The 217,577-nt window shown below is 41.4% G+C and overlaps 10 protein-coding genes across 13 annotated transcripts; 7 read left to right on the top strand and 3 right to left on the bottom strand.

Moving 5' to 3' along the window:
* Positions 1-620: 620 nt before the first annotated feature.
* Positions 621-14,920, top strand: lrrc74b (leucine rich repeat containing 74B; the record flags this gene model as incomplete). The annotated part of the gene is made up of 8 exons (XM_083979185.1): positions 621-743; positions 6,801-6,933; positions 9,020-9,226; positions 11,763-11,872; positions 13,009-13,124; positions 13,436-13,514; positions 14,570-14,665; positions 14,804-14,920. Exons 1-8 carry the CDS (start codon positions 642-644, stop codon positions 14,918-14,920), a joined length of 960 nt encoding a protein of 319 aa, XP_083835311.1. The 5' UTR covers positions 621-641.
* Positions 14,921-16,457: 1,537 nt separating this feature from the next.
* nipsnap1 (nipsnap homolog 1 (C. elegans)) lies at positions 16,458-25,535 on the top strand. The gene is made up of 10 exons (XM_083978194.1): positions 16,458-16,570; positions 20,076-20,203; positions 20,859-20,904; positions 21,363-21,457; positions 21,846-21,916; positions 22,102-22,242; positions 23,590-23,621; positions 23,763-23,857; positions 24,235-24,318; positions 24,931-25,535. The coding sequence occupies exons 1-10, from the start codon at positions 16,482-16,484 to the stop codon at positions 24,993-24,995; spliced, it is 846 nt and encodes a 281-aa protein (XP_083834320.1). The 5' UTR covers positions 16,458-16,481; the 3' UTR covers positions 24,996-25,535.
* Positions 25,536-25,978: 443 nt separating this feature from the next.
* On the top strand, positions 25,979-52,666 carry castor1 (cytosolic arginine sensor for mTORC1 subunit 1). Of its 2 annotated transcripts, none has more exons than XM_083979176.1 (9): positions 25,979-26,097; positions 34,366-34,436; positions 39,781-39,974; positions 41,350-41,485; positions 43,998-44,121; positions 44,662-44,778; positions 44,939-45,021; positions 45,778-45,872; positions 51,685-52,666. In XM_083979176.1, the coding sequence occupies exons 1-9, from the start codon at positions 26,087-26,089 to the stop codon at positions 51,754-51,756; spliced, it is 903 nt and encodes a 300-aa protein (XP_083835302.1). In that variant the 5' UTR covers positions 25,979-26,086; the 3' UTR covers positions 51,757-52,666. The 2 variants fall into 2 exon arrangements, with proteins under 2 accessions (XP_083835302.1, XP_083835301.1); XM_083979175.1 differs by lacking the exon at positions 25,979-26,097 and adding an exon at positions 26,834-27,205.
* Positions 52,667-61,218: 8,552 nt separating this feature from the next.
* spring1 (SREBF pathway regulator in golgi 1) lies at positions 61,219-66,360 on the bottom strand. The gene is made up of 5 exons (XM_083978523.1): positions 65,661-66,360; positions 63,310-63,466; positions 63,025-63,176; positions 62,668-62,781; positions 61,219-61,780 (listed from the first exon to the last, which is right to left on the bottom strand). The coding sequence occupies exons 1-5, from the start codon at positions 65,757-65,759 to the stop codon at positions 61,697-61,699; spliced, it is 606 nt and encodes a 201-aa protein (XP_083834649.1). The 5' UTR covers positions 65,760-66,360; the 3' UTR covers positions 61,219-61,696.
* Positions 66,361-66,997: 637 nt separating this feature from the next.
* Positions 66,998-80,293, top strand: rnft2 (ring finger protein, transmembrane 2). Its single transcript, XM_083979186.1, has 9 exons — positions 66,998-67,197; positions 68,117-68,640; positions 69,827-69,903; positions 70,308-70,408; positions 70,768-70,921; positions 75,219-75,368; positions 78,465-78,530; positions 78,670-78,771; positions 79,303-80,293. Exons 1-9 carry the CDS (start codon positions 67,151-67,153, stop codon positions 79,435-79,437), a joined length of 1,356 nt encoding a protein of 451 aa, XP_083835312.1. The 5' UTR covers positions 66,998-67,150; the 3' UTR covers positions 79,438-80,293.
* A 2,691-nt stretch (positions 80,294-82,984) lies between these two features.
* On the top strand, positions 82,985-107,997 carry fbxw8 (F-box and WD repeat domain containing 8). Its single transcript, XM_083979163.1, has 11 exons — positions 82,985-83,580; positions 83,694-83,798; positions 85,014-85,178; positions 85,658-85,746; positions 89,282-89,439; positions 89,533-89,729; positions 90,165-90,383; positions 100,050-100,177; positions 105,031-105,204; positions 105,511-105,627; positions 107,119-107,997. Exons 1-11 carry the CDS (start codon positions 83,089-83,091, stop codon positions 107,282-107,284), a joined length of 2,010 nt encoding a protein of 669 aa, XP_083835289.1. The 5' UTR covers positions 82,985-83,088; the 3' UTR covers positions 107,285-107,997.
* Positions 107,692-114,819, bottom strand: tesca (tescalcin a). The gene is made up of 8 exons (XM_083979182.1): positions 114,690-114,819; positions 113,224-113,293; positions 112,597-112,677; positions 111,169-111,308; positions 109,789-109,850; positions 108,770-108,877; positions 108,637-108,684; positions 107,692-108,519 (listed from the first exon to the last, which is right to left on the bottom strand). Exons 1-8 carry the CDS (start codon positions 114,748-114,750, stop codon positions 108,427-108,429), a joined length of 663 nt encoding a protein of 220 aa, XP_083835308.1. The 5' UTR covers positions 114,751-114,819; the 3' UTR covers positions 107,692-108,426.
* A 255-nt stretch (positions 114,820-115,074) lies between these two features.
* On the bottom strand, positions 115,075-124,692 carry fbxo21 (F-box protein 21). 3 transcript variants are annotated; one of them, XM_083978752.1, is made up of 12 exons: positions 124,459-124,692; positions 123,705-123,840; positions 123,375-123,499; positions 123,067-123,188; positions 122,650-122,796; positions 122,304-122,440; positions 122,070-122,206; positions 118,753-118,932; positions 118,287-118,419; positions 117,461-117,651; positions 117,203-117,360; positions 115,075-116,092 (listed from the first exon to the last, which is right to left on the bottom strand). In XM_083978752.1, the coding sequence occupies exons 1-12, from the start codon at positions 124,680-124,682 to the stop codon at positions 115,851-115,853; spliced, it is 1,932 nt and encodes a 643-aa protein (XP_083834878.1). In that variant the 5' UTR covers positions 124,683-124,692; the 3' UTR covers positions 115,075-115,850. The 3 variants fall into 3 exon arrangements, with proteins under 3 accessions (XP_083834878.1, XP_083834879.1, XP_083834880.1); XM_083978753.1 differs by having other exon boundaries at positions 123,375-123,484; XM_083978754.1 differs by having other exon boundaries at positions 123,375-123,469.
* Positions 124,693-125,423: 731 nt separating this feature from the next.
* nf2a (NF2, moesin-ezrin-radixin like (MERLIN) tumor suppressor a) lies at positions 125,424-161,166 on the top strand. Its single transcript, XM_083979243.1, has 16 exons — positions 125,424-126,133; positions 128,396-128,521; positions 128,696-128,818; positions 131,773-131,856; positions 141,900-141,968; positions 142,143-142,225; positions 145,138-145,213; positions 145,791-145,925; positions 146,029-146,103; positions 146,211-146,324; positions 146,428-146,550; positions 147,565-147,782; positions 149,238-149,343; positions 151,913-152,031; positions 153,256-153,415; positions 159,444-161,166. Exons 1-16 carry the CDS (start codon positions 126,020-126,022, stop codon positions 159,492-159,494), a joined length of 1,776 nt encoding a protein of 591 aa, XP_083835369.1. The 5' UTR covers positions 125,424-126,019; the 3' UTR covers positions 159,495-161,166.
* A 2,327-nt stretch (positions 161,167-163,493) lies between these two features.
* On the top strand, positions 163,494-166,892 carry LOC310991928 (GTPase IMAP family member 7-like; the record flags this gene model as incomplete). Its single annotated transcript, XM_083979856.1, has 2 exons — positions 163,494-163,512; positions 166,003-166,892. 2 exons carry the CDS (start codon positions 163,494-163,496, stop codon positions 166,890-166,892), a joined length of 909 nt encoding a protein of 302 aa, XP_083835982.1.
* Between the last annotated feature and the right edge of the window lie 50,685 nt (positions 166,893-217,577).

Raw genomic sequence — 217,577 nt, 5'->3', positions numbered from 1 at the left:
AAAAAACATCCAAATACCTCCATACTGCTCGTCTGTAATGTCCCTCTTGTATTGAAGCCCCAACATGAATGAATGAAATTGTTCCGCCAGTCAGCAGGAAGAGCAGTGAACTGAGACACAGGGAGCTTCCGCTACAAACAAGCTTAAAATATAGACTTATTTCATTTTTTTTTGGAACAATTTCTCATGTTGGGGCTTCAATACAAGAGGGACATTACAGACAAGCACAAAGGAGGTATTTGGATGTTTTTTGGTGTGTCTTTTTGGACGGAGAAAAGTGAGCACCATTCACAACCATTATATGGACAAATACTGCTGTGCGGACCCCCCGCTGTAACTCTGAGAAGGCACGGAGGACTCTGAAACTTCTCCCAGCCCTTAGTCGACATGAGGGTGAGTAGATACTGTATAATGAGTGAAATTTGAATTTTGGGTGAACTATCCCTTTAATGATTTCATCTCAAGTCCTTGTGTCAGGCTTCCTCTCTCACCACAAGTGAAAACCATCTGGTACGAACGAGACGAGCTTCAGCCCCATCACCCCCTCCTCAGCCTTCATCACATCATCCGACCTTCCAGTGTCTTTGTCTGGTGCTGCAGGTCCAGAGAAGACCTACGACCCGACGGGCCGGGCGCGCTACATGGAGGCGTGTGAGGCGTTGCAGGTGGTGCCTGCCTCGTCCTTCCTGCGCCGCATGAGGGATAGCGAGCTGTCCATGGTGCATTATGGGCTGGGGCCTCAGGTATCTATAAAGTCATCAGTTAGTTATGGGCTGTATGGTATGAAGGAGTATTAGAGCCAGGCAAAAAAAAAAAAAAAAAAAAAAAACCAAGCCAGGCAAAAGAAGAAAAAAAAATCCGGCACAAGAAAAAAAGAAAAGAAAAGAAAAAGTCGGGCAAAAAAAAAAAAAAGGTTAGGTAAAAAAAACAACTGCAGAGGCTTGACCATTAGGGCCAGCAAAAAAAAAAAAAAGTCGGGCAAAAAATAAATAAATCTGGCAAAAAAAGGGCCAGGTATAAAAATACATTTTTTTCGGAGAAAATATCAAAGTGCTAAAAAAAATTTGGCAAAAAAAAAAGAAAAAGGGGGCCAGGTATAAAAATAAATAAATTGAGAAAATATCAAAGTACTGTCAGTTGCTATGGCCATCTGGCAAAAAAAAAAAATTGGCAAAAAAAAAAATCGTAAAAAAAGTTTTAAAAATTCTGGCAAATGAAAAAGAAAATCAATCAAGATTCAAGATTCAAGAGCTTTCTTGTCATTGTACAGTCACCTGGACAATGACAGTTTAGAAAGCATGAACTGCTATAAGGTGCACTCAAAGGGAATTAAATAGATTAAAAGGAAAACAGCAGAATATAAAGCTTTATTGCAGACACAGGTCCATATAACACATCATACAGTAAAAATAATTAAAAAGAAAGAAAAATACACAGATACAAAAAAAAAGGTGAATTTTAAAAGATATACAACCAATGCCACCTAGAAGTGAATCTGTAGCAGCTTTTCAAGGGGCTGACTCGGGCTTCAGTTATGTGGTTCTCTGGTTTGTCCAGGCGACACATGAATCAGCTGTCTTCAGAGTGCCTCACAGGTTGGCACACTATAGGACACAAACAATTGACTGGCACTATTCAACCATAGGGATACAAAGCTCATTGCATCGTTACACATATCGAATCGTTACACAACATATATACACAAACACAATAAATACGAAATTCCAATATTTAAATATTAAGTGTAGGAATGAATGTATGAAAAGAAAACAACAAACCTTGATTGCACACCACGAGGTAGAGAGATGTTGAAGATATTGTTCATGTGGTGACAATAACACCTGATTATTACTGAGTGGTGTTTGACATTGTTGCAGCAGCCTCCTGATGATGATGATGATGATGAAGATGATGATGATAGGTTCATGTTGTGTTCACGGTTTGTTTCCGCTGCCCTCAAGTGGCTAAAGAAAAACCAGAGAAGCCAGATAAAAATCTTAAAGGGATAGTTCGCCCAAAATTCAAATTTCACTCATTATCTACTCACCCTCATGTCGACTAAGGGCTGGGAGAATTTTCAGAGTCCTTGTAACGCCGCATTATGTAATAATGACACATTATGTAATAATGTAATAAATCTTCACGTCATTATGTAATAACGCCGCATTTTGTAATAATCTGCCGCATTTTGTAATAAAAATCTTGAACGCAATATGTAATAAACTTTGCCGCATTTTGTAATAAGTTGTTACATTTTACATCACTTATTACATATTGCGGGTGTTACACTTTTTTATGAAAAAATGTAATAATTTGGTGCATTATGTAATAAACCACCAAAATGGATGTCTTAATTAGAAAAAAAAGACATTAGGACCATCAGAATAACACTGACTTTAAGCATACCAGTATGCATGAATCATAAATATGAATTAATTTCTAAAACCAGTAGGACGGTCAAATCTAACTATCTATCTATCTATCTATCTATCCCACTGACCAGGTTGAGCACCCAGGGTGCTCAACCTGGGTGCTCCCTGAGGGGCACGCCACCAGATGCGCTTTTCTCCGTGCCGCTCGGCAGGCGCCTCGGCCCCTCAGATGTGTGTGTGTGTGTGTGGGTATGTGTATCATGTGTAGCCCGTATGTGTGTGTCGCCTGTGTGAATGTGTGTGTTAAATCTCGCTCGCGCTCTGTTAAGATGAATAAACAAATCGCTGCAGAGCACGAGCCTGGCACAGAGGTGCGCGCTCTGGCACAATCTGTTAAAGGAAACTGGCTCCGCTCCGCGGCTATTTCGCGTCCGACGTCTATGTTAAGCACATGTTTTTATTGATATTGTAGCGTCCGACCCAACGTAACTACAAACTTTATCAGACAGCTCTCACTTCTTCCTCTGCTCCACCTCACTCACTCACTCACCTACACATGCACACAGGACCCTCAAACTCACCTTTCAGTTGTGCAGTATTATTAATAATACTGTGACCTTATGTCTCCCGATATTTCAGTGCACCGGTAATGTTTGTGCCAATAACACTCATTAAGCAGTTTTTCAAACACACTCTCTTGACCAGTGACACATCCTACTAGTTTAAGAAATTAATTTATGATTCATGCTGGTATGCTTAACCCTCAGATCCTTAAAAATGACTAACATCCTTACAGGGACATTTTTGTGCCCTAGTAAAAATAGGTATTACAATTATTATTTTTTTCGTGCATAGGGTTAGTTGTCTTCTAATGAATGATGTGTAAATTTCATCAATATTTTTTTATAATGTATCCCTTTCATGGCCTGTTTTGGCGAGGGACCGCTAATATCCTTAATAAAAATGTTGAAAAACTGCAATAAAATAAAAATAATAATAATAATTATTATTTCCTCCAACTATTATGAGAACAGTCACATGTCTGCCTTTGAACAGGGCCAACATTGATTGATTTGTTTACTTATAGTTTGCTGGAGCATTTTTCTTTCTTTTTTTCATTTTATATGACCATGTCCTACCATACAGTTTTTTGTGACAAAAACTCTTACACTCTGTGTAAAAACATGACATCATAATACACACATGGCTAGAGGAGAGTTAAAAGACCATCATACTTTTTACTGGACCTCAATCGACCAAGGGAAAGTGGTATAATCTGATATTTTAGATCGGAGTTTTGAAAAAAGCGTCAAATCATCCAGCCCTCTCCCTCACGTATTTTACCCGGGCGGCGATGCACCATTCCTGGGGAGCGCTCTGGCAGGGCCCCCTCTCTGGTTCTCCGGGCCTGGAGCTTCTGGGACTGGTTCTCGTTTTACAGCTGCTGCTTGCAGATGATGATAATTTTTCAGTAATTTAAATGGATCAGCTGGGCAAATTTTGATAAAATGTTAAATCTGGTGAAAATCAGAGGCAAAATCACTTCCAGCATCATCAGCCCGATGAAATCCCACAGCTCGATCCCCCCCAGCCAGCTCGCCCCAGCTGCGGCTCCGGGGGCGGTGATCCCAGCCGCCCCTGCCGCTGCTGGAGCAGAGCTGGACCCGGCCTGGAGCTCCAGTCGGACCGTGGTCCATGTCATCCCTCCACAGACGAACATGACCCGGGCGTATTATTGTCGGTGGGCAAGGGGGGAGGGAGAGACGCGGAGCGGTTACCATCCGCGTGGGACCCGCTGTCGGAGGAGACCGCTCTGCTCAGCGGGGAGGAGGAGCAGCGTGTATTATTGTTAATGTTTTTTCTATTAAGACATCCATTTTGGTGGTTTATTACATAATGCACCAAATTATTAATTTTTTTTCATAAAAAAGTGTAACACCCGCAATATGTAATAAGTGATGCAAAATGTAACAACTTATTACAAAATGCGGCGAAGTTTATTACATATTGCGTTCAAGATTTTTATTACAAAATGCGGCAGATTATTACAAAATGCGGCGTTATTACATAATGACGTGAAGATTTATTACATTATTACATAATGCGTCATTATTACATAATGCGGCGTTACAGTCCTCCGTGCCTTCTCTGAGTTACCATATAATGGTTGTGAATGGATACCACTTTTCATCGTCCAAAAAGACACACCAAAAAACATCCAAATACCTCCATACTGCTCGTCCGTAATGTCCCTCTTGTATTGAAGCCCCGACATGAGAAATTGTTCCGAAAAAAATTAATTAAGTCTATATTTTAAGCTTGTTTGTAGCGGAAGCTCCCAGTGTCTCAGTTCACTGCTCTTCCTGTGTCACCGGCGGAACAATTTCTCATGTCGGGGCTTCAATACAAGAGGGACATTACAGACGAGCAGCATGGAGGTATTTGGATGTTTTTTGGTGTGTCTTTTTGGACAAAGAAAAGTGGTATCCATTCACAACCATTATATAGACAAATACTGCTGCGCGGACCCCCCCTGTAACTCAGAGAAGGCACGGAGGACTCTGAAACTTCTCCCAGCCCTTAGTTGACATGAGGGTGAGTAGATAATGAGTGAAATTTGAATTTTGGGTGAACTATCCCTTTAATAATAACACAGAGAGATGCTTTATTTAAATAAAAAAAAAGAGAATTAAATGTAAGGTTCAACCCGGCCAGATCATTTCCATATTCACTCCCTCATGAGAAGAACGTGTCTCTTCTTTCTTCACCTGTTCCCCTCATCAGATCAGACTCACCTGGGAGTGGAGGAATGTTTGAACCTCCGCTCGGAGCCGTGCTCTGATACCACATGTGATTAATAGGGTCCATGTGAGTCTGAAGGTGGTGGTGGTGGTGGTGGTGGGGGGATGAACGTTAGACATGTTCAATAAGATTAGACTCCAGCGCCCGTTTCACATCAGCCCGAGACCTTTTGTTCAGCGGAGTGACTCATTAATTCAAAGTCACATTCTCCTCCAGGGGACGGCACTGATCATGAGAAGGTCTGGGGGAGCACCGTGGTTAAGTGCAGCGAGCGGCGGCAGCAGCAGCAGCTGAGCTTCAAGGAGTTTTCAATCCTTCAATTCCTAGGAAATAGATCATATCATCATATATTTATTTAACACGACTAAGATAAAACAGTGACATTTACACAGAGTTGGAGGTGAACAAAGGTTTGCTCTCATTTAGGAGCTGAAACAAGTAAATGTAAATGAGACTTTAGATCTGCATAATGAGCTCCCTCTCTCTCTGTGAGTATAAATCAATACAGGCAGCACACCGCTCTCTTTGAAGAGGTGAAGGACTCTCCACTTGAATGTGTTGCTGGCGAGAAGATCTATATAACATGGCTGAACTTATGCAATGAATATATATAGGCTACATAACACTGAGACATATACACTTTGATGAGCAAAGATGCATATATGTCCAATGCATTTCCACCATAATTGGTAGAAATATGTTTTGATAGCTAGTAAAACATTCCTCTGCAGTTTGCATATCTCTGTGCAAATGAGGAAAATTGCCTGGAGCTTTTTTAGCAACACACTTTGACATTTTTTACACACTCTCACTGGTCCATGACGCTGTAAATTAAAGTTGTAAAAAGTAAATCTAGTCCTTAACAAACCACTTCCCAGGGTTTTTAGGCTTCAGTGGCATTACTCAGGCAGATAACATGTTTTTTTTTTTAAATAAATCTTCATCTGTCAGTCATAGAAAGAAAAAGTAAAAATGCAGCTGCTAAAAGGTTATTTAATAAATGTTTTTGTAGATTGACAGGCTTCTCCGATCAGAGAGAAACACACTCTCTATGTGCATTTGATTTAAAACACACTTTTATTCTGACGGGGGTTGTTTCTGCTCTGCTTTTTCTTTTCTTTTCTTTTTTATAAAAAAGATCAAGTTAGCATAAGGCTTCACGCACTCAACTTTCTCATTAGTCGTGCTGGAAACTATAATTTTCATGTTCTGTGAGCTTCATTTCTGACCCACGCCTCCGCAGGGCTCCCCTTCTGCTTCATTTGTCTCACACAGGTTTAATATTCCTCTCTGCCTGTGTGTGTGTGTGTGTGTGTGTGTGTGTGTGTGTGTGTGTGTGTGTGTGTGTGTGTGTGTGTGTGTGTGTGTGTGTGTGTGTGTGTGTGTGTGTGTGTGTGTGTGTGTGTGTGTGTGTGTGTGTGTGTGTGTGTGTGTGTGTGTGTGTGTGTGTGTGTACGTCTCTCTCTGCCCACCTGCATCAGCATCCACTCTTTTAACAGAAGCACAGAAAAGAAAACATGCTGCAGTAAAAAAAAAAAACACAAGAACTTTGAGGGAACGGGCTCAGCTGATGTGTGTGTGTGTGTGTGTGTGTGTGTGTGTGTGTGTGTGTGTGTGTGTTTGCAGGGCACCAAAGCACTGGCGGTTCCCCTGGTAACAAACACTTCAATACTGAGGCTGAACCTGCGAGATAATTGGATGGAAGGAATGGGCGGAGCTGCCATCGCCAAGATGTTAAAGGAAAATTGTTACATTACAGGTGGTTTCACACACACACAGGTGGAGGCACACATGCCACACATTTTATCCTCCCTCTCCCGGCTTCTCACCTTTCTCTTTTTGCAAAAAAAAAAAAAAAAAAAGCGCCACCCGCCCGTTCTCCCACTCGTGTGGCCACTCTCACCTCAATTATACTGCCACAGCACACGATTTAACATCCAGGGTCTCCTGTCTAATATTTTTTCAAATGTCAGTCATATGTGCACTTCAGGAGCCTATAGGGGTAATGTATAGAGAGAGTGAGTCATGCAGCCTCTCTGGGCTGACATTAGCCTATTTCTAATGTCCCCCCATCATGCACCTCTGCTCATCTTTCAGGGGTTCTCTAGTCCCATTAATAACATATTAGTTACCAATGTAAGTTATATTCTTTAAATATATGTGGTGTCGTAACTAATAATAATTTGTTTATTATTTACATATTAAACAGTTACAGTTAGTAGTACCAGACGTATTGAGACTGTTACACAGAGGTCAAGGTCTGTGTTAAAGGCATAGTTCAACATTTTGGCAAATTGGCAAGCTATTTTTAGAACGACGGAGCAGAGCCGTGAGCTGCTCAGAGCTACGCTACGGAGGCTAATGGGATTTCTTGGTTTCCCTCATCAAACTCATCAAATACAGAATCCAACAACTCCAAAACGCTCTGGTGGACGGAGTTGTTTTCAAGGTAAAGTCATACAAAACCGCTGATGCACTTTCCCGTCGGGGGCAGTTTTTCAGCAAGCAGTTTCTGCATTTGTCTAGTAACGTTCTGTTATTATCTCATAGCGTGGTGAATGTGCAGGTCACAACTTGTCCACCAGAGCGTTTTGGAGTTGTTGGATTGTGTATTTGATGAGTTTGATGAGGAAAACCAAGAAATCCCATTAGCCTCCATAGCGTAGCTCTGAACAGCTCGCGGCTCTGCTCCGTCGTTCTAAAAATAGCTTTCACCGACAATTAAAGGTAACAAACCTACTGCTATGAGTATAGGGATTATGGCAATGGGCCAATTTGCCAAAATGTTGAACTATCCCTTTAAGTACCTAGAAGAAATTACATATACTGGAAGTTATGTATAAAGTGCAAGTGGTTCTGTAAACAATTCAAACGCATTCATACAGTGTGAATGTGGTATGAATGAATAATGGTTTCTGTAACGCGCTCTGGGTATTGGGTATCGTTAAAAAAGCACCATATAAAATGTAAGAAATTATCATTATTATTGCAGTGTGAACACTGATTTTTTTTTTTTTCAAGATGCTTCAATACATATTTTTATTTAACATGCATTGGCTACATAGCTTATCCACACACATAGCATCACCAGTTTAGAGTTGCAACCTGACCTAATGTGCATGTGTTTGGACTGTGGATATCCTGATATTTAAATGTAACAATTAATATTTATTTTTAAATGAATGAATGAATAAATGATGAGGTTTCAGATGAGATTATTTCAGACCCTTTATAACAAAAGTTGTTATGCGGCCGGGCATTTCCACATGAAATACAATACTATGTTTACCGACCTTTGTGCTGAGGCCCCCTGGTGGACGGTATGTGTCCTATGTAGAATATTTATGACAGTTTTTTGTAATGTTATAACTACGTTTTGAAACTCCTTTCATAAATGTGTTTGTGGTGTTTTAAGGCCCATAACAGTGACAAGCCAGTGGGATCTTTGTGTCTATTTGTTAGCTAGCTGGTTAGCAGCAGGAAGGATCAAAACAGAAGGCAGAGTCAAGAGGCAAATCGGGGTCAACAAACTGAGTTAGAGTCGTCCTCCATACATAAATGTATAAATCATCCAGCAGCTTTAAAGGTGGAGGAGCGACACTACAGAGCTACGCTACCAGCATGCACGGCTCAAAATGGCAGGTGTGAGTTTACAGAGTCATTGAAGGGTAAAACAAATGAACTTTTAGACATTTCTTCCCCTAGGGAATTTCCTCAAACAGGAAGTGATGAGTGAAAGGGCTGATTTGATACTGAAGACAGGCATCATGTTTCCTTTTCGACTGGTCTCTCTCTCCACCTCACCTTTGACCTTTGACCTGTGTATTTGTGTGTCAATTCCCCAGAGGTGGACCTGTCCGACAACAACCTCGGGGATTATGGGGCAGGAGCCGTAGCTGACATGTTGAAGGAGAACAGCACCCTGCTGAGCCTGAACCTGTCAGGAAACCGTTTCACAGACCAGAGTGCTGAACGTCTCGGCCCGGCGCTGATCACCAACACCAAGCTGCAGCACCTCGACATCAGCCACAACGCCCTGGGAGAGCGAGCAGGTAGCACAGCAATTATTTAGTCAGACGGTCTTGTATTCACTGTGAGGTCCTGCCCTTCTTAAAGGGATAGTTCACCCAAAATTCAAATTGCACTCATTATCTACTCACCCTCATGTCGACTAAGGGCTGGGAGAAGTTTCAGAGTCCTCCGTGGCTTCTCTGAGTTACAGCAGGGTCTTGGCGTAGCAGTGCATGTCCATATAACGGTTGCAAATGGATACCACTTTTCTTCATAACAAAAAGACACACCAAAAAACATCCAAATACCTCCATGCGGCTCGTATGTAATGTCCGTCTTGTATTGAAGCCCCGAAATGCGAAATTGTTCCGAAATTTTTTTTAAAAGTCTATATTTCAAGCTTGTTTGTAGCGGAGCTCCTCTTCCTGGTTCGTCCAAATTGGACGCCATGGATAACTCTGAAACTCCCAGCCCTTAGTCGACATGAGGGTGAGTAGATAATGAGTGCAATTTGAATTTTGGGTGAACTATCCCTTTAAATAATGAAATATTACCCATGGTTCCCTTTTTTATTGGCTTGATATTTAAGATTAACACTACTGATGCATATCTTTAAATATTTCCCACAAGCAACTCCTGCAGAGATAACTCAACTCCAGGACCCACAGGTTTCACAGGACATCAATGATAGAGTATATAATCAATACTAGGTTGCATACAGTTTATCCTAAGGGGGGTAGGAAGTTTATTTGTTATAGTTTTGTAAGATCAGTCACGTCATTGGAAATTTATTTGGTGCTTTTATTGTGAAAGCTCAGCCAAAAAGTTGTCTGCTCTCCAGTCTAGTGAGTAAGAGTTACTGATAAAATCAGCAAGTAGCAAACACATAGTCGACATTTGAAATCAGCCACTGAGAGTTGATGGTGGTTACAACAGACTTTAATGAGAAATAAATGTATGTTCTCTGACTTGAAGTCACAAACTTGCAAGAAAGAAAGCAGAAAAGTTTAAGGAAGGAAACATTTTGCGAGTTTGGACAGATGTTGCTTGTTTTTCTTATCATACTTTTCTTTTCACTTGGATTTAGCACGATAAGGAAATACTTCAATCATCAGATCATTATGGTTCCTGTGCTCTTCCAACTTTGTGTAGAGACGTGTTTCCTTCTTCGATAAAACAAAGCAATTTTTTAGGTTTTCTTCTCACAGATTTGTGACTTTATTATGTCAGAGAATAATGTTTTTGTTTTTGTTTTGCATAAGTATTTTTTTTTTTTTTACATTTATACTTAAATCCATCAAACTAACTTTATTTGTAGAGCACTTTTCATACAGGAAAGCAGCTCAAAGTGCTTTACATGATAAAAAATAATAAACAGGGAGGACTTTTATACACATAGACATACACACACATCCAGATACACACAAACCTTAAACATCCAGAAATTTAAACACTGAGGACATGCTACTTCCCTACTTCCCCTCCTACTACTTTTGCTCTCACAGACCGATTTTAAAACTAGTGGCATTAGTTTTCAAAAACAGCTGAATCCAAAGTCACGTTTTTCTGCCTTATTATACTTAATGATAATTAGTAAACCCCTTTAAACTGAGCAGTAATTGCGAAAAAGTGCAGATTCATTTAACATTATGATTATATGCAATTACTGGTATCCACTATTAAAGGATTTTTTTTTTTTGGGGGGGGGGGTCTATTCTCATAAAACCCAGAGAGAGTTCGGCGTAATGATGCAGCCTTATCACCGAGCAGTTGCGGGACAGCAGGCAGCCGCCGACTGTGGCATTCAAAGGTCAAGAACATTTCGCCTTCATTAAAAACCTCTTTCAATTATCATGCGGATGAGCTTTCTGACAGGGCGCCTTGTGGAAGAATGGCAGACCCAGGATGCACTGAGCATTTGATGTAGGTAATTGAAAATAAATCTGTCTGTCTGTAGGACAGAAAGAGGGGGGGGACAACAGCGTGTCTCATCGCACGCACACCACCGCCACCACCGCTATGATTCATCATCCCCACATATTCAATTCAGTTTTCTCCCCCTGCTGAGATATCAAAGGACATCCTCGTGTGATTTGAGAGCACTCTTCCATACAGCAGGTCCCTGAGAGGAAGCATACCACTCCAATACTCTGACATTCATGCTATGGCGTTATTGCTTTTCCAGCCAAGCACAGTGAGAGCGTCTTTTTTTTTTTTTTTTTTTTTTTTCTGATTATGAGCCACTGAGTGCCATGGACTGTCTTATCACCGTGATAAAGTGGGTGAGGTGATGATGGGGATCTTTCTCTCCGGGATCTCAGTCTCTATTGGTGCTCACACACGAAACACACAATCACACCATCTCTAAAGGGGAATCTACTGCAGATGTGATAAATGGCACCCAAAGAGCACAGAAGTGGGTATTACTATGATTGATTTGCAAAAGTACAGTAGGCCTACATCCTGTTGTGTTCTCTTTTTTTTATTTTAAAATATCAAAATGCAATGATTTGAGCTTTTCTTTTGTAAAACTGTAAGTAAGTTTTTCTTTTTTTTTACCCTCTCTTCACTCCAAAGGGCAAATCCTGGGAGACGCTGTGTCAGAGAACATGGGCCTGAGATCACTAAGTCTGGCCTGGAACGGCGTTCGAGGAAGAGGAGCTGTGATGTTAGCCAACGGCCTCGGAGTAATGCACCTAGAAATTAGTGTTTGAACAATATATTACTTTTTGAACTCTTGTAACACAAAGGAATATAGTGAAGGTCCAGGACCAAAGCCAATAATACTTATCTGTCGTTGTCCATGTCACTCGTCAAGCACTCATACACTCATACTGAAACTTATTACATTAACATGCTGCTAAAACGGATAAAAACAAAAATTTAAAGCTCCTCATCGAGGTCCAAAAGGTTGTTCCAGTTTAACCCAAAGGTGTTGGACTGAGTCCTTGTATGTACAAGAATCAGGAAACCATTTCTCTCTGGATATTTTTGCCACAGCATGATGATGCACAAGGGGGCATCGTCAAGGGAAACAGGAAATAAACTTCCCAAAACAGTTCCCCCCTAAAGTTAGACGTCTATTATTGTCTAAAATGATCCTCGCATTGCATTGGAACCAAAGGGGGTTTATGAAAACCAGCATCAGCCGATCTTTGTTCACACATTGTTTTTTCTATTGACAAGTAATTTTGGATTTCTCTTAGCAGGATTAAGAGCGTCATTAAGAGCGCCATTGTACCAAAACCATAATATATCCCTACAAGAATCTGGATCATATCTGGAGCATGTATGGAGAATTTTTTTTTCATGTGATCAGAGCAGGTCCAGCCCAGTTTCATATATTCATCATATAGAGTCATAGTTTTACATATCTGGGCGACTACAGCTCCAGATTCTGAAGTATTTTGTGCAGTGCATGACATATCCTGATGCTGTGTAAACCAAAGTTATATATGAAGTTTAATGATTCGATCCAGAAATGCAAGCTGCTAACTTACTTCATGAAACAGCCCCTGGTTGTGTTTTCATGAGCCTCCTCTCAGCAGGAAAGTGCAGCAGCTTTTTTTTTTCTTCTTTTTAATAACTTTTATATCTTAATAACTGAGGTGGTCAAGAGGAGCTGCACTGCACTGACAGGTTTGACTGATTCAAAGCTCATTATGCTGCTTTCAATTTAAATTAAAATGTGCCTTTAGGCCTCGGGTAGCCTTGTTAGAGAACCTGTCCAAGTTTGACTTGTTATTGTATTTGAAATGACCGTCCATCTTTCTCTAAATCTGCACCTTTACCAAACATGTTTTTTTCTTTTCTGTTTTTCAAGGGGAACATTTCGCTCAGATCAGTGGATCTGTCGTTTAACGGCCTCGGGAAAGAAGGAGCCGTTGCTTTAGGGCAGGCTTTGAGAGACAACAGTGTGTTGGAGGAGCTGAACGTGAGGTATGAGCCTTTGTCATCTCGGTATCTGATAATCAGATTAGTTTACAATAACTGAGTTACACGAGGCAGAGGCTGCAATTTCACTGCAGATAATTATATTCTAAGTCATGAATGAGAGCAAATGACATCTCACTTAACTTCTCCTGCAGAATAAAGCTTGCTGCTAAGATTTCTAGACATTTGTGCTCCTTGGATGAATTGTGCTATTTAAAAAAGAAAACGAAAAAAAAAAAACACTTTATGATTGCTTCTCTCACACTCCAACACACATTTTTTTTGTTTGTTTTTTATGCATTTGTATCTTGCCACAGTAACAACCGAATACCCCCTGAAGGAGCCATCCGCCTCGCCGCGGGCCTCAGAGTAAACAAGACAATCAAATCCCTGAATGTAAGCTGTTGAAAAGAGATTGGTTCTGGCCTCAAAAGCAAAGGGGGGCATCAGTGGATAAAATGGGATAAATAAATGGATCACTGTACTTTGTTTTAATGTCAACACCAAAGCTTCTCAGGGCCTCGTCTCAACTGGAGATGACACTAAATTAAGTTACAGCCCGAGAATTTGATATTGATTTCTCATGCTCACCTGAGTTGAGAAAATAGAGTAGCCTATAGGTGTTTGACTGCACACTAGAAGTCCAAAAAGCTTACAATGAGCAGGTAAATGTTTGAGACCTAAGAATATCAGCCTATAGTTACAGTAGCCTACAGTAGATGCTTCAAGGTTCAATGAAATGGGTCTAGATTTGAAATAGATTTTGTATCTGGATTAATGGTCTATGGGCCTATTTAAATTATTGCAACTGTTCTTTTTTCTTTTGCATCCTGTATTCATAAAACCAACGTTTTGGTTGATTAATAGTCTATGCGTCAAAAGAAGCCCACAGGTTCTGTGTTTTGGTATAAGAAGAAAGATTTCTGTCTGTACAATAAATAGATGCAACTGCTGCTAGCAGCCAGTTAGCATAGCCTACCACAACACCTAAGTAGCTTTTCCAATTTTATCTTCTTATTTAATCACAGGCTATTGGGCTACTAGCACATTTCAGTTCATCACATCTCCACAGTTTATTCTATACAAAAACTAATTATAAGGGTGCAACTGTGTGATGTCATATTGTATTAGGCCTATGTATTGATTTACCAAGAAACTGTTAGTCCTTCACACAACCCAGTACTGGGTATATTTTTTAAATTTTTTAACTAATTGAATAGTGCATATTTAAGAGGGGCTTTGAAAAAGGCTAGAAGTTTTCAGTCTCCATGATAACAAAGCTCATATGGGGAAAATGTTGCCGCCAACTAGTCTTTTAAAATGTTTCTGCCGATTAGAAAAAAATGTTTTGAGATTGTTCAAGGAATCTGTCTTTTGAATCAATTTATATTCATAAGGTCATAATTCAACCTGTGACATTAGTGCAATAGTCTTCTGTTTCTTTTGGTCAGGTTGGCAGGAACCCCATCCTGAGTCCTGGCTGCTACGGCATCCTCAAGTCTGTACAGGAAAACCCAGATTCAGCCATGGAGGCATTGGACTTTGCTGTGAGTCACACATAGCTACTTGTATCCCACCTCTGTCAGACCTTCTGAAAATCTTCAAATCTTTATTTTCTTTTATTTGCAATAGATAACCTTGCTCACTTGCCTCTCTCTGTGTTTGTTCACTCTCTCTTTCTGTAGGACATCCCGGTGAACCAGGATTTTGAAGACTTGTATACAAAAGTGAAAGAAACATTTCCTGCGCTGACAATAAACCACGGGGGCAGAATTGGCACATTTGGAAAAGCAAAAGCTTGAAAACATGTTACTGTAATTGCTGTACTTTTATGCCAGAAAAAAATGGTAGGAGTCTTGTCAAAGCCCTGTGGACGTTTTCATCAACAGAAGAACTGCATGATGCCTGCAAGGATATCACTTTTAAAAAAGATGTCATATCCTTGTGAATAAAATGTATTCAGAATAAAACTTGCTTAATATTAAATGAAAATAAAGATGTTTCCAAGGGAGTTTGTTCACATTTTCTAAAATAAATGATAGGCTACATAAGCAACAGTGTTTTTGTGCCACTGGCAATAACGTCACCGAACACTGGGATACAACACAGGTATTGAGTTTGAATCTTTTTAGGTATGATCTGATTTGATGTTATATAATGTCAGTGGGTAGAATGATGGAGAGGATCAGAGAGCACTGCATTGTGTATGAAAAGAACTGAAAGTGGGTTGCACAAAAAGGATTTAAGTACTGCATGACTAGTCTAATAGAGAAACCAGCTTTGAAAGAACGGGCCACTATTAGATAAGAGACCTGTTTACTGCAGCAGGACAACTCAAATAGTGTCAGATACAGGTAGCAGTCGTTGGGCGATGTGTCCCTCCCACACACACACCCAAAGATGATCTCCAATCCGGTCATTTTATTTCATAAAAACAGAAACATTTTATATCTGGTAATATCACTTCCATTAGGCAGCCCTATGTGTTATCTTTAATTCCATGGATGCAAAGTAGTAATGTTTTAAACTGTGTTTTGTGTTAAAACGATATTGAGGCACTTAATATAGGAGTATTTTACATTTTCTGTAACAACAGACTATAGCTTACCTATTATAAATAGACAAGTCAGCAGAATGAATTTGACAAGAGTTATGATGTTCCTGTCCTATCATACTCAAGATCCTGACAGCAACTTTTTCACCTGTCAGGACATGTTCCTGTTCCTGACAGCTGCTATAAGTCAGTCAGGAGTATGAGTAGCTTAATGCATGTGTATTATGTGGCATATGCATCTGTATGCAAACTGACAAACAAATGAATAAATATTTAGTAAAATGTTGAATAAAGGCATCATTGTATTCTTCATTGCTGCTGTTATGTGTTTGGCTACAGCCTATATAAAAAATATACTGCACAAAACACACAAAGGCTTCAGTTGTGTAGCCTATAGGAAATGTGTGATAGAATAAAAATAAATTTAAAAAAAAATGCTAGTCCACTGAAACAATACTTTATAAAGTTGGTGGATTTAGTGTCTTGCTGTCTTGAAATCATAGACTGTAATCTGTCATTATCTGTGGAAAGGAGGTTGGAGTTGGAGGGGAAAAAAACATGCTCAACTAATCATGTCTGATCGATTGTGCCTATCGATCACTGCGTACTGCGTCAGCAAGTAGTGACGCAATGTTTTTTAAATGTCCGCGCGGCGGGTAAACGATAACGTTATCTCACGTTGAACTGGATCAAACCAACCACGTGAAAAAAAACAAGTTATCATACAGACACTAAAGGTTAAATATTAACCAGAAGAGCGACTTTACGTGTCAAGACTAGTTTAGTTTTACACAACCAGGCAGATCAACATGGCGACGACTCCTTCACTGTGGTCGAAAGGACATTATAACATTTTGTTGTACAGATATTATTCTGTTCATCTTCACCGGCCGACCAGGTAATAAAGTTTTGTTCAAATGTTACTTTATTTAAACATATTGAAAACGTACCAGAGCTATATTATTATTAGTATGTTGACAAATGCCTTCAGTTCAGTTCAGAAGAAACTATCTGACATTTACTTCGATATCTTCCTGAAAAAAATCCTCTAAACTTGTTTTTTTTCATGTAGGCTAAATGACAAACTAACGTGAGTAGCGTCACGCTGAACTGGCTTTTTAACCGTCATCTATTTTGTCCGTCTTGTTTTGTTTTTTTAAATGAGTTTTACCATTTCACTTTAATATATTTTGTTTTTTAACACGTTATGCTAAAAAGTTAACGTGAAATACTTCATATTTATGTCACTTTGTGCGGTAACTTTATTTAAAAAAAAAACAAAAAAAAAACACACAAGGCATTTTAACCCATAAGAACCCAGACCCATTTATCCTTGAAGGAAAATTAAGTGGGGTGAAACACAGACCAAGTGGAATGCATGGAACACATTTTTGAAGTTTTTTTTGAAATAGCGCCACCTATTGTCAGAGATCTGGAATGTTGCATATATGTCACATCGGGCCTTTTTGGTTTCTTAAATTTTCACTTGAAAATAAATGGGCTTAACATTTTCTTTTGCTCTGTAACACAAATTTGACCTTTTATTTGCATTTCCATAACATATATCAAAATTACAAATTTGCTGGTTACTATTAACACCTTTTTAAGACAAGTTTCACAACAAAAAAGGGCAAACACTATAGAAATGCGAATATTGCCTCATATTGAAGGCTTTAACCAGTTACTGAAGCCTTAAAAGCTGTGCAACCACAATTTTCTTTCCAACTACAAATACCTTGGCATCTGGATGGACAGTTGTCTTAATTTTAAGCACCATATCACCACCCTCATTGCTAAACTAAGAACAATACTTGGCTTTCTATACAGAAATAAGCACCGTTTTCCTACTCACCACAGGAAAAAAAATGGAGACACTATTTTTTCTCTGTTTTAGACTATGGAGATGACATCTATGGAAGAACTGCTAGTTCCACTTTGATTCCACTGGATGCTGTTTACCACTCAACCTTACATTTCATTTCCAATGATTCATATAATACTCATCACGGCACTCTTTATCAAAATGTCGGCTGGTCATTTCTGACAGTACGGGGAAAACAGCATTGGTTTTTATCCATTTTTAAAGCCCTGTCACAGTTATTGTCTCCTTTTTTATCATCTCTGTTAACTATGAAATCACAAAACATTGGTACCCACTCACAGAACTGATTGTTGGGTCATATTCCATTCGTCAGAACTGAGCTGGGTAAAACGTCCTTCTCTCACAATGCACCACATGGGACCCTCTCTCCCATCAGTACAGCAGTCCAGAACCCTTGTCTCAAACCTGGTTCATGACTGTTTGACTGTGTTAACTTTTCTTATTTGTTTCCTAATATTTTCTTATGTAAACTCTCATTCTTCTTTGCTGTATTTGTTGTTCTGTATACAACATCTATTGCACGTCTGATGGTCGTCAGTACATCCTGAACACTGTATCCTATTTTGTTACAAAAAATACAGCAAAAAAGCATAATTACATTAATATGGGACCAGCATGGGATACTAAAATATTGTTCATTTACTGAGAAGAGTGTCTCTGCTAAATCTGTGGTTCAATTTCCGGACTGATATATCATTTTATTAAATATTGATTGAATTTGACATTATTTTTATGTTAACATTTTTAAATTATGTTTTAAATTGAACAACATAGAGTATATTAATTCAAAATACCTGAATCACCTAATTTAATTGAGCAGTTCTTTCCCATTTTTCTCATTGTGACATAGGCGTCACATGGTATTTTTCCTGACTTTTTTAAGGCTAAGGCCCGATGTGACGTATATGTCACAGCAATATTTTCTTAAGTTGTTTTATATGAGTTTCTTCAAAAAATGAGGTCAGAACAGGTCAAATACAACAAGGGACATGTTATAAAAGGATTTGCATTGTGAAATGGGTGGTGGCTTATTTTATTGACAGAAAGCAAGCTTTTTAAAAGTAGCTGCCTCTGTGAAATTTGCCAACTCTGCTGGCCACCATCTTGGAAATGTTGTCATGGATAGAGATATTCACAGAGGATGATGAGTAGATGTCACTTAGGGACTTCATGATTTAAAAGTTCAACATAAATATGTGTAAGGGGCTTTCCAGGACACTTGAAGGCAGTGTGACACCCGTGTCACCGTGGGTCCTTATGGGTTAATCAGATCAGCTTTAATCATTTGCAGGACCTAGCTGCACTTTGTCCTGTAAAACTATAAACCATAGATAGACTGTATGCACTACACACACAACTTCTCATTTTCACATTGTATGCATTTCCTCTGTGCTCAAAAATAAGTTCTTGGCTTTCTGTAGCTAATAATAATCATAATGTAACTTTTGTTATTTTTGGGAGGGTGTCATGGGGGAATTTCATTTCTAATTATAGTTCCCAATTAAAGCCATTGGCCCATGGTGTAATTAAAAAAAAAGAGAGACTCCCACTGACCTTGAAAAGTTTCTGGATTTTAGAATAACAAAATAAAGGCTTTGAAAGTGTTTGTGAGTTAACTGACGGCCTTGAAAGTCCTGTGTTTACAAAAACATACGCACAATATAGCTTTCCCTAATCCATAAGTGGGTGAATAGGCTACCAGCTGCTCTCCTTGGGCTGTTCTTGGGCTCAAATCCTGTGAAAAAAAAGAAAGAAGAAATCCTGAAATTGAGGTTATGTGACATGGGAATCATCAGTTGTGATAATAAGTCAGTAAAATGGCCTTGGATTAGATTAGCTCGCTGCATTTGGACATAGAATAGAGTTTATATCTTGTGTAGCCAGTGTAGCAGGTAACTTTACCTCAATAATAAATGTTAATCGTCAATAAATGCCTGCAGTGTTAAGTTTCTATGTCTTTGCTTCACTTTCACATCCTGAAAAGTTGAGCTTTTTGTCACAAACTTCTTTTCTTTTTGTGATTTATAACTATAGATGACTCACTTTTCCGTATAATGTAGTGGTATTACCAGTTAGAATAGTCCTCTTTGCTTAAATGCCACTATTATACAGCACGCTTTCCTTGAAATTGCTTCTGAAAGCACCGCCTGAACATATGACATAAGTCTCATCCTGTCTTCTTTCTGACTTGGAGAGAGAGTTATTCATGTTCAAGCTCTTAGATCGATAAAATAGTTCATTAAGTGGATGATATTCCCTTTTTTTTAATTCACTCCAGAGTGGGTGAAGAGAAGTTGTGTGCCAATGACACAAGTTACAGCATTCAGCCCACTCACTCATACAGTATGCATGTTTTTTTTTTTAATATCAAAGGATATTAGCATGACTATCTTTTAGCCCGTATGTCACGCACGTCTCCATGTTCCTTTTAAGTTTTTCTTTTTTATATCGACAACTTCTCTGTGCTATATTGTTGCTTTGAGCCTTTGTGAAACTTTTCTTTCATCTTGTTTCTGTGTAGGAGGTTTTCGGAGAGTGGTGACAAAGGCTGGTTTCGTTCCCTATTTGTGCACAAAGTGGATGCCAGGAAAGATGCCCACTCCAACCTGCTGTCAAAGAAAGAGACCAGCAACCTGTATAAAATTCAATGTAGGCATAACTCCTTTTACTTTCTTGCAAACAGGGGTTTTTTATTTTCCTCCAGCACAAGTGAATCTGATACAGTTACTCTAATCTTATCGTAATGAAATGGGGCACTGTTTTGTGTCTCAGCTGTTTATCGTCCATTTGTCTCTGCAGAAAAGAGCTAAATAAATCATGTTAATTCAATTCAATCCACAACGGCTGGCCCCGGCGACCTCAGAGAAAACTGAGCATAGGACTGCACTGCAACAAGTTATTTGTTTTACATGCACCTCATACAAACAGTGACATGTTATGCTGTAATAGTAGGCTGTATCGAGCCTTTTTTGAAAAGGACATGCAAACAATTTGTCTGGGTTTTTCCTCAGAGTCAGTGGTGGTAAGTGAGTCTGTCTCTTGTAGAGAAGTCTCTCATTCTCCCCAGGCTTTGATCTCTTTTGTGGCGTACATCACACCATGTAGGGATTTCAATTTGAACACTCTATCAGCCGTAGCCTATAACCTATTGGAAGCGAATCGTCTTTATACATAGAAGTCTTTGCTGAATTGGAGTGTGAAATTACTTTGTTGAAGAATTTGATTGTTGCTTGTATTTTAAAAAACACCCATTTCTGATAAGTCTGCTTCTCCCTTTTCTTTTTCTCTTTTTTTCACTCTCCAGTTCACAACGTCAAACCAGAATGCCTGGATGCTTACAACAGTCTAGAGTGAGTGTGTTTCACTGCTTCTGCATCACATCCACTTTAATTAAGTCACGTTTTCTTGTTGAGTTATTGGGTTTTGGTCAATAACACATACCGGTATAAAGTTCATCTAATCAGCTGGACAGATAAGGGTTACAGTAGATGTTTCTGAGCCAAAAACCAGCTAATTAGATTTTGTTGATGATGCAAGTTCATTAACAAGATGGTTTATATTTTATTAAATCTTAATGTCATTCTTGCAGAATCATAAGAATAATTAAGCATAAAAAAATCTGGCAACACTACAGGAATAATGTTCTGGGGTACAAACAGCAGTTTGGATAAATGTAGATGTTATGCCCTGAGTGCCCTCTAGTTTTCATCATGGTGAAGTGACAGAGTATCATAACTGTACGTACAGAGAGTTCATGTGTGAAGAAGTTTTTATTTATATTTTTTGTATATTTTTATGCCGACTATAGAGCCGAAGTGCAAAACAAGCTCCATCGGGACCAGGACTACCCATGTGAGGTGGTCGGCAGCTGGAACACCTGGTACGGAGAACAGGATCAAGCCGGTAAGCAGCAGCAGCAGCAGCAGCAGCAGCAGCAGCAGCAGCAGCAGCAGCAAAGCAGAGAAAATGACAACAACATCTATCTATCATGATACACTGAATATGAGTTGTATCAGTTTGGCTGTAAATAGTTTGGCAGAGCATCACAGAGAAACGCACAGACACCCAAACACAGAGACACTATCAAATGACTCACTGCCAGCCAGCACCTCTCTCTCTCTCTACATATAGTGGATCTATACATTGAAGTACATTCAGTGGCAGCAGCAGAGAAGATGATGTGAACACAGTGATGGAGATACTTTCAATCTGAGACCTGCCGGCTGTGTGTGTGGGCGGCGTCGGTCCTCACACAGAGCTACAGTGACATCTGCTGTTGTGTTCTGTGCAGTGCATCTGTGGCGGTACAGAGGAGGATACCCAGCCCTGACCGAGTGTTTGAAGAAGTTGAACAATAACAAGGTTTGCTTCCAGACATTGTTTCTTTTTTTTTTTTTTGTTAGGTAACAGGAAATTCAGCGCAGAGATGCTTAGAAAACTGTTTCATCTTGACTTTTACACAATTGTAGTTCCAAGACAGCACTCATCATCAACATCTTGGTCTTTGTTTCATTGAACACATACGTACATTTTGTATCTCACTTCAGGAGTATTTGGAGTTTCGGAAAGAGAGAGCGAAGATGTTGATTTCCAGGCGAAACCAGCTTCTTCTGGAGTTCAGTTTCTGGAACGAACCGCTGCCCAGAGAAGGACCAAACATCTATGAAATGCGCACATATAACCTCAAGGTACCTGCCATTGAATTGATTTTATGTACCTGAACATTACTCTATATATCCCTCTCTACATACCAGTGCTGGTCATCTCAATTTCTTTCTTTTTTTCTCCATGTTGGCTCATGTGGCACAGAGAATTGTCTGGTTTGTTTCCACTAGGGATGCACATGATGAACTGATGACAAGAATTTTAACCGAATAATACTATCGGTTATTTATTTGTTTTTATTAGCCCCCTATGTCGTCAACTCACGGGGGCGTGTCGACACGTGCCTTCAGTCATGTTTCGCAGCAAAAAGTTGCACAGGAGGACTGACACTATGAGCCAGTTAAGCAGCGCAGTCCCCGTGAAGGAAGGTCAGACAATAAATGTAGCCTACACAGACATAGGTCACCTGTAACAACGGCGCTGGAAGGAAAAAAAAAAAGGAGAATGGCGCTGCTCTCCAGCCGGTTCACCTGCAGCTCTACAGAGGAACTATCAGGCGAGCTGTGCTGTTCCTCTCTTCAGCCTGGTGTTTGGCTGCACACAAACAGTTCAACATTGGACGATCTAACCTCCATCTGAGCGCGATCAGTGGATGTGGCGCTGATCAGCTGTTGCAGTACATGTGTGTGAGTTTTTAACGGAAAAAGGAAAAAAAAGCACCGTTGATTGCCCCCACAAGCGTTTTAATCTTATCGGTTAACGCTTAATAATCGGTTAACGAGTGTCTGTTATCGGTCAGAAAAAAAATTCTAAATGTCTATCCCTAGTTTCCGCATATTGAAGCTAGAAAATGAGCTGTTATTTTGTCTTGGATTTAACTAAGTTAATAGGTAAGAGCCTCCCATTGGATTATTACTACATGGAGGATTATGTTTCAGCTGGCAGCAATTTATTTAACTCTACCAGGCTCATTTCTTATCTCGTTTCTTCTTACTTAAACAACCATGTTGTTTATAAGACGCATCCTGTGGTCGTGAAGATGTTAATCTGTTTCAGAAGGGTCAAATTATTGGCATCAAGCAAATAAAACATCAAAGGAGATTTCTGAGTCTATTATTGGGTTAAGAACTGTCCAACGTATTATTACAAACTGGAAGGATGGTGGGGAACCATCTTCATCTTCTTCAAGGGAGAAATGTGGTCCAATGTGACCACAGAGTTCGGACCTGAAGCCCATTGAGAATCTTTCAAAAATTAATGCAATTCTGGACGGAAATACATGTTGTGACATTGCAGAAGCTTATTGAAACGATGCCACAGCGAATGCATGCGGCAATCAAAGCTAAAGGCGGTCCAACGAAATATTAGAGTGTGTGACTTTTTTTTTTTTGGCACGGGCAGTGTATTTTAACTTCTCTCATGTGTTTCAGCCAGGAACCATGCTCGAATGGGGCAACCACTGGTAAGACTTATCAAGCTTTATATAAACACAGAATATAAATAATATTAGCTGTCTGGACCTTTCCCAGCCGAAGCATTACGAGTGATGGAGGTGCTGGGTTTGTCATTACACTCCTGAAAATAACCTGTCTTCTTGCTACAGGGCGAGGGCGATCAAAAACAGACAGGAGAACAGTGAGGCAGTGGGCGGCTTCTTCTCCCAGATCGGTGACCTGTATGTGGTTCATCACTTGTGGGGTGAGTGTGCACATAATGTATGTATTGATTTTGAAATGAAGTATAGGTTTACTATAGGCCATAAGGTTTAATCTTCTGATTCTGCCATGAAAACAATACAATTTTATTATTAGGAATGGCTAAAGGATGTGGATATTCATATAGTGTATACTAATAAATAAAAGGGGCCTACAGCAAATATGCAAATGACCTTTGTCCTGTGAGATAATGGTATAAAGAGAAGGTGTTTTGGTTGAATAACAGTTTCTTTGGCTCTGCTCACTGTGATTTACAAAACTTTAAATTAGATTTTGTTAAATGCAGATGTTTTATTGGACTCATGAGGATGTAACGGGATCCACTGCATGTGATTTAGTGTCTTTTTTTAATGTTTACAGCCTATGAAAGCCTGCACTCCCGGCAGGAGACGAGAAACTCTGCCTGGCTGAAGGAAGGATGGGGTGCAAATGTGTATTATACAGGTAGGAGAGATGCACTCCATTGACATAAATATTAGAAATAAAAGGAATAATTGGCACAAACCTGTTGCTTATCTTAATATTCCTACCAAAATATTTAGTTTATGAATGACATAAGTGTCACATTCTTAATGAAGTGAACTTTTACATGTATCATGTAGATTTTACTCAGGCTCAAAGGGAAACAGGTTAGCTAACGTTTCATTTTAAAATGCAAAGGCACATGCGTATAAAGTTAACTGACCTGATGTTCTTTGTGACGCATATTGAGCAACAGATAAGAGCACTGGTAAAAAGGTGCTTTATGAGTAGGCTATATGAAATGTATATCTGTCTAGTTGTTAACTTGATGAATAGTGCTGTTCTTTGTAGTTAGTGAAATCTTTCAGCAGCATTTTGTGCTTCGTGAAAACAGAAACCTACTCACTTACAATAACCAAAGTGCCCATAGAGAAGGTTTCACACACATAAATATAATATTTAAAGTTGTAACGTGTGAATTTTACAGTTTCTTTTGTGTGTGTGTTTTTTTAAGTGGTAATTTCCCATATGTCCATGTTGTTCTTAACAAAGAAGAGTTGACGGTCAACCTTTTCAACATGTCTCTCTTTGTAGTGCCTTTGATCCGAAGCATGGAGTCTAGAATAATGATTCCCACTAAGAGTTCGCCACTTCAGTGAGAAGACGAGTGAAACCACAAACAGCTGAATGACCAAAAAACTCATTCATCTCCTGCCAGAGAAACATGGAACGAATCTTTGGTCTTATACTGATTGCATTTCTTTTTCTTCTTTTTTTTTATCTGCTGAGTGATCTGTGCTACTACCAAGTATGTAAACAACAACAATGTTTTCTGATGTTTACACAGCAGCCAGCCAGTTGCTGGGAATTTATTCTGTGAATCCTGAAATACTTTGATAGATTGTTGTCAGACGTTTAGGTCAAATATGTGGAATAAGAAAAGACTAACTAAACTAATAGAGTACAAAATATGTGTTATATTGTCTAATGAAGTGCAATTTACATGTTCTTTTTGTATTTAGCGTGAATTGTTGAATCAAACAGAGCCTGCATTAGTTTTTCCACATTGAACAAATAGTCTCCACCCAGTCTTTTTATGCCTCCATTTTTATGACTGTATATGAATCACACTGGATGAAATCGCACTGAACTTCACAACTGTGATTGTGAAACACATGTTTGATGAAATAAAACTTGTCAGACTACCTCAGTCATGAAAACAGCTGACTGTTTTTTTTTGCTGATTATAATTCACATTTGGGATGTGTGAAGAGTCTGCCAGGAGCATTATGCATCTACCTCCTGGTATGAGCTGATCAGTCTTTTCAAAATAAAAGTTGACAAATGGAAAATGGATAACTGTGTACCATGTAGTAGAGACTAGTTTACGTTTGATTGAATTATGACAAGAAAATGTAATTAAGAAAATACTAAATTTCATAATTGGAATTATTGCACTAATTTGGTAGTGTTTGGGAAGCTTAAACTAAATCCATGGCTCCATTAATGAAATGGCGCTTGCTTTTAACAAAATACACAAAACAGCTGTTATATAAACTTAATCATTTTATCTTTTACATTCAGACTTTATAGTTCAAATGTGTAATACCTCATTTCACATCCATCTCTTGCAATCTTCTGCTTTAGCAGCAGGCCTTCCCCCCTGGATTGTGGAAAACCAGTCTGCAGGGATTTGCCCCCACCGACCCATAAGAGCACTGGATGAGAAGGCCTGAGAACTCAGTGTTGGATGGAGCTGAGGTATGGTCTGTTTATTTACCACACTCATTAATTTATGTCTTAAAGGGATAGTTCAACATTTTGGCAAATTGACCCATTGCCATAATCTCTATAGTTTTAGCAGTAGGTTTGTTACCTTTAATTGTCGGTGCATAGAGTTTTGAGGGTCAGAGGACCTGTACCGTTCACCTCCATTGTGTTCGCTGAGCATCTCGTGTCTTTTCCCAGCGGATCTCAAAACAACATTCACTGATAATTAAAGGTGATGAATTTAGTATGACTTTAGGGATTATGGGAATAGGCGAATTTGCCAAAATATCCCTTTAACTGTTCACATTAACAGAAATGTTGACCAGGGGCGCCCAAACTTTTGCATGCCACTGGTTGCACATGATTGCAAGTAAATAAAAAATGTACTTGCACATGCAGTCTCAAATCAAATTTTAGGGGTCTGGAGCCCTGAATAAAAAAAAAAAAAACCACAGCCACGTGCTTATTGCGCTACTTTTATTTTGAAGGATAATCTCGGAAGCACTCGGATGTCTGCTTGTTGTCCATTAACACAACACCCCCTGACTGTGTGTGTGCATGTGTTGGTTGGGCATTCATCACCTCAGTCAGACTCACTCAGCATCATAAACCTGTGGCTTTAAGAGGAGGGGGCGTGTCGTGTCGTGGGGCTGTCCCTCCCCCCTCCCCTCCCTTGTATTTGAATATACAGTAGTGGAGCGGTCTATGGGCTGGAGCTGGAGTCGGGTTGCCTCGGCTGTTTTTCGTCTTCAGGCTGAGAGAGAGACGAGCTCAGCGGGACGAGCTGCTGGTGGTGGTTGTTATTCGTCGGGTTAATGCTCCTCATCCGGGCCTCGCTCCGTGTTTAACATTTGAATGATATCGCTCGGCTTGTTGTAGGAAGGCGTTATCTCCGCCTGCACACCGCATGCACACACACACATTTAACACACAACAGGAAGGCTGCAGCGCTCGCAACCGAGAAGAACAAGCAGAAGCTGAAGAATATGGACTTGCACATACTGGACCACAGGCTACGGGTCACCAGCATATCCAAGAATGGGCTGGTGCATTTCACACACCCCCTGATCAAACTGATATTCCTCCGGAACAGGACACGGTAAGAGAAGAAGACCCGATCTGAGTTTTTGTGTGTCATCCTCCTCCTCATCATCATCATCGCTGTGAATCAGCCTCGTAATCCAACACGGATATATGAGATAACCCACAGCGCCTCTTCATTCATTGGGTGCCTGGCCCGAGCACATTATTATTTGTCTGTCTGTCTGTCTGCCTGTGTGTGCATGTGCATGCCTTCATGAATGATACAGCTAGTGCAATGCATGCAACTTTAGGGAATTGGTAGGAGGGGAGAGTAGATTTAAATGCATTTTAGCCTGTGTATGAAATATTCTTATATATTCTTCCAGTAGAGATAGCCAGCTGATATTTGCATAGACAAAAGACCCACAGTATTTTGATTATCTACACAGTATTCATGTGTTTATTTGCATTTATTTTGCGCTCCTTTGCATGCATGATGTCTCTACTGAGCACAGGGCCAAGAAAAAACAAACATGCAGCCTCTCTTCACTTTGTTCTGGTGGGGGGGATCCTGTTTCTCCATCACAGACTTGATCCTTGACCTCCTCCACCCAAAACCAACATCCAGTTTGCAAGTTGTCCAGCGGATCTCATGTTGGCATCAGTGCCAGTTTTTTTTTTATTTTTTAAAGTTAATCCCTGGATATCCTCTCATTGTTATGCAATGGTTTATTGCTCTGGCTGCCCCACATATGCATGGCTAGAAAAAGAGCTAAACATCTGTCCTCTCCCAAGTTGCCAGTGATACGGGCCGGGGCCGGGCCAGTGGCTCGGCTGCCGAGTCACAACGAGGGTGATGTAGTATTCAAACGTCAGGGAAGGTTTCACCTCCTCTAATCGCATTTGTGCTGTGTGATGTCTGAAGTCCGGTTATCACACTGTCCTCAAGGATTTACTTACCATAATCATCCTGTGTGGGAACAGAGCAGCCCTTTAATAACCAGTTACCAGTCAGGACTAGTGCGTGCCTGCATGAGAGGATCATGATCCTGGGAAACACGTCTTGTAAATATATTGTCATCGGATTTGAATCTAGTATCAAACACTTCACTTCTCTCCGTGCCTTGCCGCCTGCATCAGCGTTTATTGGTTTCATAGAGTTGGCCAACACAATGGGGCCTTGACATGTCCAGACTAGTAGACACACTGTGCCATGATGGCTGGCACCACCTGAAGCTCTTATCGAGTAAATTGTTAGTCATTGTGAATAATAATACACTGACACACTGTATGTGATGCATCAGTTTAACTAAAGCAAAGGCAAAGAGCTTCATAATGAAAGCTCTGATGAAAATTATCAAGAACTGTATCCAGAGTGTTACTCTGTTTTTTATTTTATTTTAAAAGCATGACTTCATTTCAATTTAAACTGGCAAAGTAACACAAAGTAGTGCAGGCTGCCCTTCCTTGGATTAGCAGGCTTCTGTTTTACAGTTTGTTGTTTTGAATGCTTTTGAGTTATGTCATCGCACTGTGGTGTGTGGATGTGTCTTGCTTTTGTTTTTCCTGTTATTTTTGTGAGGCAGGAGTTTTCTTTCTTTTTTTTTTTTTTCGTGGTTGTTTGTTTTCTTTGGTCAAACTGTAGGCACGGCTGGAACGGGGAGTGGTGGTGGAGAAGACGGGAGTTCACGGCAACTCAAAAACAATCGTGGAGCAGAAAATAAAAAACAAGCCTGATTGCCTCGGTCGCTCCCTCTTTCAGGCCCCCGCCATTCATTAGAGAGCAACTCCCCATGCAAAAGGAGGAGGTAATCGCTTCTAGGAAGTCAGAGTTGTCCTAAATTAAAACTACATTAAATCTTCCTCCAACATCATCAAACAAGGCTGAAGCATTAAAAGATGAAAGTAGTTTGAGGATCATCTCCACCTTTGCCCTGGAATAAGAACCTATAAGAAGCTGATGAGGCACAGCAGGCCTACTGACAGCTACACTGTTCATCTGTCAAGGTCAGCTCAGCTGTGTTGGTCATTGTTCAAACTTCGTGCAGCAGTGTCAAAATATTAGAAAACTTTTTTTATTTTATTTGAAGTTGTAATATTAAAGAGGCCCCAAGAAGTTTGCTTTTGGTTATAAAAGAGTCTCATATTAATGTGGATGAATACGTTACCCACATTTGTTAATGGGTCCATTTTCAATAAATATATCGTTTTGTCTTTATAGTTATTTTGATATTATTACTTAGTGTCACTGGTCGACTGGATCACTAGTTGGCATCGTTTATGGTCGGAACTACGACGGTAACTGATCGTCTTCGAACCTCCGACTTTCGTTCTTGATCAATGAAAACGTTCTTGGCAAATGTTTTCGCTTTCGTCCGTCTTGCGCAGGTCCAAGAATTTCACCGTGCGCACAGAGGCTCATGGGAAATGTAGTGTGAAAAAAACACTTTGCTTTCCGAAACTCCTCGTTGTCACTTAAAGTTTAGATCATGCAGGCGAAGTATTTGTTTAGTTGGGTTATATGCTAGAGGTTGCCTGTGGGGGTTTGTGTGCATGCTCTGCACTCTTGCAAACAAAGTGCATGGACTTCTGAATCAGCTATTTACTATTAGAGTCTCTGATGAGATCTGATACGATGTGAATGAGTCATTCCACAACTGGCCAAAAAAACAAAACCAAAAAAAACAGGGGCAATGAGCAAACAAGCAGTTAGTTTGTACTCTTACTGACTGTCTTTAGTTGCTGTTTGGAGTCCATGGGTGTGGTAATAATTAAGTATCAGCCCGATATGAGTTGAGCTGCACGGTGGATGGACGATGCAGCCCCACAGGCCTCGACACAGTCCTCCTTTCTTCTGCTCTTTGGCGGCTCACTAACGAGAGCATGGGGCTGGAACAATGCCCGAGCCGAGCCAGAAACCCAGTGGGGAGTTTTCCACTTGTCTGCTTCACTGATCTGTCAAGGTTGGGGCTCTCACTCCCCCTTATATACACAAGACTTACCCCCACCACCACCACCACCATCTCTCTCCCCGTCCACCCCACACTTTGTAATAACAAGCAAGGATTTCAAGACCAAAAAAAAAAAAGAAGGCCTCCCAATTGTTCTAAAAAAAGTGGAGTCCATGAGAACGGTGGAGATCAGCTGGTAGGAAGCTGTGAAGGTCCACTCGACGACGGGGCTGAGATAGCTCAAGGCTCACACAACACTTCAACAACATCGGTTTGCTGCGCTCTTATCATGTTTCCTCAGCTGGAGCATCAGTTGCAGACGCCCCACCACCACCACCGCCACCGCCGGCCCTCGCTCCCTCACCACCGCTGTCCGCTGGTTGTTTTGTGCCGCTGCAGGATCAAAGTCCAGACTCTCGCATGCTTGGTTTTCATCTTCCTCTCTTGGCCCGATCCCTGGCTACCTGTTGCTTTCCTCTGGTTATTTTCTGTCTCCTCCTCTTCGTGTTTACTTCATACTTCAATAGAAGGAGCTTGTTTTCTTAATAACTCGTTACACCGGTGATCACACATGCCGACTGCACAAATGTTTTCAATCATTGATATGGGCGGGGGTTGGACATGTCTCTAAATCAACCAACAGTCCAAAAAGATGCAAATATGAAGGCAACAAGTTCTCACGTTTGAAGAGCTTAACCCATCCTGATACTGTTTCCTCTGGGCTGCGTGTGTCCTTTGTCTCTGGTTTTACCTGTAGAGACAGGGGTGTATTGATGAGAGCAGAGGGCTCTGTTGTAGACAGATATCAGTCAAGTCAAGTAAATATTTATTGTCCTGAAATGGGCAAATAGTGCAGGGATCCAAACTGACCCTAAATGGGGGCACTTTGCCCCTAAAATTTGAGATGATGCATGTCAATTTTTCATCTACTTGCGCATGTGCAACCAGTAAATTTGGTATTTCTTTGGTAAAATGTGGGCAGGGCGGATCAAAGGATCTGCAATCTGGAATCTGTCATTACAGGTGGCAGCGGGCCAATGTTTGTGAGGATCGTGAATGAAAAGGAAATGTAAATATTTGCTTTGAAAGTCGGATTTACTGTGTGGGCCCCTAAATTTTCTGCTTGCGCTCCTAAAATTTTAAGTTAGGGGCCACTCCTAAAAAAAAAAAAAAGTTACAGTAGTCTGTGGCCCTGTAGTGTTGCAGCATAGTGCTGGAAATTTACACAAACCCAACAGCACTACTGCACAATGACAGGCAGAAGTACAAAGCCACAATAAAATCTATACAAAAGAAACACAACTTTTGTGTCAACAGTTTTGCCATCTCACAATGAATCAAATTAAAAATTACATGAACATAGTGAAGAAATAGATAAATAAATACATGAGTGCATGTGTGAGTGGGTTCCTGGACCTACATGCATTATTCTGCAATTCGATACATCACAAAATCTTACTCTAGTCTAGTTGATCAGATTTTGTGTTTTGGGTGGAAAAAGTTTTTTCATTTGTGCAACAAGGTGTAGGCTATGAGATTTCCTGTTGCTCTTGTTCTCATTAAGGAGCCCATGGGTTGGGCTGATTGTAGGTACATGTCTTCCTTAGAGCGAGGGACGAGTGACAATGAGGATTTAATAGCCAACATAAAAGCCAAATGAATTTTGTAGTCTGCTTATCAGCACTCACTCTGCAATGAAACCCGCTGTGTGTGTGTGTGTGTTATCTGTACTGTGAGAACAGGAAACCAAACAAGCACAAATAGATGCCTCGCAGCGTTACAACCATTACGTTGCCGTGGTTTGGCTGCCTCGCAGGTGTCACATATGTCAATATACAGTATATAAGAGCCTTCAGTGTGTTCTCTTTAAAAAAAAAAAAAAAAGAACAGTACAAGTCATAAAAAGCTCCACTTTCGAAGGGATGGATGCTTGGCATACGCTACCTGCAGGAAACTGGGAGCTGGGGGAAGGTGAAGGGTCAAACAGGAAATGAGTGGGGTATTATAACACAATGGGCTGGCTGAGCTTGCGAGCACAGCTGGTAGTTAGTATTACAGTGTTCCCTCTCTTTGTCTCTCTGTGGCGTGATTGTCCCATCTCATGCGAGGGGGATTAGTTTTTGCTGAGTCAGGAGTTTCGCGGTCTCACTCGGGCTTCTACTGTAATAGCCTCAGCTGACTGATAAGCAGAGGAAGGGGAAGGTGGATCTCCGATGAGACGTTTTGAGAAAACAGGAATATGTAGCACTTCCTTTCTAGGGATTCAATGAAAACAAAGAGTCCCAAAATTGAGCTCGTGGCAGCTTTTTTTTAAAGCAAAAGTTAAAATGCTTACTAAGATTTTTTTTTTTTTTTTTTTTAAAGGGCAAAGGTTTTGCTTTGGTTGGTCGGAGCCATATCACTGGTGATGTTTTGTATTTTCTGTCCGATTGTGACAAACGATAACCCATAAGCCAATGAAAAGTCTGAAGACATTTGGTATTGAAGCTACAATTAGCTTGATGTGTGTGTAACACTAACCTCATCTGCCTAAATTACAAAGTTGGCCTCAAACAGGAAGGAGCATAATGACACCCTTACAGTTTATAGAGTGGGATGAGCTTTTGGTTCCAGAAGTCATTTGAAGGTTTTCTGTAAAATGACAAAGATCTCAATGTTCCCCACCACAGAAATATCTCATAGTGTTGTTTGATCATTTTCAGCTTTTTAGGTTAGGTTTAGGTTAGGTTTTTAGGTTTGCTTGTGTGACCTGTTTTATAGAGAACAGCTGTCAAAATCTGAAATAACCATGATGAACCTGAGCCACTGCTGTGAAGAACAAGTTTGTCAGGTGTGAATCAGAGCCTAAATTGGCACCATTGTTGAAGAATCACATTAAAAAGCATCATAATCTGAAAGTGATTCTGTTTAAACCACTTAATTTTCTTCCATGTTCCCAAAAAGCAGTTCGTCTTTAGCTTTAATTCCTGTTTGCAACAAATGTAAAAGAATTCATTGAATGTTTCCAAAGTTGCAGTTCACTTTCCTATTTGTACACGCACATCGATGTCTGAGTCTTATCACAGAACCACCTATTCTCTCAAGCATTTATTCGTCTTTTATATTCAAGATTAAATTCTGGAGGACTTTATTTTATGTCCATTAAAGTCCTGGACATGGTGCGGTCACCTCATGTTGTCTGTGACTTCAAGAACAGTGGGTGCATGAAATGACTGACTTCTGAAAAAACAATGACAAGAATCACAACCATAGGTGCCCATATGTGTAAAGAGAGACAGGGCGATGTGAATACGCAGCCTTAAAAGGACTGAAAAGGTTGCAAAGATGAGTGAAGATTGTCCTTAAAGTCGCCATCAATGTCAAAGTTGAACAAGATGCCATAGGGACATGTGTTTCTGAACTTACATAGTATCCAGTTCTCTCTGCCTACATCTCCCCAAACATTTTCTATCCCCATCTCATTTTTCTGCTGTTTCAAAAAAAGACTCCTCTTCAGATGTAGTACAAGTACACACAGGAACTTGATGTGATATAAGCTCCAAAAACAGAAGTAATCCAAGAAAGTATGTGTTTCTCTGCCCATTTCTTTCCTCAACCAACTTCTTGCATTTTCCCCCCTCGCCCCCTTATGCCACCCCCCAGCTTTTTTTTCACCATTACACAAAGACAACATTGAAAGGAGCTGCTGAACAGTGTGGACAGACCCAGCAACACCCTTTGAAAGCAAATGCTTTTGGCCCCAAGCCCAAAGAAGAGACAAATACCAAACCTGAGGGAGAAAAGTATCGTAATTGTATCAAGAAATTTCACGATGCTGTTTTCTGAGAAGTTCCTAAAATCTTTAAAAAAAACAACAACAGCAAATGTATACCATCCCATCTATATTTGCCTTTCTTAGTAAATGTTTAACCCCAATGGGTCGTATCAGTCTGCAGAACCGCTGTGTCTTTTCAAATATTTAACCCAAGGAGCTTCTTTTTTTAGAACAAGGTGGAGGAGGCCTGCAAAAGTCACTCTCAGAGATTGTGTACAGGTGAATAAGCCTGTAAAATGGAGACGTCTGAAGCTCTGCAGCCAGAAATGGACCGGATTTTCATAGGACATCTGAATCATCACAGTTAAAACAGTGATGCTCCGTCTTTTCCTTGAGTGCAGCAGTTGAGCTCCATTTACTTTACGCTTGTTAAGTGTTATTACGAAGATCCGAAAAAGCTCCTTTTTGTTTTTGTTTCCTCAGCTCCCAGCGGTCTGACTCTGCTCATCTGTTCCTCCTCTTCTGTTTCAGATGCAAGTTTTTCAGTCTGACGGAGACACCGGAGAACTACACAGTCGTCCTTGATGAGGAGGGATTCAAAGGTAAAATACCACTGAGCAGGCACATCCTATGTCCTTCCACACTGACTACTCTAGTCCCATTGGTGCACATAATGCTGAAATATAAATCACCACATAAATTCTCTTTACTAATCTTTATAGTGTAGGGTCTAGAAGCTAGAAGACCAGCCATATATGCATTACAATGACATGCAAAGACGTGCTTTAATATAAGCCAAGGCCAAACCATATGCAAGTTTTCTCTGCCACCAAACATGTTTTCTTACTGAGAGCCAGAGGTGTCGATCGTCATTTATCAAGAGGTCACAGACATTACTAGAGGTTTATATTACAGTCTATGAGCGGTGCTACTTCTTCAGCTACAGGAATGAGACCAGGCAAACCAGGTTGGCATGTTAACTTCAGTATGAAGTAGAAATCGGAGAAAAACAAGAGTTAACTTTTCATTTTTCACCATTGGACAGACAGACAGCTCTGAGAAAGGTTATGTGTTGTCGAAATGAATGTAGGCTATATGTATGGCTCCCCGTTAGTGTATGTATGCATTTGAGTGCTGGTGCGAGTGGATATCTACATCGGTGTACTGTATGAGTGGGATTATCCAGTGTTGGTCTGTCAGTCCCGTAACCTGATGTATGTTTGTACTGTGTGTTGTTTTTACTGTATGTTTTTTTTTTTCTTATGTGTTGCAACTCGTTCCCTGTCTTCGAGCCAGATTTCTCCCTGGTGGAGACCAATAAAGTAACCTTAACCTTAAGAAATTCCATCTAGAAAGATAAATGAACAATGTTGGGTATGTAGCAAATAGCATAACTGCACATACAGTATAGCTTTACTTTACTCGTCACATCTAAAGGTGAAACCTCAGTGCTATCATCTGGGTCATCTCAGCGTGGGTCTGCTGACTTCATTACAAGAAGATGCAGATTACCAGACAGAGAAGATTTAGAGAAGCCTGTGTAGATTTACATCATGTGAACTGCAGGATCCAACACTTTTTTATAGGGATTAATGGGGACAAGAGGTGTTTTCAAACTGTGTTGAAGCACAATACAGAAGGTAAAGTGTTTTTTTTTTTCAAAGAGTCAGTACTTTTGTTTTGTTTTCTGGAGTCTTCATGTACAGTAGAGATGGGAAGAGGATTTGGCTGATGGAGCTGCTACATCAATGATACATCACAGTTTGTTCCAACATGTATGGGTTGTGAGGAGCTCCTCCAGGGTCCAACAGCACCACTTTGTACGAACACGCCACAAACTCAAAAAAAAAACACGGTCCGAAGCACAAGCATAATAGTTTTGAATGGGGCCACAACATTCTGTTGTTTTACCACTCGAATGTTACTTCCTTCCTTCCTTGTTCCCCTCACAGACCTTGTGCGGTAGGATGGGTGTAGACAACCATAAAATGTAGGAAAAAACTGTACAAGAAAAAAAAAAAAAGGCAAGCTGAAATGAAGCAGAGCCAGAGTAAACCAGAGTTTGACACTTTTGTTGTTTTTTAACTCCTACACAGAATGCGGATGTGCTTTAATTCCAGTATTTAGTGTTTTCACCGAAGGCCAACTCAAATATCTCTCTCTCTGATAATGTAAAGGAGAAAGGGCTGCAGGCTTGTTAGACCTGTTACCCTCCTCATTGGTATAAATCATCAAGCAGACAGAGAGAGTGTGGGAGGGTTGGTGAAGCTGCTTCTGATGAACAAAAGGTCAAGTGCAGCTGTATGGAAACAACAACATTTTTCTTTTTGAAAATAAAGTTCAAGCAGCACTAATGCACTAAAAAAAAAAAATCCAATTAAACAATTTGTAGGGACTTGGGTGCGTATTTACAGACACACAAGAACAAAAACAACAGTTGTTTTTGTGCAGGGTTAAGGTTAGGGACAACAACTTTCTTTGAGTATTCAGGAAATGGGCTTCATTGGTGATAAATACTTTTTTTTTTTTTTTAAAAACAGTTACTCATTGATAAATATTTAGTGAGCCATTGTTTCCAATTTTCCTTGACTTCTATTTTGACTTAGCTTTAGGCTTTTGCTATCTGCCTTTTATTTTGAAAACACTTTTGTTGGATAATAGTTGTACTGATCCAAAACAAAAAAGATAATGACTCTAGCGAGCTCTAGCAGTTATGAAAATGTATGTCAGGCAGGTCAGCCCTGTATCAGAGCTGTGTGTGTCGAGAACACACCGTCGGGACAGAGCGAACAATAGAAACTTTTTGTCTGTGTACATGTTCTGGTCCCATCCACTCATCGTCGTCCAGTCGTTTCTGTCTTTCTGTCCCTTTTTTTTTTTACACAGATGTAGCTGTTAAAGGCAGATATCGCCCGTGGGTGCTCTGCTTCTCTCTCTCTCTCTCTGTCCCCTTCGCTCTCCTTCTGACTGAGTGCCTATTTTAAGAGGTGAAAGCTGGTGTAGCGAAGCCACAAGGGGCTGCCTGTGATAAATGATGCCAACCAGAACAGTGGCCCTTTTGAAGGGGGAGTAAATAAAAAAGAAAAAAAAGAAAGTGGGGTATTCACCACCAGGAGGTATAGACACTGTTTGGTGATGTTTTTTTGTTTATTGAATGGTAATGAAACACAAACCAAAAAACAAAAATGCTCGATCTGTTGAAGAAACAACCCTTTTTTGTGTTGCTGTCAATCTACAGGTTCTTTTTCAATCACAGCATAAAGGGGGAAGAGTGAGCACTTTATAATAAAAAATAATAATAAAATAATGAACAATGATGATTATAATTTATTATTGTTCATTATTTTATTATTATTTTTTATATATTTGCTTATTTTATTTGTGCACGGCTCTCAGCCGAACCAGAATGAGCTCGAGCTAAATTTCATCTGTGGTCCCGAGGCAGGAAACAGTGAACATATCTGCTACGACAAACACAACAAATGACAACAACAACCAGATTTCACCACATTAAAAAACATTGCAACTACAGCAATGCAGTTTCACATGATTAAACAGAACAATGACAATACACTCATAATGATAAGACAACAAGATTACACCCAGTGTTTGAATTCATGATTAATGGGCACATGATTGGGTTGATTCTAGCCATGATTTCATCTTGGTTTTATTGCCAGTAGAGCTGTTAACTCTCTCTTGTGTTCCAGTCATAAATTTAGTCTCTACTGTAGTTGTAATGATCCTGGGTCGGAGTAGGGAGTAGGGTGGGGGGATAAAAAAGGAAATAAAGCTTCTAATGATCAATATATTATAAGATGAACAGATGAATCTCTTAAGAAGAAATGACAAATGAAGGTGGTTCTCACTCATGCAAAACAAAGTTTATCCCCCTAACGCAGTATTTCAGTATTATTTCGTTTATCTTTGGTTTAACTTGTTATTAGAAAGAAAGATCAAAGGTTTTGTGTTGTTTATTTCCTGGATAGACACCTGTTTCCCAGGTAGCTGCCTCGACATTGCAGCTGCCACTGAAGCGTGAGGAGTGAAACATCCTGCTCTTCCAGTTTGGCTCGGAGCACTCAGGAAGTCACAGTGAGGGGAGTCATCACCCCCCTCCCCCCCCCAATTTGACCTGTTGGCCCTTTCCTAGCCCCCAGGAGACCAGGAGCCCACACACTCCTGAGCACATTAACGCCCCGTCCGGTATCAGGTCACACTTTACGACGGAGCATCTTGCGGCGAGGCTGCAGGTGCTGCCGACCTCCCATGAGCATAATATTTACTTGTATAGCAAGGCGGTATAAATAGCAGGGGGGGCGTTTGAGGTCTCCGCGGTGAAGGAAGAGGAGAGAGGAGGAGGAGGAGGAGGTGGGGGTGGGGTGGGTTCGGCAAAGTGTGTGTGTGTGTGTGTGTGTGTGTGTGTGTGTGTGTGTGTGTGTACGTTGTACTGAACAGAAAACAACAGGAAGCCGCCTCGCAGTGTGCACCACGGATATACAGATACATCAACAACAATGTAAAGTTTGACAGGGCGCTCCGTTAAACAGGGGGCTTTTATTCTGAAGGTGCTAAATCACTCTGCTTGTAGAAACGTCAGCTGTGTGAAATCCTGTCATGGATGGTTTACATACAGAACATCTGTCACATCTCCAGTGGTTTGGTTTTTTAGATCGGTAGCCTACAGCTCGGCTCTGTTTAACATAGTATGTTATGTTGTCGTGCTTTTTTATTTTGGCGACATATGAATGAATATTTCTGGTTCAGTGTAGATGAAACTGCTGTTGCATGATGAATGAGTTGAGCCCTGTCTGCTGTCTGGAGTCTCTGCAGCGCCGATTTCAAAGACCTTTTTCATTCATTCTTGTTGAGCTGCACGCCGCCGTCGCAGCCGCCGTCCTCCTGTGTTTGAGTAATGGACTCAACATACTGGGGAAGTTTATAGTGCCTGCAAAACAAAGTCCTCCTTGTGGGAATATTTATTTGTTCATTTATGTTTGTGGCAGGTGCACCCTTTATTTCACACAATCGGTCTCTCGCTCTCTTTTTTTTTTAGGAAGTATATTAAACCCTGGGAGGATCGGCCTGTCAGAGCTTATACAGATGGATATCCTGACTTTTTTTTTCTGTCTCTACTCCCTATCATCAGTCAGATTCATCCTGCTTTTCCCATAATGCAACCCACTGGCATGTTTCATCAGGCCTTGTCTGCCAGGGAAATTTTCCTTATCTTTCAAATTCACAGCTATATAAGACATAACACAGCATTTTTTCAGATTGAGTCATTATCAGGGGAACTGATCTCTTTGTGGAAAGGATGAGACGTTGTGGGCCTTGAAAATGACCTATATATATATATACAGTATATATATATATGACCTACTGCACATACTCTTTCAAAAAACCAAATCCCTGCTAGTCATTCGTAACAATATATTATCATTACAGCTGACAGATTAATCTTGCTTTCATCATTGCAATCTAAACATGCACACTAAAGTCATCACAAGACGTTCACAAAAGTAAATTCTATTAACAGGCACGATGCTCTTCACTGGATACTGCATTCACAAAACGATTAGATGCCGTGTTTATGGAAAACGAACAAGAAAATGATGGGAAAGCTCCGTTCCCATGTTGACAGGTCCTTAGCCAATCAGATGACCCCCTCCCCCTCCAACAGCTCCCCTCATCTCCTGCAAGTTAATTTGTGTTCATTTAGTAGCAGGAGGAGCAAAGAGGATGGCTGAGGCAGGAAAGATCAATATGCACACTTTAATATTTGCTTATTTATCGCAAATCGTATCGTTGAACCGTGTCATCGCACATGTCGCTGATGTGATGCATACCTAATTAGCATAAATACATGCTGCATACTCTACATAATCCTCCAGACTCCCTGACCAACTTCTCCTTTCTTTCTTTCTTTCTTTCTCCTCCTCTCAGAGCTGCAGCCCTCAGAGCACCTCCAGGTAGAAAGCTCCATCTGGCTGCCGCTCAATGTGGTCTCCAACGGCAACGCCTCCAGCAGCTCACAGGCTGTCGGCGTGACCAAGATCGCCAAGTCGGTCATCGCCCCTCTGGCCCAGCAGCACGTCTCGGTCTTCATGCTCTCCACTTATCAGACCGACTTCATCCTGGTGAGGCCTGCTGGCTGATTTATACACTTTTTTTTTCTTCCCTCTTTACTTTTTTAGCTTCGGCTTCGCTCTGTTCCACTCCGGTCTAATCAGCGCTCACAAGGTTTCCTGTTGAAATGAAAGAGGCACTTTAAAGCCTCCCTGTTGTATAATTTACAGAGCAAATTTCCAAACTCTCTAAATGCACTCTTATCTTGTGAAGAAGCCTTTCACCTGCTGAGCTGTGTCAGACAAAAGAAGCCAAGCTGTCCGTGCTTTTTGCCCACTCTGCAAGTTTCGCAGTCGAGGAATTAATTCCAGACGGAGCTGAGGGCAACTAAAAAAATTTGGTTGATGTATTACATGTGAAAGTGTTAAGTGGGCAGAAATAGATAACACAGCAACGGACGTTTGTGTCAGCAAGTAAATTAATGGTGGACAAGCTGCTCGAGCTCCAGTGTTCACTTAGACTGAGACAGCACGTATAGAAATATATACACGTACAAACCTCCTGTGTTGATTTCATTTATTGGTTTATTTCATAGGGACAGTGCACCACTAATCAACAGAGTTAAAAGAAAAACTGTAAGTGGGCCAGAGTTAGCCAACAAGGCTAGTTTCCGTCCGATTGTCCCTGGCCAGATATTAAAGGCAACCTAAAAGCCAAAAAAGGGGCAACAATTGATCAGGGTGTTTATACAGTATATGCAGGTGCATTTGTGTCTTCATTATTCAATCAAAAAAAAAAAAGTTGATTTAAACAAAAAATATATTTTCAATTTTCAATCAAAATAAGGAAGAAAAAAAAATTCCATATTTATACATATTTCACATCTGTTAGTGTGGCTCCATCTATTTTCTGCAAATGCCTACTAAAGCTGTAGAGCCGGCGCATGTAGCTTCGAAATTCAATTCAATTCAACACAACTTAATTTGTCCCCGGGGGCAATTAAAAGCACACAGGGCAGTTACACATAATGACATATACAAATAAGTAAAATAAGACTAAGTTGAAGTGCAAATACAGAAAAAAAGAAACACGTACATGGAAGTGTGTGTGTGTGTGTGTGTGTGTGTGTGTGTGTGTGTGTGTGTGTGTGTGCAGTAAGATGCCAAAAACAATAATCCTGTGCAAGCATGTTCAAAAACTTGTGTAATCTCTCGGCTCCATACAGTAGCTTCACTTTATTAACCAAAACAAACATATACATCACGTTATACGTCTTAACCAATAGGAAAACTGCAGTCGTTATTGGTCTTAATTAAGCACTAAAGCAATAAACTACGGAACTGCTTGTTGTCTTAAAATACAAATCAAAGAAAATACCACAATCTAAATTATGTATCACTTTGTTTATAACGTAGAAATGTCTCTAACAGCATCTGTGTTGTGTAGGTGAGAGAGAAAGACCTGTCTGTAGTCGTCAGCACTCTGGAGGAGGAGTTCAACATCTACAGGGAGGTGGGAGGAGAGTCGGTCCCCGTGCACTGCCAGGATGTTTCCAGCGGCCTCCAAAAGAACGGCAAAGAAGGTCAGAGGTCACAGTCCTGTTTTAACACGAGTTCACTCACTGTTCAGGCTCAGCTCCGAGGACGCCGTCTCGATCCTCTAGCACCACCTGCAGGTGGTTCTGTGTGTGCAAAGTGTGTTACAGAGGGACAATCATCACAACACAAAGGAAGTTACTAGGTCGGAAAAAAAAAAACATTTCTGTGGCTCTGCAGAGCTCGGATTTGAGACGCAGCTTATGTGAGGTCGTGTTCAGTCTGACTTCAGAGCATTACATTATTTAATGCATACGTGATGCGGCCTTCATTTCACATTGCCTTTGCCTTTTATTTATGCATCAGGAGTGTTGAGGTTGTGAGAGCCACAACTCCGAGTCCCATTCTCAAGTTTAAAGGGATAGTTCACCCAAAATTCAAATTTCAAACTCATTATCTACTCACCCTCATGTCGACTAAGGGCTGGGAGAAGTTTCAGAGTCCTCCGTGCCTTCTCTGAGTTACAGGGGCTCCGGCGTAGCAGTGCATGTCCATGTAACGGTTGCAAATGGATACCAACTGTCTTCGTAACAAAAAGACACACCAAAAAACATCCAAATACCTCCATGCTGCTCCTATGTAATGTCCGTCTTGTATTGAAGCCCCGAAATGCGAAACTGTTCCGAAAAAAATTCAATAAGTCTATATTTCAAGCTTGTTTTGTAGCGGAAGCTTCTTGAAGCTCCTCTTCCCGGTTCGTCAAATTTGGATAAACTGGGAAGAGGAGCTTCGAGAAGCTTCGGCTACAAAACAAGCTTGAAATATAGACTTATTTAATTTTTTTCAGGACAATTTTTGGGTGAACTATCCCTTTAAGCTTGTTTGTAGCGGAAGCTCCCAGCACTGCTCTTCCTGGGCCGTCGACATTGACACCCAGTTCACGGCTCCGCAAATCGCGCGAGATTCCGGCAGAGCAACACTGGGAGCTTCCGCTACAAACAAGCTTAAAATATAGACTTATTTAATTTTTTTTCTGAACAATTTCTCATGTCGGGGCTTCAATACAAGACGGACATTACAGACGAGCACTATGGAGGTATCTGGATGTTTTTTGGTGTGTCTTTTTGGACGAAGAAAAGTGAGGCCCATTGACATTTGAATTTTGGGTGAACTATCCCTTTAATCATTTAGAAACTGCTGACAGGGTTAAATCGATCTGATAACACTGACTGCACATCAGCTGTGCAGCTTCATATGTTCATACAGCAGCAGCTCAGCTTCTTTAATCAAGCTGTGGACATCAGCAGTGGTTCAGCCTCGAAATCTACCAATACACCTCAATGATCCAGCTTGTGTGAACACTGTTTTCTCTCATCATCACCACTGTGTTTTATTAAATACTGTAAGGGTAAAAAAGTGCCCAGCAGGACTTCCTCATAGGGTTATATGAAGGTGACATAGTTGTATAATCTGTGTGAAAAGGCCTTCCATCCAATCCAATCCATTTTATTTATAGAGCACATTTAAAAACAACCAGGTTTACTAAAGTGCTTTACACAGATGTAGATAAGTAAGTAAATAAATAAATGAAATCAACATCAACAAGTAAATCAAGACCAATAGGTAAAATATAAAACGCACCAAATAAAGGCGATTAAACAACAATAAGAACATAAAAGCTGAAGTGTTTGGGTCTCAAACTGTTAAAAGCGTGTTTTAAGATGTGTTTTGTCTCACATGTGCATGTACATCCTCATCCTGATGCATAGATAAACCAAACTGATGTCCTCTCATTGGAAAAAAAAGAAAAACTATAGTTACAAAGTCTAAAACTCTACCGAAAACATGTTAAAGTCTCCAAAATCTTTGAATACTACAAATATATGATGTGCACAAAGGACTATGAAGTTTTTATATCTTGTGCTCCTTCGGCGTATCGCCCCTGTGTTGCAGAGTGAAGAGATAAGTGAACTAAGTGTGTTTGTAGTGAGAGGAACCTGTTGTTTCCCGACGCCCGTTGTGCTGAACAAAGCCGTGTTTGTCTGGAACAAACGTTACAGTTTATGGTTATTGTTATATCACAAAACAATGAATCACAGTGACCTTTACTGGAAGCTTTTCTTTTTATCACCATGAAGAAAGAAATGGGACCGATTGGGACCGCCCCTTCACAATCTCTCTGGTGATGATCAAAGAAAAACTCAACACAACAGAAACGTTTCACTCAACACAGATTAGTTTCTTGTTTTCAGAAAGTAAACTTTTACTTTATCAGATTAAAATAAAGCTGAGAAAACCTAAATGAGAAGGAGGCAGGTTATTGATGAATCTGAAGTTTAAGAATGAATTAAATTATGAAGCTTGCCAATGTAGTTCAAGGCTATGAGTATAAAATTGCAACTTCTTTAAAAATATTTTTGTTCTGCAACTCTTTTTGTTCTGACACTGTCTCTTTTGATTTGTTTAATTCAATAGAACATTTAAAGAAACATTTAGTTTTAGCTTTCGTTATGTTTTTATAAACTAACACTTCCTCCTTTTTTTTTTTCTCCTCCCCAGCCATCCATCCCACAGTTCACCCGGTGCTGATCCCCCCGAACCACTTCTGTGTCATGTCCCTGGACCCTGACACTCTGCCGTCCATCGCCACCACGCTCATCGACGTGCTCTTCTACTCCAGCAGGTGACATGTCTCACGCCGCTGCTGCAGCTGCTGCAGTACCGGTGTAAAAACACAAGGTGGCAGCACACGATGCAAATTAAGAGTCAGCTCACTGGTTGGACATTGAACATTTATCATGATAAATAACCTTTACAAGTAACTATTTAAATCGGTTTAATCTGCTCTGATGTGATTTAGTTTTTTAGTGCTTAGATATGAGACAGTGCTCATTTGTCACAGTGGAACAATGTTCAAAGTAAAATGAATTACAAAGATTTGGCTTTTTCTAATTTTTGCTACAATGGTTATTCAAATTTTATTTAATCCAGAAAATTGAAATTTAGAAGCTCAATGAGGTAGAAATCCGGTAGAAAAAGCTATTCTGCATTTTAACAGGGTTAAAAATAAGAAAAAAATGCATCATGTTTTTATTAAAACCATTTGTTCTGTCTGTCTCAGGCCTGTTATTGTCATATAAATGGCCCCAGTCTTAATTAAATGAATGTTGCTGACCAGCTGAATGTCTCTCCTCTTCCTCCTCCTCCTCTTCTTCCTCCTCAGTCCTAAAGAGGACACACAGTCGTCCCCCAGCGAGGACCTGGACTGCATCAAGTTCTTCTCCTTCTCCCTCATCGACGGCTACATCTCTCTGGTGATGGACACGGAGGCTCAGAGACAGTGAGGAGTTTTCATGTGTTGCCTTTTTCACTTAAAGAGCCAGTGTCTTTATATTTGTTATGTGAAGATAGTAGAAGAGGGTATTTCCCGTGGTCCCGTGGTCTTGTGAAGGGGTTTTGCACTCTGACTTCGACTTCAGCTCTTGATCTTTGTGCTGTAGGTTTCCTGCTGACCTCCTCTTCACCAGCTCCTCCGGGGAGCTGTGGAGGATGGTGCGCATCGGGGGACAACCACTGGGCTTTGGTAAGGTCACTTCCTCTCTCTATATCTCAATACCTCCATGGTGACCTGCTCTACACACAGTTTAGTTTAGTGTCTCTGTGGATGTAATAGGAGGAATATTTATTTTCATATTTTCAGCCGTAATTGATTCAGCTTTGATTTGTTAGATAATTCTTCAATGTTGATTTATTTATTTGTATAATGCTGCACTATTTTCATTTTGGCAGAACTTTTAAGCCAATTTATGTGAATGGGACTTTCTTTCCTGCACGTTTTTCAGATAATGCCCCAATTTCTCCCTGAAAAGGACAAATGGTTTGTTATTCAGAAGCGTATTTCTTTGGTTTGCAATGTGTCAACACAAAAAACAACAGAGGAAAAAAGTAAAAATCTGACATTTTACACGCAGAACTGGACAAAATTATTGGTTGGTGGTGTGATTCCTGTTTTAATTGTCTGTTAATTGTCAGAGGTGAGTTAAAATACAAATTAAAGGAACACCACATGCCTGAAATCCAATAATTTTCTCCAGTCCATTTTTAGAGTTCTGGGTGTATAATGTCAGATTTTACTTTTTTCCTCGTTTATTTGTGTTGTTTCATTGCAAACCAAAGAAAAACACATCTGAGTACCAAAACATTTATTGTTGCAATGATTTTCCAGATAGAAATTGGAGCATTATCTGAATAACAGTGCAGGGGTGCATTTGGCCATAACTGTAGTGATTGTGATACTAATTTCCTTTTTCTTTGCTATTGTGTGTTGTTTTTTTTCCAGATGAATGTGGGATCGTCGCCCAGATATCTCAGCCTCTCGCTGACAGCGACATCTCTGCCTATTACATAAGCACCTTCAGTTTTGACCATGCTCTGGTGAGTCCGACATCTTCACTTCACTGGCTGTTGAACTCAGCAGTGACTCAAAAGTGTATTGACAGTACACTCAGATATTTAAAGTCATAAGGCTGGGCTGTGGTTCTTTTAATGGGAGATGAGATCAAGATGAAATGAGGTTTACTCAGCAGCTTTAGCTAAGGCAGCTGACTACAGATTTAGAGGGTGTTTTACTGGTGTGTGTGTCTGTTTGTGTCATCATGACCAAATATGGTCTCTGTCTGTGGACTGACTGTGTCACTGTGAGAGAGTGCAGTCACTAAAGTTTAAGTGTGTTGAGGATGCTACGTGTTGCCCTTTACTATTAGTTAAAGTGATACGCCAACATTTTTTTTCCGTGTCTTGCCTCACTCCTGAGTCCATGGCAAGCAGATAGACACCATCCTTTCAACTGTGCGTGCAGTAACAAGGGAGATAGAGCCGTATCGCCCGTAATTAGCTTAGCTCAAACACTGGAAGTGTATAGGTAGTGTTAGCCTGCCTCCTACCCGAGCCGAAATCAGCAGTCAGAAACTGATTTAATTTTAGCTCTAAACTCTGTAAATATATCACTCTATCAACATTTCAAACATTTTTAGGTGAGAAAGTAGCCGTTTAGATCAGCAGTGTGTCGTTAATTTGTCTAAATACCAGCTGTTTACAATTTTGTTCGGACGAATTCGGAGCTACTCAAGTTAGCCGTTGTGACCAACACACGTCCGGTTACTTTCACAAAATAAAACACCCGTTGCCCTTTACATACAGAAGTGCTTTTACTTTGAAATAGGAAGCTAACCTACCCTCGATGTAGCTAGCTTGAACCAAAATAAACCGTCTTTGCTTGAACCCTCCGTTTTGACCGATCTTGTCCCGTTACCGGCATTTGACCGCTCAAGATGCCTTACCGGAGAGTTTTGTCAGCTCTGAGACGAAGATCGGCCCGTTTAGAGTTGCTGAAGAGTGTCTCTGATGACTTTAGGTGGAGGCAGGCTAACACTACCTATACACTTCCAGCGTTTGAGCTAAGCTAATTACAGGCGATACGGGCTCATCACCTCATTACTGCACGCACAGTTGGTGTCTATCTGCTTGTCATGGACTCGGGAGTGAGGCAAGACACGTAAAAAAAAAAATGTTGCCGTATCCCTTTAACTACTGAACATTACATTACATCAATTAATCGCAGAATAATCGATTAATAAACTAAACTATTTTAATAATGGAATAATCGGTTTGAGTAGTTTTTTAAGAAAAAAAGTCAAAATTCTCTGATTTCAGCTTCGTAAATGTGAATCTTTCTGGTTTATTTGTTCCTTTATGACAATAAACTGAGTATCTCTTTGGTTTGTGGACAAAACAAGACATTTGAGGACGTCATCTTGTGGTTTGGGAAACACTGATTGACATTTTCAACATTTTTTAACATTTTATCGACCAAACAACTAATCAATTAATTGTTTAAATAATCAACAGATTAATCGATAATGAAAATAATTGTTAGCTGCAGCCCTAGTTCACACACACACAGCAACACGATGTCGGTGTTGCTTTCAGACGATGGCATTGTGCATCGGACCAACCCTAACCTTATATTTAAAAAGCTGTGATGCAGATTGATCAATTCAACACCTCTTGAAATTGGTGTTTAAATGACATCTAAAGGAGTATTTCTCTCAAAATGATTCATATATGGTTGGTAGAGTGTCATTTTAAGCCATAAAACCCTAACATGTGGTATAACCATGTCAAAGTGTAGCGTATAGGCTACACATTTACGAACAAGCTTTCCACCACACCCCCCCCTCTCATGCATCTGTGTCAGTGTGTCGGCTTAGTCAGCAACTCTATGTCTCCTCCATTATCTCAGAAATTACCCAGAAGAGTTTATCTTGGTCATTTGTTTGCCGTTACCCAGAAACTTATCACAGAGTGTCACCGACTGAAACCGAGCATCCCAGTACCAGCAGATAAAGCCGGAGCCGATTATAATTATTTCAGAATGATCAGTAAATGAGGTGGGGTTCACCTGGTCTGTGGTTTGTGTGGCTTCGACTCACCTTGCTTCTGCCCTAGTTGTACTTTTACTGTCCAGTCACTTTTGTCTTATCTGTTTATGTTTCAGTCTGAAATGCTAAACAAATTGGGTTTTTTCCTCAAACTGCATGAATCAGAGTGACAAAAGTACGACTGAAAACTTGAAGATTGCAAGTGATTTCACTATGTAGTTACATTTTAGTAACTGGCCCACATTGTAATGTAATGTGCCACTACAGTATATACCATTGTAGCAAGACATATAGATTCAGTAACACATATACATTAGATTCAATTATTCTACTAATAAAAGTCTTTTTTCAAACACACGACACACCCCTCTCATTCTGAATTTCTTCTTCTGAAGAATAAAATGCACCATTATGTATTGTAAGCTGTCACAATCATGACATTTTACAATTAATTGCGATACAAATAATATATAAATGTAATTTCTGATCATTTTATGCCACTAAGCCTAAACATAATACACAATACACCGTATGAAGAAGAAGAAGAGCCATTTATTGGCATTAAAGGGACAACGAGGAGTTTTGGAAAAGCAAAGCGTTTTCACACTACATTTATGAGCCTCCGCGCGCACCGTAAAATTATTTTGACCGGCGCAAGACGGACTCATGTTTTCATTCATCAATAATTAAAGTCAGATGTTCAAAGAGGTTCACATACCGTTGTAGTTCCGACCATAAACGGCGATTCAGCTGCGTTATTCTCATGACTCCTTGCGAAACCGAAAGTAAAAAACGCTGGTCGGCTCGACCAGCATCTCCGCCACCACTAATAATAACAAAATAACGATAGAGACAGAACGATATATTTATCGAAAATGGGCCCATTAACAAGTGTGGGTAGCGGAGATTCATCCACATTAACGTGAGACTTTTTATAACCGAATAGAAACTCCTCGTTGTCCCTTTAACCATTGGAACATATAAACAAAAATTGCATTTCCGTTTGCCTTTAGGATTTGCAACTAAATCCATGGTAGATTGAATTCTCATCGAAATGCGGTCGTTGAATATTTGAAAGTAGGCTCCTTGAGATGAACAGTTTGCGGCTCCACTTATGTGTCATTAAACTATAGGAGAAGAAGAAGGGGGCGCAACGTGATAACGGTGGAAAATGACAAGGTAATAGTGACGGAAATATGATGACACCTCTGTTTGTTGTTTCATCCTGCTGTTTTTAGACAGATGAATGGAAAGGAAACAAATGTTAATGACTATGCAAAATAATTGTGTTCAACTCAAATGATTGCAATCAGGCGATTACGTGATAACTGTGACAGGCCTACAGCTCTGACACCTTTGTATAGACAGGTGTGTGTCTGAACACACACGTCCAGTCAGGTGGAATTACCACAGGTATGTAGACTCCAGTCAAGGTGTAGAAACAACTCAAAGAGGGTCAAGGGTGATGTGAGGTCGCAGCAGCAGGACTGAAAACTCCTGTCAATATGGTGTTTCTGTTTTTCCTTTTCAATAAATTCCCCCAAAATGTATAGAAATTCTGCTTTGAGTTGGAAATTTGCTGATAACTATGCAGATTTCAGCGTATGTCTGCAAAGTTAACTATGAGAAATCGCTGAAATGAGATGTCGCTTCAGATAAAAGCATCTGCCTGTGTTTTCTGAACGCCCCGACCTTTAACATCCGTGGATTTGTGTCAAACGTTAACTAAACTATGATTGCAATTACTGAATGCATGAAACCTGCAGTTTAGCATTATCTTTCTGCTTCCTCTGATCAAAACACAAAATATTCGTACCTTACTCTATACACCTTGCAGTCTGAGATAGTTAGCCTCTGTGTCACAGAAAGGAGGAGGAGGATGACTGCAGGTGTCGTTTATCATTGTCATCGTTGAATCCCTGGTTGTTTCCTGTGCACTCAGCTATTATCACCCTCTTAGCTTTTTTTAGGCCGCTGTTCAAATATTCTGGAAATGAGTGTCACTCACTTTTTTGTTGCTATAGTATATGCAGCTATACCTTACACAAGAATCCTTTAGTCATTGACATCGGTTCCCCTTTGTTGATGTCATGGAAAACAGTGGTCACCTAAAAACCTCATAAAGATGAGTGGGATTAATATTAAAACCACCACACGTTTAGCTCAACAATAGGAACTCCATAAAAGTAAACCAGCTTTGACATCATGGCAACTTCCTCTCTCACGCACTTCAGAGAAACACTTCTTATCAAAAATGCCTGGTAGATACCATCAGGAGAAACGGTGCCCACTCTGTCAGTACTTTCGGTATTGATTAACACCTTTTTAAGTTGTGCAATAAATTGGTTAAAGGGAAAGTTCAACATTTTGGCAAACTGGCCCATTGCCATAATCCCTATAGTTTTAGGGGTAGGTTCGTGCAAGCTATTTTTAGAACTGCATAGCAGAGCCGCGAGCTGCTCAGAGCTACGCTACAGAGGCTAATGGGGTTTCTTGGTTTCACTCATCAAACTCATCAAATACACAATCCAACAACTCCAAAACGCTCTGGTGGACAAGTTGAAAACAACTCGGTCTCGTATCGTTCTGTTATTATCTCATAGCGTGGTGAATGTGCACGTCACAACTTCACCAGAGCGTTTTAGAGTTGTTGGATTGTGGATTTGATGAGTTTGATGAGGGAATCCAAGAAATCCCATGAGCCTCCGTAGCGTAGCTCTGAGCAGCTCACGGCTCTGCTCCGCCCTTCTAAAAATAGCTTGCACCGAAAATTAAAGGTAACAAACCCACTCCTAAAACTCTAGGGATTATGGCAAAATTGCCAAAATGTTGAACCATCCCTTTAAAGTCTATTTTACCCTGTTGGGCGTGTTTTGTTTCAGGTGTTTGACGTGTTTTAAATGTCTAAAAGAAACTGTGCAGATTTATTTGTGTAAAGATGAATAAAAGGAAAATTATGAAAAATATTTGGGAAGATTCTGATCAAGGAGTCACAATAACAGAGCTGAGGACTGACTTCCCAGAATAGAGCAGATCAAAAGGTGTGGCATCGGGAGGGGTATGTGACATCAGTCGAGCTCATGTTTCTTGTGGATTAAATCATTTCATTTTCAAAAATATGTCAGGGAAATTCCTGCTGACATGCAGCGAACTTCAGGGAAACTACTGAATGTAGGAACGGGTTGTTGTTGTTGTTGCATCAATGAAATGTTATGTGTGACATTGGACAGATGGATGGTCCACTGTTTATCCTGCTGAGACTTAAAGGGATAGTTCAACATTATGGCAAATTGGCCCATTGCCATAATCCCTATAGTCATAGCAGTAGGTTTGTTACCTTTATTTGTCGGTGCAAGCTATTTTTAGAACGGCGGAGCAGAGCCGTGAGCTGCTCAGAGCTATGCTACGGAGGCTAATGGGATTTCTTAGTTTCCCTCATCAAACTCATCAAATACACAATCCAACAACTCCAAAACGCTCTGGTGGACAAGTTGTGACCTGCACATTCACCACGCTATGACATAATAATGTAACGTTACAAGACAGAGTTTTCAACTTGTCCACCAGAGCGTTTTGGAGTTGTTGGATTGTGTATTTGATGAGTTTGATGAGGGAAACCAAGAAATCCAATGCATTAGCCTCCGTAGCGTAGCTCTGAGCAGCTCGCGGCTCTGCTCCGCCGTTCTAAAAATAGCTTGCACCGACAATTAAAGGTAACGAACCTACTGCTAGGACTATAGGGATTATGGCAACGGGCTAATTTGCCAGGATGTTGAACTATCCCTTTAATACTTTTTCTGTCCCAGGTCCCTGAGGAGGACATCGTGAGTGTGACGGGCATGCTGCAGCACCAGAGGAAAGAACCAGCCACCAGCTGATCCCTGAAGCCCCGCCACCCTCCGACACGCCCCCACTCCAGCCCCCCGGGGGGTCGGCGGAGCAGCAGTGGAGGAGGCTGAAGACTCTGTGCCTAGACTAGCACTGCATCGCCAGCAGTATTAACTCGTTTGAACTTGCCATGAACACCAGAAGCACTTCTCTGTGGTGTGTGTGTGCACTCTACAGTTTTTTGTCTGTGGGGGCCTCCTGTCTTTACCCCCCCCCCACCCCCACCTCCACCTCCACCCCCCCTCAGGTAGGACGCACTGAGTCTCAGGAGGGGCCCACAGAGCCTGCACATGCACATCAAAATCCACAATCACTCCTGAACACACACACACACACACACACACATACACACACACACATGCACATTCAGACACACACACACAAATAAATCCACAAGCACAAAGGCAGATACATGAACGTGTATGACAGACTCTGTTTCAGACACAAGCCTTGAGATCCGTTGGTGTTCATACCGTTGTTTTTGCAGCAGTTCATGCATTTCACATACATACATTTCACCAGTGCTACAAACACACAAATTAGTCTTCCAGTAACATTTACTGTGTATCATAACGCCATGTGTCTAAACAACTTTTAATCAAAGGCCATTCATAAGAATTGCGTTCTTTATTTTTAACTTTATTTTTTTATTTTTTTTGTGAGGCTTGAAATGCGGCAGAAAACCGACCATTTCCTTCTTTTTTTTGACACCAGGGTTCACACATTGTGCTTTGAGAAGAATGTGCACGTAGTTCTAACAAATTAAAAACTACTACAAATGCAGTCAAACACATCAGTAGGTTTGATCAGGGTTGTTTTTTTTTTAAATTCCTTTTAAAGAGGTCAGCAATTCTTAACCATAGCATTACCAAGGTCAATAACACTATGTCTTATTTGTTGTAATTTGCACAATAAACTTTTAGTTTAGCTTAATATCACGTAGATGTTTTCTTTGGTACAACTACATTTTGTACAATTTGAAGTATTCTGTAAACATTTGTAATTTTGTGCTGCTTCATTCAATAAAGAATATTGAAAATAGCTGCTGTTTGTCGACCTTAGAATTACTTTTTTTTTTTTTGGGGGGGGGGGGGGGGGGGGGTTAATTAAAGCGTAAAATCCGAATCGTAGCAGAACTACATATTTCAGGAAATGAGTGATCAATTACTGTATGGGCAGATAGTGTCTGTCACTCATCAGTCACGACTCGGATATATATTAAGTCATGATGCTGGAGCATTTCTGGCGTAGGACGGGGATGTACCAGAAGAGTTGGCTCATCATGCTGTTTTATCTTTGACCTGTCTCAGTTTTAAAAGGAAGCCGGCGCCTTAAAGGTGTCATGGCCTTTATGTATGAGTCTGTGGTGAGGCGTAACAAACTTTATAAAAGCCCAAATATCCCTGCTGGAGATGTAGTGCAGCTCAGCTCAGATTAGTGAGACCCTTTAAGAAGAAATAATGTCTTCAGTTGTTTTAGAAGTAGGACCAGATTTGAGGATGAAACCATTTTTGAGGGTCTAGGAGCAGGTGGTCATGGAGGAATGTCTGATTTCCTTCAGATTTTGTTGTTCAGAGGATCGACACCCAGGCTTTGACGGACTTTATTTTAAAGGCTGAGGCTGAAACGAGAAACATACTGGACTCTTATTAACATAAAAAAAAGATGCACCTTAATGCTGATGATCCACCGAAAGAGACACGGGTACAAGAAAAAAATGAAACGGGACCCAGATTGGAGCCATGGGGTACACCGAGCTCAGGAAACGATCCAGGAAAATGTCCTTCAGTGAGATAAGAGTACACCTGCAGCTTTGAGGTAGATTTCTTTTTAACCTGCATTAAGAGTTTGTCAGAAGAAACCAAAGTCGACAGAATATATAAAACTTGATTTGAGTGAAGTTGATTTGATTCTTAAACGTTACCTTTTTACTGAAGACTGTGGTGATTTCCTTTAATTTCTGCAACATCGTTTTTTTTTAACAGATGCGACCTAGACAAAGTGTCTCTAAAAAAAGCTGATGGCATCTTTTCGTCCATATCTCATGAGCTGTGACATCTTTTTTACATAAAACTAAGTTTGTGAGTCTTATCTGCACGGTATATGTCTGAGAAGAAGTGTCACACCCCCAGCACACTCATAATGAGCGATGCTGGAAAAGTTAAAAAAATGTCATCATGGAAAACAAGTGCACAAGTCATTCCATGTGTGTGTGTGTGTGTGTGTGCGTGTGTGTGAATGAGTGAGTGTGTCAGTCAGTCAAAATGCGCGGGTGTAGATGACTGTGCGATTTAAATATTGTACAGTGTATATATAGGCCGGTCAACCAGTCATTAGGCATTAAGAAGGCTGAACATTGTTTATCAACAAGAGCTGAGCGTGAAGCAAATCAGTTACTTTTCTACTTTCACTATGGATTACAGACTCAACACACTCCTGAGGCTCTATGGTAAATATCCTTTTCATATTTAATTATATATATATATTGTATGTGTGTGTTTTTATTTATTTGATTTCTCTAAATTTGAGCTACACCTAAACTCGGCCCATCCTACACATTACTATGACTAAACTAGCCTTGTCACTTGTTCCAGAGTGAAAGTGACCATATATACCCCCTGCAGATTTCGCAGCCATATTTTTGACCAACGGATCTGCAGAAGTACTGTAGGATAGATTTTCTTCCCCCTGTGTTTCCTTTGACTCATCTGTGTCCTTCCTTTCCCACAGTGTTCATCAACCTGCTTCTGCAAATCCACTCGAGGCCACTGTCTGCTTCTCCAGCTACCTGCGATCCTTTAGAGAAAACTTTGTTTCTGTCTCGACAGCTGGAGCATCAAGCAAAAGAATTGCTGGAGGAATATGTAAGTCAGACATCGTGTCATTTAGTGCCAGTTACTTTTGGGGACTGGAGTTCTTTTACATCTATTTTCTTTAGTGATTTTGGTGACAAATGTGGTGGAAACTGCAAGTGCAATTAAACCAGCAAACAACTTAGCAGCTACTTGATCAGAAATATAACAAGAAGAGTTGGTGTATGTGGTTTACAGTGCAGCCAAACAAACGCACCTGAGTCAACAGCAGGAGCAACCAGAGTCCAATTTAATATAGTGCACTGTGCAAATAGTCTCACCACAACAGAATGAGTTGGTTTGAATGAGTGTGGATTATTCATTGCTCACAATAGTTTAGTTTTAGTCTAAAAGAACTTTTTTTAACCTTTAATTTCCGTTTTATTTTAGTGTCCTTATCATCTTATTGTTTATATTATTTAAAACCCAGGATATGGGGGAAGATATGATCACTGGCATGCCTGTTTGAATCAGATTTGGTGGCACTGCATCTCATTAGACCTTTTTCTGTCTTTCTTGCAGAAAACATATCACGGAGAAAAGCCTGATCCCATCCCGGAAGAGGTTCCTCCCTCCACCATATCTGGAGACTCCATTTCTGAGAAGCTGCAGGACGCCTACGCCAGGAACCTGCTTTTTAAACTGCACATAGAAAAAGTTGAAGAGTACCAGGTTGAGTTTTTTGGCAACCCAGAGTCTATTGTAGAACCCTTGACTCGTTTCAAGGCTAACCTCCGCAACCTTTCACTTAGGATAGCAGAGATTCTGTCAGAGCTCTACCCTGAAGACCCTTTACCGACATCACCGGCTCTGCCAGAGTTGCCGCACGGCGATAACTACGCTAGAATAGTGTACGGCCAGGGCGTTCTGGTGTCTCAGAGGGACTGGCTCCAACAGGTGCAGCAGGTTGTGGTGGAGGCACAGAAGGCCAACGGGTGTGAAGTCGCTTAGAAGGGGCCGATCTGAGGGAACACGGCCCTCGCTCGTATTTTCTGCCACACTTCAGGTTTTCTTTTCTTAAATCTGAAGATTTACAAAGAGAGTTACAAAAACACTAAAACTGGGAATTCAGAGATGGACAAAATTTAAGATTTTGGCACCAAACCTCCTCTGCTGGTCAGTGGGAATCAGCCTGAGGTCAAATTTGACAATATGTGTTTGAATTTATGTATTTTTTATTTAAGAGGGTATTAATGCATATTTATTTATTTAAAATTTTTAATTTATGGTCATAAGATCTATACATTTTACAGAATGTACATTTGATGAATATCTATTTATATATGTATTTATTTATATCATTATAATAATAATTATTACAACAACTTCCCTAACCACAGCACTTTATATTGTAGCATTTGTCAGTGTTTACAGTGGAGACGACAGGAAACCAGAAAAGCATCCAAAATGTGAAGAAGAGATTCATAACAAGCTTGTGACAATCATGCTTTCATCCAGTATCACCTGTCTCCTAGTATATTGTTTATTGTTTTATTGATTATTATTTGCTATTATTTTGTCATTTCAGCCCAACGTGAGGCTACATCTGTTATTTATTAAGTCAGTTCAACTGACTTAATAAATAACAGTAGTTTGGAAGTTGTTTTTAGTGAATGTTGTAAGTTGTTTTTGACATGAGTGAGTGAAATGTCCCGGTTAGTTCACCCGACCTGTTGTCAACAGTTGTTATTTGTATTTCTTTTGCTTTTCTTCTGGCACATAAAGATTTTTATATATATATATATATATTATACAGTCTTCAAGCATTTTATAGTAACACCTGTAAAAGTTAATATCAAGTTGATTTTTTTTCTTCTTGACATAACAAGAATAACATTGTTGTAAATGTGTAAATTTGCTCAGGGAAACTCAAAAAATTTGAAGACAAACAGATGAAAAAGTATGTGTGTGTTTGTGTGTGTGCGCTGTATTAATATACTGTAACTGAGTTGACAGGAATTTCTCTGTTGACCCAATAAAGCTGTTCAGATTGTGCAACGTTCTGCATCAATTTACTTATGATTTCTTTTATTGCTAAAAGTTTTTTATGAGGACAAAACACAAACAAACACATTTATAATTCTAAGAAACTGAACAATTATTAGATCACTCACAAGTCCAGCCTCATTTATCAACTGAGTGCTGTCGTCAATTAGAAAATGTAGTTGTTGTAGGTTGAACCGGGTATTGTGGAGTTGTGGTTGAAGTTGCGTCTGTGCACAGGAAGTGTTGCGAGAGAGGAATCAGAGAAGGGATGAATCAATCATAACGTAGAAAAAAGTCATTACAGAAGTGCGTGATAAACAGCTGACGTGTTGTTTGTCAGAGTTTTAAGTGTTTCATCTGAAATGATGTCAAGATTATGTTGATGTCGCATCAAAGAGTGAAAGTGACACTAAGGTGACACAAAACCTTGTAACCTTGCATGTGTGGTAGCCTGGATCATGCAAGGTGAAGGAAAGAACTGTGATTAAAGGATTTGTCAAAGTAAAATCTCTGTAATATTTTCATGAATGTTTTTGCACATTTCACCAAAAACAGTTCAGTTGTTGTTTCCTACAAACCTTCAGTTATTTGCATCATTTCCTCCTCCGTCAGTGGACGTGACACTGCACCCTGCTGACCTGTCAGAGGAACCTGATCTAGATCGGCTGCTTCACAGTTTTCTTCAAAGGATATGGTAACCTTAGCGAGAGGGGAAATTTTTATCTTCAGAAGTTTTGAAATTGAACACGCCCCACTTTTTTTTTTTTCATCAGAGTTGTGCAAATACAAAAATCTCGTGTGATTGAGATTACATTAGTGCAGGGATCAGTCCTTGTCATATTTGAAAACTCACTGAGTGGATCCAGAATGAAATACACAACAGGTGCAGTGTGGTGTTTCTTTTTTTTTTTTTTCAGTATTTTGTTGTAGTTCTTCAAACATCATGATTTTTTTGGGGAAAAAAGTGTGATTTGAAGTGTGTATTTTGCATTTGCAGGTTTTCTCAAAGTGGCCTGTGCCTGGATGGTGATTGTGCTGCCAGGCTCGGATGCAGGTCACGCACCGAAGAAACATGGAGCTGCTGCGTCGTGCAGGCCGAAGGAGCTGATGGCCCTCACCAGGAACCTGGTCGAAAGGAGCCTGGCAGCTTTTGTGAGTGTTTTTCAACAATAAGCAGCTCTCACTCACTATTAGGTTTAGCATTCAAACGTTTGCCCTAAAAACAGAAATATTACCTGTAAAATCCATGTAAAAGAAAAAAGAAAAAGTGCATAAACTGAAATACTCAAACTGATGAATGCAATGTTTGCAGAGGTTTTTGCAATTTCTTGTATTGGAGATTCATAGAGATGTATTTTTCTACAATCAGTTAAAAACAAAACAACAAAAAATTAATTTCTATTAAATCTATAATGTTGCATTGAAAAAAAAAAGAATCTAAAAAGGGATGAGTGACTACAGCTAAGTAAATGATGAAATTGAACAATTTCGCCCAATTTCACTTGAAATCAAAATTAACAATATGTAAAAGTAAACTTACCAAACTTACAACAGAAGTAAAATACTGGGTCCTGATGAAGGTCAATAGACTGAAACGTTGACTTTACAATAAAAGAGCTTCAAGTGAGTGCGAGAGCAAGTGCTGATTTTTGATGTTGAACCTGACTGCGGATCTGTTCCCAGCACCACCCTAAAGGAGAATGTGCATGCCGATTAAGCTTGAATGTGAACTTACTTTCATATGTTATCTGTAATATCTTTAAATAAGCTCATTTTAAGCTAATTTAAAGCAACAGCAAAGACGCGACCCATTGAGGGAGACCCTCATTTTCAATGAGGCCGAGTGCACAATAACAGAAATCACAAAAAGCAAGCAGAACAATTTACAATAAATCGGTCAAAGCAAGAACATGTTGTTTCATACTGTCTGGCAACAAGGTGCTTAAATCTGTTTAGGGAAGGTGGAAAAGCCAACTTCAAAGTGTTTTGCAATGCGTTCCAAGATTGCGCAGCGGCTACAGAAAAGGCAGTCTTGCCCAAAGTCAGTTTGGCTGCAAGGCAGCTCCAGGAGAAACCAGTCATTGTGTTGGGTGGGATAATGATTAGCATGTGGGGCTAACAAAGAGGAGATGCAGTCTGGAGATTTACAGAGAATTGCTTTAAAGATAAACAGTAGCCAGTGAGCCTCTTGCCTCATTGTAAGAGATGTCAGAGCAGTAGTGCAATACAGAAGACAGTGATGGGTATTATACAGTAGCTGGCACCGGTAATGAATCTTAGTGCAGCATGGTAGACGGAGTCCAAAGATTTCAGGGTTGATGCAGCTGCATGTCTGTAAATTTGGAAAGAAGTGGAAAGAAGAGTTGCTTCCACAATCCACGATCATGTATTTTACACCCCAGTCGTATATAAATATGAAATAAAAGGAAACTCATCTTGTCTTTCACCATCTCGGCGACACCGGAGCGCTGACGTTGTCTGTCAACTCCTGAAACCACATCTTTCACAGAATCTGCAGAGACATTTGCGTGGGTTTTTGCTGTTTACTTGTTGTTGTGTTGGTTTGGTGAAGATCTTGTCTTGTGTGAACCTGCAGAGCGACACTTTTTAAGAGATCAGAGGAATATCTGCAGTAAGATTCATTCAAATGTGAGTGGAATAGACCTTCAACTATACCTCGCTTTCTTCTCTTTCAGGATGAAGCCAATGGGAAGCACCTTGGCACTTGGTCTCCAGGCTTCCCTTCCCTCCAGGTCCATCACAACTCCCCCCTTGTCCCCTCCAAGGTTCATTGCAGCCTCCTCTTCATGGGCAAAGGCCTGGGGGAAGTCCTGAAGGACCAGAAGAACAACCTGAACCCCACAGACGTTTCACTTCACGAGGAGCTCAAGCATACTATCGCCCAGATCGAGCTGCTCTTCAAGTGTCTGAAGCATACCCTCGGAGGGGAATGCCCCTCCAAGCCGCGCCCGCCAGAGATGCCCGAACAGGTGTTTCAGAGGAAGCAGTGGAGTCACACTCTGCTGAAGACGTCCAGAGACTATCTGAAGTGGCTGGAGAGCAAGGTTCAGGCCCGCGTGTCCAAGGTGAAAGTGACAAAGCACGGAGGACGCAGAGTTCCTGCAGCGAAGCAGCAGAAATACTACGAGGGGAGTGGTTCCCTGCTGTGATTTCAATATGCAGATGTGGTTACAGTTCATGGCAGCTTTTCTTACATATTAAAAGATTATTTTATTTATCACATTTAAAAAAAATATATAAATCTCTAATTATGTATACAAAAACTGGAAAGGTTTAACACTGTGAATCAAGATGAAGTTATTGTTTTGACACAAACCTGTTTTTACAAATAAAGATTTGATACAAAAAAAAGATTGTTTTATTTATGATTTTTCAATTTTGTATTTTTTATGATAGCCTATAACTAAAATAATTCTTTACAGACGGCCTTAAGTCTAAAAGTTTTTTTTTGTTGTTGCCATTTTTGTTTTAAAGAATAGTTTGATATTGTGGGAAATACATTTATTGACGACCGAAGGGCAGATCCAGTCTTACTCTGTTGTGGCCTGGGTCTTCTGGTCCTAATCTTGCCCATACAGTACTACTTCCACATCTGGGCCTAATCTTACAGCTGACACTGGTGGATTTCTGAGTGTGCACCAGAGTTGGTCCAGATGTGGAAGTAGAATTTAACAATATGGGGACAGATGTGGAGGAGCCAGGTGGACACTGGACCAGAGGAGAATAAGTATGGGTTTGGGGTTATTAGCTCCATATTTTGCTTTTCATTGAATTTTAAACCGGAACATTGATATTCATATTTACTATAATATCTATAAAATCATATTACTCATGTAAAAGCTGTATAAGTTCAATTAAACTCAATATTTTTTTTGCAAACAGTCGACACAGTCCCAGAGTGACGGTATAATTAATCAACTTGCCAAACGAGGCAAATGAGAAGGAGCTCTAATACATTTCCTAATTACACCAGTTTGTTTTCTCAGCCTTCACAATGATTAATTGTTTTTTTTTTTTGCTTCGGCCATCTCTCCCTGGTGAGCGAGCTGCACCGCCTGGAGGTAGAGAGAGGCTGATAAGCATCAGACCCCGGTCTGGACTCCAATCACTGCAGTCTTCAATACGATGCGAGGACAGATGGACAGTGCACAGTGAGACAGATAAGTCTGTCACTGTCCCGTCAAAGCGACGCCAGACAACAACGACACTGCAACAAAGATTAATGTGTTCCTCGCCCGCCTCAAATTAAGTGATCAATTAATATTCTATTACAACTTCCCAGTGCGTTGTTGCTCTGGACGAGCTTCAAAATCAATCTTTCTACTTTTTTTTTTAAGATGGATGTTTACTAATTTCAACACCTGCTGTTTTTTTATTTATTTATTATTTTTTACACCTTTTCTAACTATTAATATCATGAATGTTTGTTCATTTTAGCTGATAAAATAAAACGGTTGGTTATTTAAAGATCACATATCTGGCTTGATCATTTTTCTCTACTAAATCAAATCCAGACAAACTCTTAGGCAAACTTAAAAATATATTTAAAAAAAGGCATTATTGTTTCACAGTCACTTTTATTAAATAGCCGTTACATATGCATGCACTATACACAGACGTAATGACACATTCTTTGCCGTTTCTTAAAATATTCAACGAAAACATCGAACAGCTGTTAACTTCTTTTAAAATGAAGCCTATTTTTAATGACATGAACTGGTTTGAAGCGGATCCTGATGGGACGAGCTGCCTGCTATATGTAGACCTGATGATCATCACGGATGAATGTATATGAAGCCTCCTATGCACTTATGAAGTGTAAAAATAATCAAATCACATCGAGTTATTTGTCCATTTTCTCAAGATTGGATCGGTCTCGGGACGTCTTCATTCGTTCTTTTGTTTTTGTTTTTGTGCCACAATGATGCAAAATTATCCAAGACAGCAGTTCTGTTTGTGCAGAGTTCAAAATGAGCGCCTTCATTGCGGCGTCCAACCAGGATGCTTTAAAGACCCACTGTTGTTTCCGTTAACGTCCTGAGCCTGAGAGAGAGGATGGGGGATCGAACTCTCATACAGGAAGCAGCTCTGGCGGACTCTCTCCGTAGCAGTACTTGGCTTGAGGGTTTCTGTAGGTGTTCTCATGTTGAACACTCTGTTGGAGAGGAAAAAAATGTTTTAAAATTAGTATTTTATAGTGCAAACGTATATATTGCTATCACAGTTTGTTCATTTTTAACTCCAGAATCAAGAAAACACTGATTTTAGGCTTCACGCTGAGCTTTGCAAGTGATTAATATGGGCGAGCAGCGATCAAAGTGATCAAAGCTGCTGCAGAATGAATGTGATCATACGTTTTAATCTGTGGAGAATTTTTGTATGACATAAAACTGTAACAACGAAAACTCGTTGCATAGCAATGAGTCATGTCGATGCATTGAAAGTTGTTTTTGTTTCTTATATCTGGTGGTGACAAATACACAGATGAATATTACATAGGAGCAAAATAGTGACTAATTTCATTTCATTTCATTTCTCTCCAATTGTTAAAGAGATATGCGGGACGTGTGGTGGCTTATCTGCGTAGCGACAGTTTTCACTATAACTAAGACTTGGTTTCAAATTTAAGGACAGGTTTGACTGTGTGTTAGGAGAGTCTGTCTCGAGTGGATTGCTTTTAGCTCTGTTTGTCTTGTAACTGGGGATGTACCATTGTGAAATTCTGGGCTGATACTGATGCTGATGTTTAAAATAAGTATTTGGCCGATGGCAGATGCTGGTACTAGTGACGTTTTTTCTTTGATGTTTATTCCTCTTTTGTATAAAGAGAACAAAGAAATCTTCATTACTCACAAAAAAACAAAATTTTTGCTCACTTAACTTTAACAAATTGAACATGCAGAGTCACATCCCCCTGAAAAAACAGGCTGCACAACACGCCACATAACAGATAAACATCGGCGGCAGTCGATGAGGCGAATATCGGCCGATACCGATGTTTCAGCCGGTGCATTAGTTGGTGCTTCCCTACTTGTAACGTACTTGTGAGGAGGTTCTGCACTTGGCGAGGCACAGCTCGAAATGATCCTCAACGGCAGTGAAGAGATTCTGGAAACCTTCAGCTGCACGGTTCAGGAAGCGCTCCAGGAGCGGTTGCTGAGGGAGATAAGAGACAGAGCATGTGTAAAAACACTTAGGTGCTGATTACAGGTTGTTCTATCTAAAATTTTTCCTTCCTCTTTTGCGGTCGCTGCGATGTGTAAACTAAATTACAATATCAAGATTCAGCTTCGGGGGCCTCATGATATCTGGATTCCTGAGTTTAAAGATGGTTCACGGCAACAAGCTAAGCCCTTATGTAAAAAAAAAACAACAACCTTGATGCGACAGAGCAGATACCTTATCAGGCTGGAGGCAGCAAGACACGCAGTACTCGTAGATGCTGCAGCAGCCATTGGCGAGGCAGCTCTTACAGATGTACTGCCTGGAGCTGGGAGCGTTGACGTTACAGCAGCCGTTCACCAGCAGGTCTTTTCTCTCACAGACGTAGCCTGTTGAAAAACAAAAAAAAACAAAACATGAAGCACATTAATGTTGATTAAGGGGAAACAAGTGGCATCTCATGGAGCTTTATTATCGTCACTGTCTGGTGATTGAGCAACGTTTGTGTTACTCACTACTCACCAAGTTCGTCTGTGAGTAGCGTTTTGCCCTGGATGGAGTTTCTGCACTGAGTAATCTGTCTGCTGCTGTTGCCCAGGTTGAAGCGGACTTTCCAGGGGATGCGATGGTCTGGATCTCTAACCTCTAAGAGTGTACGGTCCCGTATGGTCCTCTCCTCCTGCAAGAGTTCACACACACAAACACTGTGATGTGAAACCAGACAACTGAACACAAGGTTCAAATCAATACTGTGATATAGAAAGCAAGATAATACAAGATAATAAAGCAGGGCTGGAAACTGGATAAAATACTTACGATTAGTTTTGTGCTGATACAAAACCTACAGCTTTTTTGATATCTACAAGTTCAGTCCAGTTATCAAAGGCCAAAAAAGCAGAAGAGAAATTTTCTTAATTTATGATTATTATATATATATATATATATTGAAATATCTTTGATGATTGATCTTTGACAAAAAAAAGTAACTTAGATAAGTCATTTTAGGAAAATGCGATGATATATTATTTTGGGTTTTTCATTGTTTTAAACGATCTAATCTATGGCTTGAGGCCCTGTGGCTAAAGAGGTATCACAGGTTGTCTTCTCATGTCCATATATTTCAGTATCTTTGCCACAGCTGGGATGTATGGGGTGTGTGTGAGAGAATGGGTGAATGAGAAACAAACTGTATAAGTTGCTATATAAATGAATCCCTTCACAATGTGACTTGCAAAAAACATAAAATGTATTTCACAATGTATCTGTTTAATACTTGATTCACCGATTACTCACTGTTTAGATTATAAAATGTCTATAAATTGTGTGTGTGAGTCTTTCACACCCAGTCCTACAGAACTATAGCTTTTGTTAAAGCCCTTTTTGGACTGGTTACACCTTTAATTGCTTTGATCGAGACTAAAGCCAATTAGGGTGATATTGTTGTTTTATGTATTACACATCATTGTGAAGGAGCATCTTTTTTTGTCCGATGATCTCCTGTCTAGTTATTTTATCAGTAAAAGGTTTGTCTTAGATAAAAAAGCACAGTGGAAAACTGATAAGTCTGATAAGTCCCAAATTCATTCCGCAGAATGCAACACTTATCTATATCTATGAAGTGATTCATTTTGTCCAAGCAGCATCAGTTCATTTATATGGTCTAAATCTTTTGCAGAGAAAATTGGGCCATCCCAATGACTCCTGTAATCCCACACTGACTCTGATGATGAGATGTTTGTTGAGATCTGGGGCTTGTGGGACCCACACTAGCTGTTGCAGGACTTGCTCTGTTTCACACAATCCTTCACTGTGAATCTGGATGTGTGATGCTCAGGTTGCTGTGTTGAGTGAACTTGGGACCAATCACGTGCACAAAGTCCCTAAAACTTTTGTGCAAAGTTTCCCAATGCAATGTAATCTAAAGATAGAGATATGAATTCACAAAGTATGCTATGAAAGCCCATTTCTCTCACTTTATTGGAGAATGAGATCTAATAACTCAAAATAATGAGATACTAAGTCAAAAACGATGAGAAAGTATCTCATTATTTAGAGTTAGTAAGTCAAAACTATCTCAAAATAATGAGATACGGCGAGGAGATGTGTTTTGTTTCGATGGATTAAAGACAAACCCTCATTCAGGGAAATATTCAAGGTTTTTCCTATGGAACACCTCAGTGCCACATCAAAGGGCAATGACGACTTGGTGACCTTGTTGACCTGCTGCAGAAAGGGCGACCATATTTTGCCTTTCATTTTCTCTCTCTTCTACTTTTTCTCAGTATAGGCCCCCTGTACATTTTTGTATGTTGTATATGATGTGCAATTCATGTATGTGAATTAGTATATTTTTGTTTTGCAGTTTGGCTGTGTCTGTGCTGTATGGTTCCTTGTTTGTTTTTTGTGAAATGAATAAAATATATTACCAAAAAAAGAGTGAGAGAGAGATACGACGTCAAAAACGATGAGAAAGTATCTCATTATTGAGAATTTGTAAGTCAAAACTATCTCAAAATAATGAGATACTGTCTCAAAATTAGATACTTTATCATCATTTTGAGAAAGTAAGTCAAAAATAATGAGATACTAAGTCATTATTGTGAGAAATTATCTCGTTATTCTGACTTGGTATCATCATTTTGAGAAAGTATCTCATTGTTTTTGAAAGTATCCCATTATGTTGAGATAGTTTTGACTTATCTCATTGTTTTTGATAAAGTATCCCGCAGTTTTTCTTAGTATATCATTAGTTTTGAGTTATTAGATCTTGTTTTTTTCCCATCAAGTGGTGGAAATTGACTTCCATATTATGCCAAGGATCATATCCAGTCATGCACGGTGCAGATCGGTGCAGTTTGTGGGAGTTTGTGTACCTGTTTGAGTGTGCTGGTGAGAAAGTAGATGAGAGACAGCCCGAAGACGACTCCCAGCACCCAGCGCTTCCTCAGTAACCTCCGCAGCACCATCATCATAGCATGGCTTTGTCGTGAGGACGCCGGTGTGTGACAGTGACAGTCCAAACCATCAACACCTCCACTGTCCGTCTGTGTGGCTGACCGACGTAGGCTTTGTGTCAGGTACAAACGTAAACGACGTCCGACTTGACTTGAAAATAAAACTACACACGTGTGTTAGTTAGCCCGAGACGTTGAGTTAGGTAGCTTTAACGGAGCTAGCAGCTAGCCCGATGAAACAACAATGAGTTTTAAGATATGTAAGTTAGCTACGGGACAGGAGCATTAAGCTAACCCATGGTGCAGGCTGAGTGACTCACAAAACAAACAGTAGCTGGAAAACTGACCAAATATCTCAAAATAGTTGAGTAACAAACAGGCGAGCTCACATTATAAAAGCCTGCTTTGTTAGCCTGATAGCTGTCGTTAGCATGTAGCTCTCCTACTTTGATGAGTGGAAAATAAACGACGCTAACGCTGATGTATTATGACGCAGTTCCGTCCCTTTTTTGAAGCGCTATTCGGTTTTGTCCGACATTGGCAGCTGCTGTGGTGTTTTTCATCCAGCGTAAAAATCTGACATCCACCATCAGCAAAACACATCTGCTGCTGCAACACGGATGTGGTTTGGTGGGGGGACTGGGAAGGAGAGCGCTGATTGGCTGAGAGAGGTGCCCTCCGGTGACGACATACCGGAAGTTTTTTTTTTGCAGGTGAGCCGATGCTGCGTTCGGGACAACTCGGAACTCGGAGAATCTTCCAGTTTCGACTTAACCAAAAACATGGCGGACCTGGACAAACAAACTTTGCATTCAAAGAAAAGAAAAGAAAAACATTACAAAGGGCACAAAAACAAATTTTAAATTCTAAAAAATAAGTTTTCATGTATTTTGGGATTTAAAATGCATTGTAATTGATGTTTTAGCGTTAATGGTGTGGGTCTACACGCGTGCAGATTGTTGTATGGCGTCAGAAAACTGATTCTCGGAGAAGTCGACGTATACATTTTTTTTTTAATTTCCGACTTCGCCGAGTGGGAGCTCCGATTTGAGGTGGCGTTCAGTTGCACTTTTTCAGGCAGGAGGTCGTAAATTCCGAGTTCCGACTTGTCTCAAACGCAGCATGAGCTGGACCCTGCCGGAGCATCCTCAGCTGCAACACCAAACCCTCTGCTGCTGTTGCTGCTCATCCCCAGCTTTGATTAAATATGACAGCGAGATTTGAGGGTCAATCCACTGAACGGATTCAGGTAACGATACAAGTGTCGATACTGTTTAATGTGCAGTTTAATGTTTAACACACACACACACATACGCGCCCGTGCGCAGGGAGGGGAGACAACACAATAAAGCCGGTGATTGTGATTTTACATTTGCAGGGCTGGATCATGTGGTGATGAGCGGTGTGCCATGCAGAGGAGACACAGCAGCAACACGGATGGCATGCCCTCGGAAAGGTGGGGAAAAGGAGCTCTCTGAGACAACACAGATGCTGCATGTCGTATATTGGTGAATTAGTGGCTTTCTTCACTATAAAGTCAAATGCATGTGGACCCTCCAATACACACACACACACACAATCTGAGGCTTTTCTTATAGATTTTTGCCAAGGCCTCTCTTACTGTAATGTAAACAAACAATTAGTATGCACTTTACAGTTATATTTAACCCTTTTTTGCAGCAGTGATTAGTCTATCAAAAGGTATCTTTATGTTTCCCACTAATGGCTCCATGAAATAATCAAATATTTTGGCCCTTAAGACACAGATGCTCTGAAAAATAATCTGTCTGATTTGTTTCTTTTTAGAAAAAGCACAACTGGATCCCCCTGCAATACAAATTCTTAAAATGATGTTTACACTGCTTCTCAATTAAAGGTGTCTCTTACATCTAAAAAAAAAACATGTGCAATGCACATCCATCCATTTTTTTGTGCAAGAGAACTTGAAGTCTCTATTAAACATGCAGTTTGACCTATGTCATATAAAAGAGAACAGAGTCAGTAGAAACAGTAGGCTATTGGGATATTGTTGGAGAAAAAAATAAGGTCCAAAACAGGGCCAGTAGCTATCGGGGACCTTTATTTCCAACATTCAGTAGTACAAAATAACACTGCCAATGCGACCTGCTCCTGTAAGTGGTTTTCACTTGTTCTATAAGGTTTGCATGTGACCAATTGACAGAGGTCAGAGGTATCTATCTATTATCTAACACCTTTGGCTTGAACTGGAACATGAGTTGTCAGTCAGTTTTTTTATGCATGACTGAACCTCACTGATGATCTTATAGCTCAGAGTGAATCCTTGCAGCAATCTTCCATGCCAGTGATTCTTTGTTTGTGTTTGTTTTGCAATCCACTCTTTTTTCACCACTCAGGAGCCGAAGCCAAACTCTGGGATCAGAGAGCAGCCTTGACGAAGGTGGCGTGTTCGACTGCCTGAAGCCCGACTCACCCGCCTCACCCCAGCAAATCTTCTCCGGCCTGGTGGGCGTCCCCTCCGGCTCCGTCTCCTCTGCCCAGTTCCAGGCAGCCGGCTTAGTCCTGGGCTCTCCCCCCGAAGTTTTCATCCAGATGACCGCGTCGTCCCGGGAAGAAGGCGGCCCCCACCGCTCGGAGGTCGGACCTTTCCTCCCTCGGCCGCCCCCGCACCACCATCACCACAATCACCACCACCACCACTTCCACCACCAGCCCCTCCAGCACAGGACCTCCTCTCTGCTCCAGCAGGCCACCACGGCGGCCGGCGCCGAGAGGCACGGCTCCAGGGAGGAGGCGCAGGAGGACCCGTCCACGCCGGCGCCGGCGCTGTCGGAGCTGAAGGCTGTCGTCACCTGGCTGCAGAGGGGCTTCCCCTTCATCCTCATCCTGCTGGCTAAAGTCTGCTTCCAGCACAAACTAGGTACAGCAGCATACAGAGTAACACTACACCACTTAATACTGTATATCATTAAAGGGATAGTTCAACATTTTGGCAAATTGGCCCATTGCCATAATCCCTATAGTCATAGCAGTAGGTTCACTACCTTTATTTGTCGGTGCAAGCTATTTGTAGAACGGCGGAGCAGAGCCGTGAGCTGCTCAGAGCTACTACGGAGGCTAATGGGATTTCTTGGTTTCCCTCATCAAATACACAATCCAACAACTCCAAAACGCTCTGGTGGACAAGTTGTGACCTGCACATTCACCACACTATGAGATAATAACAGAACGTTACGAGACAGAGTTGTTTTAGGGGTAAATTCATGCAAAACCGCTGATGTGTGTGGTGAATGTGCAGGTCACAACTTGTCCACCAGAGCGTTTTGGAGTTGTTGGATTGTGTATTTGATGAGTTTGATGAGGGAAACCAAGAAATCCCATGAGCCTCCGTAGCGTAGCTCTGAGCAGCTCACGGCTCTGCTCCGTCGTTCTAAAAACAGCTTGCACCGACAATTAAAGGTAACAAACCTACTGCTATGACTATAGGGATTATGGCAATGGGCCAATTTGCCAAAATGTTGAACTATCCCTTTAACAATGTGATACAGTTGAGGACGAGATTATTAGCCCACCTATAAAAATTTCACTTTTTTGTAAGTATTTCCCAAGTGTCGTTAAACAGAGCAAAGAATTTTTAACACAGCTTCTTCAAACATAGTTTTATTTTAGATGCTTGCATTAATTTACCTTCCACACAGAAACTGAATTATTTCACGAAAAACCAAAACTACCAGGGTCAAAATGATCAGCCCCTCTGATGCAAATTGTCAGTTGTGTGTCTTCAGTTGTTTGTTTTAGTTTTCAACAAGTCTCAGCCCATTTTTATTTGGGAAATCTGTCAAGCTCCTCCAGATTTGATGGCCTTCTGGCATGATTTGATAAGATTCAAGTCAGGGTTTTGTACAGGCCAGTCAATAATATTCACTTTGGTCCTCTGGAAAAACTATGATGTTTGAAAAAGCTGTGTTAAAAAGCATTTGCTCTGTTTAACAGCACTTGGGAAACACTTACAAAATAGTGAAATTTTCATAGGTGAGCTAATGATTTCATACTCAACTCTGTAGCTGTATGTGGCGTAGTGATGATGTTGCACCTCTTCTCTGCAGGTATCGCTGTGTGTGTGGGGATGGCCAGCACATTCGCCTACGCCAATTCCACTTTTAGGCATCAAGTGTCACTACGGGTAAAAAAAATCAACAACAACTTTACAGTAACTGCTGAGTTTATGTTTTTTTTTTAATTTTTTTAAATACAACCTCAACACAGGAAATGATTCTTGACTGTGTTATCTCATCTTGACCACTATAGGCCTATATAAAAGTCTTACGTCATTCTGCATGTAAGCATTTCCTGTACTGTATGTCATAAATGCGGTTAGATCCTGCTCGTCTTCCCATTATGTGGTCAGGTTACCTTCATGTCCCTGAGCCGCCTCAGCTAAGAGATACATAAGCTCACAGAGAGGTGGACTGATACTGCACCACGCAGTCTGTGCATTTATGACATATTATGAAAAACTAAACTAAACAAAAAACTACTTTGAATGTCTGAGAATCATTGTAAAGTGTGTCTCTCTTGTGTTTCCAGGAGGAACGATCTGTGTTGGTCGCTCTTTGGATCTTAATGTTCCTCACAGGGAATATCGTGTACATCTACTACACATTTAGTCACGAGGAGCTGTACAACAGGTAGTGTACATACATGCAGGTTTTTACTGTAGTAGCTTTGTGTTGCTTTGGTTTGCCATCTTATGTTTTGGATTTACTCTGTGTATTTTAGGTTTTTCCACTCATTTTGTGTTGTGTGAGTCATTTTATTATTATTATTATTTTTACTTCCATTTCCTTTAGGGAGTGTTCCTGTACTTGTCTGATCTTGTCCTGTGAGTATTTTGTGTTTATTTAGTTGTTGTTTTTTTGTGTTTTTGAGTTTTTCCTCCATTATGTTTAACATTTGTCTCGCTGTTGCTTTTTAATTCCTCCTTCCAGAGTGAAAACACCACACCTCCATATGACATGAAGATGTTATTTTGTTTTCTGTCTTCTAGCCTCATATTTGCAAAGCCGAACCTCAACAGCTTTGACTTCTTTGACCTGATCTGGGCGGTGGGCATCACGGACTTTGTCCTGAAGTACTTCACCATCGGTCTGAAATGCTTTGTCCTCTTTTTGCCCAAGATTCTCCTGGCCTTCAAATCCAGGGTAAGACGTCTCCAGAGTCATCCTGAGATAATGTGTGACAAATGTGTCATTAATTTATTTTTATTTTTATTTCCATTAACTTTAGTTGACCCTGACCCTGACTCCTCCAGTCTACATGATAAAGTGTGCTTAGACAATAGACAATATACTGATACTGATACTGATACTGAAGAACCCCTGATTAAGATGAGAAAAACAGTCAATCCATTCACCGTGGTCCTTTTTTAATGCTTTATGCATTATTATGCCTTTACATTTTTTCATTAAAGGGACAACGAGGAGTTTTGGAAAAGCGAAGCGTTTTTACACTACATTTATGAGCCTCAGCGCGCACCGTGAAATTCTTTGACCGGCGCAAGACAGACTCATGTTTTCATTCATCAAGAATTAAAGTCAGAGGTTCGAAGACGATCACATACCATCGTAGTTCCGACCATAAACGGCGATTCGGCGGCGTTATTCTCATGACTCGCCACGAAACCGAAAGTAAAGAAACGCTGGTCGGCTCGACCAGCATTTCCACCACCACTAATAATAACAAAATAACAATAGAGACAAAATATATTTTATATATATATATATATATATATATATATATATATATATATATATATATATATATATATATATATATATATATATATATATATATATAATAAGATATATTTATCAAAAATGGGCCCATTAACAAGTGTGGTTAGCGTAGATTCATCCACATTAACGTGAGACTTTTTTATAACCAAATAGAAACTCCTCGTTGTCCCTTTAATTAGACACAAATGGCAAAAGTAATAGATGGTTCCTGCTCCTCTGTTTTGAGACTTTGCTGCATTTCTCTGTCTCATATAGTTGGTGGTAGCACACTATGGATTTGAACTACTGCTGGTTGTAACTGTTGAAAAAAAAAAAGAGCAGGTTATGTTTATTTTATTTATTTGTTTTCTACCAATGTTGTAGATAATATATATAAAAAAAAAAAATAAAGTTAAAGATACTTTATTAAACCTTTGCAGGAAATTACATGTCACCACAGCAGCACCAGACAGAAGACCACACACACGCATCATACATAGAATACACAATAACAACATATTGCACAGCCCGTTAAAACATGGATAAGTGATAAAAGTAGCAAGATTAAAGGGGCAGAGACACAATCACATGATTACAGAAGTTAAGAGAAAGCCAATGTCAAGCACCAGTTGCATGTGCGCATCTAAAACTAAATCAGCTGGAAAAACACAGCAATAAATATGTAAATTAAGATTTAGGTCACGCTTAATCTAAACTTAAAGATAAGGCAGGATATCCCTGGTGACTGTAAACGCATCACAGAAAGAGTTGGGCCTAGCCTACATTTCCTATGATGCAACTCAGCAGCATCCTTTCCTCGTAAACGCCTTTTAAAGTGGAGCTGAGTAGTTCTCAAATCTGTGGTGCAACCCTTTTTTAAAATGTAATAAACTGTCACAACGATGGGATGGACACGGAGTGAGTCACAGAGAGTTCACAGTGAAAGTTGAGAAAGTTAGTTCACAATTTAAAAAAAAAATCAAAATTTGATAAAGTATGATGAAATACTCCGCTGAGTGAAGAAAGTGCTAAAGGGTCACAGTGTGAAACTGTTTTGTATTCATAAGGTTTTAAATGATGCTCCTTAGGTGAGCTTGTGCGTGTGGGAGTCTGTGTGCATTGTTGCGGCCCGAGGCAACAGAATATGTCTGCAAACACACACACACACACACACACACACACACACACACACACACACACACACACACACACACACACACACACACACACACACACACACACACAGACACACACACATCTTTGATTTCCATACAGGTGCAGCTCATATTCTTGGTGGTTGTGCGTGTGTTTGTGTGTTGAACGGTTAGTGGAGGTGCAGGAGGAGGAGGAGGAGAGGGGTTACAAAGTATTAGGATTAAATTTTCCACTGATAAACAGACCTGGAGGCCTATCAGAACCACGGCAGCCAGCAACTGAGCTCATTCGCCCTCAGGGGGTTTGCCGGGGTGAGGTCATCCCTCCCTGGAGCTGGACCATTACCTGCACCCTCCACTCACACACACACACACACACACACACACACGTATACACACACAGTCATATATACCGCACATAAATAGAGGATTTGACAGCTTCCATGAGACACATGTTGAGTTTTAAGATTATATCACCGCTGCTGTCAACTAGTTAACCCAAGAGTTGCAGTCTACTCTCAACTCCTCGTTGTATTATATTCATTACCGCATCCATCCACGGCTTCACTAATGATCCTACATAACCACTGCAGTCAGCACCAGCCTGCACGTAAGCAACGGCAGCTCGGCACGAATACAGAAGCTCCATGACGGCTTTGTTTTAAAAGCTCAGGCAGGCTCATGTTTACCGCTTGTGTTTGAATGGTTTTTCGAGGTTATGTTTTGGTTTCATTGTGTGTAAGAATTTTCATCGCAAGAGGTCACTCTTCAGTCTTTTGGCACCCGCAGTGTTTGTTAAATTAGGTCTTCTTGGTATTGATTTGCTGTTTATCTTCTGCTCTGTTTTTATGTTGCTTTGTTTTCCAGAGTCTACTCTGTTGGCCACGAGCCAGGAGAGGGTTTCTGCAGCACACAAGTCAAAGAGTGATAGTGCGATTGATAACAGTTTTCAATTCTGATTAATACTAGGCTTATCTTTCAAAGAACAGTAGGATTAAACATTGCATCTTATATTCTCCTATTCTGAAGTCCCAAAGTGTTTAAGGATCTAAACTGGAGAAAGCCTTAGATTTGAGGAGCATGAACGATTGAAAGTGCAAAACTTTGTTCGGTAACTTACTTAGAATTGATTCATCTTGGCCTAGAAACATTTTAACCACTACATGCCAGCATTTACTTATGAAACATTATCTAAGCAGACAAAAAAAAAAAAAAAACCTAAAACATTGTGCTGTACCACTGTGAACATGTGTAATTGAGTTTCAGAGCACCTCCAGTTCCTGATGAAATATCACTCTTGTGCATATTGAGCTCGAATGAACGAACTTTGTAATATAATGCCATTGTTTCAGCACTTAAATCCAGTTGAAGTCATGATTTAAATTTTAAATTTTTACCTTTGGATTAATAAAGGAGGAATTGGACGCAGCATACTAGTCACTTCTGGGTAGTGCAGCATAATGAAATTGAATTATACCCCCCGCCTCACAACAACATAGTAAATGAATTATAACACTCTCCCAGATAAAAATGCAAAGTTGTGTTATTTATGCGTGTGTTTCAGCGGTGGCGGTGGCGGTGGAATGGATAAAGCGATCAGAGAAAGTAATGAAAGCAAATAAGCAGGGAACTACTCAAACAAGGCCCTGCCTGCAGAGGAGCTTATACTCAAACTCCTTGGCTCGTGTCCAAAACTTTAGATTTGACAGTTTCCGCGTGGGCGTGATGGGCACGGTGGGATACGAGGCTGAGGGGACAATAAGGAAGATGAATTAGCTGCTAGCAGAGGTCTTCCTCGCCTACCAACCTGGCTGCTCACGGCTCTTTACCGGCTGTCATCAATCTTTGTCAGCTACCGTCCAGGAAGTCATTTCACAGGCTGGGATGCCACAGGGGCCACCGGGGAAGGGGAGGAGGAGGAGGGGCGGGGAATCAAGTTTGCCATAATTTTGGTCGCCTCTGTTTTTAACCGTCCCCAATTCACTTAATGCACTTTGTGGCGGTCGGGGACGTGTGGTCAGAAGTTCATTTCTTCTCTCTGATTACGGTCCTTTAAAGGCAGCCATAGCGAGCGAGCGAGCGAGCGAGCCCCCTGTAGGGATTTGGGTTTAATGTGGGCACTGGGTAGCAGGTGGAGAGAGACGCTGCCAGTTTCCCTCGCAGTGTGGGGAAATTGCCTGTACTGCTGTGAAACTGTAGAGCTCTGGACGGCGGCCATGTTTAGGCTGGAGGCATGCTGTTTTAAGCTTTTAATACCGCACTGCTCTTGACTAGATAGAAGTGTGCCCCGAAGCCGTTCAGCTCTTTCTCCGTTGCTGCTGTTGTAATGTGGACAGTTGTTGGACACAAGTATATTAAGCCTACATTTAGTTGAAAGACTTGGGTTAAAACAGCCAAGGTTTCCCTTTTTGTTTTTGTTCTTTCTTTTTCAAAAACTCTGCCAAAAAAATATTAAAGCTGGCACCTCTACAGAGCTGACATCTGCAGCAGACGCAAAGTTTTGATTAAAGCATCTGAAGGTCTCATGCAACAGCTATTGTAGATGATGAAATGTGTTTGATTTTGTCCAGGGGAAGTTCTACCTGCTGATCGAGGACCTGAGCCAGCTGTTTCGGGCCCTGGTGCCGATCCAGCTGTGGTACAAGTACATCATGGGAGAAGACCCCTCCAACAGTTACTTCCTGGGAGCCACACTTATCATCATCTACAGCCTCTGCAAGGTAATCACAGCAGGGTAGCAAAAAATGTATAGGCCTACCGTATCTACATATATTTTGTTGTCTTCTTTGTTGGCATATTGTGTCAGCCAAAATATGCAAAACTTCTTTCGGGCATCCATGTTTTTTCTCCTCCAAGAGATAACCTGTAGGCTAGTGCGAACGTCGGAAGTCGGAAACTTTACGAGTTGGAGTTTCGACAACTGAGTTGAACGCAGATCTACGAGGTCCAAGCCAAGTTTCTCTGACAACATTTGGAGAAAATATTTCTGTTAAGAGAAACAAAAAATGATCCCGCCTAAAATCTGTGTTCCTGTGCTGCTGTAAGTTTAAAGGAGCTAGCCTACTATTGCTAGCTTTAAGAGCTGTAGCCTAGAGGAAACATGTGAGTTTAGCATCAAAAGTTAATTCCCCTTGTACTTTTATTCCTTTACTACCAAAATCAACTCATGTCTTTAAATTGTGTCTACTTTTCTACTCTTGAAATTAGCATGCTAACTAGCTAGCTGCGGCCCTGAAGACGTAGCAGTCTTGTCTTGTAAATGCAACTGAAGCTGCTCGACTGCTCCTGACAGCATTAAAGAAACACCACCATTAAAGCTGCTGCTTTGCTATGTACAACAATGAGACATTCAAGCCGTTTTAAGGCCACGTGTGTGGGAGTGAGAGCTCAAGCTCTATTTTTTATATTCTTCACACGTTTATTCCTCTCACTTCTTGCATGCAGCTACAAGCTCAATGTAACACTGTGAATACCTCCCAGGACAGACAGTCTGAAACTGTGTGTTGTTTTCAGCCTCATATTTAGATGAAAATGTATCTTGCCGGTCTGTGAAGTCAAATTTTTAACCCCGCCTTTATGTATTTTGTCTCCTAATATGACCAGTGTCCATTCAGTCAAAAAAAAATGGAAATAGTTCATTATTACTTATCTGGAAATGACACTGTAATGTATTTTCTGGTTAAGGTTAGGTTAATCTAATCTAATCTGAAACATTTGGACACGTCTGAATACTTGTGATCCTTAGTGTTAGTCACAGGGAAATTCACAGCATTGGAGCCGGATGAAAACATATTTAATTGTGCCTGATATCTTGTTTTAAGACCTGAGTGTGGGAAAACAATAACAATGGACAAGACTTATTCTATGATTAATCTTCTCACGCCAATATATAAAAATATTAAGTCATAAAGTTACTTAGCAAGCTGTGAATAATGGTCATAATGTGACTCAATTGTCTGGTCTTCCCAATAATTCTGAAAATAAATGCAACTGCGTCTTAACAATTCTGATAAAAGTGGTCGAGGTTCGTGAAGAAAATGCATAACTTGCAGATATTGTACCGCTCTTCACAGGAAATTCTTATTCATTCAGTCGTTGGTTGTTATGCATCTCCATAACGTGGGCGTGGACTTTTAAAAAGACAGGACATTGCAGCGAGTAAGATGTGCCGTGATGATATCGGAAATCTCCCCAGGTTAAAGACGGTGTGGAAGGTCTAAGGGTGAGGGCGACAGGAAACCAGGGAGGGGTCACAAAAGTCAGACACTGAGCTGTTACATAAACTTGCTCCTAAAACAACTTCTGTAAAAATGAGTCAGTTTTGATTCTGTCACAATATCATGTAGGAAACTGAAATAGTAGTGAAAATAAGTGGAACTCGACTGTGTGAATCTGAGTGATGCAATGGTTGGACTTGATCACTGTCATGGGTTTGACGATGTGTGTTGACACTTGTAGTGCAGTGTAGTGTAGTGTATCTCCTGACTTCTTTAAATACAACAGTGATTCACCGGATGTATTTGTTGATGATGGACTTGTTCTGTTGAATTGGCCCTCGACAGCTTCCTGGTTGCGTGTGTGCGTGTGTGTGTGTGCGTGCGAGGTGCAGCCTAGCGACGGTGTTTTCCATAATAAGGCCATAGAGTAGAGTACAGTGGTCAGTGATCGTCATGCTGCCGTGTCATGCTGGGAGACAGATGAGTAAAGTTTACAGGAATGGACTTTGTGTTTTATTTCAGTTTAAGTAATCTGAAATATTTCAGGAATGATTGGGTGGTGGACTGTCATGAAATTTTATACACATGCTATCTGCAATGACTTTGCTGATCCCACGACCTTTCATTGGCAAACCTCAATAGGTCTAAAGTGTCCAGCACATACCTGCAAAACCACAAAGGACATTCCCTATAAGCATGCTAACCTTACGCTGGCTGCACACTGTATAGCTTTCATATCTTAACTGATTTATTGTTTTTACATTTTATTTCTAGAAATTTTTTTGCTTTTTTTTTATTTATTTTTTTTATAAATCTTACCACTTTTTTGTAGAATTTTTAAAAAACTTTTTATGACTTTTTTACAGAAATGTTTTAAAGTTTTTGGAGAAATTCAATACAATATTTCCACAAATTCACGCTGTTATAACGTACATTGACTTCAGTCTCAGAACAAATATTTGTGTATTTCTGATATTTGCTTCAAAATGTTGTCCAATGCGGGTCCATGGTCTAATTTGTGTCATTTTAGGGGTCCTTGTAGTTAAAGTGTTTGAGAACCACTGCTCTAGATGATTCAGCCAGACTGCGACACCACACACCTGTTGTTTGTTTGCGTGGTCAAACGTGACGAACACATATATAGGACGACTGACATCATCAACTGGGTGTCCTGGCATGCTCTATTTTATGCAGCGAAAAAAACAAAAAATATAGAAAAAGAACAGGTATAGGTATTTTACTTATAGGTCAAATCCTGTTGCCATTAGTTGCCATGTTTGTGAGCTGCTAAAAATACGCAACATCCAGGTGGTGATGCTTCCTGGTCTGCTCATCAGGTGTGGTCAATGGGAGGCGTTTGTTTTTTTTAACTTGTAAAGCACTTTGCATTGCATTTAATATGTATGAATGGTGCTATATAAATAAGTAAAGTTTGAGTTTGATTGGCCATTTCGAGTGTTTTCATCAGAGGCAACCTGGTCTATGGCTTTAGGCCTTGAAAATCGGGTCGAAAGTCACCAGCATTGTGAACCTGTTACAGTGCACTGAGACTCCTTAATCCTGCTCTCATTACAATATTGTGTTTGTTTTGTTTTGCAGTCCTTTGACATCTGTGGACGTGTGTCTGCCATATGCAAGGCCATGGCCATGCTTTGCAGCTCCCAGGTCAGTTTCACACACACACGCACACACACACACACACACACACACACACACACACACACACACACACACACACACACACATGCACAAGAGTTCAAAATACGTCTTTCCCTCAACTGTCCCTCCCTGTGATCTCATCCAGAGTTATGGTATGAGGGCCAGCAGTCAGCAGTGCAGCGAGGCGGGCGACGTCTGTGCTATTTGTCAGGCTGACTTCAGAGATCCCATCGCCCTCCTCTGTCAGGTGAGGACTGTCGAGTAAACTAGAAAGAGGGTGGGAGGTTACACACTTAAAGAGAAACCGGGCCTCCGCTGAACCTCTGACCACATCCTTTGGTAATCAGGGTGTGCACAGTGATCTGGCGTGTGTTACACTGGTTTGCACTTGTTTTTGCTGTACTTGTGCGGTAATTCACACATTGCAGTGATGTCATGGCGTAATGACACAGCCGTAAAGCACTTTCAGAGTCGCTGCAAGCAAGGTGAGAGGTTAATCCTCTGGAATCTGGTCAAAACAAACATTTTCAAGTTCCTCTTTGGATAAAACTGGAAAGAATCCGCCTATTTAAGCAACAGCGTTTGTGTAATTTCCTCTGCACACTCATATTGTTATTGTTTCATAATGATAACTGATCCTTGAAGGGAGGCCAGAGGTCACAATCAGCTACTGAACCATGCTAGTGTTGTTTTTAAACTTCCTGTGATGTTCCTAATCATTAATTTCAGCATATTTCGACCCTAAATACGTGTTTTTACACACTGTGTTCTCCGGCAGCACGTGTTCTGCGAGGAGTGTCTGTGCTTGTGGTTCGACCGGGAGAGAACGTGTCCGCTGTGTCGCTCCACCGTCATCGAGACCCTGCGGTGCTGGAAGGACGGCACCACGTCGGCTCACTTCCAGATCTATTAAGCTGTGACAGTAACGTACAGTACAGTGTAACGTACACACACACACTCTGCAGAGATGCAGAATTGTGCAAGTGAGACAATGGTGTGTCGTCATATTTCACTCTTTTATCTTAAAGTGCGGTAAACCAGATTTAGGCGTAATCACAGCTGCACACAATGCATTTGAAAAAGACCAGAATAATCACATTATAATATTCAAGATGCTCTAGTGTCGGTTTTACAGCTGAACTGATGTCAGACAGTTTGTACAAACTGGCCATTTACTTTACACTGACAAGGATGTTACTTAATGTGGTGACAATGTAAATACTCACATTTCACACTTTCATGGCTGTATGGTGTCAGCTGATACTTTGAATGATTCATTTTATATTTAGCTTTAGCTAGTTATTTTATTTGTATATTTGTTTATTAAAAAAAAAAAATCTTTCCAACAAAACTTAATATTTCACAAAATGGACTGAAAGTAGGAAATCGGCTCAAACACTTGTTCTGTTTGTAGGTAAAAAGGCTCCTGGTTATGAAACAATAAGACTTTTGAGATATTCAGTGATGAACGTTTGGTGATATTGACTTTTATTATTATCTTTTACTTCAAACGGTGCATTGTAGAATTGATTATGTTGCAGTCTGGGCATCACCGTCATAACTTCTTTTGTGGATTTGTGATGCAGAAAGTGGTGCAAATCATGAAGCTATAGTGCGATTTGACTTTCTGTACATTTTCATTTAGAGTGGAAAGTCTGCACACTACAAATGTCATGTTATTATCATTCTCTGTTAGTATTCTTAATCTGAATCATTATTTGTATGATTGAAATAGGTTTTTGCTTTTGAATTAAAAGCACTTTATCTCACGACACTTGCAGAGAATTTATTTTAAAAAGTTGTTTTTTATTATTACTTTTAACTACTAAAAAAATCCATAAGAAATATTTAAGAAGTATAAATAGCAAACACTTTATAAAAAGACAGTTTCAGTAATTCTGCTCACATTACACATTATATGAGAGGAAGCTTATCTCCATAAACATCACAGACAGCATCAACAGCATAGCTTCAGGTCCTGTATCTTGGTCATAATAATAATAATGTTAAAAAAAAGCCACTTAACACAATAAACATCTAAACACTGTAGAAAGCAGCTATAAAAACAGTCATCCTCTTATTATGTACATTCTTACAGTGTATTTTATGTAAAAAACAAAACAACAAAAACAACAGTTCATTATGAAGCTTATAGAAACAGGTCTACTGTATTTCAGTGCATTTTTTTTTCTAGGATTCCTGCTAATTTGATCCTAGATACATTTCTTATCAGTTTAACTTCTTAGTCATTAATGCACTCACACTGTGGGAGGTGAACATTCAGAGCCGTCCTTACTAGTTATACCCTCCACCCCCCTTCCTCTTTCCCTTCCCCCCTCCTCCTCCTCCTCCTGCTCTACCAGGGGACGATTACATCACTGTTTTGAAACTGGGATGACAGAATCGGAGAGTCACGCAGGGGGCAGGACGTGCAGCTGACTGTCTGACTGGTCTGCAGGGCTGCAGGGGCTCAGCTGTGTCAGCTCGTTAGACCAAACTCCCCACAGTGCAGCATCCACAGCATCCACGGGCCTGAGCAACGTCCTGCTCATCATGCGATCACACACGGAGTTAAAAAGTCAGAGACAGAAGTTCCGACCCACGTTTTTTAACCAGACTTCATCCCTTCCTCCTCCTCCTCCGTCGGACCACAGCATCCATCGACTCCCGTGCATCAGTAGCTATAGTGCAAATGATCCCTCGCTCCTCGTGCATGGTCCTAAAGACACCATCTACATAAGATACAACACACACATGCATTTAGTGGACACGTTTACTGTACAAAGGTAAATATGTAACACTGTAAACAAATGCATTGGTTTTTAATTGTAGGCCTATTTCTATGGTGCATTTGCATCTTTACGACATTTATAGCCTATTCATTTATACGTTATCATACACCATCAAATATAAAGAGATATTTCATATTATATGGCACACAAACTAAAAATCTTAACATTTTAAGCTACTGCGCGTTAGACATCCCTAAAATATTGATTAAACCCACCCACAACCGGTAGTTTGGCTGGACTTCGTGCCAATAATTGACCAATAATCTGAGCCACTATTGTTGTCAAATTAATTAAACTTTAAAAAATAATACTATCTGCAACAGTGGTTATTGTGAAGTAAAAACTAATATTTATTTGGCAAAACAACAGGTGAAGGAGTAGCTGGTGCAATGTTATGGCGTTTATTTTATGTTTTTCTTTGATATTTAGTATGTCGCTCACATAGTTTTCTGGAAATATAAGCACTTTTTTTTTTTTTTTTTTTTTTTTTTTTTTAGATTTTTCAAATAGGCTAGCTACTCAAAAGGACACATTTCCTCAATTTACAGAGGGACAGTGAAGAGAGTAAAACTTCTGCATGCCAATAAAATTAAAAATGTAAATGTAAAATGTAGCAGCTAACACTTCTGTGCTAAATTAGCATGGTCTAACAGGTGTTCAAAAATGATAATGACGAATAGGCTTCATCTAAAGTCGCATATTAACACAAAGACGTTTTTTGCTTCAGATACCTCAAAACTCAAAATACAGATGACGTGACTCTGTCATTAACGCACCTGTTGCCGCTGCTGCTGCTGCCGCCTCGCGCCCTGCCTACAGATGCCGCCGCGCGACGAACAGCACGAGCACGGTGAGGTGTAGGGCAGTGCACAGGAAGAAGCTCTGCAGGTGGTGGCCTCTCCCGGCTGCCGCTGCTGCCGAGCCTCTGTCCGCGGTGCTGCTGCTGCTGCTGCAGCCTCCTCCACCGCCGCCTCCCCCGGCCGTCCAGCCCTTCTCCAGCTGGTCCCCGATCCTCCGCAGGCGCGACGCGAGCAGCTGAGCCACGGAGCACGGCGACGGTCTGCGGGCGCTGCTGCTGCTGCTGCTGCTGCAGGTGGAGTCGCCGGGCAGGAGCAGAGGCTGGTCTATCGGCAGCCAGCACATCTTCTCTGGCAGAACAACCACTCTTCTCTCTTTAAAGCTTAGAAGAAATACACGACACCTCCTTCTCCTCTCTCATCAAACCTGAACTGTGTTTGTATCCCCCCCACTCACTCCCCACACTCCCCCTTTTCTTTCTCTCCCTCCTTACTGTATTATTCATTACAGTGTCACATGATGTGGGGGTTTACATCATCTTTTCCCAAAAGAGAGATGCAATGGTTAACTCTTGAGTCTCTCCTGTCTGGTTTGATCTTTTGTTCTGGGACATTTTGTTCTTGTTTCTTATCCTTTAATTGTAAAATGTGCGTTTTATACTATTCTAAAAAATAAAATAAAAAATAAAATAACCACGTTACCTCCATTAAATGTGAAATATTTGTATGTAAGTAGTTACAAACACACACAATCCCTGACAATTTCCGCCTCTATAATAAAACTGCGGAATTAAAAACTCGCGGAACCTTTGTGCTGCTGCGCGTTGTTCCTCGTCGGACTGTTTATAGAGAAGGACGCAGGTTTGTTTTGCGCCGGGTGCCAAGCTATGTTTGTCTGTAAATGGTCTTTATAACCCGTATATTCACACTACGGAGCATTTTATCTGTGTTTTTAATCAACGATGATTGAGAAACATGGCCGATGATGAGCTTGATGCGTTCAGGGAGTGTTGGAAACAAGAGTTAACGAGTAAAACAAGTGAGCAGCCACTTGCCAGCGCTGCTCCCTCTTCCAGGGATGTTCCTGGTCAGTCAGGCCAGACCGAGAGAGACTTAAAAAACAGCTATTTTGAGGATTTTAAAAATGTCTGCAAAAGTCCTTCAAAACCAGAGGAGCGTGTCTGCAACAAGGAGGAGGAGGAGGAGGAGGAGGAAGACAAGGCTGCTGCAGACACAGAGGAGGACCAGCCTCAGTATGTGTCCATTGCACGTAGTTTGCTGGACGGGAGGACCAGTCCCCTGCGGAACCGGATCCAGGAGGAGAGGACAAGGAGGAAGAGACAGTACCACAGCAGGACCAGTGTCTGCAGCGCCTCCCTGCAGCAGCAGCAGCAGCAGCAACACCAAGAGCCTCGGAGGAAAGTGCAGAGAGACAAGGAGCTGGTGGAGCAGCTGATTCTGGATCTGGTATGATTGAGCATCATGATGATGGTGATGATGATGAAGATGATGGTTGACCCAAATTAGATCAGTAACCTCTTTAATATCTGCTGTTATTCCTCCTTTTTTTTTTTTTGCAGAATGAGGTCAACGACATTCCCTTCTTTGACATCGAGCTGCCGTACGAGTTGGCCCTGAAGATCTTCCAGTATCTGGACCGCACTGAGCTTGGCCGATGTGCACAGGTAGGTCGATTTTCTTATGTCACAAAATGTCACAAAATATTGACCTTATTTTCTGTGTAATGATACAGTATACCCTGATGGATTATCAGATTAAATTAGCTTCCTTGGACCGGATCTGAAGGGATGGGGGACTTGGATTTTCAGTTTTCTGTTCTGGTTTTGTGATTAAATGAGACTTGGAGACCTAAAGCAGAGTTTTTTTAGTAAGAAGACACTGACTAAAACACATTGTGTATATATAACAAACCAGAATTAATTAAAGAGTCGTCTTGGTAGTGTGGTGGTTTATTTTGGTTGACTTTGTGAACTTCAGACAACTGAAATTAAGTCATGTCCCACAGAAACCCTCTGAACAGGTGAATTAAAACCAAACATTTAGCACATGTAGATTATGAAATAAACTGCATAAAACACAAATACAAAGGTAAAACTACCCCCTATATCCTGACGTATGGTTTAAGGATTATACTTTTAAATAAATTCTAAATAAACGCTGCTTTTCCTGAGGAGGAGCAGAGGTTTCGGCCTCTTGGTATTATTCACTCTCCTCCTCTATCTTAGCACAGCCACTTGCTCATACATTAACTCAGTCTGAACAGATTCAAACCAACTATCCAGCTGCTGGCGACGGTGTTGAGCCGTCACCAGGAGACCTCGCTGCCCTCTGGTGTCTGACCTCGTATAAAACCCTTGTATGTCATCAGCTGTCTTTATTTTGTTACTAACATATCATATAGGCTACACATGTGTTTTTTTCCTCTCTTTTTTTCATACACATTATGAATTATGAATAAGTATTATGAGCGATGACACACTCCTACTGTATCTCCCACCTGCCACTCAGTAATAACCAATAAGTGTCTCGCCATGATCTCAGAAGCTACTATCAATACAGAATACAGTGGCCATCAGAGTGCATGTATAATACCTCAGCAGAAGCCAATGTATTTTCCTGCAATAGTAGTGAAATCCTTGACTTTCTCCTAATATCTCATGTGACTTAATTAGGTATTGATTGATAAATTACATTTTCTGGGGCAGAACTACAGCATGCGGTGCACAGGGTCCATTTGGCAGCTCGCCGGGCCTCGTTGAGCACAAACAAATGCAGTGATGCAAGATTGTAATGTATGCTGACTCAATCCACACTTACACCATCCCACTGCCCCCCCCCCTTCTCCCCTCCTCCTCCCCCTCTTCCCCTCCCTTACCCAGGTGAGCCGAGCGTGGAGAGCTCTCGCTGAGGACAGTGTGCTGTGGTTCAAGATGTGCACGAGGGAGGGCTACCACCAGGACGCCAGCGTGTCCGACTCCCCCTGCTGGAAGAGCACGCTGCGAGACTGCAGGAACTCGGCCAAGACCGTGCGCTCCAACTGGAAGGTGGGCTCGAGGTGTTTCAAGTCCACAGAGAGACGGTCACTCACTGTATTATTAGCCAAATGTAAAACATAAACCTGCCCAGAAGTGTAGTGTCTGGTCAAATTAGTGCATAATTCAGCTCACATCAGCCAGATGTTAGTGAAGGATTTACAGTGCAGCAGTGTGTGTCTCTTATCTGTGATACAATAAACCAAATAATGGGATTTCTGGAAGGAGAAAAACAAATAATAAGTGTTAAAATTAAGGTTGCCTTTATTGTCATTGTATAAAATCAGAAAATATGCAACAAATTATTTGTGTTCCTGCAAGGTGCTTGACACATACATCACAATCAATCCTGAACAAACAGATGCACACACACATACTCACACACTAATAAATAAAATAAGAAAGGTAAAAGGCACAAAGTAAATTGCACATTATGTTTAAAAGAAAATAGAAGGTTAAAATTATAAATAGGTCTTTTTTCTTTTTTGTAGAATCGAGTGGGATCCATCAGCCAGCTGCAGTACGAGCTGGGGAAGGTTTTGTGTGACGTCAGCTCCTGTGACAACTTTGTCTTGGCCGGGTGAGTTTCAAGGACTCAAACACACGACTCTTTCATCATATACTTCAGACCCATCTGCCTTGTTTTATCCGTCGCATAAAGATAACCCTTCATTATAAATCTGCTGATTTATCACTGGGTATTTAATTAACAAATACGTCTCGTTTAATGTGTTTTGCTGATGTAACTTGATATTGACTGACAGTCAGAAGTGATGATGCTGATATAAAAGATGAGGAACAAGGTAGTTACAGATATTATGGGTTGTGGGATTTACTCAGCAGCAAAGAATGAAATTATAGAGTGAGATCATTATATTTTTAAATAAAGATGGGAAGTTAATGTTTTCAAAGTTTTTTTTTTTTTAATTCTTTATAGTTTTCTTAGACTTACACTTAGAGATACGTTATTGATCCCAGGGTAAATTCAAGAATTGTTATATATCTTTGTGCAAAAGAGTCACAAATAATTACTTCTATGAGAAATATAATGCATATATTTGAATAACATATAAGCAACAAAGACTGTGAGGACAGTGCAGTATCTGTGGTCGCAGTCGGAGTAACAGTTTATTTGGTGACTAACTCGACTTTAAACGTCTTCATATGCTCTGAAGTTTAAGGCTGTAAGTAAATGTGTAGTAATTACCAGTTACATTAAGTTTCTTATGCTGCACTGAATCTGCAGTGGTGACCCTCACCTCTAAGTCATTTTGCATAAAAGCCAAATGAAGTCATATAAATGTAATAATAATGTTGTGGTTCAGATTCAAACTTGTTGATGCACAGTTTTACACTCGTAGTGTAGTAGCAGCGGTCATTATAGTAAAGGGGGGAAGGAGTCTATGAAAAGCAGGTTAACTAAACTAAATCTGGTCTGAAACAAGTCAAAGCCGTGACAGTGATGGATCATCCGGACCCACGATGAGACGCTCAGTGTCTCCAGGGACGGATGTGATTAGATTCCCATCGGCCCCGCTGCGTCTCACCGGAGAAGTTCTTATCTCTTCAGGTTGTAACACGTGTTTAGGACTCATAAAACCCAAACAGTTTCCACAAGAGGAAATACGACTGCATAGTTAATTGTAATGTAATCCAGATTGCAATATGTCCAAGTGCAATATTCAAATCTCAGCACCATAAAATGTTGTGTTGCTATAGAGACGGACAGGACAACTAATCATATTTTCAAGATGTGCAGAGACGAGGTGTTTGTTTCCTAAGAAAAATCACATCATCAACTTAAATTTTAAGTGAAAATAAAAAACAAACATCGAAATAGCTCATCACAATCTACATCCCATTACAATCCCAACATAATGTTTTTTGCACATTATCGGGCTGAGAAACAAAACTATGGTGCAAAATGTGAACATAAGTCCCTTTTCCCCTGATCTTGAGGCTATTAACAGATTCACAACATCAATACTTTCCCCATTATTGGTACTTAAAGGGTCATTTAGCTAAGTGAAAGTACTCAGATTTGTTAAACTAAATAATCAATAGCGGTTCAGAGTAATCGAGGATGATTCAGTTGCCTCCAACAAAATCTTATTAGAAAATCAGTAGAATGAGATTTAAAACGGAGGCTCATTAACCCCACGACTCCTGGAGACTCACACAGCGTCATAAACAGGAAGTCTGAGTCTCTGTGAACTAGAAAAGTTTTGACAAATCACTTCAGATTCAGCATCATCATCATCATCTCCATCTTCATCCTGTTGCTAGTTGGCACTGAGGTGAGGCACTAATTAAGTGAAAGTGTGTATTCCTATTGTTTTTACCCCTGCGATGCCACTCTCATCCTCACACACGTGTCGTACACCCTCTGTCACACACTCTGTCACCGTGTCACACACTGCGGCTGCGAGGCGGATACTTGCTCAGACACGGCGGTTGATCTGCGGAGGCGGTAACGTTGGCTGGTTCGGTTTGTCTCCCGCAGCGCAGAGAGCTCGTCAGATCGCTCCGTTAAAGAGCAACGGAGACGTGGGGGTGGAGGGGTGAAGTGTGTGTGTGTGTTGGGTGTGAGGTGTGGGTGGGGTGGGGGAAGGGGAGGGTGGTGGAGGTTCACGGGGTGACTCTGCTGTCACTTGTGGGTGGGAGAGACTAACAGGAGACGAAGCGAGGTGAGGCTGGAGCAGAGCGGGAGAAGGTCACAGTCTAACGTGTTGGAGAAATGTTGCTGGTGAAATCTGACTCTCAGGTTGCTGCATGTAGCCTAGTACAATCAGATCAATAAATAATCAATAAAGTCATGATACATTAGTGTAATTAATACAAACCTGTGATCCGAGCCTCCACAAGTTAGCTACTGGTTTGTTCTGAGGCACATTCACTGTTATGACACAGATACTCGGGCTAATCAATGGATCCCAGCTGTTTTCAGCTTTATTTTTGATGTGTATGGCTGCAGCTGATAAATTATTTTCAGTATTGATTGATTGATTAGTCATCTTGTCTCTAAAATGTCAGAAAATAGCCACTCTCAAAAATAGTGACAAATGTTGAGTTTTTCACACATTTTATTTTGCAATCCTCACATGAGAGAAACTGCAGCAAAGAAATGAAAAAGTGTTCCATCATTTTCTATTAATTGATTAAATCGATCAATTAACTGAATAATACTTTCAGCTTTAAGTGTGATGGGAATACTGGTAAAGGTTGAGAGACATCTGTGCTGAAGTTAGTTTTTAAATGAAGTTGAATTGTGCAAAATACACATCCTCTAGATCATTGGTTCTCAAAGTGGGGTCCAGGGACCCCCAGGGGTCCTTGAGAGGGTTCAAGGGGTCCCCAACTTTTTCTTGAAATTGTACCAAATTTCTTTTTTTCAGAATATAAAATTTTTTCCAGAAATGTTTCCAAAAATTCAACGCCATTGGCAGTAATCTCAACGTACATTGACTAAAAAAAGTAATGTTATTCAGTCTTGGAACAAATATTTGTGTATTTCTGGTGTTTGTTTCAAAATTTTGTCCAATGGGGGTCCGTGGTCTAATTTGTGTCAGTTTAGGGGTCCATGGTGTAAAAAGGCTTGAGGACCACTGTTCTAGATAACTAAATTGTTGCCACGGTATCAGAGTTCATCCGATATGTTGATTATGTAAAGATTAGGTAAGATATAGATAAGATAAGATATGTTTTAACTTAAAAAACTGTTGACAAGTCACGTCTTGTTGCATTTAGTTAAAATCCTTTGATGAGTGATTTCAGCTCATCTTAATGAAATGGAGTGAAGTGAATAGATCGACATCTTTTCAGAAGGCTGGTGCAGCGGTTCATCGGCCAAACAAGATCGTGAACCAAAGAATCAAGATTTCACAAAGCAAAAAAAATATCAAGAAAGAAGTCAGAGTGAGTCCAGGAGGGAGCTGATGCAGTGGTGACAGGACGACGTCATGTCTGGGGATGGAAGATGGCCGACAGCTCTGCTCCAACATTCATCAGCCTGTTTCTCACAGAGCTCCAAATGTGAATTATACATGTGTGTGTGTGTGTGTGTGTGTGTTTGTTTGTGTGTGTGTAATGAGATGTTTCCTTGTTTTGTCTCTCAGCTACACGTCTGGTGATGTGCGGCTGTGGGACACGCTGCACTGGGACTCCAAGGCCTCGTTCCTGAAGCCCAACAGTCTGTCGGCGCAGACGGAGCCCAGACCGCATGTCGGCCACGTCCAGGTCAACGGCTCGGTGGCTGCTGCTGCTTACCAAGACGGTACGAGTGTGTGTGTTAAGTGTTTGTGTGTGTATAATAGTGTGTAGGAGACGCCCTTTCACAGTCTCTGTATCTCCTCTGTCCTGGGTCCAGGCTGCGTGGACCTGTGGAGCACAGAGACGGGCGGCGAGCCCATCCATCACTACCAGAGCCCCGGGGGGGTCCAGGTCCTGGCCCTGAGCCCCGACGGCCCCGTCCTGGGCTCCTCGGCCGGGCCCGACGTCCGGCTCGACGCCGCCGATGATCGCGGCTACTGGAGGACGGTCTGCCGGGCTCAGCTCCCCAAGACTGTACGTCACACACCTGAAGTCTTTTTGCATGTGTGAAATGCTCCATACTGATGTGTTATTGTTTTAATTAATAGGTTGCACTTCACACCTTCTGCTCTGATTCCACAGTTTCTGTCAGGAAACTGTAGTAACATGTAGGATTGGTTGTTTCCTGTGTTTTCAGATATACGTATTGTTTGCTTTTATCACAAAATTGACATCACATGGTAATTGTGAAAAATTGCATTTTAAGTACATTTTAGAGATATATTAGATATTTAGAGATATATTTTAGCAAATATATAATTAAAAAAGTGCATCCTTAAAACATTTTATAGGGAAAAGAAAAGAAGCAAGTTATTTTATTTTAAAATGATTAATACATAGTATATCTCTGCAGTAAAGGACCAGTGAACAGCTCATTGATCTTTGTGTGTGTGTGTGTGTGTGTGGCAGGTGGAGAGCCTGGTGTTGGTGCCGGGCCGGGCTCAGCAGGGTCCGCTGGCGGCCCTGGCTGCAGGAGAGGCTGTGATCCTGCTGGACCCCCGAGAAGACGAGCCACGGACGCTCCACTCGGTCTACGACCACCCGGTCACCTGCCTGGACGCCTCCGAGTCCCAGGTCGCGTTTGGGGTGAAGCGCTCAGGCTGGGCGATGCACGACGGAGGCAACAAGGTCGGTGTCAGCAGCAATTACGTGAATCGGTTCTGTCACTGTCCAGAGAAAGATGCATTCTCTCATATTTAAAAAAACATTTAAATCAGATTTTCATTTGCAAATTTTCTGCGTGATAAAAGAAGAATGTCTCACACCGAGTCTAAAAACAGTAGTTGACACAGGAAGTTGAGCTGTGCAGCCGTGCTGTGCTGCAACTATACTGACAAACTTAACACTTGACAGACATTTATGGCTGTCAAAAGTTAACTCAATAATAATGCATTAATGCAAATTCCTTTTAACGTCACTATTGTTTTTAATTTTGCAGTTGTTCTCATTATATTTGATCAATATATTGAAGTCTTCTCGACAATGTTTTTCTTTTTTTTTATGTATGATTAAGTTTCATTTGCACCAAGCAGCAAATTTATCGTTTATTAAATTTTTGAGAATTTTTCAACAACTAAAAAAGCTAATTTGTGCTTGATCATGATTAATTTTGGAAACTCATGTGATCAATTGTGATATAATATTTAAATTTACTGACAGCCGACATATATTTTACATAAAAGGAGCAAAACAAGTGCAGAAATGTCGACACTTTAGTAAAAAGAAACGTCTTTGTTGAGTCTCGCTTCATGACGGGTCCATGATTCACTAGCACCTTTAGACATGGTGGAGTTGTGGCTTCACTGTGGGAAACAGCCTCAGGTCTGAGATCACAGATGAACGTGTTAGGGGGCAGGTCTCAATAAGAAAACTGGTCCAAAACAAAGTGAGATGATCAATTAGAATAAAAAACTCCCCCGAGAGTCATTAATACTCACTTATCTGTTGACTTCTGGAAAAAAAAAAAATCTGTACTTTTCTAGAAACAGAAACTGGCAGCGTTGTTTAAATGTTAATTGAACTACATGTTGCTGCCACCGACTCACGTATGGTGACGATGATTATCTAGTTCATTGTGAGCAGCACTCTGGTGCGGAATAACAAACAATCTGCTGCTTGCATGTTAATGGAAGTGATGGAGCTGTATCAAGTCCTCCTTTGTGCTCCCTGGAAATGAAAAGTCTCAGGAAGAGAAATAAACACCAAACAAAAGCTCGAACGTCCGTGATGGCAAAGCCTCAGAAATCTACAGCTGGATTTTTAGATGTTTTATAAAAATAAAAAAAACACAACAACAACAAAAAAAAACATTTCCCCATTAATGGAAATGAAAGGTTTCCAATAGAGTTAACAAGGTCACTTGTGCTCTCAACAGGTGCATAATGAAAAAATGGGGAAAAATTATTATACAGGGTAAGTAAATTTGTTTTGCCCAAAATGAATGACGTATGTTTTCTCTTTAGGAATTATGTGTGAACGCACTGAGGAAAGGTTTTTGGCATTAGTCCATTATCTGTTACACTACTGCCAAGGAGCTGAAACGCTCATCTGCCCTGTTTTTTTCTAATTACATTAAAAGGATAGTTCAACATTTTGGCAAATTGGCCCATTGCCATAATCCCTATAGTCATAGCAGTAGGTTTGTTACCTTTAATTGTCAGTGCAAGGTATTTTTAGAACGGCGGAGCAGAGCCGCGAGCTGCTCAGAGCTACGCTACGGAGGCTCATGGGATTTCTTGGTTTCCCTCATCAAACTCATCAAATACACAATCCAACAACTCCAAAACGCTCTGGTGGACAAGTTGTGACCTGCACATTCAACACGCTATGAGATAATAACTGAACGTTAAGAGACAGAGTTGTTTTAGAGGTAAATTCATGCAAAACCACTGATTCACGATCCTGTCGGGGCCAGTTTTTCAGCAAGCAGTCTCTACATTTGCCTCTAAAACAACTCCGTCTTAAAGGTAACGAATCTACTGCTAAAACTATAGGGAATATGGCAATGGGCCAATTTGCCAAAATGTTGAACTATCCCTTTCAACTCTTCTGCATTTTTAAACACTGAGCTCACTCACGTTGCTGCTCCGCACTCTCTCTGAGCTGACTTTTAGATGCGTCGCAAACAAAACTCGTTCCCCAAATGTATTTGTGTGTGTGTGTTAATGTAAACTAGGTCCTTTGGGTGTGTGATCATTATTACTCTGTGACCCCCTGAGTCCCCTTTGACATGAATATGATGGACCTGCAGGGGATTTGTTTATAGTAGAAGCAGCCAGTTTAAATAGCAATGAGCCCACCTTGGGGCCACGTTCCTAATTACTGCAGCCTTGAAATGTTCTCGTTCCCTGAGCTGCAGCTGTTTGTTTCTAATAATGTTGTGTTTCTAAGGGCCACACGTACCTAATTGACTCTTTAGTCTTTACATAGAAAGTCACGACGAGCCATGAGAGAAGCAGCTCTGTTGGGATCAGGAGGCAAATATGCAGCCGGTGCAAGATGTGTTGTTTTTGTTCATCAGTGCAACATCTGAAAAAAGGGTTTGTCACTTTAAAAAGCAGATGTTTTAGTTTGTGTGGAGACGGGACCGGTGGTGTGTGCAGGGATCAGCTTGTGATCGGCAGGTTATTGGTAAAGCTGCTGCTGCTGCTGCTGCTGCGCTGACATCATTTGTCCTGCAGCTGAGGAGCTGGAACAGAGCTCCGACTAACACAGTGGCAGCTCCACACAGTGGACGAAGGGGAGAGCAGCAGTGAGACACAGAAGGACCTGACTGAAAAATCTACTTGCTGGAAATGTTTTACATTTAGGAAGAAATAAGCGGTTTAGATGAAACCGTTTTTTTTTTTTTTTTACGGCTCAGGGACACAGTGAGGAGAGAAACTGTTTTTATATGTAAACTATCAGGTTTCTCTGAATGATGTTACACCTACAGTATTTCTTATTATTTCATTGTACTACTTTTATTGAGAATTCATTTGAAATAACATATTTCTAAGAATATAAGTTAAAATATAAGTTAACATTTAGTTAGTTAGTTTCTGTTTATTTTGGACAAAAGAAATAAGAAATATTAATGGACTGACACAACAAATACATACTTTACAAAGACAACACAAAAATGAAAATAACTGGATTCCTCATATCCGAAAAGGAGTGGGAAGAAATTAAACTTATTTACTCCCACCCCCTATTCATAAATTAACTATCATGCTTCCTTGTCATTATAATCTACAATAAATTAATTTAGCTGGATTTATTCTAATACATTCATATTCATTTAAACAATTAATACATTAAAACATAGTAAAAAAGACTGCATTTCATTTCATTTGTATTAAGACGGACTTCAATACCCAGGATGCTCTAGGAGCTAAAGCTGAACGTGTAAGATGATTTGAATCAGTTTTGTAATTGTAGGCAGCCGTTCTGTTCCTCTCGTTTGGTTTGCACACTTGTTTGTCTTGTTAATTGTGTGTTTTACCCCTTTTTTATTCACTCAAAGACGTCTGATTTGAATCCAGAGTCTTGCTTCTTCATTTTTTTAGTTGTACGCTGAATCTGCAATCAATGGATTTCCCACGAGGGTGATGCAGTAGATAATTAGTCGATAACAGAATTTTTTTTTGTATGTTTGACTCATTTCAAGCAAAAATAATGACAAATGTTCAGGATCTGTGACATGAGGTGTCATAGCGTTTCTTCCTTTTTTTATTTAATGATGTTGATGATGTCACTTTAGACACTAGGGCATTATATGTATAGCCTATTTGATTAATCAAATATTGGGGAAAAAAGCCTAATAGCAATAAAGAGGTCTGTTATTGATTAAAATATTCATTAGTTTCCTTGGTTCAAATTTTACCCCCAAAATTTACACATTTCCCCAAATAGTTGTTTCAGTTATGCAAATACTCTTTTCATTACTAAAGTTTATTGACTCTGATCGCCACTGAAATTTCTATCTGTGTTCACCATTGAAGAGTTTGAGGTAAAAGGCAGAACTTGTCTTTGTAAACTCTGCATTTTAGATTCAGTATTTTGTGTTTTGCAGCACAGAAGCACAGGACATCTGTCTGGTTTCCATGGTGAGGTTTTTGATGCCAATTCATGACTAGCGTACCTCCTTCACTAATTAACATATTTTACAAATTTAATCAACTTGTCTGTCACACTTCTAACAACAATTTTATTCCGCCAAGAACACGAGGAATCGATGGCTGCAACCGGTGATGATGACAGACACTTTTTTTTTTTTTTTTTTTTTACCGTGGCCTCTTGTGAGAAAACATATGCTTCATTAAAATCTGTCAAAATGCAGGAAGATGGCGTCCAAGGAAGTCGTCTCACACCTTTTTTTCCCCCCTCACAGAGCAGTGAAACATTTTAATTTGCAGCATTTTGACTCGGATGAACTCGAACACATTGTCATGTTTTTGTTAACTTGACTCAGACTCAGTGGCTCTCCCCGAGTTTTGTTTCAAAGTCTGACAGATTAAAGAACAAAAAGCTGATTTATCTCGACGACAGAGAAGAGCCTCACTCGTACCCTGGTTTTTTCTTTATTATGAGCTCGTGGCTTTGTCTTCTAAGCCTCCTCATCTCTCCTGGTGTGTGTGTGTTTGTATATGTGTGTGTGGTCGAAGCCAGTCTCCAGATCCTCATTACTGCTCGCAGCCTTCTTGCCAGTGGACTGGGGGGCACCCAGGCACCCAGGCACCCACCCAGCTCGTGGCTGGGCATTCAACACTTGCTGGCATCTCCACTGGCAAACTGTCCGTTCACTGCTGTGGATCTGCCACAGAGCACAAGTGCTGTCAGAAATACTGTCATCTTCTCATTGTCTCAGGTTCAGAGGGGCTGGACGGATGAACTCCTGTAGCTCGGAGCGGGCTGCTTTTCTGTCGCCATCTTGGCAGTGACCGTCTCTGCCTACCTCTCGGCTAATCCAAAAATGAGCAAAGAGCAGAGAGGTGGAGCCTGTGTTGGACTGAGAGGGTTTGTGGCAAGGATCGGCTCATCTACCTGTCACTCAAAATGTCTCAATTATTTAAAACTTTAAGCTTTAACTCAAATTAAAAGTTCAGCTTTGATACAGTTGGCACAAAGAATGACATGGGATCAGGCTGTAAACATGTTGATTTCTGCTGAGATCTTTTTTTTTTCTTTTTCTAAACTCAGTAGACTCAATTTGAATCCAGCCTCAGGAGACTATTAGAGGAGCCGTGTCCCTGGTGGTCGCTGCTCGATGCCGCCATGAGGCCACTACCACTGGGACTTGATCACAAGGGAATAAGTGAAGGTGTAGGGAACCAGCCAGAACTATATAACAATAATACACCTGTTAGGCACCTGAGGCCACCAGGGTAATATACTGGTGATCACAGCTGGTACTTATATGTTATGTCCCTATTACGCTGCTGTAACTCCATGTGTGATGCTGTTCAGGAGAATCACATTGTGGATGACACTGGTTTGACAACTTTATTTATTCATCTGTTTGTCTTCATTTAATTAGTTTGTGCAGCAGCGTCCAACTCCAAACCACTAATGGGCCAACTAATCCTGCGCTCTGTGATTCGGCTTTTAGTTTTCATCAGACCGTTACTTGTAGCCTCTCTTGTTTGTCCACGGAGAAATCCCAAACCCCAGCTAAGCTCCGGCACAAACAGAGTGAATACGATCAAATGTGTTTTACTAGAAGATGACGCACGCAAGATGATGCACATCTTCAGTGATTTGCTGTAAATATAAAGTTTGGTAACACTTTATAATAAGTAGTAAGTACACTCTATTAAGTATTAGTTAAAGCAGAAGTAAGTGATATATTTGTGTTAATATAAGTCTTAAATACTTATATCGTCCGACAGCAATCACTTACATAGGGTGTTTGGTCTGAAACACGGGTCTGTCAGTCACTCTGCTCTGAGTCGAGGAGAAAACATTTATCGTATCCTACAGTTTTTATCCAATGAGGAGAGAGAACGGCATGCAGGGCTGTGTGTGCAGCCAAGGAACGCCGTGAATGTGGCGACGTAGGGACGAGGACTGTTATGGTGCGTTCAAGGAAACTCGTATTTTTCCGACCGTAAAGTCGTACCAGTTCGATCTGGTACGAGTTCACAGGGAGGAAGTTACGAGTGGCCGTTATAATGATTTTCACCGGTAAAAACAGGTCGGAAAAACACGAGTGGGTTGCCTGGAAGGCTACAAAGTCGTAAGTCGTGACTTGAAGCTGTAATTTACGGTTTCAAAAGCCTACCTGGAACGCAGCATTAGCCAAAACGACCGGACCACTTACTTCTGCTTTAAGCATTAAATACTGAATTCATCATTTATAACACATGAATACTCATTAGTATGTAGTTTATAAACACAGTTAAAAATGTTTTACTCATAGGGTTAGGGTTAAGCACTCACTGTATTTATAAACTAATGAGTATTCATGCGTTATAAATGAAGAATTCAGTATTCATTAATGCTTAATAGTGTGTACTTATTATAAAGTGTTACCTAAAGTTTGAGTCTCTCCTTTTCTGTCTTGCGAAGATGAGCTGGAAATACCAAACCACACGAAGCCATCATAGCGTATCTGGTCCAATGTGTTAATCCCCACATGGTGTTTGTCCACATGGCGTCTCTGAAGCCATATTTGTTTAGATGTGGGTGTTTGTGTACGATGGAGTACGGTGAATCATGGGGCTGCAGAGAGCCAAGCAGTCTGGAGTTTTGTTTTGTTTTTGTTTTTTTTACTATTATTGCTCCATCCATTCATCTCAGCAGGTTAATTTCACTGGTGAGTTCCTCCCCTCTACTTGAGGGAGCATTAATCAGTGACATAAGCTGGACGGGGCGGCCCGGGCCCCTCTGTGGGTTTTCCATTCCCGTGCATGCAGCAGTGCAGTGTAGTGTAGTGTAGTGAAACATAAAAGCTTTGCTGTAAAGTGCTACAAAATGTTTCATCTTCATAAAAAAAAAAAAAAAAAAAAAGCAAAGAGAGTAATTACATTAACATCCCAGTACAAGCCACCATTAGAGTTCCTTTTGTCTGCATGCGCGCCTCACCACCGAGCCTCCAGCGAGTGCATTAACCTAACAACTCCTCTACTGTCGGCCTCATGATTATTCTTCGCCAAAACATGCACACAGAGACACACACACACACACACACACACACACACACACACACACACACACACACACACACACACACACACACACACACACTATTATCCTCGGTGACATTTCCTCAGTTTGGTGGGCGAGGTAGGCAGATATCTAATAAAACATGTCTGCCTGTAATGATTCATTGACAGCAGCAGGATGAACCTCATCTCTACCTCCTCCTCCTCCTCCTCCTCCTCCTCTTCCTCCCCCCCCCCCTCTTTTCTCAACTCGTCCCCCATTCTCTCTTTCTCTCTTCCGCCGTCCAAATCCTATCAAGCTGTCATTTCAGAGTCCGGTGTGATTTGGGCTTTGCCCCTGGGTGGTGCACAATTAAAGCTCTGCTTGGCCCAAATAAGGGATCCATAAAAACCTCTGGCACCTCGTCAAGGCTTACATCATACCTCTTTTTTTTGTCTCGCTTCCTTGAAATTTCTTTATCTTTGCCACTCTCTCCCTCTCTTCTTCTATCTCACTTTCTGGTTTTCCTTTCCTCTCCTACCTCCTGGCTCTGTTTTTCCTCCCCTCCCCTCCCTCCCTCCCTCCCACCATCCCTCCTTTTGGTTTAATTTCTTTATCGTTTTAATTATTCAAGACAATTTTGCCTGGCGGTCATCCTGTTTGTTCTGTCTCATTTGGATGAGAAAACACCAGCCGCTAATTGACCAATTAGGCCAGCTCCAGATGACATCATTGTAACTTGCAGCGAAAAGTTTGCCGCCGCAGCCGTGGAGCCAGAGGCGCTGGTGTGCATCTCTGACTCCGACTGAAGTTTGCCTCAAGGTGGATTTCCCACCCGCTCCCCCTCCTTCCCTCCTTCTCCCCGAGCTTAAATACTTAAATGCTGCTGTGCTTTTAATTAACTGGCAACACGTCGCTGCAGTGAGTTTATTCTGTTGTATGATTTATAATGATTGACTGATCTCCAGTGTCAGTTCTGTCTTAGTGTGTAGCGTTATATGGTTTAATGTACAAAGAATTAAATTCAGGGAAACTTAAAGAAGATGAAACTTTTTCTGAGTGTCCATCTGTCTGTGTGGTATTCTGTACTACCGCTGTAATGGTTAGCTGCATCCGTCTTGTTCCAGCAGTTTGTAAATGACAGGCTTTTGTCTTAATTGGGAAGCTGTAATTAAAGTGGAAATATAAGGACTTGAATGAGTTGAGGAAGAAAATCGTCAAAAATCTCAGTATTTTATAAAGAGAAAAGAAAACAGAAGTGTGGACTGAACCTAGTCAAGTAACTGAGACAGTGATTTGTTTTATCAGGGTTTTAAATAAAACAAAGTCTATGAGGTCAAAGTTCAGACTTTTGTCTAAAGTCTTAATATCCAAGATTGTCCTTTTTGTCTGTCATTGTTTAGTTTAGGGCAGAGAAAGTCACTAGACAAGTTAAAGGATATCATCTTATCCTTTGGCTTGACCAGGTCCCATATTTTACACTTTTTTATTTTATTTTATTTTGTTTTATTTGAAGTGGTGATACATAAGAAAATATATTCGTGAACGATCAAATCAAAAATATATCAGATTTCAGGTAAAACAAAATCCTGACAGGTTTAATGGCAGGTCTGGATTAGTGGGGGGCTTTGGGGAACAGACTATAGCAGTGCCTGCTTTGTTGTGACATCACAAAGTTACAGGAAGTCCTGACGGCTCATCTTTGGGCGCGGTTTCTGAGAACAGCCTCTGTAAATTTTGCTGTGCACTGATACATTCTCAGTATTAAAGGGATAGTTCAACATTTTGGCAAATTGGCCTATTGCCATAATCGCTATAGTCATAGCAGTAGGTTCGTTACCTTTAATTGTCAGTGTAAGCTATTCTTAGAACGGAGGAGCGGAGCAGAAGGCTGCTCAGAGCTACGCTATGGAGGCTAAGGGAATTTCTTGGTTTTCCTCATCAAACTCATCAAATACACAACCCAACAACTCCAAAAGGCTGTCGTGGACAAGTTGTGAGCTGCACAATCACCACGCTATGAGATAATAATGGAATGTTACGAGACGGAGCTGTTTTAGAGGTAAATTCATGCAAAACCGCTGATGCGCGTTGCGTTCAGGGACAGTTTTTCAGCAAGCAGTCTCTGTATTTACCCTGTATTTACCTCGAAAACGGCTCCGTTTCGTAACGTTCCATTATTATCTCATAGCGTGGTGGTTGTGCAGGTCACAACTTGTCCACCAGAGCGTTTTGGAGTTTTGGGATTTTGTATTTGATGAGTTTGATGAGGGAAACCAAGAAATCCCATTAGCCTCCGTAGCGTAGCTCTGAGCAGCCAGACGCTCCGCTCCTCCGTTCTAAAAATAGCTTGCACCGACAAATAAAGGTAACGAACCTACTACTATGACTATAGCTATTATGGCAATGGGCCATTTTGCCAAAATGTTGAACTATCCCTTTACTATCTAGATTTATAATCAATATAGACTTGTAAATCTCACGTATGAGACCTTTACAACTTCTTGTTTTCTTTATTAGCTGTATATTTAGGATACTTATTCTACCGTGTTGCCTTTAAAGTGGAAACTATATAAACTGGGCCACACCTTGAAAACACCCATTAAAAAACACTGTCAAAGTCTTTGATTCTTATTTACTAATGTGTTTTCTACTTTTCTTGCTTTTCAGATCCACATCTACAGCCTGGAGACTGGAAAACTTGCGGCCTCCGTCGGCAACTCTCCGGGAGACTTCACATGCGTCAACCTGAGGGACAGCGCTCCTCACCTGCTGGTGTGTGGAAACAAAGACAGGAGGTAGGACGCTCCGAGACACAAAGACTAGAAGACGACACACACACACACACACACATTATAGGGTGGTATTTCCCAATAATGATCGTCAACATCACAAATAGTTGAAACTGAGCCAAGAATCTGGTGCCTGTTAATAGTTTTCTCACAGTGACACCTGATGAAGGAAGCTTGAGCTACTTGCAGAGGAAAACAGGTGTTTAGGAAATTGTATGAGAAGAAAGGATCTCTGTGGTGTATTCACACGTCTGTGTCGCCTTGAAAAAACAACAACAAAGCTTTGAAAAGCTCGGGCCGAGGCATTGATGCGAGGCGTTCTCTTCTTAAATAGACATTTTTTCCTGTCTGTCACCTTCGATACCTGGAATGCTGTAGAAGAAAAGGAAAACCACATGCGCACACAAACACACACACATCTCGGCCTCATCCACATCCACTGCGTGCCGGCGTGCACACAGCAACAACACTTGCACATTTTCGCTAACCTGGCTCTCCAGATGAGGAAAAAGACACATAAAAGAGCCATTCTCCGTCCATTCTGCGCTTGTTAGCGGGCGCCGAAGTGCATGAGCTGGCAGGAGAGGAGAAATCCCTGGCGCGTCTTCGTCCAAAGCTGCCCCCGCTGTTTCTATTCAGCACCGAATCCATCTGGCTGTTAAGTAGTTGGCTTAAAGCAAAAAGACAGACCACATCATAATATGTGTGTGTGTGTGTGTGTGTTTTGTTTTTCTACTCTATTACTACAGTAGTTATGACTCCTAGCAGCTGTACAGCAGCAAAAAAGAAAGTGCTCAGTTAAAGATGTTGGTGTCGGGCGCCAGAAGGAAATGTTGTGCATTGTTTTGATTCTTGTAGGAAATAATTCAACAGCAGCATTTGAATGAGGGGTTGTTTTCTTGCCAGAGGAGTCGGTAGAAGTGTCTTCATCCAATTCCTTTATGCTTTACTTTCTTGGCTCTCCCACTTTGGCCCCAGCTGATGCAGCACAGCCCAGCCGAGGACAAATGGAAAATGGGGTGGGGTGAGGGACGGTGGGGCGATCTTGGCCCCCCGACAGCGTGGCTGAAGGCCAGAGCCTAATGCATGCCTTCTTTTTGTCCAAATGAGTTTCGTCCCTCTGTTATTTGTGAGATCCAGGGAGCAAATGAGGGGTCCTGATAAGGGCCGTCTGGAGGAGGGCCAGCGCCAGCGCCGCGGTAACGGGAGCAAAGAGCAAAGCGGTGGAAACAGAAAGAGAGGGAAGAATAAATGAGTGTCGTACCTGTGGCTGTCGGGTCACTTCTAATTACAGTTATTATGGTCTGCACTTCTTCAGGCCAGCCTCAAGAACACTTCACTCTTGACTCAAAACTTTTTTACTGCCAATTTGAAAACTTTAAAGGGAAAGTTCAACATTTTGGCAAATGTGCCCAATAATCCCTACAGTCATAGCAGTAGGTTCGTTACCTTTATTTGTCGGTGCAAGCTATTTTTAGAACGGCGGAGCAGAGCCGTGAGCTGCTCAGAGCTACGCTACGGAGGCTAATGGGATTTCTTGGTTTCCCTCATCAAACTCACCAAATACACAATCCAACAACTCCAAAAAACTCTGGTGGACAAGTTGTGACCTGCACAATCACCACGCTATGAGATAATAACAGAACGTTACGAGATGGAGTTGTTTTCAAGGTAAATTCATGCAAAACCGTTGATGCGCGTTCCCGTCGGGGGCAGTTTTTCGGCAAGCAGTCTCTGCGTTTGCCCCGAAAACAACTCTGTAAACCAATAAATCCCATTAGCCTCCATAGCGTAGCTCTGAGCAGCTCGCGCCTCTGCTGTTCTAAAAATATTTTGCACCAACAATTAAAGGTAACAAACCTACTCCTATAGACTATAGGGATTATGGCAATGGGCCAATTTGCCAAAATGTTGAACTATCCCTTTAATAATCATATATATGTATATTAATGCTAGTGGATGAAATAGTTCATCTTGTGCCAAGAAGAAGAATATCCATCCATCTGTTGCCGATCCATACCACTCATGCGTGGAGGGTCGCGGGGGGTTGGAGCCGATCCCAGCAGCTGACATATGGCGAGGGCGGAGTTCAGACTGGACAGGTCACCGGACTATCACAGGGCAGAGAAAGTCTCAAGTCAAACCAGTGTGTAAGTCTTAAGACTGTGGGAGGAAGCTGGAAAAAGAGGAAAAATGTCTGGATGAATAGAAGCTCTCAAAGATTTATTATTCATAAACAACAATACCTGGAGCAATAGAATAAAAGTAATCTTAAATAAGACATAGAGAATAACTAATCATCACAGAAAATTATTCAAAAACCATCAAACTAATTTAAACGAGACAAGATAAGACCCTCACTATAATAAGCATATAGAAATTAATGGTAAATTAATCCAAATGCATGGGGTGTTTAGCCTGTCCCAGAGCACACCTGATCACACACAGCCTAAATCGAACAAGTCAATTAACATGAAACCACAGACAGCAAGAGATGCATAAAGAGCAATATATTAAAAATATAGAGAGGTCTAAATAGACTTCCAGAATAATTCACATCATAAAAGCTGGAAAACCCAGAGAGAACCACGTAGGGTCCACACAGAAAGGTTTTTTTTGTTTCACTCTTTGTTTGATCTAGTGTAGGAAAATATGTTTACATTTTTTAAAGAATCTACGTCATTTCATTTAATTTCATTATAGTTTTGAGCATCATTTACATTGTCAGTCTGTACCGAGGTGTTTGCTTCATGGCAAGAAAAATGTAAAAGTAAAAAAATATATATATATACTGCAATCACCATAACATTAAAACAGGGAACTTCTTTTAATTAGATTTTTGTTGTTGTTTTTTTTACTGAAATTACAGATAAAGTTTTGAATGAACACCAATCAGCTTCAGTAGAAACAATAACCTGTTTTTTTTTTAATGCTCTGGCTGATCAATGTTCCTGCAGCTCTGGGGAGAGTAAAGTTGACAAACAGATGATGAAATTCTATCTACAAGTGCAGCAGATTCATTTAATCACAGGTTTGGATCAAACCTAATCCTGAGTGTATAATGATCAGGGACCAAACTGTCCAGGAGTTAGCCCGAGCCTCTCCCACTCTGCTCTTATTAGGCCAAGGCTCGTCCTGATTAATGAAGAGGAGTCTGGCCACTGACAGCTTCACCGAAGACGGAGCCGCCTCCAGCTTCAGATTTATGGCTCCCTGCGGTCGTGCCAATAATGTTCGGTCCTCATTGTCGAAACGTGCGCCTCCATCACGTAACGCCACTAAAACAGACACAACTAACTAAGCAGACAGCGAGTCCGCCGAGCCCATTTAGCCGTTTAACTATGATTCTTTTTAAAAAAAATGCTTGGAAACAGGAAATGAAATATGTCCGAGTCCCCAAAGTGAATTGGATTATGGTAATGAGGTCCTGGAAGAAGGTTGAGCCTGGATGGAGTCATGTCCTGGATCCTTTCAGCTGCAATAAAGCCACAATGACAACAGATGGAGCTGCAGCTCCCCTGGGCCTGTGGTGCTCATGAAACCCAGCAGCAAAAAAATCCTCTCATTGGCTTCTTCTTCTTTTGGATGATGAATACTAACACAATTACTGGCACTTAAATAATTAAAACGATCAAATGAATCATAATAATCATAATATACCATAAAGCACGTATCTGAAAGCAGAATTATTGAGGTGCTTCAAAGAAAGGATTTAAGAAGATAAAGGATTAGAAAGAAGAAAAAAAATCCACATTTATCAGAATATTTATCCAAAAAAGTTAAAGATATAGATAAAGATATAAAAGAGAAAGATAAAATTACATTAAAGCACAAATGAATTCTTTAAAACTTCAAAGAGCCAGGAGAGGTCAAAGTTTATGAAATCTACAGCTGAATTTAAAACAATGACTTATAAGAAAAAGTTTAAAAGCTTAAAATCATTTCTGTATTTGTTGAATTATGTGTTACCAGACACTGAGGCGTATTAATTACTCTAGACACATCCTGTATATTGTATACTTAGTATACTTTACATTTTTACACTGTATTTCTTAATTCCACTTAAAAATGTTTCTATTTTTATTGTCTTTCCTTTCCCTCACTCTTTATATCTGCAGTTTTTATTTTCATTTGTTTGGTTTGGTATGTTGTTTTCACTATTTTCAGGTGTTAAAATGTCCAGTTATTGTTTAGTTACATGCCTTTTATTTCATAGCAATCGACTCATCTGATGTGACATCATTTGCATTCATAGTTATTTTATGTGCCACACTTACAGTACTACTTGCTTACATGTCTTTTTCATATTATCACTAGTTCATTGTTTCTTTTTTAAAATTTATTTATATATAATTGGCTGATTGGCCTCTGTAAACATCAGTTGGTGAAATCATGTGACACTTGGATGAAGGCCGGAGCTACAGTCTGCACCATGTGCTTCAGCCTGTGTTTGTCTTTGGTCTCCTGGCTGGATGTTAAAAAGTTCTCTCTTGCGGCGCTTTCTTCAAAAAAACAAAGTGAGAATAGTGTCCTTTTGTCTGTCAGTGAATGCAGTCTTTGACAAGCTGTGCTCTCTCTCTCTGTCTCTGGAGTGGTCTTGGTTGGAGATCTCCGCCTCTGTAAGCAGGAAGTGAAATCCAGAATGACCTTGCTTCACTGCAAATGACTGACGCTATTGTGCTCACTCATCTGCAGCGTTGCACTCATGTTAAACCGTCCTGAAAAACACTTTGTGCTGCACTAACACAACATTCAGAAAACAAGCAGTAACAACCCGTTGGCTTTATATTAAAATTCAATCTCATAGTAAAGTTGAGAGACCCAGTGCAGACCATGTGTCGTCCTCTGCTGTGTTTCAGGGTGAGGGTCTTCGACCTGCGAGCCGGCTCCTCGGTGGCGTCGCTGTACGCTCACCACCTGGGCGTGACGTCGGTGCAGGCGGACGATTGGAAGATAGTGAGCGGCGGAGGCGAAGGACTGGTGTGTGTGTGGGAGATGAGGATGGGAGCGAAGCTGTGGGAGATGCACAACAGGTGGGACTTTATTTTTTTCTTCGGAGCCAGAGGAAGAGGAAACATGTGTGCAAGATGAAGAGCTCTCAAAAGATGTCAGATGTGTTTCTCTGCCCGTTTCTTACACATTACAGCTTTAGTTTTGTATCTCAATCGTGGCAATGAGTTGTTTTTCTTCTTTTGAAACCAAAAAACATCACAAATTCTTGGAAAGCTCCTGATTCCTGGTTATAACCTTTCTAAGAAACATTTTTGCAAAAAGACACAGATTTGAAAAGGTGTTTTCTATGTGGTGTTATATTGGAAGTGTTGTTTTGTGTCCTGCAGACATCCTGTGAGGCACGTACACTTCAACACCAGCACCCTGGTAACAGCCAACATCCCAGATGACAAGTCGCCGCGGGGGGCCTGCATCACGGACGACGACCTCACGGCTCACCGCAGGTCACTGATCTCACTCCTCCACCCTCCTCCTCCTCTTTTTTTAACCTGTAGCATCTCTTCTCTGCATCCACCACGTCTCTATCACAAGCCTGGAAAACTCTTTGAGTCAGAAATACTCTTACAACTGAAGGTTTTATAGAACTCTGTAACATGTTTTAGCTTTTTTACCAAGGGGAGAGAAGAGCCCAACACTCGACTTTCTGTGTTGTAAATAAAGAAATTAGCATAAATAACCAGGAAAAGAGGGAGATATCTAACCGGTCTCTGTCCAGAGAGACAATAAAATGCAGCCTCCTGCACCTCTGAAGCTCATTGATATGTTTTAATGTCATATGTACAATAACTGAAATTGTGGCTACTTTTTGGTTTTTGTGCTGTTTTCCTGCTGTAGTTTCAAATGCACTGTACAAACTCAAGTGCATACATTTCCCAGAATGCTCGACTAGATCCCAGACAACCTTCTTGCAAAGTTGAAGCTCAAAGATTTTATTCCACAGTGTTGTAATATTGTCTTAGACGAGTATTCAAAGTTAAGTTGTCCTAATCCTCCGACTATACTATGAAAACAAAACCATGTGGCTCTGTGGGAAAACCTTATTTCTCTTAAAGCGACAGTAACCTACATTACTTCCCCTAACAAAGCTACAGTGTCTGTGTCTTCACAGAATATTATCCACATAATTAACTAATAACTATTTATCTGCCTATTGAATTACATCATTTATTTAACTAAATTGACATGGACTATTATAAACACAAATTGCACTTATTCATGTATAAGTGTATCTTAGCTTCCACATCTGTTGCATGTGCATCTTTGATGGTCACATGCAACAAATCAAATTAATAAACAAATACATCACTGGTTTAAATTTACAACTGAGCCATCCTCTGTTAAAGCAGAAGTAAGCGATCCGGTCGTTTTGGCTAATGCTGCGTTCCAGGCAGGCTTTTGAAACCGTAAATTACAGCTTCAAGTCACAACTTACGACTTTGTAGCGTTCCAGGCAACCCACTCGTGTTTTTCCGACCTGTTTTACCGGTGAAAGTCACTATAACGGCCACTCGTAACTTCCGACCTGTGAACTCCTACCAGATTGAACTGGTATGACTTCACAGGTCGGAAAAACACGAGTTACGAGTTTCCTTGAACGCACCATAACAGTCCTCGTCCCTACGTCACCACATTCACGGCGTCCCTTGGCTGCACACACAGCCCTTCATGCCGTTCTCTCTCCTCATTGGATAAAAACTGTAGGATACGATAAATGTTTTCTCCTCGGCTCAGAGCAGAGCAGAGTGACTGACAGACCCGTGTTTCAGTCCAAACACTCTATGTAAGTGATTGCTGTCGGAAAATATAACTATTTAAGACTTATATTAACACAAATATATCACTTACTTCTGCTTTAATGTATGTCTGAATTCATCCAGTTTAAACATTTTAAAGGTGAAATAAATTGTGAACTTGTTGCTGTTTTTCTCGTCCAGACACCGGGGAGTGATCTGCCACTACGACTTCTCTGAGGACGCGCTGTCGCAGGATCACGTCCTGCCCATCTGCAGGTCCGACTACACCGAGTCTTACGGCTACAACTACAACATCAGCCTGGCCATGCCGTACGACCGGCTGTCCGGCTCTCATCCGTCCCACTGATGACAGCGTTTCTCCTCAGACTGCAGTCCTGGCTCAGTGAGCGACTCAAAAACTCTCAGTCTTTATCAGTTTGATTCTCCAAACTGGATCTTTTTATTGTACAAATTTAATTTTATCATCCTGGTCAAAATCATGGTGTTGAGAAACTTAATTTTTGTATCAATCTGTTACATCTGTGAACTGCTGCACAGCTGTTTCTACTTTACAGTGCTTATTTCAGCCTTGTATGTAATTGCATTACTGTAAAATGAATGGATTTTTAATAGATGTTTGGCTCCCTGGATTTTAATCAATACCACCATGCAACATCACAGCAATAAAAAAAAACAACATATTTCAACCTCATTCACAAACTAAGGTTTCTTCTCAGTACAATATTTATTAGTTTCTCTAAAAAAAACGACATCTTATCACAATCTCTTCCATTTATTTTGTTCATTAATATAAATCAGTGCAAAATCTGTAATAATTCATCTCAGTGAAAGTTAAGTGTTTAATTCTTTCTTTTTTTTTAGCAGAGAAAGCAAAATAGTGTTGTTTTTAAAAGAAATAGTGGCTGGTTACACAGTCTCAGAGGAGCAGATTAAATAACCATACAACTATTCTGAAGCTGCAGAGGAATGGTATGTGCCTGCAGTCTCAAGCTTTGGATGTTGGCCATGATAGATGAACCCATGGCTACCAGAGTTCATCTAACGTGAACCTTTTGGAAATTCAAAAACAAAAAAGTAGGAAGAATCCTTCACATGACATGTGCTGCTTTTGGAAAGGTTAGTAGAGCAACAGGAGGGGTCGGAGAGGTAGTGTTTTAGTTTGAATTTAGATAGAAATTAATAGGAGAGAGACAAAAGAGGGAGAGAAATACATTTCTTTGAAATATGTGACACTTCCTACTTTTAGATTCACAAGCTTGAAAATTGAATAACAGCATGAAACGTCCTTTGACTTCCATCGTCCAGACGAACCTTTACTGTAAACTGCATCAGCAGCAGCACATGCTCTTTATTATTCGTATATAAAAAAAATCTAAAGACTATTTCTAACTGTCCAAAAATATATATTCGTCCATATCAAAAGTATTTAGCTTCATTCCATGTAAGGAGCGGAGAGGTTCTGCTAAAAACAGCAGCAACAAAAACACATCAAGAGGTTGATTTCCCACAACGCATTGTAATGGTGTCTACATCCAAAAAGCGAATGTGCATCCTGGTCTCCATTTCCAGCCCTTTTAAAATCTGTGGGAAGATGAAAAAAAAAAGAAATAAAAAACCTTAATATAAACAAGTAAGTGTAGGTGTGTATTTTATTAAATTTTTGGATCAGGGGGAACATGAAATGAGAAAAGTGCAAACCTCTTCAAAATGCTCAAACGTAATTCCTTCATAGAAATCATCTGGGCCCTGAAACGATGCAAAGATTAATTAATCTTTTACTTTTTTTGTACGTGTAGGCGACTGTGAGATTCGACTGCAAACCTTCTCTTACCATGTGGGGCACATTTGTGCTCGCCACTTCCAACATGGCAGCATCTGCTATTGCCTTGGCAGCCTCCAGCCCGATGGCTCCGCTCTTTGACAGAAGCTCCTCTACCACCTTGGATGAGAGCATTAACAGCCTTTAAATCCTCACTGGGGTTTGAACAGCATCAAACAGCTCAGGGCGACACTTCCACACAACAGGAAGAGGCAGGAATAAAAGTAAATCCTCATCAACATCAGCAAACTGCCGCAATAAACAGCGTGGGAGCTGTTCCAGTGTTTATTAGACTGGACGAGTGCTCACTCACTGATGTTTATAAAACTATTTAAAGTCTGTGTGAAAGGAAAATTACTTCTAAAGTTGAAGTAGTTTAACCTATTTTTTGTTTTATCAAAATGATGCTGTGATTGTTCCCTAGTTTAAAAAGTAAACTCAACAACCAATAAAACCTGAGTCTTTAAACACATCTGTCATCTAATAAAACTACATTGATTGAAATTAAATATCATAACTTAACTTTTACATCATCACTTCCTCCTTCATATTCTCTTATAATTAGAAAAAAAAGTCATTCTCTTTTGTCATGTGTGACCGTATGATGCATTAAAAAAATCCTAAGTGGAGTACGAGAGGCATCAAATGTCAAGTGGATCAAATTTCCACACTTACTCTGGTAATTCAAGAGCTCAGTCTGCTGAGGAAACAATAAGATGCAGCTGAAAGCTTTTCAAAAAGCTTTTTCTTTTAATACTTCCCTCAAAGTGAGAATAAACTTGTATTTCCCACTGCAGCAAACAGCCAAAAAAACCAAGCCAAACATTAGCAAACCTGAATTACTGTTTTCTATGTTTAAATTCCATGCAATAAAAACTGACAGAACATAAAAAAGAAATACTCATTTATTTATGTCTGCTTGCTGCATGGGTTTAAATTTTTCAATTTAAACATCAACAAAGTGTCACTTGTCTGGTGGTGCCTCATGGTTTCCATCCAGCTGTTTACCTCTGCTATAAAAGTCGTCTTACCTTCCTGTACTCGGCCAGAGTGATGGTGCCATCGTTGTCTGTGTCGTGCATGTTGAACAGGACTGGAGAAGCAAAGAAGAACCAAAGAACAAAAGAAGTTAGTGGCTGGAAATGTCAATCATCACCTCACACAAGGTCTCTCCAGCAGAGCAGAGGAAGTTGTGATTAGACGAATGTTCACATGGATGTAGAGATAAGAAAGTGAAGTGAGAAATCAGGCATTGCTGCTGAATGTCAACAATCACACTGAGGCAATGAAACACCTTTTAAAGTGGTACTACTCTCATTTATGGCGACATTTACATGACTCAGTCCTGTCAGACTGTCTCACCATTAGCAGTCTGACACTAACAAGGTAAAATACCAATGAGCTTCCTTGGGCAGTGTCCAGTGACATGTTTGACTGTGCTTCCACTGTACAGTACTTGGTTGTTGGCCTTGGATTGGCATCAGATAAAAATCAAGTGTAACTTCCTCAGCACTTGAGTACATGCACAAACATCTGCACAGCAAATACAACAACAAGGAATGAGGCAGTACATCCTTCTTTCATGTTTATCCAGTTTCAGTCATATTCAGTTTTCATTCAAGTTTTTCCTGCTGTTGTTTTCTCCAATGTGAGTTGTATCTGCAGTTCAGGTTGGAAAAAGCAATAATAAAGCAAAAGAAGTATGTATAGGATGAAGTGAGATGGTGACACAAATATGTATTGTATTAGTAGTACGGCTGTGACAGGTCTCCACATAATTTACATTTTCAACAAGGGCTGTGGCGGCAATTACAGACACACCTCACTGTTCTAAAATTAGTCAGCTAACCTGCTTCTGTTACTGGAGGCAGTGACGCAAAAATGTTTTTGTTGTGTTATCACGGCCTCATCTTCTAACTCATTTTCAGGTCTGCATTCAGCACTGTACTACACTGAACTACACTTTGGGTATCATACTTCATTCTATTATAGCTATTCAATCTAATTCTCAATCACTTTATTTGTCCCCAGTTGGGCAATTGCAGCAATGGGGAGCTAAAAGAACATACAATGAAATACAGTAACTGCATACGCCTGAGCAACTATGAGACTATTTGGGCATCTACTGTACAACTGATCCATTCTAGTTGTTGGGGTTGTAAAGCTGCGGTTGTGGCACGGGGCCATAAATACCCACAAGTCTCTCCAGTGTGATAGTGGACAGTAGGGATTGCAGTAAGGAATCTGCAGCCCACACATGCAGCCATGCATCGTCACGCTCTTTGTGGCAGCTCTGACTTGTTATCTAGGATGGGTGCAAGGTCAGGGAGGCACACATGGAGAAACGTACGTCCCAGACAGCTGCAGCACTTGAAGGACTGTTATTTTAAAATAGAGGAAAGTTGACTTACACCGCAGCTTTTCCTTTCTCAGATCTTGCTTTTCCTCCTCCGTCGTCTTCAGAGTCGGAGGGCGGAAGTGGGACATGACCATGAGGAACTGCTCGAAGCTAATTTCCTGAAAGGAGCCCACCTCGTTTTCATGCTGGTTCCTGGGTGACAGACAAGACAGACAGAAGGAATAAACACTATCAAAATAAAAGGATTTCTGAATACATATTCGACAATTTTGCTTTAGTTTGAAAGTCTACACCAATGCCAGCATCTCTTCAAGGTCCCAAGTTGGAAATTTCTGTTTCCTGAAAATGTTGGATTTTTGTTTATTTTGTACCCTGCCTCTCGCCCGAAGTTAGCTGAAATAGGCACCAGCTCACCCGTGACCCTAGTACAGGATAAGCGGTATAGAAAAAGAAAAAGAAAGATTCCAGTAAAACCAAAAGAAAAAGGACCGACATATTTCTGCGTTTGTCAGCATAGTCCTTTCAAAGAATGAGGAAGTGCTGGATTAAAAATATCACTGTCTCTTTAAAATAATCAGAGCCATATTTTGTTAATGTAGGCTATAGCTAATTTACATATCAATTTACAGCACAGTTTCTTTTGAATCAAGACTCAAAGTCCACAAACGTTATTATCAGCCATCTCAATGCATTACTGGCATTAGCCATGTTTGAAGAGCATTGCTTTCATGACAAACAGAGGAAATTACACTAATCACTGGACAGTTTGATTAAACTGCTTTAAACATTTTTTCTCAAAACTGATACTGATAAAATCCTTAGTAACAGTGGATCACTGCAGATATTCAGAGGGTGAAGAGACAAACATCTTAAGATCTTAGGAATACCAGCAGGTTTAACTTAGCCTAACGTAGATAGGACAAAGCCTGGCTCTGTAGAAAACAAATAAAGACAAAAACACCTACAAAGATCACCAATTAACATATTTTCATCAACTATATTCAATTACAACATGAGCAAAAATGAGTTAGCAAGCTGTTTCCTCCTATTTTAGCTTCCATGATATGATAAGCTAACTAGCTAGTTCCCTTTACTGTAGCCTACAGACTTGGGTATCTCAGTGTTGGCAAGAAAAACAATTTGAAACTGATATCATATAATTATAATCTGATAAATTCATTAAATTCTTGTTTTATAAGTTAATTTTTAATGTCAGTAGGCCTAGTGATGTTTTATTGATGTTTTTCTTTTATATTATTTAGGCCTATCCATTTGACAGCTAATTTTTGTTTGGAATTTGCCCACATTTTTTGGATAAAACGTAATAACACAGGTTTGAAATACTCAAACAAAAATACTTTTAACTGATTTCATAATAGTGTTAATGATATAGGCTAGACTCAAATGACCACTGGCTGGAGGGTGAACAGGGGACAAGAAGACAGCTAAGCCAAGCGTGGTGTCATTTGGCTGTTCTCACCTTTTATCAAAGAACGCCTCAATAATTTGCTTTCTGATCGGATTATTGGCGAGGGTCGGGATCTTCTCCAAGTTTCCTCTGCTGCAGTGCGACAAGACAAGAAGTCATTACCATAACAGATATCACAGAACAGGGCCAGCATGGTTTCACAGATTTAAATGATAGTGTGTGTTAAACGTTAAATGGGAAGTAACATGAACAGTGTCTTTGTGGTGAACTGTCAGCAGGAACACGTGCTACTGTATGCATGACATTTGTTCCCCGTTTCTTTTTTAAAAAGGGAATGAACTTGTGATCTTTCACGTGTGCTACTGTTGTCTGTGTTTACATGAATTAATGAGTGTGTGTGTGTGTGTGTACAGTATGTTTCAGCTCTGTGTGCTTCTGTGTGCTTGATGCATCGACATATTGTATTTGCCTAATGTGCCTAGTATGTTCATAGTTCAGGCTGCGTGTGACACCATATGTTGCTTGTTTGTGTAATTCATCACCACACAGCCACCGTGCAGGTTGTATTTCAGCTCTTGTGGTGACTGCTACTGTAAAGGTGAAAAATGTCTTTGCTACGCACTTGCAGCCTTGTGTGTTTTTATATTTCTGTTTAGCCTATATATAATTATATTTTACCTGATTGTCTCTTCATTTTCACTCAGCTGCTGGAAACGTTTGTGAAGGTTCTTGATCTGCTCCTCTGAAACTGAAAAGGAGCAAACAGAAGTATGTAGCCTATGACAATGATACACCCAACAATTCACACCCATCAACCGCCATGTCCAACTGAAACAATAACAAACACACATGCAATCTCTCTCTGGATCTCCTTGACTGCAAAGACAGTTAATACCGTGACACTTGTTTTTTATGAAACTGATGGGGTGCAGCTTCATTATCAGTCTAATGGCAAAGCAAACATGGTGCGTAACAGTAGGATTGTCTTTTTATGTCATTTCAAAGGGTTCATTGAATCATTAACTCACTGAGTGGACTAGTGGCCCCGTGCGGAAAGGTGCTGACATCCTAATCTGGCTCTCCCTGATCCCATGTCAAGACAAGTTTGACATTTCCAATTGTTTGCGGTAAACACTTGTGAGGTTGTTGGTGTTTTTTGACCTTCTTTCTTTTCTTTTGCAGCGGCTGCTAAGTGGATGTTTGCAGTAGCAGCTGCAAACAGTGTGCACCGATAGACTGCAGAAACATGCTGAGGTGACTGTGTGTGACACTTGCTGCAGATGTTGAACACAATTACTGTGTAGACATGAATGTGTGGCCTGTGCTCTGTCAACAAGAATATATTGTAAATCCATAAATATCTCCCGCTGAGCCCAGAGAGAAACAGGGTCAAAGCCCCACCTTGAAGAAGGCAATAAAAAAGCTCAAAGTCTCATCAGTCAATAAAGTAGGACATCACCAGTAAAACCTGGGCTCAGACTGAGGTGTAAACTTTATCCCTGCATGACACACTGAGTTGCACTCTGCATGCCTCTGCACATCAAGGACCTGCTCTTCCTGATTTATACATAGATCTCCACACTTCGGTTGCTTTTCGTTTCATTTCTTTGGTAAACCTTTTCGTCCACAAATCTGATTGTATTTGTTCAGATAGCCTAAGGTGTTTTGTTCCACATGATCTCGATCCAGCTGCTTACTGTCTAGACTACGACTATCTGCCTATACGACACAGGAAAACGCTTCTACAATTCACTCATAGACTAGATTGTCTGTGTTGTTTTATCATGAAAATAGTTGTCGTTTAATAGTTAACATCCAAATAGCCTAACTGTGGTGGTGCGGTGTTGCGCAACGTCACAAATCAATGCATTTATTTATTCAACTAACTTCACGATTCACCTCAATTGGCTTTATGATTTCACATCGTTTGCCAATCAGAGCTGCACTTCACTTCATCTAGATGTTAATTAATAGACTACTCGTGAAAAGTCGATTACAGACTGGAGCGATGATCATCTGGATCACCAAATTATTTCCTTAAAGAACCAAATTCGCCACGGCCACCATAGTTTTCCAAGAACAGAGGATATAAACTGTGTTAAGAAAAGTGCGTCCGATGGATCTCCCCTGCCTCCATTACTTACATCCAGTTTTGTCCTTCAGATCCTTGTACTTGCTCTCGGAGCGCGCCTGTGAAGCTCCCATCGCTGCTCGTTCCGCCGGTGCGTCAGGACGCACGATCTGGTCCGACTGGCTCTACTTTTCTGAGCCGCCGCTGCTTTTTAATCGCGCTGCTGTCGGGAGGTCAATGCAACAGTAGTGTAGACTGCTGGCGGCGTCCTGAGAAACTACAGCCGACATCCTCAAGGTCCTAAATCCATTCAGCCTGTGTGGGTTTATGACCTGCTGAGGAGCCTGATCGTGGTCAGTTAGTTCTGCGCAGTTTCATTGATAAAGTTCAGTAAAATGAATCAGAGAGAAGCTAGTAAAACTTGAAACGCTTTTATTATTTTTTCTTATTTCCTCAAAGCTCTGTTTCAAGTCAGTGGTTGGTTCCTGTTTTGTTTTTTACTCTGACAGCTCAGCTCAACCACAATGACGAGCTGTGACATCCTACATGTTTCACTTGTAAATGTACAGAAAAAAAACAAAACATACTCTAGAAATGTGAAAGTTAAACTTTCATAAGTGCATGAAACTTGGTTAAAAGATGGGGAATTAAAAGTAAAAGTCAATTTACAAAGTATTTTCTTTATAATAGTTCCTGTGGCACTGTAACTGGAAGGTTTAGGTTATATGCTCGGGGCTTGTTTGACTGGTGCTGGGTGCAGGGAGGAGAGAGGAGAGGAGGGGGGGCTGGAATGGGACTCTGAGTAAAGGAGCATTCCTTGGTTTTAGGTAAAGGTAGATTTACAGCAACTGGAAACCCATCCTGAATTTACACATCCACTTTAACCGTTTACCTCAAGCTTGTTGTCCTTTTTCCTTATGGATTATGGCGTCTTCACGTTGTGAGAAATGCGTCCTGATAATAACAATCATCGAGGCTACGATCACTTTAGTGTGAACTTTGTTTTCTTAACAAATGCACTGTGATATTCGGAGCAGCAACAGTAACAGTCTTGCTTGTGTGTTTCCGGTCTTTGGTCATTTCACAGATTTTTTCCAGATGTGAAAACCTGACTGTGGCACTCATTTTATTTTCAGGTAAATACTGTATTTTGGAGTGGATTGTAAATTGAGAATGGGCGACCAGTAATCGATAAGCCTGGGTCGGCAGCGTGTCGTCGAACACAGCTGCTTTGCTACATGGCCATGGCTTGGTGGTTGTTTTGGTCTGAGGCAGGAGCCTGCGCTTGGTTCCCAGAGCCAGGCGTCAGTCTGTGATAGAGCTCCTGCACTGTGCCCAGGGTTTCACTCATGTCCTCTGGGTATCGTGTCTGCAGTTCTTCGTTGGCAACGTAGTGGGTGTCGGCGAACTCGGAGAAGTAGCGTCCCACCTCCGGGTGGCCGATCTCCAGCGGGGCCGAGTGGGGCTCCAGGTTTTCTGAAGAACAACAGAAAAGTGTAACATGCTGATAAGAAATGATGAATACAAGTCAACGTAAATGGAAGAGAAAGGGAAAATTCATACAAAACAGTCCAAACTATTATTAACATAAAAATAAAACCAAGTCAGACTGATCGTCTCAAATATTTAGCTGATCAACAAAATATCAAATGTGATTTATTCTGGCAACTTGATGGCATCAGTTCCTCCAGAGTGACTGTATGGCAGCCTGTCAAAGTGGTGGAGAGAGAAGAGACGACACTGACAAACAATGAAAGCTGTGTAACGGCTGTGTATCAGCAGAGTGAGCAGGTAACCACAGGGGGATATACAGTATGAGTCAGCCTGGGGGCTTTCTGAAGTGAACGTGTACTTAAAACGTAAGGGAGATGCAGTAACACTAAAGAGTTTACCTGTAACCAGTTTGTTTCAATTATACTGAATTAATTAAAATGGATCAACAGGGAATACATCTAGATCAACATATTATTCTACTAATATAACATTATTTAATGTTACAGAGATGATTTTGCTTCAAGCGCAAGAAGAAGCTGCAAAATCCAATGAAGCTCATCTCCTAACAGGAAGATCTGTCCAACACTGAACCTTCTCATTTACAACTAGCACATTATACACATGACAGTGATGTAGTAGTCCCACCCACAGTTAGAGTAGATTGGCTTAATTTGCTCATGTAAAAGTCCATATAGAGTTGAGAGCCTGAAGATTTGAGTAATTACTTCCACTTGTCATTTCAACCATCAGTTGCATGAATCCATCTTTAATAGACGTCAGTTTGTTTATACTCCAATTCCTGCCAATTGAAGTGGTATAAATATTCAATAAGACACTGAGATGCTGCATTGATTGGTTACAATTTTATCCCAAATAACCAGCAAGATTATCAAATCTTAGTGAAATACCTCCTTAGAGCAAGAGTAAAGAGAATCAATAGTGATATTGACAAAACATAATGTATTTTTCTCTCACTGGCCATTTCCTTTGATTTATTACAAGCTGATGCCTGGAGTTATTTCCCAAATGCATTTATGAGAAATACATTATTAAAAGGTGTTAAGCCATCCAACTGGTGTGTATGATCCATACCCTGTGCTGCGTAGCGGCACGTTCCATCCTGTACGAGCACGTTGTAGAAAGGTTGGTTGGCCCCGCTGGACAGCTGGTGGACCCTCATGGTGGTGATCCACTCCTGGCTCATGGTGCATTTAGGGTCCCAGCCGTAGATCACACAGTTATACCCCGACCTGGTGGAGGAGGTGGGAAAGAGCAGACGTGCTCCAGTGATGCAATACAACAAATCTGCAGGAGAGGAGCACTGTTGGACTGCGTCATGGTGAGACCCACCTCTTGTGTTTCATGATGAGGCCGACCGAATACTGGACCTCCAGGTGTTCTGGAGCGCTACGCTGCTTCACCTCGGGTGTCACAGGATGTTTCTTGTGCTGGATGTGCTCCAGCGTGTGCTGCACCAGGTAACCCACCGCCCCGTGCTGGGATGGATCCAGCGCCTGAATATGCTGCAGGATGTCCAGCACCTGGGACAGAGGACGAACAGCAATGGACAGTTTGGTTAGATGAAAAATGCAACCTCTAGAGTGCAGTTATCCTATGCAACAGGCACCTTGTTACAGTTTGTCTCAATATTAAAGAGGAACTATGCAAGTCAGGCCACTTTCCTGCTGTGTTGCTAACCCTCCTCCTGGCCATGTGCATGTGTTTACAACGAAACTGGCGAGAAATCAATCAATAGAGCGGTAGATAACTTTATATATCATATATGAAGTTACGATGTGTATTTTTGTGTAGTTTAATCTGTCATTAACAAGAGATTGCGGTGCCGTGAGAAGAGAACTGGGACACTGGGGCGGCAGCTCTGATCTTGCAAGGTTGGTTTTCAGCCAAGAGACGCAATAAGTGACACACATGTGGAAAACAGAGAGCCTCCATTCTCCCGGTAACAAGTTAAGACATATTTAACCATCACAATTACTCCAAAGTTGTTAAATTGAGGTAAAAATGTAGCACAGTTAAGCTACAAATCCTGCATACTTCCTCTTTAAGAAACAACTCTGACAAGACAGAACCCCAGTGGAGTTTCACTTTAATGACACTCCATCAATGATTGATCTAAAATCTGATTTCTTCTCAACAGCAGACTGTGTGTCCTGACCTTTTCTGGCCAGATGCCCAGGTGGAAGTAGAGGCGCGCCTGCAGCAGCAGGTACTGGACGTTGTCTGGGTTGATAGTGAGGTAGAGATCCAGAGAGTCTCTCAGCAGCTGGTAGGACTTCTCGTTGCCCTCCCTGACAGAAACCAACGCAGGGCAGGAAATGTAATTAAAAACCACAACTTTGCATTCACTTCTTCATTTAATCTTAGCAGCCAATCAAATGTAATCTAATGTAATCACGTGGTGCTTCATTTAGTCTTGTCAGATGACAGGATAAGACTTAATTAAAATATTACTCGGGAATCAAAGTGGCTCTCTTGGGTGGTACATCTAAAATGTGGTGTGATACAACAATCATTATCAGCCTGTCCATGTCCCATCCATCAGTCCTCCATCGTCCCTCACTCCTGTCTCCAGGGGAGGAGAGTCAGTAGCAACAGGTGACAGGTAGTTGAGCCTCTCTCACCCTCTCTTGCCGATGTTGAGCAGGTTTCCCACCATCCTGAGCAGCACCTCCGTAGTGCTGATGGCGCTGTAGTAATCTGCCGTCACCTGGTGGCCAATCAGGTACTCGCACTCCTTGGCTGTCAGCTGCTTGCCTTTACCGAAGGCATCGATGTAGACAAAGTCATAGATGTCCTCGCTCCTGCAGGATGTGACAATATTTTTCTATTAGAAAACTTAATCAAACAATAAAATAAGAATGGAAGTTTTTAAGTTCTCAGTGGTATGGTAGCAATATAATGTTTGTAGTGTGGCATTAACTGTAGTTTAGTACAAAGGTCCACTGTTGACTTTGGGAACTAGTATTTGATAAAGATGAAAACTGATACGTTGACAGAGCATGAACAAAACACACCCCCAACAGGAAGTTAAAAGTATCCCTCAGTGTTGCATTTCCTATGGACACAATGTAATGTGTAATGACTCATGAAAGCACAACAGTAAGTCATTATCTCTAAACTTCCTTTATGCATACTACTACTACTTTATAATGTAACTGTAGAAAAACTGTCAATTGAATAGCAATGTTAAAGGGATATTTCAACATTTTGGCAAATCCGCCTAATGCCATAATCCCTATAGTGTTAGGAGTAGGTTCATTACCTTTAATTGTCAGTGCAAGCTGTTTTGAGATCGGTGGGGCAGAGACGTGAGCTTTGCACAGTGTGTGGTATTTCTGGGCTTTCCCTCATCAAACTCATCAAATTCACAATCCAACAACTCCAAAACGCTCTCATGGACAAGTTGTGACCTGCACATTCACCACGCTATGAGATAATAACGGAATGTAACGTAACAAGTTGTTTTCGAGGTAAATACGTAACCGGAACTACATTCAGGGATGCAAACGGGTCAGGACCAAAAAAGAGAGGAATTGTCGTGGGGGGGGGGGGGGGGGGGGGGCTCACCATTAACAATATCACAGAAAAGTCTATTTCCAGTAGTTCAACCCCAACCAAGTATTGAGCGCATATAGATGGACAGTTTTCAGAAGGCCAACATTTCTATATTAAAAATGCTTTAAAAAAATAAAAACCATTGCAATATTTCAATTTTGGAGATACTGATTTTTAGGTCTTCACTGAATGTTAGTCATAATTATTACTATTAAAATAAACTGAAGAAATAAAGACATGGGATTTAACATCCCATTCAGTGTGTAATGGACATATAGGCCGATATAATGTGTTAGTTTCACTTTAATTGAACACATTCTACATCGCGGAGGCGACGTCTCTCCTTCACCTCTGAAACGGGGCAGAGCTCCGTGGGAGACACCTGCCTGACACAGCAACGGACATGCACGGGGGAAAAACGGCGGCGCCGTCGCACCGAATGCACGCGGATACGCGCCGCTTTGGGTACCGAGCGCGCACGTCGCGTCTACATTGGAGGTGAATAGGAAGGCTCTGGGACTGATTGACTGTGGACCACCACCAGTCTGATCAGGTCCATCACAGCACAGCAGCTGCAGCTCTGCCCCGCTGTCACATGACGCATATCAGCGCAATCTGTTTACATTAAACCGACATCAGGAGAATAATGAGAATTATGATTAAAAATATATATATATTTGTTTCGAATTTTGGCCCCTGGATCATGATTTTTTTTGGGCGCATTCTTGGTAAAAAAAAAAAAAAAAAAATCCTCTAAAAAAAAGACAGTTGGGATGCATGATGTGTCTCATAACAGTATACTGTGCGTCGTTACCATGGTTGGTGAGAGCAGAAATGTTGTTGTAGGCCTGTGCATATTCTCATTTGTCCAGGTCATAGTATTTCAAAGGAGGTTAAATCGAAAGCAACTGGACTTATACTGAGTCTCCACACCAGATAGTTGGACCAGTCCCAGCCTGGTCAGATGCTACATGAACTGATGAAGCCTCTTGGATGAGAGGTGAAACGTCTTCCTAGACTTTTTTTTCCAAAGGAGGTTAAATCGAAAGCAACTGGACTTAGTTATAATAAGTAAATAACTAAGTCCAGTTGCTTTCGATTTAACCTCCTTTGAAAAAAAAAAAAAAAAATTGTTGTAGTGAAAATAGGCGGGCTCGTGAATTTTTTTTGAAACGAGTGAAAACGAGCGCTAATTCGCTTATCTCGCGTATCTCGCGTTTGGTTGCGCGTAAAAGCTCGCGCGAAAAAAAAGCGTTCCTCGTGTTTGAGTGGGAAGCCCCTTTGGGTCTTCCCACCAAACACGATGAAATAGACGAAGACGCGAGGGTCCCGTCGCCATAAAAGAATAGGGTGTATTGCGTCGCAAAAAAAAAAGTCGCGTCTACCGCGTCTCGCGCCTAATCGCGTCTTTGCGTCACGGCCTTTTACACCGCGGACGTAACGAATAAACGGTGACGGTGTGAACGAACAACATAGAACAGGACCAGACGTGGCGTTGTTTCCTCTTTTCACCGACAGCTCCACTCTCCCTTACTTACACTAACTACTGTTATTGTTGAGGCCAGAGGATTGTGGGATTTGTAGTTTTTGACCAATCGCAGGTTGTGCTCTTTCTTTTTTGTGATTTTCCTGGTTCACACATGTTTTTTTTTTTTTTAGGGGCAAATGCGAGCGAAATGCTCGCCCATGGTGGGCATACGAAAATTTAAGAGCTGTCTTATTTAAGTCTTGAACACAATAATTCAACAAATTTAAGACATTTTAAGGCCTAAAAGTGTGTAATGGACATATAGGCCTATATAATGTGCTATAACCAGAGACAACCATGAATGAGTTCGCCTCAGTTTCACGTGATTGTCACTGTCAGCCTGTTAGAAAAACATTTTACTGACCCCAGCTGAGACCCCCCCCCCCCCCCCCCCAGCTGAGACGCTGAGACCCCCCCCCCCCCCCCCCCCCCTCCCAAAAACAAAAACTCTTCGGATCTGAACGATTCACACAAGTCACCTAAGACTTGGCAGAATGACTTCAAAAGTGAAAGTAGCTTAGAATATTTGCTTCATGTGTCAAAATGCTACATAATACATGTTTATTTCATAGCGTGGTGAATGTGCAGGTCACAACTTGTCCACCAGAGAGTTTTGGAGTTGTTGGATTGTGTATTTGATGAGTTTGATGAGGGAAACGTAGAAATCCCATGAGCCTCCGTTGCGTTAGCTGAGCAGCTCGCGGCTCTGCTCCGCCGATCTAGAAACAGCTTGCACCGACAATAAACCTACTCCTAAAACTATAGGGATTATGGCAATGGGCAAATTTGCCAAAATGTTGAAATATCCCTTTAACAGTAATTTTTGGGGATATTTAAAGTCAACGTGTAGCCTACCCTCTTGGTTTTTGGCACCATCGCAGCAGGAAGTGATTAGGAAAGTTGACAGGTTCCAGTTGAACGCCCAGCTTCCGGGCCAACGTCAGGTAGAGAACAGAGAGGCTTATGGGAATGCCCGTATGGCGTATTAGCACCTAAACACAGATCCAGAGAGGGGAAGTCGGTTAGATGAAAAAAAAAAAAAAAAGTTGAGGCTTACACTCAAATTGACATATTTTGCAGAGGGTCTACCTGGTGGATGTAGGAGTTGAGCGGGTTGTAGTAGTCAAACTCGTTGCCTTTGTACTGAAGTTGCTCGTACAGGACAGAGTTTAGGGCGCACACCACCTGCCTCTGCAGATCAAAGTCCTCTACCACCAAACAGTTGCCTGCAGCACATCACAAGAAATTACACTTCATAAGCACTTGGCTGAGAGGAAAATATGGATTTACTGACAGCATTGATTTACTGATGTTGATTTTTTAAATGCGTTAGTGTGAATACATTTTAGAGAGAGGAAACAGCTAAACATGAGGACAGAAATAGAAAACAATTCCAGTCTCAGAAGGCATTCATTCTTCATCTTCCGATTCTCACCTTGAGCGATGCGCAGGCTGGGGTGGGAGGGGTTCTTGATCCTCAGCATCTTCTTCACTTTTTCTGTGATCTCATCCACTTGGGCCGATATGCTGTCCAGTGTTACATCAGCCAGCGGGTTACAATACTGATCCACTAGCACAGCACCTAGTGGGGTAGAGGGTGAAATGCATTAGGTGGGGCTGCTTCATGCACACAGAGAAAAAGCTGGAAAACAAAAGCTCTTTTTCCCAACAAACATTATAATAATGAACATTTATTTGTCGCATAAAAGTCCAAAAATATAGTAAAAATGAACATTTAAATCAAATACAATAAACCAAGTGCAAGTAACTAAGGAATAAAATTAAGCGGTAAAAATTAAAGATGATAAGATCATGTTATTGTATTATAACAGGAGTCTGTATGACGCCTCACCCTCTAGAGATGATTGCTGATCTGCAGGCTGCTCCAAGAACGTCTTCAGGCTCCTCAGGATGTTCTGTTGTCTCAGGAAGTATAGGATTTTCTTTGCATAGTACTTCAATGTCAAGCTTTTCCTAACGATGGGTGGAGATTAGAACAACAGAGGCACATTAGTGGCGTGCGACACACAAAAGCCTTTCATAATCACAGGAGGATTAAAAAGATCAACAACACCCAAACCCATTAATGATTGCAAAATGCAGAGTGTGGTACAGTAAGTATTTGGAGGGTTTTTACTGCACGCGAGCTGTGCCTCTCACCTCTTGTCGGTGTTGAGGATGAAGAGGAGCTCGTCCTCGCAAAAGTGCTCTGGCATCCCGAGTGACTCAATCTCTGCAAAGCTGTCTCCCAGCACCTGGCCAACGCAAGGCTGGGTTACAGATCTCTGGGTTAGTTGTGGGAAAATAGAAAGCTCACATTTTTTTTGCACAAACATGATGCGGCCTACACTCACAAGAGGCCAGCCAATTCACAGTGGGGGTGACTTTTATGCAAACGATGCGGCTGAAACCAGATCTGATGTAACAACATAAGCATAACTTCGATGATGATGATGATGATGTATTCTTGATTACAAGCGGATTACTCACGACTTCTGTGAAGAATCTCTTTGAGATTGATTCCACCGTCCTCCTTATTTGTATACCGACTCGATGACGTGTTTTGTATTCCCGGAGCCAGTCACAGCTCTCATTCTGACGGTAAAACCTCTGCAGTCTTGGCCATCTGTTGATGGAGGAAGAACAATTGTTATTTCACTAACACTTCTGGCCCCTGCTCAGAATTAGTTTAGCAGGCTTTTGCCTCAAGCAGTACACAGTATATCTGCAAAAAGAAACAGCTGCAGACGTGGTTTTATCTTTGCAAGTGGAAAAGCAACTAACAGAGTAACTCACAGCCCAAAGCCAAGTCAGACAGGAGGAGGGCTTAGCTTTTGGCAGGAGCTGCACTCTCCTGCATGTCACAGGCTACATGCAACATTCAAGGTCATACAGTTTAATTTTCGGCTGCTCTGGGTAAAGCTACGTTTAAAATGACATTTGCATTACTTCTATTTAGATTTAAAAGCGCTGTAGTTGTCTTCGGAGTAGCAGTTTGCCACTGGCCTGGCGCAAAGATGGATTTGGTGCATCAGCAGGATGTCAATGGTTGACAGCTGCCTGTGTGAGATCGCAGCACACGAGCCGACCTTTAAAGTGCACAACAAGCGATTTAAGGCTTATGCACAAGGCTAATTTTAGGGAGGAAAAGGCAGATCGATTCGGTTGATAGTGGAGGAAGCGACAACTCTCGAAGAAACACCATCAAAAAATTAAATAATAATAATAAAGAAAATCATAGCACCTGAGTTTGTACTGGTGTCCCCAGACCTTGCCTCTTCCATGGCAGACGTCGTGTAGCCGCTTGCAGCAGCAGGAAACGTTACAAATGTCAACGTGTTGCAGGACGGGGAAGCACAGGATGTGTTCGAGCAACTCGGACGGCAGGTCGGTCAGCTTTTTGGTCTGGAGGTCGGAAATAATCCCATTTAGACTGGACTGCCCCTCTCCGGCTACAGACGTCGCCATCTTTACTGTTTACCCCGATTACCTCATTGCTCAGGGGCCGCCCCTTTATGGCGCAGGGGGCCGGGCGGGGGGCGGGGCTTGCGAGGTGTAGAGCCCTGCGATTGGCCGTTCGCTCAACTGCTAGGGGGAAGATTTGTTGCCTTCAGGATCAGCAGAATTTTCCATACTTGCTTTATTATTAATTTTTAAATACAAAACAAAATGGATTTATAATGTTGAATGTACTCAATGTTCTTCAGTAGTAAAAATAAAATAAAATAACGTCAAGTTTTATTCATTTCATTTATTTGTTGACCCACAATGGTTGCATCTAAAATCAGATTTCTTCTCAACAGACATTATCTTTTTTGGTGGGAGAGAGAAAAGCTGTACAAACTGGCATTTGGTATTCAAAATATCAAAAAATAAAAAAATAAACAAACAGCAGTTGCCATGGGAACCTAGAATTTCCTATGCAAGCAGGGTATGTTTGCCTTTTCGTAATCAGTAATCACCAACTGGATTGTGTCAATGTTTAATAAAGTGAGGAAAATATCACAAACCATAAAATCTCAATATAACTGAAGCTCTCCGCAGCTTATCTATCTTAATACAGTGCTTAACTGTCAAACTATGCCCGTGTGTAGCTACTGTTTTGGTGTGCTTTACGGTGTAATTGTACAAATTCCGGACCGCCCATGAACGCAGCATTGCCTTGTTTAGATGGATGGCTAACAAACGGCTAGCAGCAGTTAGCCAAAGCTTCAGTTTCAGTCAATGTCCATGCCACAACATGAGTGTTTTTAAACTCTGAAGAAGAGATTTGTTGGACCAATAATTCGTCGGACGCACAGCTATAGACAACAACGGACTTCACAATAAAGATACGTATAAATTAAGCTCGAGTTTAGGGCTTATATCTGATATGTTTAACTTAGTTTCTATGTAACAGAGCGTTAACTACAGGTTAGCAGCAACACATTAGCTTGTGTTGTGTTTGTAAACTTTTAACTGTCTGGCAGCATAACGTGAAATAACAGAAAACTGTCACAAAGCCCAGTTTCATAAATAAATTAAATGTTAGTTAAAGTTTTATTGATGAACTTCGATTAAAACTCACTTATAAGCACCTATCCATCGATATCTGATCGGGGCTAAAGGATATCATTCAGCTGGACACTAATCACATGCACATCTGCGCCTCTGTTTTGACAACTATGCCCAATGACTCACCTATAGTTTCCAGCAACGAAAACAAAGGATGTGATGCCTCTCTGGTGTGCTTAATAATTTGGAGGAATTAACTTAACTTAACTTTGAATGAACTGAGTAGTTAAGTTTATTAATAGCTATTCACCATGGCAAGTGCCTTAGCGGCGAAGATGGGACTGACCTCCCTGAGGAGAAAACAAGCCAAGAACTTCAACGTGAGGATCTGCACCATGGAGTCAGACATGGAGTTCAGCTGCGAGGTGAGTTTCTGTTATTATAAAGCAATGCCTGGGCTCCAGACTAACTTTTATTTATTTATTATATATATACTATAGGAGCTCAGTGACCCCAAACTTAAAATTTTAGGAGCACAAGCAGAAAATGCACACTGTAAATCGACTTGCAAACCAAATATTCATATTCATTCATGATCCTTACACACGTTGGGCTGCCACCTGTCCAGTCATGACAGATTCCAGATACTTCCCTTCTACATTTCACCAGTGTTAAAAAAAATAACAATTTAAAGAAAAACCCTGCAAATTTACTGGTTGCACATGTGCAAGTAGATGAAAAATTCACTTGAACTGTCTAAAATTTTAGGGACAAAATGTTCCCATTTAGGGGCAAAAGTCTGCAGCCCTGAATGAATGCATGAGTTTATTCAAGTTCACCTATAAATAGTGGTTTTACTGACAGCACCAGCTCTACCTCTGCTTTGTTACTAACTGCAACAGTAAATACCATTCACCTTAATGAAACTATACTAAACCAAAATCCACATTGACGGGCGAATCAGGTTGTTGATGGAGAGTTAATAGCGGTGATATCTTCTCAAGAAATGTGTGAGAGTTTCATTTCCAACAGTAGATGGCAGCAGGTAGCTAAGAACCCACACCCAAGAGGTTTTAAACTGTTCTGCAGAAGACCATCGTATCTATTACATTTATCTCTGTCGAATGCAGCAAATCAGGAAAATAACAAATCAGTGTGTGTCTATGTGTGTGTGTGTGACTGTGGTGAAAATGCCAAAGAGGAAAAAGTGTGCATCATCCCACATCCTGCAGTTACAGCTAACTAAAGTCATATAATGTTAGTGTCATACTCAGTGTGTTTTATGTCTACGGTGTATTTTGGAGTGTAGTGTATGATTTGGGTGATCATACACAGCAGACCTCAGAGCTATGAAAATGATCTGCAGACACCGTCTCTGTGCTTAATTAGAGAGGAACCCTGCCAAAGTTTGCAGTTGGTAATTACAAAGAGCAGCATGGTCTTAGTTGCAGGTTTGTGTTTTTCTTCCCTGGGGTGATAATTTTATCAATTATGGGTTTTTATAAATAGCATTTAAAAGGGATGGGTCTCAGAGACTAACCATAGGAACTCTGTGATTGGCCCCCGAGCCGCTCTCCCCGCTGCATGGCGGAGCTGATATCCTAATTTCTTGCCATTTTTAGTATTTTTTTTCTTCATTTTTTCCCCCCTCTAAACCAACCTTGAATACTCTTGACAGCAGCTTCCTTCCTTCCACCAGGAGTTAGCTCAGAGGCTACAGATGAAAGCTATCTAAATTGGATATGTGTACATCATGTACCTCCCCCCTAGTTCTCGGCTGCACGAGGACAACATGTGTGTGTGTGTGTGTGTGTGTGTGTGTGTGTGTGTGGATCCCAGCTTTGAAGCAGACACCGAGTTCATGATGGAAATAGCGGTATGTCTGGATTTGGGAGACATATCATGTTATGAATGGCTTTCAGCGTTTAACCTTATAAAGAATTAAGTGCTTCCGTTCCCCGTGCTAATACATATAAATTAGTGGCAGTCACTGAACGATTTGAATGATTCTGTCAAAATTTAAGCTCACAGACTGAATTTTTATTAAGTGTGTTTTTTTTTTTAGCTTAGAATTTTTTGTATGCTGCAAGATCCCACCTTTAAAGTGATAGTTCAACATTTTGGCAAATTGGCCCATTGCCATAATCCCTATAGTTTCAGGAGTAGGTTCATCACCTTTAATTGTCGGTGCAAGCTATTTTTAGAACGGCGGAGCAGAGCCGCAAGCTGCTCAGAGCTACGCTACGGAGGCTCATGGGATTTCTTGGTTTCCCTCATCAAACTCATCAAAAAGACAATCCAACAACTCCAAAACACTGTGGTGGACAAGTTGTGACCTGCACATTCACCACTACTACCGGGTTACAACTTGTCCACGAGAATGTTTTGGAGTTGTTGGATTGTGTATTTGATGAGTTTGATGAGGGAAACCAAGAAATCCCATGCCTCCGTAGTGTAGCTCTGAGCAGCTCGCGGCTCTGCTCCGCCGTTCTAAAAATAGTTTGCACCGACAATTAAAGCTAACGAACCTACTCCTAGGGATTATGGCAATGGGCCAATTTTCCCGAAATGTTAAAGTATCCCTTTAAGTATTAATCCAACAAAATCTAGACATGAAGTGTTTATTTTTATATAGAAAATGCTGAGACAAAGATATGACACCAACACATTTACTGTATATGCCTCAGGTCAAGTGGAAAGGAAAAGACCTTTTCGACTTGGTATGCCGAGCTCTGGGCCTGAGGGAGACATGGTTCTTTGGGCTCCAATACGACATCAAGGACACAGTCGCTTGGCTGAAGATGGAAAAGCGGGTGAGTGAAATCGAATGTTGTACCGCTCTTCTTGTTAACAACCATTAGCCATGTGATGAGCCACCCACCCACCCACAGATCATATGTAAAGTGTAGCATCCATGAAAAGGAAATGGATTCATTACCCTCCCCACTGTGCAAATGCGGATTTCTTTGGTTCATTCATTGTCCCAGGTTCTGGATCAGGAGGTACCAAAGGAGGAACCAATCATCCTTCACTTCCTGGCCAAGTTTTACCCTGAAAATGCTGAAGAGGAGCTGGTGCAAGACATCACACAGCATCTTTTCTTCCTGCAGGTGAGTCAATGTAACAAATAACATCAACCTTTGTTGTTTTGCCTCATTGTGCTCATATTTGGAGTTTAGCTTTTCTCCGTCTCAAGGTAAAAACGAACTGAAACCGATCCAGAATATACCTGTGAGATTCTTAACTTCTCATCTTCCCTCTATCTCTTCCACTCGTGTCTATCATGCCATAAAGGCCTCATGAGCAGGTTCTTTGTGTGCTCGCGCTGACTGACACATTCTCTTCTTTTTTTCTCCGCTGCTCTGTGAGTTGAAATTGCCACAGGCTGACAGGCGAACCTGAAACCCAACATGCCTTTTCAAGAAGGAGCTGTGGATTACTGTCTGGCTAGTGGGCAGACAACCTCTCTCTCTCTTTTTCCTTGATTGTAAATCCTCCCAGGGGTGGGTGGGAGGGGTGGGGGGAGGCGTTGCTGCTGCTGCTGCTGCTGCTGCTGCTGCTGCGTTTGAGGCTTTAACATGAAAACATTCTTAGAAGTGGGTGTCATCTTTCTGAGGAACTAAATTAGTTCAAATGAGCGCTTTACAAAATAAGTGTATGAGAACATGAGCTTTTTTTTTCTTTCTCTTTCTTCTTTAAATGCCCTGTAAATTTCCAATTACCCCCCCCCCCCTTCCTCCCCTCCCCCCTATGTATACCAGGCGTTTGACTGATGCTCTGCATTCGTGTCCTCATGCAGCTTCCTAATTCTGATCCGGTGCCGCCAGGGGGCACGCATCTACAAGAGTTTCTGATGAGTTCCTGAGCAGAGCTCTCTCTGTAATAACACTTCTTCTTCTTTTTCTTTTTTTTTTTTTACTTTTTTGTCCCTGTCATGATTGTGTGCAGCCATGTGGAATCAATGCACAACATATTACCGCTGCCCTTTCTCTCCACTTAATACTCTCCGGGGAATTCCTTTGGAGCCTGCCACACAATTCTGCTCACAAGAGATGAGATTTGTAACTGTGCCTCCATCCTCCAATGGTACCAGCCGTATTTATCAATTACCAATTAGGCTTTAAGGGCTCAGTTATTGGCCCAGTTAATGACATATTCTCCATGGGATGCTCGTCCCCCATAGCACTCCCTTCATACCCAGCCGGTGTGCTGGTTTAGTTATGTGGCTTTAGACAGCAGTGCACTTGTGTTGCTCAACATTTGGATAGAGACATTTACCTACTTACAAAAAAATTCTATGTCTATGTGTGCCATTAATCTGTTTTTCAGAGGTTTTTGAAGATATTTATTTATTTCAGAGGAAAACCTTGTTTTTAAAAAATAAGAAAAGAGCCCACAGCTGACAAATTACTCCACAGTTAAAGTGATAAACAGCTACAAGGGGAGAAGAATACAAATGTGTCGCGCCGTGCGTCGCCTGTCTCCTTACAACTTTGCTCTCATTAATTCCCATAATGTCGGGAGCAGGCCTCTGCTCAGATAGCGTCACAGGCATGACAGCTGGATTAGTGCTTATCAGAAATGATCACCGACCTGGATACAAACACACACACACACATAGACGCACGCACCTCTCAAACACACTCGAGTCCACTCCACACACACAAAAACAAAGACGCATGCACACCTTTCGTCACCCCGGCCTTGCAACTCTTTGCAAACAACATCGTCTCATTTGTAAAACCAGATTGCGGCGCCGGCCTCTTAGCACTCGCCACGATTAGCGGGGACTGTCACCTCTGGCTTCACACCTTTGTCAGTTCAAAACACAAGAAGACAGCATGACAGCTTTGCAAATGATAAGATTTGAAGCATTAAATTGCCCACTTATATAACTACATCCAATGCGTCTAATCTCACCGCCCGGCTTTGTGCTCTATATGTGGCCGTGCAGGTTTGTGATTCAATTAAGTTGACGGGTGACGGAGCTTTGGGAGACTGACACCAGGTAAAAAAAAAAAAAGTGGCACTTTAATCTGGAAGGAGCTTGTTAAAGGGGATTGACACCCATTTTAAGGATTCAGTTTTATTACTGTGATCCATGGCACTCAAGGTAACACTTGTAAACATGAACTGTGCTTTCCTTGAAGACATAAACCTTGAGTTTGCCACGCTCACTGACTGTAGTGCATTCACAAACACAGTATCAGATATCCTGCGGGCACAGAAATAACAGAAATAAAAATAAAATGGGCGGCGTTCTCCTTTTAATTACCATTTGGAGCTTGTGGAGGACTTTCTGTCATGTCATTATGCTCTGCTGACTAGCAACCTGATATTCTTGGAGCAGCTTAATGATCATATGAAATACTGTTGGCTGAGCTACATAGTTCCTGGCTCGGCGTCTAATAGGTCCCCATGTGGCTCTGACACTTAAGTCCTTACAATATTTATCTGGCACAGTCTGCACTCTTTCCAGACCTTCTCGAAAAATGAGCGAGTAACCCATTTGCTGTAGGTCTGAGTTTATTTACCCAATTACTTGATTTTTGTGGCTCAAAAAAAAAAAAAAAAATTGGTCCCCGTTTTAGCTGTTTACGGCAACTTGCAAAGTGGAATTACGGAACTAAAATCCTGGCTGTCACAAGCGCGGCTGTCAGAAAGTCGGGATGTAGCTTGTGCCGTCACTTTCCTCTCCGAGCTTCTTTGATTGTGTGTGAGTCAGGTTAGATCACCTGTCACCAGACTCATGTCACTGCTCTTGTGGAAATCAATATAAAGGGAAACTGAAGATAAAAAGCAGCTGTCTGGGTTTATAATGTGGGTGAAACTTTTCCCCCATCCCCCATGTGAAACTGTGAAAAGCCCCTCTTGTGTTTTCACAAATGGCATAGATGATACATTAGCTGCATGGTTAATTCTGAATTGATTGTTGTGTTAGGGAAGGTGAGGTGGAATGAATGAATGAAGAGGGCTTTGTGGTTCAGGTGGTTAAATGCATTGAAAGGAAAAAAAATAAAATAGCAGCACCTCAAAGCTGATTTCATATTCTGTTTCTCCGCAGGTGAAGAAGAAGATCCTTGAGGAGGAGATTCACTGTCCACCAGAGGCCTCTGTGCTGCTGGCCTCCTACGCCGTCCACGCCAAGGTTAGTGCTCTTTCCGGAGCGTTGGGTTTTTAAATCTCATTAATTTTCACTCCGTCCTTTAATACGTCTTTTTTTTAATCTCTTTTATCTTAAGAGTAAATGGCAACTCCCTTTCTGTCCTCACACATATTTATTTTGAAATGACTGCCGTGTACTAGAGATGCTAACAGATGTGACTCGCCTTACTACAACAAGGTCTTTCCTTTAACTGCACCCCAGGGTGTAATGGCTGTAAGGAAAATCAGTGCCGGAGGAGCCCGTTTAGACATTTGTTTAGATTTGTGAGTGTCACATTCGAGGCAGTGGGTTAACAAATCAGTTTGAACTGACTGAACAAGAACGTATTGGCCAATCGGGAGCTGGTTTAAATGTGCTTACTTACCTACGTCTTATATAATGGAGTCTTTGTGACCGTACGTGACGATATGTTTCCAGACTGGATGGACTTATGAGCCACATGGGTTCACTTTTGCTGTACGTCATTTGGAAAGTGACATATTGCTGTGGTGTGTCTTTTTCTCCATTAGAGCAGGGGGGCACAGAGAGACTGCGGGCTTTTGTCACCCATGGGCTTGACAATTGTAATCTTCTCCATATCTGCCCCTCCACCTAAAAAGCCATAAATCAGGTGCAATTGATCCAGAGTTCTGCTGTCCGAGGCCTGATAAGGACCAGAGGAGCACACATTACACCTTCACCGGCTACCTTTGCTATTGATTTTCTAAAAATTCCTTTAGTATTTCATGAAGTGCTACAGGGCCCTTGTGTGAAAGGTTTTAGATGTACGAACCGGAGCCGCCCGGCTGCTCTGGAAGTAACCTTTTAGCTTGCTTCTCTAACATGTAGATCAAACACCACCTTCCCCCAGCGAAACAGCCACTGAACAAATTTAATACAGGAAGCAGAAAGTCACAACTAAGATCTCAAGTAATTAAACTGAGGGTATAGTCGCAGCCGAAACAGTGGAGCTTGTACAGTTTGGTGTCCTCTGGTTTTCTCCTATGCTGTTAATGAAGTTACAGCCTCTGGGAGTTGTGACCTCCAGCATGCACAGCACAGGGACTGTTTGTTTAAAGCAGTGTGGATGAATATTAACACCTTTAAATAATATTCATGGTGCTCTAGTGGAAAACTGTGGATATTTGGGCACAAGTGGCTGCACCAAGCAGATGAGGTTGGCTATCGTTGTGTCTTCGTACATGGAGCGTGAGCTTGCCAGGCAGATTATTACAGTCTCACCGTTATAATTACATAGTTATGGTGAAATGATAGTTATCAGCAGTGCTTAATTTGTAAATCAGGAGGTCAGGGAACACAGAGAGGCTGCTGCTCTGGTGGGTCAGGCGTAAAGTAACTGAAAGCATCAGAGAGTCAGATTCCTGGTGCTTGGCCCACTTAACTCAACACCAAAATTATTATTTACATCCAAAAAATCAGCAGGGGGAGGAGTGTAGAAGCTGCAGTTTAAAGCCCACATCTTCTTCTCTGTCTCTGACTGTCTCTTCACTTCCCTGTCGTTTTCCTTTTGCCCATGTTTTGCTGATAATTTAATTAGGGCTTAAAGTTTTGTTTACACTCATCGGAAGCAGCAGGGAAGGAACCAAACTAAGTGACGTGTTCTGTCTGTCGGGCCCATCGATCGTCTCCGCTCTGCTTCAGCGCTAACACACAGCACAGCAACCTGTGAGCGCTGTCCGTGGTGCTGAAACAGCTGAGCCGAGCACTAGACTCATGTATCTCTGCCAGTAACTTAAGAAAGACAAGCATCTAATTGGCATCTGGATAAACTACACATCTGCATATCACGGCAACAATGATGAGACTTTTATCCAGCGTGTGAATACCTGGGTGATTTTCTTTTAAAACTAGAGAATGCATTACCTGCAGGAAATACGGGTGAATGCTGAAAGCTGGAAGCTGAATGAGCGGAATAAACTGTTGAAACAATGCTGAATTAAGTGAAGAAATTGCTGAAGCAATCTTGAAAAGATGAAACAATTTCTGAAGAGTAAAACTAAAACATATATAAGAATGCACCCAAAATTGCCAAACAAGTAATCTACTGAAAATGTTCATTGTGTCTTCGGGATGTTGATAAAGGTGTGACGAAGAACAGACGGATGACAGCTGTCGAAACATGTCAGGGTAAAGAAACCTTAAATTTTGTGAGATAAACAAACCCAAACTCCTGATTTACAAGTAACTTCAATGGGGCAAAAAAAGACAACATTGGTTATTTCATAAAATGCATTTCCAGATGTTGGTAGTACCAAAGCAGGTGCTGTATATGTATGCATTCAAACAGCAGCCGTTCCCAGTGTGTCAGCTGAGGAGCTAAGACATCTGGAGGGGGCTTGAAGCAGCACCACTGCTCCTCTGCACTAAAAGAAGCAAAGCCAGTTGAGTTATTCCCGGCGTCTGATCAGGTCGACCTCCGTGGATGAATGCTCACAGAAGTGGTTAAAGCTCTGTGGGCCGGTCCGGAGGTGTGTGTATGCTGATCACGCGAATGAAGCAGAGGCAGAGAAGTGTGAATGAGATCTATCGCAGCCCACCACAGCCTCGAAACTAAATCTGACAGTCCACTCTGATATAGATCTTATGTCCGATCATCCAGCTCGGGTCAAAGCTGACCTTTTTAGACTGGAGTTTATGATTAATCATTTATACTCTATTAGTATTATTTTATTATTACTGATTTACTCTCTTTTACTCCAGGTTATTCTAACATTTCTATATCCATTCCCTTCTATTTTGAAAATACTTTTTCACCCTTTTATCTTGTAGTTTGGAGATGTGTTTGTCGATATTGTTTCCCTGCTTGCGTTTATGTATGAAACGCAGCACGAGAAGGCAGCGTATAAAAAAAACTTTCATTGATTTACTGGTTTGGGATCAGACAACAAGTTACCTGACGTGTATGGAAATTGCTCCGCAGGAAAAAAAAAAGCTCCCTTAATAAACCGCAGTCGTTTTGGTTGAAGGATCCCATCTCTCTGAAATCCCCAAGAAAAAGATACGGAGAGTGAGTGAGGTGCGGCTTTTTCTTTTTTTTTTCTTTTTTTTTTGACAGGCCGACAGGGTCTAGTGAGGCCCGAGCTCTACCTCAAAGATTTGGCCAAAAGCCCTCCGAGACTCGGCTTTCCCCATGCCAATTTACAGGCCTAAGGAATAAAGGGAGAGACTGTGTGGATCAAGAAAAAAAAATCTGCAAATCAGCCTGAGACTGGAGCTGTCTGCTGCCAGCCCACCTCAATCTGGAAAACGGCAAGAAATATAGGGCTACTATTTGTTTTCATTTAATCAGCAGTCCACTTTGATTAGAGCCTGTATGAGGAAATTGGTATTGTAAAAGGGGGAGACTTGAGGTACTTGTTTAGCCGCACAGCTGCTGAGAGGTTCTTGGCAGACTTTCCTCTTCTCCTTTTTTCTCATCATGAGTTGTTATTGTGCAGAACTAGTGTGTAGCCTGTGAAGTAGAGTATATCACACAGTGGGATCTACTGCGGTACACCCTGGCTCATCTTTAATCATTATTATGCCAGCCTGGAGAAAACGGTAAGGAAGAGAGTGTAAAAAAAAAGGGGGGGTTTTCCAAGACGGCTTTATGTTTGAAAAAGTTTTTTTTTTCTGTTTCTTCTTTCATAATGTGAATCATAGCCATGCCCACGTACAGGCCCCGTCGCATTCATACAGAATCTGTGCTGTGTGTAATCAGTCTCCAGTCGGAGGAGAGATTGCAGAATAATTCACAACAGGCGAAGTAGGAAGCCATAAAAGCTGCCATTACCTTGTTTGAGTTACACAGTGCATGAATAGAGGGGATAATAGAAATGAGGGATAGTGGAGGATTTTATGTGCGCACAAAAGCTTCAGCTGATTTTTTTTCTTTTTTTTTCACAATGTGGGCTTGTACACAGATACATGCACATACAGAGGGACTCCCAACGTCTCAGCACATCACAAGAATTAATATTGTTTCATCACTCCTTTGGAAAAATACAGTCTTACTTACTCAGTCTGGCACACTGTTCTTCATGCCCTATATATGTGTAATATGGAAGTGATGATATATCACAGTATATAACAGTTAATCCTAAATTAGCCAATAATACTAATCAGATTTTCAAACTGTATTTCCCTTAAAATGTTTGTGTCTATTGGTCATATAATTTTCTCCATTACAGTAAGATAAGAGGAAATGTAGGTACTGTTTTTTTGTAACTCAAACATCCAATCCAATCCAATCCACTTTATTTATATAACACATTTTCAAAACATAAAAGTTTACCAAGGTGCTGCACAGTGATTTACATAAAACAGCCCAAGATGGTAAGAAAACGTAATGAGGATTAGAAATAAAGATAAAATAATAATAATTTAAAAAGAATATAAAGGAATGGATAAATATAGAAATAACAATAAAAAAAGGGAATAAAATAAGCATTAAAAGCAAACAGATGACTGACACTGAGTTAAAAGCCAAAGAATAAAAGTAAGTTTTAAGATGTGATTTAAAAGTAGGTATAGGGTGGGGGACATCTTTATTTCTAATGGTCGCTCATTCCACAGTTTAGGAGGAAACATGGCTGGCACAGTTCAGGTGCAGGTGTTGTAATAAATAGGCGTTTTGAAAAGCTGCAGCTGCTGTGACTTGTTTAACAATCCACTCATGGGAAGCATTGGCTTCTGCGTTTTCTTTCCTGCCACCATTCACACCTACGGAGGATTTTGAGTTGCCAGTTGACGTATCCTGCATGTTTTTGGACAGTGGGAGGAATCCAGAGCACCTGTATCATAAGACTCACGCAGGCATGAGGGAGGAGAACATGTAAACTCCACGCTGAAACAACCTTCGGGGTCAAAACCCCATAACCTTCTTGCTGTGAGGCAGCGGTTGGGCTCCTCCCACTGTCCCGCAAAAACAAATTCCCACAGATCAGTCAGAATATTTATTCATTCAGATTCTTAAACCGTAACTAGTAACTTCTCTGTGGCGTGCCTGCGGTGTGTATCTGTATGAGTGTATAAGGAGCCAGCAGCGCAGCCTCCGTGGGTCTGCAGAGGTTTCGCTCCCTCCCTCCCTGCTTTGTATTCCGAGTCGGTGCGACGCTACAAGGAGGTGTTGACAGGGAATTGCAAGAAACAGCCGCTGTGGAAAAATGCAGAGGGAGTCACTCTGGCACGGAGGTTGAGTATAGAGCGAGGTCAACTCCCTCAGCCTCAGCACCACTAGGGTGTGTGTGTGTGTGTGTGTGGAGATGCCTGTCCAACCGAGTGGCGACGGATGCGACAGACTAACAGGCATGAATGACACTGGTGGGAATCATTGTGTTTCACAGCTGACTTCAGAAAAGACTTGTACCTAAACCACATTTGTGAAAATTGAATGAGGCGGCCTCTAAGGCTACAGATGTATACTTTCTAGATGTATTTCAGTCTTTTTTTCCTTTTTTCACCCCATCTGAGATACAGATGCGATGATTTCCAATGTCAACAGTTAGTTACTTACACTTGCACAATATGTTATTTAATACTGGCTGGAATTTGTCAGCTTTGCCTTTAGAGCGTGAAAAATGCTGCTGCACCTCACATGACTCAGCGGCTCGGATGAGCCAGAGTTAGCCTGAGGGACTCTTGGTGCGTTTCCATTAACCTGCTTAATACACAGTTTGAAATGGCAAACTTAACTTAAATGGAAATGTGAATAAGAAAAAAGAAATAATAATAATAAAAAAAAGTTCTCATGACGTGATATTTCAAACTATTCAACAAAGCAACGTTTTGTAAAAAATTAAAATGGAAAAACTTTCTTTAATCATGCCATATCATGCCCCATGGAGCCAACTTTAAACCAGAGGCAGGCGGCGGGAAATCTGTCATTGAGTTTAATTGGAACGATATCGCACAAGGAGAAAACCCAGTGTTACGGCCGTCCATCCAATAGCTGTAGAGACATCTTGCCCCAAAAATTACCAGTCTGATCCCCGAAGCCTTGGGAGTTGCGGCTTAGTATTGGTGTAGACTCATCTGTGGAAGTAGCCGGACTCATGCTATGAAGAAAAAAACGTTTTTGCATTAAGGCCTAACGCTGGTTATAGATTATTTCACACTATTGTACTGTAAATGGATTTTCTTCAAAGCACCGGGAGCATGTTAAGTTTCCTAGATTTAGAAAATAGGGAAGCGGAGGGGGTTATTGAACAGAATGCACCCATCAAGACTGTGGTCACTGTTCTGCTGCTGGTGATAATTGTTAAGTGAAAAATATTGACCCATGGCCGTCCTCTGAGAATCGATCGCTGGGATTGTTGGAAATAATTGGAAGAAAAGGTGTGAAATCAGAAAGCATCAGAGAACGCTGTCACTGTCAAAATGCCATCCTCCCCTCGCTCGCTCTCCCCGAGCCGAGGCCCAGTTTTTAAGTCTATACATTATCAATTATGTAGCAGTTAGAAACAAACAAACAGGAGAGGAACCGAGGGAGTAGAAGCTGTGAGGATGGGAAAAAACTGAAGAGAAAGGGAATCTAATTAAATGGCCCTGGGCTTCTCCACTCTGTTAGCCACCGCGCCGGTGTTCCAGGCTTCCCGGTCCGTGTGTCGAGCTTATTAAATTCAGGTTTGTTAAGTGCTGTTACTCAGACGGGCTCGCACAAGGACAAAAAAATCCAATTAAAGCTCATAATAAAAGTAAGACTGTAAACACAACAAAACAGCACAACATATGGAATTGGGTAGTTGATTAGAGCCACACAAGTGGTCAGAAGCCTTTAATTTATCCTGTGCAAATGAGCCACAGTGTAAAAGTCCACCATTAAGAACGACAATTGAGCCTCTAAATGCCACGTGTTATTATTAATTGAAGAAGCTGTTTGTCAGTTGTGCTACTGCTACATACCCGGCTTTAGTGAACTTGTCAGTTTAGAGGAAATGTGATTTCAGCCTCATTCCTTTTCTCACCAAGTGCTGTCTCCAGCAGTGGAAAGCAATGTCAGTGTAACTTGTTTCTATTCACTATAGCCTCCAATCTGTTCCCAAAAATGTTGTGTTGCTCAGAGACATATTATAATTTTTTTGTAGGATTAAAACAATGATGACTGAAGCCTTTGAAAGACGACAATCGCCATGTACTGTTCTGTACCCCCCTTTATTACTTAATGACACATTTTCTTCCAAATGTACACTGTCACAAATAGTGTGCGTCATATACTCACACTATTTTGAGAGCATAAGTGCGTTTACATTGACAAAAATGGCAGCAGGCAGTGAGCAAAAAAAAGTTGTGTAAAATGAAGGACACTTTTCACCCTCAATGATCGCCAGCGGAAGGAAAGGGACCATAGATTTCTTTTTAAAGGTATAAAAATGGCAACCAAGGAAATAGTTTTGTATATATTTGTTTTCACTTAAAGCAGAAGTAAGCGATATATTTGTGTTAATATAAGTCTTAAATAGTTATATCTTCCAACAGCAATCACTTACATAGAGTGTTTGGTCTGAAACACGGGTCTCTCAGTCCCTCTGCTCTGCTCTGAGCCAAGGAGAAAACTTTTCTCGTATCCTACAGTTTTTATCCAATGAGGAGAGAGAACGGCATGCAGGGCTGTGTGTGCAGCCAAGGGACGCCGTGAATGTGGTGACGTAGGGACGAGGACTGTTATGGTGCGTTCAAGGCAGCCCGTAACTCGTGTTTTTCCGACCTGTGAAGTCGTATTAGTTCGATCTGGTACGAGTTCACGGGGCGGAAGTTACGAGTGGCCGTTATAGTGACTTTCACAGGTAAAACAGGTCGGAAAAACACGAGTGGGTTGCCTGGAACGCTACAAAATCATAAATTGTGACTTGAAGCTGTAATTTACGGTTTCAAAAGCCTGCCTGGAATGCAGCATTAGCGAAAACGACCGGATCGCTTACTTCTGCTTTAATGTGCAACGAATGGACACATCAGCAATGTCATCTAATATTAGTAAATTATGTTGGTTCCTTCATTTGTGTTTCTAAGAGATTTCTGCTCGGCCCACTGAAGGTAATGCAATAGAAAAAAAAGAGAGTGCTGTTACAATGATAATTGGGAAGCAGAAGACGGTTTTCCTAAACTATGTGAAGCCTCACTGGTGATGTCAGATTTTGGTGCCAGTCTCAAAAAAGGAAAAAGAAAGAAAGAATGAGTCAAGACTTGAAGACTTACCTGTTACCAAAAGGTTCAGTCGTCACAGACAGAAATCCATGCGAAGAGGCAGAGATCCCACTCTTTGTGGTGTCAGCCCATCACACTCAAAGACTCTCTTCTGAAACCTTTTATTTTTCCACAAAGGTTCAACGATCACTTGTGACTTTGGTGCTTTCACTCTCAAGTTTACAAGGGTACCCTTGAAAACTCTTCTCCAAAAAAAAAAAAAAAAAAAACCCAAAAAGAAGCAGTTCACATTTGATTGTGTGAATCTCATACATACACTATGAGCCAATTACAGTTCAACAAGAAGCAATGAAATTGAAGTGGAAACCGGCAATTACACCACACTGATGTGAAGCATCTTCATTAAGCGAAGACCCATATGAAGACAGGAGACAGGATGGAGCCTCTGTAGTCTAGATGCTGGTGCTGGAGGAGGTGATGGTGGAGTAGAACCAGCAGGTGGTTAATGGAAAACTTTGAAGTAGAGTCCTTGGACGTCATGGAGGTGGTGCTAGTGGTGACGGAGGAGGGTTGCGTAACAGTAGTAGACAGACAGATGGACAGAAAGGCAGTGAAACAGCATCAAGTGATTGATTTGTTTGTGGCAGAAGATCACCGACTTGATCTCATATACGTATATATGGTGATGCCCAGATTGTGAATGGTGGCCTAACATATGAAGACGTATAGATTTAAACTAAATTTAAAGAGGAACTATGCAAGATTTTTACCTTGAAGCCCAAGTGTGTAAAATGGGGGGGGGGGGGACCGTGACATCCAGCGTTCAGAGAAACACATTCACAAACTGATTACAATAACTTTGACCGATTATGGCTACAGTATGTTTACACAGAAACAATCTGAACAGAAAACGCAAAAGTGGCGTTGCGAACTCACTTTTTATTCTGCGTTTAAGCGTTTTTTTGGGGAGAAATCTGCATATGCAACGTGAGCAGATTGGTGCAGACTTTTGCGTTTTTACCGTTTAGACGGGAACACGACGGAGCGTTTTTACGATCTAGCTCTAGATCTAGATCTAGCTGCCAGCTAGAAAAACAGCGAAAAAGCGTCCGGACTTGCATAGCTCCCCTTTAAGTAATGTCGTACTCAATAAGTTGAAGAATTATTTGGAAAAAGGATTTTGTCATGTCTTCAAGGATTTATGCTTCTGACTTTTTAAAACAATTTTGTTTCTTGAACATCCCAGTGCTCTGAAAGTGTTGTGGAATAATACAAACGGATTAAAAATATATAAATATCTTCTGCAATCACCTCCTAATTTCAGTCAAAAATGATTACCATCAAGGGAAAAACCACTAGATTTGGTATCAGTATCTGAAAAAAAAACAGATGCACAGGTGTAGTAGGTAAATGTTCCTGTTAACCTACTTCCATATATCTAGTCGTAGCCCACTTTCTGAATGATAGCTACATGATGTATAATTCATATCGCTCCACCAGTTCTGTCGCCCAAAGGAAATGCCCCACCACCGCTCAGTCATGCCTAATCCATTCATATCTCTCCTCAAACATGCATAATATAATTTGTACCCCAGCTCCATGATGATAAGTGATCAGTCGCACTTCTCTCAGAGATATTTCTAATAGCATCATTTATACAGCGCAGTCTCCCCACAACTGGGCCACTGGGTGTGCGCCGCGGCGGCACGTTAATGACCTGACGCCGGCCCCGGCCCTCCATTCATCCTCCCAGAGACCCTCTTCTTACAGCCGCTGTAGTTTTATCTTATGAACAGCTCCCAGGAGAGACCTGCAGTCTGGACTGTTACTGGAGAGAAGGTGGATAGTGGCCATTAGTCTGGAGTGATTTTTAATCCTTTTGGCACTTGTGCTCCATTTTACAGTACGGAGACTACGACCCCAATGTTCACAAGCCGGGCTTCTTGGCAGAGGAGGAGCTGCTCCCGAAGAGGGTGAGTGACAGCTGGGTTTACTTATTGTCATTCATGAGTGAAAGGTGTTTACATCTTTTGTCTTACTACCCAGACTTACACCTGCATTATGATGCAGTATGTGCCCTGCTGCGGTATGTATTATATTTCCTGCACGCCTTCATGGATATTTATGTCTGTCTCTCTCCATTTCAGGTGATTAACTTGTACCAGATGACTGCAGAAATGTGGGAGGAGAGGATCACAGCGTGTTATGCGGAGCACAGGGGCAGGACGAGGTAAAAACTGCTGCACTGAACTGTACTTGTGAAATTCCACAGTCATCAGCACAATTTCATCTTTGAGTTCACATATCGGCTGCTTAAAAGTTGCTTCCATGAGAAATGTTTTATGCAAAGCCATAGTCCATTTTGGCAGCGAGAATGCAAAAAGACTGGCATGAAAGTTTTTTTTTCTTTTCTGTGTGGAAACTTTCTGAATATTTATTGTTGGCCAAATAATGCACAGCCTACTAATACAACCTATGACTTCGAAAGTAAACACACCGGGAACAAAATTATAGTTGTTACTTTGCAGATAGGATCCAAGTACTGTATGCAGCAGATGTGTTGTTGTGAAAATGACTTAGATAAATAGGGATTTTATTTTGAAGTGCTGGCTGCAGGATCCATTATCACTCTAAGGTGCTGCTGTTGTAGAAGATTTAAAAGATTTCACTAAGCAACATTTAACTCTGATAACGGATTCTTGACTTCTCCAGGTAGCCAAGGTTGCTCTGAACAATCGAACAATATGTCTACCGAAATGGCCCAAGAGGACTTGATATTTGCTTTAGAAGACAATTTAATATCAGTGGAGGAGGTTATTATTCAGCAGCACGGATTGTGTCGTGGTTTACTAAACACACAGCACAGAAAAGTAGAAAAAAAAGTCTTTAACAAATATGATTATAATCCACAAACTACTAACAATGTAATTGAATACTGTATAAATAAAATGACAGTGTCGGATGTGACAAAAATGCACAAACACATTAACGCAGGGTTTTTCAACCTTGGGGTCGGGTCCCCACGTGGGGTCGCCTGGAATTCAAATGCGGTCGCCTGAAATGTGTAGTAATTGATAAAAAAAATGACTGATAAAAATATTTTTTAAACTAATTATTATTCTTTTTAAAATGATGATTAAAAACACCACACACAATCCTAAACAACTGTATTCTATACTTTCACTTTCTCGAATTTAAATCGAGTTCAAATAAAATGCAGCATATAAAAATATCTGAGCTGGCACATCTTGATTGACGGGGTCGTCAGAAATTTGTGATGTCAAAATAGGGTCACGATCCAGAAAAGGTTGGGAACCACTGCATTAACGTATCAAACAGTACTGCAAACTTGTCTCTCTCTCACTCCCATAGTTGAATAATTTTACCATAATCAAAAATCAGTCGTTCTGTTTTCACTCCACCACTGAGCTGAGCTAAGTTGGAAATGGGCAAAAGGCAGTAAGTGTGCTGGATGTGTGGAGTATCTTAAAACTCTGTGGGCGGGGGAGTTTGATGTTGAAAATCCAGTTGTGGAAGCCCAGAGAGCTCAGCACTTGGAAAAGTAATAATTGAGTCCCTACCTCTGATCAATAACCCTTTCAACGGAGAGCGCAGTCTGCTGTGGCTCTCACACCTTTAGCATTTGAATTATTTATTTTAAGTGGTGTAGTGCAGCGGGGGGGTCGCGCAGGAAGGAGGTTTGCGATCCTCTTGAGTACCTGGGTCAGACTTTTATTTTGATAAATATAAACATGTTTTTTTTTTTTTTTTTTTTTAATCTATACTATTGACCCGGCCCTGGGGGCGGCAGCAGCAGTGTCCCTCTGTCGATCGGTTCACCACTTTAAGTCCAGAACCGAAATGTCTCATTAACTCCTGGGTGTGTTGCCATGAACTTTGCTAACAGAAATTCATGTGTCCCTCGGGATAAATTCAAATAACTTTGGTGATCACTTAACTTTCCATTTGGCCCCCAACATCAGGTCAGAAATTTAATTTGTCCATCCGATTGGTTTGTGACCTAGTACCTGCAAATTAATGACACCCCCACTGGTCTCAGCAGGACTTTGGGTTTATTGCTGAGCAGGAAACGTTAACAGGGTTTAATAACATGTGCATGCTAATGTTAGCACTGCTAGCATGGCCATAGCTTCTCTGTTGTTTCCACAAAGTGTTGCTTTTTTAATCCAACACAAAGCTTAAACTCTCAAATGTTTGAACAAGAACTTCACAAACAATGTTTTTAATTCATAGTAGGAAGTATCTGCCAGCGTTCAGCTTTAATATCCAGCCCCAGGTGACAACACACAGTTAAAGTTGTTTCATCTGTATTTTTTCCTCCACATTATTTTAGAGCCTGATTCAGATTTGATTGTTAAAATCATCGGTGTCAGCGCAATATCAAAGTGATCCATCTTTTTTTTTACAGAGCGCAACTCTAATGCTTCCACAGCATTAATCAAGAATTACCATTTAAATTTCCTTTGAGCAGCTGCGAAGTCAGAATGTACTCCGTCCAACCTAGTTAAGATTTGTTTACTTGGCGTATAATGCTCTCTTGGCTGGTAAAACTTTGATGAAGCTTAAATCATCAGTTTCTCTACCACCCGCATCAAACAGACAGTTATTACAAAGTTTGGGATGCCCTGATTTTTTTCTCAGCCATCAAAGCAAACAAATCTTCATTTTTTAGTTTTTTTTTCTTTTTCTTTTGCTGAGTTGACCCTGAAATCACAACAGATCTGGCAACCGGGCTGCAGAGAGACAGAAAGAGATGGAGAGAGGGGGAAGAGGCTCGGGGACAGAATGAGTCTTCATTTCCACAGCCTCTAAAGCCTGATGGCAAATAGTAGTTGTGTTTCGTGTCGGTGCTGTGTTGTCTGCTCATGTTTTCACCCCTGCTACAGAGCTGCGTGGCAGTTTCCTACAGATCACACGCAACACGACAGATGCTGCACACAAAAGAAGAGGAAACAAGGCCTGATCTCCTTTTTCTCTCTCCACTTCTATACCTCCCCTCCTCTCCTCTCCTCCCACCCCGCTCCCCCTCTCCCCTCTCTCTCTTCTCCATTCCCTTGGATCCCTCTCAATCTCTTCCCCTCTCTCTCTCTCTCCCTTTCTTTCTCTCTGTCTTTGAACCAGGGATGAAGCTGAGATGGAGTATTTAAAAATAGCTCAGGACCTGGACATGTATGGCGTCAATTACTTTTTAATCAGGGTGAGCCATTGCTGCTTTGCTGTGTCTTTACAAAGTGAGCCAATATAAAAGATGAGGGGGCGGGAGTGCCAATTTCTCCACGGTGTTACGAAACGAAATATTGGAGGGGGGGGCAGGGAGTATAACAGTCTGACTCTTCTGTCTCAAATTATCTTTCACCTCTGAATCTTATTTTATGAACAAATTTGCATGTTTCTGGTAAATAATGAGAGCGGTATTACAGACTTTAGTTGATGACTCACCTCAAAAAGAAACAAACAAACAGAAATTTACTTGACGTACCTCCGGCCCTGAATGAGGCATTCTCTAAAAGGCCGAGACATTTTGAAATACCACCAACAACTCAACCTCGGCTTAGGTAACTCACTGTAGCATCACGTTCTAGTAAACAAGACCAGACGGCAGGTACTACACCTTACCACTGGCATCGCTCTAACAAATACTTTTGGCAAGCAGAGTCACCGCCGCTGTAAAATGCAGGCACAGATGAATGTTGGCTGTCGGTTTTGTCCGTCTGTCCCGTTTCCCGACAGTAAAAAAAAAAACATTGTTTGCTCTGCTGCTGGTGCGGTTTTAGAATAAAAAGGGAACAGATCTTCTTCTGGGAGTGGACGCCCTCGGCCTGCACATCTACGAGCCGGAGAACAGGCTGACGCCCAAGTGCTCCTTCCCCTGGAACGAGATCCGCAACATCTCCTACAGCGACAAAGAGGTGAGAGCAGACTGGATAAGACTTGATAAGTGAATATTAGAGCTGTGTGAGAGAGAAGTGAGATATAATCCAAGTTTGTGATTCTTGTCTCCACAATGTTTAGTTTACCATCAAACCTCTGGACAAAAAAAACAACGTTTTCAAATTCAACTCCTCACGTCTGAGAGTCAACAAATTGGTGAGTTCAGCTGCAAAGCCGAGAGCTGTTTTTATGTATTTTTTTATTTCTATGTTGATTTATCATTGAAAACAGCGTCCATTCATGGTTCAATGCCTTTTGTGCAGATTCTTCAGCTGTGCATTGGCAACCATGACCTGTTTATACGGCGGCGGCGAGTGGACTCCCTGGAGGTGCAGCAGATGAAGGCCCAGGCCAGAGAGGAGAGGGCCAGGAAACAGGTACTGAGAATAAATGGAATAAAAAAAAAAAAAAAGTCAATCCCAATAGCTGAGTTCCAACTCTGAATGCATTTCTGCTCTTTTTCCTTCACCTGTGGCTCAGGTGGAGAGGCAGCATCTGCAGAGGGAGAAGCAGATGCGGGAGGAGGCGGAGAGAGCGAGGGACGAGCTGGAGAGGAGGCTGATGCAGCTGCAGGATGAAGCTCACATGGCCAACGATGCTCTGGTAAGACTGTGGTGGTGGTTGGCTCCGGCCACAATCCACCATTTGGATATTTGTCAGATTGAGCTCCACTTACTGTGCGTTCACACCAAAAGCGTCAAAAACACCGGAAGTGAATTCATTTTCATTGAGAGCACGGCGGCCTGAGCGTCTAAAGCGTCACAAGGCGAGACACTGAGTCTCGCAGAAGTAAGCGATCCGGTCGTTTTGGCTAACTTCCTGTCAGCAGATGGAGTTAGCAGTCTCCGCCCTCGTCCCTACGTCACCACATTCACGCGCATCCCTTGGCTGCACACACAGAGAGGTCCGCCCCTTTATGCCGTTCTCTCTCCTCATTGGATAAAGGTTGTAGGATACAAGGAAAGTTTTCTCCTCGGCTCAGAGCAGAGCAGAGTGACTGACAGACCTGTGTTTCGGACCAAACACTCTATATAAGTGATTGCTGTCGGAAGATATAACTATTTAAGACTTATATTAACACAAACATTCCGCTTACTTCTGCTTTAACTTTATGGTATTTAGCTATGACGCGGTTTGGCAACAACCTGTCAGAATAGAGAGGTCCTTCGGCTCCCTTTTTTTTTGCCCTTCGGCTCCACAATGACCAGCGCAATCGAACTTTGAAAATATTTTGCCGCTTTGGACGCTGTCTTGTCTGTTGCGCATCCTCAGGCGACTTTGCCTCTTTGGAAGCTTTTGGTGTGACAGCACCTTCTTCCCCTGGTTTATCCGCTTCTTCCTCTCCATCATTCTCCCTCGCTGGTGTATTTTTCTACACTCTCCCTCTTGCCTCTTGCACTTCACTGTTTCTCTGAACCTATTTTCACGCCTGTCATTCCATTTGTCTCTTTAATGTCTCTTCCTTTGCTCCATTTCCCCACCTTTTTCTCCCATTTTCAACTTTTTTTTTAATCCTCTGTCCCCCTTCTTCCTACGTTTGCCCTCTCCTCTCCTCTCCTCTCCTCTCCTCTCCTCTCCTCTCCTCTCCTCTCCTCCCTCTTCCTTCCTCCTCTCCAGCTGCGTTCGGAGCAGACGGCGGACCTGCTGGCTGAGAAGGCCCAGATCGCGGAGGAGGAGGCCAAGCTGCTGGCCCAGAAAGCTGCCGAGGCTGAGACGGAGATGCAGCGCATCAAAGTGACTGCCATCCGTGGCCAGGAGGAGCGGCGGCTCATGGAGCAGAAGATGCTGGAGGCAGAGATGCTGGCTCTCAAGATGGCCGAGGAATCAGAGAGGAGGTGGGAGAGTGGAGGAAGGAAGTCCGGTCATGGATATACATCTGTTTAGTTTTGGCTGTTCTGTTATCACTATCTCATTCGTACCCGAATCCTCCCTTTTGTTTCCATCTCACACTCACACACACACACACTGCACTCCTGTTGTTTTAGATCTTTAAATAACTTCTCCCCACATCTCACTTACTTTCCAATACTTTTCTTTCTTCTTTATATGACATGCCGAATCCTCCGAGCTCAGGAAGCCGCCTTACAGGAGCATCAAAATGCAGCTGCTGTATAAACTTCCTCAGCTCATGAGCGTCCCAAATGTTTTTGGAGTTACTAAGCTGTTTAATGTCAAGGTGCACAAACACGCCGCCGCACATCAGCAGCGCACGAGTCAGTCGATACGCTCCGAGCGCCGAGCAAAAGCAAACGCCGCTGCATTCAAATTGCTCGATCAAAGAACGAGAACTTCTAACTTGTTTAAAATCATTTAATTTCAAAGGCTTTGTTCTGGCGCTGCGGCTGAAAAGCAGGTAATCATGCGGTTACAGCCACGCCGCTGCACACTGAAGTGAAAGGCAGGGAGAGCTCTTTGTTCAGCAGCAACTCCTCACAGGTCTGAGGCGCTGAAGTTAATTTGAGCTAGTTAATTGTTAGAGCTAAGATCGATTGATGGCAGGAGTCCCTCCCTATCAAACAGTCTCTTTTACTAGGAGCTGAAGCTCCACAGTGCTGAAACTCACTTTGATATATTTTTCATCTGTGCCTTTTTCCCTTTTCATACTTCCCACTGTGGTTGGAATCAAATACTTAGAATATCTGTTGTTGACTTTTTTTTTTTTTTTTTCTCTGGAGGTCAGATGGGATGAGAAGAATGAGTGATTATCAATCAGCACTCTGTTAAACTTGGGTGTCAATCATCGCAGCAAAGAACTACAGTCATTTTTGTAATAAAACCGTATACATGGATGTAAGAATATCACTTCACAGCCTCCACTTCACCATTTATTAGGCAGTCATTTCAAACGGGCACCATTAACCACTTGCCGATAACTGCAATTTCTGGATGAGCACTTTTCCTGCGAACACAGAAATTTAAACCCGCGGCACTCCACGCGTAAATGACTCTGTCCACTCAAACCCTCCAGGCACGCGGCTCCCCACACAGCTGTGGAGTGGTCAGGAACACAGTCAAAAAGAAATGCAATCATCCCCGTATAACGTTTCTTACATCACTGTGTGCAAACTCAGTGGAGTCAGAAATGATTGTCTTGCCGGGGCGATGCATTGATCACCTGGGTAATACAGTAATAACAAAGTGACATTCCCGGTGCGCGGAGTACCTGTGTGCCGATTACGGGTAATGATTTTGGATTGGATTTAGATAATTCTGTTTCCCTCTGAAGGAACGTGGGGGTGAATTAAAGTATTAACTGCATCTGTGTGTGTGTGTGTTTGTTTGTCCCTCAGGGCCAAGGAAGCTGAGCAACTGAAGCAGGACCTGCAGGAAGCCAGGGAGTCGGAGCGCAGGGCGAAGCACAAGCTGCTGGAGATTACCAGCAAGGCCATGTACACGGTAACAGGAGTCATATAGTTGGCTGCACAGTCGGGCGTGAATGTCCAAGAGCGGACATGAAGGAAAATCCTGCTCACTCCCAGCTCCTCGGTTTTACTGATTTGCTTATTTACAGCTTTACTGAACAAAAAGGGTGCCAATTAGCAGAGCTGCATTTATTTTCATTATTAGTTAATCTGGTGATTATTTTCTCCATGAATTGTTTAGACCAGTAAACGCCCAGAAACAGTAAAAAATCACGTTAACAAGCTGAAAAATAAGCGAAACAATGAATCAGTTTTCATACTAGTTGATTTAAAGGTTGGGTTGGAGATCTTATTATGGATCGTTTTTTTACTAATCAGATCCTCTTGAAGACCCCCTCCAATGAAAATTGTGTTTTTTGTGCTTTTCACACATTCCTGTGGCATTTTTCTGATGTTAGAGGACATATCAGCAGAAAAGTAAGTCCAAAATCGGAGTATTTCTGCCTTCAAATTGCTGTGAACCAACGGCAAACGCAAACTGGCGGTGAGGGCGGTGGCTGGGTGGGTGCAGAGCAGCGCAGTCTCCGCCCACCACTCAGAGGCGCATTGCTAATGAGCTGCTGGTGCTCTGCAGAAGGAGAGCCCTGGGAAATGACGCAGGTTTTGTGATTTTGGCTAAAAACTTAATAATCACAATTTAAAGACCACAGAGAATGCTTTAAAATAACCAAAAAGGATCGTTGGAGGGGGGCTTTAACACCCGATTGCAACTGAGTAAATAAAGGCTTTTTCACAAAAATCAAACAAAATCACTTGCCTGGGGAACGAACGAGCCTCAAAAAACACCATCCAATCACGTACAATGTCCTGAAAACCTGAAAATCCAAAACCAAAGTATTTATTTTTTCTAGTTTGTTCTTGTTTTTCAGAATATTTTCAGGTGGCATTGCTCTCCTAACCTCATCCTCTCAGGAAATAACTTTTAAGTATAATTTAAATCTCTGCAGTGGATTGAGAGCGGTATATAGTATGCAGCAGTGCATCACAACAACAATGAATAAAAACATGTGCATGTCCTCATTGGGATTATGGGCTGCTACTGCCAGCTTGAACGTATGCCACGACTGTACAGGTGTTATTTCATGCCTGGTAATAACACTCACACACACAATTGTAACCCCACATTGAACAAAACCACTTGCATAAGAACCGGCAGCACATAAGGCAGCCTACACAAGAGCTAAAAACCCACACACTTCATATTCATCTGCTCACACACACTCACTCACACTCACTCACATGCATATTGAGATGCTGGCCATTGATAGAGATCTAGTCCCTTGTAAGCTTATGAATGAAGAGCCTAAACACACACACTGGTGCACATATATACAAAAGACATGTTGCCACCCCTCTGTGTCCTTATCAGCTCCTTTGTGGGAAAACTCCACACAAACACTCACATGCTCACACACACACACACACACCTGCGTGCACAAATACACAAATAATTCTCTTTCTCATTTCAGTCAGCCTCTGTCAAATTGCTCTCTATGCTCTGCCAGACCTTATTTACATCCACTGTACCCAGACTGTAGTTTGGATTCACATGCCAACTAATGGATTTACATTTATATAGTGTATTAGGTCCACTTCTCATCCCAGTGGCATGTGGCCAATACATTCCCAGCATGTGGTCAGGATCTGGATGCGTGATATATGTGTGTGTTGTTCACGGTATGTGACCGTTAAAGTGGTCATCTGTTTTCCTCACTCCTGTCTTTTTACCGTCATCTGTCAGCAGCCGACATGCACACATCCTTTCCATGCATTTTTACCTTTGCCCCTGTGTAAAATCGAATCTTCTCCCTTTATTCTGTCTTTCTCTCTTCTTTCCATCCTTAAAGGAATAGTTCTGTCATTATTGACTCACCCTCATGCTGATGAATACTCAAAGTGCTTCTGGAGTGCATCTGGGGTTCGGAGTCCAACGAAAACTTTATATGAGAGTCAATAGCGCCCGACCGAAAAACGTCCATAAAACTACACAAAAACCTTGTAATCTTCCTCCACACTGCTCGTCCGCTGCAATCCAAGTGTCCTGAAGGGATATAGTTCAGAGTTTACATTTTTACAGTCTAAACAGTCCTATATTGCGCTCTGACGTTCACGCGCCCCTGGCAAATTCAACACAGGACTGTTTAGGCTGTAAAAATGTCCTAAATTATGTTGTTTCGAGTAAACTCTGGACTATATCCCTTCAGGACACTTGGATTGCAGCAGACGAGCAGTATGGAGGAATATTACATTGTTTTTGTGTAGTTTTATGGACGTTTTTGTGTCGGGCGCTACTGACTCACTTATAAGGATTTCATTGGACTACGAACCGCCCTCCCTGGTCTCCAGATGCACTTTGAGGAATAAAAAATTACTCCGGAGTATTAATCAGCATTAGGGTGAGTCAATAATGACTGGATTTCATTTTTTGGTGAACTATTCCTTTAATCCTTCCCCCCTCTTTCTTCTTCATTATGTCCTGTTTTTGCGAGTTCATCTGCAACCACTTCCTCCCCTCTGATCTCTCTGTCCATCTCCTCTCCCAGCCCCCCAGCCTCCCGGCAGACAGCATGGCCCCCGACCTGAGCTTCAGCAGGGAGAACCTCAGCTTTGACTTTAAAGACACCGACATGAAACGCCTCTCGATGGAGATCGAAAAAGAGAAGTGAGTAGCAGCCGCTCCTCTGCCGATGTAGCCTGATAATTTTAGGGGCGTCGGAGGGTTTGCATTTTAAAATTTCCTGGTCAGCTCCATCCCAGCGGTTCGGTCATGCAATCGTTAATCAGGCGAGGGAATTGATTAAGTGAAACCTACGTCTGTCTCTGTCGGGGTGATTTTTGAATAATCTTCGTTTGAGAGAGCTCCATCTTAACGGCGCTGTGTTACACTTGGAGGAACACCGTCGCTTTAAAATATGCACATTTTAATTCAGAGTTCAGGTGAGCTGTTGACCTTTAGCATCAGCCGTCTCTAATGTCGCTGGCAGCATTCAAGCATTTCATTTCCCTGAGCTCACGGTGTCAGTGATTGCAGACAGGTAAAACTATGTTTGGATGAATATGACCGTGGCTGTAGAGCTGAATAAATTACCTGGGTCTTCATTGTCATCCACTTAGCTAATTAGGTTAGCAAGTGAGCAGAGAGACTAAAGGTCTATTACTGCTGCAGCATGGGTCATAAACTTAGAAAAAACAACTCTGATTGAATTGTGAGATAAATAAAACCTAAATAAAAAATGTTTTGACCGGCAAGACTTTTCCTGCAAAGTGCTGATGTTTCTTCCCTCCCATTTATTTTGTATCTTTTGTAACCAACTATTATAGTTAATTGCACAAAGCTCTGAAGTTCTCCACATTTATAACACCTAGGACATTAACAGGCCCATCAGTCCGTGTAATCCTTAATTTACATTCCATTTTATAATTTGCACCTCTCATTGCACTGATTCAAAAAATTGTACATTTCTCATAATTGGTTTCAGCTGAAAATATCCGGAAAAATGTTCTTAAGCTCCGAGGAGAGCTTGCAAACAAAACTAGTTTTTGCCGTTGATTATATATGAAATAAAAAACAATCTTCAGGCTTAATTATCCAAAGTTTGAATGTTTTTGATTAAATGGATTTGAGTATTATGTGATAATTATATAATAGATGCTCCAGGATTATCAATAATGGAGCCTGGACCCTTATTAAGAAGTGTGCTCATTGCTGTTGAATATATTTACAATTGCCGTGGAAATCCTTGTTATTAAAGTCAGATCACATCACAATATTGAAGTTGAGAGGATGGGAACAGAAACTTTCAGTGTTTTCAGATGATACATTTTGGTGCCAAAAAGGGAAAATCTACTAAACTGCCTCCCAACCCTGCAATTTGTCGATGCGTAGGGTGGAGTACATGGAGAAGAGCAAACACCTGCAGGAGCAGCTGAACGAGCTGAAGACGGAGATCGAGAGCCTGAAGCTGAAAGACAGAGAAACTCCTCTGGACATCATACACAACCAGAACACAGAACAAGGGACCAGCAAGCACAGCAACTTTAAAAAGGTACAGTAACTCCCCCCCAGATCAGCACCAACAGCAGCTTACATGGCAAACGCACAAACGCACACATGACTCTCTCCCTTGTTGGGCCTGATCTATCCACACACACACAGGCAAACATTTCTAGATAGTTAAGCATCTTGTATCTGGTCCACACGCACAGCGGTTGTCAATACGCCTTCAGGTCATATTGGAAAATTGCCACAAAAGCTTTTACTACATCTACACAAAATCTGATCAAACTCAGACTCTTAATATTTGGGGGGAAAAAAGCAATGCAGCTGTCAAAAAGCACAACTTTATCTATCTGTCTATACACACCTGTGCTTGGAGCGCATGTGTGATGTCGCTACATTCCTGGAGCACAAAACCTGCTACAAGCACATCCACAACATTACCACACTGACGGAGACGTTGGGAACACTATGTACAGTTCTGCCCGAGGTCTTTACATTGCATCGCATATTATAAAATACTCTGACATGTGCTGATGAGCCGCAGTCAACACAAGCGTTAGCAGGCAAGTGCCGCTTCCAGCCGATTGTGCCGATCAACGTCTCCTGGTGGAAGGCACTGCAGCCATGTGCTGCTTTATTTACACTGACATATGCTCATATCCTCTTTAATTGAAATGCCAAATTCTGAGGAACAACACTGAGTCAGGAGCGGAGGTTTTTAAAAACAACCAGGCAGCCAGCAGCATTTAAATGCCTCCTCCTGTGGGAAGAAGTCAGCCAGAGAAACGCTGCCAATATTTACAACTGCTGGTGTGGCGGAGAACTTTTCTTTTGGATTCAATATTCAATATGTAAAGTAAATATATCATATTCTAATGGGAAATCAATCACATACTGTGTCGTATCTCTGCAAATGTATCATGTTTGATTCAGACTATATAGTCTCGGTGTGGAGATAAGTATCAGATCATGCAGCAGGCAGAGATACGCACCCTCCCTTTATCCCTACAACATGAAGTGGTGAAGTCTGAATGGAGTCTTAATACTCATCTCACATCATCTTTCCAAGGATGACTGACAATCAACATTTTGATCGTCCTCCTCTCTTTTCGTGCAACGCCCACGGCTCTCCATCACATTATTCTAAGGCAGGGTATTGATTCTCAGAGCATCACTTAATAGCAACAGTCTCCACTCGGGCCTGGCTTCATTTTCCAGCCTCGAGTTTCTTCTTTGATGGAGCCCGCTGGGGGGGGAGGGCCAGCGATCACATTCATTTTCTAACTGTGACCTCTACAAGCGAACAGTGATTACTGGTCTTAAGTGTATTTAAAAAAAAAAGAAAGAAAAAAAACTTGCAGGGGGACTGAGTGACTTTTTTTTTTTTAGTGTAAGTTTCCAGTATGTGGACTCCTTCAGTTAGAATAGAGATGTTTCATGTCACTGTTCCAGCCTGAATATGCCGTTTCCTTTTCACTGCATCCTGCTCTTGTGATGATATTAAGTGACACACAAAAAAAAAAAGTCTGTCTTTCAGCTTGAGGGATTTTTCAAAATTGATTGGTCAAAGACGGTGGAGTTGTTACAGAAAAATAGTGGATTCTATTTCCTCTGTCCTCTGATGAACCGGCTGATTAGCCTCGTTCCTCTTTATCTTCCCACACCAGTATCGCTTTAATTCCAGTGGAAGTATCAAATAGAAATTTGAGCTATATTCACAGCACATTGTATAACAAAAAAAAAAAAAAGAAAGCAAAAAGGCCCACCCCTCCTCCGTTTGGTCTCCTAGTGTAAAATACTTGTTAAGGGAGCGCTAATTGATTTTTGCTTGGTGATTAGTCATTTGGATGGATGGGGGCACCGCTGGCACGCAGGGGGGAGAAGGAGCTCAGTTAAAAGTGTTGGTTTAATTGAACCAGAGGCGTGCGGCATTCATCTTGTTAGCACTGGGATGGAGAGAGGGGGGCGGTGGCATTACAGGGGGAAGGAAGGAGAGACATCAAGAGTGAGGGAACTTAAAGGGATACTTCACCCAAAATCGATAATTCACCAATTTTCTACTGCCAAGGAAGGGTTTGGAGAACTTTTGGAGTCATCAAAACGCTTTTGGAGTTCCAGGGGGGGTCCGGCTGGCAACGGGTTTTCATATAATGGCGGCGGATAGAGTTCACTTTGAATTGTCCAAAACACACACTATGAAACATCCAGATACCTCCATACTGCTCGCCCGTACTGACCCAAGTGTCCTGAAGCCGCCACATGAAAAAGATGTTAGGAAAAAATGAATTTGATCTCTGTTTTTAGCCTTGTTGTAGCAGTACAGTAGCTCCCAGTGGCTCTGTTGCTGCGAGATGTTGTTCCGTGTTTACATCAAACATCCAGTGGTTTACAGTACAACGACGAACGAACCTCTTGTAACAAATCTCACACATGCGCACAAACATCAACAGAGCCACTGGGAGCTGCTGCTACAACAAAGATAAAAACAGAGATCAAATATTTTTTTTACGAACAACTTTTCCATGTGGCGGCTTCAGGACACTTGGGTCAGTACAGACGAGCAGTATGGAGGTATCTGGATGTTTCATAGTGTGTGTTTTGGACCCCCCCAGGAACTCCAAAAGTGTTTTGATGACTCAGAAAGTTCTCCAAACCCTTTCTTGGCATGACGGTGAGTAGATGATTGGTGAATTATTGATTCTGGGTAAAGTATCCCTTTAAGTCAGCTTTGCCTTAAGTATTGAGGAGTTTCTGAGAGGATGACAGTGAACGGGATGCGCCGGGAAAATGTGGAACGAAGTACAGATCTGTGAAGCCAGAAGCATCAGGACCGACTGCAGCACCGCAGGGCGAGGCTTTCTCTGTCCACTCTCTCTTTCCTCTGGATGATTAATGACCGGCCCCTTCACACGGGCCACCGCCTTCTGCATTTCCACCAGGCCACAGGTTCTGCTCTGTTAGCAGCGGGCCGATCAGACCAGCGAGAGCTCATTCCCAACAACCGAATCACAACACAAGAGCCGCAGTGATTTTGTGTCACTTTCACTGAGAGGAAATGTTCTTTTTTTCTTTCTTTTTTTATGTTTTACAACAGTCCATCCATCCAGACTGTGTGAAGTGGCACAAAAAGAAGGTCGACCATCAGGGTTTACTCACTGTGCTAAACTACATAACAGAAGTATTTCTTCTCTGGAAACAGCTATAGCTATTGTGCCCATTCACCACATTAATACCCCGGGACATTGAATAAAGAGTTCTTGCTCTTTCCAGCAGGGAGACTGTGGGCTGTGTGCAGCACAATGCGAGAGAGTTAGACACAGATAAACACACACTCAGGCTTTCATACCCATAAGTGTAGTTCAGGCTGCCTGTCAGCAGGGACAATAGAAGGTGATTGGTAAACATAGCCTTGCAAATCCGTCCTTCTCCCACACAGCATCTGTTTGGATTTGCTTAAGTCCCTCCGTCTACACGTTTCCCAGAAATAACCCGAATTTTCCTCAACTGTCCTCCTTCGTGCTCGCTCTAATATTTGCTGCATTAATGCTCCTTATCCTACAGATGTGGAGGACAGGGGGAAAGTTTGCCCTCGCAATTTTGAAGTGGTGCTCTATTGTGCGGTATTAGGCGAGCTAATGGTTAGCGATGCTGACAGGGTAAAAGCACTGGCCAACCGCCCGAATGAATCCATCACCAGCTCATTTAAGCCTGCAGGGGAAAAAACAATTAACAGTGTTTTCTCAGACTTGTATTGATCCCCCCTCTACCTGCCCCAGCTCTGGCTGTCGGTTTGATTATGTCTGCCGAGGCCGAGAGTTGGGGGGGGGAAACCTACAGATTTCTTAAGCTGTAAATCAGGATTGAGGCTGATTCTCCTTTTCAGCGTGGAGTGAATTAAGATCAGCGGAAGACATCATCAAGACCGCAGCATGCCTCGCCTTCACATGCTAACAGAGCTTCATTAAAAACAGAATAACCTTGGGGGTATGTTTTCAGTAAACACACCAAAGTGCACAAACACGCTCCAATTATCATCTCCTTATGATCACTTAGTCTTTTGATTAGTCAAGGGAAAACGAGTCGGATCACGTGTTGCGGAGGAATGTGCTGTGGTTTTTTAGCGTCTCTTTAAATTTACTCTGGCGTTCGGGAGTATAATTAAAATTAATCACGCATATATATGTACGTCTTCATCAGAATCACAGCCAGCCCCGACCTCAGTCGAATCATACATCTTTAATTTTCTTATTAGATTGTGCAAGTTAACACAGTGAGCACGTACAATCAGATAAAGCCCACCACCAACTTTTAAAACACATGATCACTTAATAAACTATGATGCTTTGATTATAGTTAAGTATTTCTCACATGTCAATGCACCAATAGTAATAGAGACTGTAGCAGATGAGTATTATATTGGACAATATATATATATATACATGTATACTTCATAGAGGGATGTTCACATAAGCAGAATGTGAACAGAACTTTTAGGCCATTGCAAGAAGAGAACAAAGAAAATCGCCATTATAGTGACCCATGACAGATGTGTAGCCAACATCCTCAGCCTCATGTGTGCCAGATGTGTAAAGTACCCTGATGCTGGAAAGAAGATCAGACTAACGCACACACCTGAGACCTGCCCGCACAGAAAATATAACATAAAATATTATAGAGGACACATTTCAAAAGCTGTACAAAAAAAATCACATTCCACCATCTTCTATAGAGTGAATTCCTGCCGTTGGATGAGAAATAATAATGTTACATTCCACCCATATCATACAGCCACGTCCTGCTCATATATCATATGTAAAGACAACGTATGTGAAGATATTACATAAGGCTGTTGCGTAAGCATGATTTCAGTCTTATGCAACTTACTTTCACACAACTTTTTATTTTTGATACTTTACATTGTGCTGATGACACTTTGCTGAAATAACATTCATAATGTGGGGCTTTTAAATTGAAATGAACCATTTCATCAGTGTGGTAGTTTTGAGTTTTACTTAAAGTAAATGACCTGGGTACCTCTTTCAACGACTGAAGCGGTGTGTGGCTATAGGATCAGTGGAGCGTTGTAGTGTGTGAATGGTTGTCTGTGTCTCTATATTGTATCATGTTTGTGTTCACTTTCTATTATAATCTTGTACTGCTGTTGACTGAACTCTTGTTTTGTATTTTTGTTGTTAAAGGGATCGTTCAACATTTTGGCAAATTGACCCATTGCCATAATCCCTATAGTTTTAGGAGTAGGTTCATTACCTTTTAATTGTCGGTGCAAGCTATTTTTAGAACGGCGGAGCAGCGCCGCAAGCTGCTCAGATTTACGCTACGGAGGCTAATGGGATTTCTTGGTTTCCCTCATCAAACTCATTAAATACACAATCCAAGAACTCCAAAATGCTCTTGTGGAAAAACTGCCCCCGACAGAAAACGCGCATCAGTGGTTTTGCATGAATTTACCTCTAAAACAACTCTGTCTCGTAACGTTCTGTTATTATCTCATAGCGTGGTGATTGTGCAGGTCACAACTTGTCCACCAGAGCGTTTTGGAGTTGTTGGGTTGTGTATTTGATGAGTTTTATGAGGGAAACCAAGAAATCCCATGAGCCTCTGTAGCGCAGCTCTGCTTCGCCATTCTAAAAATAGCTTGCACTGACAATTAAAGGTAACAAACCTACTCCTAAGACTATAGGGATTATGGCAATGGGCCAATTTGCCAAAATATTGAACTATCCTTTTAATAAGGAAATGAGCTGGCAAATCTCAAGGGGCTATTCTTTGAAAATAAAGTCACATATTAAGTTGTTAATAAAGAAATGAATACATTATGGGAATAGACTGGATATATAATATATAACCCTTTATAATCGAAGAAATGATCATTATTGTATTAAAAGTGCTGAATCAAACACAATAACAGACGCTCACGCAGGCTGCTCAAGCAGTGATGTGTGGATTTTCTCTTGACTTGCTTTGCCTTCATGTTCTACTGCCTTACATTTGTTTTTGTTTATATTCACCAGTGATAAAAACCTTATCTGATGTTGTTGCTATCTCGTCCACAGCTAACACTACAAAGCACCAAGTCCAGGGTGGCCTTCTTTGAGGAGCTTTAAACTACACACCAGCAAAGACGGGATGCACAACTGCCAACAACCTCTTGTTTCTACATTCCTGGTCAGTCTATGTGGCTGACCACACTACAAAGCCTTACTGTATATACGGTAGTGTACAACCTGGTAACCACTATGAAACACACACGAACAAACAAACTAACTAACAAACAGAAAAAGACAGCTGCCTCAATCTGCACCAACTCCAGGGAGCTTTGTGTGTACGCACAAACAAACAAGGACGACTGCGTACCGCTCCTGCATAATGTTCCTGCACCAAATCTGGGATTCATAAAAAATTGAGTGTGTGTTTACAGTGAGTGTGTGAAATAACAGCACATTCCCCTGGAATAGTTTTGAAGTGATCTTTGAAAGGTGTGGGAGGGTGGGTTCATTAGTGTCAAAGAATAAAAGTAGATAACTCAAAAAAAAAAAAAGAAAGAAAAAAGATTGTGTAATATGAATTTTGACTGCTCCCGTTCCACTGTGGGTTTAATGAGACAGTACACATGGAGTTTAGGTTGGTTATCATATCATGTCCAAATGGGGTGACCTACATTAGCTGATTGCCTGAGTGTTTTTTGAAATTCAAACAGAAACAAACCACTAAGGGAGGAAATTGGAAAAAGAGAATGAATGGTAATGGTTACAGGTCTGATTTGTCACCTGTCCCCTAACCTGAATGTTTATGTAGTAGTTACATATATAGCAAATTGAACTTCCCTCTGCATAAACACCATAGATGACCATCTATATTACATTTTATTCATAATGTCAACAAATTCCTCCCTATAATATATTCCTCCTTTCCATAATAACCTCATGCTGCCTTAGTTTCCTTGTGAAATGGAAGTAAAGAAAACAATGAACATTCAAGCAGCAAATACAGGGCATCTCTTTGCCATCATAAATTTAAAGAGCCATTTTAATGCGAACAGTGGGAGTTGATGAGCTATGGTCGATATTAAACTACTCTACACTTCTGTGATTTAGATCAGAGAATTTGCCGTAGTTGTGTTGTGAGAGCAGCGTTTGCTTTTTTTTATTTTTTACTTTTTAAATCACTAATCTGTTTTCATGTTTGTGCCTTTATGCAACTTTTTTTTAATGCTGAATGTAAACAAAGTGTTACACACGAGGCCTTAGGACTTCCGTTTACATCTTATTTACACAGAGAAGTCATGTTACATACTGTATCTCAAGAAAAAAAAACATATTGTATCTCCGGGCTGCCTCGAGCAGTTGATTAGTGTGTCCTTAAACGCAAGGCACAGAGTGCACTACGCTCCGCTCTTGAAGGCGAAGAGATCATTTGTATGAGGCGGTTCTGAGAATCTGAACTGGATGAAGGAACTGTGATTCTTGGATGTGAGCTTTGTGTCGCATCTATCATCTTTCTCAGTTTATTTTTATTATTTTGTGAAGACAACCACTTTTTTTCGAAACATGAATTTGCATCTATTTTGAATTAATGTGTCTTTTTGAATTCATGTACTCTTTCCCTCTGAGAGCATTTTATTTTGGGGTATTATAATGTGAAGAAAATGTTTTTATTTTATTTTTCTTTGTCTGCATTTAACAAGAATAGGAAGCAGCAGTATTTAAAAAAGAAACCTGTGGACTTATATTACCTTGTATTTGGAGATATACATTGTATTGGATACAGTACTGTATGTTTTGCCTGTAAAATAAATGAATATCAGGTCTGATGTTTTTCCTGTTTGACTGTTTTTCCAATGCAGAAATAACATTGTTAGTTATTTTGTCAGACTTTGATGAGCGTCGGCTTTGATATTTGCAAGTGCCACCACGAGTCTCTTCCACCCGACCCAAACAGACATCCAATTACACCTTTGAAATGAATCAAGTGTTACGTAAGCAGACCTCCATCTTGTGTCAGATCACATACCCCGTTTGCTTGAGTGACAACATCTTTGTTTGTGCGCTTGTGTGCCTACGGATGCGTGGGCGAGCGGGGTGTGTTTCGTTGGCCCGTGCACTTGCTTTTGTGCCAACGTGTGTTATGTGTGTGTGTGTGTCACCAGATTAACCGTTTAATGTGAGTTTGTACCCGTGGCTCAAGACTGACAGCTCTCTGTCAGAGTGAGTGGCACTGAGGTCAGGGGGGCTTCTCCACAGCTCCGTCGCCTCAGGGCTCAGTTGGAGGAACGACCCGCCTCGGCTTGTCAGCGTTGTGACACTAGACACGTCTTCAGCAGCAGCCAGCTCTCCCCCGGGGCTCTGGGTCTCTGAGGAGCCGGGGTGGAAGGTCTGCAGGGGCATCGGGGGCAAAACCGACAAGACACGCAGATTCCTCACTCGCTGATGATGCCAACCCCACAGCGGTGGAGGGAGAAGACGACGTGAGATGGGAAGAAGAATCACATCTTTTGTCATTTATCTGTTCTCGAGGGATCTCGGTTGACGTCACACCTGCACACACACAAACACACTCGTCTTGCAGCAGATTGTTAAAGGTTCTCAGTTTACTGCAGGGCGAGAGAGGGGGGTGATGGGGACGGCACAGCACCTGCCAAGGGCTTGAATATAGAACAGGTACACACATTAGGAAGGAAAAACCCTTGTGTCATAATCCAGGTTGAGCCGCTAATCACATTGTCAGCCAAAAGAATGATGTATCATGGTGTATAATGTAGCCTATTAATTTTATCTTTTGAGTGCAAAAGTAAAAGTTATTGGCTTCGTTGACTCCTAATTAATGTACACAATCACTTGGATACTGTACAATATTATCTTTACTGTAATGATATTAGATTTTATCTACTTAATCCGAATGTTAAAAAATGTCCAAAAATTAGGATGATTGAGAGTATGCGGTTACTGTGTCTGTGCAAGTGTAACCGGTGTGTCTTGCCAGGCTGCAACGGGCTCAGAAGACCTTCATGCGTTTGTGTGAATGAATCGAAGATGACAGTTTTCTTTTCAGACCGGTGTGTCCCTTCCATTACGTGGAGGCGGCCTAGGAACATCAGCAGCATACGTGATGTTTCAACCCAGTGCTACTGTATGACTGAACACCCCCCCCCCTTAAAAAAAAATGTTACACCGGCCCTTGCGGCTCAAAAATCTGACCGGCCCACCGGGAATTGTCCCGGCCCTCCCGATTAGCCAACTCCGGGCCTGATTTTATCCTAAGGCCAGGTGAGCATGTTAATGCACACCACACAGGACACGGTCGAAAGCCTTCTCCAAGTCCACAAAACACATTTGGACTGGTTGGGCAAACTCCCATGAGCCCTCGAGCACCCTGCGGAGGGTGAAGAGCTGGTCCAGTGTTCCACGGCCAGGACGACTATGGCAATGAGCCAATTTCCCAAAATGTTGAACTATCCCTTTAAAGTAACTAAAGATGCTCAAAAAGCAGATCCATACCATACAATTTCCTTTTTCAGTGTAGCTGTTAGGTGATTTGTCTGAGTGAGGGTGGCTGTAAATCACTTCAACATTTATAAACTTTACTAACTGAAGATAATCTGACATAGTTTCAGGCACTTTATATTAATATATTATTATCATATTATAATTAATTGATGCTGTTGAGCAAAGGTTTTTAAACGTAAACAACTAGAAATCCCTAAGCTTCACCCTCAAACTTTCTTTATTATTATTATTATTATTATTTTTTACATCATAATGAAAATTCATTCAGCTCAGACTCTTTGCTGCTGCTCTTTTAAAGGTAAAATGTGTTTTAATGTCACATTCATAATTTTGGCTCCACTTTAAAGTGGAGGTTTAGCTCTTTATTAACCTGTTGCCATGGTGAACCATTGTATTGCTAATATTCTACAGGCTGTAAAGTCAAAACTTTTCCCCCACTGACTCCACCCTCTGACTGGGCGTAGCTTGTTTTTAACAGTGAAAATGTGACGTGTTTCTGAGGGTGGGGGCAGCAGAAGTTTGAGAGGAAATAAAACTGAATTGATTCACTGAACTTCAGCATCAGGAACTCAACACAACCTCAACCTGCAAAAGACAAACATGGCTTATCGTCAGCTTGGTAAGGTCATTTACAGCTCAAAGTATTTTAAGGGTAATACTTGTTAATAATAGATCATGTTATGATCATTTGACTGCACCTGGCAACCCCTTAGAGGGCTGTTGTTGTCTGTGACGATTTTGCACAACATTCAGTTTGTTTCCTGTTTCTATGTCTTTTATGTGTATGCTGTGGAGTGCTTTGATTGTTTTATGCTTTGTTGTCTTGGAGAGGCCGAAGACAAATTTCCACTACGGTGGACAATAAAGTCTTTCTAATCTAATCTAATAATAATGTTAAATAATGTTTGACTTGTAATCATTTAGAATATTTTATATCTGCATTTTATTGGGAAGCATGTTGTTATATGATTTAGAAATGTGTAACATTTATTAATATTGCTTGGTCATTTCTGAAGAACTTACAGTCGTGAAAAAAAACAGAATCTCTGAATGTCATAGTCTTAGTTTTATTATGTGACCAAAACTAACTGATAGGGGTCATTTAAGTAAGGGATAATGCCCTTTGAGGTGTCCATTATCAGAAATTAATGGACGACGCAGAGGCGTGAACCGGTTGCTTCCGCGAAGTCCATTATCCCGCATTATCCCGCTCATGGTCACTTACGAGAAAAATACATATTAAATAAGTCAGTCATGATTTAATGTTGTTTTTACCGTTAAAGGTGTACAGAAATGGCCGTTTGTCCTGTTTGTCGCGCCGAGTTGTCACGAGCTGCAACATGAGTTTACCCGAGTGAGGAAAACGAATTTGATTGGTCGTTATCGAGCGGGCGGGACATTCAAAGCTTGGGGCGAGCCCGAGCTCCGTGTGTGTGTGCGTGTCAGACGTTTGAATGACGGATGACGGATCCAATATCAGTGGCTGATGAATCGTGTACAGGCTGACGTATAATCCATGCGCCTGCATTATCCAATGCGAAAAAAAAAATACACACTTTCATCCCGGATTTACTCAAAAATAGAATTTTGCACAAAGTTTGGCCTACATTGTCTGAAAGATGAGTTATCACATTAATTTTATGATCCAGAGGGGCTTTTCTTTTCTGTACACCTTTAAAATCGATCGTCTTTAAGCGGCTGAGCCGAGCGGACTATTTAATAACTCTCGTCGGCGTGTGTTTCTCTACACGGTTTGGCCTTTCGTCCACACGTAACCGCAGTTGTGGGCTCCTGAAACTGGAGTTTTTTGTAACCGGAGTCGAGGGTGAACTTTTTCGAAAACTCCCGTTTCAGCTTCATGTGTGGACAGGAAAACCGGACATTTTTCATAAATCCCCGCCCCCTTACTGTTGCTAGAGCACGTCAAGTTCTCGAGCTGACCATGCGCTGACCACTCAGATGCTACTGTGAATATCACTAAACATGCGGACACTAATACAAAATCGCGTAGTCACCATATGTAAACATAATGCTGATATGGTGAAAATAGGCTTTTATCAAATTGTAAATTGCGGTCACTTCCCCACTGCTTTGCTTCCTCCCGTCCTGTACATTTGTTTTCGATGAGTCAAGCTGCAGCTTCAATCAGTGGATCGATGGATTATCGTTACGATGTGTGTATTTGTGTATTTTGGATCTGTCATAAACAAGAGATTACGGGCAGGGTGTGTTAGTAGCGCGGACTGCTTTCCTGTTAAAGTCCCCCTCCCGCGACCCTTTTTGGTTATTTTAAAACCAGCTCATTAGCAATGCTCATTAGCAATGCACATTAGCAATGCGCCTCTGGAGGGTGGGCGGAGACTGCGCTGCTCTGCTTTTTTAACCGGGGTCCACGGGTGTGATTATCTGCGGCACTCGGCCTGCGGCCTCGTGCCTACGACCGAATCACACCCGTGCTGATATACAGTACAACAGCACGACCTCGAGTGTGATATTGCTTAAATATCTTCTGACAGCAATCACTTATAGAGTGTTTGGTCTGAAACACGGGTCTGTCAGTCACTCTGCTCTGCTGTGAGCCGAGGAGAAAACTTTCCTTGTATCCTACAACCTTTATCCAATGAGGAGAGAGAACGGCATAAAGGGGCGGTCCTCTCTGTGTGTGCAGCCAAGGGATTTGCGTGCATGTGGTGACGTAGGGACGAGGGCAGGGACTGCTAACTCCATCGGCTGACAGGAAGTTAGCCAAAACGACCGGATCGCTTACTTCTGCTTTAAAATTTAAAAATGCAGGGTGTTACGACCACCAGTTGCTCAACAAGCTCAACAAGATGAGTGTCTGTCTTGTTTTTTAAAACAAACTGGCACCCTGGCTGAGCTTACAGCGCATGTTGATTCCGCTGGGAGTTAAGCTAAATCAGACACTGACAGGACAGCATCAGTGCAGCAGCTCACACTGAGCTTTAAAATCATGTGGGCGGAGTAACAGAGGTAATGTCCATCTTTATTTACAGTAAGGTGTTGACCAGTGACACTGACAGACACTCGGTGGTATAATTGTGAATCAAAGTTTGTCTGTCACCACATGTGTTTTATAATTCTCCAACAGGGGCAGAAAAACCAAAACTCAGGATTGCACTCGTTGGTAAAACTGGAACGGGGAAGAGCAGATCAGGAAACACCATCATAGGGGAACCGGTGTTTAAATCTCAGTTCTCTTCATCCTCAGTGACGTCAGAGTGTCAGAAGGAAATACGAGATGTCGATGGTCAATCAGTGGCTGTTGTTGATACTCCAGGTCTTTATGACACTGGAAAAGACCTGGATGAGGTGAAGAAACAGATCGCTAAAGGCATCTCACTGGTTGCTCCTGGTCCTCATGTGTTCATCATCGTGATCCAACCGGGTAGATTCACTAAAGAAGAAGAAGGAACAGTAAAGATCCTTCAGGAACTGTTTGGAAGAGAAGCAGGAAAGTACACCATGGCCCTGTTCACTCATGGAGGCGACCTAAAGGATGAAAATGTTTCCATAGAGACACTTATTGAGCAGAATGAATCTCTCAGTAAATTCATCACTGAGTGTGGTGGAGGATACCACGTGTTTGACAACAAAGACAAGAATGATCATCACCAAGTCCCCGAGCTGCTGAAAAAGATCAACAGTCTGGTGGAGAAAAATGGAGGAAGCTACTACACCAATGACATGTTCCAAGCAGCTGAAAAAGCCATCAGAGAAGAGGAGGAACGTCTACTGAGAGAAAATCCAACAATGGATCCTGAAGAAGCAAGAATAACAGCAGAGAAAGACAACTTCTTCATTTGGACTATGCTAAACTGTGCTACTGTCGGGTCAGCTATTGGAGCACTTCCTGGAACCATAGTGGCTGCAGCCGGAGGGCTAGCAGCAGGTGCAGTGGGAACTGTAGTAGGAGGTGCAATAGGTGCAGTGGGAACTGCAGTTTTGGCAGTGAAGGAGAAGGCCTGCAAAATACAGTGATATGATGCATTAGCTGATGCTCATTAACAAGGAATCATCGTGGGAACATTTGTATCTTCAGTGTATGATCTTTATCTGTTTTTCTTAATTTTATTGATTATGGGCTTCTTCATTAATCATTAATCATTGATGTTATAAATGAGCTGCAGCTCAAAACTGGAAGTTGCCATAGTATACCAGTTTAATCTTTGAGTGTGTGATCTGTGTCTGCATGATGTTTTTTCTTATTTTTTTCTAGTTAATGATCGTCGTCTTTAATCTGTAATGTTATAAATGAGACACCCACTAACTCTTTAAAACAATCAACTTCATATTCTGTCATACATGACAGAGCTATAACACTGTCACTGCATCCATTTTATTTAATCAAACATAATTAATCAAAGAGGAAACAAACATGATTTTTTTTTGTGTTCAACATGTTTATAAATATTTTAATAATAATAATTTTTCAGTGAAAACCAAGTCTGGTAATACAACAAACATGTTCTACCATTTCAGCCGCTCACACCCGCAGGAGTACGAACTGTGTTGTCCCCCGGTGTAGCCGATGTCGATCTGGCCCTCTGCGTTGTGTTTCTCACGGCCTGCCCTAGGTGGGGTTAGATCCCACGACCTCCCGCACCGGAGGCGACGATGCTAACCTCTTCGCCAAGAGGTTGACAACCACTTGGTGGGTTGGTTAGCACGTCTTTTATGGGTGGAGTGAGTGCACATCCGTTACACCGGCATGGTTCCACGTTATCGTAGGAATCTTCTGGAACCTCTGCTAGCACACCAAAGCAAGTAAAGCAAACCCAACTGTGCTTCCTTCCTTGTGAAAAATATGTTAGTCAGGTCACTTCAGTTGATTTCTTTCTTTCTTTCTTTTTTTTTCTTTTTACAACTTTCAGTTATGTTAAAAAGATGGTTGAATAAAGAGTTGAATTTTAATTCAGTGTTTGTGTGTTCTTATTAAAAGTAGGTCATAAAGCAGCATAAAACGGGGCTCCTCTTCAAATATTTAAAAAAAATATATATCAATATTGATCAATATGAATTTAGTTTTTTTTTTTTTTAATATCGTCCAGCCCTATGCTGTCTGGTCTTCTTCCTGTCTGATGTCCTTATGGTGTGTGCGCATCCCCAGCTGTAGCTACCTAGACCTGGATGCTATAACTCTGTGTTGGGTTTACTGTATTAACACTCATTGGATGTGCAGAATAAGCTCTAAAGAGTGGACAGGTGCTCCTTATAGACCCTTTCAGAGAGTATAAACAAAGACAGGTGTTACCAAGGATACTAATTAAGGCTCCATTCCATTTAGTGTACCAGAGCGTTTTCTAATGAGCCACACCTGTCTTTGTTTATACTCTCTGAAAGGGTCTATAAGTCACCATCAACAGAAATGGGAAAATGTTTCTGAAACTTCACATGCACTGTGTAGGCCTACAGCTCGTCGGAGACCTGACACGTGTGCACTTACCAGGATCATGTATCTTCATTATGGATCTAAGAAGTAAGTATTATTAAGTCACAAAATGTTCTCTTAAAAGTATACTTTTGTGCAATGTGCATAACTATACGGACAATTATGTTTTTAGCCTTAAAGCAGGCGCTGCTGCTAAAACTTGTGGCGAACTGCCTGGCCCTTTAACTGAGGCATGGCTTGTATGCGTCAGTGCGCCCAAACATGGCGGCACCCTTCAAACAAAGACCGACAGGTCTCACCGGTGGAATCGCAGGTCTAATTAACTGGCACCACGTAGCCCAGTACCGCGTAGCCCAGGCCGCCGTCAATCCGGATAAACGCACTGGATTTAATATTTCCCGGGACGGCTCTCTACCTCCGGACCCGGACAGTTTCACCGGGAGCTACAACCGGAAACACCGCCAGAAATCATGGACGGCCAGTGACTGACAGGTGAGTGGTAATCGCGATTTTGCTGTGTGCTGATTTGTGCTGCTGTGGGATTTTGGTGTGTAATTTAGGCCTATGGATTTGAGATGGATGATAAAACGTCATTACCTGTGTAGGGCTGGCTGTAGTTTTATTTTTTGTCAGATGCTCTGACTGGCTTGCTGACCACTGCTGTGACAGCTAGCCTACAACATCTGTGCAAGTATGATTTAATAATGATAAATGGAGTTGCAGTTAAGCATGGTAACAGTGCATGCATTGCACATCTTGCTTGAAATATATAGACCTACTTTATATGGCAATGTTAACAGCTCAAAGTACCTACACACGTCTATTTCACGTTATCTTGCTTTATACACCAGATTGCACATTATGTACTGTATATTAGGCCTATATACTTTATTCAAAGTGTTCATTCATGTAATTTAAGGTAAAGATTGCATTTGCTTCAACCTCTAGCCGTGACCACTGGCTCCTGCTTATCAGACCCAAAGCATTTGCTTTTACATGTTCATCTGCTGTGTCCTCCTATGACATTGTGAGCGCCACAGACTAAACCATCCATTGTGTGTTGTTATCTGCACCAGCTATGGTGGAGCTCACTATTTCCTGTGGGTTTATCAGCTCCTTTTTCTCAAATATACTCCCATGTGCTAATCTCTTCCCACCCATACCTGTCCTAAAAATATGCCAGCTCAGAAATCCTTTTGTAACACTCCGGGTATAAATGCACCAATATTATTCACATCAGATGACAAATGAATTTTCGAACCATTTGCTCTCGATTTCCTGTGCTAGATAATTTATGGTACCTGGCTTATCGTGCTTGGGCAAACTGTAGAACTGAATAAATAGGACGGGAAGTGACTTCACCTATTGGTTGGGTGAGTTGGATGGGAGATTTTAACCGACTGTTTTGCCTGAGGGCCGACCCTCACCAACCTTACATCTAACTCCTGCTGATGTTTTCTCCTGCGTTGACCAGCCTGCTTTCTCTCGAGGGAGCTTTATCCATAAAGGTTTGCCCTTTATGTAACCCTGTTCCTCTCTCATGTTGCACCTGCTCTACAATATAATGGATAAAGGAGCTTGAGCACTTCTGCTGTGACTGAAGACACTTTGAACCTTATCTCAAAGCTCATGCACCTGCATGGATTCAAATACCTCTTCAAGGATAGATATGTAGATAGTGGCCAGAATCCCTCTGAAACTTCCCTTTGATGTGCGGTCTTTGTGTCAGGAGCCACGCTGGCCTTATAAATCGAATTATGAGCAACAGCAACTTTTAAGTGCTGCCTCATAATCCTGACCTTATGGTGTCCTCACTCATTGCCTTGAATTCCTCTCAGCTTAGATGGCACTGGTGATTTGTTCACAATGTTTCTACAGTTTCTTGTCTCGCAACTTGTTTCGTTGGTTTGGATTTTTAAAGGGATAGTTCAACATTTTGGCAAACTGGCCCATTGCCATAATCCCTATAGTTTTAGGAGTAGGTTCGTTACCTTTAATTGTCGGTGCAAGCTATTTTTAGAACGGCGGAGCAGAGCCGCGAGCTGCTCAGAGCTACGCTACGGAGGCTCATGGGATTTCTTGGCCCAAAGCATCATCAATTGCCTTGCCTTACCTTATTTGCTTATTTATTGCAAGTCATGTTGTCATTGCAATATTGAACAGCGTCATTGCACTTTGGACAGTTTGCTGATATCGTGCCGGCCTAGTTGACATCCCATTGTCCTTCAGTGGTCAACATCAGTTTTATTTTGAAAGTATTGTGGATAGTGACTTGAGCTTTCATCAAGTAGCAGAGTTTTGAAACAGAGATTAATCTTTTCAGGGAAACAAAACCTGACAAAACCCCTTAAAACCACCGACCAGCCCTGTGTGAAAAAAAAACACACATTCCTCTTTCTTTTTAATGAAGCCAGCACTCTGGCACTGCAGAGGTGCCAATACAGGGAGCTGGGCTCCTCACAATTATTACACTCTGGGCATGATTATTTTCTAGAGTTATTAAATACAGTCTCTCAGTAGTTAAAATCATTGTGCAGATATATATTTGCCCTTTTAAAGTGTTACTCTACTATTACTTTGGTCTTTGTACTACTGTAGATATCCCATGGTCTCAGCATTGTCTCAACACAAACTTCATGGTTTTCTATCTGAACCGGTCCGATCAGCTTCAGAGGCTTTTGTTTGACACCTTTCACTGCTGATGTGCTAGTTATTTAAAGTCACATAGTTGCATGACTCAGAGCTTCTCCAAACCTTTATTTATTCAGGGGAGCCAATTGAGAGCAGGCTCTCTTTTTCAATGACGCCCTGATTACAGAGATAAAAAAACAACAACACAATTATAAACAACGTGCACACTATGATCAACAAGTGTCAGAATCAGAAATACATTGAGCAGACACAAGGAGAACAGCAGATAGCCTACGTACATTTAGGGTCACAGCTTCATGGAAGCTTTTGACAAAGGTTTGTGGCTTTTGAAAGTCACGACCTGTGTACGCAGTAGCTCTACATTTCAACTTAAAACAGTTCTAAACAACACACTCAGTTGTGGTGAATGTGTAACAAAGACAAAACAAAGTGAAAAATGAATTAAACTGCTATTTTATTAAGTTTTAATAAGGCTACTGTTCTTTCCTGCCCTGGTGAATAACACGTAGCACTCTCTGTTGCTTTTCTCCACCTACCATGCATCATAATAACCGAATGACTACCTCCGATGTCGTTACAAAAAGGTCGAGGTGGAATTGGAGTCTGCTATCATACCTATCTCCACATGTTGCCATGACCCAGTAAACTGCTTTTGTGACTCATACTTGCCAAACACTGAAAGCCCTGACCATATTTTTGCAAATCAAAAACCCATCCACAATACTTGATGTGGTACACACGCAGCCAAAGGCATTAGTAAGGTCTAAAAATACCATACGGGGAGCTCGGCTCTCCAGCTTGTGCCCATTGAGTTTCTTGCCAAATCATCCTTGTACACTCCGAGCAGCTGACAACACATCACAGCTCAGGTTTGTTTTAATTGTTTTCTTTTTTTAAAACTCTGATGTGTCAGTGAGCTCACTCCAATTTAACCGAACTGCATGTGCTCACTTCAGAGTGGAAAAAATCTTCACCTACATAACAAGAAAACAAAAGAGTGGGTTAAATCTAAGCAGGATGTATGGATTTAAACATTTTCATTCATGGGATATTCTGCAGCTCTAACTGTAGGAGTAACCCCCCTTTTTTTCCCAGGATGAGTCTTTTTTTGCCCACACTAGAATCTCAATAAAATCTAAAAATAAAACCAGGCTTTAGTCGTCATGTAAGCACATTAGAGTTTTTGGCTTGTGAACAGAAAACAGCAATTTGAGGCATCGTCTAAATGTGCATGTGCACGCTGTACCAGTGAGTAATAAGCCCATTTATCTGAATTTTGTCCTGCCGGGAGAATCCATGGAATCTTTCATTATGAAACATTTCCTCGAAAGTGGTGAATCCCCCACCCCGCCCGCATACCCCCCCCCACCCGCCCCGCCTCGCCTCGCCTCGTCTCGATGTGGGGCGGTGATGTGCAGCAGCCTCTCCTGCTCCTGTGGGAATGTATTTTATTCACTGGATATTGAGTATGAGTCCCCTCGACATAAGTCCTTTCTGCTTCTCTGCATTTATTTGATAGTGTGTCACTTCACCTTACACATATGTTTAGTGTGATTAAATTTATACAGTCCCCAGAGACGCTTGTGTTGGTGGCAGCGGATGTATAGGATTTGAAAAACCTGGAGGGGCCTTGCAGTGCTGCACCAGGTTGCTGCCATATATGTGTGTGTGTGTGTGTGTGTGTGTGAGAGTTTCTCTCGCTGACTCTCATGCACCCACACTATGACAAACACACACACACACAGACACTTTCCCACTCACATGCACAGAATCACAAAATCCTCCTCGGTCCTTCCAGCCAAATTAGTATCTTCTTTCATTTCAGGGATGCAGATGTCTCAGAGTGAAATACCTGTGGAAAATCGCCATGATTGGGTTCATTATGTTGCACGGATGGAAATGAGTTTGGTATTTTGGGCTGAAAAAAAAAAGAAAAAAGTCTCCCTTTTTCAAAATATCAGCTTGTTAAGACTCAGGGAAGCTGTGCTGCCTGCCTGGTTTGGGTACGTCTGCTTGATGAGGGGCGATGAATACATTTTCTTATGACCCTGAGATAATGATGAGTTCTGTTTTAATTGTCTCAGTCCATTATAAATTACAATATGAATATATGTGCGTGCGTCTGTCTCTCCTGATGCGAATCAGTCGTCGGTATGAACTCCGTCTCTGCATCACGCAGTGCTTCTGTTTTTATCTGCTCCTCCTGCTTCTGCTTCTGCTTCTGCTGCTTTGTCTTCAGGGGACAGTGCTTCTGTGGGAGTCAACGGTTATCATGATCGTCCCTCTTATCCCTCTTCACTCTCCTCTCTCCTCTGCACCGCAGGACAAAGCAGGAAGTGTATCTACCAAGGAGCACAGTATAGCTCGTCAAGACTATTAATGAGACTTTGACATTGGAAGCCATGATGAGAAGTCAGCTGTGAATTATTAATGGGCGAAACACTATTTTTTGTGAATATTTAAGCCTGATGAGATCATGAATTAAACTGTTTCTTTCTCCCCTTCTTCAATTGCAAAAACTCATTATACATGTGCTTGTGCATACCCTGAGGGACTGCTCAGTGCACCTTTACCTTGCAATTTCTCCCAAATTAGTCTCTCTTTACATACAGTCTCCATTATAAACTCCTCATCTGGTGGCGTGACACATGGGGTTCAGCCTTCTCCCTGCTCAGACTAATGGCCTGACCGCTGGTGGCTTGTTTGGGAGGCGTCAGGCAGATTTTTAAACCCAAGTAACGACCAGAGAGGGGGCAAAAAATAGCTCAGGAAAAGTCTGTCTTGGAGGTATTAATTAGATCGTAAGAAGAATGCAGGTTTCCCTCATCCATCCATCCATCTTGACCTGATTAACTGACCCACTTCCTTGGCTTACCTGGCTTTCTGATGCCGTGTTGTAGTGGAGCCGTTGGGGAGATGCAGCGAATGGGAGATCTGCATGAGGGATTTATTTATTTATTTATTTTTCCGTTTTCCCGCCGGAGGCCTCTCGCCGCCTTCGGCCACCTCTCTGTGTACATTGTTGTGTGAAGCACCTCGCCTCACCCTGCAATTTATTTCCATCAGAGACCTGCTTCTGGGAAAAACAGCTCACTTTGATTCTCCCTTGTTTGCACATTATTTCTGGCACAGAGGAAGAAGAGGCCAATAAGTCATGAAAATCACCAGGCCAATAACACACATGCATTGCAGACTGCAAATGCCTTCACTTTGGCCTTCATTCACTTCGTTCACTGAGCTGCATATGATCGGAACGTCTCCCGGTCGATCAATCAACGGCTGAACGTTGAAGAGTCGGCGAAGCAGCAGCCCAGCGGTGGCTCTGGAACCGCCTGCTCTATTTATGATTGTACAAGAGTACAAGAGCAGCAGCAGCAGCAGGAACGCACAAGTGTCTGGGGGGGATGATGGTGCAATGTGCACACATCTCTCCTCTTGACTTGATACCTTTGTATTGATTAACCCTCTCGAGACAAGACAGTACTCGTAGTAATGGCACACCAAGGCTTTGAAGACAGGCTGCAAGAAATTACTGGTGGAGCTCCCACAGACTCGGGGTTTCTTGATGGCTTTTGCCTTTGGTGTCTTTCTGTCTTTGTGCTGTTGGTGCAGTCAAGACTGTAGAATATCACTCAATGAAGGGCAGACATATTGATTAAATACACAAAACAAAGCACTCAGTAAGTGATTGAGCTTCTGATTGACCAGGATTGTCAATAAGACTGAATGTCCAAGGACTTTTTTTTATTTAATTCTCAAATGTGCTCAAGACGAGAATCGTTTGAAGCTTCTTGAACCAAGATGATGAAATGTGTGAGTGGTCACTGAGAAAACCCACAGGGAGGCACACTTAAAAAGGAATTATGCAGGATTTTTATCTATTTATGCTATATTTTTACCTCAATATAACAGCTTTGGAGTAATTGTGATGGTTTAATAAATGACATGTAATTGTTACCAGGGAGAATGGAGGCTCTCTGCCTTCCACATAGCATCTCTTGGCTGAAAACCAACTTTGCAAGATCAATGCCACCACCCTGGTGTCCTAGCTCTCATCTCTACACACAGCGACACAAACGCACCCCGTAACCCGTAATTTCTTGTTTATGACAGATAAGACTACACAAATATACATGTTGTGCCATCATATATGATATATAACGTTATGTACCGCTCTATTGATTGATTTCTCGCCGGCTAGGTTGTAAACAAATGCACATGGCCAGGAGGAGGGTTAGCAAAACAGCGGAAAAGTGACCAGACTTGCGTAGTTCCCCTTTAACACTGTACTGTATCATCCTCACGCCCTCATGGAGCATCTGGGCGTCTGATAACTAATTGTTATTTTTTTCCACTCTACAACTGTACTTTTTCTTTACTGCTCTGGAAAGTGTCATTTTCATACACAGTTGGTAGCTGCTTGTAGCAAAACTGTCTGCTCCCCTGCCCGGCTCCAGATGGGAGAAAAGACAAAGTTAGTGACTAGCTGACTGGAGCTAAAGAGTCTGATATTTCCCTCAGGATTTTTTGTAGGGAGGAAACAAAAAAACAGACTGAAAAGGAGAGTGGATAAACACAACTCCAAACAAATGCTAATCCCCCACCATATGCTTAATGTGATACAAGGAAACGGGTGGATAAGTTTGCCATACCAGACTTAGAAAGTGATTATGGTTATGTTCACAGCATGTTTTTGTTGCCCCCCAAAATTTGTCATTGGGGGTTTGAATGTGATATGTAATAGACTGTCATTTTCTTATTGTCAACAAATCACATGGAAATACCAAAACCTGATCCCGCTGATAAAACATCTGAACCTTGACCCCCAATTTCCACCGACTCCGGCGTGCGCTACGGTCCGTCTCCAGTCGGTCTGGTGGTCCAACAGAAATACACAACAGGTCTATTTGTGCAGGATCACACAGCCATCCACATCGATTAGATTGGCCCACACAGGAAGTCAAATGCACAAAGCATATGGTAAATTTCAAAATAAAACACAAACTTCTGATCGTTAATCATATCTTTGTTAAAGGGGAACTTCGCGGGGAGCATACGTCAGTCCGACTGCCCAAAAGTCCGACGGCTCATTTCTCCGACTACCTATTCTACAGTGTTAAGGTTAGGTTTAGGGTAAGGTTAAGGGTTAGGGCCACTTAAGTCGGAGAAGTGGGAGGTCGGACTAATGGACGCAAAAATAAATAAATGTATGGTCGGAGAAATGGGTAGTCGGACAGACGTCATGCGCCCGAACTTCGCAAGTCTGGTCACTTTCAACAAAGAAATCAATCAATAGAGCGGTACATAACGTTATATTATATGTTACAATGTGTATAATGTGTAGTCTTATCTGTCATAAACAAGACATTGCAGGTTACGGGGTGCGTTTGTGTCGTGGTGTGCAAAGTTGTTTTTTAGCCAAGAGACTCTGTGGAAGGCAGAGAGCCTCCATTGTCCTTCGTAACAAGTTACATATCAATCAGTAGTTAAACCATCACAATTGATTTGGTTCAGTTCAACATGTCGTTTTACTGTCATAAAAATCTAAGCTCTGAAAATATGATAATAATAATAATAATAAACTTTATTTATATAGCACCTTTCAAAAACAAGTTACAAGGTGCTGTACAATAACAACAGAAATAAAACAGGTCAAATACAATTTCCTGGCAACAACATAATAAAACTTTATAAAATTATAAAATCACCCACCCACAACAAAGTAATCATACAATAATGGTAAAACAAAATTAAAACAAAATTAAGAGAAGGCTAATCGATAAAAGTGAGTTTTAAGAAGAGATTTAAAAGAAGCCACTGAGCTCGCCTGCCTGAGATCGCCGGGCAGGGTGTTCCACAGCTGTGGAGCATGGACAGCAAAGGCCCGGTCACCTTTGGTGACAAGACGGGACCTTGGAACTGTAAGCAGGGCAGCACCGGCGGATCTCAGGCAGCGGTCAGGCTCGTATGGTAAAAGCAAATCACGGATGTAGGCAGGGGCCTGACCATTCAGGGCTTTAAAAACAATTAGTAAAATCTTAAAATCAATTCTAAAACTCACGGGCAGCCAGTGGAGAGTGGCAAGGGTTGGAGTTATGTGGTCACTTCTCTTACTACCTGTTAAAAGCCTGGCAGCTGCATTCTGAATGAGTTGCAGTCTGCGGATGTTTCCCTTACTGATCCCAGCATATAGAGCGTTACAGTAGTCAAGTCTAGACGATATAAAAGCATGGACAACTTTCTCCAGGTCAGCGGGACAGAGGAAGGAGCGGATCCTCGTTAGCTGTCTTAGCTGCCCGAAACAGGATTGTACTACCTTGGTTACTTGTGAGTCAAATGATAACTGTGAGTCAAAAATGACACCAAGGTTGCGAGCCTCATTCTGGATACAGAGAGTAGAGGGGAGACTGTCGGGAATGGAGGTGCTAGAGCTGGATGGAGTGAAAAGGATTACTTCTGTTTTTGATTCATTTAGCTGGAGAAAGTTGTTTGACATCCATGTCTTTACGTCTGTTAGGCATGAGAGAATGTGGGAAAGATCTGAAGAGCCAGGTTTTAGATATAACAGAATAAAATAAATACCAACGCATCAGCTTTATCTTGTAATATGAAGTGATATTTCTGTCTAAGATGGAAATGTTTGTTACTAAATCCAAGTGTGCCAGCTTTGGTTTATTTGTACTCCGGGGAGTTTGGATGTGATACAGTGTTATGTAACAGACAGAGATTGGGGCAGGATGCAGCACAGAAGGCTGCCTTGCTGTGGAGTGATGTCAGTTGCATTGTTCATTCATGTGCCTCCGTTTCTCTACCAAGCTGCTCTCCTTCTAACATCCTGGTGGCAGACATCCCAAAATCCCTGGTTGAGCGTAAGGGATTCATGCACACACTTGGCAGAGGCTTCCACTCTTCTCACTGTCCCTCTTTTTTTTTTTCTCCTGCAGTTTCTTAACAGCTAAAGAAACAGAACTCAAATCACTGTCAAGCTCTGGAAGTGCTCCTGCCTGGTCCCTATTTTTAGTCTGGCAGTGAAACGGCACATTTCAGTTCAGCTTTATGCATTTTCTCTTCTCGCCTAAAATCTATATTCGTCCTAGGAACCTGTTTTTTTTTCTCACTCTTTCTTCTTCCCCACTCTTGTCATCTTTGTCTGTTTGTGATTTCCTATACTCCTCTTCTGCCCCCGTTTTCTTTTCCTCTGGCTCATTTTCAGTGGCCTCCAAAAACAGACAATTAGGCAAAACCTCAAAGGAAAGCGGTATAACTGTCCTGTGCCTCACTTAGACACAACAAAACACACAACGTTAATTTGCCGTATTGTGAAGAGTCGCGAACCTGTCTTGGGCGGCATAATGAGAATATTATCCTAACTACGTATGTCTCGGCTCAGCAGCAGTGTCTGTCACTATATGTCCCGTCTTTTCGGCCTTATTTTCTCTGTTTGTGTGCCCTCATGAATCACACACCTGCCCCACAACCTCCTCCTCCTCCTGCAAGGTTGTGGTTTGGTGACCTATTTGTTGGCATTCGTGGAGTGTAACATTTTCTGGCTTGTCACCTCTTTGCTTCTCACAGACGTCATCGATTTGCATAGATGTCTATTTGCTGCCACCACTGACTCAGTACAAAGGACACCTTATTATGCAGCCTGGTGTGGTTTCTATATAAAAACCATATCCTCAAATAATTCTGCCTGAGCACTGATATTTGATCTTTGGCTGCTGACATGGCGATGATGTGTTTTTCACCCAATAAGTATATAGAACAAGTTTTACTATATAATTTACTGTTTGTTATGCCAGGCCTCTCTTAGTTGCTGTTGCTATGCTTGTCGATGCTTGTTTTGGCAGTTAACAACCAGGGCGGCATATTTAGGCTACCAGATAAATTGATTGATAATTGTTTTTTCAAAAGTTCAAGAAGACTTTTCTGTCATTGTACAATTGTACAATGAAATTCTGTTGGCACTTCACAGGCTGTTTTTAAGTGATGCTAACTACATATTATTATTATCATTACCAGTCAAGAGCAGCAGCCATTGTTGGGCTAAAAATTAGCGGCAGTTGTGGGCTAACTAAGCTACCGGTGATACAACCTTTAGTCCTAGAGGAAAATAAATGGTGGAAATAGAAGGAAAATAAAATCTTTTCTCTTTTAAAGACAAGGAAATTTAATGAGTGTTGATTTTTTTTAATTTTTGAACCACACAAGCCAAGGTGGATGGTCTTGTTCTAAAAAGTTTGCTAGCTTGCCAACTTTACAGCTTCAAGTTTTTGGTCTTTACTGTTGTGTTTTTGTTTTAGGAAAACTTTGAAAAAAATCAGTTAAAGTTTCAAAGACCAAAGTTAAAGTATGTAAGAGGCAGGAGCTCACACACCAGGGCTTAAAAACCTGCAGGCTGGGTTGGGTCGGGTTGTAATTTTCTGGCACGTTGAGAAGTCTAGCCTGTACTCCACAATAATGAAGAAATGTGTTTGTTTTCTTGAGGTGGCTAGAACAAGAGTAAAGTTGGCTCTGGCTCTGGCATACTTCACGAGAAACTCAGTTGCAGAATTCCCGGGAAGTCCTCATAGCGATGCCCACTTAAAATGTCTGACCAATCACACAATGGTAGCTGGACACCATACGAGAAAATAGTTCTGCCCAGATGATGTGTCAGGAACAAGCTGCGAGAACCCCCAAACCTGGGCTGCGAGAAAAGAATGACGACGTCATTCATTAATTCGTAGGAGAGCAAACAAATTTCTCTGTTCTAGTGGAGTATGTACAGGCCTTAAGACTAAATCCACCACTGAGTCACTCAAAGAACAGGAAATGGGTGCAATATGTTCTGCTTTGACTCTTGTCTGAATGTTTTCCACTCTCATCAGATTTGAATTCAAATGTGTAAGTTCTCGCCAATCAGATTTGTGATATTACTTTGTAGTTTTATAGTTTTCTTTCGAACCTCCACAGTAAGAGGATGAAGAGCTGGGTGCTGCTGCTCCACGGGGTTGTGGCAGATGGGTAATCAGAGGAGAGTGGGCATTTACGGAAAGAGGAGGAGGGGGCCATAAAGAGCTCACAGCTAATACTGCCTGTCTCAGTTAGGGGCTCAGCTAAGAGGTTGTATAAGAGTCAGTATGAGATGAATAAGTATTATTTTTGAACTGTGAATCATGCAAAGCTACGCTATAGTCGAGTCCCAGAAGTCCTGAGCTGGAAATGAATATAATAGCTTAGTATCACTGTTTCAACATGTGGAGAAATCCAAAGTCTTACAAAGATGCTGTGCCATTTGTGGTGGTTAAGCTTTGGACAACTGGGGGTGGTGGGGTATTGGACGAGCGGGGAGGTTGGTGATTTGTCCATCGGTGCCTCTTTTGTTTTCACGCCCGGCGATACGCCAATCACTGACACGGCCACAGCACATAATCCAGTGCAAGTTGCAGTGAAATGCCACAAAGCCCAAGTGCTCCTCTATAATAAGAATGAGTGTTAATAATAGGGGGCATTAATGAAATCAAGAGAATTATTCATAAAATGTTCATAAAATCATTAACCTCATGACTTACATTCTTTCAAAGAAGCTATGAGAGAGTGGGGGTGTCATTTTCACTTTCTAAGCTCTTGACCAGCACCTTTTGTATTGTTAATAAGAGGTCACCTATTTATAGAGGGGTCCTCTGACTATTAATATAGGGGAGAAAGAAAAGACCAAAGAAATTAGATATGCCACCGAATATTTGAAATGCAAAAGAACCTGAAATTAAAAAGGTGGACTAAATTAACTTCTCTTAGTGAAGTCTGGTTTTATACAGTTTGTCTAAAGAGGAACTATGCGAGGAAGATTTTTACCTTAATTAAACAGCTTCTCAGTAATTGTGATGGTTGAATGACTTGTTACAGGGAGAATGGAGGCTCTCTGCCTTCCACCTATAGAGAGCCGAAGCGGAAGCAGGAAGTAACGGCCCCATCGGTCCTCAACTCGGAAAAAGGCTCCATATAAGTGAACGGGAGTCAAAGTTTTATTTCGTGATCCGATTGAATTGTGCCATGAGAAAAAAATATGACCTCTACCTGTTTAAAACATCACGTTTCATGCAGAGGATTCGTTGTAAAACTATTGTAGAATAAAATTCTGAAGAATCCGTAACCAGAAAGAGTACAGGTTGCGTACTAGGTGACGTCACACACCAAATGCCGCCCTTTCCCGTGCCAGTTGGTGACGTATTTTTTGTTGGACACCAGGGGCCGTATTCACAAAGCCTTTTATCTTACCGCTAGGAGTGCTCCTAACTCGCGCTAAAAGTTTTTACGTAGGAGTTTTTTCTTAAAAGCTATTCACAAAGCCGCTGATACCTGCTCTTACTAAGGATAAATCACTAAGAGCAAAGTAAGAGTGACGCCCTGGTGACGCCCCGTTGCTATGGATTACGTCAATTCTCGTGCACGAATTCGAGGCGCTCAACACGGTGATTGGTTGTTGACTGACACGCCCACTTTTAGTTGCTCCTAAATTCCGGCCTTAGGAGCTACTTTTAACCTTAAGATTCTTTGTGAATACGGCCCCTGATTTGTAGTCCTAGAGCGGTCTTTACACAAAATACATTCTTCCGTTGCCGTTTTACGATAAACTGCTGATTTCTCTGCATGAAACGTGATGTTTTAAACAGGTAGAGGACATATTTTTTTCTCATGACACAATTCAATCGGATCACGAAATAAAACTTTCACCCCCGTTCATTTACATGGAGCCTTTTTCCAACATCGGTGTACTACCTGGCCGCCCCCCGGCCACGCACCACGACACAAACGCAGTCCATAATCTATAATCTTTTGTTTATGACACTTACGACTACACAAATACATGTCATAACATTGTATGTGTTACACAACATTGTCCACCGCTCCATGTATTGATTTTCGCCAGCTTCGTTGTAAACAAATGCACATGGCCAGGCGGAGGGTTAGCAAAACAGCGGAAAAGCGACTGGACTTGCAGTGAAGTTGGTTTTAAGCTGGATATTTGACAGACTTTCGCAAGCCACTCCAACATTTCATATGCACCGTATTGCAGGCTTTACTGTAAACACACGGAGAAGACGGCTACAGCCGACTTATGTCGAATATCCAACTTAAAACTAACTTCACTGCAGTCTGACTTGCATAGTTCCCCTTTTAAATATGATGGTTAATGGTGGGAGACAGACTCTATAATTAAGTTTATCCCAGTTAGACACTTAGACATCTTGAATCTGTCATTTACCAAATCCACATTTTCCTGGGAGAGTTCAAATCAACTGCTAGGATGTCAAAAATACAAAGTGTGAAATATATATATATTTTTAGCCTGGGGATGAGGATTGTTAGCCTTCATAGTTGAATTGTGCTCTGACACCTGCCGCTGAGTTGCACTGCTGTCCTCCGCTCCTGAGTGGCTGAGAGTGAGTGAGCAGTGAGCAGGTGGAGGAGACCAGGAGTGTGTTAAAATGCCGGTGGTTGACGAGGATTTGCTCCAACAAACAGAGTAGAGGCCAGAAAAATGAGTTTTGAAAAGCCAGACGCGTCAGCACCTGGTGACATAATGTTGAGTCATTTGTATTTATCAACAACCCAATTAAAAAGCCTTTAGCTAATAGCCACTGTGGGGTTATTCTTACTTCCTCTCCTTTTTATAATTTGTTGTGGATGTGTTGAACACCGTGCAGGCTGCAGAGGCGTGCACTGCAGAGCTGGCACGCTGTCAAAGTGGAACTCATTCGCAGTTTGGAAGCACCGCAAACAACACAACGTTGAAGAAATACCACACGGACGTGTGATGATACCCTGCGTCACCACGGGCTTCGGTTTAAATTTCATGCCCGTTGATCACCGAAGCAGGTGCTCACAACAAGTCCATCCGTGTGTTTGATGCCACAGGCGACTCTCCAGGATTCGCTTTACCTCTCTGCTCGTCCGCGAGTGTCTAGCAACTCGGTCGGAGACCTCAGTCACCCCAGTAGACACACACACCCCGGGGCGAGGAGCTGTCTGCCGGTATACTGTCTGCTCCAACGCTTTTTAAGTGTTTTTTCCTATTTCTTCTTTCTTTTTTTGCAGCATGTCTGTCACATTTACAGCGAAGGATTTCTAGTGTCAAAATCTGGGTGTATAAGTTTCTAGCAGACGCATGACAGTCTGTTCATTGTATCTTAAACTTATGCCGCCACATGCTCCATCTACATGGATTAAGCCGCAGAATGGTTAATAAAAATAAGATATGTGTAAACATAAGTTTCTGACAGGCTCTGATTAGCTCCTGCCACAGTGGTGATTTATCTGGGTGAATAATCGCTACAAGGAATAATGCCTCCAGAAAAAAAACAAAAAAACACTTTAATTATTCTTCACAATTGCATCTGAGACAGTTTCCATGTGGTATTTGTTTTTAGTTGTGTTTTACCAGTGCTGTTAGACTGCAGCTTTGATTTATTACAGTACAAACAAAATAAAGACTAATATGACTAATTTCTCACAAGCAGCTCAGAAGCACACATCAGAGAGGCCGACTCACTGCAATAACTTTTGTTTTGTTTGTTCCCCCCTCCTCCCCACCCCCTCGATGTAGCACAGAATAACAACTGGTACAACATGACCTACAGATCCACTCAGTATTTTCCGGCAACATATTAACACAGTGCACTTAAAGGTAGCGTAAAGGAACTGTACGTAATAGATGTATAGCAAGTAATCATACAATCACTCAATATGTCACCAGAGACTAAGGAACATGTTAATTTGAAATACTGATTAAACTGACAACAATAGTACAACCAGGATATTCACATTTAAACATTTTATTTGCAGCCTGCAAATCATGTTTATGTTTTGTGTTTTGGCCTGTTGCGCCACTAGCACCGCTCTCTCCCAATCACAGCCTCAGTGGTATTTCAGCCTCCGGGTTGCCAGTTAAGGTAGCACTGAGCTGCAGCTACAGCTGGGAGAGAAAATGACCTCCAATTGAGATTGTGATAAAAAAAATGTGATCGATTTCGATTATCATCTATGGTCGTATCCTTGATATCACACGGGAGAAATAAGCGGCTTGTCACTCTGCCGTCTGATACACTGCCTCCTGTCCTGAGCAGATAGAGTTTGAGCTGCAGCAGCTCTGCAGCTCTGCAGCTAAAGCTAAAGGGAAGAAAGTTGAGGTGAAAGTTGGAAAAAAGGGGGAAATGTGGTGAAGGGGAGCCGATGGTAAAAAAAAAAAAAGATGGTGAATGTGTGGAGCGGTTCATGAGTCCAGCCCGGTCAGTTCTCTTGTCTCCGGTCGTCATGTGTTATGATCCGAGTGAAGGCGTGAAGAACATCCACCAAGGGTCATTTAGATGCAGGGTAACGGTGTGTGTGTGTGCTGGAGCGTTGGGCAGACACCTGGACGTCGCTGGCAACGGGAGCCTGGAAAGCTATGCCGCTAGGAGTGTGCGGTGGCTCCACCTGGGCCCGCCAGCCGCTGGCCGCTCCAATGGTAAGTGTGTGTGCCCTAGCTTCTGCCCTCCAGGCCTATTGGGGTCCCGTCTCTATTTTGGTGGTAGTAGCAAATATTCAAACAATGCAACAAGCAAACCCCCAGACTCTACATTTAAAGCAGGTGGAGTTCAAGACCATGAGTGAAAATCATCATCAAGTACATTTGACAAATTAGAGTCACAAAAAGCCAAATTTCTCGTCATCATTGCTACTTTAATTGCATCATTAATACACATTAAAAATGTAGTTAAATACATCTGTCCTCTGGAAATTGTTTGCTCATTCATGCTTACTGTTGCCAAAAAGCCAATTATTTGCCAATTATTTGAGCAAGGATTTGAGTAGCAACTAGACAAGAGAAGAAGGAAAAAGTGCAAAACTGCCATTTGTCTCCCTCTTCTTGCCTGTAGATCTGCCCGGAGAAACGGCATCAGCTCATATAGTGGGACTTTTTGTTTTTGTTTAGTTTAGTTTTTTTTTTAACTGTCCTCATGTTTTAACACATGAGTGAGTTTAATTGGGAAGCGAGTTCCATCTGGGGGCCATCGACCGAGGGCCCAGTCAGCTTTGGGAGCTGATGTGCGCCTTGTTCTGCAGAGGTAATTTCATTGGGATTGTCTACAATTGGCTCTCCTGCCTGTTTCCATTACCCTCAGAAGTATAGTGGGAAAATAAACAAGGTGAGATGAATGAGAATGTGCAGTGGGAAAAGAGCCGAAGGTGTGTAACAAAGGAGTTCCTCCTGTCCGGCTTTTACGGTTGGGTGGGCAGTGTTTTAAGAGAAAATGCGTGAAATCGTTATTTTTTGTTTGTGTCTAAAGGGAGCAAAGTTAGATCTGGAGTTGGAAACTCTCCCCTCTCTATGCATGAACTTGTGAATTTAAAGGAATAATCCTATGATTATGCAAATGTCCTCTAGATAACCTTGTAAAGAGAGAAGCAGAAATACATCTAAATATAAAAAGAAAGTACAGAACAGTAAAGACAACACTCTCTTGTGATGAAACCCACTTCATCACTTTGTTTCCACAGTCTTTCCTCACTGCCATTGATCAAATGCAGTCATTTTACCATCTGGGGGGGTATTTACATAAGTTCTGCAGAACCCGCCTCTTTCTGCAGCTTTCCGTGGGAACATGCGGCACCGCACGTGCGAAGATCCCTCACTTCAAAGAGTTTTTTTTTTTTTTCTGGAGAGGACTTTAGGCCTAAGGTGTCCTTCTGTGTCCTTCCACGCTTCGCTGTCAACACAAGCAACTGAAACGCCGCATGCTACTTTCATAAACAAGGATGGGGTGGAGGTTTTTTTGGGGGGGGGGAGGAGGGATATTCTGCACACAGACCCGGAAGAAACAGTGGACCAGCATCAGATCAAAGAGGGATTAAGATGTGTTGGGGTCTGTTTCACACTCCAGATGTTGCCCCATGTTGAGAATACAAGGCTAATTAAGTCAACACAATCATAATGCACTTTTCCTACGACTCTATCGCTCACTCTGTGACAGCTGCTGCAAAGTGCAGCGCAGAATATCTCATATTTCAAGATTTGACTTCTTTGGTATTTCTGAGATTCATATTTAAATGTATTCCTCTGACAATATTTGGCTAAATGTGAAAATGTTTTGCCTGATTGTCAAAACCCAATTAGGCGATATGGGTAATTCAGAATAGCCAATTAGTTTCCTGGAAATGCTGCAGTTCTTCTTTTTTTGTTTTGTTGAGATCCTCTCTAAACATTTAAAAAGCTCTCAGCAGTTGTTTCACTAACCATCTGTCAAAATCATTTTTTACATAATGTGAGCGAGTTTCTTGAAGCTTTTCACAAATGGGGTGCAGACTGCCGAATGCGCTCAGATCATTAAAAAACAAACATGTTGAGACCTTCGCTTCGCTTCTTTTCTTTTTTTTTGCACCTGAAGGTGTGCAGAGAAAACACAATGATGCCGTTTGAAGACAATGAAGTGTAGATATGAGTGAGGCAGACGTGGCCTTGAGGCGGCTTTAGCCTTTCATTGACTTCCAACGGGAGGCAGAGCGAAGCAGGGGAGCTCATTGTCGTTTCTGGTGGTGATGCATGAGTCCAGTTAAAGAATCAAATCACTTGTGCTGCAATTTGGTGAAGGAAGGGGCTCGCCGCTGTATTGTCATTCGTCATGTGTTGGCCGCAGTGCGCACGAGCGTGATTAATTGCATGTGTAATTGGTTTTACGTTGAAGGTCAGCCGGTATGCAACAGGTACCCTTGAACGTGTGGTTATCTGAAAGCTTCAGCTCCTGATTACCTGCACACTTAAAAATGTTGGGTTAAAAACAACCCAATATGGGTTATTTTTTAACCCAACACTGGGTAACTATAGGACAGAACACATGCTAGGTTATTTTGACCCAACAAGTTGGGTTGGTTTCCTTAAACCAACAGTTGGGTTGTTTATACAACCCAGTTGGGTTGTTCATATAACCCAATTAAGGGTTCACATTGACTACACTGCTGGGTTCTTTTAAACCAATCAAGTTGGGTTGCTAACTGAAGCTAGTACTCAACAGTGTGTCACAAACTTGCACTTAACAACTAGGCTATATTGTGGCAGGCTAGGGTTCTATTTAACATTAACTCAAACAGAGACTAACTTTAGATCTTGTAGCAGCTCATACACCACTTAACTACAGGGAGAATGCTGTTTATTATCCTCAGACCACCAGACAAACTGCACACAAAGGAAGGGAGACCACTAACCAAAAACATAACTTCACTTATGGTGTCAAAGTGCTTATTTACAACAGTAATTGTAAACTGAGTAGAACATTGAATTAGTAAATTAGTGTGTAGAACAGTATCACTAAAGATTGTGTAGCTGTAACATCTGTGGCGATATGTAACAGAAATAACCTAAACTTAGAATCACAAACACACTGTCCCAAAGCATGCTGGGAAACTCCTCCCACCGAACGTCAACCCAACATGTTGGGTAGTCCGAAATGACCCAACACAGTATAATGGAAATTACAACCCAACAGCTAATAACTCAACTGCCAACGACAATAACCCAGCAAATTGGGTTCTTAGATTACCCAACTTGATGAAGACAACCCAATTAAACTAACCAACAGTCTCAACTCAGCTGTTGGGTTGAAAAAATAACCCAACATTTCTTAGAGTGTGCTCAGTGCACCGGTGATAGATGGATCAGCACCGAGGGTCTCGTGCTGACTGAAGTGCTGCATTATGTTTCCAATTACCTCAGTGGCTAAAAACTCAAGTGAGCGGTTTCCACTGAGGCCAGGCAGGTTGCAATACAGTGAGTAGATTAAAACACTGCAGTTGGTACTGTAGTAATCTTCTTGGTGCTACTATAAAAATCTCAGTTCACATTGCAGATTTACCTCACAGCAAAAATAGAAATAGAAATGTCTATGTCGCCAGTGGATGGTCCAATCCACAAAGCCCTGTCTCGTAGCCTTCACATATGAATACGTGAATCTTTGACAGCAAAGGTATCTTACTTTTGAACATGCGCTTGGTAGCAGCAAAGTATGGTAGCTCTGAGTTTTTACTCAACCTTTGCTTTATTTTTTGTTGTGTTTTTGTCGTATTTTGTCGACTACTGATGGATAACTCCTGTGGGAAGAGGAGTTTGTTCAGGAGAGGAGCTTCTTTCATTGAAAACAGAGCAGGTCTGGAGGATGCCTCCCTGTTCCAGCTGAGATGAAGAGGTGTTTTTGTGGTTGGTGCAAAGGTTAAAGGATTGGAGGTGGAGATGTACTGTAGGTCCTTTTCCTTTCTGCTGTCAGTCATCATGGGAAGTATCAACTCTCTGCCCGACAAGAGTGATGAGGAGCTGGAGATATTGGTGAAGACTCAGAAAGTAGACGTTTCATCCCATCCAATGGCAACTGCTGAAGCTCCATGTGAAGTTCTCCATGAAGTCTTTGCTAGGATACAGAAACATCCTGAGGCACTTTTAATACTATCAAGAGACTTCAAACATGTTTCTCTGATGGATTCACTGGAGGATGTGGTGGAGAGATGAGCACTGAAGATGGTAGAGGCCATTCTGAACAACTGGGATCATCCACTTCATAACACCCTGATGGACCTTAAATCGGTGGTGGTGGACGGTTCCTCTCTCTTCACTGCAGTATGGCGCGATATAGAAGATCTTTGTACCTACAACCATCAGGCTTTTTAATTCTTCTGCAAATGATAGATGAGCTGCCAGACAAATGAATTTCTCTTTGAGGATTAATAAAGTAGTTTGTATTGTATCATAGCATATGATAATCACCAACAGTCACATGAAACAGCTGGCTAGAGACATGCTAAATTGCTCCTTAACGTGCCATGCAAATTTGCCAAAGGGAAATCAACTCAATGACCACACTATTGTCTGCATTGGGACATTGGAATAAACCCAGTTTGATTGACTGGTGCTTGTGTTGCCACTTGTTCGCAGTTTGCAAAAACCTGACATCACCTCATTCAAAGTGAATGACATGTATCTCCACTGAAACCTCCAAGCATGAGGTTGTGTAAAACTAATTCCCAACAGAAAATACCCTTTGCGGGCGAAAACTTCATGTAATGATGTTTCTGGCAAATCTCAGAAGAGATCAGCTAAATGTTTTCTGCTGAAATACCAGATTCTGCACCACAATATTGAGTGACTTCAGCATTTTTTCCAACTTTTTATGGTTCCGTTTAGGCGCTCACAGCATTTAATTAAAGATAGGGAAAGAGTGTAGCCTGGTATGAAGCAGTTTAAAAATTATATCTATCAGCCGAGCCATAGCCAAGCAGTTTTCTTATAAATCCAAACCTCAGGTTGTAGCAGTTTTGAAAGGTATTGATAAATGATTTTACCCTGATGATGTCCCTGTTCATCCTTTGGCCATACCATGGGGTTGTGGGTGAGAGTCCCAGCGGACATTGGGTTAAGGTGAGGTACATCCAGGAAAGGTGGCGCCTGGCCACAGGGGTTGACATGTAGAGACAAACAACCTCACACATTCACACCTGTAGAGAGTGTCCACACCAATTTGAACTGTGGGAGGAACCTGCAGAAAACCCAGGCAGGCACAGGGAGAACTAACAAACTCTACACAGAAAGTTTAAACCCTGAACAGTGCCAACCGCGGTACCACCATGCCACCCCTCCGCTGAATCAGAAAACACCAACAAAGTGTCAACAGGCAGACGCTCGAGCATTTTTACATAAATGTCCCACTTCTCTCCCCAGAAGTGATTTCATCATGACACCCCATTAACTGCTCCTTGTTTATTTATCCAAAACCACTAGACCTTTTATTTATATCCTAGTGGAAATCATCTGACATTGGACTCCCGACAACAGCGCCTCAGCACACAGTGACAAAATTATCCTAAACGATTACCCACCAGCACCAATTATGGGCACCCCAGAGTGCTCTATTTGCCTTTTTAGTGCCATAAATATTTCCCTTCATGAAACCTCAGGCAACAAGGGCACAAGGCTTCTCTGGAAAAATGCATATCAAAAGGAATGAGCCCCCGAGAATGATGAGGTGCCGTCACCCAGGGAGGGAATATCCTGTGATAGAGAATCTGCCTCCCTCACTAGTCTGGATGAGGTGTGTGTGTGTGTGTGAGAGAGAGAGAGAGAGGTTCTCGACGATGAGAAAGGCAAAGATGGATATTTGACTTTTTCAGAGGCATCCAGCATCATGAAAGCATCGGGAAGATCAAGTGGTGAATTTAACCCGGCAGGACTCAATTAGGTTTGTAATAAAAAAGAAATCTTGAATATTGAACTCATGATTTACATAGTTTGAAAGATTTGAAGATTGTTGTATCAGTGTAAGGGTTAGGTTAGGGTCCCATTTTAACCTCTTCCACTCGATTTTGCCCTCACACTTGGTTTTGCAGGTTTTCGTGTAAGGGTTGGGTGTCCCAATTCTTTTGAGAGCAAAGGGAAGTGCTTTTCACCCCTTAAATCGGAGAGAAGCCAGGTGCAGAAATCGAACGCAGTGCAAGATGAAAAGCGGCGAAGGCGTCATCTGTCTTTTGAATTTTTTCTTTGTTGGTTCAAGATCATCAAAGCTCATGCAACAGGTAACACACCTTCTGGTGCCGGCATTTTCGAACTTGAATGAAAACCCACTACAGGTTGTGACTTCTACGTCGTTGCTACACGTGACGTTGGTGGTGTCCCATTTTGTACGTTAAGATCTCTACTTCTAACACTTCTCACTTCATTGTCAAGGGATATCTCCCTTTGGAGGCCACTTAAAAACCAAGTGCGAGTGTTAAGGGGAGAGAAATGGGACTGGGCCTAAGTCTCTGTGAAATCCAGAGGTGTGTTATAGGGGGGGGAAAAAACTAAATTATAAGAAGAGTTATTCTAGGCCCATTGTGTGTGATGATCTGTGTGAGCGTTGAGTGAAGTGTCAATGTCATTTCCCCTCCAGTCGTCCACATAACAGATGAAAAATATCCACATAAAAAATCTATAAAACCTGTAATTAAGCTTTAAAGCCTTTGCACGTTATTTATTCATCTAATTACACTGCTGTTTTTTTTTTAGAGCATTCCTCCATAAACAGAGATAATGCATCTGTATATCAGCAGTCACATCAGCTGTGGCAGGCTATACGCTGCAGGGGGAAGTCATGTAGCAGAGGTTTATGTCAACAATGTGCAGCAGTGAAGCAACTTTTTACTTCACTAATGAGTCTGATGGAAACACTTTTCCTTCCCGGTGTTATTGTCTCACCTTCATCATATTATATTATAAAGTTTCTCTGTTGTCCATACCTGTCTGCAAACATTGCCCCAATTCACACACTATCATTGGCTCCTCGGACCATTATTTGTCCACAGTCTTTCCTGCATTGCAGAATCACCACTTCTCTGTACTTTAAATGTTAAACACAGTTGTGCAATTGAAACTAAATGTTTTAAACTGTAACTAAACTGATGCATTAGAAGAGAAAGAACATGCATGTGCCTGTTTGTGAGCATCTCATCTTCAGAGGCTGTCACCATGAAGAATAACCTTTCTGTCGACCACGAGTCACTTCCAGGTAATATCACGGGCAGCTGTCGTCTTGTTGGTCGCACGTGTAAAGGTCGTGGCAAACACAAGTAAAAGTCGTAAGCGATTTAAACTTTAAACAAAGTGGCAGGTTGTGAAATGTTGACAGCTTCGGAGCGATCCTGATGCTGAAAACTGAAAACGTCTGACACTTTGTTGAGTCGGAAAAAATCTTATGATGCATTCTTATTTATTTTTCAGTTGTAGTTTATTCTTGTTCTTGCTCTATTCTTGTCGAGTGTGTTTGTTTTGTTCACTGTATATGCCATCTGGGAGTAGGGTGGTGGTGGTGGTGTCTGGGGATGGAGGAGGGTGGTGGGGGGGTTACAGCCTCCTCCAGGTTCGGAAGTGGACTGTGCCGCAGTAACATTGCAGCTCAACTGACAGTCTGGAAACAAGTCTGTTGCAGAGGGAAGAGAGAGAGAGGAGGCAGGGGTGTGAGGTGGAGAAGGTGCAGCAAAAAAAAAGGAAAATATGACGTGTGTGTGTGTGTGTGTGTAAGTAAGACTGAATGTGTGTCACATACAAGGGAGAGCCGCAAGGTAAAGATAGCGAGAGAGAGAGAGAATACCCCCTCCATCCTCCAGTGAAACCTGGACCGGCGTGTTGTGCAGAATCTTAATGGACTCTATACTGTCAGATATGGGGATTTTCCATCCAAATCCCCAGACATAAAGGACACACACACACACCTACACACATACACACACACACTGATGAGCCAAGTCAGGGAGGGAAAGTACCCTGAAGCAGATGAAGCAGATACTGCACTCCAAAAGCTGTGTATTTATGTGTACAGAAAGGATCAGAGAAAATCTGACGATAAACGTTTTTTTTTATTTTTTATTTAATCAATCAATACCCTATTATCTACTTCTGATTACATTCAGTACAGTCCATTAGGTTCTATGCGGCCCGCACAGACAGGGTGTTGTCGTCGTGCCCATCGCCATGCAGTCAGCAGTGAAAGTGAATTCTTACTGGAAGGTGTTTACATTCACAAACCTGCATATGTGAAGTCAGGAAGTCGTTGGGGGGGATTGTGAGAGTTTCCAATAGTTGTTTTCTGTGGAACTTTTCCAATATTTGCAGGAGCCAAAGGCTGGTACGGTGGGGAAATACACTCTCTGTGTGACACAAACACACTGTCTCCACTCTAAATGTTCATCACAGTTGCTGCCGGTGTCTGCTCTGTTGAAGTCGCTGCGAGGCTACAGAGAGACAGAATGTAAATACGAGTGATTTAGCTGCATCGGATATGTTTGGCTTAAAGATTAGTTGTTTTTTCTTGTTGGTGACACGCTTTACTGAGGAAAAGTAGCGTACAAAAAATGAAATTGTCTGTTAATACAGTAAAAGGCAGATTTTTCATTTTGACAACTCACTTTTGGTTTTGGTTACTTTTCATTTCTCACGCTCTCTCTGGAGTGACTAGTGTGTGTGGTTATGTTCACTTGTCAGCAGATAATTAGGAGCAAATACTTCAAGTAAAAAAGCTTTATAACGTGGAAAAATTATGTATTAATGTAGACGTCAGGACAGAATGTGGACAAAGAAGAAGAGAGTTCAGTGGACAATAGATAAGACTATAGTTGTGCTGGAAAATGTGTCCACATGTGGATTTATCTTGCATCTCAGGTCGTCTTATTTGAGACTTAGATATATAGTATACAGTATGATATAAATAACTTGGTTACATAAATGAATGAATGTGAAAGTAGTCAAGTGCTGTAAATGAATCAGAATTGTGTATTTATGCAGCAATTGATTCACTGTGAAGTATTGCAAACAGTGCATCACTACAGTCCTGTCTGCTGTAATATAGACCGTCAAGGAAACGCTACAGGTCCATTAAAACACACCACAAAGTTTACAAACAGTTTCTATCAAAGCCTGAACTATTCTGAACTCTGAAAGCTCATCCCCAACACAAACACAAACACAAACACAAACACACTACATTTATGTGAAATAACCTACTAGTATGTGCATTAAACTTAATTTCATGGACGACACAGACTCTTTTCTGAAACATACTTGGCATGAGTGTAATTCTTGTCCTGGTGACGGTGTTAATGATTCAAATGTTTGTTTTTATCCTTATATTATTCTCATGAGACGTCCCCTGACCCTAACAATTTGGTTCGAGACCAAGAGTCCAGACAGCCACCACAGATTGGGTTTAAATAAAGACTTCCCTTAACGTTAGTGGATGTTACAATTGTGTCTTACAGTCATAGTTAAAAGAAGCAATTCTAGTTTATTTATATCTTATTGATTGTATATCAAAACAAAGTGTGGAGGTGGTTCAGTCACATTATGACTCACATCCTATCACACATATTACGCTGCATATGAACAAGAATAGCTGTCGTAGCTCTTCCACATTTGCAATTACAAACATGGAACCACTACAGCAGCAAATACTGTACGTTTTCTATTAACACGTGAAGACGTAGTTAATTCACATGTTCGCCAAGTGGCAAATATGTTGACACAGTTGTGACGGTTGTGTTTGTACATCCCGACATCGGCCCCGACCTCCTTCTCCACAGCCGCACACTTCATCCATTCAGAAGAATTTGTTTCCTCTGAACATAATCCAGCCGGAGAATACGTCTCCAACAAAACAAAGTTGTCGGTGCAGCTGAGTTGTATAGAATAAATATGAATATAGAATGTAATTTCTCAGAGACAGGGTGGCACAAATTGCAGAGTCCAAACAAACAAAAGACAGCTCTGAATAACAAGAAGAAACAAACTCTGGGACTGAAGTGGTCGACTGTGGTGCCGACAGCGGGAGTCTGCATACATTATTCACAGAGCTGTCCTTACTCACACCTGTCTCCTCAGTGCTAAATGGAATATAAAAGGAGTCCTATATTGACAGATGAGGGATATTTTACTCTGGGCCTACGATGTATTTGGAATTTGAAACTTGAGGTCTTTTAAACTTTATTGATTTGCCTGATTTTAGATTAAAACAGGTAAAGACTAAAAAAGGTATCTCTCCATTTACTGCATTTGCTGTGTTTATTATGAATTTAGGACAAGTTGCAATTACTGTTATTGATAATGTTTGTGGCAATTAGCGGCGAGTCAATAGAGATGGTGTGTGTTTACTTTCGAAAAAAATCATTCAATTCATTTAACACGTGGCCCAAAACAGGAATTAGTTTATTTTAAGGACTGTTATCATAGATATGATTCTCATTTAAAATGATCAGTTTGTTGTGGAGCCTATAAGTGATCAATATGTGCATTCAGAAATAATTTTGTTTACCAAAAAAAAAGAAAGAAAAGAAAAGACTTTCTATCAATAGTTCCAAAACTGCCCTACCATGCCCTCATTAAAACTGCAGCCAGAGAGGGATTTAGCTTCCTGTAAATAAGGCACAACTGTGAGTGTTGCAAAAGGAGAGCACCACTTCACTCCCTCTGAAGTTGTTGAACGCTGCTTCTCTGCACGTTGATGAATTTGCTGGCATTTCCTTCTTGACTGCTGGAATTTAGGAGCCTCCCCTCCCTAACACAGTTGCAGGGCAAAACACATTCAGAAGTGCACATTTGCATAATGACATATTATGTTGTTTACATCGAAAAGGGAAGCGAACAATTAGTGATGGTGGTAGAGTATAGGGAGGGAGGGGGACCAGTTGAGATGATGTTGGAGACAAAAATGACACTCTGTGTAAGTGAGAACTGAAGAGATCCATCCCCAAAATATTATGCATCTCTTCAGAAGGGCTTCATTTCAGAAAACAAATTGTCATCATTATTCTCACAAGTGTTTCTGATGCTTTTGATCCGAACCAAATTTACAGGTGTGAAAGTTCCCCTGGACCATGTTCTGGACCAAAGACCCCATACCATGATTGAGTAAAATTGCATGGATCCATGATTAATTGCATGTAACGTTATTTAGCTTCACGTGAGGTTATCTATCTGTACATGCTTGAGCAGGTTGGAAGCAGAGTTTTTGTAGGTGGATAGCTGCCTCCCTTTCGGCATACAAAGTTTACATTGCATGATGAAATTGTTTTCATTCCTTTAGGGATTGGCCTCATGTTCTCCATGCATGTCTCTGTGTTCCAAATTCGACCCTTCTCCATCGATACACTCGTCTCCATCTGTCTCCATCATCTTTTAGCTACAGTAGCTCCTCTATGGCACCAACGTCTCAACGTTCCTGACCTTCGGGCGCTGCAGTTGTCCAGAGCCAATCAGATGGACAGTTACTGGCACACAGACGCAGTGCAAGTTCATCTATATTTTCTTTGTAACACAAGTTATTTATAATGTAGTGAAGTAAATTACTTTCAACAATACGTAGTTAAGTAAAATTATAATTACTGATTTTAAAAATTACTCAAAAACAACATGATTAAATGTAACTTGTTTCCACCACAGGACATCAGTATGTCACAAAAAGTTGTTTGGTGAGCTTGCAGTGTGAAACCCAAACCAACCAATCAAATGTTGACAATTTTGCAAAAACGACCCTCAGGTGAGAAAACGCCTCAAAACGCCATAATTCGACTTTTTATATTCTTCAGTATAAACTTCACCTTTCAGGAAATTCAGGCTCCAGCGTTTGACACCAGCCACTTCTGCTCTCTCTGCTTCCTAAAAATAGTGTAAGAATAATTTAAAGTGTTAGCTCTTTATGAAAAATAATAATCTCTCTCTCTCTTTTTTATAGCTCATAATCATTCATTCTGCTGTAGCTGATTACATTTGAATCATGTGAAAAAAATTTCAACAAGCGAGTCACGTATTTCCCCCTTCCTTTGGTTTTAGCTTTAATAACACCTCTTTGTTTTGATGTGTTAATACCACTACCCAGCAAGCACTGATTAGGTGGTAATTGAAAATGAGCACAAAAACGAATAAACTTGCCTCTGAGCTCGGTATCTGCCTCAGTGGCAGATACAGCCGTTGGTTCTGGTTATTGTACATACCTGGGCAGGACTGCCGTTAATATAATTGAATTAATTTAGCAGTGTAAACTTGGATTCTGATTGGCTGCGAAAAGCACAGCCGAGCCTTTTCATCCGACAACCACACCGACGTGACGTCTGTGGTCGTCTGATTGCAAAGCTCCACTGACAATTAATGGACGTCAAGTGACTTGTTCATAGTCGTGCTGCACACGTGCACAAATATATACGTATATACACACATACATACTGCAGACCAACAAAGGTGCACACAAAAACAGAAAAACAATACGACACAAACGCTTTGATCAGGTCTACGACTCTTTTCTCTCTCAAGGCTGAACAAGACATAAAATCAACACCAGATCAGCATTTTAAATAAAAATCATCTTTCAACCTCTTCTATCTGGAATGTAAAAGCAATTGATCACAAACACGGATAATGAGCAGATCATTTTAGGCTTTTTTTTAATTTATTTTTTTACTTTTATCGCCATTTAATCAGCTCTTAATGTGCCTTTTAACTTGTGTTTTTAGCTAATACTTGTGTTTTTATGCTTTTCACTCATTGTTACTGTTATACTCTCTGAACAGTGACACACTTTGTCTGCCCTAACATCCAATCACTCTTCCTCTGTGTGTCGGCTGAGCGGCAAATCTGCACAAATTGGAGCTGGACATCGGCGCACACTCTCTCCCTGCATGTGTGTGTGTGTGTGTGTGCACTGAGATTCTGAGAACCGGTCACGCCACCTGGGCATTACCCATAAGGCTGTGTTGCAGGTTGGCCTGGACAACTGAGATGGTGAACATCTGCCAGAAAGACACTTCCTCCTCCTCCTCCTCTGCTCACTTTCTCATCACTCTCCAGACCGCCAGGCTGCACACAACACACACATGCAACAAATATACCCCTAATGAGATTTACTTGTCAAGGAATAGTAGTTGATTCATGACATGCCACAGCAACAAGACTGAATAAACATGAGGCTGCTAACTCTCCGTAGAATAGAATAGAACAGGCTCTATCTGGTCGATCGGTGGTCATGTGCATTAATATCAGCGCAGGTGGCCGCGGGGAAACAAAATCTAACTGTACTCTAGTTTCCATAACCGCGAACCGAGGGAACTCATCAGTTCCAATTTGCTGTAAAGACTTTGTTCCCCCAACTGTCACTGCCTTAAAACATTAGTAAGAGGTGCCAGCTCTTAACACATGCCAAAATGAGATGATTTAACAGTGCGGAGTGGCTGCACGGCCTTTTACGAGACCCGGCATTGGCTGTCAGTGGCGGCCCAGGAAGTGATTGTTGATTTTGGAAAGCCCCCCACCAGAACAGCTGTCCAATCGTAATGAGTTTGGAAGTGGCGTCTTTCTCGTTTGCCTGACTGAAAGTGGACGTGGTCCAGCTGGCGAATACCCCCGTGAGAAGAAAGAGTTGTGTTGATGTAATGAAATATTGCATCCAAGATTGCTGCTGGATAAGAAAATAAAAAAATAAATAAAAAAAACTCCAACCTGATCAGACGATGTTGAGAAAAAAGCTGTGAATTTATATCAAAGTGACGTTTTTTGAAAGACGGGCTCCTTTTGATTTCTGTGAGAACATGATGTGCATCACTGTCAGTCCAGAGATCGTGGGTGACAGGAGGAACAGTTGTCTCCCAGAGGGTTACATCTCAGTGACAGATGTTGGCTGGGCGGGTCAGTATCTTGTCTGTCCATCACCAGTAATCTCATTTGATAACCTTCATACATTTGAAGAAGATCATCAGTGTCTCTTCTTATCTTGTTTAGGCTCCTGCTTCTCCCTCCTGTCCTCACGTACAGTCTCACTGCTGCAGCTGCTTCACAAACACTAAGGATCTCAACTAGTACAAAAAAAACAAACAAAGAGTGTGTGTCCCCAAGTTTCTCCTCAACTTCCCAGTTGGAGTTGCATTTATTTTTTAACATTTCACAGATCTCATGACATGAGAGTTATAATGGTTTTACTGATTTGTACCATTACATCTCCAATGTTTTGTTCACTGTTACATGTGTGCTGTGATTAATAACAGGTTAGATTCACTTTTAGGCTTCACTCACTCCTATTTACTTAAAATAGCACCGACATTACACATTTGGTATGCAGACAGCGAGCTGAGATAAGATAATCCTGCACTGTAAATGAAATGTTGTCAGTCATGTTTTGCAAAATTGCCAAAGATATGAGATAATATCCGTTTGCAGATTTGTGCATTCACTCGCAGTCACTCGCCAGTCGCCACTATTTCATCGTTCTGACATCTAACATCTGCCATCATCCTATTAGTTTTCAGATTATTTTATTTTTTTGTCACCATGATAAAACCTGTGACGAGTATACATCAGCTTTTGCATCTTTACCTCAGGGTTTGTAGTTGTTAGTTAAAAGTAATGAACGTAAGCAAGTAAAAACCTTAATGAAGTTTTCTGCTTCATTGGGACCTCTAAGTGCTACAGAGCTTTCAGGATGAGGTAGAAATAGTGGGGGGAAAACACGCTTATAAAAGAAGGTAAAATTTACACCTTACACAATTCACACTAGGATGTACATTAAAGGAGACATATTATGCCCCCTTTCCAAAAATTAAAATAGTTCCCAGGTGTCTTAAAGACATATCTGTGACTTGCTTTGGTCAAAATACCCTAAGGATCAAACATCACAGCTCTTTTCATACTCTCAAAACAGCCCTGTTCAAGTGCCTGTCCCTTTAAATGCAAATGAACCACTGCTTGCCCCGCCCCACCCGCTCTACCGGTCCCAGGTAGGGGTGGTATTATGCAAATTCGAAACCTAGTTACATCACTGGAAGACAACTGAGGGAACAGCTAGTAAAACCATGTGGATTTCAACCTAGGGAGCCTATAGATTTTTTTGTCAATTTTGGCGGCCGGAAGGCAAAACAAACACCCAAATATATGTTAAAGAGCCTTCAAAAAGTGATATTTCCATTATATGTCCCCTTTAAAACCCACCCATGTTGTTGATCCTCTAGTAAAGGACCTTGCATGAGCTGTGCCTTTGAAACAACCAATTATAGATTAGTGTTAGTTAAATTTCTTTGTCTTTATGTACCTCTGAATGTTTTTTGTGAATCTCATTTTATCTCCTCTTTCCAGAACACTTCATGTGTTTTTTGGCTATATAGACTCTTCATTAGCTCATGAGAGGATGGCACATCTTCAGTGCTCTAACGCCCGCACGCTTTGTGTGGGAGGAGGCATTTTACTCGATTTCAAATACAATAACGAGCAGTATGAGTTACAGGTTCATTGTCATAATGGAGTTCACCTAAGTAGTTTTGCACCAATTGATTTGATTTCGGTCTAATGGGCCTTTCTATTCCTCAGGGCAGACAGCTGACATTCATACTCATCACCATAAGTAGCTCAGACATTTCTGGCAAGTTAGTTGACATTCATTATGCCAATCAATGCACAAGGTCTGGGTCGATGGGAAAAAAAAAAACAGATATAGTCTATTGCTTGTGCTGTAGTTTGCACATTGTACTGCATACCTCATCAGATTGCATACAAGTATTGTAATACATGTATGTATGTCGGGAGAAGTGTCTGTGCGCTTATGTAATCGTCTGAGGGTTTTCTCTACCATTTCCTCTTCTTCTTTCTTTCGAATAATTTCTTCAAAGTTGGTTCATTCTCCAACTTTTCTGATTCACCAGAAGCTTCCTTTGACATTGAAAGAGTGTATTAGCCCCTTTCAACATGTCAACACCATCACTGTCAACTCTAGATAGAAATATATCACCTCAAAGATTTTCCCTCTGTCTCATTCACCTTCTTACAAAGGCTTCATTTACCCCATGATAGCAGTCAGTGATGTTATATTGATTTGTGGCACCAAACTTGGAGAAGGCCTTGTCTTGGGCTGTGATTGACAGCGCTGCTCGCCTCATGCAGGCACTGATGCCGGAACTGAAACATTGACTGTAGTCTAGGACCAAAATCAATCAAGATCACTTAGGCATGACCGGTTCAGCCTGTCTTTGTGTAACCATAGCTGTCAGGTGACTTGTCAGATAGAGAATTGACTTGACTGCATGATAAGGGCCTGTGTTAACATTGCTAAGGTCCAAATATGAATTTCCTGGACAGATTATCATAACATGGCTTCATCCACATGACTTTGTTCCTTCTGTTAAAAAACTTACTAAACTGTGTTTTGTTTGTTGTTGTAGGGAGAATGGTTAATAAAAGATAAGTAGATAAGTACAGTGGAGTGCAGGCATACCTGTCAAACTGATGCTTGTTGTTTGAGATAAGAAAGACCACACACTAGTGTGAATTTTTTGTTTTTTTTAATCCATGAAAAGTTTACAGAAGCTTCTGACATGATAATGTTGTTGTACTTTGGCAAACAACAACACCAAGGACAAAGGCAAGATAAACATTATCTAGGAATTAGGGAATATTAAATGTGTTGGATGATATTGTCCCGAGGGACACATTTCTTGACTGAACAGCTTTGTATCTGATCCCTTCTGCCTCTGTTCTCCTTGATGAATAAATTACCTCAGTTTTTAGCTAGCAAACCAAAACTCAGTATGGCTAACGTGTTAGCAAATAATTTGCATGTTGTGTTTGGGCATTTAGAAGATACAGAATTGGCATTACTTTGGAGTTGTCCTCTTTACTTTAGCTGTTATATAATAACATTAGCAGCTAAAGTTGAATGTCTAGCATAGATTTATCTGTCAGTCTGGTGTTTGATGCTAAGAAGCTAGCACATACTTTAAGTTTACTGCTAAAACAATGGGCTAATAGTTATATCTTCCGACGGCAATCACTTATATAGAGTGTTTGGTCCGAAACACGGGTCTATCAGTCGCTCTGCTGTAAGCCGAGGAGAAAACTTTCCTTGTATCCTACAACCTTTATCCAATGAGGAGAGAGAACGGCATAAAGGGGCAGTCCTCTCTGTGTGTGCAGCCAAGGGATGGGCGTGAATGTGGTGACGTAGGGACGAGGGCAGGGACTGCTAACTGCATCCGCTGACAAGAAGTTAGCCAAAACGACCGATCGCTTACTTCTGCTTTAAGTTCAGGAAGTAGTGGAGCTGTGCATAGAGCCCATTTGGGGTTGACAAAACTCAACCACATGGTGCATTTGTGGTCTGTAAAACTAACAGCATAGGACTGTGGACATTCAAACGGTAAAAACTCTTCTCACGAATGTGACACCCCCTGAGCTCCACCTCATGTGATATCAATGTACTAATGCTGTTGGCGCAGAGATCATTTCATGTCGACTTGCCAACATAACCAGATGTAAATAGGCTATTTTGGACCCGTCAAAATTTATAAAACAATTATTTCTATGCTATAACAAAATTTTTCAGTAAAATTAATACTTTTATTCTGCACCCCTCTAGACATTCTGTGGATGTATTATTTTTGAAAAATTAATTGTTTTGATGAAAAAGTTGTAGCTATAACCTTTAAACTATGTGGGGAGAGTTCCATCACACAGATTTCCAGTTGGTTTCCAAATAGATACCATTTTTTCAATAAAATATCTAGATGCTGTGGAGTCATGTGCTCTCCTCTATTTTCATGGGCCTATTGTATAGCCAAAGACTTCCATCTCTTGGAAGTCTCGCTAACCACTTTTCCACTTCTAACTGATTTTTCCTTATTGAAATGCTGCTAATGTGGAGGTATACATATGGCCCACTATGTATAGGGTACTCTGCATGTGTGAAATCCTTTCCTCTCTCATCTTGCTGTATGGAGAACTTCAGAGGTGCCTGTCTTCAATAAATTCAGGTTATCAGTTACCTGAATCCCTCCCAGCTATGTGATCCCTAATCTGCACTCAGGGATGGAGAGGACGGCCCATTTCAGACAGCGGTGTGGGCCGGGTGCTCTTTTACACTCAAATGAAGGCTCCTTACCGTCCAGGAAGGCGCACGGTTTGATATCCCCCGACAGGCCGAAACACATTAGCCACTCACTGTCCATCCCTCATTTGATAGCATTACACAGCCAGGCAGAGCCAGAGCCAGAGCCAGAGCAAGGGGAGTTTGGGGGGTTGGGTATGGATGTACCATCTCTCCTACTTTCTCCTTCTCCTGTACAGCTCTGTCTGATACCTGAGGTTAACACTGTCGGTAATGCAAATCACATGCTAATGACCATCAAAGGCTTGGGGATGCATAAACAGCGACATATCAGAACACAAGTGACCTGTTCTATGTGTAAAATACTCAACAACTTATTTGATCGGCAGTGGATAAGGGGGTGATTTATGATTCATTTTATGTTTGCGGTTCAGCCATTCAGCCAGCATGCAACATATTGGTATGCGGACCAAGTAATGTTTTTTGGTTCACTGGTTACAATCAAAGCTGGGTTATTATAGCTGTAGCAGCTCCAACAACAGAGAGCAGGAGAGAGATGTGTGTGTGTATCTGTTGTATAGTTGTGGTTACTGTGTGTATTGAGGCTGGAGCTTATCTGGCGCTAATGCATCTATAAGAGCGGGTCCCTCTTCTACCACTCTATTGAACGTCTGACCTGTTCTCTTTCACAGTTCATAACTCACCGCTGTTAAGACAGGACAACTGTATGAAATTACACATGCTGTCCAATGCTATATGTAAAAATGCATTATGCTACTGAGACTGTAAAGAAATAGAAAAGACAAACACAGTGGAGTACAGATAAGACTGTTTTATCGGTACGGACAGCTCAAAGGTAAACAGTCGTCTTCCTCAAAAAGGTAGATTTGGTCTCTGATGTCCAGATTTCGTCTTTGGGGAGACGTGACAGTCAGTCAGTCTTTCGTTGACCTTGCTCGCGTTGGCACCGTCCCTGCTCCCGTTATCGTTCTGGCTCATCGAGGCTGTTGTAAAGCTGCTTCAGATAAGGTGCTGTGGTCACGAGGACCCTTCACCCCCGCCCCACGCAGTCTCTTTAATCCATCCGTCAGAAAGTCAAGCTTGTGTAGGCTACTGATGTCTATGTAACACAGTATAGGTCTGTTTTATGCTGTAGCAAAATGCAGTCTAACATTTATGAATGACTGAAAAGACTCGTACTACATGATGCCCGTCTAAATTTATGTCATCATTAATGTCAGAGAAATAAATTGGATTTAATTTTGTACCTCAAGTGTAATCTACCGTAATTCTTTTAGGGTGGTGTTCACCCCTCCAGTGGATTTCCCAGGAAGCACCGGTGGCTCAGGGAGTTAGTGCTGTTAGTTTAAGTGCAGGAGACCATAGAAAATGAGTGCGATTAAGCTGTGGCTTTTGTCGAAGACTATTGACCACTGACTGTTCCTACGTTGGCAAGTTTACACACATCAGTCAATGTGATGTGACCACTGACCAAATGTTGTCAGGAGACCGACTTTATGAACGGTGTGTTCATGTTGAGACTATAACGGCGCAGTGAAACAAACAGCCGCCTAAGTAGTGTTAGATAAAGATGTAATTAGTGTTGTAATTAGTTTAGCCTTAAGCAGCAGGTGCATGAATGCACATTGTTGTGTTTTGAAGGATTTAATTAATAGGCTACCTGGTGGTGGTGGTGGTTTTGCATGTTACTCAATGCAGGATTGATGTTTTGAAATCAATCAATATGTATTATTTTTTTTTACTCCTTTGTATTAATCCACTTTAGTAATGACTAGATTAAAAAAAGTAAATAATAATTTAAACTGGTTTACGCAAACATGTAATTTCTCCACCTGGAGGAAAGCAAAAGTGTTGGAGGACAGTTCCTGTGAGCTCCACCTGTTCTGGAGCTGCTCTTCGAGCAAGATCGAGATGGTCGGACACCTTCCAGAGACAATTTGTGCAGTGCGGAGAGGTGTCAGGTTTTCCTTTTGTCATCCATCTATATTCAGGAACACTGACAGGATGTTCCTCTTATCTCCAGCTCCTACCTCAGATCCTACCTCCGATAAGAGGAACACCTTGTTGCTCTTGCCAAATCAGAACATAAAGAAGAACGCAAAACAGAAAGGTTGACCCAGAGTTTTAAAATGTCAAAATAAGGTTGTGCTCTGACAAGCCCTACTCCTTTTTTTTTTTTTTTTTTTTTTTTTTGTACAAGAGCTGCTTCTGATCCCTCATATATTTCTCAGGAGAAATTACCTGCTATATTCTTTTCACTGTATAGAAACACCTTTGGATTCTTTGCCTTCAGATATGTTTCAGGCACCTCGTCATGATCCTTTTTTTCTTTTGAGCAAGAGAAGACACGTTTCTGTTCCTTAGCTCCTTTATGCTATGTGATATGAACAAATTTGGCAACATAAAAAAAAAAGAATTCCTGGTTCAGGCATCAAAAAATCCTTTTCTTTTAAGTCCTGACACTGATGTAATGAATGATTGCAGAGTTGGGTTTTTTTTTACGCTGTCCAATGTGTCGGCGTTACACAACATGTTACTATCCATCACAGATTGAGTGGACTGCAAGAAGAGGAAATAACACTGGGTCCATCTGTGTCGATTCTTGGCTGCTAACACATAGTCATGGTGTCACAGGGAAATGGAGTCGTTCACAATGGGGGAGTATCGACCACGGGCGGTTACCTGGGAGAAACACTGTGGTGAGGGGAAGTTTTGAGGATGGAGGGAGGACGGATTGATCGACAGGGCCCATTGAGTTGCTCCTGGAGAAGTTCAAAGTCCATCCATCAACGGTGGCATCTGCACATTGGGGCATCTGAAGGACTCCCTGAAAATCCAGCAGGAACAGCGGGTGCGGCACCCATCTGTCCGTCACACCTCCGAGGGTCGGCCGCGCCCACCGGGAGCACAGCAACTCACGACAAAGGACCCAGTGGCAACGGCGCCCTTCATGGGTTTTGGGAAAGCATGAATAGGATCAGGAAGATTATTCAAACCCTTTCTCAATTTTAAAAGAAAATGAGGTACTTCTCTCATTTACATTTTCAAGCGTCCTCTTGTAATGTATGCATGCAGAAACATGAAACTCTGCATGACTCCTACCCAGGGATTTGTGTGCATCTTGCACTACAAAGCGGCATGAAATTATTGCATGTCCAATAGCGCAATAGACAAATGAAGACAATAAAGAGATGAATTTACAGATGTTTAAAGTTCAGATAAATTGACTCCACATTTCCACAGGTACAGAAAAGTAATTCATACAGGCACATTTAAATTGCTCAGATGTTTAGATGAAATTAATTTATTGCTTCCATTATAAATGTCATCGAGCAAGAAATTAGCGGAAACTGACATTTAATCTGGGAGGAAAAAAACTCCATACTTAAACATGAGTGATGTAATTAAGTCATGGCATGAGATCCATGCTGTTATGTAACAAGTGGAGTGCAGTGAGGCTGACAGAGGGGCAGTATGCAAATACAGCGTGAACCAGAACCACAATTCCTTCACTTCTCTTCCGTTTTCTTTTTTTGTGTGTGTGTGTCACAGTCAGATGGTTCCACCTCGGAGAACACACACACACACACCCACACACACATATGTGAGGGGGTGTGTCGGCCGGGTTAAGGCTGTTAAAGAAGACTGCATGGTGGGTCAGCGTTCAGATGCATTTTCTCCTGGGTCACACAGTACTGTAGTCATGTACACTGTTTGGTATTCAAGAGGAAAGCCAGTGCGGTAAAGTGCAGAGGAGGGCCATTGACAGCCAACAAATACGAATACGAGGGAGAGAGCGTGTGTGTGACTGTCAGACCTCCTCCACTGCTGTGATCAACCTGGGGCTTTAACACTGTAAATGGCGACTGCAGCAGAGAGGCCGGTTGATGGAGAGACTAGTTTGGGGAAAGTGACAAAGATTTTCTTATTACATCAAGGGGCTCTCTGCTTGCTGCAGCGCACCAGGCAATGCAATCTTAAATAGAAGCAACTTTTCTGCATTGAAATGAGGAAAAAGGATGAAACACTCAGCATCACCGAGGTCTGGTCTCTCTTTGATCCCCAGTCTTGACCTGGAAATGACTTTGACAGGGTTTACTACCTGCAGGAAGAGTCATACTTCCTGCTTGTCCCCAAATACATATTTAAAGAGGAACTATGCAAGATTTTTTTTACCTCAACTGTGCTACATTTTTATCTTAATTAATCAGCTTCAGAGTAATTGTGATGGTTTAATAAATGACTTGCAAGTTCTTATGGGGAGAATGAAGGCTCTCGTAACCCATAATTACATATACAGTATGTTACATAATGTTATACACCGCTCCATGGATTGCTTTCTCCCCAGCTTAATTAAAAACAAATGCACATGGCCGGGAGGAGGGTTAGAAAAAAAGTGACCAGACGTGCATAGTTCCCCTTTAAAACATGGTGGAGATAGTTTGCATGCTGCTTGCAAGCTGAGCCTACCTTGATTTTTGTATTATTTGGAGTCTGCAGAGGCAAAAGTCAATGATCAAACTCCTTTATACTAATGGGGAGATCGTTAGCATGCTGCCATGAAGCGAACCCAGCCTTGACAGGAGTCCGTTGAGAAAAAACACTCAGAACCTATTTCACACTGACAGCGAGATGTTGGTTAGCGTGCTGCCTGGAGGTTAAAGTGTGGTTTATTAAAAAGAAAAAGAAAAAGAAAAAAAGAAAACATTTCTTAGCCTGTCTCATTCTGATTTTTAGGATTTGGCTTTTTGGTCTGTTTTACTTATTCAAACTATCGCTCACAACTCACACACATGTTGCAGGTAAATTCACAGAATCAAAACAGACACATGCAAATGAAAAAAAAAATTTACATTGTTATGTACTTTAATTGCATATTCGCTGCATTCATGATTTGCTCCAGCTCATGTTGTGTCTGTAACCCAGTCACCTCAGCCTTTGGTTACAGCTCATCAAAGTGCCTGACATGTGTGGGGGTGGGAAATGGACTAAAGTGACTAAGTTATATGGAGAAGGGCATGACTGGCAAACTGTTGGCTGACTCATGCTGGAGAGTGACAGTGCATCTTTGAATGGAAGCTAATTGTTCTGTCCCTGAATATGAGGCCAATGAATGCATGAAACACTATGCACTGGCACTGCTTTGGATGTAGAATTGAAATCAGTATCTTTCTTTTCAAATGCACCTTTGAAATATGCTTTTATAACCTTTATTGACGTTGCAGCAATCACTTGCAGCTATATCTTATAATGCAATGTCAAATGTGGCTGTAGAATAGATACATTTGTGAGTAATGTAAGAGAATAATATTGTAAAGTTATGGAGGCAGGAACTAGTGGCAGCTCCAACAAATGTCTTCGTTGTGACAACATTGACAAGTGACTGCTAATGAATCAACATGGCCTGGCTCAGGCGGCAGTAAAATAAAATGGAAAGGCTGCAGAATCTGCGGAATATGTGGAGATCGACAGGTGGCTCATCCAATCACCTGCCAGGTTTTATTTGACAGTCAAATTTTTTCCCAGATGGTTTTGCACATTCAGTTTAAACGCCATCTTAAATTCTTTTCTAAATGGACTTGACATTGATGATAAAATCTTGAGCCGGTTTTACGAGTAAGATGTTGAATGTGCTCGCATATTGAATAAAATGCACATAGTTTGACTGTTATTACACAGGCCATAACCCTCTGCTCTACTGACAAGCACATGCTAACAGTGCTGGCTGAGGACATAAACTACAGTAAAGAAAACGAATATGAAAAAGAAAAGGAGAAAGGTATAAAACACTCACTCACACCGGTTCCAATGACAAAGAGCTGCAGAGGAACAGTGCACACACCCGGCTTTATAAAACATTCACAACTTCTCAGCAGTGGGATCGCCAGTGAGACTTCACACTGAAGAGACACTGCAACCTTTCGCTATCTGCTCCTGCAGACCTGGCTAAGAGGCCCATTTTCTCAGTAGGGTTCAGTCATGGAGGAGATGACAGCGGCAGGACTTGCCCAGATACACTCCTCATCCTGAATGTTACTCACATTATGCTAAAGGGTTTAGCTCGAACCTACTCTAACACACACGCATACATTCACACATGCACACACACTTCAAATCATCTTAGGAAACTGCGAAAGAGAGAGAGAGAGAGAGAGCCTGCACATCCCTGGAGATGACTGTGAATAATTGATTTTAACCAGGGAGACGTTTGCATTTCCCCCCCCATTTCCATATAGAGGAGAGTCTTGAGGAGGTGATTCAATAGTTGACTGATACTTGCAACACTTTGGAAAAGTTTGAGAAAGTATAATTTGTAGGTCTAGGATGTGTCTCTAAGGATGTTAGGAAATAATGCTAAAGTTTTTATTGGGAAATCTGAGCAAAACTGGAGGATTTTCTCTACGCAGTTTGACTCCGGTGTTTAAAATAACACAAAACTGCAAGCAGGCAAGCGGTATGCTAAACAGGTGACAAACACCAGATTCCTTTAAGAAAATGTCTGTATTTTAACGTTTGAGGACTTTCCACCGGGACAGTTTCTGCCCCCAGGAACAACGACAGAAAAAGAAAGACAACAAAGGCAAAAAAAAATTTCACCAGTGTCACAGTTATCTAATCAGATTTCACCTCGCTCTTACTGAACTTGGAGTTTGCTTAACTTTTTTTCAAAAGGGCTAAATTCCCTCGTGGTTTCTCTTTCCACTGCCTTCAGTGTTGTCTTTCATTTCTGGGTCATACGAGGGGAAAACAGACTCGGGGCGTTTTTGATGTGTCGAAACGGTTCCTGTAGAATAAGGTGTGTAAACACTCAGCAGCTCACTCACAGGAGGTAAACATGACGCTGCTTTCTTACCCTAGTTTCCACAACTTTGATGTTCGGGAGATCGGCATTAACATTCTGGTGGGAGAGCGAACTTTTGCGCTTGTGTTCATCTGATATCCCTCAAACTCGGAGCTTAAGGCAGGAAGTCTACCGAGATATTTTTTATTCTTTACTGCGGCAAGTCCTGAGCGCTTCTAGGATTATTCTGTTGCTGCTCAGACGCCTCTGGCTGTTGGTGACACGGTCAGTCTGACATCACAGGTGTCTCTGGGAGAAACTGCGGCGAAGGTTGCAAAGATGAAGTCTCCAGTGTCTGTTCAATATCATTATACCGGGAGTGGTCTCAGTACTTTGGCTCTGTGGGGACTAATGGGCATCCAAATCATTTAAAATCTGATTGATGCACTCTTAATGGAACATTAAGTTTCATCAAATGGCTGAGGGATAACCCTGCACTGGCCGGCTGCACAAGGTCCCTGGTTTTAATGAGTGGTGGCCCGGGTGATATATGCACAGAGTAATCTCTATTTTCACAGATTATGTGGCCTCCTTTATTCCACTGATTACTGAAAGCCCAGTGGTGGCACAGAGCAGGATAATGTTCAATAGTAACAACTGTCGCATATTGAACATTTTAAAATATACTTATTTTCTACAATGCATAGGGGTGCAACGATTAATCAATAACACAATTTGTTGCCAACAAATTCAGTCGTCGATGATTAGTTAGTAACGTCATCGCCTGTGTTTTTCACACTGTGGAGCTGAACCAAGCATAGCTCCTTCCAATCTCTGCTGATAGAACGCAATAGTGACCAGGAAGTGACGTAACTGCATAAAGCAACGTGAAGCAGCGTAAAGCAAAATGGCAGCGGCCGGTGCAACACCATTGTGTCCCAAAACATCCAGGATCTGGTACCATTCAACTCTAAACACAACAAAAACAAAAGCTTACATGTACAATTTGTGAGGCCGGACTTGCGTGGCATGGCGGCACAACGACAATATATGAGCATTTGAAATGGAGGCAGGTTGGGCATATGGACGTTGCATACACAACTAGTTGACTACATAGAGACAGTTGTATTAGCTTTTTACATTAACATCGGCATTTCAGCTAAGGTCTGCTCACTTAACTCTATGTGCCGGAGTGTAGAGAAGAAGAAGAGTACAATTAAATAATTACATTAAATATATCTGTATTCTTTATGTTGTTCTGGCCTTCCCTGAGTGGGTTTCGGTCCTGGGTCTCCCGCACCACGCGCAACGATGCTAACCGTTTCGCCAAGAGGTCAATGACCACTTGGCAAGTGTATTAGCACACTGGTACCTCGTTAACAACCTCAAGCTAATGGACAAAATGAAAAACTACACCAGGCACTAAGAGTCCCTCCTTTGTGTTTCTACTAAATCTGAAGATTTAAAAAGTTGGTTTCTGTGATCTGTGATCCTACAGTGGTTGTTGGTCTCATGAAGGAGTTCCTGTGGTGCAAACTATTGGTCAACAAACAATTGTGCTTACAGCTTATGAAAAGGTTAATGCTTCCTATAGTTACTGCTCTGTGACAGACACACTAACTGTGGCTTCTTTCATTAGTCAGATATGTGACACATCCATCTGCTATCCTCAGTGAGTCACACCTTTCCTTCCTGCTTCTCCACAAAGGGCACAGCGCCTTATGAATGCTGAATGGACATCGTTTGTGGCATTAGTAATTGTCTTAGGGATGCTGGGCTTATTTCACTGCTCAGTTTTTGTTTCTTCATTCATTTTTTGCTGAGTTTGTGATTTTATTATGCTAATTTTTAATGAGGCAACTCTGTCAGGACCTGGCATGTCAGTCAGATTCCTACTATTAGAGACTTTTTATTGTTGCTGACACAACAATCCAGAGGAGGGTTCAGTACCTGAGAATGAGTCACCATAGTAATAGGACCATAGGCGAACAAGCTACATACATTTTTCATATAGCTTTTAGACAAATATAAGCATAGCTGAATGAATACAGTATAAGAGATTGAAAACCAATACCAGACATAAAGCCAAAGCGTTTTTACCTTCCTTCACCTCAACTTCTCTAAAGGCTTAAAGACTTTTTTGAAGCTCACACCAGCTCGTCATCACAGGGAAGAACCAGTCTGCATCTATTTGCCACCAGGGGTTGCTCTTTCATTTCCTTCACAAATAAAGTGGTTTTCTTTGCTTCCAAATCCTCTTTTTTTTCTCTCCCCCCCTCCTACACCTCCTCCCGGCGGAAGCTCCCCAAATAGCAAAGCAGCACTTCAAACAGGCACCAACATCCTCTGAAAACCATTGATGGGGTCCAGCTTGGGGCTGCCCAGCAAGGAGAGGAGGAAGGAAAGAGAGGAGGGCGTATCATGGAGATAAACACAAGCCAAAACACCTAGGGAATACATGTTTGGGCCTGCAGTGCAGCTTATGTTGATCCTGCAGCCTCATTCAGAGGCAGATTCAGTGCAGGCGCCCACTGGCATATCCACAATTCCCTCACAGACTGGAACTCCTCTTCCCACGGCCAGAAACTTTTAAGAGAAAGGCAGCGCCAGGCCGGCCGTGTTTGCTGGAGGAGAAAGGCATAATCTGTAAAGACAGATGAGGCCAGTTCCCCCAACTGAGGATGTCTGCATGTGTAATGGGACTGAGGGATGGCGGAGTGATCCAAGGTAGAGCTCAGTCAGTAATGTCAGACTTTTGTCAGCATTTCGAACTCCCAAAACATCCTTCATGTCGTGCATGCATTTTGTAAATGCATCACCTAACGACATTAACCAGTTGTAATGCAGAGACTTAAAGCCCAGAAGTCTGTTCGGGGGGTTTGTGAAATGACCACATCTGTCTTTGTTTCTCCCAAACAGAGAGGAAAAGCTCCAGTCTCTAGTCCTCTCCGGCTCCATGCTCATAATCCTGGAGCAGTTCAATGGGATCACAGTATGAGCCATTATTCACTCCAATACTTTTTCTCTGTACTGGTCAATAGCCAAGGCCGCAGTCAGAATTGAAAAGGTTTTATTTGTTCAGACGGATCTGACCACAGGGGCAGAATCACAACAAGCCCTCGTCTTAAGGACTCTGTACCTTTCATTCAACAGTACACAACATGTCTGCATATCTTTCAAATATGACTTTGTTTTATTTTCTTTCATCCAGGCTGTCTGGATCCCATTACTTAGTTTTGAAAATATTGTAGATCCTCAGAAGTAATAACTACTGGCAGGTAGCCTGACATGAAATTGCAGTCTTTCACTCCCTTTCCCTTTAATCTCCAACAATTCAATCAGGCAGCTCGTGTGCGTACCTGAGCTTCTTCTTCTCTGTGCTTTGTCCTAGTTGCAGTCTCCTCAAGATTTCCTTTGAGGAGAAGCTGTGAGGGAATGAAAAGCAGCAAGAGGGTTTTCTTTTACTCTGATCACTGTCAGAGGATCTCCAGTTTCTGATCCATGGAGCCACATTGTCATTAGAAATCCAAAGTGGCACCAAGGCATCAACCTGTCATTTAGCCCTAATTTAATTCAGAGTATCACTACTGTACAGCAGTTGAAATAATATTTAATGATGACACTTATTGAAATGATCAACCCACTCTTGAATCGACATGACTCAGGTGTCATGCAGTGTACGGCAACTTCACTGCAGACAAATAGATATACAGTAGGTAATTCCTCCTTGAAATCTACAATAGATTCACACTTTTAACATTTACATAGACAGGTTTATTTTAGTTTATTTAGTTCAGCAATGAAAAAAAGGTTAGCCTACTTTTTGTAACAAACTCATAGAGAAGTATCACTCAACTTTGTAGTTCCCATATAGCTTTATGGGGAGTTTTAGCTAGAGTTGCACGATACCCACGGTAGCCACGGTACCCCGCGGTGCCAAAACGTAACGGTTCCTACTATACTAGAAATTCTACACGACGGTACTACCGTGGATTACTACTACCGGTGCCAGTTTCCGCTATAGCGGCCGCCTCTCCTCTCCTCCCGGCTTCTCACTGCACGCACTCCCTTGTAAACAAAACCCACATGCACCCACTGCAACCTAACTACACAGCTGCTGAATGATTGGCTGTTTGCCTGTTACTGGTGATGTCCGGGGATATGATAGGCTGTTTCCGCACGCTGGGTCCGCCCGTCTGTTCTCTGATTGGCTGTTCGTGGTTCATGCCGGCAAGAACTGACTCCATGAAGACAGCAGAGACAGCTCCGCTTCGATAGAAACTCGCTTCAAAACAAACAACGAGCTGAAGTTCTGTCTCGCCTAGACCACAGTCTATGGCCCAGACGCGCGCACGGCTTCACAAACACGAGACAACACACTCACCAGGGCAGAAGCACCGGGCGCGAGCGGCGAGTCTGCCGCGGCGTCGTCGTCAGTGGCACTTAATTAATTTAGCTCTGTTTATTTTCTCATTGGCTAATTTCAGGCTATATGCTCCGTGTACAGGCTGAGGAATAAAGAGTTAAAGGATGTCCAAGTATAAAGAACCTAGAAAATGCATAAAAATATAGTTTTCACAGGGAATCAGTTCCTGTTCATTGTATCTTGTCCTCTATGATTTATTATGTTGGAGAAGAAGCATTATTGTCAAATAGATTTTTTTTAAAAGACAGTGGATTTGTTTTTATCCTAAGTTGATTATTTATATTTGTTAAACATAAATTAATGTGCAAGAGACTGAATGGTTATTTATTTTCAACCATATAAATTCTAACTTCATTTATTTGTTTTTTATTGCTTATTTAAAAATATTTGTTTCAGTCTAATTCCTACTTCACCAGTATTATGTTTATCATGCACCAAACAACATTATAAGTAGCCTAATTAATAAATATTTATAACTTGTACAAATACATTGCAGTTCATAAAAATAATAATAATAAAAAAAGGTTGCAGTATCGTGATATTACCCGGAACCGTGATACTTTGTCTGGTATAGTACCGTGGTTACTCATTTTAGTATCGTGACAACTCTAGTTTTAGCACCTTTCAGCTTGTTTCGGTTTTCCTACAGATTGACTATTTGACCCCATCTCACATCAACTCAGGCTTTAGCCAAAAAAAAAAAAGCCAAAAACAACAACCACCCTAACTCTGAGGTGATGAACATAGAGCATTTTTTTATAAGCAAATAACCAAACATTTCCCTCAGGAGTCAGTAACTAAGTTAAAAGGATAGAAATAACTGCTAATGTTGCTCTGTGTCTCCTCAAAGCATAAATAGATTGAGGTTTTTCCAACATTATGAGGAGATAATACGGGCTCTGTTGTTGCTGCGCTTTCCCCAAGTATCCAAAAAAAGAAACAAAAGAAAGATGTTAATGCAGGTTTAATGTAAAGACAAGAATGAAATCACACAACAGGTCCCAGATTTTTCATTTTGTGTGTTTTATTTGAAGTTTTGATCCATAAAATAGGATATATTTGTGGAACCAAAACATCTGAATGTGGTTTTACATCTTCATCTCTTGAACTGTGGTAACAAGTCATTGAGCCAATCAGATGATAGGAGGTTCTGAGGACTCTCTTCTGATTGACTTGTGATTGATTTTCAGGACAATCAAGTAAAAAACAAAAAATACAGCAGATTTTAGGTAAACACTCAAAGAAACAAAATCCTGCAAGGTTGCATTGTGCGTCCTGGTGGCTGAGAGCTGAGCTCAGTTGTGACATCACAAAGTCTTGAAGAATCGTTTTGAAGCTCAGTTTCTGAAAAGACACTGCATGCATTTCATTATGGATTGACCTCTTTGATAATTTCACAGTATTAACCAGAACCTCTACCTGCTCTATGATAACAACAATAATGATGATGATAATAATAAAAGATACTTGAGAATTCACTTTCCACAGTATGGGGGCTTTAATCTCAAAGATTGGACAGCAGGTCTTCTAGTCAGGAAGGACAAGCTTGGTCTTTGCTCATCAACAAAATACACTCTGTTATTGAAATCACTTACATCATTGAAATGATTCATTCTGCAGTTCAAGTAGTTCTACCGTTTTCCGTCAATAATAAATGACACAGGAGAAGAAGAAATAGCTTTTTAGTGATTATTCAGAAGCTAAAAGCTCTTGAATACACAATAAGTTTTTAGGCTCATAGTCACAACTCTCAGTCTTGGAAAGAGGAGCTCATGAAGCAGATGAAGGCGGCAGAGACTGCTCCCGCCAAACTGCTGCAGGGTGACGCATGGTAAATGAGGGAAGTCGAGGCGTTAATGAGGGAAATACTGGACTTCTTGGATCCACAGCGCAATCATTTGGCTTGGATTATTCTGCTGTTCTGTTTAGAGTAATTTGCCGGTCATTTTTTTGTTCTTTAGAAACTCGAGCAAATCTGAAGTGGATGTGAACATGTTCTGCTTGAGGGTTCAATCAAAGGAAATGACAAATTTTCATTTCTGGTCTCTGAATATTATTCATTTTTCTCTAGTGGCACCATTAGTATTTCCAATGAAATTTGACTATCCATCCATAAATTTTCCCTTTTTTTGGAAGGCAGATATTACCCCAAAATACACATTAATTCTTCCACACTGCAGCGGGAAGTGGGCTCTGGCGTGGCAGGATCAGTTGCAGTCTTATAACCTCTCACATACACTGAAGGTCTGTTCAACCAGAACCTTTGAGACTTGAGCCCACTGTGCTGTAATCATTAAACATTTTCAATGACAAAAGAGCCCTGTGATGCATTGGAGGCTAAACTATTGGATTCTGAAAGTGGTCTGACCTTCAAAGTTTGCTCCTGTTAAAGGGGCTTCAGGTATAGGGGCTGTTTTTGCAGGAAATAAAAGGTGCCACATGTCACTCGAGGATGCAGAGTTTGCGGTGCCCTTTTGTATCTCGCTGGCGGGTTGCAGGACACCGCTGTCAGACTGACCGACGGTCTGCTGAGCATTAGAGAAATGCCAGTCTGGATGTTTTCATGTGTGGATTCAGTGACCATTGTAAAGGTGGAGTTACAGTTTTTTTTTCTTTCCTGGGGGTTATGTAACCCATTCAGTGATATTAGTGCTAATCATGGGCAGGTCATGGCTGAGTCAACAAGACAACTCCAGTAATCCACCAGTTATCCACCCAGGACCCATACAATATATATATAAAGCAGAAGTAAGCGAAATGTTTGTGTTACTATAAGTCTTAAATAGTTATATCTTCCGACAGCAATCACTTACATAGAGTGTTTGGTCCTTAACACGGGTCTGTCAGGCACTCTGCTCTGCTGTAAGCCGTGGAGAAAACTTTCCTTGTATCCTACAACCTTTATCCAATGAGGAGAGAGAACGGCATAAAGGGGCGGTCCTCTCCGTGTGTGCAGCCAAGGGATGCGCGTGAATGTGGTGACGTAGGGACGAGGGCGGGGACTGCTAACTCCATCGGCTGACAAGAAGTTAGCCAAAACGACCGGATCGCTTACTTCTGCTTTAACTCCTCATGTGTACTTGGACATGGTTGCAGATCAGGGAAACCACAGAGTGTGAGAGGAATCAGGATGCACATGGTTCTTCCTCAGTGCAACCCTCCATAATCCTCACAGTTTCGTCGACTTAATGCTTCATGACTCTTACGATCACAACAACTTTGACTCGTTGAGAAGTGTACTATACAAAACAGAAGACCTATTATTTCTGTTTGGGGTCTCGGATAACCACAGCTATAAATAAATAAGTACAACGGACGTCCATGTGCTGTTTGTGTGTGATTGATGTTGGCAGAACCTTTTCCCGCAGCACCATCCTCCCAAATCCCAAATAAGTCTATTTATATTCCTGCTGCTGCAGTTTTATAGTGATAGTTTGTTCATATAAAGTCTAACAGGGAATTGGGCCTCGCTTGCTGTTGACCCTGAACACAAGTGATGGGACACACTGAACATTTCTGTGTCTGTGACAGAGATTTTGGCAAGAAAAACTAATACACAGGCTATTGTGTGTTCATATATTGCCAGGATGTGATAAAACAAGATTCATTTCCTTATTTATCTTCATAATAAATGATTTACCGTCATTTTCACACTGTGGTTAAATGCACAAGCCCTGTTTGTAGCAATGGGAGCTGGCTACCATCAAAGCCAATCTTAAAAAGACGTAACGGTTACTGTGGAGTCAGTAGATGGACCTCATGAATATTTCCATGACCACTTTGCATAATAATAATGCACTTTTATTGCTACTTTCCCCTCAAAACAGCTCAACAGATCTGTCAAATAAAACGTTTTGCTAAACGATACAGCACAGAAGCACAGAACATCACTAATTTGTGGTTAACTCTTGTTTTATTCATAAAGTAGAAAGAATTGTAGAGAAATCCTAAGTGGATGGAGGCTGCACAGGCAAAAAGCTTCCTCCCTCCCAAAAAAAGTCGACGGCTGGCC

The sequence above is a fragment of the Trachurus trachurus genome (assembly GCF_905171665.1).
Source record: "Trachurus trachurus genome assembly, chromosome: 9".
In the NCBI taxonomy this organism is placed as follows: Eukaryota; Metazoa; Chordata; class Actinopteri; order Carangiformes; family Carangidae; genus Trachurus; species Trachurus trachurus.
Note: the sequence above shows the minus strand (reverse complement) of the source record. Positions and strands in the feature narration are given on the sequence as shown.

What these genes read in the sequence shown, in the direction of transcription:
- nf2a (XM_083979243.1), top strand. Translation starts at nt 126,020, where the DNA reads ATGGCAAGTGCCTTAGCGGCGAAGATGGGACTGACCTCCCTGAGGAGA. An exon ending in GAGCACAGGGGCAGGACGAG is followed by an intron (nt 142,226 to 145,137) that starts GTAAAAACTGCT and finishes TCTTTGAACCAG; the next exon opens with GGATGAAGCTGAGATGGAGT. An exon ending in GTCTGAGAGTCAACAAATTG is followed by an intron (nt 146,104 to 146,210) that starts GTGAGTTCAGCT and finishes CCTTTTGTGCAG; the next exon opens with ATTCTTCAGCTGTGCATTGG.
- castor1 (XM_083979175.1), top strand. Translation starts at nt 27,093, where the DNA reads ATGGACTTGCACATACTGGACCACAGGCTACGGGTCACCAGCATATCC. An exon ending in CCAAAAGAACGGCAAAGAAG is followed by an intron (nt 41,486 to 43,997) that starts GTCAGAGGTCAC and finishes TCTCCTCCCCAG; the next exon opens with CCATCCATCCCACAGTTCAC. An exon ending in GACACGGAGGCTCAGAGACA is followed by an intron (nt 44,779 to 44,938) that starts GTGAGGAGTTTT and finishes TTTGTGCTGTAG; the next exon opens with GTTTCCTGCTGACCTCCTCT.
- spring1 (XM_083978523.1), bottom strand. Translation starts at nt 65,759, where the DNA reads ATGATGATGGTGCTGCGGAGGTTACTGAGGAAGCGCTGGGTGCTGGGA. An exon ending in TCACCAGCACACTCAAACAG is followed by an intron (nt 63,467 to 65,660) that starts GTACACAAACTC and finishes GAACTCTTGCAG; the next exon opens with GAGGAGAGGACCATACGGGA. An exon ending in GCTACTCACAGACGAACTTG is followed by an intron (nt 63,177 to 63,309) that starts GTGAGTAGTGAG and finishes GTTTTTCAACAG; the next exon opens with GCTACGTCTGTGAGAGAAAA.
- rnft2 (XM_083979186.1), top strand. Translation starts at nt 67,151, where the DNA reads ATGCAGAGGAGACACAGCAGCAACACGGATGGCATGCCCTCGGAAAG. An exon ending in GATGGCATGCCCTCGGAAAG is followed by an intron (nt 67,198 to 68,116) that starts GTGGGGAAAAGG and finishes TTCACCACTCAG; the next exon opens with GAGCCGAAGCCAAACTCTGG. An exon ending in TCATCTACAGCCTCTGCAAG is followed by an intron (nt 75,369 to 78,464) that starts GTAATCACAGCA and finishes TTTGTTTTGCAG; the next exon opens with TCCTTTGACATCTGTGGACG.
- fbxw8 (XM_083979163.1), top strand. Translation starts at nt 83,089, where the DNA reads ATGGCCGATGATGAGCTTGATGCGTTCAGGGAGTGTTGGAAACAAGAG. An exon ending in TGCTGCTGCTTACCAAGACG is followed by an intron (nt 89,440 to 89,532) that starts GTACGAGTGTGT and finishes TCCTGGGTCCAG; the next exon opens with GCTGCGTGGACCTGTGGAGC. An exon ending in GGGCTCAGCTCCCCAAGACT is followed by an intron (nt 89,730 to 90,164) that starts GTACGTCACACA and finishes TGTGTGTGGCAG; the next exon opens with GTGGAGAGCCTGGTGTTGGT.
- nipsnap1 (XM_083978194.1), top strand. Translation starts at nt 16,482, where the DNA reads ATGGCGACGACTCCTTCACTGTGGTCGAAAGGACATTATAACATTTTG. An exon ending in CATCTTCACCGGCCGACCAG is followed by an intron (nt 16,571 to 20,075) that starts GTAATAAAGTTT and finishes GTTTCTGTGTAG; the next exon opens with GAGGTTTTCGGAGAGTGGTG. An exon ending in TGTGGTTCATCACTTGTGGG is followed by an intron (nt 23,858 to 24,234) that starts GTGAGTGTGCAC and finishes TAATGTTTACAG; the next exon opens with CCTATGAAAGCCTGCACTCC.
- tesca (XM_083979182.1), bottom strand. Translation starts at nt 114,750, where the DNA reads ATGGGAGCTTCACAGGCGCGCTCCGAGAGCAAGTACAAGGATCTGAAG. An exon ending in GAGGCGTTCTTTGATAAAAG is followed by an intron (nt 111,309 to 112,596) that starts GTGAGAACAGCC and finishes TCTGTCACCCAG; the next exon opens with GAACCAGCATGAAAACGAGG. An exon ending in GCACAAATGTGCCCCACATG is followed by an intron (nt 108,685 to 108,769) that starts GTAAGAGAAGGT and finishes GCATCGTTTCAG; the next exon opens with GGCCCAGATGATTTCTATGA.
- fbxo21 (XM_083978752.1), bottom strand. Translation starts at nt 124,682, where the DNA reads ATGGCGACGTCTGTAGCCGGAGAGGGGCAGTCCAGTCTAAATGGGATT. An exon ending in GGACACCAGTACAAACTCAG is followed by an intron (nt 123,841 to 124,458) that starts GTGCTATGATTT and finishes CTCCATCAACAG; the next exon opens with ATGGCCAAGACTGCAGAGGT. An exon ending in CTCATCATGAAACACAAGAG is followed by an intron (nt 117,361 to 117,460) that starts GTGGGTCTCACC and finishes CTCCTCCACCAG; the next exon opens with GTCGGGGTATAACTGTGTGA.